Here is a 288,358-nt window from a genome sequence, read left to right as displayed (position 1 = left end):
TGTCTTCTGTTTTATAGCTGAATTTTTTTTTTCTTCACACGAATAAAGTTTGCAGCATCAACTCTGTTACTGAAATGAATTTAATAAACATTTAACTGACTCAAAATAAAAGCGACACTTTTGTCTTCTGTATGGTCTCCTCTGGGGTCTGAGGTGTTCTCTGGGTCCTGGAGGTGTTCTGACATGCACAAGCACATTTGTGCTTTTTTTATTTGTGACATTTTCATGGCTAATGTATTATTACACTGTATTCAGCACAAACTCTGCTACATTAATATGTCAGCAGCATGTATGTAAAATTTTGTAGTTTTGAGACAATGACATTTATGCGTGGTTTGTGAAAAAAAAAAATGTGAGCTGGTATCGCTGGCGATACCGTGGACCCCAGGGGGTTAACCAGCTTGCCTGAATGGTGTAAGCAGAGACTCGCGTAACTGATATTCCACAGTAGTTATTTATTATCAGCGTCCTCAATCCCACACACACGGGCCAGTTTGCAAAACACTCCACTAACAACTGTGTTACTGAATAGAAATAAAACAGGACAGGAGCAAAAGGAATAAAACGAGCTTTGCACTGCATGCATATATGCGATGTTCACAGCTCGAGCTCCTCATTCGGACTGTGAGGGAGTAACAGAGTGTGTTCCACCTTAAAGGCGCAGTCCCTAATTCCACTTGTTATAAGCTACTTATATAGCTGAACTGAACTTCATTCATAATGAATGCTCTTTAGACTGTCACTGAACTGAACCGAGCTGAATAATGAAAATATTATGAGAATTTTACCTGTTATGGGTCATTTATACATATAAAGTCGCTGTTTGGTTTTAAAGTCCCCGTGAAATCAAAATTGAACCTATTTTGTTAGCGCATATTACTAGTCTTGTGGTGAACAATTAATCCGTGCAAGTAAATATATATTTAAAAAATAATAATTTTACCTTGGTAATCTTTAATCAAAATCTGAAAAGTTACTTCCGGTCTGGAATGGTTTCTTTTTCTGATGACGTAGGTTTCACAGCTTGGGTGGGGAAACGCTTAACCACTCCCCTCAAACCGTTAGTTTGCTATGAGCGAGAGATGGAGAGGAGGAGCGCTAGAGTAAAACCCTGCCCTCTGTTCAATATTCCGTTTCACTTGGAAATACGTCAAAGCACTGGAGAAAAATCGTTTGCAACTTCCGGTTCACAGGGATTTTAAATAGGCAAATGCTTAATATGATTGGGTCATTAGACCATTATGGCAGTGATTATTATTTTTCTAGCATGTTATATTTTTAGCAACATTTCTTAACCTAATTGATGGTAGGGTTAGTGTGTAGCTATTCATTTCTTGAACAACCATGTAGGAAGACACATCATGGTCCTATTCCAGGATGACAATGGTAAGATTCATCAGGCTCAAACTGTAAAATAAATGTTGTGATATTATTTCCACCAAGAGGTGCATCAATGTTTGGTCAAGATCTTGTATTGACAATGCAAGCGTCCAGCTCTCAGTAAAGTTTCCTCCAGCACATCACAAAGACTTTGAATGAATTTAAGGTATGAACTCAGAGGTGTTAGTTCATGTGTGTAAACAATTCTTAATCTACTTATACAAAGGATGAAATTAGATTCAATTGTTGACACTTATGCCATATAGCTGCTTAACTATAGCAAATGAAAATCACTTGAACTGTAAATCTGCAATAGGTAATGAGGACTTTTTTTTTTAAGAAGGTGAGTAATAAAAGACCTTTACTCTGATTAATACTTTATTTATCAAGTGATGACTATTATTAATTTCTAAACAAAATCAAAAGGGGTATTCAGTAAAATATATAGTTCTATTGTACAGTTAGGCCTTACTTTTTACAGTGATACTTGTGGATTATAGAGAAATACTATTGCCTACATGGGTTCTTTTTAAACGAGCCACAAAAAAAAAAGAATTTAATTTGTGCATAATATAAAATCTAGATAAAAATATTCAGCAGAGAAGTGATGTGAACGTTTATTGCTAAAATACAATACAATACAATACAATAAAACAATTTAAAAAAATGCAGCATTCAAAACAAATGGGTATACTCTGCTGTTTTATAAACCAATGTAATTGGTTGCAATGTGTCGCCCCATCGTCCATGCTGCGCTCTGTTTACTCTCCATCTTTAGCTCCGGCTTGATTTGTGGGACATATATTCTCACCTGTGCTGTTGTCTTCATTGCCCCGTTAGCTTGCACACTTATAAATCCCTCTAGAGGTATTTTTTTTTTTTAAGTTGACTTATCTTCTAGACCTAGATATTGTCCACACTGTCTGAAAGAATTTCAAATTATGTATGCAAAATGTATATAGAATCCAAAATGAAAATGAGGACATAGTATTTTTTATTACTCTGGTCTCATAAGTTATACATTTTCTAAGCTTGTAATGTGACCAAATTTGCAACAGCTAGTCACATTTTATTCATATTATGACATGTAAACAGACATTTAGTGCCATAACACACTTTTCTTTCAGTTAGCATTTTTAAAAATCTGTTAATTCAGTAGGAAACCATACATCTCTCTTTAATACCTGCTTTGTCCTCCGTAGGGAATCAAGTGTACACACGCACCATGGATGAAGTCAGAAGACGCTAGACAGTATGTCACTTGCTTCTAAAATGGTGCCTGAATACAGCATCACCAGATTCAATTGTCTAAAGCCGTATATGGCAACACGCCGCAGCATCTCGTTCCCACCTCAGGGAACCGGGTTACAGTAGTAACCCTGAGACGTTCCCTATCGAGGGAACACTGCTTCATTGCGTTGATGATTTAGGAACATTATAACCCACACCGCCATACTGATATCTGGGAGGCAATGTCTTAATTCCAACAAAACAGTCCCCATTTCCAGGCACCTGATTTGCCACATGAGATAAGGGGCTTTACAGCATCCCATCAGAGATGTCCGTCGTTATTGTTTTGTGAAGGCAACATGCCCAGAGAGAGGGAGCCATGGTGAGAAACCTGGGACTCCTCCAAATCGAAAGGGCACAAAGCCCTCTGCGCTTAACCCTTATTATAGGACTGCATAAGGGGTCTAAACCCTTGTTCCTAGGCCACCACTGCATGGGCCTCATGTGTAGCAATCCAAATGAAAATATTTTGTTGGCTGCAGTCATCAGACACAACAGTTTCTGGCAATGACGGATGGAGATCTCCTGACCTAGCCTCAAGCTTCTCACCATTGCGAGAATGGACTTGGTAGTTGATGTAGTCACAGTCGTCATCTCAATTGGTGACAGAACACTTTTCTTGTGGTTTAGTCTTAGATCCAAGGACCTTGATGTCAAACCTGCAACTCCTCCGACTGAGCCAATATTAACCAGTCGTCGTTCTAATTTAGAACACGATTGCCCTGGAGTCGCAACAGAGCAAGAGCTGTATCCACACACTTGGTGAAAGTGCAAGGAGAAAAGGCTAGGCCGAAGGGAAGAAGAGTGGTAAGCTTTTCCCCCGAAAGGGACTTCCTGTGCACAGGCAATATCTCTATGTGGTAGTATTCGTCCTTTAAGTCTGTTATGACAAACCAATCCTCAGATAGAATTTGAGATACGATAAGCTTGTCAATGTCAACTTTAACCTGTACGTCTTCAGAGAACGGTTAAAAATATGTAGATTGAGAATGGGATGCAAATCCCTGTTCTACTTAGGTTTTTACAGCCTTTACTCGCTGGTTGGGATTGTTTCTTCTCTCATTGGGAGGGGAACATGCTCTATGGCCCCTTTGTCCAAGAGAGACTTTTAACTCCTACTTAAGAAACAGAATCAGCTTTTGCTTTACCATAATGGAGAGCACCTTCTGCTTCTCCCTCCAAGAGGTTGACTAGGGACAGGATTTTATAGGCCATAGGCAGTTGGACCTGACGAGGAATAAACTGTTGGAATGCCTCTGTTATAGATGGGTTTCAGGTGGCGAAGTTATCAGTGTTGACCACGTAGCCGAAAACGTCAAAGCGAGGCAGGGGCATCCAGCAAGAATCTTTCTCTCTCTACTTAATCCCTGAAAAATTCAGCCACACGTACCTCTCCGTAACTACCATGGCTGCCATAGAACAGCAGATGCCTCAAAAATAGCAACGCCAACAATGCGCCTGAACACACTTCGTTTTCAGACCAGCATGCATTTGCTATTTAAACAACGTGGCGCAGGACATGATAGGGCCCTAATACTTAATGTTAAAAAAAATATCTTCTTTCAATTTTATGGAGTTATGTCAGGACAATCGCCACAACATTAAAAAAGAGAACTCTCTATATAAAAAAAGCTGATTAGAAACATTGAGGTTGAAAGAAAATATTAAGTGGTTGAAAATTGCTCAAACTAATTTTACTATGCATTTAAATTATTTTATACTTTATACTATGCATATAAAAAATACATATTTGCTAGCAGGCTTGAGGCAAAAACATTGTACAAGGTTTAAAACATTCAAATAAACATATTAAGTAGTATAACATGTATGATTCAATATTTTAGTTGATATTACTCTTGTCAAAGCTCTGATTTCTGATCTACACACAACAGCAATGCAGATATCATTATAGAGGTCAGGAAGGAAGTGGAGGTTCTGCTTTGGTGGCTGTGCCTGACCACTTCTAAGGATGCGCTCCTCCAGTTTACAATGAGGCGCCTTGCTTTTCTGATCAGATCAAACGATGTTTAACTTGGCTGATGGGCATCCGATGTCTAGTTCAGCTGCACCTGATCTAGAAACTCCCTCAAATTCTAGTTCCTCAAAACGGGACCCCATAGAAGGCATGTCCTTGTCCAGACCAGAAGAAATCACAAAACGAGCTTCCAAGTCCAGAACAAGACCCTCTAAGAGTCTATGGAAAGAGCAAGAGAAAGGGCAGCGCCTGTCTCAGGCTCATCCAGCAGCTCCATCAGCAAACCCTATGATTGGAGTCGCCATGCTGCCTCAACAGACACAGGACCCAAACCATGGGGTGCGTATAGTGTCACTTGACTTCATCTGTGGCTAAAGGGATTGGCATGTGTGCACACGTGATTCAGACATTCCTATAGCGTTAATGTAATGATGCAGTGTCGAAGTTCCCTCAAAATGGAAACTTTTGTTCCTCATCTGTCCATTTACTTAACATGCCATTGGAAATTCATGTTGAAGAGACATAACTCAAAAGTCCAGCAGAGGACATTTAAAATGTTACATATTTATTATGCTACATATCAGCAGTTAGTGTTTGATTAGTATTGGCATTTGAAAAAAATATATAATAATAATATAGTGTAAACACTACACAACTGTAACTAAACAGAAATTAGAAATGTACCTACAAAATTGAGACACATGAGGTTGACCACAAATTTGCAGTCCAAGGTTAGACATTTTCACATTTACAAACACACTTACACTTTTTTTTTTTTTTGGACTGGATACAACCATGATAAAGTCAAACGTAAATGGAACTGTGATTTAATTAGATTGATTAAAGCACATGGTGAGTGAAAACTAACAACTGTGTTGCTGCTTTTCGAAATCCCAGGGGTAAAAGCTTGAAGTGTCTGGATCCGAGCCAAATAACATCTCAGCAACACTTTGTTGAACAGAATCAGATGAACTTGAGGATACCATTTTACTGAGCTCAGTACAGAAATAGTCAATTTCAGTAAGGTCAGCCTTTTTAGTGACTTTTCCAGCACAATGTGTAGCCTCTTCAGCTTCTTGGCTTATGTTGGTCACAAATGAGCCAACATCAGTTGAATTAAAATCAAAAAAGTTGTTTTTCATTGGGTCAAATGCCTCAGGGTTGGGAAGGCTCATTTCAGAGGTACTCCATTCAGAACCACTGTGGATTACTTGATTAAAACATTCATTTGACACCATGGAGCTAGGTTTGTATTGTCCAGAAACATCAGATCCATCTCGTATGGGTCCAGTAATGACATTTTCCTCACAACTATAAGCATAGCTGTCCTCATTAGACGGGCAAGAACCAAAGGGGTAACAATCATCAAGTTCAGATCCACTGAGATGATTACTTAGCATATCACAGGACACAGTATTGATGAAAGACTGCTTGTCCTCTGGATTATTTAAATCTGTATGAACTTGTTGAGGACTGAAGAAGTGAAACTTTGTAATAATATTACCAGAATCACAGTTTTCTGTTTCTGAGTCAAATATCCCTGTATCAACTGATTCAGGACTGAACGGATCAGGAACATGGATTTCAGAGTTGCTCTGCTTACTGGTTTCCAAACCTTGGCCTTGAAGGTCAATGCTACATTTGCTTTTGTAAGTAGGTTCTTGACTAAAAGGGGCAGGGGTATCAACTTCGTGATAACCAGAATCGAGTCTCGGAGCTTCATGAACAACATTCATGAATTCTTCTGATTCAGACACACAATCGACTGGCTCAGCGGGTATGGGACTGAATGGGTCAAAATACTGCAGTTCGAATTTACTCATGGCCAAGGTTTCAGAGCAAGCCGGGCTGTGCTGTTGTGAACTACTGGATTCGGGGACGAGTTGCTCACAGACATAAACCTGGTCAGTAGCTGATGCATCTGCATCTGTCTTACTTTCCAGACAAAAGAGGTCTTGAACTGGAGAATTTGGTGTACTACTATCTTTATCCATGAATGATGAATCAGGAACATGTTCAGCTGCAGGGAGATTTGCATTCCATTGGTCATTCCACTCTGAATTAGACAGGCTTTGGCAAGCATCTGAATCCTCAACTGTAAGACATGGAATTTGTAAATCCACCCTCTCAGAATCAGACCCTAATACTTCATTACCTTTAGAAGGGTCACTGTTTATCGTGATATCCTGCTCCACATTCTCAAAATTGTTCTGGTCATTCTGTTCTGTAATCTGGCTGTGTTGTTCAGTGTCTTCAGGCTTTGGACTGCAACATTCAAAGTCATCTATTTCATTGAATTCAGGGCTCAAAGCAGGATCCTTCCAAGGCAACTGCTCGTGGGACTCTTCTTTCTTTATTTCATTTGGCTCAGTACAAACTGGACTATGATTATGTAGTTCAGGGCTACCAGGATCTAGTCTCACAGTAAAAAAGTACATATCTCCATATTTGTAGTCATTTACATCTAAAGCAGAGGGTTGAGAAGCACAAATGGAAGGAGAAGTAGAGGCATTACTATTTATATCATGCAACTGTTCACACAGAGGACCTGGACTATTATCGCTGGACAAACTCTCAGTATTTCTAAGTTCTGAATGAGAACGATCTTTGTCATTTACAGCGTTTTGTTCAGAAGAGACATGATGCTCAAAAATCTTCTCAATAACACTTATGCCTGGGAGCGGCTCAGGTTCACACGGACTTAGAGGAAACCCAGTATAGGACCCTGCAATGATTCTCTGTAGACCACACAGTGAGTTAGCTCTTTTAATAAATCCATCTTGAACTTCAACTCTGTCCTCCAACTCTTCAGCTTCAGCAAATATACTGGAATCGGCATCAAAAGAATTAAACACTGTAGAACTGTGACTAGAGCCGGATTCATGGACACACTCTTCATTGAACTGAGCTTCTTTTGATAGATCTGGTTGCGCAGCATCATGATTTTGGTCTTGTGTGACATGTATTTGTACACCAGAATTGGCGTCACTGCAAGATTCAAGACTCCTATTTTCAGTGGACATGGACACACAATCAAGGTCTCCAGTGGACTGTTTGAAGTCAGCGACTAGTGGCATGTTGATGGGAGTGTTAAAGGTACCATAGTCTTTTACAGAGGACTGTACAGTGTCTAGAAGACTGTTCTCTGCAGTGATGAAGTCATCCTGACAATGGTTTTCCTCTGGCATTTTAACCAGGAGAGTGTCTGAGGCAAAAGGGTCTATGCCTTTAAACGGGTCCCTTGGTAATTGCTCTGAGAAAAACAGCACCATATTAGTCACTGTCTGAGAATGGATTGACTCTCTCATTCTCTGCAATTTATGCATTTCTGTGGTGGGAAATAGCTAACTAAAGGTAGCAGTGCAACAAACGTGTGCCCATTTATCATCAGCTAAATTCTTTTCAGAGCAGTGTAACTTTTCCAGTAACAAGCACATTTTTTTTAAAAAGTATCTGTGATTTCTACATTAAATTGTATTGCATGTGCAGTTATGCAGCAGAGAAAACAAAGGTGATAATCAAACCTGCTCTCATGTACAGCAGATATTGGGCTTTTCACACTTAAAATCGTTAACCTTGTTTTTTTCTAAAATCATGGGTTAACGGAACCTTGTCCACTTACTTTAGTCTTTTCCCTGAGATAGTAATTAATCCTGGGAATTCAACATTTGTAAACTGTACGGATGTTTGTAAAACGTAAGTCTTCCGTGAGGGACTGTTGACTGGCAAACTGTTTCGAACTCCCAAAACAAACTCGAAGTTCGTTTTGGCCTGATTTGGTTTAACCCTCAGGAGCTCTTCGGTCATTTCTGACCGAAAAATTTTCTGTTTTGAAATGTTAAAAATCACAGCTTCATCGGAATGTTACGAAACTTGGTGACTTTTATGGCATTGGGTATGTGAACACACAAAAAAAATTGAGGTCATGATCCGAGCAAGCTAAGTGGTCGTAAAAAAAATAGTCACACTTGTGCTCTTCGGTCAAAAATGACTGACCACAGGAAATAAATGGGAAATTTACAAAAACACAAAAACTTTGAGAATTTTTCTGTGTACAATCTACAAATCGGCCACGATGCAGAAAAAAGTGCTCAGTATTGAAGGGGTGACACTCAAAAAACATCAAGAGTGCAAAACAGACACACACACACACACACACACACTTTTATACACAAAAACACCAATAAATTGTGATTAAAGAAATCTGTTTTTAATATTTAAAAATCACAGCTTCTTCCGAAAATTACGAAACTTGGTGACTTTTATGGCATTGGGTATGTGAACACACACAAAAATTGAGGTCATGATTCGAGCAATTTAAGTGGTCGTAAAAAAATGAGTCACACTTTTACTCATCTGTCAAAAATGACCGACCCATAGGAAATGAATGGGAAATTGAAAAAAAAAAATTAAAAAATTCTCTGAATTTTTGTATGTACAATCGACAAACCGGCCACAATTCTAAAAAAAAAGTACACCGCAGGAAAGGGGTGACACTCTACAACATCTAGAGTGCAAAACAGACAAACCCACCCACACACACATACAAACACACTTTTATACACATACACACCAATAAATTTTGATTACAAAAAGTATGTTTTGAATTTTTAAAAATCACAGCTTCATCGCAATGTTACGAAACTTGGTGACTTTTACGGCATTATGTATGTGAACACACAAAAAAAATTGAGGCCATGATCATTTTTCTCTATACTGTAACCAGATGGTGCTAATTTTCTTCAAAAAATATTTTTTTGAAAAAAATAATACATATATATATATATATATATAGAAATATATATATATATATATATATATATATATATTTCCATGGCAAAAATAAACCATAAATATTGCATAAATATTCATAAATTCAATTAAATTGTCTCAAAATACGAAATTAAAAAGAATAAATATTATAGAACAAAAATAAATTGCATTGGTTTTACTGGGATGGAGAAAGTTTCATTTTTAGGTGTCCGGTCACTTTTGACCGGGAAGATAACAAGTGTGACTCCGAAACGAAGAGCACCTGAGGGTTAAAATGACGTCACATCAGGTCGTTCTTTGATTTTACTTGAAGTATATCTGAGAGCAGTATTTTGTAACGGTTATAACCCTCTTTTAAAATTAATGTGATTTTTTGTCTTCCCTAAAAGATAACTCATGGTTAAGTGTGAAAAGCCCCATTATTATCCATTGTAGTTATATATTAGGCATTATGAACTTGATTCTGTTACATAGTCACTCGCAATTTGAGTAAATTAGTTTGTTCTAGTTTAATGCTATCATCCTAATTGAGTTCCTTATTGTTTTGTAGCTTATAAAAACTGCTCTGATTGCAAAAACAACTGTAACTATATTAGCTCCTTAAATTAGTAGTTGGTAGCATTGGAAGATAGCTTTAAAGAAGATTCCCTAATACTAATGCATTTTTATTATGGGGCAGTTTGAATAACACTTACTCAAAACATTGTTTTAAATATGTACACATCATCACAGGAAAAAAGTCAGGTTTTAAACAAAGTTACAAACCTGTTACATCAACCTTTGGAAAATGGTCTTCTCCAAATACATCACCTGGAAATCATTAAACAAAAATAAGTGTGAGACACATGTAAATGTACAATCCAGAAACAATGACGCCATTACAATCACTCACCATATGTGAAGGGGTTTGGATGGAAGAAGTCAAACTGTCTGTTTGTTGCTTGACTAGGTTGAATAATCTCAAAGTCTTCCTTCTCCATATCAGAAGAATCAGACTGTTTCAAAAGACAAACCATAAGCTATTAAGTGCCCATTTCAGGAAAAAAAAACTCTCTTGTTCAGTTTTACAACTGATTTAGTAAAAACTTGATTCGTTTAGAGTGGGTTTTATAGTTACTTGCTGTTTTTTACAGTTTGTTTTTCCTTAATCTGAACATTTCTGAACAAAGTGGCTGTGAATAATGTCATCTCCTTATTGGTCAATAACACGCAGTCACACACATGAAAAGTATCTATTTATATTTCACAGTGTGCAAGTCAAGAACAATAAAGCTGCGGGATACCATTGAACAAGCTTTGCAGAGTAAAATAACTAGACACCAGTCCTACGTCCTCCTGTTTGGACTGTTTCCTCACACATTTACAAAATGATTTGTATGCGATGGTCGAGGGCCGATTGAAGATTCAAAGGACATGGTAAATGACATCTGGAAATAGAAGCAATGCGTCTGGCCCTCAGATTCCTCCTCCAGATATTCAGGGCCAGCACGTCCTGATATGGAAGGACAACATGCCGGTGATGTCCTATTTAAACCATCAGGGGGGCATGCGGTCACCCCCATGGTGATTCTTCAACGAATTGTTCTCAAACCACACAAAGCCTTTATTTAAAGGCGTGAACTGGACTCTCATCTCATAAATGAACTGAAACAACACATAGCCTAAGGTAGGCTACTTGCCTCACAAACCTGAGAAAGAACAGATTGCCGTGGAAAAGCTATGATAATGCGAGCAATATGTCCGGTAAATATAGCGGACTTCACGTGCACCAGAAAATGCAAAACCATTTAATTCACGGCATGCCCTGAATCTTGTTGGTGTCAACACCATAGATGATTGCTGTGAGGAGTTCACATCCTTTTTTGATTTTTTACAATCCCTTTATACCTTTTGCAGCACATCCACTCATCGCTGGAATCAGATATTCATGACAGTGACATTCACATTAGTTTGACTTTTACATCTGTGTGCCACAAGATGGAGCTGTGGGGCCGACTCCACAAAAGCTCTCTATGAAAACTACAATACAAAAAATTGCTGAAGATTGCAGTGAGAAAGCAGACACTAGACATGATGACTAGACACTCTTATTCTGTTAATCTTATTCTGAGATCACATGTAACACCAATTTTAATCTCTTTACATTGGCTCCCATTTAAATTTAGAATTCAATTTAAAATCTGTGTGATAGTATTTAGAGTCATGGTCAAGCTCCTGAGTATATAAATGAGTTGTTGCAATCTTATCACTCTAGCAGGAATCTGAGATCAGGTCTTGTTGGTCGTCCCTCATTCTAGACCAAATACAAAATTCCCGTTCACGCCAAGGACGATAACAATAGACAAAATTGTTCTAAAAAATAAATCATAGCAGAGTTCACACCACAGCTAATGATAACGGCACAGAGAAAAAATATCATTGGAATCACTTTCAGAATGATTTTATCCAGCTGATGAACAATAAAAACATTGACAGCCAATCAGAATCCATCCTGCTTTAAAGAGCATTTAAAGTGACACACAAGCGTGAACAAATAGCGCGTGTTAAAAAGCAGCTAAAAACCAACTTGCTTTCATCAAAATAATTTTGTATTACTCAGTTTTTTTATATGGTTGTTTTTTTTTTAATATATGTCACTCTTATTTTGTTTTCTTTTTTCTATATGTGGATGTACAGCACTTTATGACATTTGCTCTAGAAAAACTTACATTGTGTGAATGCGAACTGCAGTTTGAAAACATTTAAACAAGCAAAGCACTTTTAAGGCAATCAACAGATCTGAACATGAAGTAAATGGCAAAAGTAAAATTGACTGAACAAACGCCACAGCAGGTACAAGCTCAGTGTGTGTGTCCTACCTGTGGAGTGGTTGATCTGAACATAACATCCTCCTCTTTGACCTCCGTCAATGTGATCTCAGTAAAAGAGGACGAGCCACTGCTCTTCTGTAACCAATAACAGATCATGAGTTCAAGCTTATAAATAACTAAGAACACACTGAATGCCAATGGACATACCAAGTTCTCTGTCGAATACTGCATTTTCTCAAGCTCCTCTGGGGTGCTCTCCTGCTCAACATAATCTACTTCCTCTCTCTCCTGTTTGGACACGATCTTCTCACAGTAGACATGATCGCACTCGCTTTCTACAACATCCACTTTTCCAACCAACTCCTGGTCCAAACCCACACAATCAGCCTCTTCTGTCATCTCAGTCATTGCACTTTCACCTGTTATGAGGCCAGCAACCAGCTCACCCAGCTTCTTTTTAACCTAATCAACGAAAAAAAGAAGTAAATTCAAAAAGAAAACATCACATTAAATATAGATTGCACTTCATTAGCAATATCAATGATCCATCTCAAATGGCTTGACCATTTTAAATTGTTTTAATTTTTTGTTTGAATGATTGCCTCTATATAATGGTATAGCAAAACCAACATTTTTATATACATATATTTGCTGTGTTCCTGTTTATTTTGAGTCGACACCACACCTTAGATGTAGAACAGCTAGACTCTAGATTTATAAAACTGCATACCAAAGCATAATTTCACTTAGTTGATTAATTATGTGAAGTGCCTATTTGAACTGGTACCAAAATTATGCAAAAGACTAAGACCGTGGTGACTGAACTAGGACCTGTACGATCTCCTCGAACACGTCCTGCAGCGGAGTGATCTGTTCATGCAGGCTTTCTGCGTGTGCTTTGGCGTACGCCACTTCCCGCTGGATCTGGAGCAGGTCTTCAGCCGCAGCACACAGCTCGGTGTCGTACTGCTGGACTGTCTGCTCCAAGTCCTGCTGCTCCTCCTGCAGGCACTGCAGCTGCACACACACACACACAGATGGCAGCGACTTAAGACATGTACACAGCAAAATCCCCAGTGTTAAATTAACACTGCTTAGTGTTTATATGAGTCCACACTCAGAGAGCGTTAAATGAGCGTTAAAGTTAAAGAGATATTTAAGTGATTAACTGAGTGATAATTGAGCATTATCGAAGACACCTGATGTTAACAAGCAGAATCTCTGAAGGGGAAAACCGGAATTGGTTTGTTACCATTATGGAGATCAGTGTTTGCTTTAGTTGGGCTCTTGACCCTTAAAATCATTAGCTTTAGATTTTTGTTTGGCTGTTATACCTGAGTTATAACAGCCTGATGAACAAAGAGAAAATGTGATCTGATGGTGTTGATTGTGTTTTAACATTATCAATACTCGTTCTGAATCACTGAACTCATTGACAGCATAATTTTAGAGTTAAATTTAGCTTATGAATTATATTAGCAATGTTGTTCTAGAGGATGCATTTTTTTAGCATTTTCTATTAAATCCAAATAATCAAATCACTAACGAAAAAAAAAACTTCTTAAAAATATTCCAGGTAGGCACATACAGACATCAAGAATTAGCGTATTGATCTCAACAATGGTGACTAACAGATGCCCTCTGGTCATAAGCTCATTATATATTCATGCAGCAATGCACGATGGGAGCCATGAATGAGATTTGATTGGTCGCATCCAGAATACACTGCAAAATGCTTTATAATTGTCACCATTGTTGAGATTTACAGGCTGATTCTTGATGTCTGTTTAAAAAAACAAAACAGTTTTGTATGTGATTAAGTTTTAAGAGATTATTTGGATTACATTATAAAAGTTGCAAATATCGCTGCTATAATAAATAAAGTGTAACTTAGAAATTGGGCTCTATGGGCTATATGCACGCATAAGTTCCGCATTTGACGCAAGGATGCTCGTCCATTTCCGGTTGTGGAGATTTAAGCGGAGGAAAACCGAGGAAAACGGGATTATGGCAGAGTCTTCAAAATGTACTGTCCTCCCGTCTTTGAAACGAAACGTACATACGTTTAGATGTAATTTTATATATAGTTGTTTATTTAATATAATTTTAAAAAGAAGCATAAACACAACGAGGGGTGTCTGTTTTATCTGTTTTTGTGACTAACGTTTCTTTATTATAACCATGGAATATAAAATTCAATATAAATTCTCGGTATTGCATTGGACTCTACGATCGGCGGAAGTTATCGAGCATCCTTAATCCTTCACCGGAAATACCACCGTGCATAGAGCCCATTCAGGTCAATGATTGTGAAATAATGATAATGTTGAAACACAATCAACACTATCATATCACCTTTTCTCTTTGTTCATCTGGCTGTTATAACTCAGATACAGCAGCCGAAAAAAAATCTAAAGTTAATGGCTTATGGGTCAAGAGCCCAACTAAAGCAAACACTGATCTCCATAATGGTAACATACCAATTCTGGTTTTCTCCTTCAGAGATACTGCTTGTTAACATCAGGTGTCTTCGATAATGCTCAATGATCACTCAATTATTCACTTAATTATCTCATTAACTTTAGTACTGCTTCAGTGTTCATTTAACTCTCTCTGAGTGTGGACTCATATAAACATTTTGTAGTGTTATTTTAACACTGGGGATTTTGCTGTGTATTATTTGTACACCAAACCTGGTGTAAATTGTGGTCAACTGTATTTGTATCCCAATTAACATACAGTATAGCCATCAATGCAATGTATATTGTGTTTTTTTCTGTGTAAACTGTTTTAAAACCATGTGTAACGCTGACTCGGGATTGGCATGACTATATGAATTAACTTCAATACATTTAAATTCCTTTATATTGATCCGTGCCTTGCTTTATTCTCCAAAATATTCAAAGACACACCACCACTTTCCTATTATCATCACTTCTTCAAATAAGGTCCAGCATGTACACACAAAATCACCTTCTCTGTATTGCCACCCAAACTGCTTATCTTTCAAATCTTCCCAGTTACTAACCTGAACCAACTTGCTACTTATCCCCATGCCTATATTGCCTCCCAATAGTCAATAACAACACTGTAACAATAACAACGGTCTGGTCGGGCAGGGGCACAAATCAGACCCTTGCTGTCAGGACATGTGGTAAAGCTCCTCCTCCAAGCTCTTGTCATTTCAAGACTGGACAACTTCAATGGCAGGCCTAAACCTCTGCAGATGATCCAGAACATGGCGGTATGTCTGGTATGTCCAAAGAGAACCCATGTCAAACCCATCCTGAGTTCACCCCACTGGCTCATAGTTGTGGCCAGAATCAAATTTAAGGCTTTGCCGCCGGCTTTCAGAACTACCACTGGAACAACACCTCCTTACCTCACGTCACTCTGACAGCGCCCTCCCACCAGCTATGGTCAGTGAATGAGCAACGTCTTATTGTTCGTTACAATAGGGTTGAGAAACCCTAGAAAATTCCAATTCTGGAATTGGATACTTAAAGGCATACTCCACCCAAAGACGAAAATTCTGTCGTCATTTACTCACCCTCAAGTTGTTGCAAACCTGTATGAGTTTCTTTCTTCTGATGAACACAAAGGAAGATATTTTGAAAAACTTTTGGAATTAAACAGTTGTTTGGCACCATTGAATTCCATAGCAGAAAAAAAAAATACTATGGAAGTCAATGGTGCCAAAGTTACAATCGTTCTTCAAAATATCGATGACAGAATTTTCATTTTTGGGTGGAGTATCCCTTTAAGTTGAGGAATCAGATACTTGATTTTGATTTCGCTTATCGATTTCCTGTGTGTGCATTTTAATGTGGTTTTAAACCATTCAAGAGCAGTAAGACATGAAAGAGAACTCAATTCGCACAAATTATGTCAAAATATCCTCGTAAACACAGTCGGTTTTGTCTTAAATGAATGTAAACACACGAGAAAGACAATGCATGTGTAACAGTTTATTGGATCTGTGCGTTAAGTCTTAAAGTGACAGCAGCCTAATAAACCTGATGCCGTCTATGTCATTAATGTTAATCGAAGAACAAAAGAAAATCTTGACTGCATAACTTTCAAAGGCTAACTTTAATAAGGATTCATTAACTTTAATAAGGATTCATTAATATTTTATATAAAAAAGAAAACTATGATGTTTTACATTTGATTTAAATTTTTTAACTTTGTTAAAATGTATATATTTTTTGATATAGCTAATTTGCTTATTTTGAAACCGTGAATCATTGAGAATTGGAATCAATAAGCAGAATCGGCACTGGAATTGTAAATGCTAAAATCCCAACGATATACAACCCTATTCACAATGAGGCATAGTCACTCTCCAAAACTTTCACTCTCTCTGTTCTTCTCTGGTGGAATGAGCTTCCACGTGAACTCCAGAAACCATCACAACTGGCAACTTTAAAAACAAAATAATTAAATAAATAAATGAAAAATGCTAGAGGGGAAAGAGTTAACTATAAAGTTTTTACTTCTGCAAAAAAGAAAAAAGAAAAAGAAAAGTGAGTTTTAGGGCGTTTACACACCCATAGATTGTTTTGTTCCAAAACAAGGACTTAATTAGTTACACCGTCTCCTCTTCTCTACCTTGCTTCCTAATCTAGTTGTCTAATAAACCTTGAATTGTTTATTTTTGGGTCTCTGACCATTTGCTTTTGTTCCTCTTTTGTAAGTCGCTTTGGATAAAAGCACAGAAGATGCATTTAATAACTAACTTTACCTGTGAGCACATGGTGCTAAATTACATTAGAGACCCACTATAATCATATAGCTTCAGAAAACTGGACTATCTGCATTAAGCGAAACATTAACAAAAACGTCTAAGTCGGCCTTCCTTTTTAAGTGCTCTCATCTTATTCATCCAATCTTACAATTTCCAGATTGGTCTACTGCAGTGTTCCCTTGGCCGGCCTTCCAGCCAGCATGACTCCGCCGGTGGTTCAGAACGCACTAATGTTTCTGTCTTTAATCAACCAAGAAGAGCTGACATCACGCCCCTCCTGGCCTAAGTCCTAATGGACAGATCTGATCTTATAATTGGACCATATCCAAGATTTTGTCCTGCCAGTTTACACTCACGTTAGACAAGACTGGTATCCGGTATCTGTGTTTACATTAATCTACTCCCAAAATTATTCTGTTGTTGATCGCTTTATTGTGCAACATGGCTGACCCACAGGTTTTGTATATCTTTACTAAAATTATTTTACTATTCAATCATGGCCAATTGGGTGGTTTGTTAAAATCTGTCATGGATGTTTTCAGGGCAAAATCTGACTGAACAGATATAGACCGGAAAATAGTGGTAATGTTTATTTATTGGTTTAGAAGCAAAGGATATTTTTTGGAATGAATTTGAAGGAATTAACGAGAGAGAGAGAGAAAGAGTGTGAGTTTGAATTACCTGCATGCGTCAGTATGTAATAGTGAAGCTGTTTGTTTATTTACTAAAACAGCCGATTTTTTTTTTTTTTTTTAATGGCTGAGAAATAGTAGCCTGGCTAATGCCAGACCATGTCTCATTGAGAATGCGACGTGGTCTGGAAACCACCTGTTCATTTTCTCGTATTTGAGGCATGGTTTGATCCATAGATATAAACAAACTGCTTCGGTGTCACATAGACGTCATCATCGCCTTGGCGCTCCCTCCCCATTCTTTGATTGGTTCCCTATCTCAGGGGAAAATTTGGTTTACGGTGTCCAGGTTGGCTAGCAGCGTGAATAAAAACGCACCACGGCACGGCAGCATGGGGAAACCCAGGCTAGAGAAATAGCCTAAAATGAAGCTTTCAGTAGCAAAGCTTTGTTTTATTTTGTTAAACCAGGGGCTCTGTTTTTTTTTAATTTTATATATCGTGTTCAGATATTCAAACTTGGTGATTTGACTTGGAAATTTGGTGAAAATTATCAAAATTGCTGCCGGCGGCTGGCAACTTGCTGGCAAAAATGCTGGCGGGGAAAGAGTTACCTATATAAAGTTTTCACTTTAGTACAAAAAAAGAGGGGGGTGTAGTGAGAGCAAATAGAGGCACATCAGCTTCATTATATGACATTAAGAAGCGATTTTTGGAATCCGAGGGGAATCAGATATACATGTTTAGACTCAGGTCAGATGTCCAGGTATCGGATGTGTATCTGATTTAAAACAACATTTGAAAGTGGTTCAATGCGTAGATTTTTGTTGTACCAGTGTAAACGCAGGTTTGGTTTTACTGCACTGGCCTGTAATCCGGGGATGTTTAACACTGTTAAACATAACACATCTTTTCTGGGACCTAAAAGCACTTTGCAAGGAAGGGGGAATCTCCTCAACCACCACCACTGTGCAGCTCTACCTGGATGAGGCGACGGCAGCCATATAGCGCCAGAACGCTCACCACACACCAGCTTACAGGTGGAGAGGAGACCGAGATGAAGCCAATCAGTGTGTGTTTATGATTAGGAGGCCATGATGGACAGAGGCCACTGGGCAGATTTGGCTAGGATGCCGGGGTTACACCCCTACACTTTCGAAAGACATCCTGGGATTTTTTGAGTCAGGACCTCGTATAACATGTCATCCGAAGGACGGTGCTCTTTGACAGTATAGTGTCCCCGTCACTACACTGGGGCGTTAGGACCCACACAGACCACAGGGTGAGCGCCCCCTGCTGACCTCACTAACACTTTTTTTCAGGAGCAACCTGATTTTCTCAGGAGTCTCCCATCCACATTGTCAGAAAAAATTTGCAAAATTTGTACCTTTAGCGGTACATATTAGTACCCTAAGGTGTAAATATGACCCATTGAGGGTACAACTTCACCATTTGTACCCTAAGTGTTCACAAATGTACCCCAACTGTACCCTTTTTTCTGACAGTGCAGGTACTAACCAGGCTCAGCCCTGCTTAGCTTCAGTGACACAGCTAATCCAGTTCTCAATCACATGCTGTAGACTGACAATGAAAATGATTTGAAGGGTGAGAAGAATGATTTTCTATGGTAACTGACAGATATAATTCATTTAAACATTTGCTTACCACTTCCCTCTCTTGTTTCTGGAGGTCATAGATCACCTTCAGCTCTTCCTTCAGCTGTGTCTTCCTCTCTTCCAGCTTCTCCATGCTCTCCTGTGTGTTACGGCACAAGGCCTTGACCGTCTGAAGAGTCTCCTGTTCCATATGCACCTCATCCTTCAGACCCTGAGGATATATCTAAATCACTAAACTCATATCATTGATAACAGTCGTACTGTATGCCATCTTCTGTCACATAAGTCCTATGACTTTTTGTGCAGATTATGAGAAAAGGTTTTTCCAACTTCCTACTATTTTTTTAAAAAAAAACTTGTGTGAACCCAAAGTCTAGCGCAAAACAAGTTACTCTTTATTTTAAGGTGTCCGTGTTACAGTGTAATTATACATGAAGTACTAAGTATTAATTAACAACATGTACTTATAGGATTAGGTTAAGGATTATGGTTCGGTTGAGGGTTAATTGCATGTAATTATGAATAATTTGTTGTTATACTGTGTATAACGTGTAACAAGGACACTGTAAAAAAAGTGTTACCAGAAGTTGATATTTTTTCTCTCCAAAAGGGCTGTGAAAACTGGTCTGAATTTTTACAAACAGAGATTTAATGATGATTTAACTGATTTAATGATGATTTAACTGATTTAAACTTTTTAATGCATAATGCAGCTCTCGGGTTACTAGGAGAAAACAAAAATAATGGTTCGATACATACCTTGATTTTAAAGTCATATTTATATATATGACTATATGAAGAGTTCAGATGCAAAAGCCTCTAAATGCCATTTGAAATTTTCTTCTTTAATGATAATTTTTATCAAACTTGTATATTTAAGTTCAGTAATTTCACTTAAATAACAATGAATAGGTAATTATCATTGCCATTTAAGTGAAATTACTGAACTTAAATATACAAGTTTGATAAAAATCATCATTAAAGAAGAAAATTTCAAATGGCATTTAGAGGCTTTTGCATCTGAACTCTTCATATACATATATATTTGTATATATATATATATATATATATATATATATATATATATATATATATATATATTAGTTAAAATATTGAATTTAGTGTTACTAATTCCATATATCATGGGATCGTCTGGCATATATAAAAAGCTTCCAGAACCCAATTTTGTTTAATTACTTATTTTAAAAATATGTATAACATATTTTAATGACAGTCGTGGCAATAAAACACTTAGTTTATTACGTGCACTTTTTGAATTAATTATTATTTTACTTTAATTGAATTAATTATTATTTTACTCATCAACATAAAACAACTGTTGCTGATATATTTTGAACAAAATTAAACCCAATTGCTCAAAATATATTATTTTAGGTAACGTAGGCCTATTTAAATCACTACCACCCAGGTGCTTTTTACTTCAGCCGGTATCAATGTGCCATATCATATCATATGGTCATCTTTCTCAAGGGGTGTCGTGACTTTAGCCCGTTACATTATGATGGTATTGCTGATCTCCAACACTAACACACGAATAAAGAAGATCTGGCAAGGAACTTTTATTTTGAGAATATTGGGATATCCCGGTTAAAAATGTAGAATAATTTCACTTTAAACGCCATGCAAAACAAACAGAGAATGGGTCTACACCGTCAGTGTGTGCGCTGATAGATGCGCGTCGTTACAGACGCAGAAAAGCACTAAGTGTCAGTGAATTATAGCTAGTGCTCATCAGTGCAGTCTACCTACAGTGTCTGTGTATAGAGCAGAAAAATAACACACTACCTTGATTTCGTTATCTTCAGGAGAGTCTATACCCTGAGCCTGAAGCTCCGTGTCCCTGAAACAATAAATCACGTAATCAAACTGAAAAGCCAATACTTCCGCAATACGATTTAAGCGCATATAAACACAAGATCACTGCAGACATACGTTCAAAATTATGCAATCCATACGTAGACTATGATGTCAGGGTGATGAATCACAGTGCATGCACACATTATGGCAGTGTTATTTTAGTGCATAATAGCCAAACCTCGACGTGCAAGGTGATGCATTTTGAAGGATGACGCATTTTAAGACTAACTAAGACTGCGTGCAGCTGCCTACATGTAAAAAGATAAGGATCATGCGCTCGCGTACCTGGCAGCGGCTGCAGCGCGCGCTCGTGCCGGCCGCAGGCAGTCTAGGATAAAGCGCATCATATTCATACGCGACACATCATCTGCAGCACACACGTCACACGAGCGGGTTAATAGCTTTGGAAATATTGTTTCGACTCTGTATGATTTGCATGCTGTCAAATAAAGACGCGTGAATGAGATGTTCTCCTTGAATCGCTGTCCGCTCTCCTTCATCTGCGGCGGGGATCACGTGACCGCGGGCTCTGCACGAGACAGACGATCCGAGCCAGAACCGACCGGCCCCATATGGCACGTGTCCACTGGCGTAGAAGAACCCCGCTGAACACACACACACACACACACACACACACACACACACACACACACACACACACACACACACAACTATAGTGTGCTGCCACTGTGGGGGCGTGTCTGTTAAACAGCAAGTGATGTAGTTAAATAAATGATGTATAGCCTGTAGAAGTTTAAATAAAGTCTGAGATCTGTAGAGTTACAGTGTCTCAGACACTATGGGCAGAAAATGAAATGTACAAGTAGGCTACAAACCCATGCTTGGACAACAAAATATAATTTAATTATGCAAAGTGCTTTTAATTATGGTTGTAGTTTAAAGGTAGGGTAGGCATTTTTTTTATAAACACTTCTTGGTAGATTGGAACTCTCTACATATCCTGACAGCAGCAACATCAACAATAGAAGTGGTCTAAATATTAAAGGTGCAGTGTGTAAATCTTTTCAGCATCTAGTGGTGAGGTTGCGAATTGCAACCAACAGAAGGTACGGTGTCCGACAGGAAAATATTGTTATTGTCTGAGACAGCAGAGTCAGCCACTTAAGCAATGAGGTTTCATTCTTTACAAAGAAAAAATAAGAAATGATGTTCTTAGTTATTCAGAAAACGTTGTTATTCGCTGAGTTTAGAAATTTGACAATTGTTTGATTGAATTCATCTTTATCATTGATGTTTCCTGCACAGAATATCTGAATATGAACAGATGCACATGATATTTGAGAGCTGTCATGTAGAAGAACATTTTCGACTTCTTTCAGTGACCGTTATGATATTTCAGCACAAAATCACTCTAATAATTATTGTGTTAGGTGCTAATTTATGTTAATCAACCCGTATGATTCACAAAACTCGACAAAAACATGTATTTATTTACAGTTTGCTGGAAAATGACTCCCTATTTATTTGTTTGTTATGAATATGAATAAATGTGTGGATGTTTTATTTTGTCATTTCTGTAGCTTTGACATTCAAAAAAGTTGTGAGTTGAGAAGAACAAACATGTGTCTTAATATTGTTTCTTAATATTTCATTACAGCAGCTTTGAGTTTAAATTCTTCACTAATACTAAACTTGTCAAACTGATACTCACTCAAACACACGCACACACACACAGTGTGAGGATCTTCAACCAAAACTCAACTAAATCTTCTCAATATTCTTTTTCTATTCTATTCTAGTTTTTTATGTAAATACATTACTGGGGAGATAAAAAAATAAACAATACTTTCTAAAAAAAAATATGTATATCACCGAGAAGGTTTATATGTTTCTATATTTTCTGAAGCAGTGACGTAGGCAGTCAGACATGTCGTTGAGGTGTTTGGCTCTGTCCGGCCCGAGGATCTGGCTGTGTTCCCGCTTTACATCTAGAAGAGAAGGATTGTCAGGTACTCATAATTAGCATGTTGTTCGATGTTCCGTCACCTGGTGTAACATTTAAACATTTAAAAGTGTATCTATATTAGCAATATAGTGGTTGACCATTTTATGTATATTTATTTTAAAATATATATTTTTGTTGAATGGTGGGGATTTCAGCTACAAACTGTTTATGTGTGCATAAAAACATGTAAGCATTTTATGATTGTGTTTACCACTGTCTGAGGCTTCTTCCTTTATCTCACACTCTTTCCTCCTGTCTTGTGGAATGACGTCCCGTGTGTGGTTCACAAAGTCCTGTAGGGGGCAGCGCTGGGAACATCCCGGTAAATACACAGCGTACGGCTCAAGCACAGTGCTGTCATTGCGATAAAACATCTCCACTGAAAACGTCCTGAAAGAGAAGATATTTTAGTTGACCAAAGACGTCTTAGGCCGTGTGTCCACCAAAGAGGTATTTCACGCAGCTGGCATATTTTTCCAATGCCATGAGCGTAACAAGGCGCTGAGCTGTTGTTTTTTTTTTTCGTGCTGAGCAAGAGTAGAAAAATGTTTAACTTTGGGTAAAACGAAGCACTCATCACTGTCACTTTTTACCCAACCGTCCAATCACAGTGGATGAGGGGCGGGGGTAATATCACACCGACCAACCGCCACATTCTGCTTGTTCAACGTCAATAAATGACAACAACAAGCATAATAAAGGAACAAAATAATTCAAAACAAGAGCCAGAGAAAATATGTTACATTGTATCGACATTTTAATATAGAATCATCACAGAAACTAGATTGAATGTGTGAAATGAGATGCTAGTAACACTTTTGCGGATATTCCGCAACTTAAAAGAAAAAGATGCACTGCCAAAACGCTCTCAAGTGCCCACAGCTAGGTGTTTTCAGCTAGCTAAAAATTAGGGGTGTGCAAAAAAATCGATTCACATTTGAATCGCGATTCAATCTTTACCGATTCAGAATCGATTCATAGAATTCCAAAAATCGATTCATATACAGTATATAGGCTATATTTTTTAATGGCGTGCAGGGGCGGAGTGGCAATCGGGTGAGTCGGGACTTTTACCGGTGGTCCGGTAGTGTTTCTATGGTTTCGAGGCTGCGAGGGCCGGTCTGAAAAAATAGTTATTGCAAGTTCTTGCCGCCCGCTGGTCAAACTGTGCAGCCACTCTGCTCAACCCGTAAATAAATGCATCGATCCGCAGATCTTATGTTTGAGTTCTGTAGATCTTTTGCCAAGCGTGTCAGAGGTTACGGGTTCTAAACCGCACTCGTATAGTTTTTTCTCTCTCTCATCAAAAACGAATATGTTCATCACGTTTGTGTGCATTTCATTTTGAGATTTCACCGGAGTCTCCACAACGGCGATATGAAGCACGCGTCCGAGAGAAGACTGCGCGAGCCACATGGAACACTGTATATCCATGACACTGATCGCAGCGGACACGAGCGCTCAGCTTGATTTCAAAAACAACAGGTCTCTTATTTAATAGCGAACTAAATGAATGCTCTGCTAGTTAATTGGAGATACCCGCAAATTACGCGCCTATGAACGACTTCACTGGATCTAAACAAATAAATCTAACCATAGATGTTACCAGTAGCGGTGGCTTTTTAAAATCTATTTAAAATATTTTCGCAAGGGTTCTATGAAATTAGTATATATTTTTAGGAAGTTCAATGTGCCCAGTCGAGTTCACATTTCAACAGTCAACCTGGTAGCTGAAGTAGGCCTACTCCTTAAACCACATTTAGCATAATTGTTTCTTTGATCTGACTACAGCACTTTAAAGCTAAATGTAAAAGCTTTTTATTTAAGTTTTATTTTAAACTTGAATTAAATGTATTTAAAAGCTGGCCAAAGCTTGGCACTTTTTAGTTGCAAAAGTTTTTATTTTTGTATGAAGACATATAAAGTAATATCAAACTTTTCTTTTAAATTATGTCTACTGCAATCAATCACATAGGAAAAAGTAAACTACATTTACATAGACCTGCGAAACGTTTTTTGAATCGAGAATCGTTTTTGAATCGAAAATTGATTAATCGAATCTCGAGACAAAAAATCGGTATCGAATCGAATCGTGACATTTTCTGAATCGTGCACGCCTACTAAAAATGCTTTGGTGGACACATGGCCTTAAAGGGGTGGTATAATGCCCCTTTTTACAAGATGTAAAATAAGTCTCTGATGTCTCCAGAGTATGTATGTGAAGTTTTAGCTCAAAATACCCCACAGATATTTTTTTACAGCATGTTAAAAACGGGTCGTTTTGTGTGTGTCCCTTTAAATGCAAATGAGCTGCTGTTCCGGCACAGAGGGCGGAGCTACAAGAGCTTGTGTGTGTGTGTGTGTGTGTGTGTGTGTGTTAGCAGCTCCGATTACCTCACACAAACGCACTCAAATGTCAGAAACTGTTCTGCGTTTATAATGTTTAAACCGGAGTCAGACAATAATGGAGAGACTCAAGAAGAAGTGACAACATGTAGAGTTAAATATCTTCAATTAGCATAAATCTCTCATGTGGAAACAGTTGTAAGATGCTACAGAGTGACATGCTATTGCATTTGTGTTACGTAGTGTATTGCATGTGGGGTTATGTCAATTTTAGGGTTGGTAATGTCACTAACCCATGAAGAAGCTCATTGTAGTCCAGATCAGCCGTTTGTTGTAGTCCTTAAAAAACGATTCCTTTAAAAGCGAATCTCTGCCTTTAATTTGAACTTTGAGCGTTGTTACTTTGCAGATGTTGTTTATGCTCAAACAGCAACACTACACACTAACTAACGTTAGAACAGTGAAATCATGATCAACACCCCTTTAAGAAGCCCAAGTTTAGGATATGTTACCAGTTCTCTTCCTGGTGAAGTTCGATTAGATGACACGAGGTGTAAGGCGGCTGCAGGCCATTAAACACACCCAGGGCTTCTTGTAGAGCTACAATAGTTGTGTCATGCTAGAGTTACAGGGGAAACATTACATGAACTGCTTTCTCTAAACAGAACACACTTCATCAGACTGGAAAAGGGAAGTTTAGGAGTTTGATTCAGTGTGACACGTGACTTACAGCCGAGTATACCATCATCTTCAGTTGTTGTTTAGTGTCTGGAGCTGCTGCGGTTAAGAAACTCTGAATGATCTGATTTAACAGCAAACCTGCGAATGAGAACGTAAGAAAAGTGTCACATGATCACTGAACTGCACATTTTCTGAATGTTGTCATTGTTGAGCTGTAAACATATATTGAGATGGTTCTTGGTACTATACCGTAAATACATATTCTTAAGGACATCAAAACCCAAAATAAAACTTGAGAAAGTTGTACAATATGGAACCTTTAATTAAAATTGACTGGAAAATAAGAAGCTCTGCCCAGGGATGAGCGCTCACCTCCCTGAAGTCTGCACTTCTCCTTACTCTTATAGACTCCAAACATAATCTGATAAGAAAAGTCCTTCAACACCTTCAGTTTTTCCATCACATCTTTATTCACCCAGTCCGGCGGTGGCAACTTCTTGTGGTTTTTCTTGGTAAGGAGAATAACAGAACTGATCTGACACAATTCATTGAGTCTGTCTGAGCATTTACCAGTAATGGATTCTGAGCATCTATAGATAAGTCTGAAATAAAATGATGGAACATTCAGAAAGTGTAAAGAGTGCTCAATATCACAAGAGTCTACACACACACACACAGAGAGAGAGGGAAATTTTGTTTCAGAAGTATTTTTCCTCATTCACTTTTCCCATTACGATTTTAGAACAAATTTCAAATTCTTTAGTAATTTTGTGATTCACCTCATAATTGGTTCGTTTGGTTAAAGGAGTAGTTCACTTACAAAAAAACTTTTGCTGATGATTTACTCTCCCCCATGTCATCCAAGATGTCCATGTCTTTCTTTTTTCAGTCGAAAAGAAATGAAGGTTTTCAATGAAAACATTCCAGGATTTTCTCCATTTAATGGACTTCAATGGGGTCCAAACAGTTCAAGGTCCAAATGAGAGTTTCAGTGCAAACTGTTCAAGGCAAACATTTGAGCTTATAAAACTTAAACTTTGTTATTTATTTATTAAATGAGCGATCTTTTCACTAGATAAGACCCTTATTCATCGTCTGGAGTCGTTTAAAGCCCTTTGAACAGTTTGCACTGAAACTCTCATTTGGACCTTGAACCGTTTGGACCCCATTGAAGTCCATTATATGGAGAAAAATCCTGGAATGTTTTCATCAAAAACCTTCATTTCTTTTCGACTGAAGAAAGAAAGACATGGACATCTTGGATGACATATTGCAAAATATGCACAAGTAGTTTGAGAGTGTATGAAGACTGACAAATGCTCATGAGAATAAGTGGGCTCTGAAGAGATATTTTGGTGTGATTTGGTTGTCACAAATCTCTAGATTTCTTCAAAGAATTTAGTTTACCATGTTAAACTCTGTTTATAAAAAAGTAAATAATGTGGGCTGATGGATTCAACAAAAGCAAATGTCAGTCATCAATTAACAACCTCACAGCTGACCGTACCTCAGTCGTTAAAGCTTTATAAAGTTAATGTTAAAATTGAGAAAATTTCCATTTTTACTTTTTATAAATCTAATGTTGCACTTAATGAGATAAAAAAAGAAAGAATAATGTGCACAATGAATGAAACTCACCTCACAGAACAACGTGTCATAGACGATCCAAACAGAATCAACGGTAGCTGTCTTCAGTCCAGTTTTATTTCTCACCATTTCTAGAAATTCCTGCATAAAACACTCTAAGATAACCATGATGTTTTTTTTTATTTGCACATTTACATTGCAAGATAAGGAACATACCAACATTGTAAAGCACACTTCCTAACATGAAGCAAGTCATGAAATGTATAGACTCGTGACAAGGACAGCAGTAAATAGCCAAATGAAATAGCCAATATGTAGCGTTCAGAAGTCGATTTTTCCGTCATTGACAATTTTTTTTAGCAGCAACTAAACAATCTGAAAGCCGTCATCATTGTGACAGATTCTGATTGTATAATTTTGTAATTCTCCATCAAGTTAATGGTCAACAGACACACAGTCTCTGTTAATATTTCTCTTCATAAATAAAAAACGGCATAGCTACTGTAGCTTTGTGAATAAAAATTAAAATGTGAACAAAAACAGAGCCGATTAAGTGGCTTATTATCATTAAAATATGTACAAAATTAAATTATGGGTAATAGATCATGACGGAATTTTTAAGACCCAATGCGGAAGCGACCTCTGGTAGTTATAAGGTTATTTATAATTATTAACCATCAGAGTCTGATGCTCCTCCCTCACTATGTAATTTAGGGTATGCTTACACAACAACGATATGCTTAAAATGGAATGCTTTTCCTTGAGCTTTCCGTGTATAGACGACGCCATTGTCAAAACGATCCCCATTCACATGGGTTTGCAAAAAAACGACTAAAAACGCGGTATTCTGCTGTATTCAGCGTACGCGGCGAAGTAGCAGATCTGAGCCTTACTTTTGCGTTTTTACCAAGCAGCAACATTCTAATCTGAAAAGTGAAGCCTACCCGAAAGTGCGAAAAACTGCAATACATGTAAACTCCACTAGGGGCAGGTCCCAAAAGGGAGCAAATGCCCATAGACCCCCATGTTAAAACAGCACATTTTCACAGCATAAATTCATGTTTTTACAGGTTGGTCACATGGACTTTTATTGTATTTTTTGATAGGTTCCGAGTGCCTGACAACAGTGCAGTGAATTTTTTTCTTACTCAAATATTTTTTTTCTAAATGTATGACAGATAAAGGTGTGGTTAACTTTGATTGACAGCTGATAATGGGCTGCACTGAGTGAAATTGCTGAAATTCCTACAATTCCTGACACATACCACCTCTGTATCCTTTCTGAAAAGATTTTCCAAGATGTCGCGTCCATACGCCCCATAAATGGCGTTTTACCCTTTAAACGGGAACGCGGCGGTGGAGTGTTTTTAAGATTTCCTCTCTGGAGGGTGGTTTCACTTTTTTACAACGCTGTCGGCGTGTAAACGAAAGGCACATCCGATAAAATATTTTTACGCTTTCACCCGGAAACGTTCTCGTGTAAACAGGGAGTGTGTCCAACATTCCACACTTTGTTTTTCAGTTGATTAAGTGCATCATCAGGGTGTAATTAGTAGAAGTATCCAAAAAAGTATCCAATTAGTATAAGTTTTCTGCTTTTCACCTTTGATTTTTAAAGCATTTGAAATATTTTTGCAAAGTAATAATTTTTTTTTAATAAAATAAAGGAGGGTTGAATGTGATATTTCCCCAACCAAATTTCCAAAGTCTTAAAAAATCTTATAAAACTATGGAAAGGATGTTACAGTGGAAGCCAATTAAACATCCACTCAAAATTTAGTGGTAAAAAGCACAACATTAAAAAAGTGTTCAAGTATTTTAGGAAAGGAAGAACAGAAGAGGTTTACAAGGTTATGTCTTAAACTTAAAATCTCTTTAAAAATTCTCCTTATGCTGTTCATGAGCCAAACTGAACCTCCTCTGGACATCACTATTTAAAACCAATTCAGAAAACTTTAGGATACATTTTGTGCTGCACTATATTATAATTGCTGTAAAAACATCACAGTAAAGTCCATAGACAGACGGTCTGCTGTTATAAATGGGTTTTAGCAAGGTGGACTCACCTTGTAAGTGACAGTCATGTTAATAAAAGGCTCTGATTTTTTAGTCTCGTTCATGAGCTGTGTGTAACGTGGACAGTCTCTCAGCGGGTAAGAGAGCAGCTGGAAGACAAAAAAACAAAGACAGACACACTTTAGGCAGGACAGCAACATAGTGTCGGCCCACGTCTGGTACATGCGGATTTCACACGGCCCAGATGTGGGCCGGATCCGGGCCGACATTTTGTTGCTGTCTGGTTTGCATGGAAACAGATTTAAGCTATCCAGAGATATTTACCGATGCTGCTGCTATGCATATATTAAATTAAAGCTACAATATGTAGGATTTTTGCAGTAAGATATCCAAAACCACTAGGCCAATGTTATACATTTTGTTTAGTTGATTACTTACAATATCCCTTATGTTTCCAACTATTTGTAAATAGTGAGAAAATTGCGATTTTAACCCAGGCAACTGGGAGTCGCCAGTCAATGGCGTCATATCCGTGCTACCCTCGATTTCCACCATTGACACGTCATGGTAACCATGGCAACAACTGGGTTATGTTGTTGTTTTGTTCAAACATTATGGACCATGGCAAGGAGACTTTGAGACAAAAGACTAAAACGAAGATCAACATCTTTGGAGATGTCGAGAGCTCCACGTCCGCGACTAACTTCCACTCGACAGAGACGGGAGTGTTGCATGTACTTTATTAGACAGGTGAGCAAATGTACATAAAACTAATCAATGTTGTTTAGTTTAACATGATGAAATGTTAGATAATAATCTGTATGTTATTCTAATGTTGATCTAGCTTACTTAATCTCATACAGCCGACACACAACCTAACTAACAACATTCAACACACTCAAATGCCGTTTAGTGTGATAGTGAAACTGTTATGGTGCGTTCACACCAGACGTGAATAGCACGTCAGTCGCGAATGATTTCAATGTTAAGTCAATGCAAAGACGCGTTACGCGCTGTGGCACGGGGGGCGTGGTTCAGCGGTGTCTGCTGCGAAAGAGTGAGGGAGAAGCCGAGCGGGAAGTAAGTGGGTCAAGTTCAAATGATGAACACCTGTTTGTGACTTTAGTGATTGGCCTGAGGAGAGCGCATTTAAGCGGGCCAAGTGGACAGAGTGGGGAGAGAGACCTTGGAGCTTGTGTGTGTCTGTGTGCAGAGAATGTGAGTTTATCCGTGGCCGTGATCAAGAAAGCTGTGATCAGCGGGAAGAGTGTGACGCCGGGGAACCGGAGAGAGCTGTGTACAGCGGGAAAGAGTTTTGACCTGCAGAGACTGTTTATTTTGAGTTTATTGTGAAGAGCGCTGAGGCGCCATGGAAAGAGTGATTGAAAATAAAGCACACAAGCTCCAGTATTCGCCGACCCCTTGTCTTCTTCCATCACCCACACTGAACCTCATCACACTGGTGCCGAAACCCGGGATGGAAATAGAGGCCGCCGCCAAAAATCCTCTGCCGGCAGCGGTTCCGGTCCCTCGAGTTGGGGGAGGCCGGCCGACCCTTCGTCTTTGTGCAGCAGCTCCGGGACGCCTGCCGCAGATGGCTGATGGCCGAGGACCGCGACGTCAACGGAGTCATCGAGCTGGTGGTGCTGGAGCAGTTCATCGCGAAACTCCCGAAGAAGACCGCGCAGTGGGTCCAGTGCCACCGGCCGACGTCGCTGGACCAGGCCATCCAGTTGGCAGAGGATCAGCTGGCACCTCCGGCACCCGCTAATTCTGGGGACAAATTAGCCGGGGTTTCAGTCTTTATTGGCATATTTATGTGCGGGTGCTCCTGAGCTAAAACAAAGGTGCCGGAGGAGGGCGACTGTTCAGGCTGGCGAAGCTGTACCAGGACCATCGGTGGCTGTTTCAGAGGAACCTAGTGCGTCCAAGAAGACAATCTTCTCCGACCGCGATGACTTTCCTCTAGAACAGTCCCGAGATGACACGTTCAAAAATGCGTTTGAGCAGGTCCGTGTCATCGATGGACAGCAGGTTCGGCAAGACCAGCCGCTCTCGTATCCCTATTTTGCCATGATTAAAGACAGGTTGTATCGGGTGACTCAGGACACCCAGACAAAACAAGATACAACACAATTATTAGTCCCCAAATTGATAAGACAGCAGTGGTTGCGACCTGTCTGAGACCCAAGACCAAAATGGAGGTTAGTCAGTTCCTGGGGCTAGCAGGATATTTTAGGAGGTTTGTACCTAATTATTCGGACCTTGCTAGCCCGCTGACTGATCTGACTAAAAAGGAAGCACCGGATACCGTCCAGTAGACGGAGCAGTGTCAACAGGCCTTCACCCAGATAAAGGCTGCTCTGTGTGGCGGCCCGCTGTTGCAGGCTCCTAACTTCTCTCTCCCTTTCTCTCTGCAGACAGACGTGTCGGACAGGGGGTTGGATACGGTCTTGACCCAGGAGAGGGAGGGTGAGGAGCGGCCGGTGCTGTACATCAGTCGGAAGCTCTCTAAGAGAGAGACGATGTACAGCACCATTGAAAAGGAAGCATTAGCCATCAAGTGGGCCATTCTCACTCTCTCTACTATCTCCTGGGTCGAGAGTTCACTCTCTGTACCGATCACGCTCCCCTGCAGTGGCTCCACCGCATGAAGGATGCCAACGCACGGATCACCCGTTGGTATCTGGCTTTACAACCCTTAAATTAAAGGTGATCCACAGGCCGGGTGCACAGATGGTTGTGGCGGACTTTCTCTCCCGAAGGGGGGGGGGGGGGACTGCAGGCCGGATGGCTCCCCGGCCTGAGTCGGGCGGTGGGGGTATGTGGCACGGGGGGCGTTGTTCAGCGGTGTCTGCTGCGAGAGAGCGAGGGAGAAGCTGAGCGGAAAGTAAGTGGGTCAAGTTTAAATGATGAACACCTGTTTGTGATTTTAGTGAGGAGAGCGCATTTAAGCGGGCCAGGTGGACAGAGTGGGGAGAGAGACCTTGGAGCTTGTGTGTGTGTCTGTGTGCAAAGAATCTGCGTTTATCCGTGGCTGTGACTAAGAAAGCTGTGATCAGCGGGAAGAGTGTGACACCGGGGAACCGGAGAAAGCTGTGTACAGCGGGAAAAAGTTTTGATCTGCAGTGACTGTTTATTTTGAGTTTATTGTGAAGAGCGCTGAGGCGCCATGGAAAGAGTGATTGAAAATAAAGCACACAAGCTCCAGTATTCGTCGACCCCTTGTCTTCTTCCATCACCCACACTGAACCTCGTCACACGCGCGTAAAAAATTCCTGCAGCGCGAATGAGGCATAGAGTACGGCGCAGTAGACGTGAATACGCCTCATTCGCGCATCAAGTTCGCACGAATGGCGCGAATTGAGCATCTGCCACGGTAAGTGTGTTACGCGCAAATGATTTAGTTAGTGCTATTTGTGCATTCACGCATTTGACGCGAATTCTCGCCTGTTCATTTTGTATTGAATGTTATTTATTCCATATCTAGATTATATGAAATATTATTATGATGTAAAGACAACCAACATACATGTGCATAAGTTCGTGCTGGACGTGAGAGAGAAAAAAAATCACACTCACAATAACTTTTGGAGTCTGGCTCTATTTATCATCAAAACAAAAATAAAATTACAGATTAGATGATTAGATGGATGAGGGCGAGGGTGATCCTCATTGCGATGCAGGACAAGAGGTCATCAAACTCGGCGCGGGACAAGCAGAAGTAGCGCTGACAGCGGCAATCATCCAGCTCGTGCATATGGTGAAACTCGCCAAATGGTTCACCTCCGAAGGGTCCGGTGGACACAAATACTCTGCTATGCTCTCCAAAGCAAATACAGAGCGGCTACTCTCTCGATGAATACTCGATCAACATAAAAAAAATGGCCGCCAAAGGATTTCGATTCTGACGCACCGGACATGAATAGCGCGTCGAATTTGCGTCTAGTTTGACGCTTGACCACTTTGTGTTAATTCGCGCGTCAAGAGTGAAACTGACACGTGTAAAAACAAAAGTTTGAAGCGAAATTTACGTGCGTCAGTTTCACTCTTGACACGCAAATTAACACTGAGTGGTCAAGCGTCAAACTAGACGCGGTAGACGCAAATTTGATGCGCTATTCACGTCCGGTGTGAACACACAGTTAGAGCAAGTGAAGTAGCGCTGCGTTACCTCAAGTTTAATCCGTCTAATAAACTGACCTGTGTGAGTATTAATCCAGCACTTGCATTTAGTTCAGGAATGAAATGTCCTTATTCCTTTATATCTGCGGGACTCGCATTGCGTGTGGCGCTGGTATACGTCTAGCACTCGTGCCTGCTTCATACTACGGTCATGTTAAAAACATCAATGTATTCACTCATCCACAAAAGATCCATCAGCTTGACGACAAGATCCATAATTCAGCTTTATGCTTTGCGTCATCAATATACGCCTTTGTTATTGTAAGAGGTTAGCGACCCCTGGTGGCGAAAAATCCTACATATTGTACCTTTAACACTAAGAGACCAGGGCTAAGTTTCAGAGCTGCAATTTTGTGGAGAGAAAAAGTGGGAACAGAGTTTCAGTGTGACGTCTTACACAGTCTTTAGCCTCTGGGACTGTGTGAACTGGTATCGGCTGCCAATTCAAAGATGCATTAAACTTTTCAGAACTGTTTGGTGGGAACATGCCAGCCAGATTCGCTTGGGCACTCATCAGAGTCCGGTCCAGATCTGTACTTCTGATGAATATCTGCAACATAAAGATGGCATTCGCTATTTAAACATTTGCAAGTCTGACAACTTTGTGTATCCATTTATTGAACAGAAATGTAAAGAAAGAGTGACCTCATGATGGTTATAGTCCTCACTTAGGAATCCTCTGTAGCGTTTCTTTAAAAACTGACCTAGTTCATAGTGCTGCTGCATTCCCTCCTGGAAGATCGAGTAACAGTAGTTAAAACACCCTCCTCTTAAAGGGTTAGTTCACCCAAAAATGAAAATTAAGTCATTAATTACTCACCCCCATGCTGTACCAACCCCGTAAGACCTTCGTTCGTCTTCGGAACACAAATGAAGATATTTTTGATTAAATTTGAGAGCTGCATAACTACCACATTGGCTCCTAAGGGACTGCCTCTTGACGGCCCAGAAAGTCAATGAAGAAAATGTTTAAATATCCCAAGTGACTACCGTGGCTCAACTATATGTTTATCAAGCGACGAAAATACTTTTTGTGTGAAAAAACAAACAAAAATAACGACTTTATTCAACTATTCCTTTTCTTCCTTGTTGGCCTGAAACGAGACTTCCATAGATTTCCACGACGCATGCGCGAGAATTGCGATCTCCTTACACTACCTCAGTTCAGATCTGCAAGAAATTTCACACCTTTGACCAGAGTCCCGCCCTGATCAAATCTACATGCCGACATTCACCCACAGTCATAGCGCCACCTGCTGGCAACAGGAAGTGGCCTTTAACGAAGCAGTGTGGCAAATGCACAGCCGCACTGGCTGAGCTGCAGAAAATGAAACGCGGCCGCCTCAGACCCCGACGTGCTACAGGTGCGAGGGCCCGCCCATCGCTGCTTGCAGCTTTAATTAGGGCCCGAGCACTAACAGTGCGAGGACCCTATTGAAACTGTTAGGATTATTATTTTTTTTTTTTTTTTTTTTTTTTTTCTTTTTTCTGCAAAGTAAGTGCCATTTTCGGGGCCGCAACATGCTCAAAAACTCACCAAATTTGGCACGCATGTCAGGACTGGTGAAAAATTTCGTATTTTGTGGGTTTCGCAGATGGGCGGGGCAAAATGGCACGCTAGCGCCACCTAGAAAATTGGAAAAAATTAGCCCCTCGTCCACGTTCAACCTACATGCACGAAATTTGGTAGGGACGTGTATCATATCAAGACGCACAAAAAAGCCTCAAGAACCCATACCCTAAACTCGACAGGAGGTCCGCCATTTTGAATTTGGCGGCCATTTTTGGACGATTTACAGACTCCGTACTTTAACGAACTCCTCCTAGGGATTTAGTCGGATCGACTTAAAATTTCTGCTCTGCCTTCTAAAGGCATTGACGATGTAAAGTTGTGCTATCTGCGCGTTTTCGTCGATGGGCGTGTCCGTGGCGTCGAAGATTCGCCATGAAACAGGAAGTTGTAGTAACTTGGCTGTAAATGCCCAGATCTGCACGAAATTTGACACATTTGACAAGAGTCCCGCCCTGAACAAATCTACATGCCGACATTCACCCACAGTCATAGCGCCACCTGCTGGCAACAGGAAGTGACCTTTAACGAAGCAGCCCCCGCCGCTTGTTTGACCGACATGTACGAAATTTCTGTGGTACATCTACCATGACCAGACGCACAAAAAAGCCTCAAGAACCCATACCCTAAACTCGACAGGAAGTCCGCCATTTTGAATTCGGCGACCGATTTGGGACGATTTACACACTCCGTACTTTAACGAACTCCTCCTAGGGATTTAGTCGGATCAACTTCAAATTTCTGTTGTACCTTCTAAAGGCATTGACGATGTAAAGTTGTGCTATCTGCGCGTTTTCGTCGATGGGCGTGTCCGTGGCGTCGATGATTTGCCATGAAACAGGAAGTTGTAGTAACTTGGCTGTAAATGCCCAGATCTACACGAAATTTTACACATTTGACAAGAGTCCCGCCCTGAACAAATTTACATGCCGACATTCACCCACATTCATAGCGCCACCTAGTGGCAAGAGGAAGTGACATTTAACGAAGCAGCCCCCGTCGCATGTTTGACCGACATGTACGAAATTTCTGTGGTACATCTACCATGTCCAGACGCACAGAAAAGTCTCTTGGAGCGATGCCCTAAACTCAACAGGAAGTCAGCCATTTCTAATTTTACCGCCATTTTTGGATGATTTACTTATTACGTACTTTAACTAACTCCTCCTAGGGCTTTAGTCGGATCGACATCACATTTCTGATGTGCCTTCTAAAGGCATTGACGATGTAAAGTTGTGCTATCTGTGCGTTTTCGTCGATGGGCGTGTCCGTGGCGTCGAAGATTCGCCATGAAACAGGAAGTTGTAGTAACTTGGCTGTAAATGCCCAGATCTGCACGAAATTTTACACATTTGACAAGAGTCCCGCGTTGAACAAATCTACATGCCGACATTCACCCACAGTCATAGTGCCACCTGCTGGCAACAGGAAGTGACCTTTAACGAAGCAGCGTAGCAAATGCACAGCCGCACTGGCTGAGCTGCAGAATATGCAACGCAGCCGCCTCACACCCCGACGCGCTACAGGTGCGAGGGCCCGCCCATCGCTGCTTGCAGCTTTAATTTTTTTTTTTTTAATTTTTTCTGCAAAGTAAGTGCCATTTTCGGGGCCGCAACATGCTCAAAAACTCACCAAATTTGGCACGCATGTCAGGACTGGTGAAAAATTTCGTATTTTGTGGGTTTCGCAGATGGGCGGGGCAAAATGGCACGCTAGCGCCACCTAGAAAATTGGAAAAAATTAGCCCCTCTTCCACGTTCAACCTACATGCACGAAATTTGGTGGGGACGTGTATCATATCAAGATGCACAAAAAAGCCTCAAGAACCCATACCCTAAACTCGACAGGAGGTCCGCCATTTTGAATTTGGCGGCCATTTTTGGACGATTTACAGACTCCGTACTTTAACGAACTCCTCCTAGGGATTTAGTCGGATCGACTTAAAATTTCTGCTGTGCCTTCTAAAGGCATTGACGATGTAAAGTTGTGCTATCTGCGCGTTTTCGTCGATGGGCGTGTCCGTGGCGTCGAAGATTCGCCATGAAACAGGAAGTTGTACTAACTTGGCTGTAAATGCCCAGATCTGCACGAAATTTTACACATTTGACAAGAGTCCCGCCGTGAACAAATCTACATGCCGACATTCACCCACAGTCATAGCGCCACCTGCTGGCAACAGGAAGTGACCTTTAACGAAGCAGCCCCCGCCGCTTGTTTGACCGACATGTACGAAATTTCTGTGGTACATCTACCATGACCAGACGCACAAAAAAGCTTCAAGAACCCATACCCTAAACTCGACAGGAAGTCCGCCATTTTGAATTCGGCGACCGATTTGGGACGATTTACACACTCCGTACTTTAACGAACTCCTCCTAGGGATTTAGTCGGATCAACTTCAAATTTCTGCTGTACCTTCTAAAGGCATTGACGATGTAAAGTTGTGCTATCTGCGCGTTTTCGTCGATGGGCGTGTCCGTGGCGTCGATGATTCACCATGAAACAGGAAGTTGTAGTAACTTGGCTGTAAATGCCCAGATCTACACGAAATTTTACACATTTGACAAGAGTCCCGTCCTGAACAAATCTACATGCCGACATTCACCCACATTCATAGCGCCACCTAGTGGCAAGAGGAAGTGACATTTAACGAAGCAGCCCCCGTCGCATGTTTGACCGACATGTACGAAATTTCTGTGGTACATCTACCATGTCCAGACGCACAGAAAAGTCTCTTGGAGCGATGCCCTAAACTCAACAGGAAGTCAGCCATTTCTAATTTTACCGCCATTTTTGGATGATTTACTCATTACGTACTTTAACTAACTCCTCCTAGGGCTTTAGTCGGATCGCCTTCAAATTTCTGCTGTGCCTTCTAAAGGCATTGACGATGAAAAGTTGTGCTATCTGCGCGTTTTTGTCGATGGGCGTGTCCGTGGCGTCGATGATTCGCCATGAAACAGGAAGTTGTAGTAACTTGGCTGTAAATGCCCAGATCTGCACGAAATTTAACACATTTGACAAGAGTCCCGCCCTGATCAAATCTACATGCCGACATTCACCCACAGTCATAGCGCCACCTGCTGGCAACAGGAAGTGGCCTTTAACGAAGCAGTGTGGCAAATGCACAGCCGCACTGGCTGAGCTGCAGAAAATGAAACGCGGCCGCCTCACACCCCGACGTGCTACAGGTGCGAGGGCCCGCCCATCGCTGCTTGCAGCTTTAATTTTTTTCTTTTTTCTGCAAAGTAAGTGCCATTTTCGGGGCCGCAACATGCTCAAAAACTCACCAAATTTGGCACGCATGTCAGGACTGGTGAAAAATTTCGTATTTTGTGGGTTTCGCAGATGGGCGGGGCAAAATGGCACGCTAGCGCCACCTAGAAAATTGGAAAAAATTAGCCCCTCGTCCACGTTCAACCTACATGCACGAAATTTGGTGGGGACGTGTATCATATCAAGACGCACAAAAAAGCCTCAAGAACCCATACCCTAAACTCGACAGGAGGTCCGCCATTTTGAATTTGGCGGCCATTTTTGGACGATTTACAGACTCCGTACTTTAACGAACTCCTCATAGGGCTTTAGTCGGATCGACTTAAAATTTCTGCTGTGCCTTCTAAAGGCATTGACGATGTAAAGTTGTGCTATCTGCGCGTTTTCGTCGATGGGCGTGTCCGTGGCGTCGAAGATTCGCCATGAAACAGGAAGTTGTAGTAACTTGGCTGTAAATGCCCAGATCTGCACGAAATTTTACACATTTGACAAGAGTCACGCCCTGAACAAATCTACATGCCGACATTCACCCACAGTCATAGCGCCACCTGCTGACAACAGGAAGTGACCTTTAACGAAGCAGCCCCCGCCGCTTGTTTGACCGACATGTACGAAATTTCTGTGGTACATCTACCATGACCAGACGCACAAAAAAGCCTCAAGAACCCATACCCTAAACTCGACAGGAAGTCCGCCATTTTGAATTCGGCGACCGATTTGGGACGATTTACACACTCCGTACTTTAACGAACTCCTCCTAGGGATTTAGTCGGATCAACTTCAAATTTCTGCTGTACCTTCTAAAGGCATTGACGATGTAAAGTTGTGCTATCTGCGTGTTTTCGTCGATGGGCGTGTCCGTGGCGTCGATGATTCGCCATGAAACAGGAAGTTGTATTAACTTGGCTGTAAATGCCCAGATCTACACGAAATTTTACACATTTGACAAGAGTCCCGCCCTGAACAAATCTACATGCCGACATTCACCCACATTCATAGCGCCACCTAGTGGCAAGAGGAAGTGACATTTAACGAAGCAGCCCCCGTCGCATGTTTGACCGACATGTACGAAATTTCTGTGGTACATCTACCATGTCCAGACGCACAGAAAAGTCTCTTGGAGCGATGCCCTAAACTCAACAGGAAGTCAGCCATTTCTAATTTTACCGCCATTTTTGGATGATTTACTCATTACGTACTTTAACTAACTCCTCCTAGGGCTTTAGTCGGATCGCCTTCAAATTTCTGCTGTGCCTTCTAAAGGCATTGACGATGTAAAGTTGTGCTATCAGCGTGTTTTCGTCGATGGGCGTGTCCGTGGCGTCGATGATTCGCAATGAAACAGGAAGTTGTAGTAACTTGGCTGTAAATGCCCAGATCTGCACGAAATTTAACACATTTGACAAGACTCCCGCCCTGATCAAATCTACATGCCGACATTCACCCACAGTCATAGCGCCACCTGCTGGCAACAGGAAGTGACCTTTAACGAAGCAGCGAAAAATTTCACAGCTGGACCGGCTGAGCCGCAGAATATGCAACGCGGCCGCCTCACACCCCAACGCGCTACAGGTGCGAGGGCCCGCCCATCGCTGCTTGCAGCTTTAATATTATAATTATGTTTTGTGTAATTCATATTAGAGTGATTTCTGAAGGATCATGTGACACTGAAGACTGGAGTAATAATACATGATAAAGTAATGGACGCAGGTGTCATCCTGACAGTGACACTGGTGAGTGGCGTGCGGGTGCACGCGCTCAGGTGTGTTTCTCAGGCAGGTGTGAGTCGCGTGGCTTCATCATATGCAGCTGTATGAAGGTGTCGGTGTTCAGTCTCTGCTTGTGTTTAAATAATCCTGCTTGTGTTTAAATAATAATTATTTAATTTTAAAAAATTAAATAATTAAGAGTTATAAAGACACGCCCCCTCTATAATCTGTAGACTTTAAAGGAGCATTTCACCCATTGCAACATTAATCTTTATTGAAAGTGGATCATATATGTAGTCGAAATGTAAAAGAATTTTTTAATTTGGTGCCCTCTTGACCGAGAAAAGACCAAGGGGCGCCTATATATGAAAAAACTACATGTCCCACAATGCACAGCTTCACAAGCCACACCCACTAATCCGGAACAGCCAGGCTATGGGAACAGCCGCGCAAACAGAGAATTCACTCTTCCGTCTACAAGGCTAACATTAGCTGTCACCGGAGTTTGAAATTCATTTCACACAAAATGTCTAGTTGGCTGTGGCGAGCAGGACGATCGAGGGCGAGAGATGTAATTTAAGAGGACGGTGCTCCGCGTGAGGCCAGTGGCGTGAGTTATAACAGAGACTGATAATGAAAGACACCTGTGAGGCGCGCGCCGGTCTTGCGACTCTCACGGAGAAGCGAAAGCATAAAACGGGGAGCTACGACGGCAGATCGAGAGAGAAACAGGCCTGATTTTATGTTGTGTTTCACGAGTTCACACTTACATACAATTAAAAGGGAATGAGAATAATGCGTATTTGGCGTGCTGTCCGGGGGGAGGGCTCCGAGCTCGGAATTCGGCCCAAACCCAGAGTACTCCCCCCTGTATTTAAGGTGGTTTAGGATTAGAAAGGTGGAGAAGGGGGGGGGGGGATGTTGCTAAACTGTCGGAGGAATGAGATGAGACTGCTGAGACTATATATGCACTATTTAATCATGATTGCTGAGTACTCTCCACCTGTGTTAATTATCTGAATGTGCTTCACCTGGACTTTGTTAATGAGACATGATTTAATCATGATTGCTGATTGCTCTCCGCCTGTGATAATTATCTGAACGTGCTTCTCCCGAACTTTGTTAATAAAACATCATTTCACGAGTTCACACTTACAATTAAAAGGGAATGAGAATTTTGCATATTTGGCGTGCTGTCCGGGGGGAAGGCTCCGAGCTCGGAATTCGGCCCGAACCCAGAGTACTCCCCCCAAAAGCTAAAGAGCAGAGGACAGCCGCCGGACTAAAGACCCCCCAAATGAGTGCCGAGTTTGGCGGGCTGGCCTGTTAGACATGCTGCTGGAAAAGAGAAAACGGGAAAGAGGAAGGAAACTGAAAAGAGGAAAATGAGCACTTGGCCGGGAGATTTTCTCACACTGCGTCGCTGGACGAAAGAGAACACATAAATGCTCTACCGGAAAGTTCTCACTGCGTCCGCTGTGGGACTGAAGCCTGCAGGGCGAAGAGGAAACTGAAAAAGAGTTAAACTGAGTACTCAACCGGGAGGTTTTCTCTCACTCTGTTGCTGGACGAAAGAGAAAACATAAATGCTCTACCAGAAAGTTCTCATTGCGTCCGCTGTGGGACTGAAGCCTGCAGGGCGAAGAGGAAACTGAAAAAGAGTTAAAGTGATTACTCAACCAGGAGGTTTTCTCTCACTCTTTCGCTGGACGAAAGAAAAAACATAAATGCTCTACCGAAAAGTTTCACTGCGTCCGCTGTGGGACTGGACCCTGCTGGGCAGAAAGATAAAGAGAAAAATGAGTACTTGACCAGGAGATTTTCTCACACTGCGTCGCTGGACGAAAGAGAAAACATAATTACTTTACCGGAAAGTTCATACTGGGTCCGCTGTGGGACTGAGGCCTGCTGGGCAAAAAGATAAAGAGGAAAGTGAGCACTCAACCGGGAGATTCTCACACTGCGTCGCTGGACGAAAGAGAAAACAATTGCTCTACTGGAGAGTTCTCACTGTATCCGCTGTGGGACTGAAGCCTGCTGGGCAGAAAGATAAAGAGGAAAATGAGTACTCAACCGGGAGATTTTCTCACACTGCGTCGCTGGACAAAAGAGAAAACATAAATGCTCAGTGCATCCTTTTTTTTTTAAATCAATGAGGGTTTGTTGGGCTTTTTTAATATGGAACCGGTTGGTCCTGATATAGGTTCGGAAAGCGTCTGAGGACCATCTCCCGAGAGTTTGGATCTGTTGTTGGGAGAGACCTTTTTGAGCTGCTGAAGTTGCTGCTCCGATACGGAAGGAGTGGCTTGAAAAATCCTTTGGTGGAATTGTATGCCTTTCATGTATGCCAGAATTGACTGGTATGGTTGGATTGGCAACGGGAGGTTAAAAATGTAAATGAAATGACCTTTTTTGGTTTTGTCGGTCTTACTTTGCTTGATCAAGTACGAGATTGTTTCACCGTCTAGTACTGACAAGTCTGCAATGGTGGGGTGGATTTTTGGGTCGAATTTGGAGGTGATAGCGAGTTCCGAGCATCTAAGGAAACCGAAGAAAGCTAGGTTGAACATGGCGTCAAGTGTGCGAGCGGTGTTGAGGGGCTGGTAACTTGAGCGGAGGGTATGAATACATTTGGTGAGGATATCTAGCGTAATGGGTTGTCTGGCGTCGGTATGGGTGGGCTGGGATCTTTGGATCCCTTTGATGAGCAAGATGGTTTGTGGATTATTTATCTCGGGGGAGGGAGCGCCGTACGTCAGTTTATGAAAAAACTGTATGCCACTCAAGTAACCTTTAATTGACCCGACTTGTAAGCCCTTAACACTGTTAAGGTAGGAAATAAATGAGGTGATTGAAAGGAGAGAAAAATCGGGAAATGACATGTTATAAGAGCCGTGAAATGTTTTGAAGCATCTCCAAGCCGTTAAGTAGGATTGGAGGGTCCTGGGAGAAACTGCTTGGAGTATAGTGTCGAGTGATGCATCGAGGAAGGGTTTTAGTGGGTGGGTTAAGGGAATATCAGCTCAGAATAGCGAGGTCTAGGAGTTGGGAATTGGTCCGCCTCTGGGGCCAGCATCCTGAATTTCTGAAACGGAAAACGAGACAGGGAGTCAGCGATTTGGTTTTCTGACCCTGGAACGTGTTTAGTAATCATAATGAATTGGTCGCAAGCTGAAATCCACGTGAGGCGCCTTAGGAGTGGCATCAGAGCGGGTGAATGGGAACGACTTTTATTAATGCAATGCACTGTTGCGTTGTTGTCGCAATGCACTAGAATACTACTAGCCGACCATTCTTTCCCCCACAGAAAAGCTGCTACCACGAGAGGGTAGAGCTCGAATAGGGCTGAGGATTGAGATGTATCCTGGAGCTGAGGTGGCCACGTAAACGCGAACCAGCGACCTTTGTAGAATCCCCTGAAACCAATTGAGGGGGCTGCGTCTGTGAACAATTGGATATCAGTGGGGGACAAAACGAGATTGTTATAGAAAAAAGAAAGGCCGTTCCATTGTTTTAGAAATACTAGCCATAATCCGAGCTCGTCGCGACATGCTTGGGTTATGGAAATGAGGTCCTCTAGTGAGTGAACGGAGGACGCGAGTGAGAGGAGGTGCGATATGAAGGAGCATGATGCGCATGGCGAAGTTTAAATGGCTGAGCAGTGACAGGAGTTCGCGTTTTGAACATTCCGATTTTTCAAGGAGAGTAGATGAGATAAGAATTATCCGGTCGATTTTCTCTTAGGGATGCTTGGAATGAGACTAAATCCAAGTTAATCCCTAGGAACTCGATAGATGTTGCGGGGCCCATAGTTTTTTCCTTTGCGCTAGGGATTCCGAGGTCGGAAAAACATTTTGGACCGTGACGAAGTGTGCGGCTGGGATGGATTGGGAGGCGAAATTATTAAGAAATCGTCTAACAAGTGAATGAGGTGGGGAATGGCGTAGTTGTTTGTCAAAATCCAGTACACGGCTTCTGATAACATGTCGAATATTTTTGGACTACTTTTGCATCCGAACGTCAATCGTACTGCGAAATAATATTTGCCGTGCCAGCAGACTCCAAATAGGTGCCATGAATCTGTGTGAATAGACATTACTTTGAAAGCAGATGTAATGTCAAATTTAGCCAGTCAAGCACCCCGACCTGCGATTTTGATCAATTCAATTGCCTGATTTATGTCATGGTACTTGAGCGAAAATTCGTCGAGGGGGATCAAGCTGTTTACGCTAGGGAATGAGGAATTGTGCGGAGCTGACAGATCAATTATTAGCCGTTTTTTGCCTGAGAATTTCCTTGTAGCCACTCCAATGGGACTAATACGAAAAAGATTGAACGGAGGATCGTCGAAGGGACTGATCATGAAACCTGACTCAACTTCTTTTTTGATCAGCTGGTCTACAACTTCGGGTTCTAGGAAGGCGGATTGAAGATTTTTACATGTGATATTTTGGGAGAGCTGGCACTCTGAGCCGGGCTTAAAGCCGTTTTTTAGACCTGACAGCAGATAATCAGTAAATTCAGCGTTCGGGTGATGCGCCAGTTCGGAGTGCATATGCAAAATATTTACAGGAGTCAACAAATAATCTTTTGGTTTTTTTATTTGCAGATTTGTACACGGGACATATGATGCGGGCATGGGCACCACCACAAAAGCTACAGATATGCAAGAACCGGAAGCGCGCTCTGCTACATTTGCCTGAATTGAAATGGTTGCAGGGTTGTCTGTTCTCCGCGAACAAGGAAACTCTCCTCTCTCGGTCAAAGTTCGCGCTGGTTGCTGTGCGGGGCACGTAGCTGGTGGATTTTGCGGTGCTTATTCCCGAGCAGGAAAGAGAGGAAGGGTTAACCTGCGGGCATGTTTATGTGGAGTGTGCCACTGATCTGCAGACGGCGCGAGAAATGTTTTTACATCCTAAAAACACCCTGCTGTGGAGATCCAGGTCGAGCACACCCCAGTAAGTGCACTGGTTCCACTGAGCGACACGCACGGCACTTTTGGCTGAAAACAGTTTGTGATAAGTGTAGAAGTGCCCCTGGAAGGCCACTGGAAGGAAAAAGGGTTAACAGCAGTGTGAGAATGGAACTGAGGGGCTGTGGAAAATCCGCTGGGACCGGCTGCATGCAGCTCTGCTACGGCGGGAGCCGTGATGGAGGGCTGGGCCTCGTTGATGGGTAGGAATTGGCCTGTAAAGGCGGAATCTGGGGCGCAGCCCAGGCTCGCTGAAGGCCTGCGACTCGGTGGGCGAATCGAGCCGGAGCTAGGAGGCTGGGCTGGCGATCTTTGGGCCCTGCGGGCTTTGCTCTGACTGTGAGACTTCTGGGAGTGGTTAACTGACTGGGTTAAAGTCACGTACAGATCGTACAGCTCCGCTTTGTTCATCTTCCGCGAAGCCTGTACTTCTGAGTTGGCCAGTGCTTTTCTCAAACCAGCGACGGTCCATTTCCTGATGGGTGGGATCGTTGGGACTGCCGAGCTGTATGAGGAGGCCGGGGAGGAAGTTGGAATCCTCGCCGGGGGCGGTGAAGAGTGGCCTCGACGTCTTGGTGAGCGTTGGGCTGATCGGGCTGCTGTGCGGCCACGTGAAGAAACCTGGGGCTCAGGTGCAACATCCGGCGTGGGGTGAGAGGTTGATGAGCCACCAGAATGAGAGGGCGCATCCATGTCGATGAATAATCCTTCATCAGAAGAGCTTGATAGCTGGGACATGGTAACGTTTAGCGGCTGTGAACCAGGAACTAGTATGTTGCTAAACTGTCGGAGGAATGAGATGAGACTGCTGAGACTATATATGCACTATTTAATCATGATTGCTGAGTACTCTCCACCTGTGTTAATTATCTGAATATGCTTTACCTGGACTTTGTTAATGAGACATGATTTAATCATGATTGCTGATTGCTCTCCGCCTGTGATAATTATCTGAACGTGCTCCTCCCGAACTTTGTTAATAAAACATAATTTTGTTTCTGTTGTGTGTAACGTTACAGCAGTCGCCAATGAGGGGCTGCTGGCTTACTTTCGTTTTGTATTTGTTCATTTTACTATTAAAATGCTTAAATGTTCGCCGGTTCCTGCCTCCTTCTTTCCACAACAACAAACCCCGTTCATGTTACATTGGCAAACTCATTAGTGAATTACTCCTCATTTGTATTTATTTCTGTTTGGTGAATTACTGCATGATACCTGGATGTTTAGTCAGCTGAAACTATCACAACACAAATGTCCGTTTGCTCCTCTGATTCAGAGATTTCCTCCAGGAGAAATTGCCTTCGTTAAAATTCTCTGCAGCAGACGGGCTGTGTCCGTAGCACGCAGCGAGAGTACAGGCAACAGCAATCCGCCCAGCGCCAGAGTCAGTGCGGGGTCCTCGACCACGACAGGCCGCCGCCTCCTGTTCCTCCATCAGCCTCAGCTGCTCTAAACTATACTGCGACTCGTAAAGATAGCCACGAACATCGGATTCGAGGAGCAGAATTTCAAAATCCTCTTCTTCCATATCATGTTTAGTTTCTTCCGTCATTGTAATAACTTATATCTCCACAGCGCTTGTTAGCTTAGCTTCCAAACAAGATGGCGGATATTGATTTCAGTTTCTGCAAGTGAAGTCCCACCCACTGATCTGTAATAGGCTTGTAGGGTGAGTGGGGGTCTGAAGGCTTCAGACCCGGCGGGGGTCTGAAGGTTAACTGGTTTGCTCACATTCATATCTCTTTGTTTGCCGCACATCACCACGTCATCATCACATGACTTCACTCAATACTTATGTCTTAAAATGACAACGCTTTATACATAACAACTGCATCCCATGCTTTACACCACTAAACCCCACACTTTACACCACTACATCCCACACTTTACACCACCGCATCCCACGCTTTAAACCACTGCATCCCACGCTTTAAACCACTGCATCCCACGCTTTACACCACTGCATCCCACGCTTTACACCACTGCATCCCACGCTTTACACCACTGCATCCCACGCTTTACACCACTGCATCCCATGCTTTACACCACTGCATCCCACGCTTTACACCACTGCATCCCACGCTTTACACCACTGCATCCCACGCTTTACACATGTTTGACCCATGTCAAATATTATTACAAGTCATATATTAATTAGTGTAAGAAACTAAAATACAATAATATTAAACACAAACACACGCCCAACTAAATAAAACACTGATCATTATAATGTTGACTTAAAACATTTTCAACATACAGTATAACCAAGAGACTGACTTACAAGAACAGCCTTCATTTACAGGAAACGTTATGTCACTTGCATTGGGCGCGTTTGTTCATTGTGATTAACAGAGAGTAAGGAAATGAAACTCTCTATTCCCCTTTTAGACTGATATATTCACATGCACATTCTTTCTTATTACAGAACCGCACATCTTGTTCACACAACAGGTCAAAGATTACCTGCAGTCTATAATTCATCATCAAATAAGTTTTCTAATTTATCCTTATGAAAAGAGGAAAAGTGTGCTTACATTTAAATGGTGAATTCAAAACAAAAAGTATTGTATATATTTGTTTTTTTCTGATGATTATATTATTTATTATTCTATGTTGTACTCATTTTGCAAATTAATTAAGGATATAAAAAATAAATAGTAATCACTGTGTGAAATATTATTCAGTCCCATTTGTGTTGAACACTTGAAAGGCACTTCAACTTTTAAAGGATTAGAAGAACTTCTTTACTTTTTACTTACTCAATTGCTATATTGATAAATGATTGCTATCATTTACTATATAGCGCTTTTAACAATGTAGAAAAATTAGAAGAGAACTACATTAAACGAGGAGTAAGCTAATCTAACCAATCTTTATTTACCTCGAAGCTGGTTGATTATGGAGTGATGCTGTTTAAAATTATTGTGGGACAAATTAATTGTAATACTAATTTAGTAATGAAAGTAATAGTGATAATAATTATAATTATTATAATAATTATAATAATAATAATTTAATACATCAATTGGAAATGTCAAATCCTCTTGATAAGCCACTATCAGCCCCCCAAATACAAAAAAATTATACAAATGAACAAACTTCGAGAGCCATGTGTCTTTTTTCATGTGTCTAATTTACATGAACAAGTTCTTTGAAAAACAGTCATGACCTTTGAAACATGTCTAGTCTTCATGCTCTATGGTGAGTGGTTTCACTAATAATAAACAGACATTTGCATAAAGCATCCATATTTGTCCATGCCCATGTTGATTAAAGCATTAAAAACTTGAAAATTATTAATTTAAGGTATATTTAGAACAGATAAGAATGTGAGATTAAGTTGTCATTAATTAAGAGTTAACTATGGAAATCATACCATTTAGTGTAAGAAACTAAAATACAATAATATTAAACACAAACACACGCCCAACTAAATAAAACACTGATCATTATAATGTTGACTTAAAACATTTTCAACATACAGTATAACCAAGAGACTGACTTACAAGAACAGCCTTCATTTACAGGAAACGTTATGTCACTTGCATTGGGCGCGTTTGTTCATTGTGATTAACAGAGAGTAAGGAAATGAAACTCTCTATTCCCCTTTTAGACTGATATATTCACATGCACATTCTTTCTTATTACAGAACCGCACATCTTGTTCACACAACAGGTCAAAGATTACCTGCAGTCTATAAATCATCATCAAGTAAGTTTTCTAATTTATCCTTATGAAAAGAGGAAAAGTGTGCTTACATTTAACCCTCATGTGGTGTTCAAAACCCTATAACACTTGTGGTGTTCCCGGTCAAAAATGACCGGCCCATAAAAAATAGCTTATAAATCACTCATTATACCATATTTTCACCCAATCTTGGATTCAATCTTTTTGTCAACTTGTTCTCTTTCAATTAGGACTGGTTTTATATTTCTGTTTGCATCTGATTAATCGTGAGCCTCGTTTGTCTGAGAGTAGGCATCTAATTTTTTGAGTAAAAAAAAAAATAATTTATGAGTAAATTTGGAAATATGAATTTTTCTTTAAAAAAAATGGCTACTGTTCATCACACTAGTCTACTCTAATGATTTACCAGGAATTTTGTTTTGAAACTTTTGTTTTGTAAAAAATATGGAATATAGTCACACTTGTGGTGTTCCCGGTCAAAAATGACCGGCCTATAAAAAATAGCTTATAAATCACTCATTATAACATATTTTCACCCAATCTTGGATTCAATCTTTTTGTCAACTTGTTCTCTTTCAATTACGACTGGTTTTACATTTCTGTTTGCATCTGATTAATCGTGGGCCTCGTTTGTCTGAGAGTAGGCATCTCATTTTTTGAGTCAAAAATAAATAATTTATAAGTAAATTTGGAAATATGAAATTTTTTTTTGAAAAAAATGGCTACTGTTCATCACACTAGTCTACTCTAATGTTTTACCAGGAATTTTGTTTTGAAACTTTTGTTTTGTAAAAAATATGGAATATAGTCACACTTGTGGTGTTCCCGGTCAAAAATGACCGGCCTATAAAAAATAGCTTATAAATCACTCATTATACCATATTTTCACCCAATCTTGGATTCAATCTTTTTGTCAACTTGTTCTCTTTCATTTAGGACTGGTTTTATATTTCTGTTTGCATCTAATTAATCGTGGATCTCATTTATCTGAGAGTAGGCATGGTCAAAAATTGTCACAATGGGCGACCATTGAAAGTGAATGGGAGAGACTGAAAATAACAGAACAATTTAGTTTTCAGGAGCTTGTTCATTATTTTCATGTACACATATGAGCATGTGTGCTTGCAAACATCGAGCCCTTGGACCTGTGCATGTATCGATACATTTATACACACGTTACCCAGACACACACACGTTAAAACACACAAGCTTTTTTGAGTATTACACACATTCTTTTCCACAGAGAGAAATGATCCTCCCCACTATTTTCTGAGTCAAAAATCTGATGAATAACATCATGTGCAAAGAGCTGCTTTGCCATTGTGCTGCCACAAATGAATGACAAGCAAGGTGCTGTGAGGCATTTATATATGCCTGTGCTATCACATGATGTATATTTGTAAATATTGTCTAGTTCTGTGTAAGAACCACTGTCTATGGTGAGAACCTCACAGTTCCAAAACAAAATGTCATAATATTTTTTCTGGAAGCTGTGATGAAACAAGAACATGAAAGAAAGATTATTTTGAAGCTGGATCACTGCAGTCACGGCCAGTTTGTGTGTGTGTGTGGTAATGTCAGATGGACAATGTATATTAGGTTAGGGTAGAATCAAATTTCTCTCTGTGGAAAAGAATGTGTGTAATACTCAAAGTTTGTGTGTTTTAACGCGTGTGTGTCTGGGATGCATGTGTACAGTATAAATGTATCGATACATGCACAGGTCCAAGGGCTCGATGTTTGCAAGTACACATGCTCATATGTGTACATGAAAATAATGAACATGCTCCTGAAAACTAAATTGTTCTGTTATTTTCAGTCTCTCCCATTCACTTTCAATGGTCGCCCATTGTGAACATTTTTTACCATGCCTACTCTCAAATAAATGAGGCCCACGATTAATCAGATGCAAACAGAAATGTAAAACCAGTCGTAATTGAAAGAGAACAAGTTGACAAAAAGATTGAATCCAAGATTGGGTGAAAATGTTATAATGAGTGATTTATAAGCTATTTTTTATAGGCCGGTCATTTTTGACCGGGAACACCACAAGTGTGACTATATTCCATATTTTTTACAAAACAAAAGTTTCAAAACAAAATTCCTGGTAAATCATTAGAGTAGACTAGAGTGATAAACAGTAGCCATTTTTTTCAAAAAAAAAATGTCATATTTCCAAATTTATTCATAAATTATTTATTTTTTACTCAAAAAATGAGATGCCTACTCTCGGATAAATGAGGCCCACGATTAATCAGATTCAAACAGAAATATAAAACCAGTCCTAATTGAAAGAGAACAAGTTGACAAAAAGATTGAATCCAAGATTGGGTGAAAATATGGTATAATGAGTGATTTATAAGCTATTTTTTATAGACCGGTCATTTTTGACCGGGAACACCACAAGTGTGACAAGGTAACAGAACTCCCACAAAAAAATACGAAAATGTTCAAAAAACAAATGAGATATAGTTATACCGCTTGGGAACAAAGTCACTAAGTTTCAGTCCAAAGCGATAACATTAACTAGTATTTTCAGGAAAAAGAAAATCTTCTCCGGGTCAAATTGACCCGAACACCACATGAGGGTTAAATGGTGAATTCAAAACAAAAAGTATTGTATATATTTGTTTTTTTCTGATGATTATATTATTTATTATTATATGTTGTACTCATTTTGCAAATTAATTAAGGATATAAAAAATAAATAGTAATCACTGTGTGAAATATTATTCAGTCCCACACTGAAAAAAATGATGTGTTGGTTTTACTTAATTTTTTCATGTAAACAGGTTCCACCGGTTGCACATAACTTTATTTTGTTAAACAAACATAATTTGTTCGTGTAACTTCAACATCATGGAAGTCATTTTAAGCCATCCAATCAAACTCTGAGCTGAGTGTTAAAGTTAATGAGACAATTAAGTGAATAACTGAGTGATGATTGAGCATTATTGAAGACACCTGATGTTAACAAGCAGAATCACTGAAGGAGAAAACCGGAATTTAAGGTCACCATTATGGAGATGAGTATTTGTTTTAGTTGGGCTCTTGACCCCCACATTATTTACTTTTGATTTTGTCTGAGCTGCAACAGCCAGATCATCAACTAGAAAATGTGATCTGTGGATGTTGGTTGTGTTTTCACATAATCATTATATCACAATGATTTGACCTGAATCGTTGAACTCATACAGATGCAAGTTTCTGAATTAAGTTTATCTTATGGATTATAGCAGTATATATAGATATAGACAGAAATCACCTCTGAACTAGGGCTGGGCGATATATCGCACAATATTGTTATGCGCATCTAATCAGTAAAGCTGGTTCCTTGATTAGCAGTAAATCACCTTCACCTGCTTTCAGATGGACGATACGAGTGTTAAATTAACCCTCAAGAGTGTTAAAGTTAATGAGATAATTAAGTGATTAATTTAGTGATGATTGAGCATTATTGAAGACACCTGATGATCACAAGCAGAATCGCTGAAGGACAAAATCACAAATTGTAAGCCACCGTTATGGAGATCAGTGTTTGCTTTAGTTGGGCTCTTGACACTTATATCAAAAATGTTATATATTTTATTTGCTGTTACATCTGAGTTAAATCTGTCAGATGAACTAAGATAAAAAATTGTAAAATGATGTTGGTTATATAATGACTTTCATCATTTAAAATTTATATCTGTGATTTATTCTGTTTGTTAATGTATAACTGAGAGTCTGCATAATTATCCAGAATGTTAAATATAATATAATGCATTTCTCAGAAGTGTTGTTTTTTTTTTAATCTTTCTTTAAGGCACACACAGACTTTAAGATTCAGTCAATGCTTCTCAACAACGGTCACGAGCAGAATATTCAAGTAGGAAAAGTAAATTACATAGACAATTCAGGTCATAATTTATTCATACCGCAATGCATGATGGGAGACATTACTGAGTTGTGATTGGTGGCAACATGTCACCATGGTTGAGATAGACAGGCTGATTATTGATCTCTGTGTTTCTGAATAAAGATGACAGTGATTTGATCAGAATATGTTTTATTAAATATGTTAGGTTATAAGTAAAATACAGATATGCAGCAGAACCACATAACCGTAGTTAACAAGTTAAGCAAATCATCTGAATAAGTTTCATTTTTCAGATCATTGCATGATTATGTCACTATCAGATCACAGTTGCCTTTGTTCATTTGACTGTTATAAGTCAATATTAACAACAGGCAAACAAAATTTAAAGTGAAAGTAAAAGTGTCAAGAGCCCAACTAAAGCAAACACTGATCTCCATAACGGTGGCTTACAATTTGTGATTTTGTCCTTCACCGATTCTGCTTGTTATCATCAGGTGTCTTCAATAATGTTCAATCATCACTAAATTAATCACTTAATTATCTCATTAACTTTAACACTCTTGAGTGTTAATTTAACACTCATATTTGCATCATATCGTCCATCTGAAAGCAGGTGAAGGTGATTTACTACTAATCAAGGAACCAGCTTTACTGATTAGATGCGCATAACAATATTGTGCGATATATCGCCCAGCCCTAGTTCAGAGGTGATCTCTCTCTATATCTATATATACTGCTATAATCCATAAGATAAACTTAATTCAGAAACTTGCATCTGTATGAGTTCAACGATTCAGGTCAAATCATTGTGATATAATGATTATGTGAAAACACAACCAACATCCACAGATCACATTTTCTAGTTGATGATCTGGCTGTTACAGCTCAGACAAAATCAAAAGTAATTAATGTGGGGGTCAAGAGCCCAACTAAAACAAACACTGATCTCCATAACGGTGACTTACAATTTGTGATTTTCTCCTTCAGTGATTCTGCTTGTTAACATCAGGTGTCTTCAATAATGCTCAATCATCACTCAGTTATTCACTTAATTGTCTCATTAACTTTAACACTCAGCTCAGAGTTTGATTGGATGGCTTAAAATGACTTCCATGATGTTGAAGTTACATGAACAAATTATGTTTGTTTAACAAAACAAAGTTATGTGCAACCGGTGGAACCTGTTTACATGAAAAAATTAAGTAAAGCCAACACATCATTTTTTTCAGTGCATTTGTGTTGAACACTTGAAAGGCACTTCAACTTTTAAAGGATTAGAAGAACTTCTTTACTTTTTACTTACTCAATTGCTATATTGATAAATGATTGCTATCATTTACTATATAGCGCTTTTAACAATGTAGAAAAATTAGAAGAGAACTACATTAAACGAGGAGTAAGCTAATCTAACCAATCTTTATTTACCTCGAAGCTGGTTGATTATGGAGTGATGCTGTTTAAAATTATTGTGGGACAAATTAATTGTAATACTAATTTAGTAATGAAAGTAATAGTGATAATAATTATAATTTAATACATCAATTGGAAATGTCAAATCCTCTTGATAAGCCACTATCAGCCCCCCAAATACAAAAAAATTATACAAATGAACAAACTTCGAGAGCCATGTGTCTTTTTTCATGTGTCTAATTTACATGAACAAGTTCTTTGAAAAACATTCATGACCTTTGAAACATGTCTAGTCTTCATGCTCTATGGTGAGTATGGTTTCACTAATAATAAACAGACATTTGCATAAAGCATCCATATTTGTCCATGCCCATGTTGATTAAAGCATTAAAAACTTGAAAATTATTAATTTAAGGTATATTTAGAACAGATAAGAATGTGAGATTAAGTTGTCATTAATTAAGAGTTAACTATGGAAATCATACCATTTAGTGTAAGAAACTAAAATACAAATATAGCTGCGAGCAGCGATGGCGGGCCCAAGCCGGAGGCACCGCAACCCCGGTTCCTTTAGTTACCTAAAGGCACCCGGGTGGCGGTGCCGAAGGCTTTGGCCCTTTCATGATTAAATGTTAAAACGGCTTGCCATACTCTGTCATTTCGACTAGTCACAATTATGTTACAGATATCTTAAATGATAATACAAACTATCCAAAGTGTAACGACTAGACAGAAAGACGTTGTTGATATCTACAATGTTAATTCCGGATAGGCAAACTTAGCTTTTAAATGTTAAAAGGGCTTGCCATACAGGGACGTAGGCTCAGAGAGAGGCTCACCATATTCAGACCAAAATATCTGACTTCCTCTTGGTCCGAGCTAATGACTATGTATTAGAAAGTTGTACGGCTTGAGGAGTACAATGTATATACCGATTTTTGTAACTGTAGATAAAACTAACAACCCCACTTTTAAGTATATATATGGTGCCTTTAGTGTTATTCTGCACGACGTGCAAAAACTTAACCCCCGCTTTTTTTTATATATATATATATATATATATATATATAAAGAGGGTTATTCTGCACGACGTGCAAAAACTTAACCTCCGCATTGACTGTCGAAGAGAAGTGTGCAGAAGAGCTTGCATCAGTGAGGGCTTTGCAAAATATATATACATACAAACACACACACACACACACACACACATATAAATGAGGTTAGTGTTTTACAATATTAAGGAAAGCAAATGTATTGAAATATAGCACATTAATTTTAAATTCATTCAGCTTCAATTACCAATTTGTAGTTTACCAATTTATCTTACTTTTATTTAAAGCAAACTATACATTTAAAAGATTAGGGTTATATGCATATTTTGTCATTTAAAAAAATACAAAATTGTTATGCAAAAAGATAAGGACTTGCAGAAAAAATCTACAGTCAGCCACACACACACACACACACACACACACATAAACGCAGACACCAGCAACCCCCCCCCCCCCCCCTCCCTCTTCCCCACACAGACACTGATAGAGACAAGATACACATCCAAACTGCAATATCTGACTTTCTTTGTTTTGGTCTGAGCTTCTTACTGTTAATTAGAAAGTTGATCGGCTTGACAAGAACAATATACGTGGCATGTTTTGTAACAGTAGGTAAAACGAGCAAAGTTAACACATTTTATGTGTCCTTTTTTAGTCATAAAATTATTTTCCTCGCCACGGCCAAACCGTTCGAGATATCAAAAATCCGTCCGGAATTGAGCATCCTCAATGTCTTGACTTCATGCACACCGAGTATGGTGGTGATTGGTAAACACATGCGTTGTAATTTGATGTATTTCTCCTAGGAGATTTATTCAAACAACACATAATTCCCAACTTCCATTTGAACTGTCTTAAAACTTAGAGCAGAGATGGGCGCAGGTCACGCAAGTCTCAAGTAAGTCTCAAGTCTTAACCGTCAAGTCTCAAGTAAGTCCCAAGTATTTTTTTTGGGGGGGGGGCAAGTCAAGTCAAGTCACAGGCTATGTCAAGTCAAGTCAAGTCTTGTAGTAGGTTAAGTCAAGTGCAAGTCAAGTCACCTTATTTTTTTAATTTTACATGCAGAATCTGATCTTAATAAAATGAAAAGACAAGATAAGTATTTGCCAGTAAATTACAATAATTTGCATTGTAAATACTCATGTTCAGTAAAATACACCATGGAATCAAACAAAATTGTAACTTCATAAAATTATTTATTTTTCACTTCTGCCAACAGTGTGTTTGAAATGTTTTAAATTTTCAACATTGAGTCCATAAAACAAATAACAGCTTAACATCCTACAGACTCTCTGAACACCTTCCTCTCTCTCAAACACAGTTTACAAACAATATTAAACTTTGTTACATTTCTCCTCTCTCTCTCTCTCTCTCTCTCTCTCTCTCTCTCTCTCTCTCTCTCTCTCTCTCTCTCTCTCTCTCTCTCTCTCTCTTTCTCTCTCTCTCACACACAGTGGCGGTTCTAGACCATTTCAACTGGGGGGGCCAAGCTGGGGCCAGTTGTACTGTTAGAGGGGCCAGTTACATTTAGACCTTATCATTTTCTGCACTGCACTGAATGCATAAATAAGCAAAATACCATGTTTATAATTATCCAACAATTTGCATTTCCATTATATTTTTACATTTGCATTACATATATCAGTCTGTATTTGAATTTCCATTTTATTTTTTTACATTGAATATACAGTATGTATGTATATATATATATATATATATATATATATATAATTTTTACAAATTAATCTACGATTTTTGTGGGGTTTTTTTTTTTTTTTTTGGAAAAAGATCAGCAAATTATCCTCTAAACTGGCCTTTTTAGGGGGCTTTCCTCTCAGGGTGAATGAGCTTTTTTATAATTGTTTTTTTCCTGACATCTTTGAAAGACAGAAGCAATAATTAATGCATCCTTGGCCAGGATATAATTATAAAATATGACATGATTTTAAAAGTGACCTATAAAATCGACTATGCAATACACTTTAATTTATCTAGTGCTAATAAAATTATTAAGCCTATTTGGAGAGAGAGATGTTTTAAAATCGACTATGCATTACACTTTAATTTATCTAGTGCTAATAAAATTTTTACGCCTATTTGGAGAGAGAGATGTTTATAATGTGACAATATGTCAGTCATCGTGATTCGTGTAATAAGATGACTAGGCCTAGACTACTTGTTCTGAGCAGGTGTTGTCAGTGAACAGGCTGTAAAACTGTTGTCTAAGTTACAGACTGATACTAATTAAATGGGAAACGAATCGATTACCTAACGTAACCTCGGTTCTCTCTAGATGAGGGAACGAGCATTGCGTAAGCTAGCTTACGCTACGGGAAAGATTCATCTTACATCAGTCAAGTTGTCATAGTTTTTGTCAAACAAGTTGTGAATTTGTTGTAACATTAAAACAGGAGATCATGACTTACTCCGTGCTCCAAGTGATGTTCGGAGCTCCAGTGATTAGTTTCATCTGTGGGACGGGTGAAGAAACTTTCGGAAGATGTTGTAACAGAATCATATGAACAATTCCAGGATATGCTTTTTTTCATTGGTTGTTGCGTTAAATTTTACCCAGATACAATAGTGCCCTTTTCTGATTGGCTATTAAGTAGCACTTCTCTTTTTTTGATTGGCTGATGCGTAGCAGGGTCGACTGCTGAACTCCAGGCGAGACGCGCTTGATTCTCACGTGAGAGCGGCGCGGCCAGAGAAATTGCGTATATTAAATATATTATTAATAGTTTTTCCGCATGAGAAATACAATGTGTGACGGGAGTGTGAGACAAAAGACTGAAACGAGTGACTGTCATGCTCAATGCGTGACACACTATAAAAAAAATATTTTACACTGACTCCACATTTAGGGGGGCCACAAGGGGGTCCAAGCTTGTTGTCGCAGGGGCACTGGCCCCCCCAGGCCCCCGCCTAGAACCGCCACTGCTCACACACACACACACACACACACACTTTCTCTCTCTCTCAAGAAGCAAAAACATGACTGCTAAAGGTTGTATCAGCGATGGCGGGGTAACATCACTTAACATCACGAGTGATATTCCCTTAGGCCACGCCCCCTTGTCTCCCCAAAGTATTATAAGCAATCATGCGCATCCCGTGTGCAGAATGATGCACTTGAAGCAACACCAAGTCACAGCACGCAACGCTTCACATTGAAAAGAACATAGCGAAGGGATGGTATCTATAATCTATGCTTAGTAGGGCTGCACGATTTGGGAAAATGTCATATTGCCATTATTGAGCCAATATTGCAATTGCGATTTGCGACTCCGATATAATAAAATGGTTTCATGAGTCCAACTTGCTTGGTTCTAAAGTAAAATGCACACACAGATTAATGTTTATTTCTCAACTCAAACTAAAAACAACAACAACAACAAAAATAAATGATTGATAACACCTATAATGATCAATAAACCATCAACCAAACCAACATTACAGTGATTCCATCAATTGAAAGCCATCAACTTTTTAAAAAATTATTAGGCTTAAAAAAAATATATAACAGCTTTTAAATTAAGTGAACTTCAAACAATCCCCACATAAACCCATAATAAAAAACATATTTACCTGTGCCCTTCCTGTCTTAACAGGTACAGAAATTGAATAAAGTTATCAAACAGTCTGCGCTGCCTGAATCATAAATTATATATATAATAATCCTTATTAAAGCTACAAAAGTTCTTTACTCAAGATCAGTGAGTAATTTTCTAATTTCCCTTTGTTCTTTTAACTTTACTGAAAGAACGCTTTATTCGCTGCTGGCCCTTTAAGAGCACCCGTTGCCGAGACGCGGATCTCACACGCGCCTCATAGCACAACTCACAACTCTCACATTTTGGCATAATTGTGTGTGCTATTGTTCGTTCAAGCTCGAAAGAGAACTGTTTATTCTGGGCTGGCACACGGTCAGTGCATGCGCATTATGCGAGTCTCATCTATTCTAATCTAGGGCACTCACAGGCAGCTTTTCACTTCTTGTCGTGCAAAATGCGAAAAGGCATTTGAACCAATAAGAGGGGGATCTTGTAACACTAGTCAAAGGATGACAAAAAAGAAGAGATGCTGCGCTAATAGCCCTACTTTGTTTATTTCATTTAAAATCGCGGCATTTTGCGTTATATAATTGCATAGGTTTGAGATCAATATTACGACTGCGATATAATTAATCGTGCAGCACTAATGCTTAGTGTATTCTAAAGGGCAATAAACTCCACTCCAGCAAGATAGTCATTTTATGCAAATCATAGACCTTTATGCCTTATCTACAAATAAAGTATAATATTGGGAACATTGATCTTGAAGAGAGTGTCGTCGTGTTACTGTCGCAACCGAACGCGACGCGCTAATGCTGATGCATGGAGAATGACTGAGGCGAGATGACTTTCCGTTAACTTTAACTTAGAGACTAAAATATTAATTTTACCACACATTAAGCTATTGAATGACTTTAGAAGTCTTGGAATATAGTGTGAAAACTTGATTGTGCTTTACAGTTTTTTATGCCTTTAGTGGGGCTTAACACAATAACACAATATGCAGAATGTCGGACGTCACTTATAGGCTAAACTGTTTTTATAGATAAAACTATTTACATTCGGCAGTCATGAAAACAAATCTCAGATAACGGTTGACTAGGTAACAATGTGTAATTTTGCGCCGGAGTTCTCCTTTAACTTACATTAGCTAGCTAACTACGAACGAGCTAACCAGATAACATTAACAAATTGACAAGCACTTACTGGGCAGAATATGGCTCTTCAAATGACGGACGAAATTGGAGGTTGTCATCTGACTGTCCGCGATCTTAACGTTGCATGTCTTGCAAAGCGCTGTTCTTTTGCCATCTTGTTGTAAGAAATTCTTGAATCCAAAAGCGACGACGACCCTCGTTATCCCTCCGGCTGACATGTTGATGTGATCTGATGTAAGTGGGCGTGGTGTGCGCGTAAGGTATGAGAAGGCATGACTGATGATCTCTGATCCAGTCATGACAGCGCTATTCTCAGCCTGCGCTCCAGCTGGATCAACTTTATTTTTTTTTTACATAATTTATATATTTTATATTCAAACTGAAAACATGATGTGATTAACACTCAAGTCATATTATTACATGCAAGTGTGTTTGATTTATGGACCAAATTTTCAGATCAAGTTTATGGACCAAGTTAATTTAATTAATAAACTAATTATATAAAACTATTAATGCACTACAATTAAACTGGTTATATGCCTTTACTTATAAAAAAATAAAAAACTTATTAAAAAAAATACCAGGCTTAAGGCATTTATTTTTTATGCAGGCCATACACACAGGAGTGAAATGGTTAATACCCCTCCCCCTACAAACACACACACATAGACAGACAGGCAAAGACAGCAGGCTCAGATTGAGCAAGACCACATTCAAACAAACATATCTGACTTTCTGTGGGTCCTAACTAATGAGTGTCAATTAGAAAGTTGTCCGGCTCGAGGAGTACAATATACATACCGATTTTTGTAACTGTAGATAAAACTAACAACCCCACTTTTGTCAAAAGGTGGCGCTACTGAGCCCTCACCACGCCCGTTTCTGAAACTTTGCACGTGTCTACTGGCTAATAAATGTGATGTGTCTGTCGAGTTTCATGCAATTTCAAGCATGCTAAGGGTCTCAAAAGCATCCTAAAAGAATGGTAACGTTTGATGCGTCGCCACGGCAACAGTTTCAAAGATATCAAGAATCCATTCACAGGTCTACATCTGCCGTATGTTTACATTATACAGATGATGTTTGAAGCAAATCGGGTAAAAATAAAAGGGTGATATCAAAGCATTTTGAAAGTGACACACTTCCTGCTGCCAGTTGGTGGCGCTATAACTTTGACTCACAATAGTCACATCCATGTGATCGTCCTCTTACAGCGAACACACTGCTGAAGTTTCATCAAGATCAGTTAATGTATGCTGAAGTTATAACACACTTCCTGGTTCACGTTTCTTGCCATGATTTCGTTTCCTCGCCACGGCCAAACCGTTCGAGATATCAAAAATCCCCTCGCAAACTTTCATCCTCAATGTCTTGACTTCATGCTGACAGAGTTTTGTCGAATTTGGATCAAAGCTCTAGGAGGAGTATTTAACATTCCATTGCGAGCGTTTTACAAACAAACCTCAATAGCCGACTTCCTGTTGGGCTGGGGTAAAAAGTAAAAGCGCGAGGTATAGATGAAACTATGAGATCAACATGTGCACAGAGTTTCATATTATTACATACAAACGTGTTTGAGTTATGGACCAAGTGTTCGTACCCCGTTCCAGGGGGCGCTGACGAGCCGCCCTGCCACGCCCGGGTACCAGCTTCAGCCCAGCTCTGATGGCCGCGGGTTCTGACCCATGTGCAAAGTTTCAAGAGTTTTCGAGCACGTTAAGGGCCCCAAAAATGCCCAAAAGGTTACAAAATAATAATAATAAATAATCCTTAGGAAAACAATAGGGCCTTCGCCCTTTCAGGGCTTGGGCCCTAATAATATTAAACACAAACACACGCCCAACTAAATAAAACACTGATCATTATAATGTTGACTTAAAACATTTTCAACATACAGTATAACCAAGAGACTGACTTACAAGAACAGCCTTCATTTACAGGAAACGTTATGTCACTTGCATTGGGCGCGTTTGTTCATTGTGATTAACAGAGAGTAAGGAAATGAAACTCTCTATTCCCCTTTTAGACTGATATATTCACATGCACATTCTTTCTTATTACAGAACCGCACATCTTGTTCACACAACAGGTCAAAGATTACCTGCAGTCTATAAATCATCATCAAGTAAGTTTTCTAATTTATCCTTATGAAAAGAGGAAAAGTGTCCTTACATTTTAATGGTGAATTCAAAACAAAAAGTGTTGTATATATTTTTTTTTTCTGATGATTATATTATTTATTATTATATGTTGTACTCATTTTGCAAATTAATTAAGGAGATAAAAAGGAATAATAATCACTGTGTGAAATATTATTCAGTCCCATTTGTGTTGAACACTTAAAAGGCTCTTCAACTTTTAAAGGATTAGAAGAACTTCTTTACTTTTTACTTACTCAATTTTTCCAACCCTTTAAGACTTTCGTTCATCTTTGGAACACAAATTAATATATATATATATATATATATATATATATATATATGGTTATAGTTGAACCACTGTAGTCAAGTCAAGTCATCTTCATTTACTATATAGCGCTTTTAACAATGTAGATTTCTCCAAACCCTTTATATTAGGAAATTAAAGAAAGAGATTGTTTTGGCTTTATGGCAGCTCAAGAATAATGTTATTTTCCAGCTAAAGGTAATTTTGATTGATTCACTTCTGTCGCAACGATTATTAGTTATTAACTTAAAAAAGTATCAATTTAAGGTACATTTAGAACAGTTAAAATGTGAGATGAAGTTGTGATTAATGATGAGTCAACTATATATATATATATATATATATATATATATATATATATAAGAAACTAAAATACACGCACTGACGAGCACGAACTCTGTGGGAGGGTATTCGTTGATAGTGGGGAGGGGCATGAGAGTTGTAAACATTCAAAATGTTGCCTAAGTCCACTCAATCTGCCAGACTTGCCGACTGCAGCTTTAAAGCTGCAAGCAGCCATACGGGGCCAAGCCTTAATTGGTTCCATGGCTTCAAAAAGTAGTTAAAAATACTTTGCTTTCAAAACTTTAAAAGAAACTTTAGTAACCAAAGTATTCTTACTTCATAACTTCTTACCTCACAGAAGAAATAAGTTCATCCAGCTGCTGAGGTTCAGTAGTCAAAAAGAGAATGAACTCAAAAGGAAGACTTTGTATATAAATGGAACACAGTATATTTAATAAGAAAAAATAATAGTACAATGCTTATCAGTATGATAAAGGAAATTAAATGACAACTTAACTCAATTTTAAAGTTGTCCAGGACTAGAACACACTATCTCTGGGTCGGAAGCCTGTCACTCATCTCACTGCACCACTGGAAAATTGTGGGTTTGCCAAGATGCAGAAGGTGGTTTGGCTCGTTTGGATGCATGATGAAGTTGGCTTGTGAGAGCCAACTTACTGAAATCCTATATAAACTTCTTTTTCTTCTTAAAATTCTGACTCTAACTCCTCTTAGAGCTTTAACTACATAGTCCAAACTCAGCTCAGACACTCAGACTGTTAACTGACTCGAGTTGCTATATCTTTTCTAGCTAATTTGACTTTCAGTTTTCTTTAAAATTAATATTAAAAACCTTAAAAATCCCACAGACTTTCATTGCAGAATGTTCATATCTATCTTCTTTCTTCTAACTATCTTTTCCTTTTACATCTTTTTTTTCTTTCTAGCTATCTAACGTTTTTCTTTCTAAATAATCTTTCTTTTTTCTTTCTTACTAATCTTTCTTTTGTCTAACTATTTTTTCTTTTGTCTTTCTAACTTATACTGTATTTCTTTTTCCTTCTAACAAATCTTTCTTTTTTCTTTCTAACTATTCTTTATTTTTTTCTTTCTAACTAATATTTATTTATTTTTTCTTTGAAACTAATCTTTCTTTTAACTTTAAACTATTTAAAACTTTAAACTACTTCAAACTGCTTTAACCTTCTTCAAACTTTCTGGTCCAAACCTTCACAAGCCAACTTAAAAGTTATCTCGACAAACTTTTTATTCTTTTTTCTAGGAATCTTTTGAGCAATGCACAATTCATGTTTTAATGCTTGCTATACATTGAATTTGATTTAACAATCTTCAAAGTTAGCCTTTTGCTTCACTCAGCATTTGCTTTATACACTGTGGTTTGCTTAATTTTAGAGAGACTTAAGTTGTTGAAGGTAGAACTGCAGCAATCATTGGCTCCAAATTACACAATCATCTGAAGTTGTATAACATGGGGCTTGAACCCATTATCTCTATGTCAGAAAGCCTGTCACTCATCTATCTCTCTAGTTTTTTCTATCTTTTCCTTTTAACTATCTTTCTTTTTTCTTTCAAACTAATCTTTCTTTTTTCCTTCAAACTAATCTTTCTTTTTCTTTCTAACTAATCTTTCTTTTTTCTTTCTAACTAATCTTTCTTTTTTCTTTCAAACTAATCTTTCTTTTTTCCTTCTAACTAATCTTTCTTTTGTATTTCAAACTAATCTTTCTTTTTCTTTCTAACTAATAAACTACAGTATATAAAACTTTAAACTACTTCAAACTACTTTAACCTTCTTTAAACTTTCTGGTCCAAACTTTCAAGGTTTCAAGCCAACTTAAAGGTTATCTCGACTAACTTTTCTAATCTATTTTTTTTTTACTAGGATTCTTTTGAACATTGCATAATTCACGTTTTAACGCTTGCTATACATTGAATTTGATTAAACAATCTTCAAAGTTATAGCCTTTTGCTTCACTCAGCATTTGCTTTATACTCATACACTGTGGTTTGCTTACAGTTTTTTACAATCACTATGCCAATTTTTTCAATACTTTTAACTTTTTTAAACTTTTTTTTGGACAAATTTTGAAGGAAAAGCAGCGAAAAACCTGTTTTACATTCGCTCTATTATGGCAACCAGTCACATTGTTGAAAAATAACATACTGTATGATATATCGTTGAAATTGGCATAACCCAAGGAATATATTGACATAAAGAAATAAAATTTCAAGCAATGTTAGCAAAAGTCATAAGCGTTTTTTTTTTTTTAAAAAAACAATGATATCTCTGGAACACTAGGTGGGGCTGTGATCAAACTTCTCAGGTACCTCCGGGCCATGCTAATGATGATCCATACCAAATTTGGTGAATAATTTCAAATAGTTTAAAAGATATTGCAAATTATGACAAAATTCAAAATGGCGGACATGGGGAACATCCCATCATGACAAAATCGATATCCACAGATTCAGCATGATACAAGGAGCCCATAGATACCACAATTATGATTTTCTGACAAAGTGTTCAAAAGTATTTGGCCAAAATAGCAATTTGCATATCTCATGACCCATAGCATACGCTGTTCCCAACTTTGTCATGGAACCTCAGATCATGCATCCGGTGAAGCGTACCAATTTTCGTTTCGATTGATCAAACTTTGGCCGATGTACAACCTCTTAGCCAATTTTGGGTGAACCTCGTTATAACTTTGTGATATCATAACTTTTTTTTTCTAGGATAAAAAATTCTGTTCTGTCATTTCTATGCAGCTCAGTCTGAAGATCATTTGAGCACATGCTTGGACAAAATTGGACAAAATTTGAAGAGTAGTGAAAAAACTATTGTATTGTACTTTTCAAAATGGCCAATTCAGTAATGGGCGGAGTCTTAAAGGGGTCATATAATGGTACATGCACTTTTACAAGTTTTACACTTTGTACTGCAATGTGTCAGTGCCTGTACACAATCATCATTTAATGATAAAAATCCATCCAGTGGTTTTGTTTTAATCTCCTTTTTTTTCCTGTCTCAAATCGAGCCGTTCGACCGTGTGACATCACATGGTCGCACGCCCCTCCCGCGGTTGTTGATTGACAGCAGTGTTTCAACACAGACCCGTCCTGAGCGAGCTGTCGTCGTAGACTATAGTCCGTCATGGTTGATACACTGGAGCAGAATGGCGTCTGAGATTGTGGTGTTCTCTTCTTGGGTGCAATAACAAACACAGAAATCATTCTGATGTTCCTAAATTTGAACCGATGAAGACGCAGTTTAGACGCAGTTTATAAACGAGGATCAGTATAAAGCTGGTTTTGCTAAGAAGCTGCTCCTGAAAAAATAATCGGTACCAACTGTTTATGTTCCCTCTGCACCTAAAGTTTTATTAATCTTTGCAAATCGCGGGAAAAAGTTTTTCTTGACCATTAGTTGTAACGTCAATCTGTCAATGAACTAACGTATAGGCTACATCAGTAAACACACAGCGTTTGTATCTCACTACTCTACCCTGCCAGTGCATACAAAGATAGATCAAAGTAACATTACGTTAACCAACCATTCAGAATCGTCCTCAAGCCTTCTATGTGGCTGTCATCTTGAATTTCGCTGTCATTCTCTCTCCAAAACCTTCAACTGTTGTCAAGACAACACTCCACGTGCGTTCACGCCCGCAGAACAGAGGGGCGGGGTTTATTATTTAAAGGCATATGACACTCAAACGGCTTGCTGAAAACAAGAGCTGATTTTCACCAGGTGAAATGGTGTTTTCTTAAAATACTAATGAGAATTTTTAATAAAAGTATATTACAAAGTTTTCATTTAGATCCTAAACATTCATATTAACTTTTACAAAAATGGCATTATATGACCCCTTTAATGTGAGGTATTGGATCAGCATGATGAGTGGAATCAGGTGTACAAAGTTTAATGTCTCTAGATCAAAGGCTTCAAAAGTTATAACCATTTTAATGTTGAATTTTTGAACTGGTGGTGGCACTATAGAGTTGGTCCTAGAGACTCAAAAATTGCTACAATTACTTTTCATTACCATCACTACAAGTGTGCCAAATTTCATCATTTTCCTATGTACGGTTCATAGGGCTGCCATAGACTTCCATCTACGGAATAATAATAATAAGAAAACTAACAGATACAATAGGGGCTATCCCCTTCGGGGCTTGGCCCCTAATAATAGTTAAAACACAAACACACGCCCAACTAAATAAAACACTGATCATTATAAAGGTGACTTAAAACATTTTCAACAAATAACCAAGAGACTGGCTTACAACCTTCATTTACAGGCACATTACATTGGGCGTGTTGGTTCAATGTTATTAACAGAGAGTAAGGAAATGAAACTCTCTATTCCCCTTTTAGACTGATATATTCACATGCACATTCTTTCTTATTACAGAACCGCACATCTTGTTCACACAACAGGTCAAAGATTACCTGCAGTCTATAAATCATCATCAAGTAAGTTTTCGAATTTATCCTTATGAAAAGGGGAAAAGGGTGCTTACATTTTAATGGTGAAATTAAAAAGCATTGTAAATGCATGTTTTTCTGATTATTTTTTTCTTTATTAGTGTTACTCATTTAGCAATTTAGTTAAGGAGATAAAAATAAATGATAATCACTGTGTAAAATATTATTCAGTCCCATTTGTGTTGAACAATTGAAAGGCGCTTTTAAAGGATTAGAAGAAATTCTATACTTTTACTCACCCAATTGTTCCAACCTTTTAAGACTTTCGTTTGAAACACAAATTCATTTATTTTTTTCGCACAAAAAGTATTCTTGTCGCTTGATAAACTTATGGTTAGTTCTAGCCTGGATGCCTGCCCGAACCCCGCCCACAATATTTCTTGTTTGGGAAGTTCGGTCTGGACTCGATCCATTGAGGAGAAATTATGATCAGTCCAGAAATCATCGGGCCAATCAAATTGCCAGGGCGGGCTTTAAACGATGATGGACAGATGATCTGCAGGGACGTAATCATCACGTTATCAAAGAGCGCTAACTGGTCTCCCTCAGAGATGACTGCAGCTGGAGAATTGAGATGTATAGATTCCGCGGTCGCGTCTGTTGTAAAATAAATTGTCAGCGCATTCATCTTAATAGTCAAACAGAAAACTGCAATCAAGGCATTTCGGAAAGATAATTCTGCCGTCCTGGACTACATGATTCGGGAAAAGTGTAACTTATCAGCTGGCTCTGATGGTTGCTAAGAAGATGGGACGTAATGAAAAGCCTGTGGTCGTTGTGATTTCTCCTTTGGTCGCACTCATGAAGGACCAAGTAAGAAGCAACACTCGTTATTTAACTTCTAAAAGAAGTAAGTTAGGATGCGCTATGCAAAGTAGTTGACTTACTGCATTGCTCTGATTGGTTGTAGGTCTACCGACTATCCAATTGAGCGCAGAGTTTTTTTTTCCTGGTTCGGTTAAGATACGCCTCATAATCAAAGCCCAATGAAGCAGTTTCAGACTCATATTCTCTCTTGAATATGAGTATGATGAAGTCAGGCTAGGTTAGTTCACCCAAAAATGAAAATTCTGTTTCAGTATTTACTCACCCTCATGTCGTTCCAAACCTCTATGTGTTTATTTGTTCTGCTGAACATAAAGGAAGATATTTGGAAGAATGTTTTAATCAAACAGATCTCATTCCCCAATGACTACCATAGTATGAAAAAACACATACTAGTCAGTGGGGATTGAGTTCTGTTTTGTTTAACAAACAAAAAAATATTTGTTTACAAAAGTTACCTACTGCAGCTTTAACTTAGGGGCCACTAACACTAATTTTAATAGAAAACTGTAACATTCTCTCTGAGCAAACTTTGAAAAGCTCGAACCTGTGAGAACACTGATGGCGTGCACATGCGTTTTAAGAGTTAATTATAAAGGTTTACAACGTTTAAGTATATGTGCGCACTGCGCAGGCATGTTGTCCTTTCCTAAAAAAATAACCCTCAACAAACTACTTGTCTGGCCAAAAAAATTATAATACAGAAATATTATTGCTTTGGTGTAGCCACATGAACCAGAATTATCCCAACAACGGGATAATTCAACGAAAAGGAGGTCTTCACAGGGAAGGGACTAGTTGAGACTTCAGGCCTGCGTTATCGATGCGTCCAAGCACAGTTCCAACCTCGAACCTCGGGATAAACAGAGAGACTAATATTAGCATAGATGCCATTCTTCTTATGATGTAACAAGTACATCAGAATTTATAGGGTGCTCCCGGATCCGGCCAACCTAATCTATGCAGCCTAACATTGAATTATAGAAGTCTATAATGTGTTATGTGTATGCAAGATCAAACAGATGTGTTTTTAGTCTAGCTTTGAGCTGTGTCTGCTTCACGGACAATGTTTGGGAGATTGATCCAAAGTTTTGGTGCTATATTGGAATAAGGATCTACCGCCTGCAGTTGATTTTGATGTTCTATGTTATAATCAACTGGCCTGAATTTTGAGATTGCAATAGATGTGAAGGACTATCATATCACTTGTACAATTTTAACAATGTCTTTACTAACTTTTCTGGGCTGGCAAGTTTTGATCCAATTGAAGTCTATGGAGGAGTGAGACACTCTCAGAATTCATTAAAAAAATCTTAATTAGTGTTCCGAAGATGAACGAAAGTCTTATGGGGTTGGAACAACATGAGGGTGAGTAATTACTGACATAATTCTCATTTTTGAACAAAGTAACGCTTTAATATTGCACTGAACATTCTTAAAATTCGATAAGCCCCTCCCCTTTAACACAAATGAGCCAATGGCAGTTGAATATCAGTTGCACAGGGACCAGGGGCCTGATGTATAAACGTTGCGTACGCACAAAATGAGCATAGAAATATGCGTACGCATTTTTCCATGCACATATCGGGATTTATAAAAAATAAACTTGGCGTAAATAAGTGCGCACCATAAGGATGCTCTTGACCATGTGTACGCACTCTTTTAGAAGAGTATGGGTTTTGGCGACACCGATGTTGAGCTGGAGTTAAGTGTCTTTTTGGTCACTATTAGACAGAGAATCTAAAGAAAATTATACATTTACAGAAATATAATTCAATTATAAATTCACAAACCTATCATCACTTGAAGCAAACATCCATCCCTTCTTAAATGACCGCGCCAGCACGCGCGTTGGGCCGTTTGGTGAAACTGACCCACATAATCTAACGGCAGATGGAGTAAAACCGTAAATCTTCATTATGAGTCCAAATCATAAATACAGTCCATATTCACAATAACAGTTTAAATAAATAAAATAATGATTTAAACTATGTTTTACTTCTGATATAAACATTTAGCCTATATTGAATATGCCATTCTCATTAATGGAGCTAAACACTTAAACTACATGAAATCATTACGGAGAAGTTACAAAAATATATATTCAATAAATAGAAATAGACCTATTTGTTATGGATGCAATGCTTTTTAACACTTTTCTTCTGGCATGCTGTGTTTTAATGTTTTAACTAGAGATAATTTCTAATCATGATAATAGCAGATTGTCTGAGAAAATTGTTTTGTGCAAATAATGCACAACCATGTCTATCAGTTTCCATTAAAATATAAATCAATTAAAAATACTATTTGGCCAGTGGAAAAGATTGAGAAAAACTTTCTCTGAAATGTATTTAACACTATTTGATTTATTCATTCAAAAACAAGGCAAGGATATAGGCTACTAAAAAATATGTTTGTAATAATGTGACGGCACATCCGCATTTCATATTTTCCTAACGTCTTGTACTGTTAAACTTGGTATCACGTGGATGAATAATCATATGCAAATGATATGCAGATGAGGATATGCATAGTAAAACTAGGCGTTGTAATCTCCATATGGTTATTTCAGGGAGAAGACGCACGTGTGCGCATTCTTTCGCTGACAGGGATTTATAAAGTGAATTTTGCGCAGGTTCTGGCGTACGAACGGTTTTATAAATCTGAAAACTGTTGTAGGTACGCAAATTCTGCCTTATGTGCGTACGCACACTTTAAGGATGAAATCTACGCAAAGTTTTATACATGAGGCCCCTGAACTCTGACCTTTTTAGGTTTCTGCGCCAAAGATGAACATTGGAAGATCCGTTTTAACGCGGTGTTTATCCTACAAAAATGGTAAAACGATGTGCCTGGGGTTCTTGTTTCAGTGATTCCAGGTATCCTGAGAGGATGGCCATGGGTATTCATGTATTGAATCACCATACTGTGCATGCGTTCACCAGAGCATTTCAAAAGTGTGAGAAGATTTGCCCGAACGGACCAATTATCTGCACAATACGACTGAACCCTGGTATATTTATCAATGATATTTATCAGTGACCTGATTCCCTAAGGATTCAATCCCAATCCCAATGACGACGCACCTAACGTACAAACTGCTAACGTAAAAACCTAAATATCTACTGTTATACGTCATTACTGTCATACTATCATACTTGCGTCATGTACAGTGTAACAGTTAGGTCAAATACACCCAATGGCTCAAAAACAGACGTTTGCAATTGTGGCGACTGTAACACAAGACTTCTCCCGCTTGCATTTTGATCTGTAAACCCTCGCTTCCAAGTTAATCTTGTTACATACCATATTTACAATAGTAAAGTGGGCCTGACTATACTAGTCGATGAGTTGAATCAACCCTACTCCACAACAAATCCATAATCCATGTATCCACTAACCATTCAGAAACGTCCCGTTGCATTCTGAAATTTGTAACTTCTTCCTAAGTCTCTCCATCATTGTCTGCCTCTGGCTGAACACTGCTACTGACAATTATTGACATTTTGTCTGCTGAGATTCTCCAGTTTTGATGTTATTGAGTATCCGAAGCATGAGCTGTAAAGGCTCCGCCCTCTTCTGGAAAGAGGGTGGTGAGCAGCAGCTTATTTGCATTTAAAGGGAAACACAAAAATGTTGTGTTTTTTTCTCAAACCAAAACAGGGGCAATTTTGATAAGCTATAATCAATTAAGGGGCATAAAAGGTCCCGTTTGAAACTCTGCTGGTGATACCCAATCAAACAAGATCAAATATAATGGTTTCTACTCAACATGCTATAAATGAAGGGCATGATTAGGGATGGGAATCGAGAACCGGTTCCACTCGAGAACCGGTTCTAAGTTTTACGATCCATCCCTTGATTGTATGCCCTCGACGTTAACGATTCCTCTTATCGATGCTCCTGCTCTGACTCAACCATTGTATGTAGGCTACAGACCGTGAACTCACAACTGTCTCTGTTGTATTTTTTCACAACTGTCCCAAGCGAATTTTTGTACTGCCAAAGCCTTATTTGATCGGTGAGTAAAACTGTCTCTCTCTGTAGTGATGAACCGCTGCGCTTGTGACAGCGCGCATGTTAAACTGAACGAGCAAGGAGTGAGAGAGAGCCCCGGTCGTGCGTGTGCACCTCTCTCAGGCTTCATCGTCACAAAACTAAGCGCTGTCTTGCTCTCTCTCTCCCTCGCACATATTAATCAAAATAATCGACACGATGGTAAGGTCAGGAGACTAAATGTGGAGCATTCGGAGATTTGGTTTTCCAGAATTACCGCTGGGCGTGAATTGTGCTAAAATAGGCCTACGTTGCCTTATTATCTTCTCTGAAAAGCGTTCCACACATTCAGCTGAAATAAACCACACTTCAAATAAACGAAAAAAAAAAACGATCCAGTGATGAAATGTTTTCTTTGACACACATCTTGTGGGATGTCCCAACCGCCGGGATAATCACACAACGCGCACACGTCCGATGATGACACGTTCAATTCGCGAACTTATGACTCATTTGAACCGATTCGTTTTAATAAATGGTTAAAACAACTGAACTGATCTTCCAACACTGAACTCACGGGACTTATAATCGGTGAATAACTAATCGTAACACTTTTCAATAAGGTTCCATTTATTACATACTAACATAAAAAGTACAGTTTGCTTAGTCAAGTGGTTAAAACAAATAAAACCACTTGTTTCCCCCCCTGAAAAAGCATATGACTACCTTTTCCCACATGTGCTATCAGGAATCGATAAGAGAATCGTTAAAGAATCGGATCGATAAGCAGAATCGTTAGTGGCTTTGATATTGATAAAATCTTATCAATTCCCATCCCTAGGCATGATATTGGTTTGGTCTTGACTAAATCTCTGTTCTGTTCTGAAACACTGATATACAGCCAACAGATTTTATTTTAGTCTTTGTTTCACAGTGTCTGATATGAGGATTGTCCTGCTGGGTAAAAGTGGATCAGGAAAGAGTTCAACAGGAAACACCATCTTTGGCAGAAATGTATTTAAAGTTGGGTTCTCCTCTGAATCTACAACTCTACAGTGTGAGAAACATGAGGGAAAAGTGGGTGGTATTAACATCACAGTGATCGACACACCTGGACTGTTTCACACATCCATCACAAGTGAAGAAGATCTGAAGGTTGAGATTGAGAGGAATCTGCAGATGTCTGATCCTGGTCCTCATGTGATTCTGCTGGTCATCAAACTCGACAGATTTACAGAGGAAGAGCAGAACACAGTGAAATGGATTCAGAAAAACTTTGGAGAAGATGTTATGAGATTCATCATCCTGTTGTTCACTGGAGTTGATAAATTGGAAAAATCACTAGATGAATTTCTGCAAGAGAGCATCAAGATAAATGAACTCCTAGCTATAGATGAATTGAAGGTGACATATCATGCCTTTAATAATGCAGAGAACAACGATCGAACTCAGGTCACTGAGCTGCTGGAGAAAATAAAGGATATGATGATTAAAAATGAAAGAATGGATGAATACTACACTGCGGAAATGTATCAGAAGGCTCAGAGTGAGATCAGAAAAGAAGAGGAAGAGAAAAAGAACCAAGAGAAGGAAGAAGAGAAAGGAAAAGTAGATGGAGTTGTTAAAAGAACAATGCAATTTATGAAAGGACATTTTAAACCATTATCATTAGTTGTAATATCAATGATAGCTTTTAAACTATACAAGATCTTGTCTGAAAAGAAATGATTCATATATCAGTGTGAATCAGAGGTCCTGATCTGCATTAAAAAAAATTAATGCATGGTTATCCACATTTTTTATGCTTTTCGTTTTAACCATTCATGTAATAAATCATAACATGACGAGTCGACGTAAAGAGCTACTTTTCGTAAATGTGATAACATGCGAATGTAAAATGGAATCGCCTTGTTGTAACAATTATATTAAAATAAACAATAAAAAAAATGTATAAATTAATACAATTTGACCAGCTGATGTTTTTTTCTTCCTTTTCCTATATTAAATAAATGTAATATGATCTATTGAATCTATTTCAATACCGAACTAAAAGGATTCAAAAGGCAGGATTTGACACACACACACACACACACACATTTATACAATATTGAGGGTCCTTAAAGTTGTTTAGAAGGCTGTGCTGTTATACTGTCAAAGTGTTTCATTTGTAGAATTTGTTAATGTGTGTAATTGCAAACTATAATTTTGTGTCACAGATTTACCTGGCGCCTTAAAACTATGGCACAGACGGGTGAGTACTGATCTCAGATCTGTATGTTTGTTCTGGCATTATGTGAAATGCTGTTAAAAGATTTGCCAAATCAAACTAATGACAAAATAGCCTGTACAACCTCGAGACAAGAGCTGGAGGATGACGGGGACCCATGTTTAAGTCCTGGGTTGGACTTTCCTATGAGATAAAGGCAGATTGCTTTAACACTAGTATATTAAGTATATGTATACTTAATGTTGAGTAATTGCTTAATGTATTTATTTATTTGTCTTAAAGAACAAGGCAGTACGCTTTCTGATAATTTATTATTTTTGGATAATCTAAGTGTTAGGTTTTTAAAAATGTTTCTAAGTTAATTCAATATTATTTAATATAAAAAAAAATATCTTGCATAAGAGAAAAGGTGTATGTATTTTGTCTTATTTTAGAGCATATCAACAGAAAAGATCTCCGGATCGTTCTGCTGGGTAAAACTGGAGCCGGGAAGAGCGCAACAGGAAACACCATCCTGGGAAAAAAGGCTTTTAGGGAGAAACGTTCTTCAGAGTCGGTCACTAAGAAATGTAGTGCACACAATGTGATAGTAGATGGCCAGAGAATCACTGTGATTGACACGCCGGGACTCTGTGACACATCAATGAGCAAAGGACAACTTAAAGATAAAATAGCAGAGATGTTCAATCATTCTGGTGATGGTGTTCATGCATTTCTGCTGGTGATCAGTGTGTGCACTAAATTTACAGAGGAGGAAAGGAATTCTGTGAAGTGGATCCAGGATAACTATGGTGAAGAGGCTTCAAAAAACACCATCGTGTTGTTTACAAATGGAGATGAATTAGACTCCAGTGAAACAACAATTGAAGAATTTATGGGGGAAAGTCTGCAGAGGTTAGTTAATCAGTGTAATAGAAGATATCAGGTTTTTAGAAACAGAACTAATGATCGCTCCCAGGTCACTGAGCTTGTGGAAAAGATAAGGAAAATGGAGAGTGAAAATGAACTTTACACTAGAAAGAAATATGAGGAAACTCAAAGAAATTTGCTCTTTGCAAATGTTGCACGAGCAGGAGCATTAGGAGCAGGAGTAGGTGGGGGAGGAGCTTATTTAGCAGGAGCTGCTAAAGCTACAGTATTTGCAGCTGCAGCGGTGGGGGGTGTGGGTGTAGCTGCTGTAGCTGGAGTTTGTGGAGCTGGAGCAGCGACATATCAGTATTTTAAACCTGGACCATCAATTGAAAATAAGGACAAAAAAGCTTGAAATTAGATCATGTAGTTTCAAAATGTGGACTAATCTTTCTGGGGTGCCTATTGCCTAGAATAGCCCTATGATTTAGAAGGTTGAATAAAGAAAAAGAAAGAAAACGTGGCATGCCTTTGAGTATACACATCACATTACTATGGAAATAAACAGAAATTTAAAAACATATCTTTTATTTTAAATAGCATGTTTAATCCTAAAACAGGCAAGAGTGGAAAATGATCATCAAAAAATAAGTTAATGTCACTATATCACACAATATCATCTGGACTTAAGGGAAACATATTAAATAGGAATTTGGCAATTCAGTGGACTCTTTATTTCTGGACTGAAGTTGAGTCATCAGGTCGGGAAAGAGAGAAGGATAATGACCAGCAGGTCCAGGGAAACGTCTGGAAATGTTTTTTTTTTTTTCAATGGAATTGATAATCGTATGGTTTATTGATTAGTGCTATTGTTTTTTTGTGTGTGTGTGTGTGTGTTTCTTTCTCTTCCTCACTCGTTATGTCAGTGACACACATGGTACACACTTTGTTTCTGTATAAATACACCAGGTTAGGGACATGTGCTGTGTTTTTAGTGTAGGGTAGATAAGATGTCTATCATTTATTTTCTATTAGATTGGTAAAAAAACAACAAAAAAAAGAAGTTAGTTTGCGTTTTTGTTTTGTTCTTTGCTTTGGCATTGTCCAATTCCCTTAATAATTGCCTGTGTGTGTACATAGATATTAACCTTTGTAAATAATTATTTTGTTTAATCTCTTCCAACCTCTTCGTTTGTTCATTATAGCACCTACTGTAGAAATAAAAAAAGTTTCACTTGTTCTGCCGTTCCCGCTTGCCGTTTATATCTCCATGTGGTGTTTTTAAATGTGATTTAAGATAAAGCATGTGTGTAAATTCATAAGTGGACAGCATTGCTGAGTATTTCCTCCTTAAAACTGCAGTGAACCAAAGACAGTCTCAAAAACACGGTGTGAAATCGCTGGTGTTTCTGACGTCACAAACGACCTTGTAACCAATCAGATCAACGAGTGATCGTCAACCAGTGGATCTCTGAGTGAGTGAGTGGAGGCGGGGCTCATTTGCATATTCATAGAACTATGCATACTAAATGAGGCAAGGTGTTTTTATTGTTGTTTTTTTTAAATGAGGCCGTTGAGTTATGTTCAAGATATTTTAAGGCATGAAGAAATTATGTTTTAAGGGAAAAACTGCTTAAAGATGTAATTTTGGTTTCGCCCGTGCCTAAAACCGCTACTGGGGTGAGGAGTTATCTAAGTAAGAGACAGCAGTTTATGAAGTTAGGAAGCTCCAGGTAAGTATGTCCGTTTCTCAAAACCAAGAAATCAAAGAACAGACTTGTGTTCTTGGGAAGAAAGCTCTTGCAAGTTGTTCTTGGAAGAACGAACTCACGAGGTGACGAGCACACAGAACGCTGCTTACATTTTGAGACGATGTGTTCTTGCTGGTATTGCGCAGTACGTTACCCCCTGCACAGACGCCGTCTGCAGTGCCCAAACATAACGAGAATTATTGACGTTAACAGCCTCGCCCAAGCCTAAAGGATTACTCTACATACACAACAATGTAATGTATATTCATAACAATAAAGCAAAACCTGTCTCATTTTAATTCTGCTTCTGTTGTTTGTTTGTGTACATCACTAGCCAACGGCGGTAAAAAACGCGGGTAATATTCAGGTAACAACTTAAAATTGACCTGCCTCTCTCTGCTTCCCGCTCCTTCCGCGAATGCCCAAATGAATTATGGGATATTTCTGCGTCAAATTCACACAAGTTACCAACCGATGCATCCTCGGTAAAATGGGAGTGTCAAGAACACATCCGGGATTTTTAACCGTTCTTGCCAAAATGCAAACTTGTGTATAGACGAATCCGGCGAAACTACCGGGACAGTACTTGGGCCGCGACTGATGACGTTTTACAAGTCCACAAGAACACAAGTACAGACAAGAAGGCATATTGAGAAACGGCCTATGTTCATTGCTTGTGGTGTCCCCCAGGCGTCAGTGTTGGGACCAAAACTGTTTATTTTGTAAATTAATGACATATCTAAGTTGTTGAAGATGGTGTTATTTTCAGATGATACAAATATATTCTGTTCAGGTGAAAACTTGCAGAAACTAGTGAAGGATGCCACTAAAGAAATGAACAAATAAAAGATATGGTTTGATATAAATAAATTATCATTAAATTTAAATAAAACTAAAATATTTATATTTGGGAATTTTAACATTAATATTCAGGTCAACATACAAATATATGTGGTTATAATTTATAGAGTCCATGAAAATACATTTATTGGGGTAATTATAGTTGACAGAATCGGTTGGAAATACACACATTAATTATGTACAATCCAAACTGTCAAGATCAATTCAAGTGTGAAATAAAGCAAAGCAGGTTCTGGATCAAAAATCTCGCTGTTCTCGCGGTTTTACCATATTTCATTTACTGTGCTGAGATTTGGGGACACAACTACAAAAATTAATTACATTCGCTATCTGTGCTCCAAAAAAGAGCAATAAGATGGGTAGGGATCACACTCACTCATTACTCCTTTAGTAAATATTATAAAAATTATTACAATTTTTGGTGAATTTATTGTGAAGTATCAATCAGCCCAGATAATGTTTAAAGCCAAAAATAATATATTACCGAGAAATATTCAAATATTATTCAGGAAGAGAGAGAGAGTGTAAGGACTCACGGGACACGGAAGAATCCATTTGCAGCTTTATTATAAACAGAGTCGTACAGGCAGGGTCAAGACGAGGCAGACAGAGCAATACAGGCAGAGCAAAGGGATAATCTAGATAACAGGCAGAGTTCGGGGCAGGCAGCAAGAATCACAATCCAAAGACAGTCCAAGATCAGGCCAGGCAGATAACACTCGTAGAATAATCCAACAGTCCAAAGTCAAAACCAGAAAACCAGAAACAGGGAATAACGCTCAGAAATGATCACCGGGGCAAATCAAGACTTCGCAACAGTGTGTGTGTGAAGGTGGCTTTTATGTGTGTGTGCTAATGCGGTGCAGGTGTGTGACGCAATCAGTCCCAGGTAAGAGGTATGATGGGAATTTGAGTTTATGTCCAATGATCAATACTCCGGTGAAGGCTCCCTCTGGTGGCGGAGAGGAGGCGGAGCGGGAGCCTCCACTGTAACAGAGAGAGGGAGGTTATACTGTAAGTTAAAGGGGAAACACAATGTCAAAACAAACAGGATATGGACAACTTGGAAAAGTTTTAGCATTTCAAGTTCTTGAGTAAAGCTGTGGAACAGTCTCAATGAGGAACTAAAGAAATGTTCAAACATAAATCAATTTAAAATCAGGGATAATGGTATGGTTTTCAAGAGATACAGGGTGTTTTGGGGGTTAGTAATTATCTTCAGTTTCATTGTGTTGTTATCATTACTTCATTTTTTTCTGCACTTTGAATTTGATATTTTTTCTTGTTTGAATAATTGGTGTACATTTTGAATTGATTTAGGGTAAAAGAAAGTAGATATTTGGGAAGAAGGTTGATTATGTGTAAGCTTTTGATTTATGGATAGAGGGTGGGATTAAATGTTTTTTTCTTCTTCTTCCCACTTCTTTTCGAATATGTAATGGACATTGACAATAGTTTAAAAAGTCCAATTGTTAATTCATTTTTGTGTGCGTGTGTGTGTGTGTTATTCTTATTTGTGTTATTCTAACCATAATTCTTAATACAATAAACTGAAAACGTTTCTTAAAGATGATTTTTTTTAATAAAAACTCTTACGAGCATCCACAGTAAGCAATATACTTTTTAATTCACATAACCGCATACAAATAAGATCATACTGATTATTAATCATTCCCTTTTCTGGTCCTTGAAAAGACAGGTGCAGGAGTAATAAGATACACCTGGCAATGAAAGTTTTATTTTAATACCTACAGCTTTACATACTGCCAAGAAGAGGTGGAAACCAGTGCAATTCATAACTTTACAGTGTCTATTACTTTACAGTCATTCTGAACAAATGACTTTAATTCCTATTTACACATGCCATTGATAAAGGTGTTTAAACAGATGTAGTTTACATGTGAACTGAAGTATAACAGTAGTGAACAGCTGGTGTTCATTAATACACTGACAGACAGGAGCTGCTAAATTCGCACAGCATGTGGAAAAGATAAAGCAACTAAATCTTATCCCACCAAATAAAAAAATACATCTCATAAACAAATGGTGATTATTCTAGATTTACTCTAAATTAGTAAAACAAAACAATATCTGACAAACAAAATCCTCACAAACAAAACCGCCACAAACATTAAGATGTAATTTGTGCAGGAGTTCAACAACGGATGCTCATTTCAGCCTTTAAGTGAAGTATTTACATGTATTCATTAAACAGAAACTTTTATCAAAAGTAACGAAAATGACAAACAAAAACACAAGCAACAAACTTCATAGAAAACTGTATATTAGCAGTGCTGTGATATAAAATGTGTACACCACCAGAACAGCACAAAGTTAGCAAAGAAATATAAATGCAACAAAAATATGTGTTTCTTAGTTTGTTTTACTGATAAGAAGAAGTGTTTACTTATGGTTGTGAATTAATGCTCATAGAAGAGTCTCAGAAGACTCATTTCACCACAGTGGGAAAGAGTATGGCCGTTTACACTCGCTATTAACGTGTGTTTTGGTGGATCGGATCACAAGTAGACGAGACAGAGTAGACATCTCTTTTTCCACTTTCACACACTTCTGTCCTGATTTCTTCGAGGGGAGGGTCTATATTCAGGTGAATGTGTGGATTTCTTCAAATCTTTCAATCTAATGGACGAGAAAAGCTCATGCAATTCACACACGAACACAAACAGAGAAAACGGAAAAACACACAGAGCTTCAGCTTTAGTTTCTGCTGTGACTAACACAAGACCAGCCGAACGCTGTGAGTGTGTGTTAGAGATCAGGAATGGAGAGAGAATATTGTGCTTGGGACATTTTTCATCTTCAAACCAAACTTGGGTCTCCAGCCGACAGTTAAACCCCGTCTCTCATAATGTTACTCATTAGATCAGTAGACGGAGAGTAGACGCTCTTTAGTGGCTGTTTGAACACATTCGATCACATGAATGTTTACACTACTAAAGCAATCCGGTCGAATGTGTTTTCAACTTCCTCTGGACAAGCTCAAAGCCTCTTAAACCCCGTACCTGTGTTTAGTGTCGTCCACTAGTGATCCGATCCACCTTAACACATCTTAACACCGGCTGTAAACAAGTAAATCTACGTTTACTACATTAGCCAAGAGATATCTTGCTGAAACCACCATTATTTGACTAGTATATAGGAATGCATGTATTTTAGAACAATTAGATGTGTTATATCACACAGGCTGATCGCTAATGCACCTTACACAACGCATCACTGTGAACTGAATTACCTTTCAAATTGGATTACATCATTACATATTAGATGGGAAATATGTATTTTCATTTATAAAGTTTGGTCTATTACCCAAATCCCTGCAAGAGTTGCACTGTAAAAAAATATTTTCATGATTTGTAATCACAACATTTTTTCTTTTGTCAAATCTACTTAAATAATTTCTGTAGTTCAGATATCATAATATTTGACTTTCTGATGATTAAATCAATCTCCTTCATTGCATCAACTCATTTTTTCCATTTCAATGAACTTAAAAATTGAAGTAACCTGGTTGCCAACAATTTTGTTGTTTTACAGAACATATTCAATCTGGTCATCTATATTCTTTTGAGTATCCCTAGAAAGAAAACTCAGCTTTTGCTGGCCCAAATGATTGGAATGTGCTACAAAAGTCTTTTTTTTTTCAATCTCTGCATTTAAAAAAAACTATTAGGGAGTGTTTTAATCATAGCTTGTAAATGTTTTAAATGAATGTATATGTGTGTGTATTGTAATATGCTATTAAGTCTTTCAGGAGATTTGAACTCTCCTACCTTAAGGGGCCAGTTGTTCAAATCATTTAATCTGGATCAAAATGATCCGGATCTGGAAATCCCATTTTTTCGTATCCAGGATCAGGTAATCCGTCTTACTTTTATGCCGGTTTTTCAAAGCAACGTTGGACTGGATCACCCTGATCCAGATAGACAGTTTCCAAGATTACCAAATCCGGATTACCAGTGCTATAAATGGGACAATATATTACAATGTGGGCTACCAGCTATGTAAAGAGCCAACATGGGGTCACTGTAAGGGTTTCTTATTTTGAGGCAAAACACAAATGGGGACAAGATAATTTTTATTTTATTTTTACTTTACTATCCTGAATAGCTTAATTGTTAGCCTATGTCTACTTTATCACTGTTACAACGGTTACACAAGTCAAGTGCAAAATATAAATAAAAGTATATACACTAAATGATACAAATGTATTATTTGACCAATTTGAAAGTTTTACTACATTTTCTTCCTGAAATCCACCTTGAAATCCAGTTGGGATCAGGATAATCCTGTTTTTTTTTTTATCAAAGTTCTCTAAATCCCACTGACAAGTTTTGAACAACACAAACTGAAGGTTTGATCCAGATTAAAACTAGGATTGGATTCCCTGATTGGACCCCCTTCTTTCCCTTTTGAACAACCCATTTTCAAGATTTGATCCAATCCGATAACCAAAATCCGATCAGCTTACCTTTGAACAACTGGCCCAAGCTGTTGTTGAAAATAAGAACTTGTTTTATAAAGGTTAATCAATCAATCATTATAAATCAGCAGCGAGCGGATATGAACTTACAGACGTGGGAGGGAATTATCAATCCGATATATTACAGATCGCGACACTGCTTACAGACTCTGAGGAAACCTCATATCCAACGAGCCAATAACGTCCCTCTCTCTGGCCCCTCCGGACATCACCGTTCTGACCGGAGGAACGACCCGTCTGACCTCACGAGACTCCGAGGAGTGCATTACTTCAGTGTTAACAATCTGAACCCCTCCGGAGACGCTCCCTTGAGCCTGAACAGACGCTTTAGTGATCGGCTGCTTCTCCACGAGGACTACGCTCTGGTAGTGCTGCATTTCACGACTGGCAGATCCACGCAAGGCGGCATCCGATCTCTTCTGCTCCTCCACTAGCATGTTCTCCTGAATGCCTAGGAATGGGCTGGGCGTCACCAACACAGTAGGATGGGGTTCAACCACATAAATGGGGGTGGCGGAGGAGTAGTACAACGCAGGCTGCTGGACTAACACAGTTGAGTTAGGAACCATCACGTTCTCATGGACATACACTCCTGTAGAGGACGAGCTGCTGGTCTGATGTGCTCCTGACGTATGAATGGTGGCGGAAGAGCTAGCTTTCTGCTGAGAGTGTTGCAGACTAGCCGTCCCGTGTACCTCGTCATCTTTGTGTGTGGTAGATAGGACCGGTTTGGAGGTCACATGGGTGGTCGTGCTCATTTCAGACTCCATTGTAGAACCACTAATGATCTCAGCCAGGGTTTTGAACCTTATGTTGAGGTTATCAAGAAAAGCAAGGTCATCGTCTTCATGCAAGAGACTGCAGATGTCCTCCAATGAGCCCATGCGAGATTCCTGATCCTCGTAGTCATAGACCTTCAGACAGTCTCCCATTTCTTGCTGCTTAGACACATAGCCTGTTTTCTGTAATAACACAAATAATGTTGCATTTACTGACCCATTCATATACCAAGTTCTGTCATGAAACTCTAGATGGCGCAGGCTGATAGGTCCTCAATTCAATTTGGTATTGATCAAATCATTATCTACACGGCGCAGCTGATTTGCAGCTCAATGAGTTGCAGCTCAACATTCAAATGCGGGTAGTGTTGCTGTTAGGAGTAAAGCTACGCTTTCAGACTGGAATCAAAATTAGGAATCGATTAGAATCGAAATCATAATTGTTCAAATTTAAACAATACCCAACCCTATCTGTGAATGTATCGGCAGAAGAAAGTCTCAGTACTCAGTACTCTACTCCGCCACGATCAAATACATTAGCATAGCCATATCCACTCCAATCTCTATTACCATATCAATCTCCCAAGAGTTGTCATGACAGAAAGACACCAATCACCCAAAAATACAACGCCAAAAACATAGTTCAAACCGTACATACTATATTAAAGAATATTTTCATTTTACAATTTTTCTAAGTTTAAAGTTGAAGTTTAAACTGTCACTCTTAAAAGTCTTGTTTTCGAGTGCTAAGGGCCCATCCGTCAATCTTTTATGATTATTATTATTATTATATCGTAGTCCTCAATCGGGTCATGGGGTCTATACGACCCCAATCGACTTTTACTTAATAAAAAAAGGTTCCCTTCATCTCAATGGAATAAGATTTTGTGACTTTTCATACATTATCTATCTATACACACACAAAAACTGGGCTTGATTCGGTTGTTCTGAAGCTATGTAAAAAAAAAAAAAATTTTTACACTTCTGGTTTCGGGGTCAATATGACCCCACATTGAAATGAATCGGAAATGTGAAAAAAAATATATATTTTCTTCATGTGTCAAAAAAAAAAAATTTTTTACACAGAAATGAAGGCCTAGAACTAGAGCAGAAATGCAATGTATCATAAAAAAATATGCAAGCTAATGGTGTAGTTGAGGAATTGTGTGGTATATGGATACAAAAGTACTGTCCAAAAACACAGCATTAATGAATAGATGAGAAGTAAACAAAAAAATGATATATTATTTGTATGAAAATGTATAGAAATGTATATTTTTTATACAATTACTCAATCAATTGTTGGGGTCGTATATACCCCGAAACCCAGAAGTGTAAACAGGAAACAAACACCATTTGAAGGTTAATCTGTAAAGTAGACTGTTTTATTACTTTCTCAGTGGTGTTGCTTCTCTTATTACGCCTTATTCACGGCAGCGCCATCTTTGATTTTTAATGAGAATGAAAGCGAGGCTGTGAGGGATAGACTTGCATCTCTTCAATGGACTGTACTGTTATTTAATGTGTTTTCGGATTGTTCCGCTCATGAAACACTGGAAAAATATCTTTCCAAGAAATATCAGTTGACAAAAAACTCCCGACAATGTAAGCTGTGGAAAATTGTAAGTAATCTAGCCGCTTTATTCAGCTTTTTACAGCGGATGCCAGTCTATTCCTCACAGCCTCACTTTCATACCTGTCATGGCGCTGCTCTGAATAAGGTCTATAGTTAGATATGGTATAATTTTTAATAAAGTCTGAATTAAAAGTGGCTTCAAGCAAGTGGCTTTGCATTGTATTACAAATGTCACAATCCCATAAATTGTTATTCAACACAACATCATAATTGAATTGGAGCTGAAACTGCACAAGAGACCACAGCCTGTATGTGGAACAGCAAAAGAGTAATGCATGGATGTCCACTAGAGGACTTCTTGAACTTATTGCTTACCTGAAATCTATAAAAAACTTAAAGCACATATTCACTGGTGTTTTATTGGTACAGAGACCTCTTTTTATTGGTCATGACCTCTTTAAACTCAATGCACAAAAGTTGTGTAAATCTCATACTTACTTGAGAATAGTAGTCGCCTAAGAAAGCGTCAGACAGTGCAAGTCCATCATAGGTGTCAAATCTGCTATATTCGTCTTTCCTTTTTGTATACATGTAGTCCCCATTAGTCTGACTCTTGTGGTGATGATATGCCCCATCACGCTGGTCATATTGGTAGAAAGAGGACCAATGTGAGCCGTCAGCTCTCACTCCACCATGATGTTTTCCAGCAGTTCCCTCACTCCCCTTATGAGCTCCTCCAAAAGTGTCCACATTAATGATGTCATCACGCTCTTTTGACATCTGTAAGAGAGCCATTTTCTGTGGGGCAGAGCACAACATATTTTTATGCCTCTGTTAACAGTGCCTGATACAATATTCACATATGAGCAACACGTAGGTTCTTAAAATAACACTTACTTGGTGCCGAATGATCTTTGGCAAATAAATGATATTACCAAATCACTTTAACTTGATAAGAACCCTTACAGATGTAAGCGAAGTGCATGATTTGAATAAAAGACAAAAAGAAAACACTACTTTTCTTTCTACTAAAGAAACTTCAGACCATCCGAAACTAAAACATACAACGAGAAGTTTCCTCTAAATTTAATCTAGGACGTCTGGAGTTTTTTCCCCTTCCTTACATGTGGAATATCCCTTTCATAAAGCCACAAAAATGGGAATATCCACATCGATAGATCCATGGTGGTGCTTCTTGAGCCTCTTTAGATTTAGATCCCCAAAAAGACACCGTGTTTTGTGAAAAAGACAATTGGGTTGTATGAGATGAACCTCAACAGACTGAAGCCGAAAAAATGCAATCTATTGCATATTTTTGTCAGGCCAGGTTCTATACAGATTAATAAATAACTAAATAAATATTAGGCATGTGTAATTATTAGGTTTAACAATTTGTGACAGTGAAGAGCAAACATTTCTGCAGCAGTGCTCTTTACTCATGTAACAGACCTGCCAACCTTGAAATTATTCTTCGAGTAGTATCAATCGTGGGGAAAGACTCTTCACAAGACACACAAAAACACGTGTTTGTGTGCGTGTCTTGCATTGTCTCAAAAAAATATGACAAAAATAAAAAAATATAGAAATTATTTTTTGAGACAATGCAAGACACACACAAACACATGCCTATCTCCGTAATTCTAGTTTTGACTACGTAATGTGTGCTGGTCAACTAGTCTAAAATTGAGAAACCCCTAGAAAACGGTAAAAAAAAACAAATAGCTATGTACATTTAAGATAAAGCTACTTAATTTATTATCCCATGGCAATATCTAAATATGATACTAAATCCCACAAAAAAGGGTTTTAATTTGTGACGTGAAAATTTAACTTAGCCCGTCAATTTTGGTTTTACAATTATCGCGCTTCAGTAATCCACAAATCACAGAACTTTCATAAGATAACCCATGTGATTGCGAACACTCAGGATTCAATGAATGTGGATTCGATGAATATGATCATCGAATCCAGATTAAGTTAACTAAAAATAATATTTCAACTTTCTACATCCAGACCAGCCCGTGGGAATGAACCCAGCGGGCGCTATGATTGGTCGAACTCCGCTTATTTTGCTGTTGTACCAGCGTACTTTGAGGTCAAAATACGTATCCGTTACACAAAATGCGTATGGGTTGGCAGGTCTAATGTAACACAAAAGTATAATTATTATTATCTTTCATCAAAAGCCCTTGTTATATTTACTGTACAACTATGTTAAATTTTCACATTTCTGAGGTTCTCAGAACCCACATAATTTCGGTTGGGTAAACGTAAATAGTGGAGAATAGGGGTATAGTGGTAATGTAGTGGTGAACTACTGCAAATAACTACAGCATTCCCATTTTTCTCCAATTTCTTTTAGATATTTTAATGCCAATAACACTAATCATAGTGATACAAATATAAAATGTAAACATTTCTAAAAATGTGTGTGCCATGTGTTGTGTGGGTGCTTAGACTGAGTTGTGCGCAAAAACTGATTGGCTGTTGACAGCCATTTCTATTGTCTGATTGGATATGACTGGCAATGGATTAGGGTCACCTACCTTGTCCTCTCCCTGTCCTTCAGTGTTGTATGCTATAAGATGCTCTTTAGCATCAAATGCGATGGTCTTGAAATTGGCTGCAGCTGCTGCACCTCCACAAACACAGAACAGCAGCAGAAGAGGAACCACTGCGAACACAGATCACTCTGTGTTCATTCAGCTGGAATCATCTTTAAACATATCCACAACCACATGATTCTTATGTAGCACTTACATTTTACTGATATGAACGTACAGGTATACTGAGATTTCAAAATCTATAGGATGTGTACATGGAGGACCAGAAGTAATTAGTATTTTGTTATTTTAAGTGCTTATTTTTAGTGTTATTTTAAGTTTTGGATAGAGTGGCCTTTAGTTTGACAGTGATGTAGGGCTCCAAAAAATTTTGATGCTCCATTCTAATAATTATAAGTAACTTTGCAACTACTTGTCAACTTACTTTCCAAACCCTAACCTAAACCTAATAGTCTACTAGCACTAGGGTTGGGTATCGAGAATCGAGTATCGATTGGAACCGAGACTAACTTTTCGTTTTTTCCCGGAATCGTTCAAAAGTTAAAATTTCGATTCCTAGTTTCGATATTCACAGTCCGCCGAGCGGAAGAAGAAGCCGCTGAACAACACCAACGAAGAAGCGTCTACCGGAAGTGTTGGCATAACCACGCGAGTCGAACATGAGTACCTTACGTTGGCGATCCAAAGTGTGGCTTCACTTTTCTAAAAATAACGAAATCTCGGCAAAATGCAAATATTGTGACAAAAGGAGTATTTTTAAAGAAGGAGTATTTCCTTCAGAAAGGATTATTGCCTTCAGAAAGGCCATTGGTTAGCAAGGTTAGCTAAACTTTTTTGACCCTGCCTCTTAAAAGAATCGGAATCGAGAATCGTTAGGAACCGGAATCGAAACAAGGAATCGGAATCGAGAATCGTTAGGAACCGGAATCGAAACAAGGAATCGGAATCAGAATCGTTCAAATTCAAACGATACCCAACCCTAACTAGCACTCTTATGACTGCTAGTTGACATGTAGTTGCAAATTATTATAGTTAGTAGAATGTGTAGAGTGGACCATCGGAATAAAGTGTAACGAAGAAATGTCATAATAATTGATAATAAAATAATTGATAAAGACAGACGGCTGACTGAGAGCCACTCATTTGCTGCTGATCACACTTACTGCTCACTCACTCGTATCTGAGGTAAATCATCACCACTGTCTCCCTATTCATAAAGAACTAATGATGTCATCATCGGGTAAAATGCACGTTACTTCCTGAACAAGTACAGACTCAAGTTTGAGATGCTTTCAACCAGAGTTCAAGTGCGACCGAACTCTGACCACGTTCTATGTGTTCCTGTGTACACATGACAGCTTTCACATTAACACGTTTTCTTGAAAACCATGCTCTAATTCAAACTAAACTATGGAAGCTAGTTTCCGCCACAAAATAAAAACATTTTAAAAGATAATTGCGAGTTTATCCCACAAATGGAGTTAAATCTTGCAATTCTGACTTTAGTTCTCAGAACTGCAAGATATAAAGTCAGAATTGCGGAAAATAAACGTCAAATTCAAGTTTATATCATGCAATTCTGACTTTATAACTCGCAATTGCAACATTTTCGTCTTCAAATAAAACTGACGCATCATGCAATTCTGACTTTATAACTCGCAATTGCAACTTTATATCACGCAATTCTAAAGATAAAAAGACTGAATTGCGAGATGTAAACTCCAATTGTGAGATAAAAAGTCGCAATTATCTTTTTTATTTTTTATTCTGTGACGGAAACTAGCTTCCATTCTAAACTGTCTGTGTGAAAGCAATAAAAAAATATTTATAGGAAAACACACATTTTACTTTAAAATCGAGACGCAAGCATTTCTCTGTTAACAAGCAGCGCGTCCGTACAGCAAGAGAGAGGTTGACATTGCTACTCACACAGAAGGAGCAGTAGTCCCAGCAACATTAGAAAAACACCAGATACTCCAAATCTAGAGACCGTTTTTTCTGGCAGGCAAACTTTCGACGCGTCACATGTGCAGACGTCTATGCGAAGCATCTGAGCAGCACAGATCTTCCCCTGCTGGTCCCTCACCTCCACAAACACATGGTACTCACCGGGCCATAGAGTGGTTTGAGATCTGAATATCGATGTAGTGTCTGAAAACAAGAAGACATAAATAGATTCATACATGATTAATGACCTGTCTGGAGGCAAAAAGTTCAGTACTTAAATTAGTTGCTAATATTTTTACATTTACTTTACAGTCTAAAGGCCTGTTCACATCACGAATTTTTGCGTGCGATATTCGCCGACGTTTAACGCCTCGTGACCTATCAAAGGGTGCCAATGTGAGTGTACACACCGACGCGGAAAACACCACGCATAGTAGCGTAATTTTAAAAAAAACGCCTTAGGTTAGTTGTTTTGGTTTGACACGCTGCGTCAAAAACGATCTGACCAATGAGACTGGTGCTTTTGCTCACATGTTTGGAGCTTTTGAAGTTACAGTAAGTCATAACTTGGGGGGGGCGCTCAAACTCAAAACGGTCTTGCCGAGCACACACACGTAACGGCAACGAAGATATACGCCAAGTAGCGTCTACACTGCCGCGAAGAAATATGACGAGGAAGATGCAAGGCAAGATGAATGTAGAGCTGCTGGTCTCATTGGTGTCGGAACATGAACTATATGACAAACGTAACAGCGGCTACAAAATAGGACTATTTCTGTTTTGCATCAAGCGCCATCTAATGTCAGGGAATGAATTTACATGTTCACTCGGCTCATCGTCAGCGAAAATCGATGTGTGAACACAAAAAAACTTTGAAAAACGCTAGCGAATAACGTGCGCTGATTGTCGTCCCGGTGTGTACGGCCCATAAGAGTATGTTTACACGACACCATTTTCAAATGTAAACAGATGTGTTCATTTACACAGCCGTTCATCACTCGGCTCATCGTCAGCGAAAATCGACTGGGTTTGAACAAAAACGCTAGCGAATAACGCGCGCCGATATTCGTCCCGGTGTGTACGGCCCATAAGGGTATGTTTACACGACACCATTTTTAACTGAAAACAGGTTTTTTTTTGGGCCGTTCATTGACACGCCCGTTCATTACACATTTTATTTACAATTTGGGGGCCTGAAAACACAAACTTCTGAAAGCGGGTTTCAAACTGACGTCATGCTGTTCACGCTGCACGCATGTGTATTACATGATCACGGGGTGTTTCTTGACATCGCCAACTACTGGCCTGGCATGCATAATACAGCCTTTTAGGTCGATCTATGTGAACGGGGATTGTTTAGACAAGGTTATCGTCTGTTTACATAGCCTTATTCTGATAGGATGTGGGATAATGTGATAATTGCCAGAGCTTCTTCAGGATCCCAGACAGCAACACCGTGTCGGCCGAAACTATGTTACTGTCTGGGATTTGAATACTGTCCAAAATCTGAACAGTACATTCTTGTGCTTGTGAAGAAATGTCCTTGAAATTACCCTGCTGATACACTCGACTGCATCCAGTTATTTATTCACCAGTGTAACGTGTTCATTGTGCTTATCTTTTGTTGTGTGGACTTTCAGTTTGCAGTCTGTTCTGTTTCTAATGTTTCTCCTCATCAGTTTCCAGGTGTGTCTTAGTCTATTAGTTCTTGTGTATGTTTCTAGTGTTCATTGTCAGGTCTTGTTTATACATGTTTATTCAGCATGCGCTGTTCTGTTCCCCGTTTCTCAGTTTCTTGGTTTTAATTACAATCAGTTACTTATTGATGGTTTCCATTTTAATGGAAAGTCTAAATGCAATGCTTACATAACACTTCTGCCATGCATTTGCATCTACAGCATTATTCCCATGAAAAGTGCTGTGAAAGAAATATGATGCAAACCCTATTGCCCCTCGTGCTGATTTCAAGTCATTTCTCAGTCTTTCACTAGGGGGCGATTCATGATGATAAATAATACCTCATGGCTTTGATGTTCAAACAAACTGAACACCTCCCTTCCCGCACACTGTATGTACAGTAAGCACTTAAAGCACTTAAGGAGGTGTAGCATGTTTTTCTCAAGCATTTCATTATGCAGTTTAAGAGTCATTCAACTTGGAATACGACTTTAAAATCATTTTAAAATGTTCAAATTGTTGACATTGTTTTAGCCCCATAAGAGACAAAGAAAGGATTGTATTTTCTTTTGGTTACAAAAAAGAAAAAAACGTACCCAGGCATGTAATGTTGTGACTGGAAAAGAGTGAACGTAGAGTTATTTTTTGATGTATTCTCATGTTTGAATATGTCCTGCATAATAAATTAGAACAGCTAAATACATTGAGATAGGTCAGAAACAAGTGATGACATTGTGTAAATGCAGGAGGCTGACCCATCTCATCCAAAGTTAGCAATTAAACTTATGTGCGAAACTGGAAAATCACACGCCGTTTCCATCCAGTGATTCGAAAAGAACAAAAAATGTTCACTTCCAGATAAACAGGTGCTAAATATAACTAAGAAAAGTAGGAGAAGCCACTAACTGTATATAATAAATGTTTTATATAGTTAATTACTTGTGTCTCAAAGCATAAACAAACGAAATGCAATACAGGTGCTAAAAATACACAAGAAACGCAATTATCTTGCTTTCAGAGGCGAATGCTGCTGTTTGGAAACGTAGTCGTGTAAGTCAGTCCTGGGACTTTGTTCAGTTATTTCAGAACGACCGAAACAGCATTTCAGACGCTAAAAGATCGCCCGCTGGTTAGTCCAGTTACGCCGTCCCAAAGTCACATGATCTTCTTGATGCGCTTATGGCCGTGTGTCCACCAAAGCGTTTTTCCACGCCCCTGACGTATGTTTTCAATTGTTTTCAATGGGAGCGCCGCGTTTTTTAAACGCCATGAGTGTACCGAGGCGCTGAGCGTTTTTTTCACACTGAAGCGCCGAGCGCCCAGCGTTTTTACTGGTCGCTGGGAGTTGAAAAATGTTCAATCACTGTCACATTTTACCCAGCCGTCCAATCACAGTGGAGGAGGGGCGGGACTAAACCACACCGACCAACTGTCACAACATTCAAACTGCTGCATATATTCTGTATCATAGCAACGAAACGTCTCAACAGAAAAAAACGCTTCGCTGCCAAAACGCTCTCAAGCGCCCAAAGCACGGCGTCTTCAGCAGAGCGTCTAGCGTTTTCAGCTGGCTAAAAACGCTTTGGTGGACACACGGCCTTAGAAGACTTTATTCTGTAAACGTGTTTCCATTTTAGTTTACGTTTAGTTTTCTTATCCGATAAAAAATGTATCCGACTCAAACGAGTTCATATAGTTTTTATGTTTATTTTTAGAGTCCATGCACATCTTGGCGTTTCCATCCAGCAGATTTTGATGTGATATCCCAAAATGCGCATAAAAACAGGTTGATGGAAACATAGCACGTGATTTCTTAAGGCCGGATTCACATATAGCGCCTAAAACGCGTAGAAAACGCTGGATGTGCCGCATTCTCAAAAAACAAGCGCGTCACACCGCGACCGCGTCGCTTCCATTATATCACGCGCCTACATTTGAAATAACAAACCTGAGCACGCAGAAGACGCGATATGTGAGCTGGCCCTAAGTGTGAACGGATGATAAATATGGACGTTTATGACTGAGGTATTAAATTACAGCCTGTCTTCACATCAATCAGTCAATCAATCTAATGCTTTCACATCACAGCAACCGAATAGATAGACAGTAGAAATAATGCACATGAATAATAATCCTCGTTTTTCATTACCGTTGAAATATTCGACACGCCAAGACTCCTTTGTTAGTTTGGTGTCCACATTGAAACCAAAGGGGGCTCCATTGGGGAAATGGTCTTTGTCCCAAGCCGTGACATAAACCACGTGCTCTTCATGGCACAGTGTTTGAGACTGATGGACCAGCAGAGGACAGTGGTCGTTAAAGTCCTTTACTTGAATGGCAATGGTTCCTGTAGCAGTTTTAGCTGAAACTTCTGTAACAGAAGTAATACATTCCTCCCATGACTTTAAATGCAATTTAAATGTTTATGTTTGCAACACAAAAATATGTTTCACAATATATCGTAATACAAAAATGCAAAAATATGTATTGTGGATAGAGACAATATTTAGCGTGGATAGTTCACCCAAAGAAAAAAATGTGTACTACATTAAACCGCTATATATAATGTTGAATATAATGTGTAATGGTGCCAAATGTCTGATGTTACCAGTAAAAAGTGTCCTACATTATTTTAAATAGCTCTAGTCAGTGAAGAGTGCAAGCATATTCGTCTACAATAACTCTTTATTTTCAGCTTCAGAATCATAAATATTGTTACTCTAGTGTCACCAAGTCCAAGCATATTCTCTAACACACACACCGTGATACCAAATTTAGTATTTTAATCAACAGAAAAAAATGTGTTAACGTGTTAAACGTCTTGGAGTATCGCAATAATATCGTATCGTGATATGTATCGAATCGTGACATGAGGGTATCGTTACACCCCTATTATTTAATGCTTCTTTTTTTAAATGCTTTCCAATGCTAACTGTCTCACATACGTATCATGAGACTGACTTACCATTGGTGATGCAGATTATGTGGGCATAATATGTGCCATTGATTAGAAACTTGGACTCATAATCTGGAATTTTATTGAGTCTTATATCAGCCGTCCTCTCATCTATAATCAGCCAGTTGTCGACGTCTTGTCCTTTTGCATACCTAAAATGAATGAAATGAGAACTTTTATTACAACATCTGAACAAAACCACAATCTTGACTATGTTGTAAAGCAGGGTTCTCAAGTCTCACGAATTGGCCGTGAGACACGCAATTCAACCAGTTCACACGCTCACACGCCACACGGTGTATTTCTCACGCTGAAAAGGCAACGCCAACCAAGTTGTCCTGCAAGCTTTATATAATATAACGTTGTATACGAGGTGTAGGCACACAAAATGAAGTTTCCTGCCGCTGGCACGCATCTCTCGGACAGATTGCGTTCGTTAGGCAACATAGACGCGCGAACACATGGGAATTGACGGAACATTCTCGGTCACCGTACGTTTGTTACTAGGTAACCAACAACATCGCGTGAACACACGTCGTGATGGAGAAGGGAAGAAAGCTCGTCTAACATTTTTAGGCTAAAACATTTAATATATAGTCCATCGTGTACATTTTTATTGATGCAGTCAAAAACTCTACATCTACTTTGCAACTAGGCCAGAAGCTTTGGCTCAGTTTGGCTAGCTTACATTATCTGAAACTATAAATATAACATATAAACTTCAAATATAACATTAAAGAGTAGAATATTTGATGTGATGAATTGCTTTGTCATTTATAAGATTTACCAATTGTTATAATTTCAATTTGTGCCGGTTAATTTTTAACAATGGGTAAAATTGGGGGGCGGGAATGGGCAGGGACGGGGCTCTATTGGGGCTCCTCCCCTAACCGCATGTGATCTCACTCCAAGCTTTTGATAAAACTTGAGAACCCTGTGTAAAGGAAGTTCATTTTCACACAATGTTTGCAGTCTCACCTCACGTTAGTAGCAACTAATAGTGTGTCGCTGTCGATGGCTGCGTAGTTGGTAATGACTTTATTTAAAATAATAGTGGTGCTTTCTTCAGATATGGTGATGACTTTGACTGCAGGTTTGAAGCGAGGACCCTCGGGCTGGTTGACCACACTGACTTGGATGGTGTACGTCTTGCTCTCTTTAATGACCACTGACGAGTGATACTGTGCCTTGTTAGAGACAGAAACCTGCAGCCTGATTTCCTTCAGCTCTTCATAGTTCAGTTCCTTCAAAGTGAAACAAAGGGTGAACAGCAGGAAATGGGGGACTCAAGAATGTAGGACACTTCCGATCGAACTGCTTCACATTTATGCCTGTTCCATGAGGTCCACTTATACTTTCTAACCCGTTTTTGGACATTGCTAGTGGACGAGGGAAAACAAAGCACTGTTTGTAGAGGCAAAACAGAAAAAGAGGACAGTTTGGTCAGTTTACCTTAGTGAGAAACAGGATGCCTTCATTGGTCTTGCTGTCTGTGGTTATGGAGAAATAACCGGCCTCGTTTCCAGACACGATTGTGAAGACCGCCAGCCAGTTCTCAGAATAGATCAGATCGGCATCAATCGCTTGAATTCTCATCACTTCCACATTTTTAGTGTTTTCCTCCACCCGGCACTCATACTACAAACCAAACAAAAAAATTCCACATTTGTTAATAATTAGGGTTAGTTCACCCTAAAAGTAAATCGACTCACCCTGGTGTTGTTCTCATGCCTTAAAGGTACAATATGTAATATATTTTTAATAAAACATCCAAAAATCACTTGTACAGTGTGTATTTTCTGCAGTTGTGTACTTACAATATCCCAAAAGTTTGCAATTTTTTTTTTAAATTTGTAATTTAAATATGTAATATAAAATATAATATATGCATTTTACAAGTAATTATGTTGTGATGGCTCTAGCTGGACCTGAAAAAAAAAAAGACATCTTACAAAGAGTTTCTCCAAAGTAGGAATGTTGTCGTTGACGTCAAGAATTTTGATGATGGCCGTCCCCATCCCTACATTTCCGTTTGAAGCTCCGTCCATGTCGGTTCCTTTAATGGTCAACGTGTATGTGTCTTTTTTCTGCGGTGAAAAAACAAGCAAAAACTTCAGCCTCACGAGGAAGACAAATATCAGCAATACAACTCATTTCATTTCAACAGTTTTATTTAACTTTGAAAAATTCTGAAAACTTCATTTCAAAACCTTTATTTAATATCTGTGTTAAAACGATCCAGAAAAGTAGAAGAAATCAATGTTTTCAATCTTTAATCGAAGAAATTTCGAATCAGTTTTTAAATCTGAGTCTGTATGCTAAGCGGTTTAATGATTTAAATTCATGTTAGTGACTGTATACCTCTCTGTCTAGCGTGCTTTGCCTGACGTGTATCCAACCAGTCTCTCGATTAATGTAGAACATGTCAGCGTGACTCTCTTGAGCAATGCTGTAGGAAATCTTCGAATGCAGAGTTCCTTCTTGATCTGCGTCAGTTGCTGTGATCTTCATTACATACGTGTCTGAAAGATGACAAGCAAGGGTAAATATAGCACACCTTACATACAAATAAACTTGTGAAAAAAGTGTTCAAACAACCTGTATGAGCTCTTTTTTGAATATATAGTGTGAAATGTATTTTATTTGTTATATTGATTTGTCTTTTACTTATTTTAATACTAGTTAAAAGATAAAACAGGCCAGGATGCCACAATTCTGACCACTGTATGTGTCCTTGTGGTGCTATCAGCCAGTCAATGCCCTCTTGGCCTATTTTCCTGATTTTCCTGAGTGCGTACGAGAAGAGTTTTCACGCTGCGTTTGAATGAGAGTGCTAAATGCTCCATGAAATATGTCATTTGATGGGTTGGATTTTGGATTTTTTAACCAACAGAGTTAATGGTGTCTTATCTGAACAGAAGTTCCTCTACAGGGTCTCCTCATGGATGTGTGCTGTCCCCACTTTTATTTATTTTATATACAAATATGTGTCAAAGCATGTTTGAGAACTGAATTATCATAAAATATGTGGATGACTTGAGTTATTATTTTCAGTTACAGAAATGACACATGCTTTTCATTTATTTACCATTTCAGAATGCTAATGTGTTCATTTCCTATGTGTTTCATTTTAAGATGTTCACTTTATGTTCAATGTTCGCATGTTCTCGTGACCCGTAGTCAGAAAAATTCTCACACTGAACGCGCACTTTAAGTCTGTAAGTTCCTGAGCATTTAATTTGTATCGGTCATCTTGTGTCTGGAGTAGCATCTTCAGTATATGTGTATCTTGTTTTGTGAGATCGTTTGTGAATTTCCTTTATTATTTTTGTCAATATAATTTGTGGAGTGTAATCTGAGGAGATAGTCAGAATGTACGGCTTTGTTTATGCTAGCTCTCATGTGTGTCATGTGTTAATTAGTTGCTCGTTTTAGGGGATATCTTACCTATGTTTGGGATAATGGGATAATTACCTAAATTTATGTGTATTTCTGCTTTTATGTAGAATTAGTTCAAATGAAACTCAACTGTAAGGTTGAATCAAATTAGCTTTATGCTCATTTTCCCCTGCCTTTTTGTGTTACAGTTTCACTTTTTCCCATTTTTTACTGTGACTCCAATAAACCTGTGGAACTAGAAATTAATCTTCAGAGTCTTGGTGTTGGGAAAATGTTTGACTGGCCGTCAGGATATTAAGTAGTCATATCGAGGATGGCACAACAATCATACAAATACCTTGGGACTATTATTGATGAGAAACTGCAAAAAGGGGCACCAGTGTTTATATTGCCTAAGGAAATTATCTGTGTTTAACAATAATGAAAATGTTTTATCATACTTTTATTGAATCTATGTTGTCCTTTGCCACTGTAGTATGGTATGGTCATATATCTTTGAAGGCAAAAAATCAGTTAGACCAAATAGTAAAATGGTCTGGCCGTTTGAGAGGCAAGTCAAAACCAGGAGTGGCATCCCTATAAACCAAACAGTTACAAACAAAGGATGGCCTTTTCAATTTTAAACGATGACTCTCACCCCTGTACAGTGAGTTTAAGGCATTGCCATCTGCGAGGAGGTATAAAATCCCAAGGTGTAGAACAAATAGATATATGAGCAGCTTCGTACCCAATGCAATTAATAGGATTAACAAGTGGTTTTTCGAAAATGTTGTACTAGGAGTTTTATGATTTTACAAAGTAATGTTTTGAGAGCACTTTACAAAGTATGAGTATTTACTTTCTTGTCTGTATGTGTTTGTGGAGTGTTTTTGTACTAGATGCCATAGAATGTCATTGCACTGTAAAACAAATCTACCTACGGGTACAATAAGAGTAACCTAACCTAACCTAATAAATTCGAGGAAAATAGGAAAAGACATGACAATGCTGGTGCACGAGAACTCTAGGAACTATGAAAAGGTTCCTCCAGTGCGAAAGCAGTAAACAACATTTGAAGTGATTTTTGATTTCTTCACAAAGTTTTACATTAATTTTTGAACAATACCCGTTCTTATCTTAGGACAACTTTGATGAACTTTTTTGATCCACTTCAAATGTTGACTACTGTGTTAAGTCTGAGTAGTCAGTCATTCTTACACAACTTAGCACATGTTTTTGTGAGGATATAATCTATCTTCTGTTTCACACTGGACACCTACGCAGAATGGAAGCTGTCTATAAGGTGTGTGTGTGTGTGTATAGAGTGGAAGCTCCTTCTATGTCTATTGTGAAATAGGCACCAGGATTAATGCACCATCAGAGCATGAACATGAGGGCATGTGGGTTATCTGTGTGTCTGTGCTTACATGTCCAAAGCATGAAGATTCCTGAATCGTCTTGTTTCACGATGCGCATTCTGATGATTGATGTATAAATATGTGCAGTACAAAATGTGTGATTCTTACAGCGCCTACATTGGATAAAACAGTGTGGACGGCCCCATTCCCTGTTAAATGTGTCTAACATGATTAACTCGCGTGCAGCGTGCGTGAGACTGAGATTAGTCAAAGAAACATGGAGAAAGCAGATCAAGAGGATCCATAAAGGAATGATGTTTTCTAAAGGGTTGTTGTTGTTGTTGCTTACTTGACAACATCAGTTCATATATCAATATCGGAACGAATAGAAATAACCTTAAAGGGTTAGTTCACCCAAAAAATGAAAATTAAGTCATTAATTACTCACCCCCATGCTGTACCAACCCCGTAAGACCTTCGTTCGTCTTCGGAACACAAATGAAGATATTTTTGATTAAATTTGAGAGCTGTATAACTACCACATTGGCTCCTAAGGGACTGCCTCTTGACGGCCCAGAAAGTCAATGAAGAAAATGTTTAAATATCCCAAGTGACTACCGTGGCTCAACTATATGTTTATCAAGCGACGCGAATACTTTTTGTGCGAAAAAACAAACAAAAATAACGACTTTTTTCAATGAATATACTGTATATATTTTATTTCTTTGGTCTTTTGACTTTTTCTGCCATATTTATGAGTTATGGTAATGTTGCATGCACATTTAGGTTGGTTTTTTTAAACCCACGTCCCCTCTAAATGAAACTTAGACCACTAGCCATGAATCTAATATAATGCAACTCTTCATTTAGTCTCACTTCAAATGAGTGAAGCAATTTCATGAACTTCATGAATGACCCCAGTACCTCTGCCGCTCAGCTCAGGAACAGATCCAGTTGTCACGTTGAACACCGGAGTACAATCGTTCTCGTCCTGAACCACGATTCTTAACTCAATATCCTTCTCGGCTTTACTCCCATTCATAAACTCTGCCACCCCTCGAAGCTGGAAGCAAGCAGATGACCACACATCTCAACATGTTCAAACTTACTTAGCTTGTGAAATTGGATATATTCTCACCATCTATTTCACAACTTAATTTTTATCATCACTTTTCAGTAGAAATGCTTGCATATTGCCAGGCATTCATATTTCCCCACCCTTACTCTGTCATCCTTCTCCCATAACACATATATGCTTGTTCTCCAAAACTGCATTCAATGAGAACAATGCAATATGAATTACATGAAACACCCCTTCAAATAAACACAAATGGGAAATGATAAACAGTCCTGATGGAGAGGATAAAACAGGGTGTGCTTAAAATATCAGAGTATCGTAAAACCTCCCTTTTCAGTTAACCCAATCAAAACTCCTCTCATTTATGCTGTTTATCTGCACGGCTGAAGAGTGTGAACTCTGATCCACAAGCACACACTCCCTCTATCCCTTCACATTAGCTAGCTACACTATGATAAGCAAGTCATTTGTCGCCTAGTGATGACCATGTTCTTTGTAAGCTGTGTTAATCGACATATTTAACTCACAGCTTAAGCCCTAAGTATGCTGGTTTTTTTTTTTATATATTTATTTAGTCTTTAATAAGAATATCTTCCCCTCCATCTTGCAGGCAACCTGAGATCCACAACCATTCAATCTATTCCCCATGGACAAAATCAAGCCCCACATTTATTCTTGTTTCATTTCAACTTAACTTTGAACTTATTAACGTATCATGATTTCTTTGTGATAACACATACTTTACCGTGTGCTAAGGCTAAGAAAATTCAAGATATATATGTATTTTTTTGCATGAGCCACACCTCATTTAGTAATCTAGTCATTCAGACAGAATGCATGACATTCATCACTTCATGACAATAAAGCTCTCCTGTGAAATGTTGCTGCGAGCTGCTATCTTTCAGACTGAGTCATCAGTACACTTTCATAGATTACTCAGGGAAGGACAAACACCCATGCAATAAACGTTTACAGTCGTGCATGAAAGATGAAAGGGCTGCTTACATAATAAACAGGAGTTTTCTCTCTGTCTAACACTCCAGTGATCCTGACCATGCCGTTCTCACTGTTAACAATGAACAGGTTGAAGGGGGGCTGGTTCGCCCCTGATCCAATCAGTGAATATCGAATGCTGTTCCTGGTCTCCTCGTCTGAACGGATCTGAAATCAAATACATGTCATTCTTTAATGTGAGTTTAATACAAGGAGCATCTGGAAAAGTGCTTATTTTGTGATGTGGAGAGATTCTCATTTAATTAAAAAACCCTGAATTGTTCCCTGGTGTATGTACTTAGTATACATTTATTTGTGGAATTTTATAAATTGGTATAAAGTACGTTAAATTGGAACAACTAAATGCATTTTAGTTGCATTTTATATACTTGTTTGTGCTAAAATGGAAGTATTCCAATTATAATTCAGTACACTTTAAAAATAATCTTGTTTTTAAGTTTTGAAATGTAGAATTCACTACATAAACTTTAAAATTGCAATTCGATTACACATTACTATTACACTGATAACAAACTTTTAGTGATTTTAAAACACATTGCTATGGCATTCCAAGTAAACTTGAAGTGTGCTAATGCTAACGGCATCATTATAGTGTGCTTCAAATAGGCTACAATAAAGTTATCTTTATAAATAATGCCACAACTTAAGAATTTGCCTTTTGCTGACAACATTACCTAAAAAAATATTCTCAGATTTGAAATACATGGTGAGACTTGTGTCTTTTGCTGCATTGACATTAACTGACAAATGTGCCAAATCTGCAACACATACTCCCAATATTAGTGTTGCTCTCTTCTGAAAGCTGATAGTTGGTGAGTGTGATGGCATTGTCTTTATGGTCTATCAAACAGATAACAACCTGAGTGTCAACTTCTGGTTCAACCGGTAGCTCAGTTCCATAGGTTTAAAATTAATTCGTGTATAGTGTATTTTTGGCACATATATAAATATATACATGTGTGTGTGTGACAAACTCCTGTACACTCACTCCGCACTGAACAAGCAAAACATTTTTTATACAAAACAGTTGTGTTTATATGGCTAATCATTTGTTGTGTTGTGTGTATATTTATTATGCAAAAATACCATTTAATTTCATGTTTGTGTGTAAAGTATTTATGCAAAATACAATTTTGAAGTGTTTTGAAACTTTGAAGTAGTTTTGAATTAAGTGTTTGCTTTTGCAAGATATGTCTGATGTTTTGCATGTTGTGTGTGTATGTGTGTTAAGTTTCAAGAAATAGTTTAGATAAATAGAACCATGGTTTCAGAAATTGTAGGAATTAAAAAAAACTTCATATTAAGTGTTAAGTGTTTAATATCACTAAATGCAAGATATTTAAAGTGTACCTAAAGTATACTACCAATAGTTCAACTTTAGCGCAATAAAATACACTTAAGTGTATCTTTAGTTGGACCTCAGCACTATTTCTGGATAACTAAAGTGCATTGTACAAAATTACTTGTTTCAATTTATACTTTCAGTATACCAATTTCAACAGTACAATTGCAGGGTATTTTTATTAAGTATTTATTGTATAGTATTTAGCATTAATAAATGCATTTCAAATACATTTAAGTATATTTCTTTTTCACTAGGGTTTATCCCCCCCAAAAAAAATAAAATAAAAAACACTGTAGAAAACATAAAAAAACAATGACGATCTTACTTTGGCTATGTATTCCCGACCCGTATAGTCCTTATTTTCCATCAGTTTGTGGGGTGGGATAATCCATTCTCTCTTCTGTCTGATTTTCTTCGGCTGTCCTCCAGATGCTGAAGTGTTCAGTAACTACACAAACACAAAAGCACATCAGTGCCTGTTTTACCCAAATAATGCGATTAACTACACTGGATAAGCTTTTAAGAGTAAAACAGATGTAAGAATCCAAAATATATGCAATTAAAGGTGCCATCTGTAAAAATTGAGGTTAAAATATCCCAAAAATGAGCAACACGCATCAAAAGATTGAGAAGAAATAAGGTTGATGATGTCATTAAAAAACTGACAAGTTATAGTGCTGCCGAGATATTAACCTGAATTAGCATGCTAAATTACTAGCCCCGGCCCGGCAGGTGTCGTAATACCAGTTTCGACCATGGGAGGCGGTATGCGGGCGGGCAACGTTACCACCAGCCAAACTGCAGTACACGAGTAAGTCGCGCTCGCGCCAGCTTGTGTGTACTTGAACCTGACGTCAGTCGTGTGGAAATACAGCCCACTACTACATTTCAGTTCAGGGAAGAGTTAAAAAAAAATGATTGGTCGATATTATGCATGAGGAATACATTTTGGTAAGTTGTAGCATACTGTATCTTTCACCAGTGTTCGTGTTCTTTTACCATTAGCTAGTAGAGATGATCGGTTCACGTGTGCTAGGGATCTGTCGTGTAAAGCGCCAATACTGTATTTATTGTTTGAATTGCGTAATAAAATGAACAGAATCTGAGAGCTGACATCGGTCTCCGTGTCCTTTTCTGTGCATGACAAAATTGATGTGTGGCGTGAGAGTGTGTGAAAAGTGTTGTGAGAGTTGGCAGCTCTGAAAGACGCTAGCTTGGTCCACATCAGGGAATGCTGTCTGTCAAATTAATTCAAACTAATGATAAAAATGTAATATGAACAAATCGAATATCATAAAACTAGAAATAATAGCCTGGGCTTTAATTTTCCCATATCGTCGAAATGCACCGACTTGTCTATGAGACGGCCCTTATAATTTAGTATTGAGATGTTGTTCATTAAGTCTCTAATCTCTGAAAATCTCCAAATGCTCCACGTGAAACTGCGGTCTTCCAACCTTTTACTATCGCGTCAATTGATTTGATTAATATGCACGAGGGAGACAGAGCAACACAGCACTCGCCCATATTGTTTGAAGACATGAGAGAGCGCGTGGCCGTGGAGGTATTTCTGGAGGTATACTGCCCCCATCTGGTATGGAACATGTTGTGTGATTTGATTTTAAATCCCATTTGGCACCTTTAAATAATAATTTTACACTTTATTTCACACTTTGACAGTATTACAGCTCGAATGGACATGATGCACAATACAAAATATTCTGCTCAGGCTACATTGAGGCAACATTGTTTGGACTGATGGAAATTAAATCACAACTACCCTGATTATTTATTCAGTTAAAGTGAAAGAAATTGCATTTTTAAGTATGTTTTGCAACATGTTAATTGTTATTAAGCAATAACCTATACATTTTTCATAGCTGTATGCAATGCTAATATGTAAGTAAACAAAAAACACTAAGACCGAAAAATGTTTAATTTCACAACCTATCTTCGGTTATAGTATATGATACATATTCTAAGTTAAAAGACATTAATGTTCTTTTATTACGTAGTTTTGTCTGATTTGTAACCAGGAACTAAAGCGATTGCACAGCTGTACGTGTTCCTAAGTAGTATGTTAAACTGAATTAGTAGGTTAAACTATAACTGATAGGTGTCAAATTATACAGTGTTTTCCATACATTAGTTCACAATATCAATACCGCCTTTTGGAAAATCTATATGTGATTGGCAAGGACAACGTTGAACTTGAGCACTGCCCATTTCAAAGTCAAAACCCAGCACATTTTTTTTATTTTTTTTTATGAATGTATCTGAAGTGAACTGACCGTCTTGAGAAAAGTTTTGGTGTTATGTTCATTTAATGTTTCTTTATCTTTCCTGATAAAGCAGTCAGTGTTTATGAGCTGCTTTGTGTAAGTTACCGTTACCAGGAAAACTGCTGTTTTCACAATCCTGTATACCAGTGTGGATTTTTTTTTTTCAACAATATTTACTCTCATGACAGTAAAATAGGGCATGAAAAAAATGTGGTTTACATCTAGTGTTTAAAAAAATACCATACCATGAGCCCAGTGTAATTTTGAAAGATAGGTTACCGTAATCTGGACATAAAGTGCCAAGATTCTCCCATTAGAAAAAATAATAATGGCCAAATTTTAAGTCTGCCAACCTTTTGTTTGAACTTCCTCAAACTCGGTAATTCCCACCCTGAGTGAGTAAGATTATGCTCTTATTCTCTGGAAATCTGGTAACACAATAGTTTAACCTAGCAATAATAATGTCTGTCTCCATAAACAGATTATGAGTGTGACATACAGCCTACATACGGTATATTTCTTTTAGAGTTCATTACACTCATATCCCCTCTCAGACTATCACACATCTGTGTAAGATGACCAGCAGAGAGAACAAACACACACCCACCCACCCACCCACACACACACAAGTTAATATAAACAGAAAATACCCATGTTCGCTCTTAAATCATACATGAAACATTCTCTTATTAGCACATATTGATTAAAGAGTAACTTATCGATAGAGTGTTTAGAAAACAATCCAAACGAAACTTTATGGATAAACAGATTTAAGATTATATCCAGGTCAGCTTGAACACTAGAAACAACTTTTAAATGTTTACGCTCACCGCCAGACACAGCAGTACCAAGAAGAGTACGATCCCGCAGAGCTTCGCCATTCTCCGGCCGCCGCTCCTGCCGTTACTCGCGGAACTCTCTCTGACTCCTCGGTCACGGGCTGACTAACGGTCAGCGGGGGAGGGGGCGGGGCTTCGGAAGAATGCGGGGTATGCGCGAGAGAGGGAGACAGTCCACCGTCACACCCAATGTGCAAGCGCTTACAAAATAATTTAAATCAGTCTTCTCACTGGACACTCACATAGATAATCTTCATTAATGTGGGAATTATGTGTACTAATTATTAGGAGGTCCGTGTCGGTGCCCTGATAAGTTCAGTTCATTGTGTTTTCAGTCTTTCTTATTCCTTGGAAAAACAGCAAGCGAAGCTAGTTCATAAAACAGGGGGTTGCTTGGATACTTCCTAATGCCCCGCCCCTAAACGTTATTAGCGTACATTTTTATTTTTTAATAAAACTATCGCCTTGCCGCATCCAACTAAAAGAAGTCGGGCGGTTGAGTTAAGTTACTCATCGATTTGTTTTCAGTTTTAGTTTCATAAAAACGTAGATTGGCCTAATGGGCTCAATGCACGGCGTTATTTCCGGTGAAGGATTAAGGATGCTCGATAACTTCCGCCGATCATAGAGTCCAATGCAATACCGAGAATTTATATTGAATTTTATACTCTATGGTTATACTAATGAAACGTTATAGTCACAAAAACAGATAAAACAGACACCCCTCGTTGTGTTTATGCTTCTTTTTAAAATTATATTAAATAAACATAACTATATATAAAATTACATCTAAACGTAGCTACGTTTCGTTTCAAAGACGGGAGGACAGTAAATATTGAAGAATCTGCCATAATCCCATTTTCTCCGGTTTTCCTCCGCTTTAATCTACACAACCGGAAATGGACGAGCATCCTTACGTCAAATGCGGAACTTATACGTGCATATAGCCCATTTGAGACTGAAAAAAACTGACCGTCCCTTGACTAACTGTTAGTGGATCATACTAGATCAGCCGAGTTATGCCACTGGCCCCTGAATTCTAGTTTGTAGCCGATTCTTTTCTTAGTATTTCTACACTGCAAATTGAAAAAGACAATTTAATACCCACAGAATTGAAATTAACATTTTCTCAGTGTATATATCAGAATCACCATTATGTTGAACAAATTTAGAATATTTCCTGTTGTCAAGTATAAATGAACACAATTGAACCATTTAACAACAAAAAAACTGCAAGAAATAGCACTTGCATTTTGTACATTTTAGCACACACAAAAGGAAGTCAATGGACCCATTTGCTCTTTTTGGCCATGATGATTGGAAATGAAGCATTTTGCAAGTATGTGGCAGGACAAGAGTCGCCATTTTGAGCTTATGATGATTAAAGGGTTAGTTCACCCAAAAATGAAAATTAAGTCATTAATTACTCACCCCCATGCTGTACCAACCCCGTAAGACCTTCGTTCATCTTCGGAACACAAATAAAGATATTTTTGATTGAATCTGAGGGCTGTATCACTCTTCCATAGACAGCCTGAGGGACTGCCTCTTGACGGCCCAGAAAGTCATTAAAAGAAAAGGTTTAAATATTCCATGTGCCTACAGTGGCTCAACTATAACTTTATCAAACGACGAGACTACTTTTTGTGCGAAAAAAAAAACGTAAATAACGACTTTATTCTACTTTCCATTACTTCCTTATGGGCGCATGCGCGAGAACTGAGACGAGACCGTTCTTCTTCGACTACTTTTTGTTACCGGCTGCTCACCGCTTAGGAGTTTTACCGCCCCCTACCGTATAAGATGACGTACTGCTTGTAAACAGAACGTTTTGCGCCTCTGGCTATATCAGTACGTCATCTTATACGGTAGGGGGCGGTAAAACTCCTAAGCGGTGAGCAGCCGGTAACAAAAAGTAGTCGAAGAAGAACGGTCTCGTCTCAGTTCTCGCGCATGTGCCCATAAGGAAGTAATGGAAAGTCGAATAAAGTCGTTATTTACGGGTTTTTTTCGCACAAAAAGTAGTCTCGTCGCTTGATAAAGTTATAGTTGAGCCACTGTAGGCACATGGAATATTTAAACCTTTTCTTTTAATGACTTTCTGGGCCGTCAAGAGGCAGTCCCTCAGGCTGTCTATGGAAGAGTGATACAGCCCTCAGATTCAATCAAAAATATCTTTATTTGTGTTCCGAAGATGAACGAAGGTCTTACGGGGTTGGTACAGCATGGGGGTGAGTAATTAATGACTTAATTTTCATTTTTGGGTGAACTAACCCTTTAAATCAATCTCCTTCATTCTATTAACTCAATTTTTCCATTTCAATGAACTTAAAATTTTAAGGCAACCAGGTTACTTACTTTTTTAAGTTAAACCAAGCATATTTTTTAAACCAAGTTCAGGATAAAAAAATGTGCTGATACCATCAGACCCAACAGCCTTGAAACTGATTGACAGTGAGTGACTAGCCTAGCTTTAATCAGTTTACTGTTGACAGGATCGACTCGATGTGTGCCTGAGAGAGACGTGCTTGCATGATCGAACCTCATTCCACACCTATAGAAAAGTGATTCTCTGAACTGGAGAAAGTACATTCCTTTAATCATTCAACCTCAATGTGCGCGAGAACGACATCTTGATGCTAACTGATGCGACTGAGCTTAAACCAACCATTCGTCAATGTAGGTCAGAATGCGTCTGCCTTGTACATGCTATTGTTTGTGCTGTATCCACGCATTTGGTTAAAAAGTGCGGGGTGATAAAGCTGGACCAAATGGAAGAACCCAAGACGATAACACTAAAAAATCCAACTTGCAAATTGTTAACTCTGTCAAAAATTGAGTGGGCAAATTTGAGTGCAATGTTGAGTTTACTTATAAAAACTATTTAACTGCAAGTGTACTACTATTTTGTCCAAAGAACAAACAATTAAGTTGAGAAAACTTCACATTTTTATTTCATAGTTCGAACGTTTAACTTCCCAGCAAGGACAGGGATGTTAAAAATGTTATGCTCGAAAGTCGTGAATAAACACTAAAATGCAGTGCTTGAGTGACAGAAAGTGTCATAGAATTGTCAGAAATGAGTCGAGGATATAAGAGCAGGATGACATGATGTTTATTAAATAATAATAAAAGCTATAAACGAAACAACCCCGAGGGGGAAACCAAGAGGGGTCTCAGGCAAAAACAGGTAACACAAGGAAACATTGACAATGAACCAGCACAAGACAGCAAACACAGGGAGACTAAATAGGGGGACGGCACCCACCTCTGACATCTGTCACACCATTGGACTGATTTCACTCGTGCTTCACAACGCAATCCCGCAGAGCGTTCACACAGTGTCAATCATCCTTGAAAGGGAACCTTAATTTTAAGAGGCATATAAATCCCTTTTACAAAGTCAAGATGATGTATTTGGGCTCTTCTAGAACAGCTGAATGTGCTTGAATGTTGATTATTTCCCCCAAATTCTCCATTGTTGCGGCTCCTCTTTTCCCAGTCTGTCAGTAACGCTCTGTTTTGCTCCCGTCTCTATAAAAGCCCCTCCTTCTGAAAAGCACAATGCACTCTGATTGGTCGGGGGACCAGTGTGTTGTGATTGGTCAAGCGCTTAGATGGAAATGAGAAATGTTTGGGAAAATTTCCCGGTCTCACGGCATTTCGTTTGAATTCTACGAGGTGGCTAATTCGTAACAATTCGTACGACCTCACTCGATTTTTGCTAAATCGTACATGTTTTACGAGTTGGCCAATCCGTACGAATGACCTACCCCCAACCCCGCCCCTATACCTACCCATCACGTGGGTTTAGACAAATCGTATAAATTCGTACGAGTAAAGTCACCTTTTAATCACTCGTATGAATTCGTACGAATTGGTCGTGAGATAGCGTTGGACCAAAAGCACAGGGCATCGCCCTCTACAGGCCCTTTATATAGGCAAATCTTTTATTAGCTACTGTTTTTCAACCCAACATCGGTTAAAAAAACACCCTGCTGTCTCACAATTATGCATAATCAAGGCCACATGAAACGTTTTGCCAATTATTATTATTATTTTTCGAATTTCGATATTATGTTCTGTGCACTCGCTCCACTGTGTGTTTGCTCTAGATAACTGCTCATGTAAGGAAGAGAAAAAAATGTGCGAATGATTTTGTAGACATGAGTCGGGTGGTGAGAAAAGGAAAAGAATTAAAAAGAAAGAATAATTTCACGTTAGTGACATTTTTAGGCTGCTCTATTATTATTATACAGTATTATTTTATTATTACAGTATTATATTATTATGCAGTAGATCTTATAATTCTCATGAGCATGGGAGTTCTTGCGTATAGCCAATGCGTGTCAGTGAGGACGGCATCACATGGTAAGCTCTATATAGCTTTGTATTCTAATTCTAATTTCCGCATTTGAAATAGGTCAAACCACTTTTTTTATTTGTCGATAAGATGCGCGTGAAAGTTGCGTTTGTTACTATACTACTTCCTATAGCAACCCCATCGCACACCTTGTCAAACCCCTTACCATAACCATGAGTTTCAACACACTGAGTAACTCAACCAGGCCTCACCCCTTTATTCAGTGTGTGCCGGGAATCAGTGACAATTTGTCATACTAAAAGAATGCACTCAGACAACAATATGAAAGCAATACAAATTCTGAAAAAAGCTGGCTTAGACTGCTAGACATTAGTTTTTCAAAGCTGCAGTTAAACCAGGTCCAGCAACAGCTCTACTAAAATTAGACACTTTATCAAGCTAAGGATATCAAAACACTTCACAAAACCATCTGCCATTTACACCGTGACAGGCAGGCAGTCCAAAACCCTGCCAGCCTTGAACAAAACGGTTTTGAAAATGATTGATGCCACATAGATTTAAAATATAGACTATGAACAGAATATTAGCAAGAGTGTTGCCTTCCAGCGTGCCTTCATCATACCAACGTGAATGGCTGTGATTGAAGCGTTCCTCGACCCGTCCTTGGCTGTTTGTAGGGTGTGATGATGGTAATGGGGGACTGTATGCAGGGATATCCCCATCACCAAGAAGGAAAAAGCCGGGTGGGGGGTACTCAGCATTGTCATAAAGTGGGCTGTTTTTAGAACACTAGTATCATGAACAGAACCAGGAAAACCACAAAGATGTTAAAGAATCGTCCCTGAGAGTCACAGTTGGTTTGCATTTGGATAAAATAGAACTGTTTGTAATTAAAATAGTCTTCTTTGTTACGATTTGGAGGCTTGATACGAATGTGGCGTCCATCCATTGTCCAGCAAGGTGTCCGAATTGCAGGACAACTTTTTCAAGTCCATCATGACGTGGATAGCAAATCACTTTACCTGCAATGTCCATCATTTTCTGAGCATTTGTCGGTTTTGGCACAGAGAACGTCCGGGCAGTGACAGTCCATAGGCAAATCATATCACATATTAATCATACACACATATTAATCAAGTCAAGTCAAGTCAAATATATTTATATAGCGCTTTTCACAATACAGATTGTATCAAAGCTGCTTCACAATATCAATCAAGACAACTTAACAGTGCTTGTTTATTCATGGAAAAAAAAGAGATCACACAATCATAATCATACACACATATTAGGACTTCCAAGTAAGTTCCCCAGCCGTGATCCTGGTATCTGTGCAGAATATCCATCAAGCCATCCATTGATTTTCTTGAAAGGCAGTAGTCGGGTCGAAGGTCTCTCTCAACATCGAAATACACCAGAAGGACAGGCATGGTGTGATTCTGCCTGGCATACCTGATCAGTCTGCCAAACTTAAAAAGAACAATTTGAATGATAGATTTAGGAAAACAGATTACGCCATGAAAAAGTATTGATTAGTTTTATAATGAAATGTATTAGAGGGAGTTGATCTATTTTCATTGTACTTTTGGACACTCATTTGTGGTGGTGGTGGTAAACTACACTGCATTATAGACCATTTCACAAGATGTAAACAACTCTGGTCCAGACCCAGATAGCAAACTGACATTGAATCAACGTGGAAATATGACATCGAAACAACGTTGATCTGACATTGTTTTGCTCATCGAATTAACGTTGAACCAACGTCAGACGCGTCATTATTTCAAAACTAACGGAAAATCAACCTGAAATCAACGCGTTGTTTCAACGTTATGAAAGCAAACCAATTTTCGATTTCATTTAGCTTTGAAGAATGCCGCGTCTGACGTTGGTTCAACGTTAATTCGATGAGCAAATCAACGTTGTTTCAATGTCATGAGAGACGTCGTTTCCACGTTGATTCAATGTCAGTTTGCTGTCTGGGGAAGCACTTCCTGTTTCAGTTTGTAACTGTTTTCTTGATTTCACATGTAAAGAAAACATCTTAAAGATGTTTGTTTAACTTTTTGATTCAGTTTTAAATGCTCTGTTGGTTGTATTTTATCCCAGCTTTTATGTAGTGTTAAAAAACTGAAACAGGAAGTGCTTCTGGACCAGTGTTGTTTACATCTTGTGAAATGGTCTATACTGAGAGCTGTTCGTGATATCCACTTTCACTCACCAAATTGACAAAATACTGGGAACAGCTCTCAGTATAATGCAGTATAATTTACATCACTTCATAGTTTAGGTTATATCACAATTTATCTTAGCCAAAAACTGTTTTATAAACTTATTGATTCATAAACTTATTAATCACATTAGCAGAAAGGTTGCAGGACACACTTTAGCCAAATTAACGGTACATTGAAATGAAACCAAAACCTGTTGGTCGGGCATGTTTGGATCGGGGTAGAAGTCTTCTTCTCTTGCGGTTCCTAATTCTTCTGGTAAGAAACTGGTGATGAGTTGTGATCTACTTTAACAGGAGAACTGCGAAGACTGCAGCAATGCCCACTGTATGGGGAGGGGTTATGCACAAGATATATTTGGCGAGATCGGTCGTCAATATGGTAGTGACGTAAGTGGCATCTATGAATAGCTTTATTTATTATCCACTGTCGATCAAAACTTACTATAAATGTAATAAAATCAGAATCATTCTCACGTTTTGGTGATACCCTTGTCATTTTTCTGTTATTGATGTTGTAATCAGGCTACTTCTCCGGTAGGGCAAGTAAAATGATCTTTTACTTGTCCCTTCAAAAAAATCAACTTGTCCCGGACAAGCGGATCCCATTAAAGGGTTAGTTCACCCAAAAATAAAAATTCGGTCAGTATTTACTCACCCTCATGTTGTGTAAGAACTTCGTTCATCTTCAGAACACAAATTAAGATATTTAAGATATTAAGATCACTCCTGCATACAGTCCATAGGCTTCTTGAGGGAATGACTCTTGCTGGCATCGAAAAGTCATTAAAGACATCGTTAAAATAGTCCAAGTGACTACAGTGGCTCAATCTTAAGTTTATCAAACGACGAGAACACTTTTTGTGCGCAAAAACAACAAAAATAACGACTTTATTTCACATGAGGGTGAGTAAATACTGACAGAATTTTCATTTTTTTTTGTTTCAAAAACATCAGTAAAGAACTACACTACCCACAATCCTGAATTGGGATTCCAATGGAGAACAACAGCCATACGCAAACACTGCCTCATTATAATGAGGAATATTGTGACGTGTCGTTCCCGCAAGAAAACTCAAGACCACGATGGAGGTGTTTCAGGGATTTCAGTTCTTTGCACAAACATCATGGAGTCAGTTTGTGTCATTTAATGCTCAAATAAACACATTTATTAATGTTGCATTTTGGAAAATTAAGAGATATATCCAGTAGATTTGGCTATTTCTTACAAGAAAATGACATCATTTTATTTTAACTTAGAATTTTAATTTTGCTGCACCATAACTGAAATGATTAAGTCTTTGTCATCTTCACTGTTCCTGCCAATTAAAGGATACATATGGGGAATGTTTCAAAGATTACGAGGAGATTGGTTTTGTTAATATGCATGGATGCATCTCTGATTTCACAGACTTTAGAAGATAAACACAAGTGAAATGAATGCTACCAGACTATGATCTTCTGAAGGAGTGTGTTTCCTATCTCTCTAAACAAGTTAATGATTCACTCCCAAGCAACTAAAGATAAGAGCTCCAGCAGGCTTTCAATGGAAGCAGTTTCCCACTCATCTTGACATTGACACTGACTTTATTTTTCTCCTGTTACAGTTGACAAGAGTGTTGTTTGGCATTCTGCAAGTCCTGTCTCGACAACAGTCAGATCGCATATCATAATGAGGTGGAGACCTAAACTCTGTGGAAGAGCACAGATGTGGGAATTCAGAGTTATTGTTATTATTATGTGTTATTCACTTCCCGCACTGAGTCAGTGACGAGTTCGCCCAGTTCACTCCTGTCAGACATGTGTGTCAAGCTTATATGAACGCTGGTTATGCTTAGTTTTGCATCTCTATCGCCATCTCTGTTTGAAACATAAAATTGCAATTACATTTTTTTTTTTTACGTGTCTATGTGGTGTTTTTAATTCGCTTTGTTAATACAAAGCATGAGTAAATTCATAAGTCGACTGCTGGGTATTTCCTCCTTAAAACTGCAGTTTGAAATCGCTGGTGTTTCTGACGTCACAAACGACCTTGTAACCAATCAGATCGATGAGTGAGCGACAACTAGTGGATCTCTGAGCCGAGTGAGTGAGTGGAGGCGGGGCTCTTTTGCATATTCATAAAACCGCACATACTAAATGAGGCAATGGTGTCGAGTTACATTCAAGATATTTTAAGGCACAAATAAAAAAATTTTCCAAGGAAATAAAGTTTAAGTGTAATTTTGGTATCAAAGATGGGTTTTAAGGGATACAATGATGGACTTGTAACCTGTAGCCTATTAAATTTATACATTGATATTTTACATTTAATTATTACATTCCTGTACCTGAACTGAATACTACAGACCTTATTTTATTTTTAACTTTGTTATATTGTCATTTCTATGTTTAGTGTATTTGTTCTCATTTTTTTTACTGACTGTTCAATAATTTTTTACCTTTATTAGTTATGCAAGTATGGTATCAGAGTACCTACCAAAAAAAAAAAAATATTCGATTTGTGACCATGTAACGTTATATTATCTGAACCGTGAGTTTTGTGATCTCACTGGCATATCCCCACAAATTTCATCTGACCAAGTAAGTAACAAATTTGTCACTTTTGTTCTTGACCAAATGAAAATCACTCACGTTCCATGTTTATATCTATCGATTGCTCAGTCAGATCAGATCACACGCTGCATTATCCAGCTATAATGAGCCACTGAGAAATGTCTGTCCGGCAGGAAAACAAGCCATCTCTTATTCTTCAATCCCTTCCTCTGGTTTTAACACAGGCTCTGTCACTCTGTCTCTGTCTAGATTAAAAGTTGCCATCTAGATGACGTGACTCGAGGCAACTGCATCCTCATCACACACCATAAAGTAGCCTGGTCTTCTTCTGTCTGTTGAGAGACGTTACACACACACAAATATGAATGACTTCAAGCTCACATTTTCAGACCCAAAAGCTCAAACTATAAATCAGTTTTATAAGCTTACTGATGTGAATCGGGGTAATGTTGGGTTACTCAAGAACTCACTTTTGTTATTTTTTTAATCAAAAAAGGTTACACTGAATGACACCATGTCTGTGGATTGTATTTGTTAAACTGCATTTGTCCTGATCTGAGTCCTCAAACAGACCTCTGCTCCCTCTGCTGGTGATCTTCCCCAATGTTGAGAAGACCAGGGCCAGGCATTATATTTACTCCGTTTTCATTTTTCTCCCTCCATCTGCCAGTTTAGCTTTTGGAAAGGGAATCAGAAAAGCTGGGAAAAAGAGAAAAAAAAAACAACAACATGAATTTTCAGTTCCTGTAAATGCATTGAACCAGACAAAACACGTTTTTTCTTATTTGGAAATGTAAAAAAAAATTAAATAAATAAAGGCATTTAAATAGAATTTCTGCTTTTACTGTTAAAAAATAAATAAAAATAGATAGATAGATAGATAGATAGATAGATAGATAGATAGATAGATAGATAGATAGATAGATAGATAGATAGATAGATAGATAGATAGATAGATAGATAGATAGATAGATTTTGTGTCTATAATAGGCATATAATATATAATTTATATACATTTTGTGCATATTTGTTAATGAGGGATTTGTGGACACATCAGTGTTTTTGGATTTGTGGAGTAAAAGGTATAAAGTTAGACCCTGGGGTAAGATGAGCCACCAGAATTGGCACATAAGGTGCAAAGTGACATGTTGTTAGTGTTATTTTTAAATTGAATAATTATTGTAATTAATGGGGTAATTATTCAGTGTTTCCATGTACATTTCAGAAATATCTGCTTTAATTTTCTACATTTCAGAGTTCAGACATCTTTGCTTTAATTTTCTAGGTTGGTTGAGTGAAGTCATTCAATTTGCATTAGTAATTTATAGTGTTGCTACTATGAAGTATTTTCAATTAAAACATGGGCAATTAAATGTAAATGAAGAGTTCAGATGCAAAAGCCTATAAATGCCATTTGAAATTTTCTTCTTTAATGATGATTTTTTTTATTAAGCTTGCATATTTAAGTTCAGTAATTTCACTTAAATGGCAATGATAATTACCTATTAATTGTTATTTAAGTGAAATTACTGAAGTTAAATATACAAGTTTGATAAAAATCATCATTAAAGATGAAAATTTCAAATGGCATTTAGAGGCTTTTGCATCTGAACTCTTCAAATATTCATGATGCTTGTATAGGCTATAAGTAACAAAATAATTTAACCTTTGAAAATGAATATCTTTTTCTGGGATTCAGATCTCTCTATCATCATCTATTCAATTATTAAACTGCTAAATTGTCAAAATTCAAGAATAGTTGATTTAGTATGTTAATATAACTTTAATTAATCAGAATTTAATAATATTAATATTTAGCCCAGATGGGGGAGGGGATCATGGCTTTTACCCCAGTAAGATGGCATCTGTGAATAATTTTACATTTTGTTCTACAAAAGACTAAGTTTCTATTTTTTTCCACATTGGCTGATGCATCATCATCCTGCACATGCTAAACCATATATATTATGTTATATCTAAATGCATATAATTGCTTTCATTTTGCAACATATTTTGGTTGAATATAAATTTAAGTCTAGTAAATGCTGGTGTAGGAAAATGGTAAATGACATAAATGAATTATAATTTTCATCTCGCACCATATGTTGCACAAGCTTGCACATAATCGTACGGGAAATGTAAATTCGAGAAGTATATTCCAATTCCAATGTATTTAAAAAGCACATAATAATACAACAATGTTGACCATAGTGCCGCATTTAACTTGAATAGACCATAGACAGTGGGAATAGACCAGCGAAACGAACGCCATTTGGAATTCCCCCTCTGTGACCCTCAGGAACGAACCATTATTATCAAAAACAGGTGTGACGCCGCAACTCTAACACCTATATTTAAATGTTAACCAGGATACTGTGTTTTACATACACACTGTTTGATAATATAAACAGCTAAAACGTTTGTCCGAACGCCTGGATTCGACACAGTCTTGCTAGTTGCTTGTTTTGCGTGTGATGAGCGGATCGACTCCCCCGTCGCTCACGTGAGCAGTGGATCGCTCCGGTCTCGCAGCTCAGCGCGTTTGCTCTCATCGGTCAGTGGTGTGTGTTTGGTTCACCGTACTGATCTCAACCAACGGTAAACGAACATGTCTGTGGCTTTCGCACAGCACCGGCAGCGCGCCAAGGGTGATATAACGCCTGCCGGGATACAAAAGGTAATTTTCATTTAATCATTTACCAAGCGGAGCAGAAATGCGCGTGCGGGAACGGTTAACGTTAGTGGGCTCGGCTAGTTAGCCGTTACATCTCTCCCGCCAACACTCCCACAACACCGTAAACAAAACATTCAGAGGCATGTTTATCGACGTATTAACCGCTCATACGAGACTGACGCAGAGCGGAAAATCTCTGCAATTAATAAAACATATTAATATCTGCTCAGCTCTGCTGTGTCTTTGTTAGCCGCTACTCGCTCGACACTCGGATATCATTGACAATAGAGACGGTTGTGTAACGTTAACGTTACTAGCATCACAGAGGAGACGTTCAATCGGGAAAAACTGACGTATTGTTGCTAATAACGTTACTTTAAGCTCGATTTGTTTTTTTTAATCGCATATCGTTTCACGCACGTATGCTAAATAGCCGAGTTTTCCGTATCGATTAAGCACGTCTGATTTGACCTGTCCACCTTTATTCTTCGGTTTTTCGTTATTCATGTCTGATTTGATCTGATTTACCTTTGTTTTGTTGATGTATGTTTTGCGGTTTTTATTCAACACGTCTGATTTCTCGATTTTTGTGCTTCATTTTCATCAATCGGGTCTGATTTGGTCAGTGAAGATTTGTTATTCGGTTGTCTATTACTCATGTCTGATTTAAGTTGATCTGTTTTCCCTAGAGTCTTTTTTAAATTATTTTCATGTTTTGTTACATTCGAAATTGGTTTTACATAAAATTCTAACAACAGAACAGCTGTATGATATATTTTATTTAATAAAGCTCAGGATTACACAGAAAATATCAGCCAGTCAAGCTTTCTATGCGCTGCTCTCTCTAAATCAGTGGTTTTCAATCCTGAAGACACTCACACACACACACAGCATCCACAACGATCACATTCTCCATTATCAGAAATATGATGATCTGAATCTGTGTACATTGCACATGTGTGCATTAACATTTGTTTGCCCCTTTTTTTGTCTTTTAGATGCAAACGTAATTTTTTTAATGTGATATTCATTATTATGAGTCGGTTTTACTAGGAAATGGCATGTAAATAATGTTTTGAAAGTAGCTCTGAAAGCTTCACACACACACACATTAGGTGTTTTTCCTCCTGTCTCCCGAAGCTTTGTTTAGTGTTTGCTTCAACACATTGAATTAATGTCTAGGATTATATACATGTCGATTTTATATACAAAAATGACTGCTGGATTTGTTGTGCTGTATCCATTGATTGAGTAATTACTGATGTTACAGCAAATTATAATGTGCAGGGATTTCCCACATTATAAATGCAGAATTTATTGATTGATTTATTGATATAGATTGAATTCACCGTTCTGAGACGATTAAATCACTGCCTTTTGTGATTTGACAAGGCCATACTGTGCTTCTGATTTTAGTTTGTTTGACAGATGCTTCGCCAAAGCAATGGCGCACAGCATTTGATAACTTTTGTTATTATGAAAAATATTTAACAATCACTGTATCCCTTTAAACTCATCTTTGATCACCAAAATGACTTATTTAAACGTTTTTCCACTGGTTGAAATTTAGTCATTTGACGATCACGCGTTGATCTGATTGGTTACAAGGTCGTTTGTGACGTCAGAAACACCAGCGATTTCAAGCTTTCAAGTGTTTTTGAGACTGTCTTTGGTTCACTGCAGTTTTAAGCAGAAAATACTCGTATGAATTTATACATGCTTTGTCTTAAAGCATATTAAAAACACCACATAGACACATAAACAAGATTAAAAGCTTCAGGGGTGCTTTAATGAATGGGAAACACTGTATAGAGGACCAGCTAATGTACAACTCCTTAGTTTTGCTTTCGATGTGATGATCTGATTGGATCAGATATTATTAGGCTTTTACTCATTTAATTTATTTAGTTATTTTTCTATCTTTAATAATGTTTAATTAACACTGTGACATTTCAAATGCAGTTACTGGATGAAAACAATCAGCTGATTCAGTGCATCATGGACTTCCAGAGTAAAGGGAAAACGGCTGAATGTTCACAGTAAGTTCTCAAACATAAACGATTCACATCTCTTTATATGTGTGTATGTTTTATTTTTGTATGAGCCTCGGGTAAGATGTACACCAGACGCGATGCTACGACGTGACAAAGGGATCTTTTCAGAGTATGACTATGATAATCTCAGGTTCTTATTATGTGCTTTATTTAATGTTGAAAGGGTCTAATATCATTGCCGTACTGAAAGTGACGTTGCATATTAAAAATAAAGGAAAGGAAACAAGAGCATTCAAACTGTTCAGTCACTTCTGATTGGCTGTGGCTAAAGTGATGCACCGATCGTGATTTTTCATGGCTGATACCGATTTTTTACACGCAAACTAGAGCCCGACCGATAAAGGATTTTGAAGGCCGATACCGATACAAATATTTTTGGGTTTAAAAATCCGATATTCCGATATATCGGCCGATATTTTTTTTTTTTTTATTAAATATTGTTGGATTTCACACACATGTAAAAGAAAAGCTAACTTTTATGCACAAGATACGTTTGATACTTTTTCTTTATGTCTAAATGTTCACTCCTCGCAAGTACTGTATAACTTACATTTTACAATGCAGGGACTGAAACTACAGATATGCTAGTTATAAATACGGCAATCATTGCTTTATTTAGGCAGAAAAAGTTCATTGTGGTTTCCAAGCTCATTAATGTTAACGTTAGCGGTCTTCCACTGATGATATTGGCATTAGCCTGCTTTGTGGTTAGCTAGTCTATGGTGAGCCATAATTTAGCAATAGATAACGTCATACTGCAAATTGTAAAACAAACATTTTCAATGTAACAGGCCAAGGAGAGATGATTGAAGCGTGTTTCGTCCATTTTTATTTTATTTTTTAAATATTCATTTATCGGCCATTATAACTGCCGATACCGATATTATGGAAAACGCCTAATATCGGCCGATATATGGGTCTGGCTCTAAAGCAAACTGGCCTATTCCTATACCGATTTCTGTTTATTTTCTTTCTTTAAACAACAAACAAAAAAAATGAAAGTGTTTGTAACAATTATTTGAAACAAGATGTTTATTTGATAGTTAACAAGCCAAACTTGCCTTTGGCTATTATAAACAATAACTGTAACATATCTGAAATTAGCTGCAGTAACTGTGCATTACATTCAATTTAATTTTAGGTGAAATAAAAATGATCAGCCTTTACAGATCTGACGTTTACTTCTAGCTTTTCAAAACTAAGTGCATGCAAGTTCTTCTTTACAAAAAGATCCTAGATAACAACAACATAGTATTAGTAATAGAGGCTTTCTAGATAATAACAGGTTATAATCTGTCATTTTTTTAACCTGTTTTGCATTATCCACAGATTGTTTATACTCATCATGTTTTTTCAGGTGATGAACTTTCAAATGTCTGATCAATTGGTTGTGCCGAACGTTTTCGCTGTTGTTCTTCTGCGATTAACTTGTCCTTCGCAGACATCGCAGTTTGCAATCTTCACGTCCTGCATATCCACAGATTGCGTAATACTTCCACGCAAAAGACATGTTCGCAAATGATTCCAATGTAACCGGAAAAATCGTCCGAAAGGATACAAAAACGATCGTTTGTTAGAAGCAAAAACTGACGATTTATGGCCGCACAAAGTCGCTGGACTAGGACTGTGTAAGAAGTTCGATCTGTAATTATTATTTGAAAAATAAAATAGCCCACTATTTAAATTTTACTACGTTGCTTTGATGGCCAGTAATGGATTAAATCCAAAATAGCAAAATGATTTTGAGACGTATACTTCAAGTTTTGTTGAGAGAGACAGGTTTAAGAACAAAAAACGCAAAGTGCTTTTAGAAACTTCGCTTAGCAAACCTTTCCCTTTGTGTCAATGTCTGTCAGCGCAGCGTCTTTTCTCACTCGAGCATGTGGATATTATTGTTTTTCTCAACATGAACTTGAAACACGATGACCACATGCTGTCTCGAGTGTGTATGTTCTGAACGAACTGCGCAGTCTGCTTTATTTGCGTTTTTTCCATTCCTGCTGCTTGAGCTTAAATGCTTTTGTTCTTTATATATTTTTGTTTACACATATTGTTTAATGGTTTCAACTAAAAGAAAACCTTGATGTGTATATTGCCTAATAGCTTGTTCAGAAATGGTCACAAAAAATAACGTCTTTCTCATTAAACGTCATTTAAATAAACGACTATGCGATTTTTATGAGCCCAAATATTCGAATACAATATTGTTCAAGCACAAATAGTCTATGATGCTGCATAATTCCTTTCCTGATTCAGTCCGTGATCAAAGTGTGTTTCTTTTTTGACAGCTACCAACAGATGTTACACAGAAATCTGGTGTATCTGGCCACAATAGCAGACTCTAACCAGAACATGCAGTCTCTGCTTCCCGCGGTGAGTGTTCATTCTCTGTTTCTTATGCCTAGGCCACAATTATAATTAAATATCTTTATATAAATTATCTCTGAAGCATATTACCATTAATATTTACATTTGTTTTAGCATGAAATTGTCCAGCCATGATTAATATGAGGAAACTATCATATTTATAGTTTAACTAATCATCCATCACAATGAGTAAAACAACAGAATACAGTTCGGATGTACCGCAAAAGATTGTTGAGCTTCACAAAAAAGAAAATAGCTGAAGAGTTGCAATTCCACCATCAGGGCAATAATTAATAATTTCCAATCAACTAAAGATGATATGAATGATGAATCTCTCCAGGATAGGACGTGTGTCTATGTTGTCTTAATTCACAGGGAGGAGGAGAATTTGGCTAAACTCTCACAGATGGAGAATTGCAGAGATTAGTTGGGTTTTGGGGTCAGAAAGCCTAAACAAAAGAGATCACATGTTTGGAAGGGTGTCCAGGAAAAATCCTCTTCGCTCATCCAAAAACACACTGAGCATATGTAGTGGTCAGACACGACTGGAACTTAAGGGGGAATGGACTCTGTGATCAGATGGAGCTAAAAAAGAGCTTTTTGCAGCAAACCCAGCAGATGTGTTTGGTGTAAACAGAGATAAAAAATAACCCATGCCCACAGTTAAAAATTATACAGCTGTATCTTTAATGATGTGGGCTTATTTTTATTCTGGAGGTCATGGGCATCTTGTTCAGATACATACCGGTTATCATGGATTCTGGCAAATACCAACAGATAAAAAAATCAAAACCTGACAGCCTCTGCTAGAAATCTTATAATGGGCCGTGGTTGGATCTTTCATCAGGACAATGATCCAAAACAAACGTCCAAGTCAACACAAGCATATCTGTTCACTGCCCTCGTCTCATTTTTTTTCACAGCAATAATAACGCACTCGGTGTGTACTGCCGCTTAAGAGCGGTTAATCAGGCGTGCCATCATGTGATCAAATCATTTTCTTCTCTTAACTGTTATAATTACCATATTGTCAACATGTCTAATTGTAACATTTTTTTCATTCAAAACCGAGAATTCTCGTTTTAAAATCGCCCATCCCCTGGTGCATTAGGGGTATATGTGCTCCAGAGCGGACATCAGTGGTTGAGTAAGTGTCTCTCTGTGTTTTTCCATAGCCGCCCACTCAGAACATGCCCATGAATCAAAGTGGCGCGACTCCTCAGCTGCCCCATGGCCACAGTATGCCCCCCGAGGGGCCGCCCGCCCCACACATGCAGAACCAGATGAACGGACAGATACCAGGTAAACTCACACACCAAACCTTTCCAGTGCACTCCCTGTCAAACTCCCAGACTGAACCCTTTAATCAGAGGAGAACTGTGGCAGCTTGTTTTACACCGTGTCCTAACTACACGCGACGCGATAAAATTCCAGCGACAGCAAGTGTGTCTGTACACACGAGATGCGACGCGACTGTGAGATGCCACACATTCAGAACAGCGTGTGAGCAGAGTCTCTCTGTGAAAGCACACTGTTGGCCCGAACTCGCATTGAATATGGGTAAGGACATAATCAAATCAAGAAATAACATTATTAAAAATCAAAACATTAACAAAATATACTCATTGACTAATTTTGTTATGAAGTACAGTCGTATGTTTGTATAGAATTCATTTTGAACGCTATATTACATGCTTTCATTCATAATCTGAGGTAAATTATCCGTTATCGCTTGTGGCACAGTGACCTATTTTTAACTAAAAATAAATGATGTGTACTCATAACCCTGATTAACATGGAAAAGATACCTTTTATCGCGTGTCGCGGCGTCGCGTCGCGTGTAGTTAGGACACGGTGTTAGACCGTTCTGAAAAATGCTATTTTATGCAAGTTTGTATGTTTTCAAAAAAATGCCATGAATAGTTTTAATTCTTTTATCAAGGCTCAAGTTTTGGGATTTCAACTTACGGTTTTGATTTTCTAGCCATTTTAGAGTCCATATTATTAAGGGTGCTCGGATCAGGGTTTTTTTTTTTTATATCCGATTTCCAATCACTGGAAGCAATATTGGCTGATACAGATCACCAGAATAATTTACTCTTGGCAAAAATGTGTAAAAGTGTCATGAATTGACAAATCTATATATATATATATATTATATATATATATATATATATATATATTGGCAAGCAACATCTTCCATTCCCTCTCTTAGAAGAGATCAGGATAAGCTTAGAGCATAATATAGCACTGTGAAAATAATAAAAAAAATCTAGCAGAAAAAAAAATTATAAAAAAAATCTATCTATCTATCTCTCTCTCTCTCTATCAGATTTTCATTGAGTTTGACCTGCTGATACCGATTTCAGCTGATAACGATTTTATTTTTCGAACCACTTTTTTATTTTCAATAACACAAATATTTATTTTCTATATATATATTTTTCTGAAACACTGTATACTTTTACTCGAACTCAATAATAAAAACAAGTTTAAGGTACATTTTCTTTTCTGACATTGCCTACTCCAGTTCTTGTTAAAAAACACAAGCATTTTTAAATCTTTTTTTTTTTTTATCAAAAGCGTGCTTTCACTTTAATTGAGCGTGAGCAGCGCTCAGCAGCAAAAATAGACACGGCACAGAAACCGCTTCACTGCTGCTCACGCGACGTTCCTGCTTGACGCTCACGCGCTGCTCCTGCTCCCGGTGTGAATGTACTCATTGATTAACATGTGGCACTCATGCTTGCGCTGTAAATAAGGGGTGGAACGGCCGTAATTCACGAGGTTTCCTACATGTGTGTTACGTGTGATACTGATGTTGTGCGACGTTAATCATGCGGCGCCTGAGTGCATTTGACGGCATAAAATCGCCATTTGTCAGACTGACCGGCCGATCACGTGAAAATTGTCCGGTTCCGGTGCATCTCTGTTAAATGTTATTAATCTCTGTCTGCTTCTGCAGGTCCGAACCACATGTCCATACAGGGCCCCGGACCCAACCAGACGCCCAGCATACCCAGTGGCTCCATGAACATGCCGGCCAGCAGCCATGGCTCCATGGGGGCGTATAACCACGCAGTGCCCTCATCGCAGGGCTTGCAGTCACAGGGGCAAATGAACATGAGCCAGGGGCAGCCCATGGGTAATTACGGCCCTCGGCCCAACATGAACATGCAGCCCAATCAGGGTACATCTACTCTCTAGTCACTGTCTTATGTCAAAACAAAAAAAATATATATATAGATTTGAAATAATAATGTCAATCACATAATTAAAACAAGTTTCAATTTTAAGTGTTTGGGCTTATTTTTTGCTCTAGGGCCCATAATGCACCAGCAAGCTCCTTCCCAACAGTACAACATGCCTCCTTCTGGTGGAGGTGGGCAGCATTACCAGGGGCAGCAGAACCCCATGGGCATGATGGGACAAGGCAATCACGTGATGGGGCAGAGGCCCATGCCCCCCTACAGGCCGCCACATCAAGGTATGCTCAACTTGTTTTTTTGAAGTATCATGTGAAGGAGGTATTACTCATCATCGGTTGTCTTAAAGAGGACCTATTATGCTTTTGTCCATGTTCAACTTTCTTTAGAGTATAATGTTGCTGTTTGAGCTTCAAAAAGCTCTGCAAAGGTCCAAAGCACAAAGTCCCTCCAGCGGGAGTTCTTCTCTATATCACTGTTTCTGAACTCCTAAAACGCCTCCATTGTAGTTCTTTCGGTAATGAACACGTCACAGTATTCCTCATTATAGTAATTCATACGCAGAATAAAGGGGCGGGGCCTGGTTGAGTTAGATAGTAGTGTGTTGAAACTGTCGGTTATGGTAAGAGGCGGGACATTTCCCAAACACGCTGGAAGCGCTCGACCAATCACAACACACTGATCCAGCCGACCAATCAGAGCACATTGTGCCTTTCAGAAGGAGGGACAGGAAGTAAACCGAGCGTTACTGACAGACTGGAAAGAGAGGAGCCGCAACAATGGGGAAAATAAGGTGTTTTTGAACATTCAAGCACGAAAATCTGGACTTTGTTTTTGGGCTCTACTAGGACAGACTTCAAAAGAAGGGCACAATAGGTCCTCTTTAATGGTGTCTGTGTGTGTATTTTTAGGACCTCCTCAGCAATATGCTGGTCAAGAGGAATACTACACGGAGCAATACAGTCATGGAGGACAGGGAGCACCAGAGGGTAGGATGCATTGACTTGCAACCTGCTATTTTTTACCCGTTTTAATGTTTGTCCTTGTAGTTAGTGCAGTAAATGTTTGTTTACTCCTTGAAGTAGGGGTTGAACGATTTTTTTATGTCGACATGTTTGTGATGAAAGTCGACTAGTCGCTGATGACGTCATTAATGAACAGAGAGACTTGTGTTGTCTTGTGTGTTGAACCAGCGCTCCCTACAAGGTTATTGCTCCTACATGACAGCCTTTTTTTTATCAGTTATTTTGTCTACGGGTCGTTATATTTCTCACAGATTTCTGCTCGTTCTGAATCAGTCACAGACAAAGTTGCACAGTAAAGATTACATTTATATGATTGCATTGGTGAGACAGTGATTGCTTGTGAATTAAATCTTCCTGGCAGCGTCTCTCCACTAATAGTTACTAGTTTAGTTACTAAGAAATATATGCTGGAACTTTTGTGTTTCTAAGCTATTTCATTGATGAATCACAGAACATCATTGACAGTAGCTGAATGTTTCTGTGCACATGATCTGCACGTGGTGTGTGAGCTACTGTCTGTATGTGTGTGCGTTACAATGCAGCAGCGCATTAGTTCAGAGCGGTGATTCACTTAGCTGTTTAAAACCGTGCAATCACCCAATCAGTTTTGAGCATCCAGACGGTTATCAAACATACTGTATCTTGTGGAGCGCTTGGAGTATCCATTTATCTGTCATTTTAACGGTTGGAAATGGAGTGTAAAAGGTGATGTCTAAGATTTCTTATCCTGTTGCGCCCTCTATAGGCCATGATCAGCGACTAGTTGACGTCAAGCTTAAAGCGTCATGGCAGAGCATTAAAGTCGACTATGCAACCCCAACCTTGAAGCCCATCATTCTTGCTTTCCACCCCAGTTTTTCCACCCCAAAATCAAACCAAAGCAATAACAAATATATTTTGCTCAAAAGAAAGTTGAAACGTGCTTAAATATCATGAAAATCTATTGTGTATACGAGGGATGGGTTGACAAGATTGATGAATCGATCTTTGATGAACCAATATCGATTCTTACATACCAAGATCAATCTTTTTATATTGAGTTTAGATTAATGCGTCTGCCATCCAATAATTACAATAAGCTTTGTGTTTTGTTGCTTTTGATTAAAGGAGTAGTTCACTTTAAAAAAAACTTTTGCTGATAATTTACTCACCCCCATGTCATCCAAGATGTCCATGTCTTTCTTTCTTCAGTCGAAAAGAAATTAAGGTTTTTGATGAAAACATTCCAGGATTTTTCTCCATATAATGGACTTCAATGGGAACCAAACGGTCCAAGGTCCAAAAGACTGTTAATAACAGTTTCAGATGCAGCTTCAAATGTCTTTAAACGACACCAGACGATGAATAAGGGTCTTATCATGCGAAACGATCGGTTATTTCAAAACTTATTCCATAAATGTAACTTTTCTAAGGACAAATGCTAGTCTTGTATTCTGTGAGGCGCGTTTGTAACGTCACATAATACGTAATTACGTTCAAAAGGTCACGGGCGACGTAGCCGGAAGTACAGAATAAAAATCGTCCGACATCGTTGTTTTACCTTTTAATTCCTTTTTTTTTGTAAACGGCGTTTGAGTTAGTTTGCACGTTCAACCTATGCGTTCAACTTGTAAACACTGACTCTGTACTTCCGGCTACGTCGCCCGTGACCTTTTGAACGTAATTACGTATTACGTGACGTTACAAACGCGCCTCACAGAATAGAGCAAGGCTAGCATTTGTCCTTAGAAAAGTTACAGTTTTGAAATAACCGATCGTTTCGCATGATAAGACCCTTATTCATGGTCTGGTGTCGTTTAAAGACATTTGAAGCTGCATCTGAAACTGTTATTAACTGTCGTTGGGACCTTGGACCGTCTGGTTCCCATTGAAGTCCATTATATGGAGAAAATCCTGGAATGTTTTCATCAAAAACCTTAATTTCTTTTCGACTGAAGAAAGAAAGACATGGACATCTTGGATGACATGGGAGTGAGTAAATTATCAACAAAAGTTTTTTCAAAAGTTAACTAATCCTTTAAAGAAAAGAAAATCGTTGCTTTTTGTGCACTTCCCTCCACCCTCCCAGTCTGAATGTAGTAGTGCAGGAGGGCGAACCGTTGTGCATGATGTGCTGGAGTTCCTGCAAACGCCAAGTAATAAAAAATATTACTTGGCGGATAGCCTTGATAAAGTCTGTTAATTGCCTGGTGTTTTTTGTGTAGGAAACGCACAGTATGGTCAGCAGCAAGAGGCGTATCAGCAGGGTCCGCCGCAGCAGCAGGGTTACCCGCCGCAGCAGCAGTACACCGGACAGCAGGGATACCCCGGACAACAGCAGGCCTATGGTAGGAATTATATCATCACATTGACAGATTAAGTCTGGGGTTGGGTCTTCATGCTGGGTCTTAAAAAAATGCCCTGCTTTTTTTTACTCACACAATCACATCCCTGACTAAACATATCAAACAAAAGTCTTCTACAGTCTCAAAATACATAGAATGGTCCAAAAAGGTAATAGAAGATCTTATCACCCCTTACAAACAAGGAACCGGATGCAAAAAGATAGCAAAGGAACTAAATCTCCCTAGAGAAGCCGTTGGAAGCATTCTTCCCAAGTTTAAAGTTAAAGGAACAGTGGTTACACTACCTGGACGGGGCAGAAAAAGGCAGCAACCAGATTTCTGAGAGGGCAAGTTGAGATTAACTTTTGACAGACTGCAAAAGACCTGCAGCCAGACTTGGTGGCAACAGGCACTGAGGTTTCAGCTTGCACAGTAAAGCTCGAACTAAACGCATGCTAAAACTCTTAAGATGTACACCACTACTGACCCAAAACACAAGAAAAGTTGTCTCCAATATGCTCATTCATATAAATAAGCCAAACAAGATTTGAGATTCTGTTCTGTGGAGTGATGAAACGTTTTGGAAACGTGTTTGGAGGAAGAAGAATGAAGTTCAGCATGGTGGAGCTTGTGATGCTCTGGGGCTTATTTATATCCTCTGGCACTGGAAACCTGCAGCGTGTGGAAGGCAAGATGGTTCATTGAAGTATCAGGAAATCCTAGAAGAAAACGACATTTCATTTGTACATAGAGTCTGGCCTCGCTCCATTGACGCACGTTAACTTCCTTGTAGGCGGAGAACTTCCTTCTACCCAGAGTCACTCTGGATCTGCCATAACCAACCGCTGACGTTTGGTTGTGACGTATGACGACTCAAACTAGCGCATGACATCAATATTATCGGTCTCAGCCACTTCCTCTGTGCACTGATTGGACCGGTACAAAATTGACCGGGGAAAACCAAAGAATACACCATGATCCCAGACGTGGTAGTACTGAAGGAAAATGAAGTATGTAGGAGGGCGCAGCCAGGCTGGATGTACCCAAGCATACCTCAAATTCCACCAAGTCAAAATTTGCACCGAAGTGCTGTACAATAAAACATTGAGCATATAAAGAAGAAAGCATTAAAAAATCATGCAGCTTGCAAAATATTAACACATTAGTAAAAATAAAAACCTTTAACTAATTTAAGACCTGATTTAAAATGGCTAATGGAGCAGACCACACATTTATAGGGTTAGTTTGCCTAAAAATGAAAATTAGCCCATGATTTACTCACCCTGAAGCCACCCTAGGTGTATATGACTTTCTTCTGTACCACAAATACAATCAGAGCTATAAATAAATGTCCTGTATCTTCCATGCTTTATAATGGCAGTGAATGGTTGTTTCTGTAGTCCATCAAAGTGCCTCCATCCATGATAAAAGTGTTTTACAACGGCTCCAGGGGTTAATTAAGCCCTTCCGATACGATACGTTATGAAAAATATCCGTATTTAATACTTTATTGACTAAAATAACTAGCATCCTGCAAATGGCCGTACGCATCAATTTGCGGCGAAAGAGAAACACTTGACCCGGCGCATGACGTAATGATGAACACAGTAGCGCAGAGGATAGAGCAAAACATCAGTCGCGATTTAGATGCCTAAAATGAAAATTTATAAAGAGAAATGTGGGAGGAGATTGAGTTTGGTGACAAAAACTGGCAGTTTTAGCTGGTAGGTAACAACATGCTACCAGGATTCTTCTGCATCAAGGCTTGCTTGCAGAAGTCCTGGAAGACACAGTGGTGTCACAGTCACCTGACTTGAGCTATTTCAATTACTTTTGTTTGATTTGTTCTTTGCAAGCCGCTGAAAGTCAGCAAATTTCCCCGATTTGCAATGGGGGTTGAATAAATTTGATTATAACTGTATAGTTAGTAGAATGTCTAAAGTAGACCATTAAAATAAAGCGTTGAACAAATCGTGAAGGTCCGCAATATGCTTAATCTACGTTCAGTCCACATTCCTATTAATAATACAGAGAACATTCATTTATTCCCATCAATGAACACACTTCTTTTTATACCAACAGGTCCGTCTCAGGGCGCTCCAAGTCAGTACCCAAACTACCCCCAGAGCCAAGGGCAGCAGTATTCAGCCTACAGACCCCCACAGCCCGGCCCACCACAGGGACAGCCACAGCGCCCCTACGCGTTTGACCAGGTGAGAAACCTCATGAAGGCAGAACATTTCCACTTGAGAGCAGTAGCACCAGTGTCACTAAGCTCTACAGATTATACCGATTTTCTAGCACTGGGGCAAAATTTATCATAAAGTTGATTTAATCAGGAAATGACTATTGTTTGCGTTAAAAAGTGCAGTTACTAATAATACTACATGTTTTTTTTTAATTTTTTTTTTTATTGAAAATGTAACCGTAAAGCAGTGAGCTTGAATTGGTATCCAGATAGAATTAACAACAGTATTGCAAAAACCTAACCTTTTTTTATTTTTTATTTGGAAAAAGTTAAATATTCTGCTTTTATGTTCCATTGTTGTTCTATTGTATCATAATGAAGTGACTGACCACTTCATTCATTATAAAAGGAGTCCTCTTTAATAGTTTTCTGTGAAGGTTTGGTTTTTCATGAGACTTGAAAAGTGCAAGTGTAAACATCTTACACACTATCAATAAAACAGTGTGCATCTGAACAGCACAAATCAAGTACACTGGCTCTTGTAGTTTTAAAAATCAAGACAAGTCAAATCAAGTCTCAAATATAAGAAAAGTGCAATAACTCTAAACATCTTACACACACACTCTCTATCAATAAAACAGTGCATCTGAACAGCACAAATCAAGTACACTGGCTCTTGTAGCATCAACACATTAAGGTTTTAAAATGTAAAGTATTTGAAATGTAAGAAAAGTGTAATAATAACTGTAAACATCTCTCTCTCACACACACACACACTTTATCAATAAACAGTGTGTATCTGAACAGCACAAATCAAGTACAGCAGGAGATTTGGCTCTGAAGATGACCTGGATTAAGCTTAAAGATGAAATGAACTGAAATTTGAGAAAAGGTGATATAACAGATGTATTTTATTTATTCTCATTGGTACGATTTTTAAAATGGCAGAATTTGTTAAAAGAGATAAAACGGTACATTGAAAGTGTTGTGTTTGTTACACGGCCGCCGCCATGTTGGATTTCAACATTCGACTACGTCACTGGCATGGTAAGCCACTCCGTTGTCTACCCGCACCAGCAGAGCAGCCGTAGCTTGTAAACAATCTGAGGCTAAATGACATGGCTGAGGAAACAGATTTTTTAGCGACACGCTATTTAGAGATGTGTACTTTCGTCAATGAGTACATGAAACGTCTGACAATGCATGAAATGTTTTATTTACACAAGTTACAAGTTCAACGCATCACGGCATCACGTTAACGTTACTCGAATCCTTGATATTCGGGTGAGGGGGAAAAGATCCCTGATGTATAGTTCACTGTAGAGGATGGGATTCTCCTTCCTAAATGCACCCTCGCCCATAGAGTGAACTGCCAGTAGCCTACGCTGTTAATTAGGGGTCTAACGGTACACAAAAATCACGGTTCGGTACGTACCTCGGTTTTAAAGTCACAGTTCGGTACGTTTTCGATACAGCAAAAAGAAAGAAATGCCAGAGAAATTTCCTATTTGTTAAAAGAAAAAATATGTTTAAATAAGTGTGTTTTCCTAGATCTTGAAACTTTCAGGTTTATAAATGGGGGTCATCTTTGAAGGATGAACAAATAATGTTTTGGTCATCACATTAAAAATAACATTTAAATATATATTTATTTATATAATATTTGAATTTTGAAGTGCTGGAAAAAGATGTGTGAAGTACTTGAAAGCATTTCACCATTCCAGCCAAACTGGTTCCAGTTAGTGTTACTATATTAAATCCATGGTGAATGTTGCTGGTCTGTGGACGAAAGTATTACTAGTTCATTCACGGCACAATGTTTCTCCTGGTTTCCATGACAGCGCTGTTTGATCTTATAGAGATCTACGGTTAATAACGGAGAAATGTGAATGCATCTCACTAGATCTCGCAGCGATGTTATTACCTCAGTGGCGAATTCAAATGTTTTCTTTACCGGATCTCTTAGCGCTGTGTAGTAACAGTGTTGCTTGATCGAGATCGGCTCGCGCTGCACAGATTTTGCTGGTCCGAACTGATAAACGATCCATGAAGCACATAACGAGGAGCGCAGTTTCGTTCTGCTTTCATTACGCTTGCCATTTGATGTTGCGCAACGTTGTGTTGGCCGCGTCAGCACGAATTTTGCCGGCAGGAAAAATGGTCCAAGCAATCGTTCGGTTTGTATGCGTACCGAACCGGAAGCCTCGAACCGAAACGGTTCAATACGAATACATGTACCGTTACACCCCTACTGTTAATCTAAACAGTATGAGAAAAGTGCAACAAGTTAGCCCAGCCTAGTCACGTAAAATACCCTGCTACTGATGGGGCGCTCGCTTCTCAGCTCGGACATCCTTTAGAGACAGCATAGCCTCCTCCAACAGGTTTCTCTCACCGAACAGCATCCGAAATGAACGGTGCATGGTGATTCCTTTTTTCGCCGATCAATAAATATTCCAGGTTGGTTGACCTCTCTGCAACAGATCGTCTCCGTGCAGTGTCTATGCTCCACAGCGCTCGCGCCCACAGTCACTTTCCCCCAAACGATCCTGTACTGTGAGTGGAGCCTGAAACTGATCGTCCTCCATCATGTGGTGGTCGTCAGACACTACCGGCCTGTCCTTCACGGGCTCAAATGCGTAATCTATGCCGTTAAAAGTGCTCATTTTCGTCTGTGTATACAGGACATACAGCTGTTGTCTATGGCGCTCTGCGGGTCCTACCATGCCAGTGACGTCATCGAACTTGCCAGCGCTCACAAGCGCAGTTTTGCGTTGCTTAAAAAAAGCTATATTAATTTTTTTTTTTTTAAATGTTTAGAGTAATTTACTTTTAAGTGTCATAAACAACACGTTTTCAACGTCGATATTTTTCAGTTCAGTTCATCTTTAACGCCAGAGTCTAACTATTCTTCAAAAGAAAACAATAAAAAGTAAATGACTCCTCAAAAAGTTAACACTGGGGAAGTGATGTAGTGTTCAACAAATCTCACTGAAACATTGCCAGGTCCTTTTTGAGGAATATGAGCATTTCTGCTCTCTCTGCTGTCAGACGATTCCTCTTTTCATCCACGATATTGGATGCCGTGCTAAACAGTCTTTCGCTTTCCACACTGGTTGAAGGGGTACTCAGGAACTTTACCGCAAGGAGAGGAAAGCGAGCATGGTTGTTTGCCCAGTACTGGAAAGGGCTGTCTTTCTCGCCCATTGTTGGTTCTTTCAAATGCATTTGGTTAACCGCTGCCTGGGTACCTCCTACAGGTTCATCATGCTCCTCTAGAATTCTGTCGTACAGACTGCTGAACCTACTCTTACTTGTGCTTGGAGGAGAACCAGTACTTGGACCAGCTTCCATGCGAGCAACCTTTTCTGCTGGCTCTGCCTCTGTTGCTCCTGCTTCATCAGCTGATGCCCTGAGCAGTGCTTGCTCCATCTTCTCAAGCTCTTGTATCAGGAGAGCCTTCGCACTCCTGGCAGTTTCTTCACCCATAAAGAATCTGACACAAAAATTAAATGGGTTGAGTAAAACTTATTTGTTGCTGCTGCAAGAACCCAGCCTGCATGCATGTACACAGCCACCTCATCCAATTAATTGTAGGCCACATTAACAATCAATCAACATGTAGTTTTGGTTTTGTAGTCAGGATTGAACTTTTTCAGTTAATTAATTAATAAAAAGATGACTGACTCACCTATCTTTGTATCGAGCGTCCACTAAAGTGGCAACTGCATAGAGGGGTTCACTTTCAATGCTACTGAATCGTCTGCTGACAGCTTGGAGGAGTGTGCATTTCATTGTTTTGATGCCGCGGCCAGTACTGTTCTCCTTGGCGAGTAGGCGTGTTAAAACTGGGATCGGCTGCAGTGGAGGTCGCTGAGCTGATTTTCCTGGTTAACTCCTTGAAGGGCTCCAGCACCGTTACTATTTTTTCAAGCAAACCCCACTCATTGGCTGACAGTGTTGCTGGCAAGTTGTGATCGGCAGCATATGCACAGAGAGGTCGCTTCTCTTTCAGAAGGCTCTTGATCATATAGAAGGAGCTGTTCCATCTTGTTTGAGCATCTTGAACAAGACGAGTTGGGGTGGTCGTGGTTTCCGCAACTTGCATTTCATGCTGCAGGTCTTCCAAGTGAGACTGTGCGAGTTGTGAATGCTTAATGTCCTACGATCTTCCTGCTGTTTGCTAATGCATCACTAATGCTGCGTTGTGATATTAGTCCCTCGTGCACAACGAGCTGCAGCGAGTGAGCAAAACAGCCCAAATTAGGAACTCCTAAGTCTTCATAATACGTGCATTGTCCCGTAGAATGGCATGGGGGATCTCCCAGTGATTTAACATCTCTGAAATGGAGGCTGCGATTGTAGCTCGATTGTGTGAACCCCTGCACTTTTTTACCTGAAGCACCGCACTGCAGTGGCTATGTGTGTCTGATTCAACCCAGTGCACTGTGAGGCTTATCAGCGACATTGGGCAGATATCTGAAGTCCAAATATCTGTAGTAAAGCTGGAACTGGAACTCCTCCGCTAACTTGTTTGACACTCGGCTGTATAGTTCATTCAGGGAGTGCAGTCTCTGATAAATATCTTCTGGATGGTAAACTATACCGCGGCTGCAAGTGTTCAATCAGACTGCGAAATCCAGGGTTGTCCACCACTGATAACGGTTGGTCATCGAGTACGATGAAGTTGAGCAACTTTTCGCTATTCCCTTTAGCCTTTACGTTGTCTCCCTGGAGTTTACCTTGCTTGTGGAATGACTCCAAAAGTGATTCCTGACAGCTCCCGTTGTCTTTCTGCCCCCTGACTAAAAAAATCCTCGTGCTCTTTTTACATGGTGCTTTTTTTTAAATGTTTGATAGCATTCGTTGTGTTTTACGAAGCGAGGGAGCTTCCGCCTCTCTAAATAACGGCTTTCAGTGTTGCCAACTTAGCGACTTTGTCGCTATATTTAGCGAATATTCAGACCCCTCTAGCGACAAATTTTCAAAAAAGCGACTAGCGACAAATCTAGTGACTTTTTCTGGTGTTATTAGAGACTTTTGGAGACTCTCTGATGTGAAATCACATATCGTTTTTCCTCGTCTCAACGAGCAGCGAGTGCTGCCGTGGGTCCCACCCCGTCCCAAATCACCCACAGGTGGCCCAGTCCTCGCGCAGCAGCCCCTCCCAGCCGTAGACAGACAGAGCAGGGAGATGTTCTCATCCGCGTACAAACTGCAAAGCAATCGCGCAAATGAGTCGCTATTTTTAGCGACTTTTCAGACCCCAACTTTTTGCTTTTCTCCCTTTGCTTTCATTCACTCTACGTCTACCCTGTTTAGTGAATGGCTGAGAGGAGCAGATCATCTGTTGAACGCCACTGACAGAGGTGAATGAGCAGTGTTTTTCCACGGACCTATCACTTATCCGCTTTCTTTAAATAATGTTTTTTTATTTAAACAATTTAGTTTCCTTTTCTTGTGCTTGCTGTATTACTTTTTTTGTCATTCACTATATATCACTCGTTTTGTGTGACAAAAATATATAGGAAATGAGAACAGCTTTATTTTACATTCGTCTATATTATATTATAATATATTAAATACAATAATATGTAAGCTGAGCATTAATTTATAGAGAAAACACATTAGGCAACGCAAGTATGACGCGATGACGTCACGAATATGCTAATTAACGTATGACGTCATTTAGCGACATTTAGCGACTTTTAGGGAAGGCGTTAGCTACTTTCATTTGAAAATAGTTGGCAACACTGACGGCTTTGCAAACATTGCATTTCGCGGTCTTGCTCTGCAGTGTTTCCAATGTAAAATATTTCCACACAGCGGACATGTTTAGCTAGCCAAAATGCTGCTCAATACTATCCTGCTAGCTGGCTGCAAACTGCGGAATGGAGTTCCTGTCTCATTGAGTCGCGCCTCCGTTCAGGAAATCCATTCCACAGTTTGCAGCCAGTTAGCAGACTCGCTGGTGTGAATCACTTTTGAAGTCATTTCAGCAGACAATGTTAAAGCGCAGACATGGGTCATGGATATCGGGTATCAACGCAGGTTGGATCGGGAAAATCCGATACCTGAATTATCCAGGTATCGGTCCCGATACCGATACTGGATCGAATCGGCCCGTCCCTAGTTATAACCAAATCCTCCACTGAGCTTGAATGCTTCTTGCTTCATGTTTACTGATTTAGTCTATTTCTTTGTGTTCGCTTTTGAGTCATTGTGGCTGTGATGACAGCTCCTTTTCAAACATTTGTTTCTCACGTTCAAGGAATCCCTAAATATTTTGGATTAAAGCAACATTTAATCATCTCAATTATGTTTTTGAAAGAAAAAGAGACTAATATTATTAGTTGTGACATGACTCTTGAGTAATACAATGTCAGTTTCTGAGTCTTGCTAGCTGTGTTGCTTCAGCTTGTGTCTTTCGTTACAGGGGCAGTATGGCAACTACCAGCAGTAGATGATGAGGATTCAACTTCCTGCCCTTGCGCCTCCCATTTGGAGCTGTGTGTGATCCGGTGAAGGGCTACTGCGCTCTCGAGATCTCTATACATCACCTATGAAGAGATGAATCTGCCCCGCTAATGTAGACTGAACTCTTCATTCGGACACAAGCATTTGAACAAACTGAACAATGATTGGCTCGATATCAGCACAGGTGATCTAATTGTGAAACGCCACAAAACACAATTGACAAACAAAAAAAGAGAAAACGTTCATATTTTAAGAATTTCCTTTCGACTCGTACGTGCATTTTTAGGTTTAAAAGAGAAGCAATTTCATAGCAGCAATGCCTTAAGTGAAACAGCTGCCTTATTTACAGCAACTTACAAAATCAGTGAAAATACATAAACATATTCACACACAGCAATGTGCATAAGCTATGGGAACGTGTTTTGTTTTTATAATAAAATTCATTGTGTTGTTGTTGTTGTTTTCTTCTCCTCTCCCGCAAGTGTCAGAGAAGCAATAATGCTGAGGTGCGAATGAAGGCTAGCGGAGAGGGGAAAATGGTTTTAAATTTCAGGTTCAAAACTATGCTATGATGTATAAATGTATTTTATGCTTTATCAAATAGAGCTCAGATTGAGTCCAGGTGTTGAACAGTAGCTCAAAGTGTTGTCCCGTGTGCTTATTGACTGTATTGAATTTCTTTTCTTGTTGTTTTGTTTTTGGAGGTGGGACGTTCCATTTAAAATATGTATGTCTTGCTGAAATTTGATTAAAACGAACTGGTACTGTAGTGGTTTGTATTTAAGAAATGTTTGATGGTGCATTTTAAAAAGAGTCTCAATGAAATTGTCAAACTTGCTGTCAAAGCAGCGATTTTTCTCTATAGGGTCTAGTATTTGAAGGGTACCTGATTAGAGGTGGTTGTTAATGTGGTGTTATCTTCAGTTAGCCTATGAAATGTACGTTTTTGCTTCAGTTTAATTTAACATGAGTGTGAGTGTTAGTGTGCAGAAGCTAAATCAAACAATCAAGTATGGGCTACACACCTGTGAGTTTTTTTTTTTACATCTATATATAAAGGTATGAACGTACAGCTTTCACCTTGTACATTTATTCACTGTGGTTATGCAATTGTGATCTATATTTGATCATTTTGCTTTTGTATAGGGAAGTGTTTTTTGTTAATGAGTGAACAGCATGTCGTGGAAACACAATGAATTAAACGCTGATATTGACAATTTACCAATATATAATTCACAAGCAAGTAAAGCCAGAGAATATGTATGGAAGCTTGTTTCCGCCACAGAATGAAAAATAAAAAAGGTAATTGCGACTTTGTATCACACAATTCTGACTTTATTTCTCAAAATTGCTATATGTAAAGTCAGAATTGCGAGATACAAAGTCAGAATTGCGAGATACAAAGTCAGAAATGCATGATATAAAGTCGCAATTGCGTGTTGAAAAGTCAGAATTGTACAATAGAATTGGCCTGATAACTCGCAATTGCGAGTTTATATCTCACAATTGTGAGAAAAGATGTCAGAATTTCGACATACAAACTCGCAATTATGTGTTATGAAGTAAGAATTGCGAGATGTAAACTTGCAATTGTGAGAAAAAAAGTCAGAATTGTGAGATGAAAAAGTCGCACTTCTGTCTTTTTTTTCCCTCAGGATTGCGACTTTGTCACGCAATTCTGATTTTTATATCTCGCAATTCTGACTTTATATCTCGCAATTGCGACTTTATATCTCGCAATTCTGACTTTATATCTCGCAATTCTGACTTTATATCTCGCAATTCTGACTTTATATCTCACAATTCTGACTTTATATCTCGCAATTCTGACTTTATATCTCGCAATTGCGACTTTATATCTCGCAATTCTGACTTTATATCTCGCAATTCTGACTTTATATCACGCAATTCTGACTTTATATCTCACAATTCTGACTTTATATCTCGCAATTCTGTCTTTATATCTCGCAATTCTGACTTTATAACACGCAATTGCGACTTTATTTCTCACAATTCTGACTTTATATCTCGCAATTCTGACTTTATAACATGCAATTGCGACTTTATTTCTCACAATTCTGACTATATCTCGCAATTCTGACTATATCTCGCAATTCTGACTAACACACAATTGCAACTTTATTTCTCACAATTCTGACTTTATATCTCACAATTCTGACTATATCTCGCAATTCTGACTTAATATCTCGCAATTCTGACTATAACACGCAATTGCAACTTTATTTCTCACAATTCTGACTTTATTTCTCACAATTCTGACTATATCTCGCAATTCTGACTAACACACAATTGCAACTTTATTTCTCACAATTCTGACTATATCTTGCAATTGAGACTTTATTTCTCACAATTTTAACTTTATATCTCGCAATTCCGACTGTATCTCGCAATTCTGACTTAATATCTCGCAATTCTGACTTTATAACACGCAATTGCGACTTTATTTCTCACAATTCTGACTATATCTCGCAATTCTGACTATATCTCGCAATTCTGACTTAATATCTCGCAATTCTGACTTTATAACACGCAATTGCAACTTTATTTCTCACAATTCTGTCTTTATATCTCACTATTCTGACTTTATGTCTCACAATTCTGACTGTATCTCGCAATTCTGACTTTAAAACACGCAATTGCGACTTTATTTCTCACAATTCTGACTTTATATCTCGCAATTCTGACTTTATAACATGCAATTGCGACTTTATTTCTCACAATTCTGACTATATCTCGCAATTCTGACTATATCTCGCAATTCTGACTAACACACAATTGCAACTTTATTTCTCACAATTCTGACTTTATATCTCACAATTCTGACTATATCTCGCAATTCTGACTTAATATCTCGCAATTCTGACTATAACACGCAATTGCAACTTTATTTCTCACAATTCTGACTTTATTTCTCACAATTCTGACTATATCTCGCAATTCTGACTAACACACAATTGCAACTTTATTTCTCACAATTCTGACTATATCTTGCAATTGAGACTTTATTTCTCACAATTTTAACTTTATATCTCGCAATTCTGACTATAACACGCAATTGCAACTTTATTTCTCACAATTCTGACTTTATTTCTCACAATTCTGACTATATCTCGCAATTCTGACTAACACACAATTGCAACTTTATTTCTCACAATTCTGACTATATCTTGCAATTGAGACTTTATTTCTCACAATTTTAACTTTATATCTCGCAATTCCGACTGTATCTCGCAATTCTGACTTAATATCTCGCAATTCTGACTTTATAACACGCAATTGCGACTTTATTTCTCACAATTCTGACTATATCTCGCAATTCTGACTATATCTCGCAATTCTGACTTAATATCTCGCAATTCTGACTTTATAACACGCAATTGCAACTTTATTTCTCACAATTCTGTCTTTATATCTCACTATTCTGACTTTATGTCTCACAATTCTGACTGTATCTCGCAATTCTGACTTTAAAACACGCAATTGCGACTTTATTTCTCACAATTCTGACTTTATATCTCGCAATTCTGACTTTATAACATGCAATTGCGACTTTATTTCTCACAATTCTGACTATATCTCGCAATTCTGACTAACACACAATTGCAACTTTATTTCTCACAATTCTGACTATATCTTGCAATTGAGACTTTATTTCTCACAATTTTAACTTTATATCTCGCAATTCCGACTGTATCTCGCAATTCTGACTTTATATCTCGCAATTCTGACTTTATAACATGCAATTGCAACTTTATTTCTCACAATTCTGACTTTATTTCTCACAATTCTGACTATATCTCGCAATTCTGACTAACACACAATTGCAACTTTATTTCTCACAATTCTGACTATATCTTGCAATTGAGACTTTATTTCTCACAATTTTAACTTTATATCTCGCAATTCCGACTGTATCTCGCAATTCTGACTTAATATCTCGCAATTCTGACTTTATAACACGCAATTGCAACTTTATTTCTCACAATTCTGTCTTTATATCTCACTATTCTGACTTTATGTCTCACAATTCTGACTGTATCTCGCAATTCTGACTTTAAAACACGCAATTGCGACTTTATTTCTCACAATTCTGACTTTATATCTCGCAATTCTGACTTTATAAATTGCGACTTTATTTCTCACAATTCTGACTTTATATCTCGCAATTCTGACTATATCTCGCAATTCTGACTAACACACAATTGCAACTTTATTTCTCACAATTCTGACTATATCTTGCAATTGAGACTTTATTTCTCACAATTTTAACTTTATATCTCGCAATTCCGACTGTATCTCGCAATTCTGACTTAATATCTCGCAATTCTGACTTTATAACACGCAATTGCGACTTTATTTCTCACAATTCTGACTATATCTCGCAATTCTGACTATATCTCGCAATTCTGACTTAATATCTCGCAATTCTGACTTTATAACACGCAATTGCAACTTTATATCTCACAATTCTGACTTTATATCTCGCAATTCTGACTATATCTTGCAATTCTGACTATATCTCGCAATTCTGACTTTATAACATGCAATTGCGACTTTATTTCTCACAATTCTGACTATCTTGCAATTCTGACTTAATATCTCGCAATTCTGACTTAATATCTCGCAATTCTGACTTTATAACACGCAATTGCAACTTTATTTCTCACTATTCTGTCTTTATATCTCACAATTCTGACTTTATATCTCACAATTCTGACTTTATATCTCGCAATTCTGACTTTATATCTTGCAATTCTGACTTAATATCTTGCAATTCTGACTTAATATCTCGCAATTCTGACTTTATAACATGCAATTGAGACTTTATTTCTCACAATTCTGACATCATATCTTCCAATTGTGAGATTAAAAAGTCTTTATTTTTTTATTTTCTAATTATTTTTTTCTTTTATTTATTCAGTGGCGGAAAAAAGCTTCCATAAATTGGCTCTCCAGCCTGTAGCTCTTCAACTCGTATTGTTTCCTGAAGAGTCTGAAGTGGATGTTGGGCCGATGAGACGTTAGAAAATGAGACGTTTCATAAATTATTCAGTAAAATAAATAATGTTGGCTGTTGCGTATAGACCCAATGAAATCAAAATGAGAGCTATATGACTATATGCACTCCTAAGCTAAAGACAAAGCACTCAGGGAAAAATATGAACTGAACAACCGGTAAAATGCAAAGAGAACGAACAACTGAACAAATTCAGGATTTAAATACAAAACAAAAAAATCAATCAAACGAACAACAGGTGCCAATCGTAATCAAATAAAAGCAAAGCCACTGAAATTAATACACACACAGGAAACAGAACTAAAACAGGCAAAACACGACTGTTGTTTGGTGTGGGATTTCCCAAAGCAATGTCATTACCATGGAAACCAATGCAGATACTCAAGGAAACGCCATGACACACAAATTGAATCTGAACAGTTGAAATGCATGGTGACCAAAAATAAATCTCTGTTCACAAACTGTGCCGTCATAAAGATCAACACAGCTTCCGTTCATCTCGCTCAATATTCAGAAAATTATAATTTACAGCAGCTCTCACTCAGGGCGAGACTCGGTGAACGACTGCAGTCCTGCTGGAAGGCAGAGTATTCCCTCTCTCTCTCTCTTTCTCTCTCTCTCTCTCTCTCTTCTTTGTGTTTCTGTTGTTCTCTCTTTATGACTGAGGAGTGAGGGGGAAATGCAGTTCTCTGCACACTTTAATTGGAGATGTGTCACACTAAATAAATAGTGTGAAAGCAACCAGAGGCTTGAACTGGTGGCCCAGGGGGAGCCGGCAGCTTTATTGGGCCACAGTGCCACGGGCCGCAGCCCGGACGGTATAACAGGCACTTTACCAGTGTTTCTGCAATTGCCATAACTAGAACCTTTTTAACATGTTTATTTGACTTATTATTTTAACAAACATGACTCTCATTATGTGAGACGAAACTCTCGATATGTGACAATTTGGGAGAAATGGGCTTGAATATCTACTCAGAAATGGCATACTATGAATCCACACAAAAATTCTTAGCCTCCCTAGTAACCATTCAAACTTCATTACTCTATTCTAATCTGTTCCGTTTTGAAAAGCACATTGGTTTGTGTAACCGTATTCCAGTAATAGTGACTATCTGTGGGATCATATCTGGTTCTGATATCATTGCTTTTGGCTTGTAAACCAACATGTTTATGGGTGATTCTCTGAGATGGGTTTTGGGTCATACCTTTTTTTATTTATTTTTTACCTCAAATAGTTATATTTCTGATTATTTCATGTTATAGTGGATTAGTCATTTTTCCACCTCAGACATGAAATTCTAATCGATATTAAGTGTTTTTTCTTACTGAAAGTTGTTTTGAAGTTCAACCCCGTCACAGACCAATTGGACCCTTTTTAAATATGATTTAAAAATATTTTCAAGTAAATTCTTGTAGAAGCTTTTCAATGAGATGTCCCTTGTTTGATATCATTTATTGCATGTAGAATTTTATTTTTAAATACTCACCATTTGAATACCAAATCAGCTCATGAAAACTATCTAACATTGGTCTACATATCTTATCAAAAATATGCATTAAATTTAGGATTTAATCAGGCTTTCATGTTTTTTCCGACTGTGCGGAAAATTCTACACACAGCAAAACAAACATTGACCTAATTTATCTTCTTATCACGAAAATATTAATAAAAACTATCAAATAACAGGGTTGAACTCAGCATAACGGGGTTGAAAATGATAACAGGGTTGAAGTGATGATCATTCTTCAATATAGAATGGATTTATTTATTACGGCTTATTTTTTTCTTTTTCCCTAGCTGCCTCTGTGTCCCTTTTCCACCTTTCACGCTCACTCCTGAGATATTTTTCCCGTCTGCATCCCTTCTTGCTCTGTACTGTGTTTGCCTCTCTGCTGCTGTTTTTGCCATTGCGATGTCTGAAAATAAAATAGCATAATCGATTATTTCTGACAGTTCACATCACAATACAACAAGTCTACAGTTGAGTAATCTACTAAGAAGTGTTAAACATTCAACCCTCTCACAACGATTCAACCCTGTTATAATAAAAATGTGACGGGGTTGAAGTTTTTGGCTAACAGTAGCCATAACTCCTTACTTAGCTAAGAAAGTAGCACCACATGGCATTTAGGACATCATGAAATTGTAATGTTTTGCAAAACTATTATTTAATTCTTCCTAAACTGTTGTTTACTATCATTTAGTCATACAACAAAGTTGAAATGTTGAGCCTGACAATCTTAATATGACAGTGAAAAACATGAAATATAGGTAAGAAGAAAAGATACTGACTCTTGCCTTTCTTTGCAGCATGTTCTTTAAGAGACTTGTGTGATGTCACTTCCTGGATGAGATGCCACAGGGTTTGATCCATTATTTTTATAGGGGGGTAAATAGTATGGCGTAACAGGGTTGAAAACAAACTGGAGGACATGTATAAATATTGTAATTTTATATATAATTAATTGATATATATATATATATAAATTAATTGATTTATAATATATATATATATAAATCAATTAATTTATATATATATATATATATATATATATCAATTTATTGATTTATAATTCATTGATTTATATATACATTCAACCCTGATTTTAAAATTATATATATACATATATATATTAGTTAAAGTAGACCAACATTATATTAGTAGCAACATTTTGGTATTAATTTATTAATTGCACTTTTTATTTGTTTGATATTCAATGAAAATGTAATGATGGTTAGTGAGGATATGCAAACATGCTTGTTGTCTACTTGTTGGCAACCCATTCATTTTAAATTATTATTTTTTTAAAAGCAATTGTGTTGCATTATAATTCAAAGGCACCTGGTTCTATTAATTGACAGTATTAAAATGCATTTTGTGATTTCCTTCAATTGAAAATCTTTGAAGCAAGTTTGGGGGACTTAAAGGGCACCCAATACAGAGAATCACAATATTAAAGTAAATTATCCATTCAATACTCTAAAATGTATCTCTGCCCTGACTTTACTGTATCATAATATTTAGGCAATATAAATGTGTAAATAAATATCGTAACATATATCAAACCTTGAATCTTCTGTAACAACTCTCTTCATTAAAATGAGTGTGTGTGTCCTGTAGGGGGAGTTAGAGATACTCAAATAAACCTACGAACGTAATGTTTCATGGGTTTCACAAACCTGATCACAGCTCTGGAAAAATGTGCGACAATGGCGGCTATGGTATCTTATCACTGTAAACACAAATCGCCCAGTTAACAATGATTTTGACTTTAACTTGATAAGAATGCCGTGTTCGTGGTGACAGAAAAATCAGCAATACGAAACATAATACACTGCCAAAACGTTTCTGCAAGTCTTGATGTTGAAGTTATAGACTGACAAACTTGATCGCAAAATTGAATGTGAACTGTACACCCGTGATGGCGTGGTGCTCACTTTAGCTGGGAGTGTGTTTGTTAAGGCTTAGTACATTTATTATACAAGATGCATACAGATTTTAAGGTAATGTTGACACTCAATGTTATAGCAGCATTTTTGGTGATTGATAAAAAGAGGAATTGTAAAAATCCGTGCTTTTTAACGTTTGACATCCTCAATGTTGATCTAAGTCTATTTGCTGTGAGTGTTTGATGGAGAGACAGAGCATGAGATTGAGTGTTAGTTACAGTGTAGTGAAGATGGTGTCCTTGATGTGAATCTCTGAGCCAGAGGATGATGGGATACGTTACTCTGGTGTGATGTCGGAATCTGATGTGTTGTGTGTAAAAGAGATTAAGAGGATGTTACAACACCTACACTCTCAGAAAAAAGGGTACAAAAGTTGTCACTGGGGCTGTACCTTTTCAAAAGGTACACTTTTGTACCCAAAGGATGCATATTGGTACTATAGTGGTACATTTTAGCATCTAAAATCTAAAATGTACATATTAACACCTAAAATGTACATATTAACTCCTGAAATGTACATATTAACACTTAAAATGTACATATTAGGACCTAAAATGGACATATTAGCACCTAAAATGTACATATTAGGACCTAAAATGGACATATTAGCACCTAAAATGTACATATTAGGACCTAAAATGGACATATTAGCTCCTGAAATGTACATATTAACACCTAAAATGTACTTATTAGCACCTAAAATGGACAATTAACACCTAAATGTACTTATTAGCACCTAAAATGGACAATTAACACCTAAATGTACTTATTAGCACCTAAAATGGACATATTAACACCTAAAATTGTACATATTAGAACCTAAAATAGACAAAAGTTAACCTTTTGAAAAGGTACAGCCCCAGTGACAGCTTTTGTACCTTTTTTTCTGTATATGCAGCATAGAAATAAGCTTATGGAAGATGATGGTAAGCAAGTTACATGTAGCCAACATAGCATGACATTTTTGCAAAACAATTTTTTTTATTTTTTTTTTAAATCTTGTATGAATCATTATTAGTCTGTTTCATTCAGCATGAATGTCACCTGCATTTTGATCAATATATCCCTTTTTTATCACAAATGTCATTTTTACCAATTTATTTGCATCAAATACCAATTATAAAAGAAAACATTCGACGGGCACATTTTAACAGAGGAAACCTTTTTAATAACTCTGGTCTCATTTTACATGAATATTTGATTCAGTGGCAGCCATGTGTGTATGTTTGCTATAATAAGTATGGATATTGGCCAAGAGCAAAGTTAAATATCCGTTTGAGATGCTTTTGTCCTTGAATGGAGCAGTGAGGGAACTCAGCGTGGAGTGCTGGTGAATCCTCGAAAATAGCCCTCGGCGAAAGAAAGCCTGATTAACATGCCAAGAACCACTCCAGCTATCACTTACCAACTGTTTGTATTTATAGTTCCTGCCTGTGTGTGTGTGTGTGTGTGTGTGTTTGTGTGAAAGAGCGCTTGAGAATTTTTTGGCTTTTGATAGTGTGTTGTCCTGTTGTGTGTGTTACTGTGGCTCAGTCATCGCAGCTCCCAGCGGACAGGAGGTGTGTGTGTTTGTTCTAGAAAGAGCGCGGCTACATCTCACTCAAGGTCAGACAGTAATAAGGTCAGGATCGGAGAAGAATGCTATCGACTGCTTTGCTATCCCCAAGGTAAAAAGTTTGAATATTAGATAAACTTTACTTTTTTATGTGAATTCATAAGTATTTAAAAAAAAAAAATCATAGCTTGCAGTAAAAACAACAACAAGAAAAAAACACATTAAATCCAAAATGGCTGACTTCTATTAGTGAGTAAAACTGACTCACCAATTCAGTCAGGGAACTATAGTTATAATAATGGCTGAACACTGAGCGTGTTAAGTACCATTAAAACCGTGAAAGGTAAATATATAGTTGTAATAATATGCTTAGAACAGCAGGGCCCTTCTCACTTTCATTGTCTGGGCCCTAATAAAGTTAAAGGAGAACTCCGGCGAACAATGAACCTTTGGTCTAATAAAACATCGGTACCTAGTCAACCGTTCTCTGAGATTTGTTTTCATGATAATCGAATGTAAAGAGTTTTATCTCTAAAAACTGTTTAGCGTATAATGCTAGTAATGGGGGCATTGAGTAAGTAAAAAGAAATCGCTAGTTTATACCACTAACAAGGCTCAAAATAGCCCCACACTAACACAGAAACATAATGAGGCTCCATACATGTAAAACGAAGCATTGAGAACTTTGTAAGTGTACAGACCGTTTAATAAGAAGATACTTTATGAAGACAGTTCACTTCGAGTATACAGACAGGAGCCATCTTAAAAAATAGTCTCGATAAGTCGATCCCCGAACGCCGTTCATACAGTTCAGAAGTTCGTTGAACTTCATAGAGTTCAGATCACTCAGCACGACGTTCGTGGTTTGACTTATCGAGACTATTAGGATTTTAAGATGGCTCCTGTCTGTATACGCGAAATGAACTGTCTTCATAAAGTTTCTTCTTATTAAACGGTCTGTACACTTACAAAGTTCTCAATGCTTCGTTTTGCATGTATGGAGCCTCATTATGTTTCTGTGTTAGTGTGGGGCTATTTTGAGCCTTATTAGTGGTATAAACTAGCGATTTCTTTTTACTTAGTCAATGCCCCCATTACTAGCATTATACGCTAAACAGTTTTTAGAGATAAAACTCTTTACATTTGATTATCATGAAAACAAATCTCAGAGAACGATTGACTATGTACCGATGTTTTATTAGACCAAAGGTTCATTGTTTGCCGGAGTTCTCCTTTAAAAGGAATAAAAATGACTACGGTTATCCCATTGTCCTTCCAAGAGTCTTTCATATCCACATTGATATTAAATTAGAACTATAGAGTATTTGGGAAATATTGAGTAAACATTATTCTTGGCATATGTTATTGGCACTATGTTAAGCACATTTACTGTGACTGGCTGTAAACAAAGGTTATTCAACATAAGTAGAAAAATCACCAAGAATCCTCCCCATTAAACGAGTAGTTCACTTTTGGAAAAACTTATGCTGATAATTTACTCACCCCCATGTCATCCGAGATATCCATGTCTTTCTTTCTTCAGTCGAAAAGAAAAACCTTCCTGGATTTTTCTCCATATAATGGACTTTACTGGGAACCAAACGGTTCAAGGTCCAAAGGACAGTTTCAGGGCAAATTGTTCAAAGGGCTTTAAACGATTTCAGACGATGAATAAGGGTCTTATCAAGCGAAACGATCACTTGATAACCATCGGTCTTTCATGCCGAGACTCTCCTCATGCATAACGATGCATTAGTTAATGGCCAAACAAATCTTTATAAAGGTTCACGTTGTTTTTGCAGATGAAATATGACATGAATAACATTAAATAAATATTTTTTTATCCGGTAAGACTTTGATTAGTCACTCAAACCTTTACATAAACCATCGTTTGCGCATATCCACCATGTTTTGTAGTTTTTTAACACTTTTTACTTTTATGTTTGTATTTCCTCCACCAAAGCTGCAATGGGTTGTGGGCAATATTAGCCGTTATATTGAGCACGGATCCATACTTCGAAAATATACTGGAAATAGTAGACCATCCGGGGACTTTTGACAAACTACTCTTTTCAACAAACTATGCTTTAGGACACACTTATTCTCACTTAGGATGAATAGTATGGACATTGCTAGGCCACCATTTAGTCTCACATAACCAGAGCTTTAGACTTGGGCCTTCTCAAACCCATCACCAAATCAATATACCGAACTTTGGGGGACCGAGCATTCGCCATCGCTGCCTAGTACAAAAAACTGCTCAAAACCCACCTGTGTCAGCTCCTACAATCTATACCAGCACTCTCATCATTGTTTGTTTGTTTCATTTGTAAAGCGTCTTTAAGTTCCTTAGAAAGCACTATATAAGACTTATGTATTATTATTATTATTATTATTATTATTAAGAATCGCCCAAGAAAACGTTTGACTGACATAACCGTTCCTGTGACATGTTTAGCGACGTGACAATATCGATGTCCCTACAATAACAGACCAGCGTGCATCTAATAAATTATTAATTCAAAAACATTGTGCAACAATATAGCTGCGAACTTCACATCCTTTTGAAAATCCAGCGTTTAGTTGACCCTGGTAAGTGTTCATTCAACCCCATCTCACGGGAGTTCGTAAGAATTTTACGAGGTGGCTAATTCGTAAAAATTCATACAACCTCACTTCATACAACATTTTGTTAAATCGTACATATTTCACGAATTGGCCAATTCGTATGAATTCGTACGAATGACCTACCACTGACCCCGCCCCTAAACTTAACCATCACGTGGGTTTAGACAAATCGTAAGAATTCGTACAAATGAGTTCGTATGAATTAGTACGAATTAGCCACTTTTTAATCACTCGTACGAATTCGTACGAATTGGTCGTAGGGTAGGTTCATTTGTCACGGTTGTAAAAACAATGGCTTTCTTCTTCCACAAGGTGTTGCTGTCCTGTGAGGGAAAAAAGTAGGCTAATTCACATTTGTACGTGAATACTCAACGAAATATGCAGTTCCTTACATTCCCCCACTGGTTATTTAGAAAATTAAAGTAACAAAATGTAGGTCTTTTGTCACAATATTGACAAATTTTTGCTAACTACAGCTGTGTCCCATATCAAAGTGCGCACCTGAAGTGGTCAGACTGGGCTAGCCTGCGGAGGATTGCTCTTGTCGCCTAGCAACAGTGACTGACAGCTGCCGATGACGAGCGCGAGTAACATTTGCACTGGACTTTTTTTATATTCAACTGGGTTTTATCATCAAATAGGGTTGAAAACCTGTGTAAATGTATTCACCACGGTCAATTTCTCTACATATTAAGTAGAATACACTAGCCTACAAAACTGCATCAAGGTAAGATATAAGTGTACATTAACCTTATATATAGGCCTATTCTCCTTATATATATGGCTGGTATGTTTTCTTTTCATATTTCATTATATTATTTACTTGCGGGATGAGGTGGATAGGACGGAAGGTGTTGAGAAGACTGCTCGGCCACTTGGACGCATCTCAGTCCTTGATCGAGAAGAACTCCCTGCAGTGTATGTTTTCTTGTGATGAAAATAGATCTGCGACAGCCCTGCCAAACCGTGCCCAGATCATCTGAATTACCTGGGAATGCACTTTCCACTCTCAGTTCGACACAGAAAATTTGTCTTTCTACTGTATATGTATCTGCTTTTGCCTACTTTGCATGTTGTTGTTTCCCTCTTCTTATAATTTTATCTTAGTCACTCCCTATTAGCTCATTTGTTTCTGATGGTGAGTTCCACCCATTTCTATTTGGTGTAGAGCAGGGTTCCTCAAATCTTGCCCTGGAGAGTTTAGCTCCAACCATGATCAAACACACCTGAGCGAGCCAATCAAGGTCTTCAGGATCACTAGAAAACCCCAGGTAGATGAGTTTGATCGGGTTTTGAGCTAAACTCCACTGGAGGAACCCTGCTGTAGAGGGTTTACGGTGTTTGCTTTGTTGATTTCTTTCCACCGGCACAGATTAAAAATACCTCTTTTATATGTGTGGCTGTTCCACACTGAGAATCTAAGAGACGGAGAGCTAAAGGAAGAGGGACAAGGGCTGTATGTATGTCATTTAGTGAGAGGAGTTCAATTTTGGAAAAGGGAACTATGGGGATGTAACTTTGCTGTCCGCTGGAGCCGTTGGTCCCTGGTCTCTCATGTCAGACATGCTGACAGCAGAGATGAGACCAGTGCAGAGATCATCCCTCACCAGTGAGGAATATTCCAGCGAGACTATTTGACAGCGCCGCTGAACTAGTTTCTCGAAGCAGGTCAAGGGATGTGGGACCGTCTCGATCTCCAGCTGCTTTAAACACGAGTCCTCAAGATAACCAGCACTCCTTTACAGATGAAGGCCCAACCCACTAGTAACCAGGTCCAAAGTATTATATCTGTCGTAACTAAGTTTTTCTTTTTCACTCAGCTTTTGGGAGCTCAGTCTGTACATTATCATTCAGTATAAAGTACAAACCTCACCTTTTCCAAGCCATCATTATATTCTCTCCCTATTTGATGTCTCCAAAAATTTTCTCTTCTACTGTGAGCTTATATTCACCTTTTCAACAGCAAGACTGTGACAAGGCCGTCACTGTGTGACGTAGGACCAGCGTTTAGGAGCCCTGGCCACAGAAATCACCATGTGATTGGCCATCTTTCGCTTGGGACAGATCAAAATTAAAGTTAAAGTTAAAGGATGCTCTGAACTCCTGGGGCCTTTCAGAGGAGCGCCTTAACAGTATGACGACCGTCAGTGACTCCAATGTAATCAGGGCTATGAAGGACAATAATTGGCCAAACCTCAAGTGCTTTGGACATCGACTGCACAATGTCGGTAAGTTTGTGCGAAAATAAATTAGAAAGGTGTGTGTGATAACAAAAAGTTTAGTACTAGTTTTATAACCTATATTACACTCAAGTAAATTTGATTTTTTTTTTCTTTGTCAGTTAAGTTTATATTTTTTTCAACTCAATTGTTATATGTATTTCCCCTGAGCCCTGACTATTTTAAAAGGTAGTTTTTTGGGCAATACTACTACTGTAGTACTACACTGATTTATCTATTACCATTTAAGACTATGGTATGAGTATGGGGTTACAATAAATATGGGGAAAATACATTTCTAAAATAAAGATAAAAATAATTTGTATTTTGTACCTTAGCTGTGTGTGTATGGCATGTGTTTAAAAAATGTACACTTACTAAAACTAAATATTGTTTTTGTTTTTTTGTTACAGTGAATGGTGTGAAAGGTGAACGGATTGACCGTGCCATTGGAGTGTGTAAAAAGGCAGTTTCTGCTTTTTCATACAGTTGGAAAAAAAGATGGGACATGGCAGAGGTTCAGGCAGAGCTGGGTCTTCCTCCTCATCAACTGGTAACAGAGTCACTGACAAGATGGGGTTCGCGCCAAAAAATGATTGATCGACTTCTTGAACAAGAGAGAGCCATCGTTCGTGTTCTGGGTGCTGACAAGAAAACCCGCCATCTTGTTCCTACGTGGCAAGATCTGGAGGTTTAAGATGCCACAAATAAAGCGATCAAACCCCTTCAGGACTTTTTTTTGACACGTTGTCCGGAGAATCTTATGTAAGTGTTTCATACATTAAACCTGTGATGCATCTGTTCAAAACAAGTCTCCTACAGCGAGAAGAGAAAGATGTAGATCTCACCGCTACAATAAAAAGAAACATGTGCTACCTTGAACAGAAATACAGTGACCCTGAGGATGACGAGCTCCTGGACATGGCTTCTCTAATGGATCCACGGTTCCATACATTCCGTACACATTACCCCAGACAAGTTGGACATTATTAAGAAAAGAGCTGTCACTGAGCTTTCTGCCCTCTGCTCAGAGGAAGAAGGTCCTACTGTACAAATGTGCCAAGAAGAGAGCCCACCTAAGAAGAAAGCAGCACCTGCTGCATCACTGTCCCGCCAGTCAGTAAAGGAGAAAATTGAAGCAGAGCTCACCTCCTACTAATTGGGTCCTGAGGTGGATCCTGACACTAAACCACTTGAGTGGTGGAAGCAGCATCAGCCCACCTTCACAAGACTCCAGCAACTCAAGCCATTCCAGCAACTAGCGCCCCATCGGAGAGGGTCTTTAGTGTGGGTGGGGGTATTGTCACCTGTAACCGAGCTTGCCTCAAGCCTGCTGTAGTTGATAGGCTGATTTTCCTATCAACTACAGCATTTTAAACAAAAAATGTTTAAAATGCATTTTATGTTGTTTAAAATGCATGTTTAAAATGCATTTTTTATGGTGAGTGGTGTTACTGTTCAACTGTAACTGTTCAGTTCCATTAAGAGTTACCTCATGATTTTTTGTTGTTTTATTAGATCAATCCAAATACATTACAAATAAATCGAAAATCGTAAATCGAGTTTTTTTATCAATGGGGAAAAATCGCCAAGCCCTAACTCCAACTAAACACACCTGAACCAGCTAATCAACATCCTAGGTATACTAGAAACTTCCAGACAGGTGTGTTGAGGTGAGTTAGAGCTAAACTCTGCAGGACAGCGGCCCTTCGGGATCCCAGTAATAGTGATCCTATTAAAATAGTCAAATGATCTGACAATAGATCATTCGATAATCATACCATTTAAAAACTAACAGCAATCACAAAAACATGACATGAGTCATGTTTACTCCTGAGTCCTTTTACTCACTGGAAATGTGCAAAACAAAACTTCCACAGAAACACTGCTGAGGTGAATGGCTGAACATGTGCTGTGATGAAACGGGATATGAATGAGATGCTGCCAGACGCTGCTGTCATGCTCTGCCAAAAACCCTGATCAAGGGCACAATGTCCCACCACCACCCCGATCTAATCTGTGCTGATGAGCCGGTGTCGGCCTCGCTCCGCGGGACGCCTCAGCTTGCACTGATCCAAATTGGAAGGTTACAAATATTAGCGGTCAGTCTTAACCAACACAAGGTGACAAATCATGTGCATTTCAAAAGAATGCATTCCAATGAATAAATCACTGGCCTGTGTTTGTGACAAAGAGCACCAAAGCATGCTAAACAGTGCTGAAGTATGAGAGTAATAGCATGAGGAGTTTGGCAGCGTTGCGCTGTTTAATGGCACAAACCCAATACGGCATTGCTGTGGGTGGAGGCATCACGTATTATAAATATGTAAAATGTATATTTTTTTTTAGAACTTTGAGCAAATATCGGGTAAATGCAATTTATTAAAGGGATCCGATTTTATGCCCTTTTACAAAGTTTCAATTGTGTTTTTGGGGTGTGCTAGAATTTGCTTTCATGGTTGATGAAAAAAACTAAAAACAAACATCCATCTTCTTCCGCTTATCTGGGGCCGGGTCGCAAGGGCAGCAGTCTAAGGCCCCGTCCACACTACTGCGTTTTCGTTTAAAAACGGAGACCTTTTGCTACATTTGCACCTCCCGTCCAGACTAAAGCGGGAAAAACGAAGACCTAAAACGGAGAAGTTTAGAAACGCTGCAGCTCCGTTCTGAATCTCCGGAGGGCGTTTTAGTGTGGAGGGAACAAAACGGAGGACTTCAGAAACGCTGACACAGAGGCTGACGCTCAGCTCTATGATTGGGTGTCATCAGTCATGATGTATCCTTCCCTGATTCGTCAATCACTGTTTACACCGGCACGCGCATGCCCAGTGTTGGTGAATGGTCACGTGATCCGCATTTTCAGTCGTTTTAATGTGGACGGAGATCATTTCCAATATGCAGATAAAACGCTGGTGTGGACGGAGATCGTATTCTTTTTAATCCTCCGTTTTAAACGAAAACGCAGTAGTGTGGACGGCGCCTAAGCAGAGATTCCCAGACTTCTCTCTCCCTAGACACTTCCTCCAGCTCTTCCGGGGGGACACCGAGGCGTTCCCAGGCCAGCTGGAAGACATAGTCTCTCCAGCGTGTCCTCGGTCTTCAAGGGAAGGCATCCAGGAGGCATCCGGAATAGATGCCTGAGCCACCTCAGCTGACCGATCTCGATGTGGAGGAGCAGCGGCTCTACTCTGAGCTCCTCCCGAGTGACCAAGCTTCTCACCCTATCTCTAAGGGATCGCCCAGCCACCCTGCGGAGAAAGCTCATTTCGGCCGCCTGTATCCGGGATCTTGTCCTTTCGGTCATGACCCAAAGCTCATGAACATGATAGATTGACCGGTAAACCAAGAGCTGAGCTGCACGACAGACCGGTGCATCAACTGCATTCCTGCAGAAATCCGTCTGTCAATCTCCCGTTCCACCCTTCCCTCACTCGTGAACAAAACCCCAAGGTACTTAAACTCCTCCACTTGAGGCAGAAATTATTGTTTGAGGATCATGACGTCACCCAGTATGGCGCAGCGGGGCCCCACCCTGGAGGAAGGGTCGGGGTTTGGGCTCGTATGCTAGCGCCTGGTGGCCGGGCCTCCCCCCACGGGGTCCGGCCGGGCTCAGCCCGAACGAGCGACGTGGGGCCGCCTTCCCGTGGGCTCACCACCTGCAAGAGGAACCATAAGGGGCCGGTGCTGAGAGGATCGCGGGGGTCTCGACAACCCGATCCCTGGATGCGGAAAAACAAACATATTTTACATTATTATTTTACAGCGGTCAACCTCTCTCCCCAGTCTGGTTGACCACTTTGTTAGTTCAAGTTAGCTCAAAGTCAGTTTGTTGGCACCGCGAGTTTGGATAATGTCCCTTACCATAACCGCGAGTTTCATCTGCTCAGGTGTAAATATTAAGGATATAACAACTCACTCTCATTAGAGTATTAGAAGACTCTCAGCTTAATATATGCTAACTCTTTATGGTGATGGTCCTCCAACAGACAATCTACTGACTATAATAAGTAACTTTGCAACTACATGTCAACTTATTCTATCCCTAACCCCTACCAGTCTAATAATACTCTAGTGGGAGGTAGTAGACATGTAGGTGCAACATTACTAGTCAACTGAATGTGTTAAAGGGACCATCATAGCTGTCAACATTTGGTTTTTAAAATCCGGGAGATTTGTGCGGGGACCGCTAGGTGCGACGGGTTGGGTTTGCTTGCTTTTGGGTTGAGCTCTCTGCGACTGCGCAACTTGTGGTATAGGTTGAGATGACAAACAGGTTGAAATCGTATATATGGTGTGTGGATTGTGTGAATAAAATGCATTTAATACAAGATCTGGCAACTTCCGGTCAACGTTAGACAAACATATTGGTCCGATTATTCATAAAGGAGTTTGGGTCATGCAAATTACGGAAGTTTCCCGGGAAAATAACAAACCGCTAGGGGTCTGGGAGATACGGGGAAAAAAACCTGGGAAAAACAGTGTTGACAGGTATGGGAACCATCCAAATAAAGTGAAACTGAAAAACTATGGATAATACAACATGACATCATGACTTTTGCTTAAACATACACGCCACTTTCGAGTCAAGTGGCGTGTTATCTCTACGCATTTTGAGCTATCCGTGTGTATCCGCGTGTATGCGTGTATGTCTACGGCATTAACTTTTGGAAACAGGGTGGACAAAAACAGGGACAAAACTGTCTTCTCCAGGCCTCGTCTCTTTTTCTGCATATTTCATGGGCAAAGATTATTTAAATGAGAAACAAAAAATGTGTTGTAGTCCAAGCAAGCCATTCGTTGTAGTTCTTGAAAAGCCGATACTGTTAAATAAAATATCTCCTTTTGCAGTGGACTTTGAGCTTTCTATCTTTGCAGGTCTTTTTATGTGCAAACACACTTGATTATGGTAACCCTTTACAAGATGGCTTATTTGCCAACATTAGTTATTTAAATTAGTTAACATAAACCATACTTCTAACATGAACATTCAATTTTATTAACTAACACTAACAAAGGTAAATAAATATATTGCTTGTCTTTAGTTAATGTTAGTTAATGCATTAAATAATGTTAACAAAAGAGACCTTATTATAAAGTGTAGCATCCGTGACGAGACTTGCCAGTTTCAGGCCATTAAAGTAAGTTTTCACATTTCACATAATAACGAAGATGACAATGAAAAGTTTAACTACACCAAACTATGTGGAAGAATACAAGTGTTGTTCCTAATGAAAGTTGGAGACGCCTGTGAGGGTTTGGAGCACTGTTTGTTTGTGTTTGTGAGAAACGGCTGGGGGCTGCAGGTATAAAAGAGGCTCAGATTCGGGGAGAGAGTTTGACAGCGTGTTGGGACCATGCACACAGCTCACATTCAATTGAAAGACAACAGAGACCTCTTGACAGAACGAAACCACATACAAAAAATGTTTACATCCTGCAAACACTATGATTGCAACAAAAAAGCAAATCACATCAATCTTGCGTCTTTTGATCACACTTTGCTTGTGCTTTTGTCAGATGGTGATTGGGGAATTTACTAGGGGGTGATTCCAAATATTTAGAGAGAATTCTCAACGTGTAAAGGCTTTATAAATATGGTGAACATGATAAACAATACAAAGTACGGAGGTCACAACATGAGAGTACTTGCAACCACAACTGAGGGCCCAGTCCCAGTGCTCTAGCAAACACTATCTAGTCTAGTTCCACTAAATATCCTAAGTTTGGGTGCTGTGTTCTGTGCTGAAGAGTTGTTGGGCACGATTCAACCACTTTTAGCTCATGAACTGAGCTATTTTACATTTTCTTTCTTTTTTGCTGCTTCATGGTCTTGGGGACCCACAACATTGCATTTTTATGTCTATATGCCAGTTCTTTAAATTAAAAATATAGCTGCAAGCAGCAACAGGATTCAAGCACTTTAAGGCCCATAAACACAAGCTTAAAAAGCTATTATGTTTTATTTAGCAAGCCCGTAGCCACCTAGATCATAGATGGAAAATAACATTTTACAGCCAAAACAGGCAATTTACTAAGGAAATATTGAGGTTGAAACAGTTATTGAGGTTGACCCTAGGACTGGTTGGCGAAAGTACGTTTTTGAAATAATCTCCAATATTTAAAGCTGCAGTCTGCAGTTTTTCCTCTTTGTCGCCATCTCTGTTCAAAATCTGCTATTGCAGTCATTCACGGATTTATCATTCACGGATTTATCGTACTTCGACACGGCACAGTGTGGATGAACACAATGTTTGAGGAGAGTGTGCGGCTGTCAGTCACTGCCGGTGTGGATACTGGCATTCAGAATCACAGATTATTATTTTTGGAAGTATGACCAACATAATAATTTTTGACCGGAAAATGTCATCTGAATTAGTAAGAAACATCCACTTTTGTTGTGGTTCTGACATTGCAGTAAATCGCGCTGGTTAAATCTAAACATCTCTTATCATATCACGAAAAACTATACTTTGTTCTTATATTGTTAATTTTAACAACGTCAGGATTAATGTCCTTCCAATATGTACCCAAAACTCTCTGCTTGCCATAGCTCAATTCAAACGGTTCGATTGACAGTGGTTGTCCTAGATGCAAAGTTGCTCAGAATGAGGAGGTATACCATGCGGTATGAATGTTGAGGGGATGTGTGAAATATTTGATAATATACAATCGTTTAAGCACGCGACAAATGTGAAGGTACTCCTCATAGGTGGCCGATTTCTTTCTAATTTCTCACAGGGCTCTCAGGCCGTATGTCAAACAGGCCCAGCGATGTCATGTTAAGTGGCTGTCAGACATGTTAACCATGTCTGCACTGATTTGGACTTCAACAATTTGGTTACATTATGTGAAGTCCATTGTGTGGAGAAGAATCCTGAAATAATTTCCTCAAAAAACTGAATTTCTTCTCCACTGAAGAAAGAAAGACATGAACATCTTGGATGGCATTGGGGTGAGTAAATTATCAGGAAATTTTCATTTTGAGGTGAACTAATCCTTTAAGTACATTTTTCATCTATATTTTTTTGTCTTAATTTAAAATTAGACAAATAAGCAAATGTGGTCTTTAGGAACCACTATCAGGCTCTTTACAGCTCTGAATATTTAAAGAGGGCCGCAAAACGTTTTATTGGACACTCTGGACTTTGGGTCAATAGATTTGGATTTCATGGTATTCCTTGAAGATGACATAAAGTCTGAGGAGCAATCTGAGGCCTATATCAGTGTGAAAGGAGGGAAGACCCCCCAGGCCAGATGGCATAGCAATAGAGTTATATAAAAATTTCCATCATAAATGAATTCATCCTCTCTTGGAAATGTACCAAGAATCACTTGAACATGGGGCTTTGCCTCCCTCTTTGAATATTGTGGTGATCACTCTGTTGTTAAAACCTGGCAAGTCACCAACTGATTGTGGTTCATACAGACCAATTTCTCTCCTGAATAATGACTTAAAGATTCTTTGCAAAGAAACTAGAAATACATTTGCCAAGCTTGTGCATATCGTAGAGTACTTAATAAATTACATGAAAAATGTAATACTCATGATAATGCACTTCTGTCATTAGACGCTGAAAAATTTGACAGATTTGAGTGGCAGTACCTGTTCAGAACAATGGAAAGGATGGGGTTTGGGGATATGTTTATGAAACGGGTCCGGATCCTGTATGTTAACCCTTTAGCTTAGGTATTAACAAATGCAATAACATCTGGGGTCCACGCCAGGGCTGCTCTCTCTCTTGCTTTTCATCCAGCAATTAAACCACTGGATATGGCAATTCGTAATCATGCATGCACATATTTCAGGTATTACAATTCGACTACTAAATAGAGAAAGTGCTTTCAAGTTTTGTGTAAAATATAGATCATATGTTAGGCATTCAGTGGGCATAACATCATTTCAGTTTTATGTACTTGCATGCTAAAAATTCCTAACACAAATACGTAGTAGGCTAGTAGAGTAGTAGTAGTTGGGATCAATAATCTACACTGTAAAAATGAATACGCTTTATCTAATCAAAACAATTGTGGCAACAGATTACAAGCAATATTATTAATTAAATTTAACAAATTAGAATTGAGTAATAATTAATCAAATTAATTCCTTAAAAGTTAACCATTTAAAATGAGTACAACTTACAACAAAAAAACAAAAACGTACATTTAAGTCACCATTGTGGTGATCAATGTTTGTTTAAAAATTACTGTTTTCTCCTTCAGTGATTCTGCTTGTTAACATCAGGTGTCTTCAATGTTGGCAACATAAAATAAGGAGTTTTTAATTAATCTTTGACGTCTGTCTGTTTTTGTAAAATCTTTTGGTGTAAACTTTACTCATTTTAAATGGTTAACTTTTGAGGAGTAATTTGATTAATTATTACTCAATTCTAATTTGTTAAATTTAATTAATAATATTGCTTGTTGCCACAATTTTATTGATTTGATAAAGCGTATTAATTTTTACTGTGTACTTCTAGGCTTTAACATTCTAATTGAAATGTATTCAGCTGAAATATGTAAGATGGTTATATTTGAATGGCTATAATGTAGGTTTTCTCACAGAGCCACGTCAATTGAGCCTTGTCTACCAGAAGGGGGACCAATCCGCCTTCATAAGACGCGACAGAAGTCCAGGGTTCCGGATCCAGCGACTCCGGGATCCAGACGCCAGATCTTGCCGACGTCCCGCGGATTTTAATCATGCCTCTCTGTCAGTGTTTGAGAGCAGCAGGCTGACAATGATTTCCTCCGTGATTACGCACAGGGCGCGTCCCCGCGGGGATGGGGCCCCCTCTGGAGCCGTCCTCATGGCTTTGGGGGCCTCGCTTCCATTTTCCATTATTATGTGGACTACCGGAGCGACAGCGCAGAGCGAGACCTCGCAGGTTGGTGATGAGGAGGGAGCTCGCATGTTCCTCTCTGACTCTCTCTCTCTCTCTCTCTCTTTTTTATTTAAAAAACAACAACAAAAACAGACTCAGTTCTGATTCTCAGATGAAATGAGACATTTGACAGCCTCAATTAGTCTTTAGTTCGTGCCATTGTGAGGAAATAATTATTTCTTTTACTCGTTTTTCGCTTTATTATTTTGTTTCCCCCGATCATTTACAGCGCGTTTGAGGGCTGTCTTCCGCACTTATAACAGATAAAATGAAGCATGTGTATGATATTAGTAGATGGATATGACATTTTACCTCTTCAGCTGTTTGAACAGACAGGCTAAAAGGAATTGACCTGTGATTTTTACCTCAGTGTGCAGTAATCTGAATGAGCTTTATGGTCATATTGGAGATATAGCTCTAGATGTGTGATCTTCAGCGGGTTTCTGTAGGATGTCGCGTCGCAAACAAGCCAAACCAAGAGCTCTGAAAGGTAAGTGATCCTCCTCCTGTATAACGGGCTTTCGAGAAAGGAAAATAGGATGTCAAACATCTTCCCACGGTGTGTGCTTGTGTTATACAACGCCGTTATTTCCACAGGCAGCGCGCGTGAACGCAAACGATTCAATGCGCGAGATTCAAGAACAACTATAAAAGCAAAAGGTTTGCGTTATGAACTATGTACCATGGCTATTTACAAATGTCAGAATGAAAGTTGAATGCCATTCTGCTCTGTGTTTTATGTTTCATTGCATATGTGGTGTGGTGTACAGTAAGTGATGATATACGATATGGATGTTAAATTGGCACGCAAGTTTGGAGTGACGCATCACGTGACTGGAGCTTACCATGGAAGTGGGCGATTACCAGTAGGATAATCGTTTGACCACTACGACATGGAGTTGATTATTACTAATACTTTACCAATGATGATTTTCTTTATATGTTGTAGGCTAATGGATTTAATAACTTATGCTTGCAAACAACATCACACACAATGGGGTGAATCAGGATTTTTTTTTTAAATTAAATCATTTATTAATTTTATTATTGATTATTTATTTATTTTAAATTTTAAGAATAGTTTTGTCATATAGCCTATATTTCCTTGTTATTTCAGACAGGTATTTGGTTTTATTAAAATATTTTGACATTTTGAATGAGCACTATAAAGTAATGCTGTCTATGTTATAATTCCCCAAACGATTCAGAAACAACTTGCTGGTACATTACGCTTGGAACCACTTTATATCAAGTGTCTTTAGGGTAAAATGAGGAAACATGATAATATAGTCTATTGGAAATGGTGATCAAGTTGAATGTCAAAGTTTACTGTCTATTTGTTCATGAGGGATCTTTTTATTATTATTGGCAAAACTGCACAGAAGGCCCCGAGTTACTTGTTGTTAGTGTTATTATATTTAATCGTGAACGTATTGTAATCCATGGGGTTATTATTGAATAATTCCATGATTTAGATGCACATTTCATCTTCGCTTTTCATTAAAACCCATAGGCTCATCGAGTGAAATCAATCCATTTGAATTAACAGTGATGCTATTATGACATATCTCTTTAATGGGCAATTAAACATGTATACATTCTTGCATAGCCATAGAATAAATGAGTCTCTGACCTGGATTCTGCTTTGTCTGTCATCGGTTAGTTTCAGTTTTTCAACTGAATTACCAAAACGATAAATGTAATTTAGATAGTCGATTTAAAAGTAAATGCACATTGTTCTTAAGGGGGACTCTTCCTTCATCTTACCCCACTAACAGTTAATGATAATTGGTTACAATTTATTTTAAAGTGTCAGTATTACAGTGTATTTATACATTTAAGTACTGAGTATAATAATATTTAACTACATCTACTTAGGGTTTGGTTTAGGATTAGTTGCATGTAATTATGTATAATTTGTAGTTATTACTACAATAAGTATGTAACGTGTGTACACTCTAAAAAATGCTGGGTTGTTTTAACCCAACTTTGGGTCAAATATGGACTAACCCAGCCGTTGGGTTAAATTTTTACATTACATTTTTAACCCAACATTTTGGGTTTGTCCATATTTGACCCAAAATTGGGTTAAAACAACCCAGCATTTTTTAGAGTGTACCAATGACACTGTAAAATAAATTGTTACCTAACAATTTTATACAAAACTATTCTGTTTTATGCTGCAAATGCATCTACTTCTGTACACTCTAAAAAATGCTGGGTTGTTTTAACCCAATTTTGGGTCAAATATGGACAAACCCGAAATGTTGGGTTAAAAATGTAATGTAAAAATTTAACCCAACGGCTGGGTTAGTCCATATTTGACCCAAAGTTGGGTTAAAACAACCCAGCATTTTTTAGAGTGTAGCTTACTACAGGTGTAATTAATTTCTGTAATGACATCTATAATTACACTGTCAATACTGCTCTCCCTTAACTCTACTCAAACCATTATGTTAACCCTGTCCTAACCCGACCCGTGTGCTCCTCAGTACCAGCACTGCTCACTGTAACACGCTCACTGTACTCGGTATTTGTGATTAACTAGTTAAAGACACAGTGCTGGGTTGTTTTAACCCAAATTTGGGTACAATATGGACAAACCCAAATGTTGGGTTAAAAATGTAATTTCAAATATGAACCCAACTTCAACTTTCACTTTCAACTGTACATTTTTAACCCAACATTTGGATTTGTCCATATTTGACCCAAATTTGGGTTGAAACAACCCAGCATTCTTTAGTGTGTAATGTTATTAAGTGGAGCCTTATATATTGGTACAGTACAGCTGTAATTACATCCTGAGTTTTTACACAATAAGTGCATTGTATCAAATGGTTCATTTAAATGTTAGTGCATAATAGTTAAAGACAATATACACTCTAAAAAAAATGCTCGTTTTTTAACCCAATTTTGGGTCAAATATAGACAAACCCAGCCTTTGGGTTCCATTTTTAAATGACATTTTTAACCCAATGTTTGAGTTTGTCCATATTTGACCCAAAATTGGGTTAAAACAACCCAGCAGTGTAAAGTGATGAATTCTGATGAATATTAGCTACTTGAATTCAGTTGATTTTTGATTTTCCTTTGCAACTATACACACAAATTTAGCATTTTTATCCTAAACAACGTTTTCAAATGCATTTTCAACATCTAAATTTTATTAATACATTAATTCCTTGGTAGTTTCACGCAGTGTGTTGGTGTATTAGTGCCTTGCTCTGCTGTTTGAGCTGGAAAGAAACACTTACTGTCTATTTACACTGTTCACATTGTAAACGCTCTGACACTGGATGAGTGAAGTGTGTGTGTGTGTGTGTGTGATGGAAGTCAGTGGGCACTGAGTGTGAAATCTTCTGTCATGGAGACTGAAGGTGGATTACATGGAAGAGAAATCATATATACATTTTTTTTTTGCAAAAGGCCATTTTAATATATAATGTGCTGAACAAGGGTGACAGCGTTATTGCTTACGGGAATAAATGTCCACAGGCCAAAGACATACATCATCCGCTCGTATGCAAACACTTTCTCCTCTCATGCTGACATTTACTCAGAGCTGCCCATCTGCATTACACACGCACGCACGCGCACCCACACTCACACACACGCGCGCACACACACACATACACTCTCACAGTGCTTCTACAACGTCTGTGGGACAGATCTCCTGATGGCCATAAACGAGAGTGCCTTTATTTCTGCACATTAGCTGGATGCTTTTTGAGAAGCATTTTATATAAAATAGCAGCTCTACAATTTTTCATGCAAATATTTTGACTGTATTTGATTACTGATTAATAGCTTTCTGGCTGATAAATGGAGATAATATGTAATCTTTTCAGAAATCTCTGAACATCTTAAGTACATGGCCATGTATTATACACACTCAAGGGATAATCCACGGCTAGGTGTGCAGTACACGCTCTTAGAAAGAAGCACCTGACGCAAAGTGCATTAAAGTTGTGTAATGCACAGCTAGCCGTGGATTATCCTGTTTATACCATGATTACTGGCCAACACTAACAAGATGTTTGCAGCGCAAAATGTGACTTTTATATTGATATGTTATTTTTGTCAGCTTTGACTCATAATATCTCACATTCTGTACCCTTTAAATCTGGCTCAGAGTTATAAAGTTGATTTAAATCCGTTATGGAGAAAGAGCGAGAAGCATGTGTAAATTACTTGCGTCTGTGCAGCGTCTCTCTCTAGTAACACTGAAACTGTGAGTTTAATTAGTTCAAAAACAGCCTGAGAAATATAATCTAGGAATTCTAATTTATTAATAATATGTTTCTTTGTTTGCACAGCACAATCTCCCATCTCTCTCTGTGTGTGTGTGTGTGTGTGTGTGTGTGTGTGTGTGTGTGTGCGTATCTAATATATTTTAAGAACAGTACTTTGTCAAGAAGACTCTTAATTTCATGCAAATGCTAATTTTATTTCCTTTATCAAAAGAATTTACCACACAGTCTTATAGAAGTACGTTGTAAGGATAAAGTAAGTGTAGAAGCAGTTGGGTCAGTATTATTATTATTATTATTTTTAGTCAGTGTCTCCTAATATAGTCAGAAAAACAGTAAAAATGCAATTCACACACACTATGACTTGAATAAATCAGAAATCAAAAATATCTGTCCTAAAATCATAAAAAATAACTATTTGAAGAAAATTGTCAAGAAAACATAAGAAATTTGGTGTAATTATTTCTTAGATAAAATATGTTAACACGACTGCTTCACTGCTTATTTGAAAAAAGTTTTTACAAAGTCAAAGTCAATCTTTGAAAAATGTATAAAATTCATAAAACACTTTCCCTAATGGTTTTGTGGTAGAACATAAGAATGCCAAACTACTGTAGAATAATTATTGCACAATATCTTAAAGGCGTTCACACACAGTTCAGATATTTATGGGGGTGGAACCGCATTCGACAACCGAACACACACCTGTACATTTTTAGGAGGTTTCGGATGAAGTCGCAGATCGATTTGACTCATGTTGTGTCAAAAGTGATACGATTTGTATAGACGTCATCATCTCTGAAATGACTTTGGTCGCTGTTGCTACGGTTACTAGTAAGAGCACACGGGCTTGACTCCTGTTACACGTTCATACGGACGGTATTCGAGGCGATACTGAAATTTTCTGTTTGAACAGGACATTGAGACCTGGTAGTAAATGTTGTAAATCCCCAAAACTGACCGTAGCCTATATGTCCATAAGTAGAGATCATTATTTCAAAAAATGTATTCTAGTACAAATTAACATTTACTCTTGGTTTTAGACTGCAATATCCCAAAGTTTTCTTGGGAAATATGTAGATTGAAAGCTGGTTAGTCATGTGAAGAGTCAGTTTCAGAAAATAAATGCCTCATTACACCTCTAAATCCAGTGGATTTATAATACAGTTTGTGCTGATGGGTTTATGGGTCAGGTCTGGAAGGTTTTGTCACAGTCTGGGCAGTAATTGCTCACTTTCTTACATGGATAAAACATTTTTTAGGTGAAATGAACATTTTAAAGGTACACTATTTTCGTTTCTCAATATTAATATGCAAACTTCGGAGTAGTCACAAACTCCTGAGGAGTTGATGTTATAAATCACCACTCTGCCTCTTCATTTTCATTTAAAACATATCTTAAAATTAATGATTAACACAAAAGTTGTTCAGGCAACACAATTGATTATCTTTACTGCATGTATTTATAACAACACAACTGACTATTTGTTTTCATTTTAAAAATATGATGCATACATTTTTTTTTTTAATATTGATCATTAAAACTGACATTTAGCAAAAAGAGACAGGGTTGTCTCATTTTATTTTATTATACATCTACATACTGTGAAGATAATGTAGGCAACATGTATAATAAAATAAATATAGAAAATAAAATGAGAAAACCCTTTTTGTTAAATGTCAGTTTTAATAGCCATTATAAAAGTATAAGTAGCCTAAAAGACATAAGAAGCTACTGTATACAATAAGAAATAAAGCAAACGATTCACTCAAACATAAGTCAGTGCTCTAGGCTACAGTGTTAGAGTTAAAGAGACTTAATATATAAAATTATGAAACTTAACTTTGCCCTCAGCCAAAATGTTTCGCCAGGGAACACATCATAGATTAATGAGACAAAGAAATCTCCCGCTAGATTTACACAAGACGAATTATATCTTATGTTTAACCACTAGAGACATCCGAGCCAGCGGCAAACGTCAGGACTAGCCGAGGAAAGGCTGTTCACGTGGGGTACATGAGCGTTGAGCGCCTGGTGAACGCCTGGATCTCACAACTCCGAAAACATCAGATCATATTTTCAAATAGGCGATATCTTTATAAATAATCCAAAGATTTGAGCTTTAAACTCTCGCCTGAAACACTTGTATAATTACATTTCGTGACACAATAGCAACAGTAGCATTTTTAAATTACACGGGTTTTTCCATAGATATGTATATAAAGGCTAGATGTGTTACGGCGGAGTTTCCATCGTCATCACCGGCGGCCATCTTGTCACAGACAAGCTGATGACAAGATGAGTGGTCAGCACGAACACAAATACTCTTATCTCATTGAAATCTTGACGGATTTACAAACGGTTTGGTTTCTTACAAACGTTATTAACGTGGCTATAATTATCTGGATGATTATTTATTAATACACTTTTTATTCATAAGTATGCAGTGTCACAACTACATCTCTGACGTTTATAACAAAACAAACCGTTTGAAAATCTGTAGAAAATTTAGCAAGTTATGGTTATTTAAATAGTACATGTACCATTAACAGAATGTTACGAGTGAGCGAGCTGCCTGTGACAAGATGGCCGCCAGGTGATTGCCACCTCCATTGGCCAGCAGCTTGGACGACATACCTAGCCTTTATATAGATATCTATGGGTTTTCCCCCTCTGCTATTGATGCTTGCTGGTTGGTGCGAGATGCATTCTGGGATACTTGGCTGTCTCAAGTCCACGCAAGTCACCTCTCGATGCGTCCTCGGTAAATGGGGCGGATCAGGAACACATCCGGGGATTTGAACTAGACTTGGCTAGATGTGAACTTTGAATTGGAACAGCGACTGATGTTGTTTCACAAGTCCACAAGTACAGACAAGAACGTCTATCGAGAAACGGTTACCTTTTAGTTGCCTTTAAATGTGACGCTGCTTTCTTTAAAAGCTAGATTAAGAAAGACACTTACAAGTAAGGTATGACATTTTTGGAGAGCAAGCTAGCTTTGACAGCATAAGATCCCACCATCCCTTCAGAGCGTCTCCAAAACACATGAATTTGTACAGTAGAGTCTACAAAGCGTCCCAGGAGACAAGAGACGGTGTTAAACTACCTCATGTCTCAAAACACATAACATTACAATAATAACGAACAAACAACTTAAAGACCAGTGACCTACCACCTGACTGCTGCAGATTTATTTCAGCGTTGATAGTGTGGACATAGAAACGTATAAATCCGAGTCACAAACCATCTGAGTATAACGTCACAGGTTTCCATCTCTTCGTGATTGCAGTAGTTATGTTGTGAAAGCAGCATAAGCTGGTCGTTTTGGTTGAGGAGGAACTGTAAAAGGCGGCTGCTGTGTCGCTCTGTGACTAATGTCTATTTAATTCATAGCATGAAACATACTCATGACTTGTGATGTCCGCGCGGAGGTATGGAAATACAAATCGACAGGCAGGTAGACATTGTATGGTTGCATTCGACTGGATGAACATTTTATGGTCCTACGCCTTCCACAGACAATGGCTGCATTTACACTTGGGATTAGCATGCGACCTGTATCCGGATGTTGTCCACATACAAACTGAAAAGACGAGCAAACGCGCCGATGGGAATGGTACGGAGGTAGTCGAGGATGCAAAAATCTTAATTTTTTTATGTTTTATATGTTGAATGTTTTTGTTTCAGCATGTTTATCAATCTCCCATTCCTGTCAATATAGTCTTTGCATGCAATAACACAAGATGATTAATGATTTGACTTGTTTAACATTAACAAGTTATTTTTGTATGATCAACTCGGGAAGTATTCCTTCGTTCAAAAAACGTCTCTGGTTACGTATGTAACCTTAGTTCCCTGAAGGGAACGAGGCGCTGCGTGTAAACGCCGTGGGAACGCCTCTGCGTGACGAGTCATGAAGCACGTATGAAATCTGTCCAATGGCGAGACGGAACGTCATAGGCGGGGTGACGTATCGACCAGGAAACTATAAAGCATCCCCGAAACACAAGCGCAACAGCTTCTGATAGGACTGAAGCAAGCGCTCACGGGCATGCTGGGAGTATGGCATAGACACGCAGCGTCTCGTTCCCTTCAGGGAACTAAGGTTACATACGTAACCAGAGACGTTCCCATTCAGGGAACTTCGAGCTGCGTGTAAACGCCGTGGGAACGCTAATACCAACGCCGCCATGCGAGCAGGTGTCCGTTGTATGAATATCAGAGTGCACATTCTGACGAAAGCATCTGAGCCCCAGGGGTGGAGCTGAAGTCCAGATGGTAAAACTTCACAAATGTGTGAGGTGAAGACCATCCTGCCGCCTCACAGATGTCACACAAGGGAACTCCTGATAAAAATGCCTTAGAGGCAGCCATACTCCGGGTTGAATGAGCCCGGACAGCCAAGGGAGAAGGCTGACCAGAGGACTCATAAGCAAGTGAAATGGCCTCGACCACCCACTTACTCATTCTCTGCTTAGACGCCGCAGAACCTCTATTAGGAGGCCCAAAGCAGACAAATAATTGTTCTGATTCCCTCCACAGGGCAGCTCTGTGGACATATGCGTCTAAGGCCCTCACCGGGCAGAGCAGATTTAGTTTCTCCTGGTCTGGTGTCCGAAACGGAGGAGGACAGAAGGCCTGTAGCACTATAGGTTTGACAACCGTAGTTGGAACCTTCGGAACATACCCCGGTCTAGGGAGGATGAAAGCCTTCGCCATACCGGGAGCAAATTCCAAGCACGAGGGGGAAACCGACAGCGCCTGAATATCTCCAATCCTCTTTAGGGAAGAGATGGCTAGGAGAAAGATGGTTTTGAGAGTAAGAAACTTCTCAGGCACCTCATCAATGGGCTCGAAAGGGGCTAAACAGAGCCCCTCCAACACAACCGCTAGATCCCAGGTCGGTACCCTCGTACGCACTACCGGCCTCAGCCTCAGGATACCACGAAGGAAACGGGTTACCAGGGGATGTCTCCCAAGAGAAGCTCCACTCAAAGGGACATGGTAAGCGGATAGGGCCGCCACGTACACCTTTAGTGTGGAGTACGATAACCCTGTGGAGAAGCGTTCCTGAAGGAATTCCAGCACTGCCGGCAACGGGCAGTTAACTGGATCCAACTGTCGCTCTCCACACCAAGAGGTGAACAGTTTCCACCTCGAGGCATACAACTTCCTCGTGGATGGGGCTCTGGACTGGAGGATGGTCTCCACGACCTCAGTCGAGAGACCTGAATCTATGAGCTGGGCCCCCTCAGAGGCCAAGCCCACAACCTCCACAGTTCCGGACGGGGGTGGAGTATCCCCCCGTCCGCTTGAGACAGAAGGTCCCTCCTGACCGGAATCTCCAGAGGAGGACCCTCGAGAAGGGAAATCAGGTCCGCAAACCATACCCTGGTTGGCCAACGGGGGGCCACCAGAAGTACACTGGCCCCCTCCTGGCGAATCCTTTCCAGAACCCCTGGGAGCAGAGCAATCGGGGGAAAAGCGTACAGGGGTGCCCTCGGCCACTCCTGTACCAACGCATCCAGCCCCAATGGAGCTGGAGGACTCAGGGAAAACCACAGCGGGCAGTGTGAGTTCTCCCTGGACGCAAAGAGGTCCACTTCGGCCCGACCGAAGTGTCTCCAAAGGAGCTCCACCACCTCGGGGTGAAGTCTCCACTCCCCGGGCCTCGGCCCCTGCCTCGACAGGATGTCCGCTCCCCGATTTAAGTATCCTGGGATATAAATCGCTCTCAGCGACCGAAGTTTCCCCTGGGACCACAACAGGATCTGGCGCGCCAGCTTGTACAATGGACGTGAGCGCAGACCCCCCTGGTGGTTTATGTAAGAGACCACAGACATGTTGTCTGACCGGACAAGAACATGATGATCTCTGAGGTCTGGGAGAAAGTGTTTCAAAGCCTGAAACACCGCCATCATCTCTAGACAATTTATATGCCATCGGAGATGATGGTCTTGCCACAGCCCGCGGGCCGAGCGACCACTCATGATCGCTCCCCAGCCCGTGAGAGAGGCATCCGTTGTCACCGTTACCCGGCGACACGGGGCTCCCAGCGCAGGTCCCAGGGACAGGAACCAAGGTTCTTTCCACATAGCCAGGGCACGGAGACCACGTCGCGTGACCTTGATCTTGCGGAGCGGGTTTCCCCTCGGGGAGAACCCCTTGGTCCTGAGCCACCACTGTAGTGGTCTCATGTACAGCAGGCCGCACGGTAACACGTTGGATGCTGCTGCCATCAGACCCAGAATTCTCTGGAATTCCTTTACAGTGAGTGACTGGCCTAGCTTCACTTGCGTGACAGTCGAGATAATCGAGGCTATACGAGCCGGCGACAGACGTGCCTGCATCGTCGTCGAATCCCATACCACGCCTAGAAAAGTGGTCCGCTGAACTGGCGAAAGCACACTCTTCTTGGCGTTGAGTCTCAACCCCAACCTTCTGATGTGGGCGAGGACGGCATCTCGATGCCGAATCGCCTGATGCTCTGATTGAGCCAGAATCAACCAATCGTCGATGTAATTTAAAATGCGAATGCCCTGGAGACGCAGCGGAGCCAAGGCCGCGTCCATGCATTTCGTGAAGGTTCGAGGAGATAACGCTAGGCCGAATGGAAGGACCCGATATTGGTACGCTTCGCCCCCAAAAGCGAACCTCAGGAACTTCCGATGTTGCGGAAGGATGGAGATATGGAAGTACGCGTCTTTTAGGTCTATCGTGACAAACCAGTCCTCGGACCTGATCTGTGACACGATCTGCTTGAGAGTCAGCATTTTGAACTTGAGCTTCCCTACTGACCGATTTAAGAGGCGCAGGTCTAAAATCGGACGCAGCCCCCCATCCTTCTTCGGAACAATGAAGTACCGGCTGTAATACCCCAGCTCTCTGTCGGGAGGAAGAACTCGTTCTATCGCCCCCTTCATTAGCAGAGCTTTTACTTCTTGTTCCATAACCAGAGCCTGCTCGGGGGTCACCACTGTGGGCAAAACCCCCCGAAAACGAGGTGGACGCGACCTGAACTGGATCGCGTACCCGCGTTCGATAGTCTGCAGGACCCAACGAGATATGTTTGGAAGACTTCCCCATTCTACCAGAAATTCTACTAAGGGTACCAGCCTCTCGAGACTGGCCTCTGGAGTAGTTTTTAAAACAGAAACAGCGCCCTGTGACCGCGCACAGGCAGGGTTCAACGACCGTTCTGTATCGCTCCTCGGAGCAAACGAGCGTCCCTCGGGAAATCGCTCGCTGGGACCGTCTGCACCCCCCATTACAGGCAGGGTTGGCAGAACGAACCCCTGAGGGCACCGAGAGAGAGCGGGCGCCGGATTCAGCGGCGAACACCTCTGTCTCACGGTGGGGACCACCCTCAGTAGCCTGACACCAGTGGCGTCAGGACTTCTTCGACGAAGCCTTCCTGGCGACAATAACCGTCCTCAGATCGGTTCTATCCCGGGAAGACCTCGCCTGAGAACGCCGCGTCTCAGCCCAGTTTTGCTGGGGAGGAGCCCGAGACGCGACGCTCTTCTTCTGCTGCGCCCTATGCGAGGAACCCGACGGGCGGGGCTGCTCTCGCCCAGCAGCCCCCGAAGGATGAGTACGGACGGGGAGACATTTCTGGAGCGCCGCTGCCTGCTTTTTTCCCTCTTGGAATCTCTCAATCACTGCGTTCACAGAACCACCAAAAAGACCTTCGGTCGACAGCGGCGCATCCAGGAGAAAAGCTTTATCTTTCTCCTTCATATTAGCCAGATTTAGCCATAAATGCCTCTCCGTGGCCACCAGGGCTGCCATAGAGCGGCCGACTGATCTGGCCGTCTCCTTGGTGGCACGGAGAGAAATATCTGCCGCCTGACGCAGCTCATTAATCACGTCAGTGCTGACGACCTCCCCCTCGCTCATATCCTTCAGCAGATCTGCTTGATACGCCTGGAGGATGGCCATCGTATGCAAGCAAGATGCTGCCTGTCCCGCCGCTGAATAAGCTTTGCCCACCAAAACCGAAGTATTTCTGAGTGGCTTGGTGGGCAACGCCGGTGTTTTAAAAGACGATGCCGTCTCAGGAGAAAGATGGCTCGCCAAAACTTCCTCCATCCTCGGCATCGCCCCATAACCGTGTCCCCTAGACCCAGCAATATTAGCGTACATAGAGGTCTGTTGTGTCAAAATTCTAGCTGACACTGGTTTGTTCCACGATCTACACACCTCGGTGTGTAGATCGGGAAAAAAGGGCAAACACCGGCGTGGAGGTAGTGAGTGTGATTTTAAAAATCTCTCATCCATTTTACTTTTTACTCTCGACTCTTGTTTTTCAACTGGCCATTCAATGGTTAATTTTTCCACAGCCCGAGTCAAAACCTCCATCAGCTCTACATTCGCGGGAGACTGGGATGGCGAGTCCCCGATCTCCACTGAGTCCATAGACTCTGCATCCACACTTTCAACATCCAGCTCCTCAGAACTGGATAATTGAAGTGATGGCGCCTCAGCCCGGGCAGGAGAAACCGCAACGCGGACCCCCGCAGCGAGAACTGAGGCACTGGATCTACCAGGTAAGGGCAGAGAAAGGGCGGGGCCCGTCTCAATCCCCGCTGATAGATCCATCTGCGAACCCCACGACGCAAGCCTTCGCTGTGCCTCGGCAGCAGCGGGACCCGAGCCGCGGGGAGCGCGCACCGAACCACTCTCCTCAAAGAGTGCCCGGCGGGAGCGAAGTGTCTTCATGGACAGACACTCGCAGTGCTCACAGCCGGCCCCCTCGAGAGCCGACTGAGCATGCTGCACTCCCAAACAAACAACACACAGATCGTGTGTATCCCCACCCGTGATGAAGCGAGGGCAGGGATGAACACACTTTCTGAAATTCTGCTGTTGTTTGCTCGCCATATTTTCCAATATATATATATATACAATATCAGACAGACAGACAATATTCATACATAGAGCGCTTGTGAAGACTCAGAAGCTGTTGCGCTTGTGTTTCGGGGATGCTTTATAGTTTCCTGGTCGATACGTCACCCCGCCTATGACGTTCCGTCTCGCCATTGGACAGATTTCATACGTGCTTCATGACTCGTCACGCAGAGGCGTTCCCACGGCGTTTACACGCAGCTCGAAGTTCCCTGAATGGGAACTTAATTTGATCTAACACTGCAGATTGCACAGGACAGTAAAGTGAGTCAGTAGCCGCATTTCCATTACCCTTCAATTTACGCAAATTGAAATTGCGAAATGAAAATACGCTTAATGGAAACGCGTCAATTTCGCAAAAACTCCCGTTTATCGCAAAAAAGTTTTTACGCTCGCATGAGGAGGTTTTTCAGGCAATTCGAAGGATTTTTTCGCAAAACTGCAATGGAAACGGATTTTGTGCATTTACAGTCACCTGACTTAGAAGACGAAGTGTGTTTTAGGTCCGTGTCCGCAAATAATAATACTAATTATCATCATTACCCTATTATAACATTTATTAGGCTACATGTAGCCTAGAAGACGCTTTTATCCAAAAAAGGAACAAAGCAATTCGTCACATCTCATTCATACTACAGGTTGGACAATAATGGGGCTAAGATTATCACAAATAAACACTCGATTTTGACCAATATTCAAGAGTGTGTGCGGAGTTTGGAGCACGCACTGAATAACAGACAGGCGCGGGCGCGCCGTGAACACTTTCATTTTCCCATCAACAGTGGAATCAACTTAAAATACTCTATCATTTCTGGTTATACAGAAAATAATAATACATTATTCACAACTACTTTTATTTGCGTAATGTCACAATAACAAGAAAACGTGCTTTTGTAAAATGAAACAATCAGGCGCGCTTTATGATCTTCGTGAGCTGGAGCGCGAGAACTGAAACATCCTTTATAGACTAAAGCTTCAAATGTCCACGTTAAAAAGAACAAATTCCAATCGTAAACTAATATCTTCTGATTATGTAATCCGTATGAAAGGTGCTGTTCTCTCTAAAGGTGCATCCGGAGATTATGTTTTTAGCTCGTTATTTTTTCAGACGCATTTATAATAACTCACCTATAGCCTATAGCACTGCGGGAACATATCATAAATATCCATGTTCTAATTTGGCCTTAGAAAACCAGTAAAATCTACATTGTTTCCCCATATTAATTTGTGAATATTTTAAATGTTTTAAAGGGGGCAAAAAGTCATAAACAAATATCTGAAATTTCGTTGAGATGTAGGCTATAGCGCATTTATGTGACATTTCAAACTAAAATGTTGGTGTTCAACTTTGTGTTTTAAATATACAACAACCGTTCATTTTTCGTTTTGCAACGACCGTTTGGACATAATACGAGATAGAGTTGTTTATTAAATTCATTTAAAAAAAAAGAAACAATAATTACAGGAATAGCCTCTCTAAACCTCAAAGAAATGCCATCAAGACATCGAAGCAGAAATAAGGAAGAAACACCAGGAACTCAGTGTCTTTCCCTGCCATTAATGCTGGGATAACACACCACGTCTCCTTCTTTCCATTAATAATAATAATATCTAGTGCGGTGCATGGCTGTGAAATAGGTTATAAACATACCAAAGTCCGTTGCCATGATTTTTGGAATGACTTATCGAGAGAGGAAAAAAAAGACGTTTTAGTCGCATAACATCGGTTAATGGAAACACCGTCATTTCGCAATAGTTTTTTATCGACATTTGGAAAATATCGCAAAAAGTTTGCGCAAATCTGCAATGGAAACGCGCCTAGTGAAAGCAATTGGTACATTGTTTAATTGGTATCAGCTTTGCTCTTAATCTGGTGTCGTGTCACATACCTAATTTAAATATTAATAGAAATCCAATCGGTTATCCAGATACAGAGGCTACTTAATTTGAACAAATGTAAACGTGCCTTGTCCTGATTGGCTAATGATCCGATCTGAAAACGCAGCCAATATATAGACGTAGCTTAGTGATTGCTTTCAGGGTGTGAAGAGACTTTGAACCAGCATAACAAAACCATTTCTGGAACAAATCTCCGATACCCTGCCTTTAATACTTAAAGCTCTGGGATGCAAAGGTAGTTTGAAGTAAGACTGAATATAATTCCATCAGCTCTCCGGTCTGAAATACACTGCCAGACTCGTCAGTATAACTCCACAGGAAGACCGACTGGTGCTGCTTTTCATCGATATCTGCTAAATGGCAAGCAACTCGGTTAAATTATATTTTTGCATTTAGATGATCTTGGTTTCGGGTCGTTTGGCTGATGTTCGACGCATCTTTGCTCTTGACCAGAAAAGCCTTCCTTTTGCTTTCCATTGTGTGTAATGGAGGACTTTTTGTTCTGCACTGTCGGTCAGTGCCAGCGAGCAGCGGGGAGGTCCCGCCAGGCGTCCCGTTCCTCTCTGCCAGGGATGGTGGAGGTATAATGGAGACCGCAGGGGTATAGAGCTGAAGTCTCCTCGCAGAAAGCTTCATTTCTCATGAAGCAGGTGGGAGTCTTTGTTCTCCTCGTGCTCATAAAATCCATTTAGTTCTGTACACCTGGCATTCAGGAGGAACATTTTCTGTTTAATGGGTAGAGAATGAGGCTGTAATGAAGTGGCAGACACATTTTGCAGCACAAACCCTGTGGATGGAAGACATAGGTACCTGGAAAAAGCACTTTATTGGGTTTTAAAGAAGTTGTTTAGGTGTTTCAGCGTAGGTTACATATTCGCTGGAAAGTTGCCATTTGTACAAATACAATGTAAGGATTTGTTTTTAGAAATCATATCAAGCCAAAATACTGTAACCATCATATACATTGGGGAGGCACCAGAGGGGGTTGCGTCCTCATCAATATTAATGGTCAACAAATATGGATTTTCTGCGTTCTGCTATGGGCCTGAAAGGACATCAGCTAACAAGTCGAATTCTCGTTCTCTGTGACAGAAGAGCAACAGAGCCTGCTATTTCATTCTGTTCTTTCAGCTGTGAAAATATATGATATAAAGTAGAAAAGTATAGGATAAAAGCGCAGATGTAACTCAGCTGATGTAAAGGTAAGCAGCTTTTTGAACTTAACGCTACAAAGCAATATAAGAAAACTACATGTCTCCGTTTAAAGGGATAGTTCACTTTGAAATTAATTTTTGGTGTTTTAGCTTATACCTCATGAGCATCCAAGATGTAGGTCTTTGACAGACGAGAACAGTTTGACCTAAAATAAAATACTGTGGAAACAGTCATATAATGGAGGTCTATGGTCACTACCTCAAAGAGCATGCACAGAGAAGTCCAAATTAAACATTATTTAATGACTCGTAAATGTAAGTACACATTGATGGACTAAGACACGAAACGAGCGGTTTGTGTGAGAAAACGAACAGTATTTATATCGTTTTTACCTCTTGTAATCACAGGCAGAGGTAAAGAGGCCGGTAGTGTTGGGCGATATGCTCCATTTTCATATCGTCCTATCGTCAGCCTGTGAGATCGGCGATACACGATATTATCGTGAGGGGGCGGGGCTAATTTGATTATTAACTTGATTATTTAGCCTACTCATTAATTTGCTTGTTTTATTAGCCTACTTCGTTTTATATACGAGAATCTTTTTCCTATTCTGCTAGCAAAGGTGGAGGGTTTATTAATAGGATCAGGTTATTTCCTGGTATAGTGAAGTAAAAAAAAGAGATCCTAATCCTTTTGTTTGTCAACGGGAAATTTACGGACACATTAGCCTATTCTCATGCCATTACATGCAGCATTTTTGTCTATTTCTGCACGAGATGAAAACACGTTTTAATAATTTCTTGGGTCAAAAAGAGTCGGAGTTTGCGATATGTGCCCCCCTACCAGTGCGCTCTCTGCGCACTTCACATGCGCACTTCAGTAAGCACGAAGTACGCGGGTTAATGTGTTTATGCCGATAGAAACAAGAGCAAGGGCCAAACGTCTAGCTGAGTCGATCGGTTTATACTTATACTTATGACTTGACTCTGATAAAGGAAACGTTTACATGACCACATGCATTGTCAAGTTTATTCAACATAATCAGGTTAAGAACGTCGTCGCATGACGCATGTAAACGCGCTCTATCTCTGAAAGTGAAAGTAAAAACGGACTGCTTTCGGCATCTGCATTAACGCCGCGTTCCCTCAGAGACGACGATGATAACGGTACCCAGACAGCAAACTGACATTGAATCAACGTGGAAACGACGTCTCTCATGACATTGAAACAACGTTGATTTTGCTCATCGAATTAACGTTGAACCAACGTCAGACGCGGCATTCTTCAAAGCTAAATGAAAATCGAAAATTGGTTTGCTTTCATAACGTTGAAACAACGCGTTGATTTCAAGTTGATTTTCCGTTAGTTTTGAAAGAATGACGCGTCTGACGTTGGTTCAACGATAATTCGATGAGCAAAACAAAGTCAGATCAACGTTGTTTCGATGTCATATTTCCACGTTGATTCAATGTCAGTTTGCTATCTGGGTAACTATAATACTATTTTAGTGATATTATTATTAATACTATTTAGTAATTGTATTGTTTTTAGTGTTAGTGTCATTAAACGTTTTGTTAATGTGTTACAGAAACAAATACTGACGAACAACGATGCCGTTTTCATCTTGGATCTGTAGGAAATTGAATTTTGCGTCTGTTAAAACGAGCACACTTGATAATTTGTGAATGGATCACCTTGCGATTGAATTTTGATGTGGGATGTTTTTTAGTCTGTTTTAAAAACATTCTCTTAGAGGAGTCCTCATTAGTGCGTGTGTTGTTGCAATTGTTATGAGGTGATGTCATTGTAAATTTAGGCAAGGCAAATTAATTGTAGTTCCTAATATTCATTTAATAACAATACTAGCTTTATAATAATAATAATAATAGGCCTAATAAATTTAAAACATTATGGTAAAACGAGCCAATTATCGTATTGATATCGTCAAAGGCATCTGCCATCGGCGATATGTCAGACTATCGTCGATACACGATACTATCGTCTATCGGCACAACCCTAGAGGCCGGGTCTGTTTTTTAAGCTTCGTGTTGTTCTCTTCTAAAACCGTCAGATCGTTTGCTTTCTGGTGGCCACCAAAGCAAATTTTTGTGTGATGATGTAGAATAGAAACTGCTGCGCTTGACAGGGCGCATAACGAGGAGAGAGAGAGAGAGAGCGAGAGCGCGGCCCGGCTCTCCCTCGCGCATATTAATCAAATCAATTGACACGATAGTAAATGTTGGAAGACCAATTTCACTTGAAGCATTTGGAGATTTTAGACTCAATGAACAACATCTTAACACTAAATTATTAAGGCCGGTCTCATTTAGACTCCTGTCTCAAATACAAGCCGGTGTAGTCTGACGATTTGGGAAAATTCCCCCCCCCCCCCCCCCGGCTATTTGAAGTTTTACGGTATGTATACACAAAGGCTGTATCAAAAGGTAACTTCGCGTCCGCTGCCAAGATGGATCCATAGATATAAACAAACTTCATCGGTGTGTCGCATAGACGTCGTCTTCGTCTTGCCGCTCACTCTCTGTTCTGTGATTGGTTCCCTATCTCAGGGGAAAATCTGGTTCATGGTGTCCAGGCTGCCTGAATAAAATCGAGCTGTGGCAAGGCAGCATGGGGAAACCCAGGCTAGTAGTCTTTACCAATTACTGTGAAATTTCACGAGACCTATTTTTCCTATACCACAGCAAAAAATGTATTTGCTGTTAAACACACTCCATTTAACTTTAACTATTAATAATGCATTTAAAAATGAATCATTTTTCAATTAAATACAATTTGCTTAAAAAAAAAAGACAAGTAAACCGTAAATAAGAAAAGGAAGAAGAAAACAAAAACAAATTGGAAGCAATAGACAAAGCACTGTAATATTCTAAGTACATTCACTTTCGATTAAATCGGACAGATTAAAGCTACAAGAACAGTGAGTGTCTTTTCCTTTCTCATTAGTTGTGTTTGATTATTTTTAACAACTTAACTGACATTTACACTTCAAGAGTTTTTTGAAGTGTGTATCCGCATGTTTTTTCTGCAAATTGACCTTTTGAGTTGAAAATGCAGAATGAAGCTAGCAGCAGAAGTTGTTAAATGGATCAGCATTTTAATGCAATGAATTTAACTAGCTCATAAAGTTGATAGATATAAGATGTCAGCACTCTCACCATCACTTTTCAAATATCCATTATGAGGACACGTTGCGGCTTAATGTATCCCTGCTCTTATTTGGTCTTTGTATATGTGTGCTGTGAGAGCCAGCCCAGATGGATAATGTACTTGTGAGTCTGGTCTGCACATGGCGGTGCAGCAGAGCTCTGTGCGCTGGCATATGGATGTGAGGTGTGGTGCTTGAGTAGATGAATGCCTCCTGTCATGTGTGTGTGGCGTTCAGCGGCGCTGAGCAGTATTCAGGTCATGACTGAGTCCAGCGGATCTGCTGCTTCATTTGTCTCATGCAAAGGTCAGCTCTCATGTGTGTTTATTTTAAAGCTCATATGGATGATGGTACCTGGAGCCTGTCGACCGTTAGCGATGTTAGCCATGTAGCGCTGGCGTAAAGACATAAATACAGTACAACGGATGGTGAAGGCGTCTGATATTTCAGGCCGAAAATGGCCAAACTGATATTTTGTGTTTGAGAGTTATTTCTTTCAAATATTCATTCTCATCCGTGAGATTTTAGAAAACACGTTTACATGCCCATAGCAGAAAATGCATGCTAATTATTTTAGGGGATCATACAGATTTCATGGTAGTACTGTCCCGAATAAGCTGTTTCACAGATGTTTACACACTGTGTTGTCCACAAGACAAAATAATAACTGAATTTATACAAATCCACAAATGCAAAACATTTACACCCCCCTAGCGCTTAATGCATTGTGTTGCCATTGTGATCCCTGTAAGTTTGTTAAAATTATTAAGGCAAGGTGCATATATATATATATATATATATAAACTTATGAACAGAACTGTAAATGTCAACAAAAAAGGAGAAATGTACAGAATATAATGTATGAAACCTTACTGGAAATACAACTGGAAAATCGAACGAATGGATTAGGGACTGTTCGATGTCCTGAAATAAAAAACAGTGAACGTGAAACCGAGAGTTGTTTTTCTTTTCTTGTTACAAAAACACTTCTGAGGCATAAAACACCTGCAAACAGAAACAATTTCGTTTAAATAGCAGATCACACGTCGAGGACGAGCGTTTTGATGCAAAACCGGGAGTTTCTGAAGCGCGTTTTTCCGTGACCACAAAGCGCACGTTAAGAACGCGAGCTTTTATGGCAAATCGCGCGTCCCTTGGCTGTCGAAACGCACACGTTTCGAGTCAATCAGTCGCCTGACCACGTCTGTCGCGACAACCTTCCATTATGAGAGCGTACATTTGAAATGACAAACTTGAGCGTGCAAAAGAGGCGATATTTATTAATCTGTTTTAATAACATTAAAACAGCCATAAATCCGTGCCTGGTGTGCATAAGAATGACATGACACTGTCATAAACATGACATAACGCATGTCGTGAACATGAAGGAGTCTTTATGAATGTTTACGACTGTTGTCATTGAGTGTCATTCGGTAAATTATGACACTTTTAATGTAAAGTTGACATTGTTTAAAATATCTTTGTCATGACAACTTGACATTAACAAAGACGAAAATGTCTTGATTATGACACCTTGACATTAACCAAGAAATCATAACTAATCCAACATCTTCCACTTTACTTGAGGTAAGGGGAAATATTAATGACACTGTTGTTAAAGCATTTGACAGTGTAATAACCCTTAATGACATATTTATAACTAGTACAATGTGTTCCACTTTAATTGAGGACAAGTAAAATATTCATGTCAGTTATAATGGTGTCATGACAACCAAAGTTAAAACCAACCATAACACATGACAGGGTAATGTAATGTTAACGCAAAGCTAAATAACTTCTTTTAAGTTTTATAATTAGACCTGTCATGACATATTTGGTTATGGACAGGTTATGATTTTTCGGTTAATGTCAAGTTGTCATAACAAAGACATTTTAAACAATGTCAACTTTGCATTAAAAGTGTCATAATTTACCGAATGACACTTAATGACAACAGTCATAAACATCATAAAGACTCCTTCATGTTTATGTCAGTGTCATGCACACCCCTTCAAATAAAGTGTTACTGATTTATCCATGCCGAAACATTTTGTTAAATTCATGTTCAATCTTGAATCAGAATAACTTCCTCTTGCAGCATCTCTCTTCTCTGATGATGAGGGCGGGGCAACCTGTCAATCACGTGAGATCAGCCAATAGCAAACCACAACCATCCAATCAATTCCCCATGTCATAATCAAGCCCCGCCCCACATTTTACTCAGATATACATCACTATAAAGAAAAAAAAGACAATCACAACTTTCGTTTAATCCTGACTTTAAAAGTTATTATGTTATGTGTGAAACTTTCCATAAGCAAATTACGGAGGGAGGCGGCAGCATCATTAACTGGCTCTACACCATATTATGCGTCTTCATAAATGAACAAAACAGATAAATATGGATAGTAATGTTCAGTTGCTGTGCAATATCGTAATGCATGACCTGATTCTGCTCCATCAGGCCTCATGCTTTATTATATAACTGAGCAGTGGATATGTTCATGTCATCTGTGGAAACTTCTATATAAAAACAAAGTGTGAAAAGTAATTTCCTCCAGTCATCCTAGCATTAGGAGAACAAGTCCTCGGGAGCGGCACCAGACGCCATCGAGCTGACTGAGGAAAAATGCAAAGCGGACATGGAGTCTGGTGATAATGTGCAATATGAGTGCATTATCTCTAAAGTAACGCTGTGTGTGTCAGTGTGTTTAGCCGTCTCATCACAACCTTTTCTTACTCTTATAAAACTGTATTTTTTACTGCTCTGGCCCTTGATATGCTTTGGAGGAGAATATGAGTCGAGGAGTGCATTAGACTGAGTGTGTGTGTGCGAGAGAGAGAAAGAGGATCGATATACAGAATGAACTTGTGCTGCTGGAGGAATTAGAGAAAGGAGAGAAAAGAGAAATCACTTTAATTCAGCCTGTTCATTTCTATTTGAATTTTATATCTTCTTGGAAAGATGTCATGTTACGCTCTGCTTTGGGGTCCCTTGTTTGCTAGACCGTCGACAGAAGACCGTGTCGGCTGTGCTTTAGAAACACTGAAGGTTTCAAAGTGAGACTTTATGGCATGCTATACTAGGAGAACCGAGGAGATTGTCTAAATACTTGATGATGTTTCCCTGAGTCGTTCAGTTATGCTCTCTTTTACAGTGCTTTGTGTGGCGGCTGGTGTGTATTCTAGGAGAGCGATCAGATCCTCAAACGCTGGGTTATTGATCCGTCTCACTGCAGTGCACATCCATGGCAGCGTCTCTGGGGAATTCACTTGCACAAGGATTGTTAATGTTCAATCCTAAAATAACAGCTATAGGTGCAGCTCAGCTCTCGGCGAGTTCATTCACGCACCGCTTGCGCTGGAAATGAACTGTTATGTAGTATAAACTTCAGTCTAAGAAATGGTGGGTTATTTCTACCCAAATTTGGATCAAGTAAGGACAAACCCAATTAAAAATGTACAGTTGAAAGTTGGGTTAAAATTTTAAATTCGAATTTTAACCCAACATTTGGGTTTGTCCATATTTTACCCAATTTTGGGTTGAAACAACCCAGCATTGTTTGGATTATTCTGATGGAGCAACGTGATCACATGTGGCCATTTGTTCAAAACATTTAATCTGGATCAAAATGGTCCGTATTTGGAAATGCCATTTTTTCCTATCCAGGATCAGGTAATCCGTCTTACTTTTATGCCGGTTTTTCAAAGCAAAATTGGACTGGATCACCCTGATCCAGATAGACAGTTTTCAAGATTACCAAATCCGGATTACCAGTGCTCTAAATGGGACAATATATTACAATGTGGGCTACCAGCTATGTAAAGAGCCAACATGGGGTCACTGTAAGTGTTTCTTATTTTGAGACAAAACACAAATGGGAACAAATGGGAATTTTTATTTTATTTTTACTTTACTATCCTGAATAGCTTAATTGTTAGCCTATGTCTGCTTTATCAGTTACAAAGGTTAGACAAGTCAAGTGCAAAATATAAATAAAAGTATATACACTAAATGATACAAATGTATTATTTGACCAATTTGAAAGTTTTACTACATTTTCTTCCTGAAATCCACCTTGAAATCCTACCCCCTGTTGGGATCAAGATAATCCTGTTTTTTTTTTTTGGATCAAAGTTATCCAAATCCCACTGTAAAGTTTTGAACAACACAAAGTGAAGGTTTGATCCAGATTAAAACTAGGATTGGATTCCCTGATCTAATCTGATTTCAGATTCCTTCTTTCCCTTTTGAACAACCCATTTTTAAGATTTGATCCAATCCGATAACCAAAATCCGATCAGCTTGCCTTTGAACAACTGACCCATGGGTATTTGTATGTATTTTACATAAAATATGGTTCCACCACATGTACATTTACTTGCATGCACTTGCACACAAAATGTAAATCATTTATGAACAACTTTACAGATGCAGAAATGAATATTTTATCCATGGGACTAATCGGGTGACTTCTGGTGCCAAGTTGTTTCAAAGCATTACATAATCGAAAACCCTTTAAAATCTTAAAATAAATCGAATTTGTGTAATCAGTATTTTTCACGTATTTTGTTTGCCGTGGGACACAGTAGTTTTCTGAAAGCTGTAACTAAAAAAAAATATATATCAAACGCAGCATAAAATGACAATAAAATAATCAATTTTATTCTTGTGCTGTAATCCAAATGATTGCTTTCTGTAATAAACAAATCCAAATACCGCCTTTATTTAGTGATTGTAACCTTCAAATCTCACTCTCTCTGGATGTTGGTTTAGAGGTAACAGCTGTCATGAGAACATAAATGCAAAATTAAACACCATCTCTCAAGACGTCTATAGCTGAAGTCACACCACGTGTGACTTCTTTGTTCTTAGTTGTGCTTAGAGACAATTGCCCATTAGATCATGCCACATATTTGGAGAATACACTCTGGTTTTATCAGGTCTGGTGGAGAATATCACATCTGGGAACCAATCGTAGAAAAGAACCATTGAATCTAATGAAGATCAGGGCTTAAAGGGATACTTCAGGATTTAGCATTAAGCTTTGTATTAGTAGAAAACCTGTAGTATTTTCGAATTACCATGTTTTCCACCCTCATATCCCCCTGAGACGAGAGATTTATGTATTTTTTGTCTGGAAAAAATCCCCATGTTCTCAACCGCCCATAGAGGGTGGGATCCCACTCACAGAATGAACACATTGTGTCGGCCATCTTTGTTTGGAAGTTAAGCTAGCAGGCTCTTGTTCTGTGGAGAAAGCTGAGTAGTCGGGGTTACCATCCTCTTTTTCCCGCACATGTCCGGCCGTCGATGTCCGGGATTCAGATTTTGTTTCTGCAGTCGCCATTCATTGTTTACATGCGCAGCTTTTGTTTCAATCTAACTGAATTCATTCTGATTGGTGAATCTGAATGTAGTGTTTACATGAATGCTAAACAAGTGATCGGTTGATGTTGATGTTGCTAAGAAAATTCCCGCTCCTCCGTGAGAGATACGAGACCGGTGCGTCTCACAGGTGTCGCTCATCGGTAATCACGCCACCGGCCTCGCGCCGTTCTCCCGCAGCCCTCACTCGTCCCGCTCGCCACAGTAAACATGATGAATGACGACTGTAGAACGCAAAACCCGAATCCCGGACATTTTGGGCGATCTCGAAACACATTTTTGGGCAGACTCATCACGGAGACTCACTAGTAGCCTAGACTTGTTGTTTAACTAGTGCGCTCTGTTACCGGTAAGTGTGGCCTCCTGAGGGAGCGAAGCAAGTGCATTCTGGGAGTTGTTGTTTTTCATCCCCAAAAGCCAAAAATACATTTTCTGGCTTTTCTCAGTCTAGAAAGCTCCAAATTCAAAAATAATTTCACATTTCTTCAACATAAATGACCCATTTTAAATACACATTCATCTTTCCAGAGGTGAAGTATCCCTTTAAAAAACAAACTATTGCTTCTTTCTTAGCTGAATCAGTATTTTATTTTTACCATTATGAAAACTTTTTTTAATGATTTTTGCCGATACTTTAGACAAGAACTTAAATATAACTTTATATTAGGAGCTTGTGACTTGGGCAAGGGTTAATAAAGAACTGGTTGTTTGAATAAATACAGCATTTTCTTTACTCAAAAACGTTATGTTTGTAACGGCTAATATTTTATGTGTTTGAGGAGCCGAGAATAGATTCCTCTATAAGTCTGGTATTTGCCATCTAGTATTCACCAATACATCCTGCACTTCATCTTTCATAAGTTATAAGATTTTGGCCAAATGTACTAAATGACAGGAAAAACTGAGCACCCATAGCTACCGTTAATGACTGATAAAACACACTTCGCCGACATTCACTGGTGAAAAAAAACCTCTTTACTCATTTTGAGCTTGATTTTGTTAAATTGTTAAAAATATAATGATACATGTGACCATACATACAGCCAAAGTACTAACTTTGACCACATGGTGTTTAATTATTTTAAAACACAGGGTTTTTATTTTATTTTTTTTAATTTCCTCTATAGTTTTTCACTAACCTGCAATGTTCACTGGCCATGCTGGATTTTATATACAATTTTCCCTTAAAATGTAAAAAGCATAACGGTTGGTCACAAATCCTCGGAAAAAAAACCTGAGATCCAAAAGCTGTCGACAATCAACTTTGCACTAGTGCATACATATTGCCTACAAGGGAAAAGTAACCATAAAGATGTTGAATTAAATGTTAACATCTTTTCCACATATATCCTGGCGATTATAATCATAGCATATACTTTCCGCTTTTCACTAAATTTCTGCAAATCAGTTTTTGTGAATGAATGTCTCTCAACACGCGCTTGCACCTCCTGCTGGTGAGGAGGACTTACAGCAGGCGGAGATTATGAATCGGTACTCTACTGCTATTCCTGCATTTCCCCGATGTGCAGTGTTGAATTTTCTGTCGAACCTCTGAATTTGTGGCAGCGAATTTGCAAAGCGAAATAAAATGGGCCGAAAATTGAAAAATATAGGTGGTATTTTTAAATAGACCGAATTTTTTGGAAGTGAAGTATGGACAGCGAATAAGGATTATTTAATTTTTAATAATGAACGTGTGTGTGAAATGACTTGAATAGAAATATTCACAGCTTAAATATACAACCATGTTGAATTTCAGCCCTCAAAAATGCAAGACCTGTTAATGCAATGCACTGTAAAAAATGTCTAATCTCCCATAACTCAAAATTTAAAATTTAGTGACTGGTCAATTTGATAACTTTGCAGAATCTCACTTGGGCCATCACTTGGGGGGGGATGAGGGGGCTAGAATTTTTTTACAGTGTGGATTATTTTACAGTTTTTATTAGTGCTATTCATCAAGCTTTTTTGTTTGTTTCAAATACATTTGTCATTATTTTCCTTCCATATCAAAACTAGTAAGTTCGACCTGCTGTGAGTGACCGGGCAAATCTGTTTGGCAGCCATTTATTGGCGGATGCTAGACTGTGCAATTTGTGTTCCTACGATTCATGCCAGGCGATCTTTCTAAAATGAGCAGTTCTCTCAGGACAAAATGGAGCCCAGAAGTTCATCTGAGAACAGTCAGTGGTTTCTCCATTATAGACAAAGCCTTGAGTTACTTGAATAGGTACATTGAAGTTCCTCTAGTACAATAAGTAATCAAAGAATTATGTTGAGAAACTGGGTCCTGATCACCTCTTCTTGTTTATTTTGCAGCATTATGGAAGTAATCTATATGGTCTACTCAATAGGGGACCACGTCCTACCATGCTCTTTGAGCCTAAATCTAATGGCAGCCAATCAAACACCAGCTTTGCGAACACCTCTTCTTCACTACATTACGTCCATTACTTTAACAAGAATGCATTGTTGTTTTCAAAGGCCAATCCATGACAATTTGTCTGCCACAGTGTTTCTGGAAGATAAAATTACCTTCAATTGCCTGGCGGCAAGTGTTAATTTCCCACACTGGTCCTACTGAAAAACAAATCAATGTTTGTTTGTTTTTTGCTAATAAAAAGTAATGCAAGTTATCAATACAATTACTGCTTGAGCAAAAAGATCTCTTTTATCTCTGAGAATCTCCGCTTGTCTAATGTGAGAAGAGATCTCAAGCTGGGGGTCACCATTGATGAGCGTCTCTGGTGTGCTTGATCTCTCAGATCCAGACGCTGTTGCTGAGATTGAGTCGAAGGATGAAGGCGATGGCCATCTGAGGAGCCGGATTTGTCCCGAGGAGGAGGAAGAGGAGGAGGAAGAGCAGGTGTTGAGCTCTCTCACGCCACACAAGACTCTTCAGTGCCACCTCACAGGTAAACAAGCACCACAGTACGTCTTTAAATTAGACACACCATCACTAGGATCATAACTATCAAACGGATAACAGACAAAAATGTTTGGAATTGCAGAAAAGTACAAATTAATTGGACATGCTCCTCCAGAATGTGCATTATAATTGAACTGCATTGTGGGCCGTACTCACACTTTAAAATGGTCAGAATTTCTTTGAAACATTGAATTTGCTAGCTAAGCTAATAGTGTTGTGTGTCGCTAAAGATATCTTTCTGTTTTATGGTTTGAATGCCGATTCATTGAGCCCAAGTGTAGGCATTCGTTGTAGATCCATTGAAAAAAGAAACATGAAAGTGTGCATGAGTGAGTCTAACACAATGTTGTGTAGATGACACTTGGGTCTGACTCGTGTGTGCCATGTTCAGATGAAGCCAATGTGGCGTTTTCTCTAGGTTGGAGATTAGGTTTCTGGAAGTCAGTACCTCTACATAATTGATTTTACTGTATTTGATCAGCGACTTCAGAGCAGCCCCTCATTAAAAATCCCTGTGTCTCTGACAAATACATCTTAATTGTCCAGTACTTGAGATGGGGGTTTAAATGAGTTCCCTGTGGAGGCCAAAAGAAGAATGTAGTCGTCATTTGTGAACGTTGCGTATCTGAAGAAGAGCATAGAAGTGTGAAGGTGAAAACCGGTTTACAAGTACGAGTAAATATGCTTCAGATGGGTCTGATATTACAGCCGTGCCGCAGAGATTAAGGCCGTGTGTCCACCAAAGTGTTTTTCCACGCCCCTGGCGTATGTTTTCAATGGGAGCGCCGTTTTTTTTTAAACGCCATGAGCGTACCGAGGCGCTGAGCGTTTTTTCACGCTGAAGCGGTGAGCGCCCAATGTTTTTTACTGGTCGCCGAGAGTTGAAAAGTGTTCAAGCGCTCATCACTGTCACTTTCTACCCAGCCGTCCAATCACAGTGGAGGAGGGGCGGGACTAATACCACACCGACCAACTGTCACAACATTCAAACTGCTGCGGATATTCTGTATCATAGCAACTAAACGTCTCAACGGAAAAAACGCTGCGCTGCCAAAACGCTCTCAAGCGTCTTCAGCAGAGCGTCTAGCGTTTTCAGATAGCTAAAAACGCTTTGGTGGACACACGGCCTAATTTCACAATAAGCCTGATTTACTGTAAGCCATGCTAACCTTAAAGTGTAACTTTACCGATTTTCAACCCACTTTGTGCTGTTACAGTGTGTGCATAATTATTAGACATGTTGATAATTTATTTTTTTTCCAGACACATTTTACCAAATCCAAACAACATTCATCTTAGGCTATGTTTACACAGAAACGATTCTGAAGAGAAAACGCAAAAGTGGCATTGCGTCATCACTTTTTATTCTGCGTTTAGACGAGCGTTTTGTGTGGGAAATCCACGTGCAGATGGTGACGCAAAAGTGTGTGAAATTCATTGTAGTATGCACTTCAGGCGGCTAGGAGTGCATACTACTACAACACCAAGTCCACGCGCCTGCGTACAACTTTCACCGCCAAGCAGACTTTTGCGTTTTTACCTTTTACGTGGGAACGCGGCGGTGGAGCGTTTTTAAGATTTCCACTCTGGAGGGTGGTTTCACTTTTTTGCATTTTTGAGCCTCAAAAACGCCGTTGCCGTGTAAACGAAAGGCACATCCGATAAAATATTTTTACGTTTTCACCCGCGAGCGTTCTCGTGTAAACAGGGCCTTAATAACTACTATTAATTTTGTATTTAACCATTTATAAGTGATATATACACTTGTTCATGAAGGCTGTAAATGAAAACGCCTTATTTTCAGGTGTGCAGAATTATTAGGCACGTTTTCTTCTACAGATAAAATAAGTCAAAAAGGAGATTTAACTCAGGCTGAAGAGTCAAACATTATTAAATGCCCATGAGAAGAATGCAATACTAATGCAATACTAGAAATTGCGGTTAAGGCATGAGCGTTGGACAGTGAAATGCTCAAATATAGGTGGAGAAGAAAAGACAAAAGATTTGAGAATTAAGTGTGAAACCATCAGGAACCCTTTAGTCTTTATCTGAGTTAACATACGTGTGTGTATGTATAATACATTTTTTAATTAAGATGTACATTAACTTTAGTCAGTCAGAGCTTGCTACATGCAAACTTTCTATAAATGAGACTCAAATGTCTGGCACAGTGTAATTGAATGAATTATTATGTGTTAAACAACACATATTTTTCCTAGCAAGAGGTTTTATCAAGAGGTCAAGGTTTACCTGGTTAGCATGGTGTAGTTAGCCCAGCTAGCACAATACATGCAGTGACTACACCCTTCATGGGTAAAAGGCCTGTTTCTCCTGTGAGGACTAGTGTAGGTGTGGAGACGGTGCTCGTTCTGGTACCACGATCAGCCAATCGGCACTGTCATGATGTCATTTAGCTGCGGCACATGACGTTAGTGGCTCAGGTGATTGGCTCAAACCTGATCGCCCATGCGAACAGATGGAAGCAAGCAGGTTGTGTATTTCTGGAGCCAGGTGAGATGATTACAACTGCTAACGAACCGCTTTCTCCAGTACTACAGACCCGGAATTTAGAGGTGTGCGATACCGCTAGATTTGGTATCGATCCGATACCAAGTAAATACAGGGCCGGTATCGCCGATACCGATACTTTTTAATAATTAAGTTGGATGCCTCTTCAACCTAAATGAATTTTCATTACTTTTGTTTTTGTGATTTGCATTTTGGGTTATTAATCATTTAAAATCAGTACTACAAAAGCTTTTGTTCAGAAACAACTTTTGGTTGCTTCTGTTTTATTTAAACAAAGTTACAAAATTATTACTTCAGAAATATAAAAATGTAAAAACAAATTTTATTTTCAAGTAGCATGTAAACAAAAAATGTTTCTCTTCTTTAGTGCACTTCTTTTCAGGATTTTTTTCGTAAATAAACAAAGTCACAAGTTCTCCGTCTCTGATTGTGCTGCTGTGTAGACTAGAAATGTGCGTCCGCGCGCACCTGACTGGTGGTAGTCCTAGTGGTGAGTCACGTGACGGTACAACACAGGACAGGGGGGCGAGAGCAGCACTAGGATTACAGAGAGCTTGCTCTGTGACAGCAGCAGCATTTTGACAAACACGGTCAGGTCGCAAAACGAGAGAAACTGAAACTTAAGTATCGATATTTTCGCGTTGGTATCGATCAATACCGATACCAACGTTGGTATCGATGTTATCGATATTAGTATCGATCTGCCCACCTCTACCGGAATTAACAACACAATATGATATTTGTTGCATTCCTCATATCTCAGGTAATATATACAGTCAAACCAAAAATTAATCAGTCACCAGATATATGTTTTACTAGTGTGTGCAGGACACTATAAAAGTGAGGAGAGCAAAATAAAGTAAACGTGACGTATTATACATAAAAAATTCTTCATACAGTGACTACCAGTAAAATGTATAAACTAGTGTTGTCAAACGATTAAAATATTTAATCACGATTAATCGCATTAATGTCATAGTTAACACGTGATTAATCGCAATTAATCGCACATTTTTATCTATTCAAAATGTCTCTTGATTTCTTTTTGTCCCATTATTTTTTTCTCATTTTAATGCTCTTATCAACATGGAAAAGCGTCTCGCGCTCATCATCCACTCAAAACGTAACGTAAACCAACTATTTAGCCGGCTCGCAAGCCCAAACGAGTGTGTGCGGCGTGCCTGTTGTTTTGTTTCAGGTCTAGCTAGATCCGCTTGCTCTTTGGTCGACGAAGCAACAAAACGTCTTCGTATAGCTCAAGCTATTGAAATGAATGGATTTCATAGCGCAGCGCCGCGCCCTGTTGCAAAAGCATGTGAAAAAAACGACAGTTTGCTAGGCCAAAAATCACGCGTTTTATGCGTTATTAACAGCGTTAAACTGACAGCCCTAGTATAAACAATTGGGAGCAAACATGTAGTGTTTTTTTCTGTAATTGCTAATGTTCTTTTCACACACATACTGAACAACATTCGCATTGCTTGGTCACTGGTTGATCTAAACTGGTATTATCTAATTGTGTAGTTAAATTCACCATTCAACATCATTCATGAGTGAGAGTCCAACAGAAGACGGACAAAACCAGTCAAATATCAGTCATGTTTTATCACCATTTGTGAATAAACTGTGATAATGTGAGAAGGTGTCTGAATAAATGTTGGTTTGACTGTATTTGATATACAGTGGTGCAGGGAACACTGACTAAGGGTGTGTGCGAAACAATTTTCCAACATAAAAGCGAGTAACACACAAAGAGATGTCACGTGTCACCTGGATCAATGGCTGCCGTCGTCTCGGCCCGGTCCAGAGCAGCTTTAACACCTCTCTGTGCACTTAAGCCATGACCACTGCAGTGCGTTGTGGGAATGGGCCTGATGGATCCACCCGTGTCCCTGATGTGATTGGACTATTGATCGTGCTAATGCAGAAGTGCAGAGAGAGAGAGAGACAGCTATAGGAATGTCTCCCACAGGACCTGCTGTCTTCCACAGGAACAGGAAAGGAAGAATATCCGCACCCACCCAGCGTTCCTCACACTAACCCCCACCCCGAGCGCTGCGTCCCCCCCCGTTGTGTGTTTCTGCCGGGGTAGAGTGGTATAACGCTCCCCAGAGGGGGGTGGGGGAGCAGTGTTTACCTCTGGAGCTCTCGGCGTCGGTGGGGTTCTGGCTCCGGCCCGGCTGAGGATCAAGTTTCTGCATCCGGACGGTTCAGTCCTCAGGGACGCTGGAAATGCAACAGCTGTCCGTCTCCTCATAAATGCTCAGTGATACGGCTCCTCAAGGTCAACATCATTGGCAGTTGACAGGCAGACACGTATCCAGTTAAACAAAGAACGTTTTTTATTCATTTATATGTACAGTACATATGCTGTGGTGACGCCATGTAGTAATTGACCCTTCGCAAAGACCCGCCCCCTTTAGTTACTGTTGCTATGTCCAACAATCCACACTCTTAGAAGAAAAGGTTCTATATAGAACCTTAAAAGGTTCGTATTTGGAACCCCTAAAGGTTCTATACAGAACCCTTCTTAAGGGTTCATTAATAAGAACCCTTTAGGGTTCTTTGTAACCAGGAAAAAAGGTTCTAAATGGAATCTTTTGGGTTCATTCATTATCATTTGTTTTGTCCTTTCCGGATTAAATATTTCATATTATTGACAAACATCAAGACCCTAAAATGTATTTATGAATGCATGTGAATGATCACAACATTCATGATATTGGGGTTAGAAAATGTATATATTTATATCATTTTATGTAGTTAATCAATATCACATGAAGAGTGCCATTTCAGTTTTTCTCCTCCAAAAATCAGTATGATTAAAATGTGAGTTACGACAACAGTTTAATAAACCACAATTCAATTACAACTACAAAATGTTGCAGAATAATGTAATATATGAATGAATAATAGCCTATAAAGAACTTTTGTGCCAAAAGGGTTCTTTCTTGTCATCATAGAACCTTTTTTTTTTAGCATAAAAGGTTCTTTGGAGTTGAGTAAAGAACCCTATGCTTCATATATAGAACCCCAATGAACCTTTTTTTCTAAGAGTGCCTGTTCTCATGCAGTGAAAAAGCCTCAACTTTGAAATTTGTCAGTTGTTTAAAGAAATTTAAACAATAAATACTGTTTTGTGGCTCTCTTATCTAATAAAATACTTTTTTTAAAAGATATTCTTGCACAAGCATTTATACAGTCGCTCCTGAGCAAGATGATGCATGGTATATTTGAATTTTAAAAGAATTTAGTGTATACTAACAAAGGCTTGTATAATCAAATCAATCACTGCCATAATCCCAGATAAATTAAATAAATTTAAACAATAAATAGCGTTTTGTGGCTCTTTAATGTGTCTGACAGATCAGTCTTGTGAACCATCATCTCTTCCTTCTAGTTCATTTATAGCATCAAATAAACATGAATGAACATCAGAAGGAATGTTGTTTATCAGTACACAGTTTTTCAAGTTCAAATCCAGCGACGGTAATCTACTAACTCTGACAAAATGGCAGATTCTGCGGATGGCGGATTTTGATTCGTTTGATCGCCTGTCAATCAAACACCCTGCGAAGGGGGGATTACTGTATACTAGATGAGAAGATGTGACGTTCTTCTCAGAACGGTTCATGATCTCGGACTCAGAGTTATGTGTGTCTAAGGCAGCGCTATCAACACCAATATGAATCTGCTGAGGTCACATTGTACAAGTTTGAGCTCTCAGAAAATCCAATGTAATCACATGTTTAACTACGAGTTCTACGAGGATGTGAACACTTTCTACATGTCAGAATCTTATAATTATGATAATTACGACATGGATTGAACAGATATATAATTATAAACTGCTAGCAGGCACTGAAGCCACCAGAAGTTTTCGAGCGGCCATATTGCTTTTCCCAACTGTCATTGGTTGACTGCCAAATCAATGACAATGTTTATGGTCTTTTCAAGAGGATAAAAAATATATAAAAATCATTAAGATGTTTGTCTACTGCACACTGATGACACACAATGTTTATTTATGTACATTATGATGTAAACTTAAAAAAAAAATGATTAAACATGAACTTATCTGGGATTATTGGCAGTGACTGATTTGATTATACAAGCGTCTGCTACTATATTACGTTATATTCTTTTAAATTTCAAAGTTTATGCTCAGGAGCGACCATATAAATGCTTGGCAATCATTTTTTAAAGTCGTGAAGCATATATTTTATTTTCTGATTTTCTTTTTTTTATTGGCCAACATCCTTTTCAGTCTCGATCTGTAAACTGTGACCATCAAAACATTACAGGTTATATGTACTTCTTTTAAAATGATGTATTATTTATCCAATTCTTATCCTAACTGCTTCAAAATACACTCTGTTTACAAACTCATTTTTAAATCAATGAATATTTCATTTTTAATAAGCAGGGGAATTTCCTGACTTAAAACAAATAACCATTTACATGCTTAATTTGCATGTTTTGAATCTACAGGAAAACTTAAGATACAAAAATATTGACTCGTTAGGTAATGTTTAAGCATTAAAACCAGATGATTTTCTATTCATTTAATAAAATGAGTGAGAATATGACATTTTGAGCAATCCACTTGTCGTTTACAGATCAGTGGATTAGACCTAGATTAAACTAAGGTTATTTTTCCAATCTAGATTTTTTAATAAAAAAAATTCACATTTCAAAAATGCAAATAAACTGCCTGAAAAGTCTCACTGAATGCGCAGCTTTATTCAGTGTAATGATGTCATTTCCACTGAAACAGTAAGACTGGGCGGGGCTTATTGAGCAGCCCTCCCCTTTTCTTAAATAGCCAATAGCGTTTGATTTACATCATAGCGCCTTTGAGCTCAGTAAAGCCGCATTTGACAGCTTATGACAGTCTAATAGATTCCCCTTTTAGATTTGATATGAAACTAATACTAAAGAAATTCAGTGATCATGCTGAGGATGTGTAGTTTCGAATGTGTAATCACTGGTGTTATCTCTTCTACTCAACTGTGCTGTTTCTAATGCAGAGTCTGTCTAACCGTTTCTCCTAATCTCATCCATTGCTATAAAATACGACACGTTTTGTGGTCTGAGGTCGTGTCTCTGCAACAGAGGTGTGGCGTTCCAGATGAGGTTGGACGTGGGAATATCCCAAATAAAATATCAAAACGACATATACACATGTTGACCACATGATGTCACTAGCACAACGAGACGCATCTTGTTTTCCGCCAATTATGGCAGAAACAACATAAAATCATGTAGAAAACAGCTGATGAAAAACAAAAACCAAGGTATTATTATATAACTTAATTTTCTGATGTTAAAGTTTGTTTTACGTTTATGATATATGATACCTTTAGCCGATATCTTGAAAGCGAAATGAAATGACGCGTCTCGCTGAGATTCGGGTTGAAGTGCCATGGGTTGAAGAGTTCATAGGCCGAAAGTTGCATCCAGATGTTATTTCCCAAAACGAGGTGGGAAAAAAACTATTTTCAGGCTGTCTGGAATGCAGCATTAAGCCTTGTGACATAATTATCACCATCAGGAGGGATGCGTGCAACCCAATAATTTGCGCAATGCGCATGTGCGAGTGACTTTAGTGCTTAAAAACAAAGTCCACTCTTTTCTATACTCAAAGTAAACTTCTTTGGCCATAAACGAGATGGAGCGGACTGTGGAAAATGAAGGACACCCGGAGCTTAACGCAAAACCAGACTTCATTCGCCCTGATGGAAAGCAAATTTACACTGAATCATTCGTCTGAATCGTTCCCTCTCCCCATAGTGCATTGTGATATACGTTATTATGTAGATGGCGAAGTCTCAGATTACAGAGAGCGCTTGATTGGACAGAAAGTCTGATGAGACGCTGAAGTGTAGAGTGATCTCGTCAAAATCGTTGATATCCATATTGATGGTAAGCCGAACATATTCATACTAAAAGCCAAAAAAACCCGAACATTTTTATTCCACAGGGACTTTCGGCATGACGTAATTTTCGTCATCAGGACGGTTGAGGGATGGTGCACGTTCAACAGCGGTGAACAAAGGTGAAAGTTGAGACAGAAGAGTCCACTAGGTGGCAATACGCAGTTGTGATCCACTGGCAAACTTCCCATCTCTCTCTCGAATCAACACAGATGTGACTTAAACTGCAGTTCATCGACCGGCCACTAGAGACAGACTCCAGAAGAGAGTCAATCCCATAGACCCCCATTTTAAAATGGCCAACTTTACAGCAGAACAAAATCTTTACAGCCTGGTACAAAAAGTGTTTTGGTCTATATAGCTAATTTTGCCCTTCACGACGACTGTTACGCCGCCTTCACACTGGCAGTTGAAATCAGCTCCGTAATACGCATTACGTTCCCAACGGATGTCGTACTACACGGTGAAAAGCGTCGGACGCGGGTAAAACAAAAATGGTGGAGAGGTTAGAAAGGTTGACTCTGATGAGATATTAATAGGAAGGCTGCTGCGTGAGGAAAGTTGCCATGTCAGGTCGGCTAAAAAATATGATTTGGTGGTCAATAGTTCAATGTCTGGCTACAATTTAATTGCATTAACTTCCCTAATAACGTTAGAAAGTCATGAAAATAAAAAAAAATGACATGACAACTTATCGTTATAAAATCATTATTTATTTTATTAAACGTTAAGAATTCAGGTTTGTTTATCAGTACCATAGCAACGCTCAACTTCCGCTGGAATTGTCGGATAAGAACCGTCCGTAGCATTTCGCAAGAGTTCAATTTTTTTGAACGCATCCGGATGACCAACGGATTTCTTCGCACCGCACTCGGTCGTACCCGTTTCGGACCCATTCGCTTGCGGTCTGCGAATCTCCATAGGAAATGAATGACTTCCGGTCGTTTCGGAGTCGTATCGGAGAGGATTTCAACTGCCAGTGTGAAGGCGGTGTTAGGGGGAATTTAAATCATCCATTTAAATTATATTAAGCTTTAAAGTTTGATTGACAGTTGGATTGCCGCTGATGTTACTGCTAGCCGTTTGTCTGCTGTCTGTTAGCGTCACGTCTCCTCAGCTAATCCGCATCGCTGCACATTTTCGTTTATCCGGGAGTGACGCTGACAGCAGGCTCCGCCCACTTTGGGCTTCAAAAAATCTGAAACATACGTGTGACGTCACGGACACTACGTCCATATTTATGTACAGTCTGTGGTTGTGATATACTCTGCAGTAGTCAAAAAAGAGTGTGGAAAGAGTAAACGACAGAGCGGCAGATCATTCTCCCATCATTTTTGTTCCAGTTCGGATCCGCTACTTTTGTTGTTCTATCTTTGTGAGCAAATGTCCTGTAAATGACTCGGTGTACAGAAAAGAACTCGTCCATCCGCAGTTGAAGTATACTTTAAAAAGCTGGAGTGGAACGTGGAAAACGAAGTGCCTTTAGTAGGCACTATTCACTCTTCACTGCTCTCTTTCCATTGTCTTTTGAGTGTGAAAACAAGCATTTAGAGTCTAATACAGAGAAATTAAGGTTTGGGAATCTGATAAACCGTCACACCGAGGATCCATTTGCAAGGTTTATTGATAAAAGGTATGTGGTATATGGTGGCATATTGTATGAAATACTCAAATCTTGAACTAAAGTGCAGATACTCCCATATCACTCCAGGAAAAGTGTGGGTACTCCTTTTACATGTCTACTTACTTTTAAATGTACTAACGGTACTGATCTTTAAAGGCTATACTTTGTTTCAATCAATTGATATCCTGCTTCCTAGTGCTTAAAATGCCTGTTTAAGAAGAGAGGAGTCTAATGTCACTGACAGACAGAGTTTAATAGAGGAGAGCTCAGTCTGACATTATGAGTCGTCAGTTAGCCAGCAGAAAGGAAGATCAGTGGACGCCCGCATTAAATATGCATGATTTTTGTTAGCCAAATATTTCATATTTTATTAAGAGATTTTAATATCAAATCCATTAAAGTCTACATGCATCTTGATGACAACATACTGAATAAAGAGTGTTAAAGGGTTAGTTCACCCAAAAATGAAAATTAAGTCATTAATTACTCACCCCCATGCTGTACCAACCCCGTAAGACCTTCGTTCGTCTTCGGAACACAAATGAAGATATTTTTGATTAAATTTGAGAGCTGTATAACTACCACATTGGCTGCCTAAGGGACTGCCTCTTGACGGCCCAGAAAGTCAATGAAGAAAATGTTTAAATATCCCAAGTGACTACCGTGGCTCAACTATATGTTTATCAAGCGACGCGAATACTTTTTGTGCGAAAAAACAAACAAAAATAACGAGTTTATTCGACTATTTCTTTTCTTCCTTGTAGGCCAGAAACGAGACTTCCTTAGATTTCCACGACGCATGCGCGAGAATTGCGATCTGCTTACACCAGCTTATACCACTTCAGATCGCAATTCTCGCGCATGCGTCGTGGAAATCTAAGGAAGTTTCCTCCTTAAAACTGCAGTGAACCAAAGACAGTCTCAAAAACACGGTTTGAAATCGCTGGTGTTTCTGACGTCACAAACCACCTTGTAACCAATCAGATCAACGTGTGATCGTCAACCAGTGGATCTCTGAGTGAGTGAGTGAGTGGAGGCGGGGCTCATTTGCATATTCATAGAACCACGCATACTAAATGACGCAAGGCTGTCGAGTTACATTCAAGCTATTTTAAGCCATGAAGAAATTTATTTATATTGAATAAACGTTTAAATAAGTAATTTTGGTGATCAAAGATGAGTTTTAAGGATAGACTACTGGGGGACTTTAACTTCTCAACATGTTAACTGCTCAAATCCGAAAACAGAAACAAATGTTTTTTCCATCACAACAGATACAGATATAATTTTGTTTCGTTTTCTTGATGCATCTATTACAGATCCTGCCAATGCATATGCATCAATACTGAAACGTGGAGTTTTGAATCATGAACCATTTAATAAAAATGGAATGAACTGCGATTTAAATGCTCAAATTAAAACAATCGGCCCGTAGCCCTCCTCAGGACTCACCGGAGCAGAAGACATCTCTCTGACAATAGCGCTGTAGTCTCGGGTCAAGCAGCTCAAACTGATACTTGTTTCAGTGCATTTTTTGAAACGTGATTAATGCATCATTAGGCGCGTTTTACAGATTTGCATCCCTTTTACATTACAGATTTGCGCAAAACTTTTGCGATATTTTCCAAATGTCGATAAAAAACTATTGAGAAATGACGGTGTTTCCATTAACCGATGTTATGCGACTAAAACGTCTTTTTTTTTCCTCTCGCGATTCCAAAAATCACGGCAATGGACTTTGCTAGGTTTATAACCTATGTCACAGCCATGCACTGCACTAGACATTATTATTATTAATGGATGGAGACGTGGTGTGTTATTCAAGTATTAATGGCAGGGAAAGACACAGAGTTCCTGGTGTTTCTCCCTTATTTCTGCTTCGATGTCTTGATGGCATTTCTTTGAGGTTTAGAGAGGCTATTCCTGTAATTATTGTTTCTTTTTTTTTAAATGAATTTAATACTCTGTCTCGTATTATTTCCAAACAGTAGTTGCAAAACGAAAAATGAACGGTTGTTGTATTTTTAAAACGCAAAGTTGAACACCAACATTTTAGTTTGAAATGTCACATAAATGCGCTATAGCCTACATCTCAACGAAATTTCAGATATTTGTTTATGACTTTTTGCCCCCTTTAAAACATTTAAAATATTCACAAATTAATGGGAAACAATGTAGATATTACTAGTTTTCTAAAGCCAATTTAGAACATGGATATTTATGATATTTTTCCTGCAGTGATAGGTGAGTTATTATAAATGCGTCTGAAAAAATAACGAGCTAAAAACATAATCTCCGGATGCACCTTTAGAGAGAACGGCACCTTTCATACGGATTACATAATCAGAAGATATTAGTTTACGATTCGAATTTGTTCTTTTTAAAGTGGACATTTCAAGCTTTAGTCTATAAAGGATATTGGTTCAGTTCTCGCGCTCCAGTTCACGAAGATCATAAAGCGCGCCTGATTGTTTCATTTTATTTTACGAAAGCACAACGTTTTCTTGTTATTGTGACATTACGCAAATAAAACAAATATTTGTTGCGAATAATGTATTATTATTTCCTGTACAACCAGAAATGATTTTATGTATTTTAAGTTGATTCCACTGTTGATGGGAAAATGAATTCACGGCGCGCCCGTGTCTGTCTGCCATCCAGTGCTCCAAACTCCGCACACACTCTTGAATATTGGTCAAAATCGAGTGTTTATTTGTGATATTATTATTATTGTTATTATTATGATTATTATTATTGTCCAACCTGTACTATGAATGAGATGTGACGAATTGCTTTGTTCCTTTTTTGGATAAAAGCGTCTTCTACATATGTAGCCTAATAAATGTTATAATAGGCTAATGATGATAATTATTATTATTTTTTTGCGGACACGGACCTAAAACACACTCCGTCTTCTAAGTCAGGTGACTGTAAACTGCAAAATCCGTTTCCATTGCAGTTTTGCGAAAAAATCCTTTTTCGAATCGCCTAAAAAACCTCCTCATGTGAGCGTAAAAACTTATTTGCGATAAACGGGAGTTTTTGCGAAATTGAGCGTATTTCAATTTGCGCAAATTGAAGGGTAATGGAAACGTAGCTATTGTCTCCCGAAATCCACAGTTCAGAATAATAATTTCTGTCATGACGGTTTGAGGAATGTCATCACCATTGCTAGTGTTTTAGCAGCGTCACAAATGAATGAACTAATCACTAATAAATTCACCAGTTCAACAATGCCAGGACTGCAGTTATCTCGTGCTTGGCAGTGTTAGTTATGACTGTGTGTATCTGTAGCGTGTGCCACAGTCTCAGTGTTCAGTGCAGCCCATGTTAAAGTCAAAGTGTCATTAGATATTCAAAGCAGCTCCAGTCTCAGGAGACATATCTATTCCTCTTCCCCTCGCTCTCTCCTGAGCTTCACATGACACATCCCATCCTGCTCCATATAAACTATTCATTGAGCTCTGTCTACCATCCATAGCTCTTCTCTGATAAAGAATAAAGAGAAATAGGTGAGCTGTCTTTCTATTGGTCTTTCTGGGCTTAAGGCAACAGCGAACGAGTTCCTATTCTGGTTACATAGATGGTTTGAACATTCAGAAATAACATTTTTATAACTTAATGGGAACATCGGCAAAATGTTCTTTGAACAATTTTTTGTTTTGTCAGCTGGGATATTATTAAATTCACGGGGAAACGCAGATCCCAAGACAAACTCAGAGCAGAATTAAACCAAAAACTCAAACAATGAGAGATCTTGTGAAATAAATGGAACATTAAAACCACATAATCGAATTTTAATATGTTCCTGACAGAGAAGCGATCCTACGCTTTAGGTACTGAAGGTGTTTGAGACTTAACTCACAGACTGATTATTCACTTTATAATAATCTGGATTGAATCACTTTCAAAGTACTACATTTGATGTAGAACGTGTGCCTTAAGCAATAATAAAGTATGTTCTGTAAGTGTGCAAATGTGTGGTATTTTTTTGCCATGATAAAATCCCTGACTGAACGCTCATCAGATCAGAGTTTGCTGTTTAATTATTTAATTAGTGACATTAATTTACAAGTAAGGTCATGTATTGGAAAAGACAAAGTAAAGAAAAAAGAAAGAAAGAAATCATCCTCAAACAAACAAAAAATCAAACATTCTGGTCTTAAAGGGATACTCCACTTTTTTTTTTTAAATAGGCTCATTTTACAACCCCCCCCCAGAGTTAAACAGTTGAGTTTTACCATTTTTGAATCCATTCAGCCGATTTTCTGATATTTAGAAGAATATCAGTAACCAGACAGTTTCTGGTCTCATTGACTTGTATAGTAGGAAAAAAATATACTATGGAAGTCAATGAGACCAGAAACTGTCTGTTTACTGATATTCTTCTAAATATCAGAAAATTGGCTGAATACATTCGAAAACGGTAAAACTCGACTGTTTAACTCTGGGGGAGTTATAAAATGAGCCTATTTCCAAAAAAAAGTGGAGTATCCCTTTAAGCCTGGAAATCCTGCCTTATGCAACCCAGTCTTTTTAGCAGGCATTTATTGCTTCAGAACACAAATCCTCAGTTAAAGCGACCCGTTCATGATCCAGAAACCTTCACGCATGTCTGCAAACGCACAGCCTATCCTCAACGTCGCTTTGGAATAATTCCTCGCCCCAGATTTTTGTGCTCGCTCTGTGTTTGTTTGCACGGTTGGAAGCCGTATTAAGTATTAAAAGTTTATAAGTCTGTGTCTAGTCAAGAGGAGGCTGGTTTGCTCTCTCTCGCCGTTTGGCACGCGACTGCCGATGTAGAAAACAACTCAATAACAGTCTGTAAGTAGAACAATCCAGGCTAATGTGAAACAATGATGCCATGGAAAAAAATGGGATTAACAGTCACTTTCCCGGGTTTCTCAAGAAGCGGAAGTCATCATGGTTGAGTAAACTTCTACTGTAGTGAATGCGAGGCAACAAGCAAATATATAGGTGTTGTATTCCCTTTACTTTAATCTGCATTTTTTTTTCACGATTGAATAAGTTGTATTAGAAAAACCCTTGCAGCAGCACTAATTTTTATTTTTGTAATTTACTGACCAGGTAATATAACACAGTATAGTGTTAGTGATATAAATGTATATTAAATAGTGATATTGATAACTGTGGAAAGGCATTATTACAGTCTGTGAAAAGGGTCCATGGAGAATCATCCACACCAGATTGCCAGACTGCAATATTGATTCAGCCGAGATATCTATCTAGGTAAGGTAGGCATTTAGCTGGCAGGAGTTATTTGACTGCATAAGAAAAACAGCACAACATTAGGAACAACACGATCCTGCAGTTTGTCTGGGTCTTTCTTTTATACTGTACTGTGCAGATTGTGCCTAGCGATGCCCTTTAGCCATGACTATATTTTCAATGTAGCACGACTTCTTATGTATCACTGACATTTCTGCTTAAATTTTACAAAATATCCTGGCCTCTTTGACTAAAAGGCAAAAGTGCATACTCATGGCCAACTTTCCAAATCTCAGTTGTCATCATATCCTTTCTTGGGATCTTTTTCAAAAACATTGCTGATTGCTATCCCATAGATTGAACCACTTTAATCTTCATTTCTTATTTGGGAGTGCATTAAAACAATTGATGACAATGACAGTCATTGTGGATATGTTGATGGTCCACTTTATGCCTGGTTGAGATTACACGATTTTTTTTGTCTGTTATGATAGTCACTGTGTCAGATTACCCGATATAGAGTCCTAAAATCTTTTCGTGTCGTGGATAAGAAACATGTCAGACTACACGTTGCTAGAGACAGACCGATAAAGGATTTTGAAGGCCGATACCGATACAAATATTTGTTGGTTTTAAAATCCGATATTGCGATATATCGGCCGATATATATATATATATATATATATATTTGTTTTTGGTTTTTTTTTTTAGAAACGCGCAACGAAACGCGCAACGAAAACACCAAACAACAACGCGCAATAAAAATGGTTTCGTCCATTTTTATTTTATTTTTGAAAGATTCATTTGTCTGCCATTATAACTGCCGATATCGATAGTTTGGAAAATGCCTAATATCGGCCTGCCGATATATCGGTCTGGCTCTACACGTTGCTTCCTGACCAGTCATCGCATGCTGTCTTTAACGGCGCGCATGATGTCATCGAGAAGGCGAAACTAGTAGCGAGTGACTTCCGGAAACGAACGTAAACAAACAATGGATGAAGCGGTGAGTGTTGTATTGGCTGTCCTGTGTGCAGAAAAATGTCAAAAAAGAAAGAAAACCCGACAATGGACACGTTCCTGGATTGCTCGAAGAGGACAGTATGGGCTGTCAATCCTCCAAAGAGAACTTGAGGTAAAATATTGTTTTCTAATATATTTTTACTTTTAGTTTTAATGTTAGCACCATCGTCTCTCTTTCGTTTCGTCATTTTTGAAAGTTGTGTACGGAAAAGCTTCTTTGCTCCTATTGGTCAACCTCATACATGTGACAGAATCGTTGTGGACGGCCGTTAAAAAAATTAAACATGCTAGTGTTTTTGTCGTGATGTCATGAAGCGTCGCAGACGTGATGTATGTTGTCGTCCACTATGACACTATACGAGATGATACGATCGAATCTTGCGTCCCGACGCCCGTTGTCGTTTACGAATCCCCACAACACCCTACGTCAAACGGATCGTGCCAAAATCGGGCTAAAATCGTGTAATCTGAACCAGGCATTAGACATTTTACCAATTATAAGTAACTTTGCAACTACGTCAACTCGCTCTCGTTAGAGTATTAGTAGAGTGTCTGCTTAATATCTGCCAACTCTTTATTTTGGTGCTCCTCCAAAGACACTCTACTGACTATATGTAACTTTGCACCTACATGTCAACTTATTCTACTAATCTTAACCTAACAGTCTACTAAAGGCTGGAATACACGACACGATGTTGCCCCGATTCGCGATCAGGGTGAGTCGACAGTAGTTGCCGAATGTGTATGATGGGCACGGACTTCAGACTTTGATTCCATCCATTCGGAGGATGTCAAAACATGTTTGATATTTTGAGTGGATTTCAGAACATGTATTGTGTATGATGCATTGCTTAAAAACTGTAATACAGTCATTATACAATGACCAGACAATGAAAATCAAGGGTGAAGTCACAAAGATCGAGTTAAAACACAGAAAACGACTTACGAGATCAGGTAAAGACAAAAAAGAAGGAAAAACTTGCCATCACGGATCCCGAGCTTGGCACTTGACGAATGATCATGTTGAGATATTAGATGGAGCCTCGAGCTTGAAGCGCGCCATGCATGAAATAAATGTTAGAAAACGCAGAATCTGACGTTTGTTTGGTAATTGTTTGCATCAGTTTCAGAATTCACACAGTGGGGTTAACCAGCTAAATCATCCTTATAAATATGGAAAATCACTGAAGAATGTGTCATGTGTTTCTGCTTAGTGTAGTGAATGATCCTCGGTCATGTATATGATGCCTAGCTTTTCCCTCTAACCATTTACAAAGTTGGCAAGTTTATGACGTGAAGTTTGTCAAATCTGTTCATATTTTAAAAGTCGTGGAGTGTATTCCGGCCTTAAGATAAACCCTGGAAAAAATGAACATTTTGAAACCTTTGCAAAGCCATAGGTAGAGGGAAACATCTGACCAAACTGCTTGTTTCTTGACATTCAGTCTCTTTAATGATAGATAAAGTAACCTGAAGGAAGCATTTGGGCCGAGTAAACCCTTCGCCTGAGGATGGCCGGAGGTCAAATCCACACGAGAGCCCACTGCCACACCTCTACCCCTCCTGATATACCGTCTGATTAAATTCAGCGTGTGTCTCTCACCAGACGCTGGAGGAATAACTGATGGTGCAGATCTCCAGACCTGGAGGGGTTGAGAGGGACACATTGGTTTAGATTGGGCTGTTTTAGGCCAGGTGTGTTTGATTCATAATTACATAAGAAACAATTAAAAAGAGCAGTGAGATTCAAAAACATTTTTGACTCACACACCATTGGATGCATTTTTATGTCTGGTTCCATTATCTGAGTATTGCTGCTGCTGTTTCCCCATTTGTTAACACACATCTGTCTCAGTTTCGGCCTCTCTCTACACTGGCCTGTTCAGTATTCCAATCTCGTCCTCCGTTGAGTGATTTTGCTCAGACACGTCGAGCTCTAGGTAAAGGGTCCCTAGAGAGCACGCTCTCAACCCCTGGGTCGCCGCATCATGAATACATTATGATCCCCCCCCCCCCTTTCCATTCGGTTGCCACGACAGCACTTTCTGAGCCAGCGGCCTATGAAGATGGCGTCACAGCCGCCGCCGTCTCACTTCAGATCTTTTTAACCAGCGTTTGCATGTCGTCTTCCGGTCAGTGAAGGAAACGCTGCGCTACTTTTTCCATTTTCCATTTCCGTTCCTTCCTTCAAAAGACCTGCCTTGTTTACAGTCTGCTCCTCATTGTCCTTTCTTTCAGCATATGTATAAAACATGGTGCCTCAGGTAGAGGAGGTTGTCCTGTAAATGGCCAGCGTGTGCACGCTCCGAACACTTCACTGAGCAATCTGTCAGCATGTCAGCAACACATGTTTTGTAAAAAGCTTCCAGTGGGAGCCAGGGGAAAAGATCGCTCCTGCCAGACCAGAGAGAAAATGCTCCCCCCCATCCCCCCCCCGTCTCCCTCCCTCCCTCATTGTGGTGGGTTTTCTAATGCTCGTATGTTCAGCCCAGAGCCGTCTCTCTCCTCCTCCCCTGAACTTCAGAAATTTGAACTGCCAGACCCTTGGGAGACTTCCAGCTCTTTCCTTTTTCTTCTTTTTCTGCTACTTCTTCCTCTCTCGCTCAGATGAAATGGTGGAGCTATATTGTAGCCGGTCCCCAAGCGGTCTTCTCTAATACCTGAGTTTCTATAGAAACTGGAAATTACCGGCAGGATCCTTCGGGGACTGTTTTATCCGCAGCAGGATGAGGGAGGCCAGACCGGCGGGGAGGTGAACACGCGGCTGAAATGAAGGAGCGTCTGAATGACGGGGGCCGCGGGGCTTCGTCTCGTCTGTGGGTGGGTGGGGAGTCTTCACGTGAAGGGCTCTTGTTTAATAAACTTTCAGCACGGCATCATGGGGGTAGACAGCTCCACAAATACCCGTGTGTGTTTCCTTTTGTCTGAGCGGCAGCTTTATGTGTGTTTCTGCAAATTTGATTTTTCAGACTGCCTTTTTTTTTACACTGCGACTGCCTGCCTCTTAGTGTGCTGTCGTCTTTTTCAATCTGTTTACTTCCCTGTTCTTTTCCTCTCTCACCTCAGCGATGTTGTTGTGCAGTGCATGTCTGGATCACCACTCCTGCTGCTGTATTTAACAAAACTTGTATTTTTAGGCTGTTTTGGTTCATGCACTGAGGCTTTACACTTTTGGCACAACATTAAGTTTACTTTTTGTACCTTAGCTGCGGCATACACATATCAAATCATGACAAACAGAAATGAGACAAAGACCTACAGTGGACCAGGGATGGGTAACTTCGGTCAGGAGTGGTTAGTTTGTTCAGGAGTGATCAATTCGGGATGGAGCTAAACCCTCCAGGAACTGTAGCTGGCCACCCCTGACCTAGACCAATTTCTAAGACGGGATTCCTCAAATCAAGCCCTGGAAGGCCAGTACTATACAGACTTAAAGGGTTAGTTCACCCAAAAATGAAAATTAAGTCATTAATTACTCACCCCCATGCTGTACCAACCCCGTAAGACCTTCGTTCGTCTTCGGAACACAAATGAAGATATTTTTGATTAAATTTGAGAGCTGTATAACTACCACATTGGCTCCTAAGGGACTGCCTCTTGACGGCCCAAAAAGTCAATGAAGAAAATGTTTAAATATCCCAAGTGACTACCGTGGCTCAACTATATGTTTATCAAGCGACGCGAATACTTTTTGTGCGAAAAAACAAACAAAAATAACGAGTTTATTCGACTATTTCTTTTCTTCCTTGTAGGCCAGAACGAGACTTCCTTAGATTTCCACGACGCATGCGCGAGAATTGCGATCTGCTTACACCAGCTTATACCACTTCAGATCGCAATTCTCGCGCATGCGTCGTGGAAATCTAAGGAAATCTCATTTTTGGGTGAACTAACCCTTTAAGTTCAACCCCTGATCAAACATATAAATCAAACCTACATGCAATTTCCGAGTTACTCTGAAGACCTGGTATAAGTGACTAGGAGTGGAGCTAAACTCTGCAGGACATTTGTCCAAGATCCAGACCGAGGGGTGGTAGTCGAGGAACTAGTCTTAATGTGGCATTCATTTCATACACTGATATGTTTGTAATGGTGAAGAGAATGGGTCGACCTATGGATGAGGTCATATGTATATAGTTTTTAGGACAGTCTAGTCTGAGACCCAGATCCAAAAGATTTTACGAGCAAGACCATAAGTTCTCTGGTGGAAAATTGGGTTCAGTTGGGTCCAACTCTAACCTTCTCTCATTCCATAAAGAGGATACTAATGTCCTGCAAAACTGTTTGCGGACTGTAAATAAGTAGATGGCAAACAGATCAAAATCAATTCTAATCCTCAATTATTGAGTACTCTGCTCGAGTCCACTCACTCATGATTATTGCTTTAGACTTGAATCCTCAGATTTAGTGAAAATCATTTTCTTTCCTACTGTCTCAGCTTTCTGGAACGATCAGTCTTGGTCATTGTGAGTTTTTAGAGCATGATCTAGACCTCACTTCAGGTCTAACATATATTAAATCTGGTGGTCTATTGCAGCCAACAACCTCATTATGTGTAAGTCCTGCTTTATGCAAAGCATATCTGAAAATCTTAAGTTGGCGTCACACATGGGTTCAAGACAAGTAGTGTAAAATTTGGAGTATTGTATGTAGCTACTAGTGTTTTTCTCCCTCATGGAGTTTTAAAGAATAGGGAACCTGAAGTGCAACATGTTCCTGGATCAACATTTAATTCAACAAATCAGATTTGGTGGACAAGTTTACAGTTAAGTTTCTGCTTTAAACCAGGGTTTGGTGCTTCTACACCAGTGTTATTCACCTCTGATTCTAGGGGTAAATTATGGGTAGGGTTAGGTTTAGGGGTAGGGATACGGTTTTTGACTTTTTTTCCATGATCAAAAAAAAAGTTGACCCATGAACACGTCTAACTCTGCAAAATCAGGACGTGCCTAGCATTAAATCTTTTTATGTCTTCTGAAGTCATACGTTAGCTTTGCGTAAAGAAGAAATAACTTCTAACTGCCATTACCAGATCATTTAACTGGACCATTTTTAACTGGTTTCGTGAATTAGATCAACAAATTCATTGAAAAATCTAGTCACCATCTCTCATGAACACATTTCAAGGTTCTAACAAACGTAATATACAATTTTGTCAACTAAGTGTATTAAATGAAGCACGCACCTGATTGCTAACAGGATTCAATTGCTCATATATTGGATTTAAAACACCATTTCAGCATATGATTTTTTATTGCCACACATGAACATCTTTCAGGCTACCGTTAATGACTCAATGATCAAAATGCATGTCCTTCTTTACTTTGAAATTGTGTAGTTGTTGTAGGGCATAAACAAGCATGGCACAGATGGAATTGGGATCAGAATGGGAAACAGTAATTAAACCCTAAAGATTAGATGGACTTAGTCACTTTATACCATGGGTATTTGTCGATGCCATTTCTTGCATGTTAATGAAGCACTGCAGATATCTCACAGTAGTACACACACTAAACTGTAAATGCGCCTTTGAATAGTAGTCATGGATGTAAATGAGGTTGAAGTCAATATGCACTATATGCTTTGTTTTCATTGTTCTAGCTCTGTCTGTACTTGTGTCTCTCTTCTGTAGTGAGGAATAAGGGAGGGTGAGATGAATATGACTGGGGAGAAACAGAGATGTTTGTTCATCTGGAGCGGATTAGAGTATGTGCAGTTAAAAAGACCAAAGCAGAACGTCAGTGTGTGTGAGTCTGGTTTGCTCCACATTGTTGGGACTGAATGTCCTCGCAAGGATAATAAAACCTGAAATCAGCTCCGTTATTGGGAGCAGCCAACGGTCCCCTTGAGCAAAATGGCTTAATAAACATACTAAATAATGTCTTGATGAAAATGTAGGAATACTGCGAGGTTTTTGTAAGGCTTAGGTTTCGTGTGTAGAGGCAAGGAGGACAGAAAATACAATTAGCTTACTACCAAAACAAGAGTCAGTGGACATTCCCGACCATGTTCTGAAGAGGAAAAAAAAAGATAAATAAAAATAAAAAACAATTAAACTCTGACTCTTCCCGTTTTCAACCCGCTTTGTTTTGTTACAATGTTGGTACAGTTGTACAGGTATGTGTAAATGAATGATGATTACTTATTTTACATGTTATCTGGACCGTGAAATGCAGGTTTATTCGTAAGCATAACTGTACGTTCACACCGCCGCTAACTTGAGCTTCCAAAGCGGCCGGAAGTCATTCATTTTCAATGGAAGCTGGCTTTTCTCAGCTGCAAGGAGTGTCAAATCCATTGGCGTCGCGTTTTTTGGCGTTTTGAGCGTCAATCAGAAAGTTGAAAGAAGCTGAGCTTTATGGTAATGAGCTGTGATGGGTTCAGTGGCAAGAAGCGGCAATATTATTAATTAAATTTAACAAATTAGAATTGAGTAATAATTAATCAAATTATTCCTCAAAAGTTAACTATTTAAAATGAGTAAAGTTTACACCAAAAAATTTAACAAAAATATCTCACTAACAGACAGACGTCAAAGATTAATGAAAAACTCTTTATTTTATGTTGTCAAGTCAACATTGAAGACACCTGATGTTAACAAGCAGAATCACTGAAGGAGAAAACCGTTATTTTCAAACAAACCTAAAACAAACACTGATCACCATAATGGTGACTTAAAGTTACGGTTTGTTTTTTTTTTGGTTTGTTTGTTTGTTTTTTGGTTGTTGTTGTAAGTTTTACTCATTTTAAATGATTAACTTTTAAGGAATTAATTTGATTAATTATTACTCATTTCTAATTTGTTAAATTTAATTAATAATATTGCTTGTAATCCGTTGCCACAATTGTTTTGATTAGATAAAGCGTATTCATTTTTACAGTGCAGCAACCAATCGGAATATAGACATCCTTCACGCTGGCTGAGGCCCTATTTAAACAAGAATGCTCGCGGGTGAAAACGTAAAAATATTTTATCTGATGTGCTTTTCGTTTACACGGCGACGGCGTTTTTGGGGCTTAAAAGCGCAAAAAAAGTTAAACCACCCTCCAGAGTGGAAATCTTAAAAACGCTCCACCGCCGCGTTCCCGTGTAAACGGTAAAAATGCAAAAGTCTGCTTGATGGTGAAAGTTGTACGCAGGCGCACGGACTTGGTGTTGTAGTAGTATGCACTCCTAGCCGTCTGGAGTGCATACTACATTGAATTTCACATACTTTTGCGTCATCATATGCACGCGGATTTCCCACCCAAAACGCTCGTCTAAACGCAGAATAAAAAGTGATAACGCAACGCCACTTTTGCGTTTTCTCTTCAGAATCGTTTCCGTGTAAACATAGCCTGATTCCGGAGAAACATACGATGTAAACTTTCGTTCCTACCAAAACATTAGTTACGAGAAAATGGAAGAGAAGCTAATAATCGCCGTTGCTGTGTTTCCTACTGGATTCGTATCATTTAGGACATGACATTGTTTGCTTATAGGGACCGCATGAGCGCAACTTTTATTTAAACTATTTACGAACGCTCGTTTTAAAGCGGTAATGCAATTCATTTGCTCACAGTTACACAGATTTGACCGCAAATAATTATAAAAATAGCTAACTTTTTTTTTTCTTGACCAAATGTGACCAAAAATACTGTCATTATAAAAGGTTTCTTCAATGTATTGCTTGTTTTTTTCTGTTTATTACATTTTATGGTGTGACACTTCTATTCACCCTGTAACGTCAGAGCGTTCAATGCGTCAACAAGCTTCCCCGTACTTTTTGACAAGCGTCCTTGATGGCGGCCAGAGCTTCTTTGACGCTCAAGTCGGCGGCGGTGTGAACGTACAGCAATCTGCCGGATGACGCGATATTTCTACAGCATATCTTTGTTTTAAATTACCTGGAAATATTATGAAAGATTTGATTTTAAAAGTGGAGCTTGTGAAGCATTTTTATCTCTCATACTTCTTCTTTTTAATTTCTGGACTTTTTCTTTTTCAAAACACTCTTCCAAAACCATGGATGAGGTGTCAACTTTCAAACTACTGACTTTCTAATCAGGCTTTCTCAGGCCAGCATTTAAGATTGTTCACAAACTTTACTCATGCATGTCCTTTTAGGATTTCAAGTATACAAACAGCACACATACAAAGACTTTCAACAGGCGACCAATAAAACTCTTTTTTTTTTTTTTACATTTCTTGACAATTATTACAAAACAACTACAATAATAATACATACAATAAATACAGTAGTAATATTTAGTGTATGTTTTATTTAACTGGTACTCAGCTATTATTCAACCACTTTATTATTTTTAATAATCACAGATCATTAGTCTTTTAATGCTCAGTAAATGCTGTGTGTGTCATTATGGTCAGCTTTAGTTTACCGAACTCTGGCACTGCCTCCCCTGCCACCCTCACTGGTGTGTGTGTGTGTGTGTGTGTGTGTGCGTGTGTGTGTGTGTGTGTGTGTGAGCTTGGACGAGGAGTTTTGCCCACCTTTGTCCAAATCTAATCATTAATGAATGCAGTGTGTGTGTGTGTGTGTTCAGGCTTGGCACTATGTCAGTGCATCTTCACACTGATGGGGAATTCATCCTGACATTTCAGACAGGAGTGCATGAAAAACACGCTTTTTACTTGACACTTGTTTTTTTCTCGTCCTCCTCTCCTCATGTTTTTTTTTTCTTGCGTTCAGCCATGTTCTGCTGTTGTTTCACCTGTGACGTGTGAGTATTAAGTATTAATCAGATTAATCAGATCTGAAATTATTGTTTAGTTTTTAAACTAGACTTTCCCAGATTAGCCATGATGTCACATGCCTCCTGATACTATTTGTCTTTGCAGTTCTGTGCATTTATACACTTTACATTATTATCGGTATCACTTTATTTTACAGTGTCCAGTGTCCTGTTACATGTAGTTACTATAGTAATTACTATATTAAAGCTGCAAGCAGCGATGGGCGGGCCCTCGCACCTGTAGCACGTCGGGGTGTGAGGCGGCCGCGTTGCATATTTTACAGCTCAGCCGGTGCGGCTGTGAATTTGCTACGCTTCTTCATTAAAGGTCACTTTCTATTGCCAGCAGGTGGCGCTATGACTGTGGGTGAATGTCGGCATGTCGATTTGTTCAGGGCGGGACTCTTGTCAAATGTGTAAAATTTTGTGCAGATCTGGGCATTTACAGCCAAGTTACTACAACTTCCTGTTTCATGGTGAATCTTCGACGACACGGACACGCCCATTGACGAAAACGCGCAGATAGCACAACTTTACATCGTCAATGCCTTTAGAAGGCACAGCAGAAATGTGAAGTCGATCCGACTAAATCCCTAGGAGGAGTTAGTTAAAGTACGTAATGAGTAAATCATCCAAAAATGGCGGTAAAATTCGGAATGGCGGACTTCCTGTTGAGTTTAGGGCATCGCTCCAAGAGACTTTTCAGTGCGTCTGGACATGGTAGATGTGCCACAGAAATTTCGTACATGTCAAATAATGTGCACGGATAAATCATTTATAATATATACTGTAATATTTATATTTTATATTTTTATATCTAAGGCCCTTTTTTTCTAAACAAGCATGCAATTGTTGAATATTAGGTAGAACGTAAGTATAAAAATAAAAATAGAACAAACGTACGGACATTGTACTGTAAAAATTAATACGCTATATCTAATCAATACAATTGTGACAACAGATTATTTAAAATGAGCCAAATTTATCCCCCCCAAAAATTAAACAAAAATATCTGAATAAGAGATAGACGTCAAAGATGAATGAATAACTCTTTATTTTATATTGCCAACATTGAAGACACCTGATGTTAACAAACAGAATCACTGAAGGAGAAAACCTTAATTTTAAGTCACCATTGATGATTATTACTCAATTCTAATTTGTTAAACTTAATTATTAAGAATGCTAATTATTGATTAGATATAGCATATTCTTTTTTACAGTGTGGGACTCCTGATACCAATAAACGTTGTCACACACTGTTTGCCATTTTGAAGTTGTGGAAGCAAGACATGCTGGGAAATGTGTTTGGTGTGAAACAGACATATGAACTGCTATGAGCAGTTGGAGTTTGTTTGGCTCATCCATCTGCTTTTTCTTGGCCGCCTGTACTGGTTGTAGCCGAGCACACACTGGTGTATATGGCACTCGCTGTCTCGGGGTGGGGAGCCAGTGAAGCGGGCCGGGCTGGGCCGGGCTGGGCTGTGCTGGGGGACAGATTGCCCTCCCCCCGGTGGGCCGCAGGGGACAGAGACCCAGCCAGGGCCCCGGGCAGAGCCTTCCTGTTTGCTCACTCATACCTGACCCGCTCAGCAGCACTTCCCTCCCCGAGCGCTTCACGCTGAGATGAGCCCGAGGACCGGCTGAATAATGGAGCGAAGAGCTGATACAGAAACAATATTAAGCTGAAAAGATTAGCTTTTCCATCATGATTGTCCTATGATCGATCATCATTGAAAATCTCTGCAATCAGCTTTTTAAAAAAAATATGTGTCCTTTATTGAGGGAGTCCAGACGCGCTCTGATCAATATCGGGTCTCGGCAGTCTGCGGTTCTTAGTCTCGATCGATGTTCTCTCGCACAGTAAATCTGGAGAACAGAAGGAGAGGCTGTCCTAGTTTTCATGTCCCAATCTTTCATTTGTCTCCGTCTTTCTGGGTGTCCACCTGTGCTGTGTGATTTCTGGGACACTGACCAAGTGGACGGACCTGTTGACGCGCTGCTGCTCTCCTGTGGTGGACAGACGCGTGCTCGGATCTCGCAGGAAGAGCGCTCAACTGTATTGATCAGGCACTTACGTAAAGTGTTCTTCAAATCTTAAAAGTATATGTATTTAAAAAGTATATATATTGTCCTGTTTATTATAATCCCGCACTTCAGTTTTGCCGTCTGTCGCTTTAAATGCTCAAGCTCTTAAAGCAGGATGGATTCTGATTGGCTGTAAAAAAATCTTTCTGTAAGTGATTCCAACGATATAATTTCTCTGTGCCGTTATCATTATAGATGTGGTGTGGAATCTGCTATTCTTTTATATTTAGATTGTTTTAGAGCTATATCTTTAATGTAATCGTTAGAGTTGTTGTCCTTGGTGTGAACGGGCCTTTACACAGTCCCTCCAGGATTTCACGATTTTTTTTTTTGTGATTTGCGATCAAAATGACTGATTTTGTGGTGGTAATTTCCAAAAATTTGTGAAAAAATGTGCGATTTATATATAACATTTACCATAATAGTATTCAGTCCTTCCAGAAAAACGCGGAGTTTTTTTGTGATTGTTGCATGCAAAAATTGATTGATTACGCGGTTAACTACTGGCAGCTGTGGTTGCCAGCAGTATACCGTAAATTTATGCAATTTTATGCGATGAAATTGCAGGAATTTGCAAAAATTGAGGGAACTTGCAAAAATTGCGGTTTGATGAAAAAGAGAAAAAAAGTGATTCCCCCAACATCCTGTTCTCACTAGGCTAATGTAAGAGTCATTTCTTATTACTTCCTTTGATAAGCAAGCATACTACATCACAGAAAGTGCTGGGAATATTTTATTTCTCATCTTGTTTTATTTCAGACTGTAACGAGTGTAAATAAGGTGTGGCCCCTTTAAGAGCTGCGCGCTCCCTGTTGAACTCTCTGCAGTGTTATATGTGCGCCTCGAACGCCCCATGTGTGCGGGTAATTTCTGTCTGATGCTACTTCTTTTATCTTATGTTGTTTATTAAGTAACGATGTGACGGTAGAACGTGTGACAGACAGTTATACGAGTTCGATTTGTGAGATGTCAATCGCCTCCGTGAGTCTGTCTGGCGTCGCGTAATTGCGTCACTTCATAACGTTCCCATGGAAACAGGGGGAAATGGCTGCTCTTGTGTGAAGCAAACGCAACATTTTTCAACTTTCTGCTAAGATACATGTGACTTTTTTGCAACGAAAATGCGAGGACTATGAAATTATGCGAACCCCGCATATTTTGCACGGAAATCGGCAATTTATGCGGCGAAAGTGCGGCGTATTTGAAAAAATGCAGCCCCCGCATAAATATGCGGACTTTGGCTGATTTTGCGTTGAATTCAGCGATCGCATAATTGCGTTTTTCTGGAGGGACTGTTTACAGCTGTATAATGACAAATATATTGAAATACATGGCATAAAAGTTTCAATATACACTATTACTGTGTTTGACCCCCTTTCACATTCAGAACTGCCTTAATTTTACGTGGCATTGATTCAACAAGGTGCTGAAAGCATTCTTTAGAAATGTTGGCCCATATTGATAGGATAGCATCTTGCAGTTGATGGAGATTTCTGGGATGTACATCCAGGGCACGAAGCTCCCGTTCCACCACATCCCAAAGATGCTCTATTGGGTTGAGATCTGGTGACTGTGGGGGCCATTTGAGTACAGTGAACTCATTGTCATGTTCAAGAAACCAATTTGAAATGATTTGAGCTTTGTGACATGGTGCATTATCCTGCTGGAAGTAGCCATCAGAGGATGGGGACATGGTGGCCATAAAGGGATGGACATGGTCAGAAACAATGCTCAGGTAGGCCGTGGCATTTTTAACGATGCCCAATTGCCACTAAGGGGCCTAAAGTGTGCCAAGAAAACATCCCCCACACCATTACACCACCACCACCAGCCTGCACAGTGGTAACAAGGCATGATGGATCCATGTTCTCATTCTGTTTACGCCAAATTCTGACTCTACCATCTGAATGTCTCAACAGAAATCGAGACTTATCAGACCAGGCAACATTTTTCCAGTCTTCAACCATCCATTTTTGGTGAGTTCTTGCAAATTGTAACCTCTTTTTCCTATTTTAAGTGGAGATGAGTGGTACCCGGTGGGGTCTTCTGCTGTTGTAGCCCATCCGCCTCAAGGTTGTGCGTGTTGTGGCTTCACAAATGCTTTGCTGCATACCTCAGTTGTAACGAGTGGTTATTTCAGTCAAAGTTGCTCTTCTATCAGCTTGAATCAGTCGGCCCATTCTCCTCTGACCTCTAGCATCAACAAGGCATTTTCGCCCACAGGACTGCCGCATACTGGATGTTTTTCCCTTTTCACACCATTCTTTGTAAACCCTAGAAATGGTTGTGCGAGAAAATCCCAGTAACTGAGCAGATTGTGAAATACTCAGACCGGCCCCATGCCACACTCAAAATTGCTGAAATCACCATTCTTTCCCATTCTGACATTCAGTTTGGAGTTCAGGAGATTGTCTTGATCAGGACCACACCCCTAAATGTATTGAAGCAACTGCCATGTGATTGGTTGATTAGATAATTGCATTAATGAAAAATTGAACAAGTTTTTCCAAATAATCCTTTAGGTGAGTGTAAATGGCATTAAAGTATATTTTAGTTTACCAAAAATTCTTGTCAGTATATTCAGCAGTGCACTTTAACCATATCTCAAAGACAATAGAAGTAACTATGACATTACATATAAAGATGCTCTTATATGCAATATAAGTACGTTTATTATCTTCTTAAAAGGATTGACCAAGGTAGAAACAGAGCGTACAAATCAAGGACCATATTAGTACAAATGTATTTATATGCAAGCCTATATAGGACTTTTGATTCTACAATTAAATTGACTGTGATGTACTTCTTGCAGTCTGGATCTTCTCATATGCAGATGATCAATACTAGATGAGTGTAATCTTGTGAAATAATTTCTTTGAAGGTTTATTGCGTATTGTCATGCCAATTCGTATGTGTGTGCATATGCACTGCTTTACAATGACCCAAAGCATCCAACTCTTCATCCCTGCTATCATATTCAGGTCTCGTAACAACGGCTGAAATATATGCATAACTAGTTTTCCAGTGATATTTGGCTAGATTATGTTTTTCTCAGCGGTCCGGGAATTTAGGTCAGCATGATGCAATCACAGCTGAAGAGTCAGTAACTGGCCTCCTGAACAAGATTAAACATCTTAACCATCGCCTGTTTGAAATTATGATGGATGAAGACTCTAGCTGATCTACAAGTGAAATTCATCAATGCATTCCTATTATACGCAATAAAAGGACCCTTCGAATGTTGAAAGGTCACATTGAAGGTAATATTCCAGCTTGAATACAGTTTAAAGAACTAAGGCACTGGCGAACTCACCCAGATAGCAAACTGACATTGAATCAACGTGGAAATATGACATCGAAACAACGTTGATCTGACATTGTTTTGCTCATCGAATTAACGTTGAACCAACGTCAGGCGCGTCATTATTTCAAAACTAACGGAAAATCAACTTGAAATCAACACGTTGTTTCAACGTTATGAAAGCAAACCAATTTTCGATTTCATTTAGCTTTGAAGAATGCCGCGTCTGACGTTGGTTCAACGTTAATTCGATGAGCAAAATCAACGTTGTTTCAATGTCATGAGAGACGTCGTTTCCACATTGATTTAATGTCAGTTTGCTGTCTGGGTCAGTGTGAAGCGCACACACTCATTCAAATGAGGCATAACCAAACTTCATTGGTATTAGTATTATAAACAACAACAATATGTGTCCCTAAAAAGGACAGAAGGTCAATGTTGCCCATCACAGTTCGGTTCAGGCATCATTTCTGCGTGTCGGTCCGCTTGTTTGGTTTGAATGGCAGCGTTCACACTTTTTGAAATGAACCGCACTAACAGAGCAATTGCACCAGGGTTCGGTTTAATACAACCAAACATACCAAGTGTGAACACACCCTAATTTCTTTCATTTCTTTGGTCCAGACCAAATGAACCAAGTGAACTGAACTACAAGTGTGAATACACCCATAACAAACACAGAATTTTTCCAGGTGTCCGTGTTTTCACTGTTATACGGTAGGGGGCGCTATGAACACAAAAAAACACATGGACTCAAAAAACAAAAAAGAATGCGTTAAGTTAGAATACAACTTTTTTTTTTTTTTAAAGCAGAGGCTGTTTTTTCCTTTGAAATATTGCATGTTCACATACAAAAAAAAATATTCTGGGGGCCATGAAAATTTTGTACAAATTATCAAAAACTTGTATGCAAGTTTTTTTTCAAAAATCCTGGCGGGTAAGATTTAATAAGGAACTATACTTAGAACTGGAATTTTCCTTAAGTAGGTTAATATATTTGTTTGCTTTTATGTTAAGCATCAGTTTTGATGTGAACATAAACCTTATTCGTAGTGTAATGTTCCTGTACTTGACTTCACAGTGAGAGCTTATGCTGGGTTTCATTTCAGACGTCATTTCAGAGTCATTGGTGACACAGCTTTTGCTTCTGCTTAACGTCAAGCCTAAAAAAAATTGGGTTATTGACGCCTCCGACTTGGGAGATGGCCGATCATCATTTTGAATTTTGTGATGGCAGCTGGGGTGGCAAAATACATTTTAGGGGAGGTCAGTGCGACCCCAGGCAGCCCATCTGGATGCTTCCCATTTTGAAAGTATTGCCTGAACACCTACACATTATACTTTCTAGCCTGAGATGCCTACCAATTTGAGTTCATTTAATTCTACGTATCTTTTGCAGGATGCCTGCTAGGATATTGAGAAGTAAGGTTTTTTGCTTAGAGAACTGGACACTTTAAAGGGATACTCCACTTTTTTTTGTAAATAAGCTCATTTTACAACTCCCCCAGAGTTAAACAGTTGAGTTTTACCGTTTTCGAATCCATTCAGCTGATTTATTTAGAAGAATATCAGTAACCAGACGATTTCTGGTCTTATTGACTTCCATAGTAGGAAAAAAATATACTATGGTAGTCAATGAGACCAGAAACTGTCTGGTTACATCAGCTGAATGGATTCGAAAACGGTAAAACTCAACTGTTTAACTCTGGGGGAGTTGTAAAATGAGCCTATTTCCAAAAAAAGTGGAGTATCCCTTTAAGAAAGATCAACTAATGCACATTCTTCATTCCTGAGAAGTACAAGCATTTTCCCATTGTTTTCACAAACCGTTCATTATCACCCTTACAGCTCATAACATCTTCCTTTGTACTAAGAGATTTCCCTTTAAACATGTTTTCATGCCATGTCATCCTGTCTGCTTCCTTCTTTAGAGTGACCACACCAGTGGGATGTTAGTTAGCAACATATGGTCCCTTCAGGACGTATTCCCTCAGATAAATCTTCAAATGTCAAAGGGAACTCTTTATTTTTTCCCCTAAGGAACTATTCAGGTGATTCAGCACCTTTTTATGTAGTTGTTTTCCAGCAAAAAATAATAATAATGACCAAACTTCAGTTATAAAGGTTATTTCCAGATCTGCATCTTTATAGAAGCCATAAAAACTAGTTTGTACTGTATACACTAAAGACATATATACTTTTGACCAAATAAAAAAAATACTCTAATTTGTTACATTCAAATATGAGTTTTTCTCAACTTATATTAATGGTTTAGTTCCTTACAATTAACCTTAAACTAACCTTAAATATTTCTACAAAATAAAAATAAACACACACTCACACACATAAATTTAGGGCTGTCAAACGATTAATCGAATCCAAAATAAAAGTTTGTGTTTACATAATAAATATGGGTGCACTGTGTATAATTATTTTGTATATATAAATTATATATATATATATATATATATATACATGCATGTATATTTAAGAAAAAATATTATTTATATATAAAATATTTATATTTATATATAATATAAATTACATATAAATCTATATACAGTATATACATGAAAATATTTCTTAAATATATACAAGCATGTGTGTGTATTTATATATATATATATATATATATATATATATATAATTTACACAGTGCACCCACATCGTTTGACAGCCCTAATATATATATATATATATATATATATATATATATATATGTGTGTATGTATGTATAGTAAAAATATTATTATTATTATTATTTTATAAACTTAATTCAACCATAAACAAAAGCTAAATTAACCATAAAATGGAAACCAAAAACATTTTTAGTCGCTGTTTAATTTAGTTTACTTACTATAAATAAAGGCAGTAATAAGAAAGACCTTATTGTTTTATTGTATTAGGGAGTTTAAATGGAGCAACACTAGTTATACTTGTCTATTGAAATGCATTATTCCATTATTCACATAAAGCTGATGTTTAAAGTGTTTGAAAAAATCTGAAAAAGTGGTTACTTTAAAAACAAAATCAGACCCTGCACCAACGTCAGCACGTGAGATGGAGGTCTTCCTCTCTAGAGTGGCAGGATGTTGGACGAGTGATGCTCAGGAAGGCTTTGGCAGGCCAACAAAGACAGACCCTCAGCTGTAGGGTGTAGGTTTTCAGGACCAGCATCCCCTTTGGCAGGAGCACAGAGGCCACTGCCATGAGCCGGGGATGAGGACCCATGAGACTCTGGCTTTTATTTACTCAGGCGGCTAGCGTCCTGCACATTTCTCGTCTGAGTGAAGTAAAGGTATAAACAAGACAAGAAAGGGAGATAAAAACATGTTTTCATTTGCCCTGACTCTGATCCCATCAGTCAGTGTTCACACTCTTGCTCATGGACACTAGACAATCCTGACATTGACATCTTTAAGTGTGTTAAATCACAGTTGGCTTGCTGATCGGAAGTACATTATTATATATTGTATTGCATTATGGGTAACCATTTGTGTTTGCATTGTGACTGAGCATTACTTTTTTTAGTTCTAAACTGTGTAATAGAAAAGGGAGAATTATTCAGATTGTGTATCTTGGACTGAGCTGTGTGTTTAGAGGAACAGCAGGTCAACCTCTATTGTCATCTGTTTCCTGAAGGCTTGAGTGCTCATAAATGCATGTTATCCTGGCAGAACCTGAGGTAAAAACAATGGAAGAGACATGAATATGCGAGTAGGTTGCTTGAAGATGTCTCACAAATCCTAGCCATTTCCCCTTGTTTTTTCCCTTTCCCAGCAAAACCTCATTGGCGGTTCTCTCCATTATTTAAGTAGGGATATGGGAAAAATTACGAGTTTATGGTTTGTATAAAGAACCAGTTAGATCCCTTGAAGTTAGTCTCTCCTGATGTCACGTCAGGTCATTGATATCCCAATTCGTCGGTTCACTGACCCTATGTGACGTCTCCATTTCTCCAGTTTACATTCCCAGACATTTTAAGGAAGGCCTGTATAATTAGGTTGCGTATGTCCACCAGATCCTGATCAGACATATTTGTTTGGGATATACGGACACTAAGACCTTCAAATAGTGTAATTAATAGGTAATAAACTGTCATAACTTTTGTCTTTGGGGTGATTCTCCCTCTGCTTGCAAAGGTTCATTACTGTACACAACAGCCAAACTATTTTAAAGTGGTCATTTTTTCTGTTCTGACAGACACCTGGGAGTGTGGGAACCACACTATAACAAATCAGCACCAGAACATATCAAGTCCAAAAAAGAAAAGAAAAAAGAAGCAATGCTTTTCATTGGGTGTAGTTACTTTTTCAGTGCAATGTAATAATGTGAACACTACTCACACCAGACAATTTCAAGGGTGATAGTGTGATTGTCTGGAAGTTTATTGTTGAATGCAAAGAATCTGCACAAACGCGGTGCTTTGATGGCTATGGTGGATGCTTTAAATTGGATGAAATTGGGAGACAAATCCTTTCGGTTTTAGTCATTTCCAGTGTTGACTATTAGCATAAATAAATTACAACATGTTATCATTGTGCCAAAATGCTTGCAAAGAGGGGACTCTTACTTATTTGAAAATTGCATCTCACTTGTTCACCTCACTGAAGGGACTTTCCTTATATTGGAGGAAATTTTACTTATTTGCTGTGGCTGGTCATCTTTTAAATGATTGCAAATTCTGTTGGGTATATACTTCAAGTATATAACCACAACACATTACAGCCACTCATGCACAGAACAAATTATATAAAATTAAAACCTGTACTTCGTGTTAAAGTCAAAGCATATGTAGATCAAATATTGCATACAAAAAAGAACAGCTTAAGCGATGCATACATTTTTTGACACCCAAATTAACACATTTCTGTCAGGACCACTATCGTCAGATACGATTGACAATTAGAATACTGTTTGGATTGGCGGTATGGTTCAGTTCTGGGCGAGAACTCCCTGCGCATCCATGCAGCCTAGAATGGATATAAGGGCAGGAGAGCAGCAATAACCTCCTTAGGGTAAACGGAACAGAACCAACATGAATGTATGCAGATATCATTAATTCAAGATTTTAAAGTACAACATAATTCAATAATTTATTCTGATTCAAAGGGAATCAGAATCCCAAATCCTGACTGACGAGAGTAGGAGCTGGGGGTGGAGGAGGGTAATTAGCGATATAGGAGGGTAATTAGTGATAGCTGCTGATAATACTGAATTATTATCAGCAATAATTCAGTGTATATGGATACGGTGAATTATTATGTATATATCTTTATATGTATACAGTGATAGGCGTCGTATTCCTATAGGTAGACGTGGATCAGCTGAAAGTCAGCTGATGTGAGCTTGTCTAACGTGACCTGCCAGAACTGACTCTACACTCGATTTCTGTGTTATCGAGGGGCACTTAAATCATGGTACCATATCATCAGGAAACTGATAGAATTGCCTCTAGACAACTGGAACTATGAGGCAGGGTCTATCAATTGTCAGCCAATCTATAAGGCATTTTCTGTAAGAGTTTCCTAAAACAAGTCCTTGGCTAATGTATAATGACACCAAAGCCCCTACCTCATGTTTTTAATTAAGCATGTAAAACAAATATATTGTCTGTATCATAGTTTGAAAGACTAGCATCCTTGCAAATATTATTGGAATACATGGCATAATGGACCTCGCTTTTCATATACTTGTAATAAAAAATATAATTTTGAAAGGAGAGATTTTATCCAAATCACAAAAAACAGACATCTTGTTGCATCTGTATACCACAAAACAGCAAAAAGTTAATATAATCTATTTTGTCTTTTGGATGTTTTTGACAGATGGAACTGATATAGAAGATGACCCATCCTGCTCTTGGCCTGCATCCTCGCCATCTAGTAAAGACCACACATCTCCAGGCCATGTCGAAGACTATGAATATGGTGAGGACGAAGGAGGTGCCAACCTACCCTACCCATGCCAGTTTTGCGCAAAATCCTTCAGTCGCCTGAGTTTCCTTAAGTGCCACGAACAAAGTCACAGAGATAAACTTCCCTTCAGCTGCACATACTGCAGTCGCTTGTTCAAGCACAAGCGCAGCCGTGACCGACACATCAAGCTTCACACTGGTGACAAAAAGTATCACTGTGGAGACTGTGACTCTGCTTTCTCACGCAGTGATCATCTAAAGATCCATATGAAAACACACGCTGCCAACAAGCCCCATAAATGCCCAGTGTGCCGCCGTGGGTTCCTGTCCACCAACTCGCTTCATGGACACATGCAGGTGCATGAACGTGGGAAGGATGGCGCGAAAGGATTGTCTCCTCAAGAATGGAGGTTAAAAGAGACACGCAAATGCAGCCGCTGTGAGGAGGGTTTCGACATGCCTGAAGAACTGCAGAAGCACATTGCGGAAAGCCACCCGGAGTGCTCTTCTCCTGTAGGAGGGAGTCTAGAACCTGGTCTGCAGTGCATTTATTGCCACGAGCCATTCAGTGATGAGGGAACGCTTCTCGGCCACATCGATCAGGTGCATGGGAGAGACCAGAAGAGCAACACGTGCACTGTGTGCTTTGATAACTTCCCCACTGTTGAGGAGTTGTACACTCACATGGATATTCACCAAATACCAGAGTCCAGCAATAGCCCCTCCGTGTTGCCCGTAGGTTATACTTCTGTTTCAAGCACTACCCCAGACTCCAACCTCTCTGTTGACAGTTTGTCCATGATGGAGACCGTTTCCACTGTCCCCAAGACACGTGGGAGAAGAAAGAGGGCCATTCATAATGACACGTATAGGCGATCTGCCAAACAGCCAAAAATTGAATACAGCTGCATTTACTGTAAAAAACAATTTTTTTCGAGCCTCGCTCTGCTGCAGATTCATCTTAAAACGAAGCATGTTGACAAGCCGGAGCAGGCGCACACCTGCCAATTTTGCTTGGAGATCCTTCCGTCCCTTTGCAATTTGAACGAACACCTGAAACAGATCCACAATGCCGAGGATCCCTCAGGTGTACTTGCTAACCTATCCGATGGCCTGCTACAGTGCAATTTCTGCCCAGAGGTGCTTGGAGATCTTAATGCTCTGCAAGAGCACATACGGCACTCACATGGCTTTCCTAGTCCAGTAGCCAAAGAAAGCAATGCATTCTTTTGCCCCAAGTGCTTTATGGGATTTTTAACTGAGGCCACTCTAGAGGAACATGTCAGACAGACCCATTGTGACTCTGGAAGCTTGCAATTTGACTCTCCTCTAGCCGTCACTCCAAAAGATTCAGTTGTGGAGATCTATTCTTGCTCTTACTGTACCAACTCCCCCATTTTTAACAGTGTTCTGAAGCTTAACAAACACATAAAGGAGAACCACAAGAACATCCCTCTTGCACTGAATTACATCAACAATGGGAGAAGATCCCTGCGAGTCCTCAGCCCCTCATCTCCAGTGTCTGTAGAACAGGCCTCAATATTCAAACAGAGCAGCTCTTCCTTATGTTCAAGCGAGTTCATTTGTAACCAGTGTGGGGCTAAGTACACCAGCTTGGATCTTTTCCAGACACACCTAAAGACCCACCTCGATGGTGTCGTGCCACAGCTTACCTGTCCACAGTGCAACAAGGACTTTCCTAACCAGGAGTCTCTGCTTAAACACGTGACTGTTCATTTCACCATCATGTCTACGTACTACATCTGTGAGAGCTGTGACAAGCAATTCACATCCGTTGATGACTTGCAGAAACATCTCCTGGATATGCACACCTTCATGTTTTTTCGCTGTACCCTCTGCCAGGAGGTGTTTGACTCTAAAGTGTCCACTCAACTCCACCTTGCAGTGAAGCACAGTAATGAGAAGAAGGTATACCGGTGTACTTCTTGCAACTGGGATTTCAGGCATGAGGCTGACCTTCAATTGCATGTCAAACATAGTCACCTTGAAAATCAGGGCTGCTCGCACCGTTGCATTTTTTGTGGTGAGTCCTTTGGCACAGAAGTAGAGCTGCAGTGTCATATTACCACCCATAGCAAGAAATACAATTGTCACTTTTGCTGCAAAGCCTTCCATGCTGTTAATCTGCTAGAACGTCACCTTCGTGAAAAGCATTGTGTGTTTGAGGGAAAGACCCAGAACTGCAGCACCAATGGGTCCATGTCAGGTAGCGGTGATTCGGTTGCCAAAGATGACGGAGACTTCCAGGGCTTTCTGACCAACACCCATGGGGGAACTGGTGCAGGGGAGTCCCGCAACAGTCATGATGGCAGCGAAGAAGACTTTGATACCTCAGAGGTCATGTATAGCTGTGACATCTGTGGTGCATCCTATACCATGGAGTCCCTCCTAACCAATCACCAATTTCGGGACCATAACATTCGCCCAGGAGAGAGTGCTATGCACAAGAGAAAGGCAGAAATGATCAAGGGAAACCACAAATGCAACGTCTGCTCTAGAACCTTCTTCTCGGAGGGAGGACTTCGGGAGCACATGCAAACACACATAGGGCCTGTCAAACACTACATGTGTCCCATTTGTGGAGAGCGCTTCCCTTCGCTACTTACTCTGACAGAACACAAGGTCACTCACAGCAAAAGCCTGGACACTGGAAGCTGCCGGATTTGCAAATTACCTCTGCAGAGTGAGGACGACTTCCTTGAGCACTGTCAGATGCATCCAGATTTGCGTAACTCTTTGACTGGTTTCCGCTGTGTTGTCTGCATGCAGACTGTCACCTCAACCCTAGAACTCAAGATCCACGGCACCTTTCACATGCAGAAGACTGGACCAGCATCTACAAATCACCAAACTGCATCTTCAGCCTCCACACAACTTCAACACAGTCAAAGCCAGAAAGTCTTCAAGTGCGCTGCATGTCTCAAAGAGTTCTACTCTAAGCAGGACTTGGTGAAACTTGACATTAATGGTTTGACATATGGCCTGTGCACGTTATGTGTCAATGCTGCTGGTAGCAAGAGCTCAACTGTAAATGGAGGGATACAGTTGCATCATGGGTCTCAAACGTCAACGGGTCCCGCTGCTGGATGGACCCAAGGGGAGAGCCTTAGCCCTGGTCCTGTGAAGAGAAAGACTCTCTCTTCTTCTTCCTCGTCTTCATCAGTATCGCCCTCTATTTCCAAGACCCGTTGTTCCAGCTGCAATGTTAAATTCGAGACAGAGGCGGAGTTTCAGGCACACCTGCAGACAGTACACAGAGACCAAACACCAGAGGGCGCTCACTTCAGGACTCCCGAGGGCTCCCCCATGTCACGAGTTAGCCCCACCCAAAGTGATGAGGTAAGGTGTGCCTCACAGTATATTAGCCATCAATACAATAGTGATAATTATTGATTTTAAAGATTTATTGTATTGTACTGTTTACTGAATTAAAGAGGAGTGGGAAAAACAACAATAAACTTCTTGTTTAAGCATTATTGTCCAACACTGTTCATTTTTATTTGATGTTTCTTTTTTTCCACTGTTTAGAAGAAGACTTACCAGTGCATCAAGTGTCAGATGGTCTTTTACAGCAAATGGGACATTCAGGTCCATGTTGCCAATCATATGCTAGGTAAGACTTCATTTTAATTGGACCTGTAACAACTGGCTAAACATATTTTGATGTCAATTTTGGGTATGTGACCCCAACATGACCTCCTTTTCCTTAATTTGGTTCAAATTATTTTTATTTATTGATATTACTGGAAAACCCGCTGAAATATATCTATTGCTTGTTCCTATTCAAGATTTGAGAGGTTTTATGGAAAAATAATGTTTTAACAGAATTGCCTCTCTACTTGAAATAAGCATGTTCCATTTTTCTCAATAGATATAAGAAGCTTTTCATTTTCAGTTGGTCCTGCTGAAGCGCATTCTGTTGCAGTCTCACATCAAGTGTGTGTAAATCTGGACTGTAATTCCCTCTCAACCAGCATGTGCCAGAACTGCAAAGGGGAAAAACAAAAGCCTGATTTGAGAAGCTTTAAATACCTTCTCCCTTGAAAAAAGAGCATAATTCCTCCTGTTAATGGCCATCTGTAAAGATGAGGTGAAACGGGGGCTGTCGGGTCATCTGCGCTCAGCTGTCAGTGCTATTAGCGTATGTAATGGAGCAGGCGCTGCTCTTCAGGGTGTTGTTTCTAAGCACATGTCCCTGTTTTATCGCCATCGATAACTCAATATGTAGAGAATTGGAGGCTGTTAAACATGAGCACAAAAGCCTTGTAGGTCCTTGTAACCTGACCTTGTGGTTTGTAAAAATAGAAAAGTGTGCTTTCTTTTGTGCATATTTGATTTACAGTCATTAATATTGCGAGACATCTTTCAGAAAGCAATCAGATCTCACACCGATAAGGCAAGGATGTGGAGGTAGGTGTGAACTGGACGGTAGGGACTGGTCTTGGCCACAGGAGCCCTGATATCCCTGCAGATAGGAACTCACAGCTTGAATGGCCCAAATCCATACTTGCTGTTTAGTTGGTTTGTCTGTTGTTGGAGATGTAGAAAGGCTTCAGCGCCACAGAGAGTTTGACCCCATCCCCCATTTTCCACCATAATTGTCACCAGCTTTCAAGCTTTCAGCTGACAAATTTCCATCATCCTCTAAAGCATCCTTTTTTTGTCAAGTTGACCACCTTCTCAAGGACAGTCACACATGGGGGTCCAGCATGTGGCATGAGGTGGGGGTGGATGATTACAGTGGCTGCAAATAGATCCAGGCTTGTGTCGTTCCGTTGCACGGTGGGGAGTGAGTGACCCGGGCAGCCCAGCCAGGGTAGGGTGGGTGAGGTGGATGGCAGAGACAGTTGGTGGACGCTTGGAGCAGTGCATGATGCACATTTGTTGTCCAGCAGGCCACTCTGTGTGAGGCAGCACTGTGGGCTGATGTCATGCTGAAAGGAGAGAGGAGAAAATCTTATGGAAAAAAAGAGAAATAAAGTGGATAAACAGAGAAGGGGAGACAATATTGCAGTGTGCAGCATGTTTTATTAGTTATTTTTAAATGGATGTTTAAATGGATCATGTAGAGTGATACATGTTTTTTAAATGTTAGCCAGATTAAAGAAGTCATTAGTGTGCATTTCTTGACAATGTTTCTTATTTTGTTGGCTTTTCCATGGTGACGGTTTCAGCATGGCAATGCCCAACGAAAACTAACGGATGTGAATAAATGGGACAAATGGATTGTATTCTAGGATGATTCAAGAGACTTGAAATTACAGATGAACTGAATATCAATATCAAACTATTTATCATTGAAGAAGAGGAATGTGAAATGGGCAAGAATAGAAATGTACAAGACTCTCTGCTGCATTGATTTGTAATGGATTATCATGGCCATAATCAATGTACAGCAGTTTTGTTTGTTCGATTTGTTTGTTTATTTAAGAGTTTAGATAACATTTTCAAACTTAAATTATCAAAAGACAAATCTAGACCTATCTAATCAAGGATTAAATTGCATTAAAAACATTTTTGCATGTTACAAAGCCAAGTCATTAACCCAAAGGTGAGGTTCGTATGTGGAGGGTACATCCTATGGACTTACCTGATGGGAAGTACTACATAGGGCCACAGCGAGTGTTGACAGATGAAGGCTCTGTCCAGTGAAATACGCAGGGTTCACCAACAGGGAACCCAGATAGTAGAAGAATACATACTGTACTGTATATGGGATCACCATTAGGGAATCAGCACTTAGCCCACGTACAAGGGCTCACCAGAAAAGAGGCATGCCACAAGTAATTGGCTTGGTAGCAAATTGCTTGGTAGCAAAAGTGCTTGGAGGTAGGAAAAGGCATCCTGGATTCACCAGACGTGGGGAACTCACAAGGACAAAAAAAGTGCACATTATCACCTCAGAGAGGGCAAGTGAGTTTTTACCTGTCAGTACCCAAGACTCACGATGAACCTGGATCTACGCAGAGATTATACAATCTTGTGAAGGTGTTGGTGTAGCCCAGTCCGCAGCTCTGCAAATGTCTGGCAACGAGTCACCATTCGCCAAAGCTTAAGGGACTGTGATGCCTCTGGTAGAGTGAGCTCTCACTCACAGGGGATAAGGTACGGCTTGGGCTTGATAAGTCAGGAGAATGGCATCCACGATCTAGTGGGCCATTCTTTTTTGGAGACAGCCATCCCCTACTGCTGACCTCAAAAGCAGACAAACAGCTGCTCAGATCATCTAAAGCTCTGTGTGCGGTCCAGGTATATGTGCAAGATGCGCACCGGGCACAACAGAGATAGGGCTGGGTCTTTCTCATCAGGAGGGATCGCTTGCAAGTTCACCACTTGATCCCTGAAAGGAGTAGTGAGAACTTTGAGCCAGGCTGGGCCAGGCTGGGGCTCTTAGGGCCACGTGAGAGTCAGCCAGATCAAACTCTAGGTTAACGGAGAGAGCTTGTTGATGCCAAGCTCTCTTGATGGAGGTAAAAGCAGTCAGCAAGGCAGTCTTCATGGAATGTCTTCAGGGCACTAAGCTAAACTGCCCAAGGACCAACGAGAGATCCCAAGAGGGGATGAGGCACAGTATCAGCGGATTTAACCTCTGTGCAGGAGTCTAATAGTTTGGTTGTGTTTTTCCAGAGACCTACCACCCACAGTGTTGTGGTTTGCTGCTATTGCAGTCATGTACACATTAAGGGTAGAATAAGACAAGTGCTTCTCTAGGCCTTCTTGCAGGAAGGAAAACACTGACCCAAAGCCACATCTCCGTGGGTCTTCAACTCAGGAAGAACACAATGTAGCAAAAAGGAGCCACTTCAAGGCAACAAGCACACCTAGTAAAGGGGGTTCTTGTCTAAGTATTTGAATTCCCTCCCCATTCCTTCCAGGGACCAGACATGGAGGTTCCAGAGATCCTTCCTCAGGGGGATTCGTCCGAGAGGGTAGTAACCATTAGCATGACCTCAAAGATCCACGTCTGGTTGGGCCAGTATGGAACTTGTTCTTCTTCCTTCCTGATCTTGCTGAGTGTATGATAAGGCCCACTGATGTAAACACATTCTTAAGCAGGACCCGGGCCAGCTTTGTCCCAGTGCGTCCCTGCTGAGGGGGGCCTTGATCAGGGTATACCACAGAGGACAGTGTTTACCAATGCATCTCCGATTCGACTCCAGATCAGCTGGACCACCTTGGGATGGAGTTTCCACACTCCGCAAAGCATAACCTGTCGTGAAAGCAAGTCCGCTGCGCGATTGAGGTTGCCTAGGACGTGAGTGACTTCAGGCGAGTTGAGACTTGCGACGAGAGCAGATCCCACCCTTGCAATTTATATACACCACTGTAGCTGTGTTGGCCGTCTGGATCAACACGTCTTCCCTTACTCCCACCTGTAGAAATGCAATGTCTGTCCAAGGGCTGAAAGTGCGGTGACAGATCAAGTTGTGATGTGTGCCAAGTTGCTATGCCCATCTCGGGACTCGAGCATGAAGCCAGTGCTAAAACGGTCTCATATGCATTAAAGTGGCAAGTGGCGATACCACAGCTGAGGATGCCATATGCCCCAGAAGCCTCTGAAAATATTTGGAAGGAACCACTGTATTGTGCTTGTATTCGACACAACGTGGAAGTGACTGACTGATAGGGAACAATATTATAACGATAGACGATAATATGATTATTAAATTGCCAAAACAAGAAACATTTACAATGTGCAGGCTTCTGTGTCTAGCTAGCACAAAAGCAGAGTTATGAATATTTCTATGCTAGTGTCACCGGCTTGTGTATGAGAGGCCAGGATCATTATTTAGTTCAGTATTTATGCACCAATATATTTACGAAATCATAGACAAAATCATACCCCGCCCTACTTTTGTTCTTGTTCCAAGAGCCGTTTCACTTGTAGATCACAATAGAGAAGAGACTCTCAACTTTAGTTTCACACAGACTTTAATGACTATGTTTCTTAGAACACTTCAGTACACATTTAAAGATCAATTTAAAATAAGATTTTGTCGTGCTTTAAAGAAATAGCGCTACTTACTGTAGTGTGTTTTTCGATATTACATTTTAAGGTAATGTAATTTACACGTTTCAAAGACATACAAGTTTCAATAGAAATGACTTTGAAGTATATTAAAGTTGACCATAACTGCTTGTCAGTACATTCAGCAGTACACTTTAACCATATCTCAAAGACAATATAAATGGGAAATTATAAATAAAGAAGTACTTTTTCCTACTTGGTGAAAATGTTAATTCACTAACTGCATCAACTTTAACTATAATACATTTAGTTGCAACTAACATGCAGTTAAGTGTGCTAAAACATTCAATTCAGTTCACACCTAAATATATTATTTTACAGTATATATTATTCCCAAAATAGGTGCTCTTTGCTAAAGTCCACTACTTATTCAAAAGGGCATTCAGCAACTGTTACACATGACTTGACTGGTATGAATTCTGTAGATGTTTAGGGGTCTCTGTGTTTGTGGCATTTGTGGAGCTGGGCTCAGTTTGGTTTCTCTTGGTTTTCTTATTGCTTTGGCCCCCTGTGGTCTGCTGGTGAACAGGATGCTGATTAGCGAGACTCTCATTGAAGTCCTTCATCATGCCCTCTGGCTGCAGTCATGGAACCCTGTGGAATGTTCCAGAGAGTTCTAATAAGATTCAGGTGCTTCAAACCAGTGGCCCCATGCCAGATCTTTCCTCATTCCCAGCACTATCGCTTAAATCTGTCCTGCCCAAAAAATCTGAATACCTTATTGAGATTTATATTTACATATACTATAATGATTATTGAAGCAGTAGTATAATTGTCTTATGCAAATGTTAGTGATGCCAAATTATTTTTGTGTATGCACATTTTCTTTTCCGTTGAGGTGAGTTGAGAGCTGTAGGTGCGGTTGCTTGTAACATTACAGAAAACATTGATATTTTAAATTCTGTACATACATTTATTTTGCTAATCAAATCATTTTTATTTAAACCCTAACAATGTCTTACCCCAACTACTCCTCTTTTCATTTTAAAGTTCACATGAATTGGACGTTGCAATAGTCTTTTTCCCCCTATTGTGACGTACTATATCCAAGTGAAACGGCTTCTGGAAGAAATGTAGGGTGGGGCTTGATTTTATTCTTCGAGAATTGATTGAAAGGTATGAAGTTGGGCTTTGCTTACAATATGGAGGCAAATCTGAATGTCAGTTTGCAGTCAGTTGTGGAGGATATTTAGTCCCAGAGACAAACGTCATGATGAGAGAACAGATGCCGTTTCTGGTTAAAGATTACGAGGCCATATAAATAAAATAATAATAATAACAATATTGTGCACAGATAAAGAATTGTAAATAAGTAATTGTCTATTTTGATTTCATGGTAACTTTAAGCATTTTCATTCAAAAAGATTAAAGTTATATAAATTATACCAAAAAGAGAATTCATTCTTCCATGGAACACAAAAGTAAAGATTTTGGAGAATGTCCACACTCCAATGAGGACAAAATACAGAAATTTGATGGTTTGTAAATTATAAAAGAATTTTCTTTTTTGTTTGAGTATCCCTTTAATTTCTGAGGAGACAAAAGGTAAATATAAATTAAATAATCAGTATTTTTTTTTTTTTTTGCATAATTTTCAAATAAATGTTGTCAAATTGAGCTGAAAATATAATTGAATTGTATGCCGTCATAAAATGGTTGCTATGAAGTTAATCTTAGCTAGGGTAATCGATTTTAGTGAAAATAATGACAAAATTCTGCCAAACTGTGTTTTAACAGAGCCTAAAGTGCCTGTAGTTGGAGAAATGCACAGAAACGGGATATATACAGTAAGCTCCATTGACTAGCTTTGTTGCTTGTGTTCAAATGCCCTTGAAAGAGGACCATGAGCAATTTCATTGGCCCCCACCCCCCACACACACACCTTGCGACTCAAACCTTAAACACTCTGTTTCTCTGATTCATTTTTTTATGTTTCTAATTACTAATGAACTTGAGAGATTTCTAATGTGGTCCTTCTTCAGTGAGGTGCGTGGAGGGCAGCAGATCATTAGCTTCAATAATGAATGTGGACAGGGCAGATAATGGCCTGTGATGCGCCCACACCGACAGCAGTCTTCACGAGACAAAGGCTTGAGCCAAATACAGGGAGACGACACAAGACCTGGATCAAATGTGTTTAAAATAATAATCATTTTAGCATATTTAGACACTTATTAGTATCATAATTATTATAAGCCATTGTCTTGGGACCTTAAAACATGGTAAATAAATATAATGCATTAACTGAATTGAATTGAAATGGATTATTGAGTTTAATTGCCAGTTTGGCTGAACTAAGAGATGTTATCAAAACATCAAGTCCGTCAGCTCAAACCAATCCAACTAATCATGAATCTGCCCTGATTTTATCTCATCTTTAATGATATTTCTTACTTGCCATCTATTAATGAAATCTTTAATGTAATGTAATGATGTTACTTTGGCCAATCATGTTTTAGACTTTTCATTACATGCTTTAAATAAAGATTTTAAAGGGATAGTTCACCCAAAAATTTAAATTAGTCCACTAATTTCAGATTTACACTCCCTCAAACCACCCTAGTGTATATGAAATTCTTCTTTACGATTATGATTTTCAATTTTGATATTTTTGCGTCAAACCGTTCGTGTCTGTCAGTCATATAATGGAGGTCTATGGTCACCACCTTAAAGAGCATGCACAGAGAAGTCCAAATTAAACATGATTTAATGACTCGTAAATGTAAGTACACATTGATGGCCTAAGACACGAAACGAGCGGTTTGTGTGAGAAAACGGACAGTATTTATATCGTTTTACCTCTTGTAACCACAGCCACGTCCAGGAAGTGATCTCGTGTGTGTACGTCACTCATTGTTTAAACAGAGATTTCAGAAGTGTTACCCTTCACTTTGACAATCTAAACAAACATATTTAGATATACAGGAAATTGCAATTGATTTTTTTTTTCGCAACCGCGCGAGAGATCATTTCTGGCACTTTCCGGGCTTGCGCAGACCGAAGCGCCCGTGCCCTCAGATAACTTGGACGTGACTGTGGTTACACAAGGTAAAAACGATATAAATACTGTTCGTTTTCTCACACAAACCGCTCGTTTCGTGTCTTAGGCCATCAATGTGTACTTACATTTACGAGTCATTAAATCATGTTTAATTTTGACTTCTCTGTGCTGCTCTTTGAGGTGGTGACCATAGACCTCCATTATATGGCTGACAGATAAGAACGGTTTGACCTAAAAATATCAAAATTGAAACTACTGCGGAAACAAAGACACCTACATCTTGGATGCCCTTGAGGTAAGCTAAAACATATCAAAAATTAATTTCAAAATGAACTACCCCCACCTTGTTATTTCCGAAGATCTTTTTTTTTTTGCTGGTGTTGTTGTAATGTGTTTCATCTTATTCCGATCTGCTGAACCGTGTATATAGACAAACTTTTCCCAGAACAAAACATAACTGTGGAAAAAGTGTATGCTCATTTGGGAAATCATTCAGAACTTTAAGTCATTTTCAAGGTTCACCAGCGTGGCATGCTCAGCATTTCCCGTCATTAAGAGCATGAAGTGTTAATTGCAGTTTGATCTCATTAGTGATTAGAGTCATTTTCTGAACTTCTCTGATGAAGACTTCTCTTCTCGCTTCTTAATGGCAGCGTTTCCTGCCAGTGTCTGCTAACTCTGCCGACTTTGGGGAAAGATGCTTACGCTGTAATGATTACTATCATTAAGAAGTATGGAGGTGCCAAGCGTTGGTGACCCAGCTGTTCATTAAAGCGGAGGGTTTTTTCGTAGCCGGAGCCTGAGCACCCACCCATGAGCAGACCTCCACCTGCGCATCTCCATCTCTGTCCACACCACACCATTGACCTCCACACAAGTCCTGTTAATGTCTGTCCGTAGGTTGCTGGTTCAAGAAAGTGGGATTTCATTTTGGTCGTGTGTTAGTATCAACATCATTTATTCTTACTAAATATCATTTAATTGTATATGCCATTTGGATGTGAATGGAAACACTCTGCTCTTGTTTTACCATGAAACAGAAAGATCTGTACTTTCACTTTTACATTATTATTGTCAAACTTATTATGAATTGTAGTTAGTTAAATATCTGGCTGGACGTTCTCACATTCAGTCATAACATTTACATTATATTTATGAATTTTGCAGACGCTTTTATCCAAATGAGTTACATTGCATTCACGATATAGATTTCGATCCTGACATTCCCTGGGAATTTGAACCCATGACCTCGCAGATGTTAACACTTTGCTCTATAAGAACACCTCATTAACACATAATGTTGTTAAAAATAATTGTACTAATTCATCTTGTGACCTCCTGCATTCTCTTATATTGTGCTTCATTTAGGTATTTTATAAAGTGTGTAATTGACTTATCAAGTAGTCCTTTAGTCAACTGGCTATCTGAAAATGTGTCGTTCTTCACGTCTATCATAACTCTATTATCACTCCACAGTCTCTGCCTTTTCATACCAAAGCAATTTTTTTTTTGCATTCTTAAGGCCCGTTCTCACCAAGAACGATATATTGTTGTAAAGGGGTCATAAACTGGCTTTTTAAATTTTATTATACTGTTGTTTGAGGTCAACTTATGACGTTTGCTTGGTTTTTGCATTCAAAAACTTAAAAATGAATAAGTAATATGCTATTTTGTACCCTAGTTTTGAGCCTAGCTGAAAAACACTCAGTTTTTAACACAGTCTCATCCCAAAAAGTCATATAACTGACGTCTTGGGGCGTATTTTGACCATACGTCAATATCCGCCTTTTTAGGGCCCCCTTAAACGTCGGTAGATGGCGATCCCGGGCCGTCATACAACTGACGCTTTACCTTTAACGTCAGTTAGGTGACGGGTTAGGTTTAGGTATGGGGTAGAGTTAGGATCCCATAACCTCATCTACCGACGTTTAAGGGGGCCCTAAAAAGGCGAATATTGACGTATGGTCAAAAGACGTCCCAAAACGTCAGTTATATGACGTCTTGGGATGAGACCGGGTTGCAGTTTTTATGGGCGTCTCGCACTGAAGACTTGGAAGTAAACGCCCACTGCTGTGAGTGGAGAACAGTTTTGCATATTATAATGAGTTTCGACTCACCCGTCGATGCACATGGGGGAAATTGTTTTGAAAACGTCCAATGTTGCAAATGGCAACCGGAATGATTCGCCCATACATGTTCGACCCAGAGTCCGTGTGTTGCACAATTCCTGTCAGATCCAATATAGTCAGCACAGCACCGTTCTTTAAGATTAATCGGTTTTAAGCTTTAAAGGGTAACTAAACCCCTGGTCAGAGCCTGACTCCACCCACTGGCAATATTTGAAAAATGCTGGAAAAGTGGGCAGAGCCCAGCGGAGGGGGGCGTGCACCTGAGACGCATCTCTTTGTATGGAACTTGCCTACGTCACCAACAACCGCTGTGTCACGCACCACCTCAAACATCCAATAGGAAAATTCAACTGCAGTAGCCACCGTTCAACCTAAAGAGGGCACCACTAAGACGTTTTTACACCATATATTGTAGAAATAGAACACTTTATAAACAAATGCCAAAAAAGTTACTCGAATCAATGACTGGTATTAATAAAGATCCATTCTTACAGATCATTAACTAAAAAAAGTTGGTTAAGTGTTTAGTTACTCTTTAATCTCTAAACCGGCCATGTTGAAGTAGGCGTTGATCTTCTTCTGCGGGGGTGGTGTTTTATCCTCTTTGACGTCATAGTTCCCCACTTTAATTTGAAAAACGAGTCGTTTGCTGGGGCTGGTGTCCATAAAAGCTTTTATTGGACTAACAAAGACGTTTTCAGTTCTGAAACTTACAGGATATTCTTATAATATGATGACCTCTTAGATGTCAAAAGCTCAAGGAAAATTTGATTTCTCAGTTCATCACCCCTTTAAAAATTGTTCTAAATATAAAAAAATAGCAGTTCACACCACAACTATAACGATAACGGCACCAAGAAATTATATTAATAATTATATATATATATATATATATGTATATATATGAAGAGTTCAGATGCAAAAACCTCTAAATGCCATTTGAAATTTTCTTCTTTAATGATGATTTTTATCAAACTTGTAAATTTAAGTTCAGTGATTTCACTTAAATGGCAATGATAATTACCTATTAATTGTTATTTAAGTGAAATTACTGAACTTAAATATACAAGTTTGATAAAAAATCATCATTAAAGAAGAAAATTTCAAATGGCATTTAGAGGCTTTTGCATCTGAACTCTTCATATATATATATATATAATTATATATTATCGTTATATCTATCCATGCATTTCTTAAAACAACAACAACAACATTTTAACTAAAAAACTCTCCAAAAAGTAAACGTTCTCTGTAAGGTATTCCTTCCACGGTCCAGACCATGCGTCACCTTTCAGATAAATCATAAACATCCTTGTACACGCAATTAAAACTGATTAAAGATTAAATTATAAAAGATTGAATTATCATTCAGCAAAAAGATGATGATAAAATGGTGGTGGTTGAGGAGAGAACCCCTGATATGATTGTAAAGTGCTTTGGGTGTAGAGTACCCATATATTTATATATAAATGCGATATATAAAAGAGGGGTTAATAAATAATATTGTAATGTTGTGCGTCTTTGTCGTATTACTTGGTCTTTCTCCACTTCAAATTGAGGTTCTAATAAACCTGTGGGGATTATTTAGCTGTAATGTCTGCCTCACGCACATATAAGGCTTGCTATTGGATTCATCTCTCCTGTGCATGTGAGACCATGGGTCCTAACGTGGCCACAGCCTTCCGGTTGTTTGCCAGATCTTGAGTCTGTGTGGAATTGAGGTTGTATGAAAGCAGTTCGGTGGCGGCGGCGTCCCAAGCTGCCCGTTTGCTTGCCTTCATCAGCATTCCACCGATGAGAGTAATTAAAGCTCAAATTAATTCTGCTGTAAGCAGACGAGCCGCTGAATAACTGATATTGGAGGCGCGATGATGAATGCACCACATCAAGGGTGAAGCCCTGGAGACTCTGCAGAAAAAAAGACATCTCCTTTGTCTGCTCTCATTTTTACTCTGGCTCAGTTCCATAACCTAGTGAGCTGACTTACTGCCTACACGGGGACCTGCCTTTTAAGGCCGCATGTTACCTCAGATTTGAAACACTCTATAGGTTGCAACAACAATAGGGAAAAGGACTGTAAACAGTGCCTTAATGTGGCTTGGCATTGACTCTACTGAAGGGATGGAACGGCATTCTTCCGAAAGATATATCTAACATGTCGGTCCAAAATCTGCCATTTGGCTGAGATCTAGCCTTAGCATATGACCCAATGGATTCAACCCATGCCAACAAAATTCACCCACCCAGCCACCATATCCCCAATTTTTCCTTTGATTTGTCATTGTGCATACATGTCCTATCTCAATGCCCAATATGGCCCCCTCTACGATATCCAGTTGGAGGCATCTTTCCCTCTTCTGCTGGAAAACTGCAGCCAGATGGAGGAGTTTGATTAAACAGCAGTGGAAGACCAAATGTTCTGTTGGATCCAGAGTCAGGCTGTGCGAGAGATCACGTGGGGGGTGTTGGGTGGGAGTCTGAAATGGCCTTCTGGTGTGAGTGGGCCAGCGCTCTTTCCAGAAAGAGGCACAGCCGCTTGGGTGCAGTAATGTCGAATCCCTTTTCCAACAACCAGCTGGGCCTTTTAGGAGCTGCTATCCCCGCAGCAGACACCCAGCAGCTTGACTTCACCATATGTGGAGGTTTTTTAACGCTCCACCTGGTTTCCCGGGAGGAAGTTGAGCCGCTGGGATGCCAGGAGCAGGTGAAATGCTCTTAATGTGGCCAACAGTTTTAGAGAACAGCTCGGATGACCTTGGAGCCTGTACCTGGACTGCAGGAACGTGTTCGGTTTTAACTGGTAACTTCATATCCAGATCTGTTTGTACTTTCCTACACTTAAAACACTGCACATCCCTGCCCCCGTCACCACACTTGACAGCGTACAATCTCACAGGAGCTGAAGTGGGAATTCGGATTAGACCCATTGTAGAAAAGGGTCTAATCTTCACCTTTTTTGGAAGTTCAACCTGTAACAGGAGCTGCTTTAAAGGGGACATATCATGCTAAATCCACTTTTTTAGCCCTTTGTTGAGTGTTTATAAGTACAGAAAAGATGAAATTATTCTCTTCAGGTGCTTATATCTTTATATTCTGTTTTGGTCAGATTTTTCTTTTCTCTATGATGTTTTTTGAACAATTGCGTCGCAGAATTTGCAGCGGAACTGCCAAATAAGGACATCGACTACCGGTCCAACACTTCGAGCAATCCGCCATTATTATTTCTCGCTCCGATTTTGTAGTCCGAGCTCGATGCAGAAGTTACGAGAGGGCAAGTCAAAATGTTCGGTTGTTGGATGTACGTTAGTGACCTGAAGCACTTCAAGGATTCCCACTTCCTTAAAGGATTAGTTCACTTTTGAAAAAACTTTTGCTGATAATTTACTCACCCCCATGTCATCCAAGATGTCCATGTCTTTCTTTCCTCAGTCGAAAAGAAATTAAGGTTTTTGATGAAAACATTCCAGGATTTTTCTCCATATAATGGACTTCAACGGGAACCGGATGGTTCAAGGTCCAAAAGACAGTTAATAACAGTTTCAGATGCAGCTTCAAATGTCTTTAAACGACACCAGATGATGAATAAGGGTCTTATCATGTGAAACGATCGGTTATTTCAAAACTTATTCCAAAAATGTAGCTTTTCTAAGGACAAATGCTAGCCTTGCTCTATTCTCTGAGGCGCGTTTGTAACATCACGTAATACGTAATTACGTTCAAAAGGTCACGGGCGACGTAGTCGGAAGTACAGAATCAAAATCGTCCGACATCGTTGTTTTACCTTTTAATTCCTTTTTTGTAAACGGTGTTTGAGTTAGTTTGCACGTTAAACCTATGCGTTCAACTTGTAAACACTGACTCTGTACTTTCGGCTACGTCGCCCGTGACCTTTTGAACGTAATTACGTAATACGTGACGTTGCAAACGCACCTCACAGAATGGAGAAAGGCTAGCATTTGTCCTTAGAAAAGTTACATTTTTGGAATAATTTTTGAAATAACCGATCGTTTCGCATGATAAGACCCTTATTCATCGTCTGATATCGTTTAAAGACATTTGAAGCTGCATCTGAAACTGTTATTAACACTATCTTTTGGACCTGACCCATCCGGTTCCCATTGAAGTCCATTATATGGAGAAAAATCCTGGAATGTTTTCATCAAAAACCTAAATTTCTTTTCGACTGAGGAAAGAAAGACATGGACTAAGAAAGTCTTGGATGACATGGGGGTGAGTAAATTATCAGCAAAAGTTTTTTCAAAAGTGAACTAATCCTTTAACCTCCGCTTGTATAAAGAAGGGTTCATCGATCGACTTTGTCTGAATGAGGAGTCAATTTCTTCTATCTTTGGAGATGACGAACTGAGCATTTCGATAAGCTGTAAATATCGTTAATAAAAATAAAGTACTTTACTTTCTTACAACACATGGTGGTCATGGTTCAGCAGTACCTTTGTCTTTCTTTGTTTTTGTTTTGAAGTAACGTTACACGTCTGCAGTATTATTGTTCTTGAGTTTCATCAATGGATACAGATTTTTATACAGATTATACAGATTTTTAGTGGTAATATTAGACCGTAGTCATTTATCTTGTCAGTGTGCGTGTTTTAACGAGAAATAGTCGACTTTCACTAATAACAGTTAACAGTTAACTCGCATACCACTGCATCCATATGAAGACGTTGTTCTGCAGGTTCGTCGTCGTCTTTTTCAACTCGCTCGCTCTGGCTCGAACATGTAAGGTTTGATGGACAAGTCTTCTGTTGTTGACATTTTGTTAAAGTGTGAATAATAATGTTTTTTGACTCGTATATCTCTAATCAAACTACAAAAATGGCCGAACGGGGTGGATTTGTACCGAGTTTGAACTCATCGACCTGGAGAGCGGGCAGGTTGTGACGCATCTCCTTTTTATTTAAAGAGACCACTCCAAAACGAGTTGCTCATAGACACATCATCAGAAAGGGGTGCCTGTGGAGCTATAATAATGAGGAATTCAGAACCAAGCATTTCAGTTTCGCTTTATATAGACCACAAGTTTATGATTTACATGTAAAAACGGAATGATTTAAAAGCATGATTTGTACCTTTTTAAGAGTTTTGCTCAAATGTCATTGAGTTTGTCTTGTACTCTTCAACAACTGTCTGGTTTTGGACAAAAGAAGGCTACAACAGACGGTTATGATTGCTGAGTGAATGATCAGCGACCCTCAGCCCACTTTCTGTACACCAGAATAGGGAAACAAGCAGAGAAATAAATGTTATAAAATCTCCAGGAGTCTAAGTACGAGATCAGTTTGCTGCTCAATGGAATGGTAACAGTCATTCTACAGGACAACGCAAACAAGCTCATCTACTTCAGTGCCATGCATTTTGTGTTTGGCTTTTAGGTTAGGCTACAATGAAATCCATGGTTTAATATGTACTGTTCCTCGATGGTAACTTGGAATAGAAATTTGTGAATAGAATTGTAATTGCTTGTAATAATAGTGATTAGTTAAACAACGTGAACCATATATCCATATATTTCCAAGTCTGCTAAAAGATACCACACTTTAAATGTATTTCTGGTCACTAGTGTGGGCTTGTTAGTGCACAACACAATATATATATATATATATATATATATATATATATATATATAGAGGCAAATTTGCTTTATGTATTTCCCTGGCATCAAAATCAGGCTCGTAAATGTCAGGAAACACGATTCCTGGCTGCATGTCAATATCCATGGATCACTGGATCTTTGGTAAATTATAAAGAACATTATATCGAGTCCAACCATTAGTTTAAACTGATAATTGTTTGTTTTACTGCGGTTTCCCCTGTTAAATCCAGTCACACAGCAGCTCTTGGAAAGTGACGTCAATGCATTCTCCTTTATACCAACTAACTCCGAGCTGGCAAAAAGTCCTCAAAGAAGAAGTTATAGGCTAATATATATATATATATATATATATATATATATATATATATATATATATAGACCATTTTGCAAGATGTAAACAACACTGGTCCAGAAGCACTTCCTGTTTCAGTTTTTTAACTCTACATAAAAGCTGGGATAAAATACAACCAACGGAATATATAAATCTGAATCAAAAAGTTAAACAAACATCTTTAAGATGTTTTCTTTACATGTGAAATAAAGAAAACCATTATAAAGTGAAACAGGAAGTGTTTCTGGACCAGTGTTGTTTACATCTTGCAAAATGGTCTATATATATTTGGATCTGGTCCAAAGTGGCTAAATGGCATGTATCTTGTGCGCACATTGTCCAAACTGCACAAAACTTGGTACAGATGGAGAACGATACATTCTGAGTACACATGCCAAATTTAATGGATCTCCAATAATAGGGGCAGCAATAACTGAAGAAAAACTGTGTTAACATTTACCACAAATAAACCGGTATCAAAAAGTATTGTTGTTTAATATTTGAATGAACATTAGGGTTATTTTTCCAATATGTTGGTTATAGTCACGTCCAAAAAAAAAAATTTTTACTCCTCAGCAACAGAATTATTGTTTCAAATTAGATTGTCTCCTTAATAACAGCGTTAAATGTTGACAAATGTGTCCGAGGGCTGAATCAGCATGAAGTGTACAGTTTTCAGGACTGTGTTATTTAAAATGCCTTCCTCTTCCTAGACTGAAGCTCTGTCTGCTGAAAGAAGAAACAGTGTAGTTTGTCTTTTAAGGCTGTCTTCCCCCATTGCAAGGCTGCGTGAGTTCAGCGCGTTGACCTCTGTGCGTTTTTTTTTTTCTTTGGCTTGGTCTTCTTGACAGGTCTGGCAGCAGATCACAGCTGGTTTTCTACTGGCAGGAGTCAAGGGAAGCTGATTTCCTCCAAAGCAAACAGCCATCTAAGAGCTGAGGCTTTTCACTGCACAAGTAGCACATGTGGAAAACGGGTGACTTTAAAGTGGAAAATGGAGCTATTCACACAATCTTTATGAACAGAGCAATTGCATGAGAGTCCTGTTTGTGCAGCTGTTGCCCCCATTGCATTAGATGTTTTGTGGCTTGTTCGTCTCACGGTGCCTACATTACTCACCCTCAGCCGACACGGCTCCCGGAAGACCCGAGCCGTGTCACATTTGGGCATAGCGATCACGTGTACTCTTCGCATTCCCCATTACCTGGACTATAGCAGGGTAATATGCCTTGACTCCAGCTAGGGGGCCAGAGAGGGCTCTTTCCCTTGAGATGGGAGCGCAGCCGCAGTCACATCCAGCGGGAGTGTGTTGCTGAAGGCGCCTGTGTGTGTATAATTGCGAGTGCAGAGGGAGCGCGTCTCTCAGTTTTGTGATTGTGAGGTGCAGACAGCAGCCCGAGGGTTCCCTCCATCAGCGCGTCGCCTCACACATCAATACAAACACACACAAAACACATTCTCCCACAAGGGCGCCTACCCTCAAAATCCCCCGCTAATGGAAGCCACTGCAGGTTTTCATGCACAGCGCCGAGTAAATGTGATGCCAACAGACATTTCCTTCATGAAGAAAGAGAAGAATACTGAAAATACTAAATTGTCTTCATCATAGTTGTTTTACAACACATAGTGCCTTGTATTTGATTCAGGCTAAAGCCCATGTTTTGTTTTTGCGCATACACTACAAAGCTTCCGGTAACTGCCATTTTTCTCCAGAAATCAAAAATGTCTGTAATATTTTAAACTAAAGTTTAAAAACAACTTGTCTGTTGTTGTTGCAGTCTCCGGTATTGTGTTGTTCCATGTTTACACTGTTATACGGTAGGGGGCGCTGTTTCTAAGAGTGCTGAATCTCATGGTCAAAACACAGGTTAAGAAGAAGCAGAAAACAGCGATATTATATGTAAAATAATGCGATCATCGACTTTCTTTTGAGATATGGCATGTTCAGATATTTCTGCCATGGACATTTTGTGAAAGTTCTCAAAAATGCTGGTGGTGGCTGGCAATTGTTTTCAAAAACGATGGCAGGGAAAGAGTTAAACCCCCCATTATATATAATATTGTTCATCTTTAAGCTCATGTACTCCTAAAAGTTGACAAACTAACTTTTTATCAGATGTACGCATGTAAAATATACATTCTTCTGCCAGAAAAATGGACCAATCATATAGTTTTGGTCCATTAGAATGTCCTCTACAATAAAAATGTTTTTCCTCCTAAGCCTGGCTGTGTGTAGCAGCGCTAATGGCTTTTTCATAGAGTTTCTGTACTTTTGTTTTCATCTGTTAATTTCGTCGGAACATTTCTTAATGAGTGCAAATTTTTCATGAGTTCTGTAAGTGTTTAAAAAGGGAAATATGTCTGAGTTCAGTCATGTTATGAAAACTTTTCATAATTTAATGAACTGGTTAGATAACACCAATCTATACTTTCTATCATCTATTCTAAAAAGTTCATCTAATAACCAACTGCTTGAATTGAAAGACATTTAATTGGTTTAAGGAAACAGCATTAGGATGTATTTTCTTATCATTTTTCAAATGTTTGTTCAGTGTCGATTTGAGTATTTTTGTGATTTCCGAATGAACTACATGTGATGTGTAGGCAAGCCATTATATGCTAAAGATGCCCAGTTTTAGACTTTTTTATTTTTTAGATTTTACTCTATTCCATTTTACAGAAATGTAAAAAGTCTTCTGCTGAACACAAAAGAAGATATTTTAAAGAATGTTGGCAATCAAACAGTTGGACCCCATTGCCTTCCATAGTATTTTTTCTTTACTATGGACGTCAATTACCAACATTATTTAAAACATCTTCTTTTGTCTTTTTTACATTTCTGAAATTATAAAAGACATATTCACTACACGGAAATCAAGTGGAAAAGCATACGAGGTGTGATCAATCAGTATATAAGAGCAGCCAGCATCTTTGAAATGTGTTATATTTTCAAGCATTTAAAATGCCACGTGTTGTGCATGCAAAATTAGGAAATGCGAATATAAAGTATATTTGCCGTTATGTTTTAAAACGCATTGATCGATATGCTTGCGTAGACTTCTGTGTGCTGGTTTGGTTTCTCTCCGCATTCTGATGGTGAAGTCTCATCGACAATAAACATAAGCTCCATCCAGCACATTCACATTAAATGTGATTAATAGTGGATCATTTCACGTGTTTGTGCTTCTGTGTCAAACTGATCTGTTATTAGATCTGTTTAAGATGTGATTCCTGTCCATGTGTGCCAAGATATTTGCGAAATCCCAACTGGATGATGTTTTACCGCTGTGTCCAGGATAAAGTTTATGTATGATCACCCAAAACACATACAGTTAGGGGGATATTAAAAGACTTATATCGTGAGATAATACTTTGGCCATATTGCCCATCTCCAAGTCATTCATTCCCTGTGTGACGTGCAAAGGCTTGCGTTTGGTTTGCACTGTGGCCTCAAAGCTTCAGCACTGGTGCTCTGAGCTTGACTGCTGATGTCTGAGGTTAAACACGCCCAATCATTAGCATACAGACAAAGACATTAAGAAACAAATTAATGTTGAAATCAAAAAATATGGAAATAAAAAATGTAGAAATAAATGTGGAAATAAATAAATGTTGAAATAAAAAAGTATAAATAAAAAATGTGGAAATAAATAAATATAGAAACAAATAAATGTGGAAATAGAAAATGTCTAAATAGAAAAATATAAATAAATAAATGTGTTAATAAAAAAATATAAATAAATAAATAAATAAATAAATGTAGAAATAATTAAAAGTGGAAATTATTAAATGTAGGAATAAATAAATGTAGAAATAGAAAATGTAGAAATTAATAATTGTGGAAATAGAAAATGTAGAAATAAAAAATGCAGAAATAAATAAATGTAGAAACAAATAAATGTATAAATAAGAAAATGTGGAAATAAAAAATGTAGAAATAAAGAAATGTAGAAACAAATAAATGTGGAAATAGAAAATGTATAAATAAAAAAATAGAAATAAATGTGGAAATAAAACATTTAGAAATGGGGAAATGGGGAAATAAAAATGTAGAAATAGAAAATGTAGAAATAAATAAATGTAGAAATAAATAATTGTGGAAATAGAAAATGTAGAAATAAATAAATGTAGAAATCCAAAAATGTGTAAATAAATAAATGGTGGAAATAAAAAATGTAGAAATAATAAAATACATAAATAAATAAATGTAGAAATAAATAAATGTGGAAATAAATAAATGTAGAAATCCAAAAATGTGGAAATAAATGAATGTGGAAAAAATAAATGTGGAAATAAAAAAATGTAGAAATAGTACAATGCATAAATAAATAAATTTGGAAATAAAAAATGGCGAAATAATAAAATGGCGAAATAAAAAAAAATGTGGAAATCAAAAAATGTAGAAATCCAAAAATGTAGAAATAAATAAATGTGGAAATAAATAAATGCAGAAATAAATAAATGTGGAAATAAATAAATGTAGAAATAAAAAAATAGAAATGAATTCATGAAATGAATCATGAATAAATGATATTTTGTTGGAAAATTAGAATATAAATAAGGATATAAAAGTATAAATACTAATTTATATTAGTTTTTTACATTTCTTTGTATATTTATTGATGTATATATTTATGTATTTTTACATCCGATTTGGAATTCCATACAGAACACTGTACTGTAATATTAAAGGTATAGCGGAGGATCTTTCCGAATTTTAGAGAAGACCCGCCCTCTCCAATTTTTAAAAAAAATGCACATGCATAAACACAACACTCTTGCTCCCGAGAGGGAACGTCTATACGCCTTGCACAATTATGTTGCAAATTCTAAACTAACTCAAAAATATTCACATAAAAGACAACATGTCAAATGCCCTTCCGTGTTTTATTTACTTATTATACTGATCGATTGAGTGACCGAGGACTCAAGACATGATATGTGCAACCCTGTATCACACGAAATACGTTCTGAGGAAACTATTTTGCAAATCGCAATTACGTTACATAGCAACATATAAGCAGTGCTATTACGTTGGTCCTTAACCTAATATCTCTCATTGTTAATACGTTATTTTTATACATAGTTGCATATGGAGAAGTAGCTTGTTGCATTTGTGTAATAATAAACACACAAGATTTTAGAATATTTCAGGGTGATACCATTTACCATTTTGGACAAAAGGCTACTTTAGACAAATTGAGATGTTTACCGTGTCTATGCGGTGCATGACTCGTGCCAGGGCTAGCATTGTAGCTTGCATTAACTTTTACTAGTGATTTTAAATGGATTTCTCCAAATAGCGTGACAAACTTTACCTGTGTAGTAGAATCTTCGCGACTGCGGCATCAGTGAGAAGCCCAACCTGTGCTTTTAGCGCACGCCAGCGTGTGATATTCACCCAAAATCACTCTGGTCTTGTTTCTATATTCTGTGGCCTTTCTCTTCTTATCATACACTTAGTAAACATTTTTTCTCTTTCGACCCTCAGCCATTTTCAAAGGAATGGCTGAAACCGTAACTCCGACATAATACACCTGAAAGTGAAAACTACATAGGGATGAGCACGTAGCCTACGACGGCCTTACGTAAACATATCACCAGAATGATTGACACTTAGGTGGACCAATAGTATAGACTACCCACCCGGAAACAGAAAATCCTCCACTATACCTTTAAATATGTCCATTACAACATCACTTTATCTAACATATGATGCCGTTTATTATCTGTGCCTCATCTGTGGCCACATCTCTGACTACATTACAAATCCACTTCATCACATATTTAGAGAATTGATCAATAATTGAACTAGAATGAGTAGTATAGTAGTCTAGCGGTACGAAGAAATTGTCTTTGGTAATTCAAATTCTTCAGGTATTATATAATTTATAACATTTCTGTTGCTGTTGTTTCAGAAAAGCATCATTCGGGTAATTGTTTTGTTGAAACGTGTACAGAAGAACTTCTGTTTCTGTTTCATAAGCCACGCACAGTAATCAGGATGTATCGCATTATGGCACATAATAATTGTCATACATGGCTGCCTCAGACGTGTGTATCTATAGCAGGACAGGATCCGACGCGAGCGCGTGTAGTCTCGCAGGACCTGCTCCTTCATTTGGCATGCTGCACAACAATCTGACTTGTTTGCTAATTGTGTCCTGTTCTTTATCTGATTGGTGCTCTTGCCTCTTTTGAATCGTGAAACTATGGCAACAGGCATCAGTGGGGCGGCTACAGGAGCGCACGAGCCACGGCTTCACATGTAGAAGAGATATCATCTAAATGCTTTATAGATTGGCACGGAAACATCCGGATCTCTTCAAACGCTTATACGCTTTAGTCCCAAGAGTCAAAATGGCTTTTATTGACCATGTTTGATGCAGTTCCACCGGCATCTGCCTCTCGTTCGCTCTGTAATTATAGACAAATGTCTCGCCTCTCGTTTTTTTCCAGCAAATTATTCTTGATCTCAATAAAAATGTAAGAGTAGAGAGAGAGGAAGGGCGGTGTGGAGGAAGTGTGAATGTGCTGTGCGAGGCAAGATATCGTCCCGCGTTGATTCATCACGTCTCCCTGCTGGATTGTGAAGGGCCGTCTAATGAAGTTCAGCCCGTCAAAATGAAGGGACTAATTCTGATTTAGCTGAGCTAATGAACTTCCTCTCTCCCGGTGTGAGCGGCTCACGGGGCGGCCGACACACTGGCGGAGAGACGAGGGAAGAGAGAGCGTGGAGAATGCTTGGATGCTGTTGCTGAGCGGGAGTAAAATGAAACGTGTGTGTGTGTGCTTGACTTCGGGTATATCTGCTTAATATTTTAGGACAAGCACACAGAATTGTTCAAATCAAGTCTTACATTTTGGAAGAGAAGCACTTACAAAAAGATTTTTAAATCTTCACGTCACATAATTATTCGCACAAATATTATACTTTTTCCCCACCCCCAGAAAGCTTATTTTCATTTTGATCATATTTAAAAAAAAATGCATTTTTTAAAAGATTTTTTTGCTTATTTTTTTATTTTAAATTATTAGATTTGATCAATAAATAAAAAAAGAAATAGTAATTTAAGCACATTTCTAACATTAAATTAAATTCAAAATAATTCAAAATTTCATGCATAACCCTTTAATTTAGCTCAAAATATCTTACATTGGCCGTTTTTTCCGACGTAATAATATAATAAAATAATATAACCTGATATTTCATGACTCTTGGCCTTATAGCTCTATATGGATAAAATGAGATGTTCCTCTGGGTCCTAAAGTCAGTTTCTCTTCAGTATGCATTCAGAAACACATTATACATTTTATTTTTATTTTTGTAAAGTTTTGGCATATTTAGTTGGAATTTTGATCATTTTGAGGTTTTTCCATGTGTACTGAAGCATTCCTCATATCCCAATCCCATTCCTATTGGGGTCAAATTGACCCGCGAGCGAAGGATTGTTTCTTTTTAAAATTTCAACCACAAAACTCCTCGAATACGTTAAACATTTTTGTGTGTGTATTTGTGGTTCAAGTGCGACAGAAGTCAGTCCTAGTGTCTTGGACCCCTCTGGCAATTTGTAATAAATAAAAAAAAGAGTTTTTGATTGAGAAATCAATTTCCCTTGATCTTTTGACATGTAAGAGATCATTGTGCTGAGTTTCAGAGCTTCATAAGGATGTTAATGTTGAGAAAGTGGCTGTGAATGTCTCAGTTAAGCATTATTTTGTTTGTTCGGTCAGTTTCACTGTGGATTGTTTGGTAAACCAGTCCCAATTCAACGCAGGCTTTTTTTAATGGAAGTACCCGACAGTAATGTAAGGACAGACGTAGTCAGACATTCTTTGTCACAAAATAGTTTATTGTTGTTAATGTATCAGTAAATTAAGCCAGTGACGAAACGGTCAACTTGTTCAACAGTCGACAATCCTCTAATGTTATTACATTATATACAGAAAACAATCAAAAATCGCTCGCTTTATAATGTTTGACTGCGTCACACACCACCGCTGAAATCTACCGCGTTAATGTCAATCAGTTCACTCTCGCTGTCTACAGCCCAGTGATGACTATATGCCAGTTAATATGAAGTAAATCATGAACAATATTAAAACTGCTCTACATTAGTAGTATGCTTGTGCACCTGGGTATCACTAGGCTCATTTTAGGAGCGCTTTAGATTTTTATGATATTAGTTCTTTGTCATAAATGCAGTTTAGTAAATATGAAGTGGGAGCAATTCAAGATGGTTTCCCATCCACTGTAAAATCTGGGCTTATTTGTATTTGTCTATGAACTTCCTTTCATCTAAATGTCATGAGACTTTGTGACTTATGCTACGTTCACACCGGACGCGAATAGTGCGTCAAATTCGCGTCTAGTTTGACGCTTGACCACTTTGTATTAATTCGCGCGTCAAGAGCGAAACTGACGCGGGTAAAATAAAAAGTTTGAAGCGAAATTTTACACGCGTCAAAACCGAAACCCGTTGACGGCCATCTATGTTTATGTTGATCGGGCATTCATCGAGAGATTCACCGTACTGTATTTGCTCTGGAGAGCAGAACAGCGGCGTGGGGATCATCGTCGCCGTATTTGTGTCCACCGGACCCTTCGGAGGCGAACCGTTTGGCGAGTTTCACCATTTGCTCGCTCCAGGAGCTGCGCCTGAATGACGGCCGCTGTCAGCGGTACTTCCGCCTGTCCCGCGCCCAGTTTGATGACCTGTTGTCCGCATGGGAGCGAGGATCACCCTCGCCTCATCCACCTAATCTAGCTGTCATTTATTTTTGTTTTGAAATAGAGCCAGCTTCCAAAAGTTATTAACCTGTCCTGTGATTTTTTTTCTCTCTCACGTCCAGACACGAAATTATGCACATATATTGATTGTCTTTACATCATAATACTATTTCATACAATCTATATAAGGAATGAATAACATTCAAAACAAAATGAACATGTCTCGTATATACAAATAATATTTTAAGTGATAAAATATTTGCTTTGTTGTGCATAATCCCACCATGCATTTAGTCATATTACAAAATAATTTACTGAAGCATCCAGACACTTCACCACGTGAGCAAGCAGCTAGGCTCCTGATTGGTTAACACGACGCGAATTCACGCCAAAGTTCAGATTTTTCAACTCGGACGGCAGGCGCGAATTCGCGTCAAATGCGTGAATGCACAACGCGTAAATGCACAATGCGCGTAACGCGTCTTTGCATTGACTTAACATTCAAATCATTCACGCCTGACGCGCTATTCGCGTCCGGTGTGAACGCACCATTAGGCTATAAAATTGCTTAAATTTGTTATAATATTACTTTTATAACTGAAAGGAAAACTATAAAAGGGAGTGATGAGTGAGTGAGTGCTCCTCTGCAGCCACCTACTGGTTATAGTGGGATAGGCCCGAAAACACCGAGACGAATATCGGCGCGCGTTATTCGTCAGCGCTTAAACAACGCATTTTTTGTGCGTTTTTCGGTGACGCTGAGCCGAGTGAACATGCAAATTCATTCCCTGATATTAGATGGCGCCCATTTGCTCTGCAATCCCACTCCATAACAGTTCTCTTTTATCAAGATGTTTGTAGTCGCTGTCGCGTTTATCACATAGTTCTTTATGTTCTGACACCAACGAGACCAGCAGCTCTACATTCATCTTGCCTGGCATCTTCCTCGTCTTATTTCTTCCTGGCAGTATAGATGGCGACGCTACTTCTCCATTCTCCGTTCCATACAGTATGTGTGCTCAGCAAGACTTCAGGAGCTCCAAACACATGAGCAAAAGCACCAATCTCATTGGTCAGATAGTTTTTGACGCGGCGTGTCAAACTAAAAAAACGAACCCGAGGGATTTTTTTTTTTAAAAATGATGCTTTTACGCATGCCGTTTTACGCGTCAGTGTGCACACTCACATTGGCGCCCTTTGTTTAGTCACGAGACGTTAAACTTCGGCGAATATCGGTGTGAACAGGCCCGGTGTGAAAAGTCTTTGTTTTCCAACAGGAGACAGAATTACATTTAAAATTACATATTGAAAAAAAATAATTATTGCCGGGCAATCACAAATAAAAGTTTGTGTTTACATCATATATATGTGTGTACTGTGTATAATTATTTTGTATAAATACACACATATGCATGTATTTATTTAACTAATATTTGCATGTATAACATATCTATATTTTTTTATATATATTCTGAAATATATACATGCATGTGTGTGTATTTACATATACAAAATACACAGTACACACACATATATGATGTAAACACAGACTTTTATTTTGGATGTGATTAATAACCCAGCACTAGTATAAATATATTTTCCCCTCATTTTACCCATTTAGACAATTACAGTAATGTAAAGTTCTAATGTCTGTATTCTTAATGAATATTAGCTGGTTATTTTAAATGATTAGACATCAATTATTCAGGGATTGACTTGTTAGGCAGAACCTTCTGTATTGTTCATGTATTCAAACAATATATTAAATTAATTTGTTCTCATTGACGGCTTCCCCCCCTAATATTGAAATCCCACAATCGCCCCTTCCTGTAATAACCTTTAACAACCTAAAATAATTTGAGAAGCGTCCTCGTTTTCTCCTGAAACCAGTCCTGATTTGAATATGGCTGTGAATCACATTAATAAATGAATAATGATCTCCTGGAAAGATGAACGTATGAATGCAACTAAAGATGTTTTTCTCCCTTTGTCTTCATCCGATTTGCACGCAGGTCACATGCAGAAACGCTACAGCGAGTGTAAACACGTGTTTGTGTGTGTTTGCCAATCTGTGAATCTGCAGCTCAAAACCATCATTAATCATAAACGTTTGATATGATTTGATACATTTCCCTTTTAACGTCCTCCTACGTTATTTTCAGCCTTAAATGAATAAAGAGGCGGCAGTCCCACATGAGCTGCTGAACTCATCAGGGAAATCACACACACACACACAGGAGAAGGAGGAGTCCGTGTTCAATTCCCAGGGCTTTAATCACTGTTAATTTGGCTCATTATGTATGAATAGATGCACGACTCCCCCCAGTGAGCTGTTCTCAGGTCAGTATCTGCTGCAGCTTCACATGTTTCCGTTGCAGATCAGGCAATCTCTCAATCCACAGTCACACTTACTTACTGTATATACGGTTCTTCAAAATTTCTTTTTTTATGCTTAAAATGGAGCTTGCTTGACTTTATTGACTTTATTAAGGATCTGATATCATGATCAAGTCATTTAGATTATTTTTGTGAACTGGATTTTGGCATGTCTGGAGGGACTGATTTATCTCCTACTTTGGGTCGGGTCTAACCCAGCGCTATAGGAACTACCAGTGACGTTATTGTTCGCTGGCTGGCCGAACACACGCAAAACACATTCACCCGCCATGTTTTAAAAAGCAGTGTAAACAGAAGAGCTGACACAGGTGTGGTTTTGTCGGGAAAGGATGATTCGTCTTAAAGACGTGTCCACAGAGTTCCCACTGGCGGTGCAAATGCATCCTAAGGGAACCATTAGTTCTCAGGGAAACACCCTGGTAAATAGTTCCAGTGCGAAAGCCCCTACAGGGTAGGGTGTTGTTCTTCCTATCTGTGGTGTAGCTAATAAGACCCACTGGTTATCACCAGCAACCATGAGTACCTCAAACCATCATAGCATCTGTTCAGAAGTGCAGCTGATGTAAAGATGTTGACACTTTTCTAAGTGATCAGACTTGCATTATATAACGGGCAATAAAAGCAAATAGAGTTACACTGATATAGAGACCAGAGGTCAAAAGCCATGCTGACAATGAGCTAGCCATGCCCTGACTGTCACCCAGAACGCCCTGGCCTTGTGAAGCTGCAAACACAGATGTAACATGAGCTGGTGGTTGTGTGTGGACTGCTGTAGTGGTGTTGGAGGCTGTGCCGAATGCCATCTGTGGCCACCTGTGCTAACGACTCCTCTGGGGGTCCGGCGGGCAGCAGATGTTCCCAGGAGGCCCGTCCCCTGGGGGTCACATCTGCCCACGCAGGACAGGACACCTCTGATATCCTTCCACTATAAACACACATGTGAATGGCACATTTAACACAGCGTAAAAGTGCTTTGCTTTTTCTTTTCTTTTTTATTGCACTAATAAAATGTGTTGAAATGTTGGCAGAATATGACCAGTACCTTTTCTTCCTTCAACACTAAGGGTACATTTGCACTTAAAACGTGGTATTTTTCATGCTAGGCCAGTAGGTGGCGATGTCACTTTGTAAAGAACCGCTACGCGTAATACACATGTGCATGACGTCACCGGTGACACCGATTCTTGTTTTTGCTATTAACATTGTAAGATGAGGATGGTATCGTTTTCAAAGACCTGCAATTTGAAACCCGTTTTCAAAAGTTTGTGTTTTCAGGCCCTCAAAACACTGTTGTCATGTAAATCAATGGCCAATTTTCCATTTTTATTTGGAAATAATGTTTAAATGGCCCCTAAAACACAAAACAATTCAACGTTCAATTTTAAACATGGGTAAAATACATATGAAAAATTGAAAATTCCTTCATATTATTTTGATGACCTATTAGTTTATGTTCCCTTGACAAACAATACTACATAATGACTTAAAGGACAAGTTCGGTATTTTACAATTAAAGCCCTGTTTTAAGATCGTCCCTGATGAAATAGAATAGTTAAGATTGTTTTTTAGACAAATGCTCCTGTCACGAGAATTTTTACCCCCCCCCCCCCCCCCACACACACACACACACACACACACACACACTTTATAATGAAAGCATAGGTGCACTCGAACAATCATTAATTAAAACGCATAAAACTTTAGTTTACAAAGACGTGAAACTCACCGAGTGGTCTGGGGTGTTCGCTCACACAAAAATCGCTGCAAAATATGCTTTCCAACAGGTTTTATCGTAGTTTTTGTCCAAGTCCATTTTCTTCCTGTTTTTGGTCGAAGTCCGCAGTAGTCGATTGTCGAGTTTGCGTGCGCGATCCTTAGTTATCTAGTTACCAATGATCGCGCACATGAACTCGACAATTTACTACTGTGGACTTCGACCGAAAACAGGAAGAACAGAAGTCGGACAAAAACTACGATAAAACCTGTTGGAAAGCATCTTTTGCAGCGATTTTTGTGTGAGCATATCAGTGAACACCCCAGACCACTCGGTGAGTTTCACGTTTTATGCGTTTTTATGAATGATTGTTCGAGTGCACCTATGCTACCATTGTAAAGGTGGGGGGGTGCTAACACAGAATCCAAAAATTCTCGTGACAGGAGCATTTGTCTAAAAAAACATCTTAACTATTCTATTTCATCAGGGACGATCTTAACGAGATAAGAGTATTTGTGTTCGTGCTGATCACTCATCTTACATCAGGACCCACAGAGCCCGCCAGAAAGCTTGGCTGTGACAAGATGGCCGCCGGTGATGACGATAGAGACTCCGCCGTAACACATCTAGCCTTTATTATGGATATCTATGATAGGCATGAGCTTGATGTCACCGTTTTCAGAGATACTTGTTTTTGTTGTTGACATGGAGACATTTTTTTTGCGCTTTGAAACGCTTAGTTAGCATTAGCGTTAGCATTTTCAGGCCCTAAAACACTGTTGCTGTGTAAATGAATGGTCAAAACACATGTAAAGTTTCTGTTTTTAGTTGAAAACGCTGACATGCAAATGGTCCCTAAGTTTTGTTTTCCGTCCGTCTGTTTCCCTAGTTAGTTTCGTTGACTACTGATGATGTAACGCACCTGTTTCGGTTTCTGTTGATTACTCCATGTGTGTTTAAGCCTTCAGTTCTCACACTTCTTTGTTCGGTGGTTGAAGTTTAACGTGGGTTAATATTAATATTTCTTGAGTTTCTATTATTATTGGTATTCCTCGTTGGATTTATTATTAAAGACTTTTGTTTCTTGGAATCTCTAGCGATTATTGCAACGATGTGACAGTTGTCTTATTTATTCATTTATTCATTTTTTGAGCTATTGTATAGCAACAAATCAATTAAGAGAAAGTATTTGGTAGAACATAACATGTACTTTTTCATAACTACTTTTACAAATCTTACTCTGCCCGTGCAATTCTTTGTTTCAAATCTTTTTAAATGAGAAATCAGATTGCCATAAACTCTTAAAATGAAAGATAACGCACAGGGATATTAAAGTAATGAGCACCTGATGGCTTCAGTGTCTCATGTTCTTGACCTTGTGTTTTTGTGCAAAAAGTCACTATATAAGAATTCTATATATCTGATATGTCCAGTGACACAGGTTGTGTTTTTCTCTCTTCTCCCAGAGGAAGGTCTCATTCATGAATGTAAACTATGCAGTCAAACCTTCGACTCTCCAGCCAAACTGCAGTGTCACCTCATCGAGCACAGCTTTGAGGGGATGGGCGGCACGTTCAAGTGTCCCGTCTGCTTCACAGGTACTTTTTCTTATATTTGTGTGTGTCTGTATGTCAGAGCAGAATAAAATCAAAGCGTATACACTGGACCTTATACGACCACACTTCTGCCACCACAGTAACATGCTTCATTTGTCTTCCTCTCTCTTTCCCTGGCTCTCTCATTCTTATTGACTTGATCTACAGGGTTTTTCTCTTTTTTTTCATTTTGGCTTTATTTCGAGTTGGCGCCTGACAGACAGGTCCCAGATCTCCTTCCGCACTCATATTGATCATGCAGCAGAGAGAGAGAGAGAGAGAGAGAGAGAGAGAGAGAGAGAAAAGAAAGCAGCTTGGTGAGGACAGCATCTGCAGTGCAGAAATCATGACAAACATGAGACTAATGCTCCGTTTACACGCATAAGACGCAGATATTTCCCTGCGGCTTGGCCTCTCATTTACATGAAAACCCTGTTTTTATCTCAGAAAACGATGATTTCTGATAACGCTGGTTATGTGTTGCCGTGTCAGCTGGGAGAAACAGGGTTTTAGGTTCTCAAACGGCACATTATGCACCAGAAAATGCTTAATGTCAGGTGAGCACCCTGTTTACACGTGTTTTTCGTTGTTGAGGATTCTGAGGATTGTGATTGGCTCGCATTGCTTTATCCTATTCCCTACATTGCCGCCTATAGGTTTGGCATAGTTATGATGGCGCTCGACGGCATATTTATGCGGGTTGATTTAAATGACAACTTTTTCAGTTCAGTTTATGCGGACTTGAGTTTGGTTTGCAATTGGTATGAAAGCAATTGGAAGTGAACAATATACAGTACCAATATATAAAGAAGAGATAAAAAGAAAAAAATGATCTATGATAGAAGCAAGTATGGTTCTGTGCAAATATCTCCTTCATGGTTATGTATCTACAGTAAACTCTCAGTGGCCGCTTTTCCATCACCCTTCCAATTGTGAATTGAAAATACGGTTTGAAAATAAGGTTTTTACGCTCGCATGTGATGGGTTTTCAGGCAATTCCAAAAAAAAAGGAATATTTCGCGAAACAGCAATGGAAACAGTTTTTCGCATTTACAGGTCACATGACGTACGTAACAGTCGATCGTTCTTTAAAGATGGCGCTGTGTGTTTGTACAGAAGACAAGAGTTCATTATTAAACTCACAAAAGATAAAAGTATTACGAAAATACTGGATTCTAAACGACAAAGAAATGCCACAGTTTATCAAGATCACTCATATGTGTATAACCCAGTATAAGAGTCTTTCCTCGACATTAATGCTTGAAAATACGATTATGTCTCCTTCCATTAAAATAATGGCTAGTTGGGATATACTTGAACTTACCAACGTCTGTTTTCTTAAAAATTACGTTTTAGGTGCATAACATCGGTTATTTCGCAATCGTTTTTTTATCGACATTTAGAAAATATCCCAAAAGTTTTGTGCAAATCTGTAATGGAAACGCAGCTACTGTTGACACCAATGTACTGTGGTTCAGAGTCAAATATAATGTGAAGACAGACTAGAACCAGACCGATATATCGGCAGGCCGATATTATCGGCCGATATTAGCCATTTTCTAAAATATCGGTATCGACAGTTATAATGGCCGATAAATGAATATTTCAAAAATAAAATAAAAACGGACGAAACACGCTTCAACCATGTCATGAGTGTTGGAGTTGTATAGTTTGTCCACCAGAGGGATTATCATGCATTATCATATATCCATGCATTATCATATTATTTTAGTTAAAACTCATAATTAACTACAAATAACTAATGTTTGGAAAATCTGTTAATATTTTGTTGTGCGTTTCTGAAATAAAAAAAATAGCAATAATATCGGCCGATCAACAAATATTTGTATCGGTATCAGCCTTCAAAATCCTTTATCGGTCGGGCTTTAAGACAGACCTTCAGGGTCTACGAGTGCAACTGAAACAATCAAATCTTGTGTGAAAACCGGCTGAAACATTTACGCTCTGGCCTCTACAGGGACAAATAATAATCGCAAGTAATAGGATTTCAATTCACCAGTGTAAAATCTGGAATTATATACATTATTTCATTATTTCAACATGACTAGTTTTAATAGAACAGGTTTGTTTCGGGACTGTAGACGGAGAGAGTGGAAGCAGAAGCGAAGGAATGCGTATGGGGAAGGACAGGCGCTGCGTGATAATGCAAAGCGAGGGAGGATGAGAGGGGGAAGGAGGTAAAAGAGGAGTTGAGGAGCCATCCAGAGGCAGCGGAGAGATGTCAGAAGTGTCGCTCTCATGGGACGATTTGACAGCTATGTGAAGTCAGGCAGCCCGCAGCTGAAAGCAGCTCCATGTACCCTGGAGGAAGCCGAGCGCAGAACAAACACTCTGCGTGCCACTTATGAGCTTTTGTCTCACTTTACACAACAAAACATTCCAGTTTTACACTCAATTGTGTACACAATGATGCTGCTTGGCTTCGTAAATATAGGCTCATTAATGCAAATAAATAACTAGTTAACAGAAAAATGTGGCTGTGACACAAAATAACAACAATTAAAAAGTCAAATATGCTCAAATGAGTTTCTTTATATTGAGTCAATTCATATGAAAATCTCCTGATACTGTTTCCTATGCAATTAAATTAGCCAATCATAACAGTGATCGTTTACTGACAAACCTTGAAAACTGATCGTTTCAGATAGAGGGTCAGAATGAGGGTTGAAAATAGTCATTTTTCCGCATAAGTTAGACCAATTCTTACGGCCAATTTATACTTCTGCGTAGGGTGCGCGCAGGAGGTACAGCGTAGCATACGCACAGTACCATACCGCGTACCCTTCGCCGTAGCCTGATGCGCACCTCCTCAAAAATGTAACTACACGTCGCGACGGACCTGTGATCTGTGATTGGTCGGGTTGGTAGCATCGCATTTCCTCACGTTACCATCTCACGCATTTCCGCGCGTATCATCTCCTCCGACGTCTTCTCTCGTTTCTGCCTTTAGTTTTAGTAATTTCACTAAAATTCAACTGTTTTTCCACCTCAATAAGCTCCAACTCCAACATGATCCGCTCTCTTTCAGTCGCCATTGCTTGTAGTAACCTAGCCGCAAAGAATCTAAACACAGTGGAAAATTAAAAAGCCTGCCAACTAGCGTTTTGGAGCAGTACTGCAGAGAAACCTGAACGCAGAAGTATAAATGCTCACGACGGCGTCGCCTACGTGCGTACCCTCGACGCAGAAGTATAAATTGGCCTTTACGCCATCTTATGTTATCACACGGCTCTGTGGAATACTTGATTCTGATTGATCGATAGCGCCATCCAGTGTTGAGTTACTCCCCGATAACAACCACTAAAAACAGAAACACAGGCGCATCTGGGTTACTGAAGCCAACAATGCTATACTTTTTCTAGGAAAGTTTTTTCTTCATGGAAGTTTTGCTTTTGGTGAGCTAATAAGGTATTAACTCAGTCGAATCAATATTTTGTGTAGATTTATTTAATTATGCAATCCAGTATCGTGGACTCGCTCTCTCGTTTCATACAAACGTGGCGGCTGCCATTTTGCAACACTGTTGGATTATAGGATAACAAACATCTGAAAACAATATCTCGTATCTCCATAGTTATTTATGTGGCAAAATGGTGTGTAATAAGTGTACTGTATACCGTATCTCTTAAATGAATGTGCCGCTGAAACTGCTCTCGCCATGGAAACAGAGACTATTTATATAGAGACATGCCACTTCCTCAATCCTCAATACAACTTTATAGGGAAAACCCGTAACACCAAAGATGCCGGTTGTATGCACTTGTATGCATGTTACCTGAGTAAGTTGAATTAGAAAACACAGGTTCTCATTGACCCTAATAAAACTAATTTGGGTCTAAATCCAAAATCCAGTGCAGTGGCATGAAGGCAAAAGTTGTTTATCCCTTGTAAGAAATTCAAATGAAGACCAGAACTCACTCTTTACCTCAGAGACACGACTAGCCACCCTTAAACATATGGGTCTCTAAAAACAAACAGCATGTTTGAAGTAGTCCTGTGAGAATAACTGCATACTCGCACTCTCAAACACACTCTCATTCAGCAGCTCTATGGCGTAATTAAAGGCACTATGTGTTTTAAGTGCCATTTCAAAGATTAGATGTGACTGAAATCAGGCTACGCATAAATAAAGAGTCTGCATGAATATTAATATTGTCAATATAATTAGCACTGTTGACTAATAGAGACGAAGAAGGGACTGCCGTTCCTGTGCTTGTTTATTTTGCAGTGGCTCTAAATAAAGCACATCATTATTCCTCACTGTTCACTACGACTTAAAGCACCGCATTGACCATTACCCAGAGCCAGCCAAATCACGGATTGGGAAACAAAGCCGCGCTACATTTGCAGAGTGTCTTGATGCAGGTGGAATCGGTTCTCCCATGATGCAAAATACTGGAAACATTTGGGTTTCCCAACATCTTGATTCACTTAGTTGTGACAATACTTCTTTTCATATGCTGCCAAAGTGTAAGATGTGTGCTAGGAAAACAGCACATGTCTTTCCTCATTTGAACCGAGTAATTTTAGGGGGGGGGGGGAGAGGAGAAAATTATTTCCAGGTCTGATTCACTTAAATAAACATTAAGGCATTTTACACCTGGTGTTTCAATCCGTCTCTTTTGTCCACTTTCAACCACTTTTATCCTGATTTCTTTGAGTTGTAATGTATGGATTTTTTCCAAATCTTTTGATCTAATGATGGGTGGAATAATTTACACATATTATTAAGCAATTCCATATGAACGTGTCCGGAGACGACAGAAAAACACACAGAGCTTCAGCTTTAGTTTCTCCTCTGACAGACACAAGACCAGCCGAATGCTGTGAGTGTGTGTTGGAGATCAGGAATGGAGAGAGAACATTGTGCTTGGGACATTTTTCATCTTCAAACCAAACTTGGGTCTCCAGTCGACAGTTAAACCCCGTCTGGCTATCGCTCTTCTCATAATGTCACACATTAGATCAGTAGACGGAGAGTAGACGCTCTTTAGTGGCTGTTTGAACACATTCGATCACATGAGTGTTTACACTAGTAAAGCAATCCGGTCAAATGTGTCCAAAGCAATCCTCTGGACAAGCTCAAAGCCTCTTAAACCCCGTTTACACCTGTGTTTAGTGTCGTCCACTAGTTATCCGATCCACCCAAATAAAATTAATATTCAAAAAGATTTGCTTTGACTTCTGAAAAGGTACTTTTATTGTTTGTCCACGGTTAGTCAAAATAAACTCCTACTCATTCTTTATTGTACGTTTTTTTTTCACATTTTTGAATGATAGTAAAGTCATTTAAACTGTGAAAAAAACTAATGGAAGGATCAGAATTAAGCAGTGATCAAAAATGTTTATTAACATTTTTAATGAACAAATCAACGAATTTGTGATTATTCAAAGCCACCACCCTTTGTCTAGTTTCCAGCTGTTCTCGCTCTAGTCTAACCCATTTTCTCCAACTTCATGAGGTGCATCATGGGATGTTTTATAAACAGTACTGACATTGTTTAAATGCACGCTGGACAGTTTTTGTCTGTTCTCTACACTATCTGCTCCAAGTCAACTCTAAAATAAATAAATCATTCACACTTTTAGTTTTGTTCTTGCATATACAGTACTATTCAGAAGTTTGGGGTCTACACTTTCTGAAAACTTTTATTAAAATCGAGGGCAAGTGACAGTGAAGACTTATATACTGTTACAAAAATTTCGGTTAAATGCTGTTCTTTTAACCTTAACATTTATCAAAGAATCCTAAAAACAACCCAAAAAATACCATTGTTTCCAAAAAAAAAACAAAAAAACGTATTGGTAATGGTTATCAGCAGTGCTGGGGAAGCTACTCTGAAACTGTAGTTTTACAAGCTACTCGTAAGTTAAAGTAGTTAAACTACAGTCAAGCTACCCTTTTGGAAAAGTAGTTAGCTACACTACAAGTTACTATCAGGGGGTAGAGATGGGTAGGATAAGGGGTGGGGTTAGGGATGAGGGGGTGGAGATGGGTGGGAATAGGGGTGGGGATAGGGATAAGGGGCGGAGATGGGTAGGATTAGGGGTGAGGTTAGGGATCAGGGGTGGGGTTAGAGATCAGGGGGCGGAGATGGGTTGGATTAGGCATGGGGTTAGGGATGAGGGGGTGGAGATGGGTAGGATTAGGGGTGGGGTTAGGGATGAGGGGGTGGAGATGGGTAGGGATAGGGGTGGGGTTAGGGATCAGGGGGCAGAAATGGGTAGGATTAGGGGTGGGGTTAGGGATCAGGGGGCGGAGATGGTTAGAATAGGGGTGGGGTTAGGGATCAGGGGCGGAGATTGTAGGATTAGGGGTGGGGTTAGAGATAAGGGGGCAGAGATGGGTTGGATTAGGGGTGGGGTTAGAGATCAGGGGGCGGAGATGGTAAGAATAGGGGTGGGGTTAGAGATCAGGGGGCAGAGATGGGTTGGATTAGGGGTGGGGTTAGAGATCAGGGGGCGGAGATGGTAAGAATAGGGGTGAGGTTAGGGATCAGGGGGCGGAGATGGGTAGGATTAGGGGTGGGGTTAGGGATCAGGGGTGGAGATTGGTAGGATTAGGGGTGGGGTTAGAGATCAGGGGGCGGAGATGGGTTGGATTAGGGGTGGGGTTAGGGATGAGGGGGTGGAGATGGGTAGGATTAGGGGTGGGGTTAGGGATCAGGGGGTGGAGATGGGTAGGATTAGGGGTGGGGTTAGGGATCAGGGGGTGGAGATGGGTAGGATTAGGGGTGGGGTTAGGGATCAGGGGGTGGAGATGGGTAGGATTAGGGGTGGGGTTAGGGATCAGGGGGCGGAGATGGTTTGGATTAGGGGTGGGGTTAGGGATCAGGGGCGGAGATGGGTAGGATTAGGGGTGGGGTTAGTGATCAGGGGGTGGAGATGGGTAGGATTAGGGGTGGGGTTAGGGATCAGGGGGCGGAGATGGGTTGGATTAGGGGTGGGGTTAGGGATCAGGGGGTGGAGATGGGTAGGATTAGGGGTGGGGTTAGGGATCAGGGGGCGGAGATGGGTTGGATTAGGGGTGGGGTTAGGGATCAGGGGGTGGAGATGGGTAGGATTAGGGGTGGGGTTAGGGATCAGGGGCGGAGATGGGTTGGATTAGGGGTGGGGTTAGGGATCAGGGGGCGGAGATGGGTTGGATTAGGGGTGGGGTTAGGGATGAGGGGGTGGAGATGGGTAGGATTAGGGGTGGGGTTAGGGATCAGGGGGCGGAGATGGGTAGGATTAGGGGTGGGGTTAGGGATCAGGGGGCGGAGATAGGTAGGATTAGGGGTGGGGTTTGGGATCAGGGGGCGGAGATGGGTAGGATTAGGGGTGGGTGCACGTAGTGTCTGTTAGTATTTGCACTTACTAGAAATCGCATCTAACTATGTGCACTTTGTGCAGCGAAAATACTGCTATTTCATATAATAAGCCTTTAACAGTCTTTGCAAATTATTGAAAAAAGGCTAAAGATTCAGCACAATTGTTTTCAACCTTGATAACAATCAGAAATGTTTCTTGAGCAGCAAATCATCATACTAGGATCATTTGACACTGAAGACTGGTGTAATGATGCTGAAAAAATTCAGCTTTTTAAATCATATAATATGTAAAAAAATAAATCATATAATATGTAAAAAATAAATCATATATAATGTCTCCTTGGAGAGCAAGAGGATATATACTTTTATATAGGCGCAATTTGTATTTTTCTGATTTCAAGAAATGAAGCATAAGCCTTTACAGAAAAGGGTTTTAAAAGGCATAACTGGCAGTGTTTTTGGAAAGATGTGCAGTTAACACCCGTGTTGTGTCCCGTTGCAGTGTTCGTGCAGGCGTGTAAACTGCAGCAGCACATCTTCACCGCACACGGGCAGGAGGACAAGATCTACGACTGCTCACAGTGCCCGCTCAAGTTCTTCTTCCAAACCGAGCTCCAGGTGAGATGATCTGAGGAGAGCACACATGACCTGCCTCTAACACACCCCGTCTTCTGGGTAGTGGAAATAAACCATGGGACAGAAATGTGATCGTAAACTGCAATGGCATCATTAACCAATAAACTTTGCATGATCCATGTCAGTATAACGCCCAATAGCAGTGTCATATCAGCCAGTCAAACGTGAGCAGAAACAAAAAACCAAGCAACACTGGGAGTGCCGTCATGGCATCAGTCTTACTGTATTATAGCATTTTCAGCTCAAATAACTGACCGTAAGCAAGTCCTATTGAGAAACTGTCATTATAGACCTCCCAAGTTGATTTTCTCTGCTTGTGACTTTGAGTTTAATTAGCTAATTAACTAATGCTTGTGTTTGTAATGTATATACTTCTAATTTATTGTATATCTTAATCTATAGAGGATGGAAAACTGGTTTTGTGGGCTCCTTTGCCTTCCACAATTAGTTAAAACAAGAGGATTTGCACCATGTTGGTTGCAGGTTTAGACTCTGGGGTTTGGTCTGAGCTGTGGATCTCTCTGAGAGGATTCATAACGTTAGGGTTGTGATGAATACAAACAGCTCTTGTGAAAACTCTTGGTTCACAATGAGAAATTTCATTGATAAATAAATGGGACAAGTTATCCAGCACAAGGATGCTAGACTTTCCTGGGATGGTGCATTTTTTAGTGGCTGGATCTCTCATGGGAAATATACTAGATATTGCTTGTTATTAATATTATACATTTTATATGATCTCATACATGTGCAATTTCAATGTTGTCTATATGTGTTGAACATTGTGTGCATTGATGTAACAAGCAACTATCACTAAACCAGACCAAATCTAAATGAATATTAAATACACGTTAATTAATATCACTCTATACTTACTTGTGTAATTACACTCCAAGTAGGAATAAAATGAAAATCTATCTATTTTCTAAATGCACATTATAGATCTTACTGTGAACAATTCCTGCATGCATGTTTAATTATTGTTATTATTTTTTTACCTCATTATTTTTAATCACAAGATCATAACTATATCTCCCGGTGAAAACGACAGACTTCAAGAGTTCATCACATCACCACATTAACAAGCCTACATTGCTTCCATCTTCGGAAATTGCACTAATATATTAGTAGTTCACTTTTAAAAAAACTTTTGCTAATAATTTACTCACCCCCCATGTCATCAGTCGAAAAGAAATTAAGGTTTTTGATGAAAACATTCCAGGATTTTTCTCCATATAATGGACTTCAATGGGAACCAAACGGTTCAAGGTCCAAAAGACACTTTCAGTGCAAACTGCAAACTGTTCAAAGGGCTTTAAACGATTCCAGATGACGAATAAGCGTCTTATCAAGCGAAACGATCGCTCATTTAATAAATAAATAAATAACAAAGTTTAAGTTTTATAAGCTCAAATGGCCGCCTTGCTCTGTTCTCTGTTGCGTGTTCGTGACTCTCCTATTCGAACTCGTTCATCAAAATGAACAAATCTTTTCCCAAGTCAATCCGTTCATTTCGTTTGTTGAATGAACCAAATGACACGAAAAAAGATTTGTTCATTTTGTTAAACGAGTTTGAACAGGAGAGTCACGAACGCGCATCACAGAACAGAGCAAGGCGGCCATTTGAGTTTATAAAACTTAAACTTTGTTATTTATTTATTAAATGAGCAATCGTTTCGCTTGATAAGACCCTTATTCATCGTCTGGAATCATTTAAAGCCCTTTGAACAGTTTTCAGTTTGCACTGAAAGTGTCTTTTGGACCTTGAACCGTTTACCAGTGAAGTCCATTAAATGGAGAATAATTCTGGAATGTTTTCATCAAAAAAATATCTTGGATGACATTGGGGTGAGTAAATTATCAGCAAAAGTTTTTTTTTTTTAAATTGAACTACTCCTTTAAGCATGTTTTCATCTCAGAAATATGGTCATCTTAGCTAGACTGCTACCCTGTAACAGGTGTCTGATGTGTCAAGAGATTATGGAGAACTTACATAAACCTAAGTTTGAATTCAAACAAGGTTGATTTGTTGGTTAACTTGCTGTCAGAATTGTACCTATTTTTTCTGTCCTCCTGAAAGTGAAGTTCGTTTTCTGTGGCTCAAAATTTTGACACAGCAGTCGTCTCAGCTCAGTCGGTGAGGTCAGGGGTCATCAGGACGGATGGATAGAGTGATGTTTTATTTATTTGTGTAGAGCTGAAGATGAAGGGCTGTGTCAGACAGTCTCCCCCCTACCATCTCCTTAGGCTCAGTGAGGAATCCTACATCGCCACTGACCTGCCAAGAGCACAATAGGAAAAACTCAATCTGTTCAGCTCATAAAACATCTCACCTTTACACCCTTATTCACACAATAACACACACACACACACACCTGTGAATGTTACTTATTTGTCAGATTTAATGCATGTGCTTAGAATTGTCCACCAGTTTGGCCTTAAGTCCCGAGCCTCTTTCGATTCCAGTTGCATGTTTCAAGGTCAACTATTGCAATTTGAATGGTTTTGCTGGTCAGTTGGGTTAACTTTATATCTGCTGATATGGAAATATTTGCTTATAGAATTAGGTCTCATGATTGAACCCTATACTTGCACATACTGTCTTCTCCACAACTGCATCAGCATTTTATGAGTTACAGCTGCTATGATTGAAAAGGAAATGTTAAATATGGTAAATTATGGTCTGCTTTCTGGTGGTATATCCAAAATAAACTTTTTTTTATTCTGTTTATCAGTCCATCAGCCCCTATGCAGATGAGGTAATATCACAGCATTAATTGCGAAGATTGATTGATTGATTGATTGATTGATTGGGCAAAATCTATTAGTTTACATAGAAAGGCTTTGTGCTTGCAGTGAGGCCAATCAGTGACTGGTTAAAATGGATAGCAAGTGGTTTATGAATAATATGCAGGTATTTGCACTGAAATACTAAGGCGCATATTTTTACTGAATTCCCAAACCAATTAATGGAGCCATTCCTCCGACTAATTCATGACAGCAACAACATGAAAAGCCATTTCCCTGAATATGTTTTTTATCATCAGTGGACTAAATAACTCACCCAGTTTTCTAACCAGTTTCCTATCATACAGACTTTTGACATCAACTCTGAATTTCTATCTTCCAGTTCACAGTGAAGCACAACAAGGGGAAAGAAAGCTTTATAGTTCAGTTTTAAGATTTGCTCGGATGTTTCGAAATTATTTGTACACAAAAGTGTAATGGAAGCTCCGATATTACCCATGAGTGACACACATGGATGCAGGTAGATCAGATACAGACAGCAACGAACTCCGGCGTCCTGTGAGAGTTTGCGGTGTGTTTGTTCCCGCCTCTGGCTGGGTCTGATGTGTGTATGCAAACACATCGCCTTGAGACGGTGACAAACCCTCACTGCAGCCCATCAGCGAGCTCATTCTCTGCTCATCACCGCTGGGACACACTCAATCCAAACAAACACTTTTGATCTCTGACACACTTCTGCTTCCTGTAAACTTCCCGTGAACTTTTTACAAGCAGTTTTACTAATACAAATTAAAAGATACTTTACTTCAGCAGTGTCAAGATGCACGCTGTTGTGAAAATGTTTCATTTCAAGCCGTTTATAAGAATCATCGTACTGTTGGCATTATTGAGGAGAATGAATCTTGCGCAAACTGTAATGTCTCTTGCAGTGGGACTTAGTAAAGCCAATGTATAGTTATTGTGCATGCAGCTTTCATCAGCTAGTATCAATTAAGATTTGGAACATTTATAACGAATTGTCACCACACCGGTCAAAAAGGCAACCAATTCACAATCTACTAATATATCACAGAAAAGCATAATTTGCATTACTTTCAAACAAATCTTGGGTAAGTGATAACAGTGTTCCTTGTGTAACAAATATATTCCAGCTCTCTTCCATCAGACCTGTTTAGGGAAGCAATAAGAGAGGTCATCAACTACCAAGCGGGGTACTATGTTGTCTCCCCAAGGCACCAAATGGTGATTTCAATTTCAGATGCTCATGTCGCAGACATGTGTCGCAACATAGTGTCGCACCAGATGCGGTGCATGTGGAATCCACGTGTACCAGATGTGGGCCGGATCTAGGCCGACACCATGTTGCTGTCTGGGGTGTAATGCTACGTTCACACCAGACGCGTATCGCGCGTCAAATTCGCGTCTACCGCACCTAGTTTGACGCTTTCGTCAAAACCGAAACCCGTTGGCGGCCATCTTTTTTTATGTTGATCGAGCATTCATCCAGAGATTCACCGCACTGTATTTGCTCTGGAGAGCTAGAACAGCGGCGTGGGGATCATCGTCGCTGTATTTGTGTCCACCAGACCCTTCGGAGGCGAACCGTTTGGCTAGTTTCACCATTTGCTCGCTCCATGAGCTGCGCCTGAATAACGGCCGCTGTCAGCGGTACTTCCGCCCAGTTTAAAGACCTGTTGTCCCGCATCGGAGCGAGGATCACCCTCGCCCTCATCCACCTAATCTAGCTGTCATTTATTCATTTATTTTGAAATAGAGCCAGCTTCCAAAAGTTATTAACCTGTCCTGTGATTTTTTTTCTCTCTCACGTCCAGACACGAACTTATGCACATGTTGATTGTCTTTACATCATAATATTATTTCATATAATCTAGATATGGAATGAATAACATTCAATGCAAAATGAACATGTCTCGTATATACAAATAATGTTTTAAGTGATAAAATATTTGCTTTGTTGTGCATAATCCCACCATGCATTTAGTCATATTACAAAATAATTTATTGAAGCATCCAGACACTTCACCACGTGAGCAAGCAGCTAGGCTCCTGATTGGTTAACGCTGCACGAATTCACGCCAAAGTTCAGATTTTTCAACTCGGGCGGCAGACGCGAATTCGCGTCAAACGCGTGAATGCACAAATGGCACTAACTAAATCATTCGCGCGTAACGCGCTTTTAACGCGCCAGACTCTCAATTTGCGCCATTCACGCGAACTTGCTGCGCGAATGAGGCGTATTCGCGTCTTCCGCGCCGCGCTCCATGCCTCATTCGCGCCGCAGGAAATTTTCACGCGCGTAACGCGTCTTTGCATTGACTTAACATTGAAATCATTCGCGCCTGACGCGCTATTCGCGTCCGGTGTGAACGTACCATAAGAGACAACCTAAGTTTGTTCTTCACATTGTGGTGAAGCGTTCACAAGCTACAGAAAGAAACTTGTAGCCCAAGCCAACAACGTCAATGATTAGGTTGTTGTGGCACAGTCATCATAGTTGACCAGAAAATTTGCTAAAATAACAAATTGCATTTGTATGCCCTGGATGTTCTTTAAGTCGCTTGGATATTTGCTAGATGTAGTGGTTCTTCGTAGCCTGTACAGAATGAATGTAAAGGGCCGTACACACCGAGACGAATAACGGCGCATGTTATTCGCCAGCGTTTTGTATTCACACCCAAGAGATTTTTGGTAACGATGAGCTGAGTGAACATGCAAATTCATTCCCTGACTTTAGATGGCGCCCATTTGCTCTGCAATAACACTCCATAACAGTTCTCTTTTATCAAGATGTTTGTAGTCGCTGTCGCGTTTGTCAACGAGACCAGCTGCTCTACATTCATCTTGCCTTGCATCTTACTCGTCTTATTTCTTCCTGGCAGTGTAGACGGTGACGCTACTCGGCATATATATCTTCTCCGCCATTCCGTATGTGTGCTCGGCAAGACCGTTTTATGTTTGAGCGCCCCCAAGTTTTGTTTTACTGTAACTTCAGAAGCTCCAGACACGTGAGCAAAAGCGCCCATCTCATTGGCCGGATAGTTTTTGACGCGGTGCGTCAAACAAAACAAAAAAAAAAACGAACCAGAGCTGTTTTTTTTTTAAATGAAGCTGTTACGGGTGGCGTTTTACGTGTCGGTGTGCACGCTCACATTGACGCCCTTTGTTTAGTCACGAGGCGTTAAACGTTGGCGAATATTGCGTGAAATTCGTCCCGTGTGAACAGGCCTCAATAGTTCTTAACGATTGCTAGGTGGCCTAATGAAATTGTGACAACATTAGTTATCAATGTTACAGTATTATCGGATCAGACTGTACAGTGTTTGACCATGATAAATCTGCACCATTGGTCGCTGTTGCAGGAAAGAGTGCCAGATGATGAAAGGATAAATGGATGGGTAGAGGGAGGGATTTTTCTAACCAAATTTGACCCATTGTGGAACATCTGAGAGATACCATCTGGGGGGAAAGAGATAGCATCCAGGAAGGGAATGAGTCTGGACTGGTGCTCTGTGCTCATGATGCTCTGTCAATTTAGTTGGTTTTCCAGTTGACAGAGCGTTTGGGGATTTGACGGGGTCGAGGCATGGGTATTGGAGAAGTCGAGCAGCATAGCGTCCTTGTGTCCAGACAGCAAAATAGACACTATTTTTCTGTATAGGGGGATTCCCGCTTCTCTGACACTGTCTGAATCAGTAATCGCCCCCTAAACCCTCATTCACTATTCCCTACGTTAGTCCTCTATTGTTGTTCACTAAAAGAGGTGAATGAAAATGAGTGAGCAAATTCTGACAGCTGTTCAGCGTACGTCGGTTGTACACCTGTTATTGCAGTGCAATGTGGGATTGAATAAGTGCACTCAATAACGTCCACTATGGTTTTGGACAACATTACAAATGGCTGTTCCCCTTAAAGGGTTAGTTCACCCAAAAATGAAAATTCTGTCAGTATTTACTCACCCTCATGTTGTTCCAACCCCGTAAGACATTCGTTCATCTTCGGAACACAAATTAAGATATTTAAGATATCAAGATCGCTCCTGCATACTAGTCCATAGACTTCTTGAGGGAATGACTCTTGCTGGCATCGAAAAGTCATTAAAGACATCGTTAAAATAGTCCAAGTGACTACAGGGGCTCAATCTTAAGTTTATCAAACGACGAGAACACTTTTGTGCGCAAAAACAAACAAAAATAACGACTTTATTTCAACTATTCACTTCCTTCTCCATGAGCCTGTAAGTCAGTTAACGTAGTGTGATTGCGTAGAGCTACGTCACACGTAGGCTCACTATTGGTCGACGCTGGTCATGTGTGTGTGATGCGTGTGACGTACAATAACAGAAGCTTACGCTATTAAACTAGCTACCTGACTCGCGCAGAGGGAGAAATAAACGAATAGTTGAAATAAAGTCGTTATTTTTGTTGTTTTTTTGCGCACAAAAGTGTTCTTGTCGTTTGATAAACTTAAGATTGAGCCGCTGTAGTCACTTGGACTATTTTAACGATGTCTTTAATGACTTTTCGAGGACAGCAAGTCATTCCCTCAAGAAGCCTATGGACTAGTATACAGGAGTGATTTTAATATCTTTAAATATCTTAATTTGTGTTCCGAAGATGAACGAAGGTCTTACGGGGTTGGAACAACATGAGGGTGAGTAAATACTGACAGAATTTTCATTTTTGGCTGAACTAACCCTTTAAATAACGCTCTATACATAGTATAGGGGGCGATTTCAGATTCAGACATGTCTTATTTGGGAAGATGTGAATCCTCTTCACGGCATCTCTAGTGTGTATTGTCTCCGCCAGCTCCACTACTTCAAACAGCTTGAGGAATTTTTCATTTTCAGGGCAGCAATGTGAAGGAGTTTGTTAATGACCACCTTCAAACCGACCTGTACCTGTTGGGTTGACCAGAAAAACAACCACCACTGTGCCAAGTGGGCTGTCTGAATATGGACGGAATCACTCAAAAACGCTGGATCGCACCAACCAGCTAAAGTCCCACCTGGATCACCCAGACAGCAACACAGTGTCAACCCAGATTTGGTATGCGCGGAATTCATATATACCACACTATGTTGCTGTCTGGGTCAGTATTTCCCATTTAAGTTGTCTCTAACACTGAGAGGGAGAAAGACTGTCCACATCATGCTGCTCTGTGAGAGTCAGAAAATGAATTCCAGTGATGTCCTGCTAATCTCCCGAGGCTTTTACTGTTACATAAGCTCCCTTCCTTTATGAAGGATATTTCCTTCAGGTGTTCCCAACTCATTGTCTCTGTTCTGAGAAATATACTCTGGTCAAGGTCAGGCACTTTCATTAAACCACTGTAGATTTGTCACATTTCAATAATGTTCGAACAAATGTAAAAACAAAAGCAATGCAATACTGTAGTCTTCTGCCAATTTCCGAATCTCTTGCAATCTAAACCAGTCTTGACTCAGATTCAATGTGTATGAAATATATGTTCATACGAACCCAGTGTGGAAATGCTTGGGATGAATTGAGAATTGGTTACAATGTTTATTAACTCCCAGTTTTCTTTTCCAGAACCACAGTCTGAGTCTGCACAGCAGCTAACAACAGAACTGCCTGATGGAGGACCAAGACCCCACCGTGACCAATACATAAATGGATATTTCTTTTTGCGTTGCATTCAACTTTTTGTCAAACAAAACGATTATAAAGAAAATGAAGACTGAGAGTAGGAGGGTAGGTGTTTGATTTTTAGTGTTTAATATCCAACCAACCTATTTGTAAGTAAACCTTCATGTTTTGCCTTTCCTTTCTTGTAAAGAGTCTTGATTTTTATTGTTAAAAAAAAAATTAAATGTGTTTGAACACAACAAAAGAAACAGTCAACCAGATTCCGCTAATATGAGGACAAACTTGGGCTCACAAACCAAGATGAAATCAGGAAAAAAACTGAGCCTTCATCACTAGCCCAGCCTGTTCATGTCTGATGCCCCACGCCTCATGTGACCAGAACACCATGCTCAAATGTCACATTTTTAAATGAAATAAAATATAAAGAATGATATGTTAAATATATGCAAAATCAGAACAAGACATAAGCAGCAGTATTCCATTCCTAATGATCTTCTCCTGATCCAGAGGACATCACTCTGAGTTAGAGAAACTGCTGTCTATCCATGTTGACTTATGACTTGTATATTTATGTTATTAATGTTTACTGCTTGCTAAAGTCTGGATGTATCTGGAAATTGTTCTTTCTATAAGAAAGGAACTTATTCTCTGTTGTCTCTATTTGTCTCATTGGGATGGGCTACACAAATGCTGTCAGGAGCATGTCAACGGCTGACTGATGTGTATTGCCCTGCTTTTACTGTATCAATGCTGTGTCCTATATGTACAGTGTATACCAGTTTTACATCAAATGAAATTGACATGCACTTTTGCACTCCATACTTTAATGGATGTTCTTGTTTTGAGCTGACTACACACTTGAAGTGGCAGCTGGACATTTTATTATGTGTCATGACATGTCAATTAAAAAAGGTATAAAAAAAATAATAAATGGGGTCCGATTTTGTTGGACCTTTTTGTGTTCTCATGTGATGAAAACATTAAAAGTGTATGAAGATATGGATGTACTGTGCTTTTCCAAAAATGTTTTATTATTGTGTTCTATGTGCTTGTTTCTATATATTATTTTTCCAAACATCATCATATGGAATGAAAGAAATATAACCTTGTGATTATTAGGAACACCTGTTCAATTTCTCATTAATGCAATTATCTAATCAACCAATCACATGGCAGTTGCTTCAATGCATTTAGGGGTGTGGTCCTGGTCAAGACGATCTCCTGAACTCCAAACTGAATGTCAGAATGGGAAAGAAAGGTGATTTAAGCAATTTTGAGCGTGGCATGGTTGTTGGTGCCAGACGGGCCGGTCTGAGTATTTCACAATCTGCTCAGTTACTGGGATTTTCACGCACAACCATTTCTAGGGTTTACAAAGAATGGTGTGAAAAGGGAAGAACATCCAGTATGCGGCAGTCCTGTGGGCAAAAATGCCTTGTTGATGCTAGAGGTCAGAGGAGAATGGGCCGACTGATTCAAGCTGATAGAAGAGCAACTTTGACTGAAATAACCACTCGTTAAAACCGAGGTATGCAGAAAAACATTTGAGAAGCCACAACACGCACAACCTTGAAGCGGATGGGCTACAACAGCAGAAGACCCCACCTGGTCCCACTCATCTCCACTACAAATAGGAAAAAGAGGCTACAATTTGCAAGAGCTCACTGAAATTGGACAGTTGAAGACTGGAAAAATGTTGCCTGGTCTGATGAGTCTCGATTTCTGTTGAGACATTCAGATGGTAGAGTCAGAATTTGAAAACAGAATGAGAACATGGATCCATCATGCCTTGTTACCACTGTGCAGGCTGGTGGTGGTGCTGTAATGGTGTGGGGGATGTTTTCTTGGCACACTTTAGGCCCCTTAGTGCCAATTGGGTATCGTTTAAATGCCACGGCCTACCTGAGCATTGTTTCTGACCATGACCATCCCTTTATGGCCACCATGTACCCATCCCTCTGATGATAACTCCAGCACGATAATGCACCATGTCACAAAGCTTGAATTATTTGAAATTGGTTTCTTGAACATGACAATGAGTTCACTGTACTAAAAAAGCCTCCACAGTCACCAGATCTCAACCCAATAGAGCATATGGTAGTATTGTTTAAATAAAGTATAAACAGGAAATGTCCCATTGAGACACAGTCTCTTTTACAAGGGAGTCCTGTATAGCACAATTTTCAACCATGAGCTGAAAAAAATACATTGTGTATATTAACATACAATGCAGATATAAATGCAACCCTGTTACCAAAATTAGGGACACTACCTTGGGAAAAATAATGCCTAAATTTCTGTGCTTGGTTTTTAATGCATTTTATAAAACGGTTAGTTTACTATGTGGCACTGAAGAATGAAAGAATGAACCGTCATGCTCCAGTGCTGGAAGATAATACCGATACATTCGAGAAAACTCGTAATGAAATGAATACCGTGCAGTAACCCCAGGGTGACTGGTGTCGTGAAAAGCGTTGCAGTAATTTAGCGTACGTGAACAGATATCTGAATAATCCACCTTTGAGTTTGTCCTGGTGTTTAGTGAGAGACCAACTCACCACATCAAATAATGACAACATTTTTGCTGGAGGTGTAAAGACGATGAGAAGAGAGGGCCGTGATAAAATGGAGCATCGACTGTCTGATGTGCTCAATCCCATGCAAAACACCTGAAGGACTTGAAGAAACAAAGCCTGGTTTGACGTGCAGTTACATTTCAGAAGTAGATGAAGAGGGGGAACCGAGAATTTTAACCAATGACAATGGTCTCAAGGATGTCACAATCCAGCTAGCAACAAAGTGCCACATCTGTGGCCACATCAGCTGTGTGGAATCCACGTGTACCCGATGTGGGTCGGATCCGGGCCGACACTATGTTGCTGTCTGTGATTGAGCTTTAATGAAAAAACAAAAAACACAAGGATCCACATGAGATAAAAAAGGAGAGCAGACGTGCCTTCATGTTCCAACAAACTGGGAACCCACTTTGTCCTGTCGCATCTCTAGAAAAGTACTTGTCTCTTCTGCAAACAAACCCCCCTGCTTTTTACCTGCACCCCAAAAGGCAAAACCTCTCTAAATGTGTTTGGTACGTAGATCACACAGTGACACATAAATCATGTTAGCTAAATATAATTTACATTCTCATATCGGCTGTGTTTATTCTTAGTGATTTTTTTCTCGTTTTTGACAGTAGATACACTAGAGAACCTGTAGGTGTGAATTACCCTGCAACACTCTTGCAGAGAATTTGTAAAGCAGCAGGCACCTCAAGATTTACACAAATCACTGCCTTCGCAGCACCATGGTGCAGAGATTGTCCAATGCAGGTCTCAAATTGAGGGAAATTATGCCAGTGAGTGGACATTAATGTAAAAGTTCACTACAGAGCTACTGGAGGCCAAACTTAAATCAAAGAAGAAATAAATCTTTATACTCCTGCGTCTACCGTCGACAACTGTCCTGGTTCCCTAACTCTTAACTTGTTTCCTTAAACTAACATGCTTCTTTAAACCTGCTGCACAGCAGTAATAACTGAAAGACTTCAGCAAATGTCCTCTAAATGCTTTAAGACCGGGAGATCTCAGAGCAGTTCTCCAGAGAATCTCCAACACTATCTCACGACCAATTCGTACGAATTCGACGAATGATTAAAAAGTGTCTAATTTGTACGATTTGTCTAAACCCACGTGATGGTTAGGTTTAGGGGCGGGGTAAGGGGTAGGTCATTCGTATGAATTCATACGAGTTGGCCAATTCGTAAAATATGTACGATTTAGCAAAATCGTACTAATTCGTACGAGTGAGGTCGTATGAATTGTTACGATTTAGCCACTTTTTAATCATTCGTCGAATTCGTACGACTTGGTCGTGAGATCGGGTTGGAATCTCTCAAAAAGAAGCAAGGCCGGAGGATCTCAGACAGATTCCATTGAGAATATGAATTTTTCTATTTTATAGAATAGGGGTATGGCAACAATGCCATGATACATTACATAACTTCCCTACAATTTGATTGGTTCTTCAAATGAAAATCCATCTGTTACAACACCACACAATTCAGACCTCACTTATTTGGCTGTACTAATCGTTAATATAAGATCTAACATGTAAGGAATGTAATTACAATTAATTTGCAATAAGAGAAGGTAAATGATCCAGAAAAGATCCCCAAATTTGTCCGGTGATTTCCTAACATGGAAAAGGATTTTCCCAGGGGTGCAATATGACATGAGTTCATTTATCCATTGTTTTCTTGATGGAAAATGAGTTGACTTCCAGTTCACTAACATAGGCTACATTTTTTCCCCTCAGTTCCTGCCAACAGAGTGAAATACTTTTTTATGAAGAGGGGAATCTAATAGACCAGTATCCAAATTGTTCGGATATCCAAATTCTAGGATCATTACTAATAATGATTTAATATTTATAATAATAACCTATAGCCTTTGAAGATACATCAAATATATATTCCCAAAAGTCATTCAAAATACGACAATTCCAAAGCATATGGAGTAAATAGCCTTCAGACCTTTTACACCATTGACATTTTTTAACATGTCAGTATTTAACATGTGAAGTTTCTCAGGAGTATATTAACAGTTTGATGCAGAATATTAAATTGGATTTGCCTTTGTTTGGTAGATATTAAAATAGTCTGCATTCTTTCCATATCATATTCCCACTCCATCTTTTGTCATATTAACTGGACTGGGGTGGACGCTACACAGACCAGTAGCTGACAGTTCCGCAACAATTTTAGCCAGTTTCATACAAGCCGAAAACTGCTGAAAGCTATAGAAAGCTATAGATTTTGGAAACGTAATGATCCAGACATCAATAATGATGCAATGTTGATATTTGATAAGCAAGTCATGGATCTCTGGAATAAACAAGCAGTTAAAATATATGGCAACAACACAATGTTTATCCCTTAAGGAACACCCACCTCTATTACTAAGCAAGCATTTAATGGGCAAACATCCTCTGGATTTACTAGGAAAGCAGCTTCAGAAGGATCAGATACTGCAGCAGTGGTACCTGAAGGTAACAGTGACTCCCTGCAAAGGCATCATGCAGAGAAAGTTTGAGACGTCAACAGAGGTGATGGATATGTATCGTACCTGCCTCATCACACATTGCTGCATTCACATGAGGCAGTCAAAATTTTGATTGTTTTTAAATGTGCTGCTTGGTACAAGGTTATTTCGCTAAATTTTCATCAAGGCCCAGATCTCCCTAACAAACTCCTGCCAGTTCTTCTCAAGTTCAGAGAAGAAACCATCACCTTAAATGCCAATAATGACCATGACAAACCACCTAAACATTACCACTACCAGTCCACCTCTTTGGAGAAGTTTCTCTGAGGACTCTCTGGAGACGGTAAAGCTGAACTTTTGCGTGGATGACTGTCTGAAGTCTGTACCAATTAAAGAATACCTGAATACCATTGTCAATACCTGTTGAATACTGTGCCAATTCAGTGCATAAAGTCAAACTAAATCAAAAAGATTTGCCATACGAATGAAACCTTTCAGTCCTGTGGGACGTGGAAAATGATTGCTTTACATTCTAAGCCAAGATGATTAACAGACCTGCAACAAAGAGCCTGGTGCTGAGCACAAACGGTTCAGTTTAAAATCCCCTGGAATTTGCGAGTGTTACAGATTGTATTGCTAGAATACACATGAAGATGAAGGTAAATGGCCAATTAATAAATCTACAGGTAAATCCACATAAACAGAGTGGCGTAACTTATCGAAACATTGATGAGACCCGACAACAATGAACAGAAGCAAGTGAACTTAAATACACAGGAAAACAAGGATGATTAGACACACTTACCTGAACTGAACAACAAAAATTAGGGCAGGGGAAACAGTGAGAAATGAAAACAAAGTCCACACTGAGTGAAACTGTGACATTATGCCCCCTTCTGGAAAGGCACAACCTTGTTCCAGTAGATGAATGAAGGAGGAGACTCAAGCAGAGGACGAGAGTCCAGGAGAGGGATTGAATGAAAAGTCTAGGGTGGTGCAGATGTTGTGATTCAGGGAATGGCCTTAAACAGGGACAGGCAGGTGATTACCTATGCCACAGCTAGGACTGCACTCCCACAATCTCCACTGGAGTCCAGACGGCACCATGGAGATGACCGGAGGAAACGGCGATGTAGGAGGTGGAGCCCACCACGCAGCCGAAGAGCTGATGTAGTGCAGAGACACCGAAGACCTTGGCAGCCGCGAAGGAGCTGCAGGAACAACACCCTGAAAGGAAGGAGGGATTCAGAGGGCAGAGATGAAACTGGAGCAACAGAGGGCGAGGCGGAGCTAGTCGTAGCCATAGGGGTGGAGAGTCGGCAAACAGAGGATGGCCCGAGGGAGCCTGGCAAGGCCGAATGCTCGATGGTCCTTGCTCGAGTCGAGGGAGGAAGGAGTGCAGGTGCAGAAGCCAGGTGGACTGGGCTCTTGGGCTGAGGTGAGCTTGGGCTGTTGCTCCTCACAGTGGGATAGTCTCTGGCCGGGCACTGGGTTGGGATTGGGGTGGGGGTCATCGTCAGCTGGTCCAACGGTCAGAGATGATCTACGGGATACCAGCACCCACTCCACATAATCAGCGAAGCTCCCTCAAGGTTCACAACTGGACAACTGCTCCTTTCTGGCATGATACATGAGCACATAACAGTTCAGTTGAAAAGATGGCTGGCTGTTTTATTTTTTGCTGTCCACTCTAACCACTTTAACGATGCTTCAGAGTTGGCCTATGGTGCCATTTTTTAAAAACTGTATTAACTGTAGGCTGATAATGTCAAAGGCCAGATTTGCACCTATCAAGCTAACTAGTATTCCATGGCTGGAACTACTGGAACTACTTGTTTTAGACCTGGATCAGCATGTCAAAAGTCATTTGGAAATTCCTATCTCTAAGTCTTTCTTATGGATGGACAGTACAGTATTGTACTTCAGTACAACAACAATGAACATTAATGGTTTCAGAATTTTTTTGTGGGAATGACCAATTTTCATTTGCTCTGTAACACTGTCCTGTTAAGACAATCTTCAGATGATGAGGATTTGGTAATACTCTTTTGGATTCTGTTCTGCAAAAATACATGTTGCCTTCTCCTGCTTCCGCCAGCAAAAAAGCATAAATATAATTTTTCTAAACGTCCATGAAAATTCCATGAAATAATTTCAAATTACGCGTCACCTAGTCACAACCAACACATCCCAGCATAAATGCTCCCGATAAATTATGTGTTATTAAAAACATCAACATTCAACTTCCACTGTTAATTTAACATAAAAGCAAGCATAGTCTACTGAGTGCCTGGTTTGGCATGACAGAGTGGTTTGGTGTGCAAAGTGCACTCCCTTAATAATTAAGCTAATATCTAAGTTCATTGGGATCACAAAGCTCCATCATAGTCAATGAAGCTGACTACACAGTGAATCTTTCATAATGTCTACACTTTGTTATAATCAGAGGATTCCCCAGCATCCAGAACTCAGCATCGAACAAAAACTCTGTTGCAAATTGTTTTACTCTCCCGCAATTGACAAAAACACATGAGTACCTTACCGTACACACGCGCACTAGGCCATCAAATCTTGCCCCGCATCGCACTGTTGTGTCAGGTGCCATAGGTTGCCTCCCACCCTTGATCCCAGCCTCATTCCTACTCCGCTGGTCCCACCCAGCTTCTCAACTCTATCATCTCTGCTGGATCCATCTAGCCTCCTAGCTCCTTCATCTCAACTGGTTCTGCCCAGCATCCTAGTTCCATCATCTCTACATGCCCAGGACCCTTCGACTCATCGGCTCCACTATGGCCTTCCACCCCTCTGACTCCACTCTGGTCCCTTGTCCTATTGTCTCCACTTTGGGTTGCCATTCCCGTTTTTGCTGAGGATTTTGTTGGATTTTGCTCCATTGTTGTTCTCACTCCCTGTGGCTCCACCTTTGTCCTCTCAGCCCCCAGCTCTGCCTGGGTCCTTAGATTCCTTGGCTCCACCTTGGCCCTTTGGCCCAGCAGCGTCACCCTGGTTCTCCTGCCCCCTGGCTCCACCTTGGCTCTTTGGCCCAGCAGAGTCACCCTGGTTCTCCAGCCCTTGGCTTCACCTTGGCCCTTTGGCCCAGCATCATCACCATGGTTCTCCAGCCCCCTGGCTCCACCTTGGCCCTTTGGCCCAGCAGAGTAACCCTGGTTCCCCAGCCCCCTGGCTCCACTTTGGCCCTTTGGCCCAGCAGCATCACCATGATCCTCCAGCCCCTGGCTTCACCTTGGCCCTTTGGCCCAGCAGCATCACCATGATCCTCCAGCCCCTGGCTTCACCTTGGCCCTTTGGCCCAGCAGCATCACCATAGTTCTCCAGCCCCCTGGCTCCACCTTGGCCCTTTGGCCCAGCAGAGTAAACCTGGTTCTCCAGCCCCCTGGCTCCACCTTGCTCCCCAGTCTCCCTGACACTTCCTCTGTTTTAGCCCCCCTGGCACCACCCTGGTTCGCAACTCCTAAGGCTCTGTCATGGGTCATCGTCCCTCTGATTCTGTCTGGACAGTCCACTCTGCTATTTCTGCCATGTTCCCTTCACCTGGAGATTCTGACCCTCCTTCCCACCGCTTTCTTCAGATCTTCTCAATATTATGGTGTAGTTTGTGTTTATGGTGCAAGGAGGCAACTACCATGAAGGGCCATTTGTACAGTGGAAGTAAAAACTAAAGCAAGACATTTCAGTCACCCAGCAGACAGAATCAGCCTTCTTGTATAATTACTAGATTTGTGGTTGTTGATCTTGAACTTATTAGTATTATTTGTATAATCACATATATATTTGAAATAGGTAAGGGATATCTTTGTTTTGTAAGCAAATGCTTATAAGTTTTTTTATCATTCAAAACGTTTGTGTAGTTAATTGATAATATGAACAGTTGCCTACTATTTTACTATGAATATAATATTAATATTTTATATTTATTATAAAATATTTTATACAATTAATTTGGTTTGACTATTTAGTGACTACAAATGTGTACACACCAATATGCTAAACCCCAACAAAAATTATGAGTGCATTGTTAGTTCCAAAAGGGATTTAAAAAAAGTCAACGTATTTTGACATTTAATTAGTAACATTAGTGTGTACATTGGTTGCACATTTGTTATGAGTTACTTTATGTCCACTGTGGTTTCACACACTACAACTGTACAAACGGTTGTTTCCTAAAATGGTGCACTGTAGGGATGATTGTGGACAAAACCATGATTCGAAAAGAAAGAGGATGTGCCTTTGTTTGAACACAGAGAAGACAATGCCAAAGAACATAATTTTAAAATAAAAGTCATATAAAAGGATATCAGAACTCTCTGAAATGTTTAGCATGGTAATAGATAATGGACAATGTTCATATTTGGTCTTGGCATATAATAGATCTACTACGCTGCTGCTGCTAATATTTCTGCTTCTGTTGATTATTCCTGCTGTTATAGATTATTGCTAATGCAAAGCAAGTATAGAAACTTTCAACGACCTAGGCACACTGCTGTGAGCATGCAAGGCATAACGCAGCTGCACAAATGACTTATAAATATTGTGTTACTCATTCGTTCCAGTGCACTTATTCACTAATGGCGGAACAGTATTCTAAAATGTTTCCACGAATTGAACTAATTTAATAATTAATTAACTTACACTATCACTAACCTGACTGAATCAACACCAAACTGACCCATCTACAACAAAGACACATGGATGAATTGAACTAATTCTATAATGAACTTTATCACTGAATACCGAACATTAACACCGAACTGATGAACTTAATTGCTGAAATATATCTGTTCCATCACTGATCTAGTTTAGAAATAAAAGGCAATAATGCACTGAAATGTATCTAGATGTTTAATTTCAGAGAAACTCTTTAAGCGCTGCAAACTGCTATAGTGAACACTAACTAGCTATTTAAATGTTGACCAATCAGATTGTGGCATGTAGTTATTGATATAAAAGTCATCAGGTTGCATTAAAGACCAATCAGCCTGCGCCATCTAGAGTTTCATGACAGAACTTGGTATTTCCTAAAATGTTTTCTTGACTTGTGTGGGTGGGTTCAAGGCATTTTATTTTATTGTTTTATTGTTCTTTCTTTTTGTCTACAAGCAGCTCTTCTAGATCCCCAAATGCTCAGTAGTCAACATAAACAGCTTTTTGTTAAAACAGCGTATTGTTCATGACAAACAGCACTCCTGATCAACCACTCCATTCTCTCTGTTATTATCTTTGATGTTTGTCTTTTATTCTGCTTTTCTTATGAAGAAAGAAAGTGAAACATAATTAAATATGGAACAAAATGGAGCAGCATCATGTCATTAAAATGGAGATGAGCATTAAAGAACAACAAATTAATGTCTTGTGAGGGATATTTATGGGAAATGTTATGTAAGCAAGTCACATTTTTCTCCAAGTTTCATGTCATTATCACTTCTTGCTGTGACGTTCCTCAGGGACTCACTGAAGCAATGGCATTAGAGAAGACTTGAAGATTACAGTGAAAAACTGTATCCACATTACAGGGATTTTTATTATTACTTTTCATTTCCATCTCTTCTAGTTATGTTAGGAAACAACACAAAAGAGAGACACAATAGACTGTGCAGACATCAGTTTTATTAGGAGGGAGACCGTTGGCAATGTATAGATAATACCATTACATACATTATAGAAGCTAGTCAGTTACATAATTAATGTAAGTCTACTTTATAATGTGTCAACTGTAGCATGCATTACTATGACTTCTTTAATTTAGCAACAAGGGTGATTTGAAATATACTGTTGTGTTTTGGTGATTAAACCAAATGAAAGCAGGAGATCAGGTTTGTTTTTACAAGTGTGATCAATTTTGAAGAGTTTAAAAATGTACTCATTACTTCTGAAAACAGTACCAAAGTGAATTAAAAACAAAAAATATGCATTAAACTAATCATTTCTATTCAAAGGCCACACTTTCAGACGAAATGCAGTATATCCCATGAAAACCTCAAAATCTGGGGATAATTCTACATTATTTCAATGTAGTATGGATTTGGATGCAATACTATTAAATTACTATACCATAATTTGTAATGATTTTAATTGGATGATTAAGAAAAAGAGTGTATGCCCTTAAAATCACAATTTTCCTTTCCATTTGTTGTATGGCTATTTATTTATTTATTTATTTATTTCACATTGACTATTCATATTGCAAATGTATTTGTACAGCCACTGCATTGCAAATGATTTAAAATCGATTACAATTTACAAACCCTCATTCATTCATTGAACTTGGATTATGGATTCTGGAAGTGACATTGGAACGTATTATAAGAAAACTTTACTAATTTATCTGACGAAATGGAAATCTATCGAGTGTTACATAACCTGTAGGCTTGATTTGAGTTCAAAACTTAACTTTGGAGATATAGGAAATCCTAAATAAATGAATATCTTTGTTGTGAAATGTTGATTCTGAGAGGAATAGATTTCGCTGTGACGTCAGAGACGTCCTCGAATTTTCTTATGTCTGACCATAATTTATTATTTCATATCTATGATGAGAAGATATTTTATAAGTAAACTATATCGTAATTAAATCGTTGTGCTGAAATACAAACTACAGGATTCAAATATGAGTTTGGAGGTAAACTCCAAAATTACAATCAGATTAAAATGTGTTTAAGAGAAATGTCAACAGTGCCATCTAAAGGACAAACTCAGTCAGCACAACAACAGCTTGATAGAGGATTAATGCAGACTCAGAAAAGGGTTTTGTTTACTGATTTTGACATACTTTGACAGGAAGTGTGATTATATCGGTCTCTGGGCAATGGTGTCATCGCACAAGCATGATTTCTCTCCTAGGCAGCGACATTGAGAACAGTCATGACACGTACACGCTTTCATGTTTTAACTTCAGCCTAAATATACTCTACCAGTCAAAAGTCAGAACGGACACAACTTAAGAGCTGTTAAAAGGTCTAATACAGTTCACAGTTCATATTTAATAATTTGATGGCTTCAGTTTTAAATGTGGAAATAGTAATAGCCAAATAAATATTTATGATTGTCCAGGCCTGTGCAGTTTAATCTTAACCACAAAATCAACATTAGTACTATGTAGTTTGTTCATATTTTACAGGCTTTAATCATCCCTCAGAAATACATCAAATGTGGATTCATTTCTGAATTCTTCCTAGCAGAACTAAAGGTCTATTTAAATCATAGAAAAACATTACACAGAGCTCATGATGTAAAATACATTCGCTTATAATATACAAATATTGTAAAACCTGAATAGTTAATGTTAAATGTGTGTGTCTGTAAAACAATCTTGAAGGTAAAATACCAAATTTCCACTAAATAACATTTAGCAGAGAGTATAATACTGAATATAAGAACAATGAACACAGATTTGCACAAAATGCACAACTACAGTACAGAAGTACAGTTAAACAAGCGTAATCAGTTTAAGAATATAACCCATCTGCTTACTGTAACACACCCAATAATCATACAAATGTGTGTCTATTTTACAGATACATTGAAGAATTGACCGTGTAGATTGTAATAATAATACATAGAGTGTGCTATACAAGCTTTAAAGAATTATGAAATACTAAAACATATTTCTGAGATGTGTGTTGCACATGATGGAAGACAATGTCAGCATTTATTATTCATTTTTTAGGGATAGTTTTCCAGACAACTGTGCCAGATTACGCCTCCGTGTGACTTTACTCCCCCATTGTGCTCCTAAAGCGTGATGCCAACGTAAGGGTTGAGCGTCGAGATACCACTGAAAGTCTCAATCACTCTGATTGGCTGATTGCCTTGTCGATGTGTGAATACCCACAGCCCACTTCTCACGATCGCAATCATGGCACGAATCCTGAGTGTCTCGTTCTGCGGGAAATGGAGTGGCTAATTACAAAGAAAACAACGAACACACTCAGACGTCATCATTGTCAATCATATCAGTCAAAATGATGAAATGAGTGAGCCTCTTATTAAAGAGCACACAGCTCGATTCAATTAAGGGTGTATAAAACATCAGACACACACATACAGACCATAAACCTACACCGTTTATGCTGTGCCTCATGTTGATAATCGCATGGTACATGGTAAAAACCTCAGTTGAAAATCATGACTAACTACATTTTAGCAAAACTATACATCCGATTGACTGCGTGCTGGAATGAACACTAGTGGCAGTGAAACAGCAATCACAGGGCAGATTTCTGATTAATAAAGACTCACACAGATCCTTGCGAAATACTATTATGATCTCAAAACACTTTTACCATATAGTGCAACTAATACATTTAGACATATTCCCAGACAGCAACATGGTGTCGGCCCAGATCCGGCCCACATCTGATACGTGAGGAATCCATGTTTCTGTCTGGGTTGCAACACAAGTCACAATAAAAGAGCTCAAAGACTTGCTAAAATGCCATGTTTGCTTTTTTTTTTTTTTTTTTTTTGGAGAATTTTAAATTCGCTTCTAGTGCCTTTGAAATTTCAAGAAGAAGCTTAATTCAAATTTTGAAAAATACTATTATATTTATCTTGTTTAAAGCATATTTTTACTGGGGAAAAAGACAAAAATAGAAACTATTTTTATAGTGTATTTCTGGTAGTTGTAGAATTTGAGGTACAGTATCTAGTATTTGATGGATGTAAATATAAATTCTTGGCACATGTGACACTGGAAACAAAAACTATACATAATGTACAGTCAATCTCTGGTCTCCCCAACTGGACCCTTTTTGATAAGGATGTTTATCATCATCATTTTAGGAATGTTCTCAGTTCAATATAGTTCATGATCTATCGTTATCTAGCATAATATCCAACCACTGTAAAATCATTTTAATTCATAAACCAGATTTCGTGGATAGTTAAAATAAAAAAAATGTGAAAGGGATCATGACACAACAAATAGCTATTCATTATTAATAGTTCATC

At 39.2% G+C, this 288,358-nt stretch overlaps 8 protein-coding genes and 2 long non-coding RNA genes across 13 annotated transcripts in view; 5 read left to right on the top strand and 5 right to left on the bottom strand.

Moving 5' to 3' along the window:
* rpe65a (retinoid isomerohydrolase RPE65 a) overlaps nt 1-111 on the top strand; it is an 8,800-nt gene extending 8,689 nt beyond the window's left edge. The window contains exon 14 of the mRNA XM_039649779.2: nt 1-111. This exon is cut by the window's left edge and continues 461 nt beyond it. The gene's annotated coding sequence lies outside the window, so the exon portion shown is untranslated.
* A 2,354-nt stretch (nt 112-2,465) lies between these two features.
* On the bottom strand, nt 2,466-21,723 carry LOC120461543 (uncharacterized). Its single transcript, XM_039649771.2, has 9 exons — nt 21,386-21,723; nt 21,029-21,083; nt 19,272-19,433; nt 13,060-13,245; nt 12,436-12,690; nt 12,277-12,363; nt 10,311-10,413; nt 10,184-10,228; nt 2,466-7,898 (listed from the first exon to the last, which is right to left on the bottom strand). Exons 1-9 carry the CDS (start codon nt 21,598-21,600, stop codon nt 5,509-5,511), a joined length of 3,498 nt encoding a protein of 1,165 aa, XP_039505705.2. The 5' UTR covers nt 21,601-21,723; the 3' UTR covers nt 2,466-5,508.
* Nucleotides 21,724-22,531: 808 nt separating this feature from the next.
* LOC120461554 (lysosomal acid phosphatase-like) lies at nt 22,532-34,632 on the bottom strand. The gene is made up of 9 exons (XM_089130895.1): nt 34,527-34,632; nt 34,279-34,431; nt 29,747-29,845; nt 27,732-27,821; nt 26,466-26,601; nt 26,143-26,231; nt 25,925-26,031; nt 23,278-23,456; nt 22,532-23,049 (listed from the first exon to the last, which is right to left on the bottom strand). The coding sequence occupies exons 1-9, from the start codon at nt 34,605-34,607 to the stop codon at nt 22,943-22,945; spliced, it is 1,041 nt and encodes a 346-aa protein (XP_088987021.1). The 5' UTR covers nt 34,608-34,632; the 3' UTR covers nt 22,532-22,942.
* Nucleotides 34,633-67,291: 32,659 nt separating this feature from the next.
* On the top strand, nt 67,292-76,506 carry LOC120461504 (uncharacterized). The gene is made up of 3 exons (XM_039649729.2): nt 67,292-67,356; nt 74,406-74,440; nt 74,851-76,506. The coding sequence occupies exons 2-3, from the start codon at nt 74,428-74,430 to the stop codon at nt 75,678-75,680; spliced, it is 843 nt and encodes a 280-aa protein (XP_039505663.2). The 5' UTR covers nt 67,292-67,356; nt 74,406-74,427; the 3' UTR covers nt 75,681-76,506.
* On the top strand, nt 67,298-74,368 carry LOC120461565 (GTPase IMAP family member 4). Its single transcript, XM_089130896.1, has 2 exons — nt 67,298-67,356; nt 73,124-74,368. Coding segments are annotated over exons 1-2 (795 nt in total). The 5' UTR covers nt 67,298-67,355; the 3' UTR covers nt 73,918-74,368.
* Nucleotides 76,507-79,480: 2,974 nt separating the features above from the next.
* Nucleotides 79,481-105,297, bottom strand: dsg2l (desmoglein 2 like). Its single transcript, XM_039649730.2, has 14 exons — nt 105,163-105,297; nt 102,376-102,498; nt 100,697-100,852; nt 99,538-99,676; nt 96,239-96,399; nt 95,830-95,964; nt 95,330-95,515; nt 94,856-95,121; nt 93,887-94,029; nt 93,071-93,292; nt 89,227-89,448; nt 87,280-87,407; nt 85,232-85,531; nt 79,481-83,340 (listed from the first exon to the last, which is right to left on the bottom strand). The coding sequence occupies exons 1-14, from the start codon at nt 105,211-105,213 to the stop codon at nt 82,519-82,521; spliced, it is 3,054 nt and encodes a 1,017-aa protein (XP_039505664.2). The 5' UTR covers nt 105,214-105,297; the 3' UTR covers nt 79,481-82,518.
* On the bottom strand, nt 79,481-263,178 carry LOC148981348 (uncharacterized). Its single transcript, XR_016168464.1, has 2 exons — nt 263,118-263,178; nt 79,481-80,884 (listed from the first exon to the last, which is right to left on the bottom strand). It is a non-coding gene; the product is annotated as an uncharacterized LOC148981348 (long non-coding RNA).
* On the bottom strand, nt 110,634-112,044 carry LOC148981349 (uncharacterized). Its single transcript, XR_016168619.1, has 2 exons — nt 111,917-112,044; nt 110,634-110,961 (listed from the first exon to the last, which is right to left on the bottom strand). It is a non-coding gene; the product is annotated as an uncharacterized LOC148981349 (long non-coding RNA).
* Nucleotides 116,763-137,362, top strand: ss18 (SS18 subunit of BAF chromatin remodeling complex). Of its 4 annotated transcripts, none has more exons than XM_039649796.2 (10): nt 116,763-116,955; nt 118,915-118,991; nt 121,295-121,379; nt 122,549-122,675; nt 124,339-124,518; nt 124,696-124,860; nt 125,491-125,568; nt 127,809-127,931; nt 130,011-130,141; nt 136,553-137,362. In XM_039649796.2, the coding sequence occupies exons 1-10, from the start codon at nt 116,887-116,889 to the stop codon at nt 136,577-136,579; spliced, it is 1,062 nt and encodes a 353-aa protein (XP_039505730.2). In that variant the 5' UTR covers nt 116,763-116,886; the 3' UTR covers nt 136,580-137,362. The 4 variants fall into 4 exon arrangements, with proteins under 4 accessions (XP_039505730.2, XP_039505732.2, XP_039505729.2 ...); XM_039649795.2 differs by having other exon boundaries at nt 116,794-116,955; nt 124,339-124,563; XM_039649798.2 differs by lacking the exon at nt 125,491-125,568.
* On the top strand, nt 160,176-275,349 carry LOC120461542 (zinc finger protein 521). The gene is made up of 8 exons (XM_089130877.1): nt 160,176-160,372; nt 160,740-160,859; nt 187,905-188,054; nt 224,360-227,808; nt 227,998-228,082; nt 257,879-258,010; nt 265,841-265,956; nt 274,296-275,349. The coding sequence occupies exons 2-8, from the start codon at nt 160,820-160,822 to the stop codon at nt 274,323-274,325; spliced, it is 4,002 nt and encodes a 1,333-aa protein (XP_088987003.1). The 5' UTR covers nt 160,176-160,372; nt 160,740-160,819; the 3' UTR covers nt 274,326-275,349.
* The last annotated feature ends 13,009 nt before the right edge of the window (nt 275,350-288,358 follow it).

This window comes from Pimephales promelas, chromosome 5 (assembly GCF_988280905.1).
Source record: "Pimephales promelas chromosome 5, fPimPro1.hap1.1, whole genome shotgun sequence".
In the NCBI taxonomy this organism is placed as follows: Eukaryota; Metazoa; Chordata; class Actinopteri; order Cypriniformes; family Leuciscidae; genus Pimephales; species Pimephales promelas.
The sequence above is the reverse complement of the archived record's forward strand: the minus strand, read 5'-3'. Positions and strand labels throughout refer to the sequence as shown.

Coding starts and splice junctions, on each gene's coding strand:
- dsg2l (XM_039649730.2), bottom strand. CDS start 105,213: ATGGCGAAGCTCTGCGGGATCGTACTCTTCTTGGTACTGCTGTGTCTG. Junction 95,516..95,829: donor CTACTTTGGAGAAACTCTTT/GTAAGATGTCTT, acceptor TTTGGTTTGTAG/TATGAGTGCCGGGTGGAGGA. Junction 89,449..93,070: donor GCGTGTCGAATATTTCAACG/GTAATGAAAAAC, acceptor TCTTGTTTTCAG/ACACTACATCGATATTCAGA.
- LOC120461542 (XM_089130877.1), top strand. CDS start 160,820: ATGTCGCGTCGCAAACAAGCCAAACCAAGAGCTCTGAAAG. Junction 160,860..187,904: donor CAAACCAAGAGCTCTGAAAG/GTAAGTGATCCT, acceptor TTGATCTCTCAG/ATCCAGACGCTGTTGCTGAG. Junction 227,809..227,997: donor GCCCCACCCAAAGTGATGAG/GTAAGGTGTGCC, acceptor TCCACTGTTTAG/AAGAAGACTTACCAGTGCAT.
- ss18 (XM_039649795.2), top strand. CDS start 116,887: ATGTCTGTGGCTTTCGCACAGCACCGGCAGCGCGCCAAGGGTGATATA. Junction 124,861..125,490: donor CTACAGGCCGCCACATCAAG/GTATGCTCAACT, acceptor GTGTATTTTTAG/GACCTCCTCAGCAATATGCT. Junction 130,142..136,552: donor GCCCCTACGCGTTTGACCAG/GTGAGAAACCTC, acceptor CTTTCGTTACAG/GGGCAGTATGGCAACTACCA.
- LOC120461543 (XM_039649771.2), bottom strand. CDS start 21,600: ATGAAGGAGAGCGGACAGCGATTCAAGGAGAACATCTCATTCACGCGT. Junction 19,434..21,028: donor CTGAAGATAACGAAATCAAG/GTAGTGTGTTAT, acceptor ATATATCCTCAG/GGTCTGAAGGATGAGGTGCA. Junction 12,364..12,435: donor AGTATTCGACAGAGAACTTG/GTATGTCCATTG, acceptor TATTGGTTACAG/AAGAGCAGTGGCTCGTCCTC.
- LOC120461554 (XM_089130895.1), bottom strand. CDS start 34,607: ATGCAGCAGCACTATGAACTAGGTCAGTTTTTAAAGAAACGCTACAGA. Junction 34,432..34,526: donor AGGACTATAACCATCATGAG/GTCACTCTTTCT, acceptor TTTATGTTGCAG/ATATTCATCAGAAGTACAGA. Junction 26,032..26,142: donor AGATGATGGTATACTCGGCT/GTAAGTCACGTG, acceptor CTGTAACTCTAG/CATGACACAACTATTGTAGC.